Genomic DNA, 288,358 nt, shown 5'->3' with positions numbered 1-288,358 from the left:
TATTCTGCTGGTGCAGTCACTGTGTACATACATTACATTACTGATCCTGAGTTACATCCTGTATTATACCCCAGAACTGCACTCACTATTCTGCTGGTGCAGTCACTATACATACATTACATTACTGATCCTGAGTTACATCCTGTATTATACTCCAGAGCTGCACTCACTATTCTGCTGGTGCAGTCACTGTACATGCATTACATTACTGATCCTGAGTTACATCCTGTATTATACCCCAGAGCTGCACTCACTATTCTGCTGGTGCAGTCACTGTGTACATACATTACATTACTGATCCTGAGTTACATCCTGTATTATACTCCAGAGCTGCACTCACTATTCTGCTGGTGCAGTCACTGTGTACATACATTACATTACTGATCCTGAGTTACATCCTGTATTATACTCCAGAGCTGCGCTCACTATTCTGCTGGTGCAGTCACTGTGTACATACATTACATTACTGATCCTGAGTTACCTCCTGTATTATACCCCAGAGCTGCACTCACTATTCTGCTGGTGCAGTCACTGTGTACATACATTACATTACTGATCCTGAGTTACATACTGTATTATACCCCAGAGCTGCACTCACTATTCTGCTGCTGCAGTCCCTGTACATGCATTACTTGTCCTGCGTGCGTCGGTCTCAGGATACGATGGTTGCACGCATGCAGTCGCTGTTCTGTACATATTCTGTGTTTCCCCTCCTGTACTTTCTCTTTTTGTTCCTCTCGCCGTTTCCTTCCTTTCCCTGAATCGTGGTTAATTAACCTATTTCGCTGTGATTGTGCGCCGCTGTACAGACCTGTTGAGACGTCTCCGCGCTGAGGATATAAATAGTGGAGACATTCTGCGCACAATTAATCAGCTCGCGGTTCTGGAGGATCTGATTGGTTGGCGCCAGCCTTGTTAGAGGCAATGAAGTGCGAGTCACTGACTCCCCGGTTGTCACATCTGCCGACCTCGGAGGACAGACCTGGATCTGGTGTGAGCTTCTCTGAGGTATCTAAGTGCAGAAATCTCATCTAACCTCATGTGTTCAGCTCCGCTGGTGTATCTAATCCTATCGTGTGTTACTGACTGCACTGTATCTAATCCTATATGTGATATTCTGTTGTGAAGCTGGTGCAACTAAATCTATCATGTTTGTTATTGCCTGCAGAGCCATGTATCTAATCCTGTGTGATACTTTCTGAAATGCTGCTGCATCTTATCTCCTATGTGATACTGACTGCTGAGCTGTGTATCTAATCCTATCCTGTGTGATACTGCCTGCTGAGCCGTGTATCTAATCCTCTCCTGTGTGATACTGTCTGCTGAGCTGTGTATCTAATCCTATCCTGTGTGATACTGTCTGCTGAGCTGTATCTAATCCTCTCCTGTGTGATACTGCCTGCTGAGCCGTGTATCTAATCCTCTCCTGTGTGATACTGTCTGCTGAGCTGTGTATCTAATCCTATCCTGTGTGATACTGTCTGCTGAGCTGTGTATCTAATCCTATCCTGTGTGATACTGCCTGCTGAGCCGTGTATCTAATCCTCTCCTGTGTGATACTGTCTGCTGAGCTGTGTATCTAATCCTATCCTGTGTGATACTGTCTGCTGAGCTGTGTATCTAATCTTATCCTGTGTGATACTGTCTGCTGAGCCGTGTATCTAATCTCATCCTGTGTGATACTGTCTGCTGAGCTGTGTATCTAATCCTATCCTGTGTGATACTGTCTGCTGAGCTGTGTATCTAATCCTATTCTGTGTGATACTGACTGCTGAGCCATGTATCTAATCTTATCCTGTGTGATACTGACTGCTGAGCCGTGTATCTAATCTTATCCTGTGTGATACTGACTGCTGAGCCGTGTATCTAATCCTCTCCTGTGTGATACTGACTGCTGAGCCGTGTATCTAATCCTATCCTGTGTGATACTGTCTGCTGAGCCGTGTATCTAATCCTCTCCTGTGTGATACTGACTGCTGAGCTGTGTATCTAATCCTCTCCTGTGTGATACTGACTGCTGAGCTGTGTATCTAATCCTCTCCTGTGTGATACTGACTGCTGAGCTGTGTATCTAATCCTCTCCTGTGTGATACTGACTGCTGAGCCGTGTATCTAATCCTATCCTGTGTGATACTGTCTGCTGAGCCGTGTATCTAATCCTATTCTGTGTGATACTGACTGCTGAGCTGAGTATCTAATCCTATCCTGTGTGATACTGTCTGCTGAGCCGTGTATCTAATCTTATCCTGTGTGATACTGACTGCTGAGCCGTGTATCTAATCCTATCCTGTGTGATACTGACTGCTGAGCCGTGTATCTAATCTTATCCTGAGTGATACTGACTGCTGAGCTGTGTATCTAATCCTCTGATGTATTGTCAGTGCCATACTGCCGTACATTGCATTGTGTGTTGCTTTGTTCTTCCCTTTCCTTGTAACGTGCAGCTGACAGATGATGGGAGCATGCTGGTGCTTGTAGTCCTATCACTGGAGCATCGCAGCCACTTTCATGCTCCTGTTGGTTCCCTGATCTTTCCTGTAGATCCGGTCATTGTGATCGTCGATCGCTCCTTCACTTTTAATAGATGAATACTGAACTAAGAAGTGCAAGTTATAATTTAAAGAGACAGTACACCTAAAGTATGTGCTAAGCTCCTCTGTGTACTTAACTGTAATCTATTATTCTCTGTTATCAGCCATTTTAGAATAGGGAGAGACTGATTGTAGTGTAAATCTCCCCATTCACCTTGCAATCGCTACTTTGTATCACATATCTCCAATGCTAAGACATTCCAGAGTCACTGAAACGTTGCATCACTTCATACTTACTGTTCCTTTAAGAACGTGCCATCATCAGCAGTGAATGGATCTGTAGAGGCCACTTCCCAGCTCTGCGTCCGTCCATCAGTGCGATGTTCCCCTGCCAGTGTCTATGTGCTCCTGAGCGCTGCCTGACGCTAATGTGGCATCTCTGGGTACACGAGAGGGATCAGCTGAAGAACCTCGGCCCGACCACCAGACTGCAGCCAGCGGCCATGCAACGGCTGTGGCGGGATGTGCAAAAAGAAACCTGAATATCTCTCACCCCTCAGCTACACTTTCATAATACCGCAGACATACCGCTCCATGACACGGCAGCCCCATGTACGACTCTGCCCAAATCTCTGAGGCACTTAAATGTGAGCAGCTATAGATGTCTCCTCTAATGGGCACCAAATCCCGGGCCATAAGGTGGCATCTCCAGGAGCGAGAAACTGGACATAATATACAGAGCAGGGGCAAAAATACAAGAAATATCTACCCATATGTACATAGGGGGCAGTATTATAGTAGTTATATTCCTGTACATAGGAGCAGTATTATAGTAGTTATATTCTTGTACATAGGGGGCAGTATTATAGTAATATTCTTGTACATAGGGGGCAGTATTATAGTAGTTATATTCTTGTACATAGGGGGCAGTATTATAGTAGTTATATTCTTGTACATAGGGGCAGTATTATAGTAGTTATATTCTTGTACATAGGAGCAGTATTATAGTAGTTATATTCTTGGACATAGGGGGCAGTATTATAGTAGTTGCATTCTTGTACATAGGGGCAATATTATAGTAGTTATATTCTTGTACATAGGGGCAGTATTATAGTAGTTATATTCTTGTACATAGAGGCAGTATTATAGTAGTTATATTCTTGTACATAGGAGCAGTATTATAGTAGTTATATTCTTATACATAGGAGCAGTATTATAGTTATATTCTTGTACATAGGAGCAGTATTATAGTAGTCATATTCTTGTACATAGGGGGCAGTATTATAGTAGTTATATTCTTGTACATAGGAGCAGTATTATAGTAGTTATATTCTTGTACATAGGGAGCAGTATTATAGTAGTTATATTCTTGTACATACAGGCAGTATTATAGTAGTTATATTCTTGTACATAGGAGCGGTATTATAGTAATATTCTTGTACATAGGGGCAGTATTATAGTAGTTGCATTCTTGTACATAGGGGCAATATTATAGTAGTTATATTCTTGTACATAGGGGCAGTATTATAGTAGTTATATTCTTGTACATAGGGGCAGTATTAAAGTAGTTATATTCTTGTACATAGGGGACAGTATTATAGTAGTTATATTCTTATACATAGGGGGCAGTATTATAGTGGTTATATTCTTGTACATAGGGGCAGTATTATAATAGTTATATTCTTGTATATAGGAGCAGTATTATAGTAGTTATATTCTTATACATAGGGGCAGTATTATAGTAGTTATATTCTCGTATATAGGAGCAGTATTATAGAAGTTATATTCTTGTACATAGGGGCAGTATTATAGTAGTTATATTCTTATACATAGGGGCAGTATTATAGTAGTTATATTCTTGTATATAGGAGCAGTATTATAGTAGTTATATTCTTATACATAGGGGCAGTATTATAGTAGTTATATTCTTGTACATAGGGGCAGTATTATAGTAGTTATATTTTTGTACATAGAGGCAGTATTATAGTAGTTATATTCTTGTACATGGGGGCAGTATTATAGTAGTTATATTCTTGTACATGGGGGCAGTATTATAGTAGTTATATTCTTGTACATGGGGGCAGTATTATAGTAGTTATATTCTTGTACATGGGGCAGTATTATAGTAGTTATATTCTTGTATATAGGGGCAGTATTTTAGTAGTTATATTCTTGTACATGGGGGCAGTATTATAGTAGTTATATTCTTGTACATGGGGGGCAGTATTATAGTAGTTATATTCTTGTACATAGGAGCAGTATTATAGTAGTTATATTCTTGTACATGGGGGCAGTATTATAGTAGTTATATTCTTGTACATGGGACAGTATTATAGTAGTTATATTCTTGTATATAGGGGCAGTATTTTAGTAGTTATATTCTTGTACATGGGGGCAGTATTATAGTAGTTATATTCTTGTACATGGGGCAGTATTATAGTAGTTATATTCTTGTACATAGGGGCAGTATTATAGTAGTTATATTCTTGTAAATGGGGGCAGTATTATTGTAGTTATATTCTTGTACATGGGGGCAGTATTATAGTAGTTATATTCTTGTACATGGGGCAGTATTATAGTAGTTATATTCTTGTATATAGGGAGCAGTATTATAAGTTATATTCTTATACATAGGGGCAGTATTATAGTAGTTATATTTTTGTATATAGGAGCAGTATTATAGTAGTTATATTCTTGTACATAGGAGCAGTATTATAGTAGTTATATTCTTGTACATAGGGGCAGTATTATAGTAGTTATATTTTTGTACACAGGGGCAGTATTATAGTAGTTATATTCTTGTACATCGGGGCAGTATTATAGTAGTTATATTCTTACATATGGGGGCAGTATTATAGTAGTTATATACTTGTACATAGGGGCAGTATTATAGTAGTTATATTCTTGTACATAGGGGCAGTATTATAGTAGTTATATTCTTGTACATAGGGACAGTATTATAGTAGTTATATTCTTGTACATAGGAGCAGTATTATAGTAGTTATATTCTTGTACATAGGGAGCAGTATTATAGTAGTTATATTCTTGTACATAGGGGCAGTATTATAGTAGTTATATTCTTGTACATAGGGGCAGTATTATAGTAGTTATATTCTTGTACATAGGGGCAGTATTATAGCAGTTATATTCTTGTACATAGGAGCAGTATTATAGTAGTTATATTCTTGTACATAGGGGCAGTATTATAGTAGTTATATTCTTGTACATAGGAGCAGTATTATAGTAGTTATATTCTTGTATATAGGGGCAGTATTATAGTAGTTATATTCTTGTACATAGGGGCAGTATTATAGTAGTTATATTCTTGTACATAGGGGCAGTATAGTAGTTATATTCTTGTACATAGGAGCAGTATTATAGTAGTTATATTCTTGTACATAGGAGCAGTATTATAGTAGTTATATTCTTGTACATAGGGAGCAGTATTATAGTAGTTATATTCTTGTACATAGGGGCAGTATTATAGTAGTTATATTCTTGTACATAGGGGCAGTATTATAGTAGTTATATTCTTGTACATAGGAGCAGTATAGTAGTTATATTCTTGTACATAGGGGTAGTATTATAGTAGTTATATTCTTGTACATAGGAGCAGTATTATCATAGTTATATTTTTTCATACAGGCCAAGTGTTATGGTCATTTGTTTGAGTCTGAAATGGGCCATACCCTCTATTTCTGGTGTTCATCTCCCTAATGTTTTGTCTTTAGCCCTTTATCACTATACTATATACTGTACACATTTGCTGGTTACTGCCGCGTTGTTTCTCATCCGTCTCTTTTGTGTGATTTTTCCCTTCTGGTGATAACTTTTACTGACATCTAAATAGTTTAAGTTTTTTTTACTGATTGACATTAAATGCTCTGACATTTGATAACTCTCTCTGGATCTGGAGCTTTATGTATCAATAAGCTGCAACTGGTAACGTTCCATTGTTTTATGTCACAATTCCCCCAAACCTCATAAACCATGGAAGGAGCTCTGAGACTGAAGCAAACAAGACATATTAGGTCTTGGAAAGCCCTCTACTGTTTCACAGATTAAGAAGAACTGATTCCTGGAACTAATTGATACATTTGTAAATGGTTTCTCATTGTATGTTTTGTCCTATGTATTTGGATACATTTGATCTATTTTACACAAGAAAAAATACACACTGAACAAAGCAATAGTATATGCTGGAAAGTAATGTATGGACTATCAAAACGAGGTTAGTATTAGGTACCCATATATTTGCTTATTTAATAAATGGCAGACCATTTGGATACAAGACAATTAAATAAGGAGGAATAACCGAACCTGTTATTATCTATGGACTATTGACCTCATCTTTAAAGTGACATACATGTATTCTATGTTGGAGCATATACCACTCCTATTTGATCTAATTTATATATCTTTGACCCCCTCCTGACACATACTGCATATCTACAAGCTTTTTGCATTTTATATGCACAACTGATTTTTTTGTACTTTATTTATATTATTGTACTCTCTGTATGCTGTTAGTGCCACCTTTTACCGTTCCTTTTTTGCTTAAATAAATACAAGGTTTTACCCTTCACAACTATTGCCCCTTCATCTCTTTTGACCTTGTTCGGTTATTCCTCCTTTTTTAATTATATTTTACACAGTAGATAAACATGGGGATGCGGGGTGCTAACATTGGCCCTATCCATCTTCCAAAACTTGGGCTGAGCTCAACCTGCACCCCTGCAAATACAATGCAGAATTATGAAGGAGTTAAATATGGAGTATGATAGAATGAAGCACTATACAGTATATAGTCTTCAGTACTCCCTGACATATTCACACTGTTTTTAGAGATTAATCATTGTGTTTTGAAAAGTTTTGCAACTTTATATTTCCATGTCTTCTGCTTTTTGTCAGTAATTGATCACTGTGGAGACATCGGGGTCAGTGGGTGCTGTAGTCTGCTGGCCCGAGACTGACCAGTCAGTGCTCATCCCACTGAACGCCCGTTCTCCTTTTCCTGTGGGTACAATACTACCCGGCCAACATGGGGTGAGGGTAAAACAGTGTGGCAGTACTTTATTGAACCACAAAGCAGATAACATATGGAACAGCCCCAGCAAATACCCAAGATGGTGCAAATTATAGAGTCTCACCCTTCCGCTGGCTCACCTGGATTAGAGCAATTTCAACTTGCAGGCTTGCAGGGCCGATTACCCCCACCAGTGGCACCCTGCTTTTGGCGTGCTCTCACAGAGAGGAGGTAAAGACAAGCGTAGGAAGTTGACAGTCCATTGAGGCACGTGGCCAGGTTACCTGATTTTTCAACCTGGCTTCTCTGAACATCTCCACGGAACCAGGTGACCAGATGGTCTCAACCTCGCTTCTCCAAACATCCATGGGGGTCAGGTGACCGGAGGTTCCCAAACTGATTTTCCCAAAAGTCTACATGGAGCCAGGTGACCAGATGGTCCAAACCTGGCTTCTCGTTCCAGGTGACCATTGGGTCACAATCCTGGATTCTCCGATCGTCTTCATGGAGCCAGGTGACCGGAGGGTCCCAACCTGGCTTCTCCAAACTTGTCCAGGGGTTCAGTGATAGGTAATGGAACAGATGTGTATTCTTTGAGCTGGGGATGTGATTCCTTAATTTGACATCCTGAAAAATGTCAAATTTGAGTCCCTCTTGAAGGATCCATGTTGTCCTGGTAGAGTGTTCATTTATGGTGTCCTGGCTGTTGTTGTGTTAAGTCATACTTGATCCAGAGGCATATCTACCTTATATAATTCACAAATTCCTTCAAGCCATCATCCACAGGTCAAGAGGGAAGGTGTGGTGAGATTAACTCGCGTTGTTTGAGTATTTAATTAATCTGCACAGTTCGCACTTCTCTGTTTTGCAGGTCAACAAACTAGCGGGTGTAATCAACATATTAACAAACATCTATTGTTCAATTGCCCTATGTCCCTGTCCCTCAAATATAGCACACAATGAGTTGCAGCAAACAGCAACTCAAACGTCATCATCCAGGCTCCTACGAACAATAGTCTGTGTTTCTTGACCAACCAAAGAAAAACACATTAATTCAAAAGTCAACATAAAGATATTAGCCTATGTCTCCTGGCCTATTGAAAATAGACGTCTGGTAATTAAAATTAAATGCTGTGTCGTCACGATCATATTCTTATTTACAACCAGAGACTGAATACTTGCTCCCTGGCATAGCAGATCTAAAACTTCTCACATCTGTTTTTTTTTTTACAATTTTATCCAGCATAGACAGTCTTCTCTGAACCTAAAGGAAAGGGTTATAGAGTTCAGCATTTAAAGGGGTGGTCCAGGACGTTAAGGTCCATGACCTATCCTTAGGATACGTCATTAATTTTTGATCAGTGGGGGTGCAACACCTGGCACCTCCGAACAGCTGTTCACGGCGTCAACTGCAGCCAGAATTGCCCTGTTCCGGAGCTGTACATCACACATCCTTCAATGGAATAATGGTTGCAGCCACAAACTTTACATCCACCCCCTATTGATTTGATTAGGGGGCATAGGTGCAGTATCCGGTTGCGGCCACTATTCCTCCGACGGAGCTGTGCAGTTCTGTAACTGGGCAGTTCCGCTTCTGCTGACACCGGGAACAGCTGATTGGCGGGGGTGCCAGGTGTCGCAGCCCCACTGAGTACACATTGATGGCTATGTGCACATGATGCGGATTTACTGCGGATCAGCAGCATTTTTTTCCGCGCAGAAACGCTGCAGATCTGCAAAGTGATTTACAGTACAATGTAAATCAATAGGAAAAAAAAATGATGTGCTAATGGTGCGGAAAATTCTGCATGGGGGACACAGCGGATTGAAAGAAGAAGCATGTCACCTCTTGTGCAGATCTGCAGCGTTTCTGCAACCTTCCATTATAGAAATCTGCAGGGGTGAAAAACGCATGAAATCCGCAACAAAAACGCACAAAATTTGCAAGAAAAACGCATCAAATCTGCACCTGCGTTTTCTGCCAGGAGATGCAGATTGTGTGCAGAAAATTCTGCACCCAAATCTGCAACGTGTGGACATAGCCTTAAGAAAAAAAAAAACCTTCTCACCTCGTCTGTTTTCTGGCCATTCCGTCCCGATTCTTCGGTGGTCCTTCCAGTCTTCATTTACCAGCAGCCAGTGTATGACCGCTGCTGTCCATCAGTGGCCATAGCAGTCATGTGCTGTAATTTCAGAGTTTTAAGGTTGAAAGAAGACACAATTTCGAGTTCAACCTATAAATGTTACTTTTTGGTGTCGCCGCTCATCCAGTAGTATGACACCTGATAACTGCGGACAATAGCTCGCAAAAGGGCTAAAATAACAGCTCTCTTCCTATCTATAGAGATTTGCGTCACTTCTCTCATTTTCTACTTTACTGAAAGGTTGCCTTATAGAAATGGATCCCAATGGTGCCAAGCACTTTCTACACCACTACCAACTGACGGTTACAAATGTCTGTAAATCCTGGCGCAAATGGTTAATAAGTCTTTTGCACAGCAGATGATACATTATGTTGGCTTAGAATAGAAGTTTCTCATACAATGATTAATCTGCATGTATAGAAAACTGGACGCATGGACCATAGAGGCTATTAACCCTTCTCGCTGCCTGATAAATATGGATGGGAAGATATGATCAATATTGTGACCAGAGAGCCTTCTCTAACTGATGTAAATGTATTCCATATCTAGGAACATGTAAAATAGGAACATGTAAAGTCCATCCCTGAAAAAGGTCATCAGTGGCGTAAACTGAGAAGCCCCCAACCACAGCAGATCTAGACCCCTGAGACCAATGTGCCCCCTGTAAACAGCAAAGATGTGTTCCACTGCCCCCAAGAGAGGGACTCAGGAGCCAAATCTAGACCCCCTGTGTGGAGGGCACTGCCCAGCCAATGGCATGCTCTGGGCATTATGTACCAGCCCATGATTCAGTGCTGACATTGGGATCATGTGTAATCATGTGTAATTGTCATCTTCTGCCTGCTTGCTGTACAGAGTGCCCGCTATAGATTGGCAGGTAGCCCTGATCTCCCCACTGCCAGCCCCTCCTCATTATTCTCCCTGCACCCCATTGTCTGTGCACCTCCCTGATTCCTCCCCCTGCACTGTGAATGGCAGACCCTTGTATTGGTGCTGATTAGCCCCTGTCTGCAGTGTGATGTGTACCTGTCACCTGCAGCTGGCATGTTATATCCTGGGCTCAGCCCCAATCCTTCTCCCTGTGATTTGTGCCTCCTCCTCCTCTGTGCCCCCCTTTACCTTGCCCCTTTCTTCTCCTCCTCCTCCTCCTCTGTTCAGCCCTTCTCTCCCTCCCTGCCTTCCTCTCTCCATCTCTCTCCTCCTCAGTCACAGCTGTAGATCTCTGCTCCTCTTCTCCTGGGTTTCTGTGCTAATGATGTGAGTCCTGGGGGGCTGCTGGGTGGAGAGAAGCTCACAAGGCTCCGAGCATCTCAGGGACCAGATCTGCAGCTCCCTGTGACCAGGGCGGATGGGATGTGACCGGCAGGATTGTGGAGCCTCTCAGTGTATGTACATGCCGTGGACATGGGCTGTGGATGTGGTGGGATCTGGCCAGGGGCGACGGCTGCTGCTGCTGCTGCTGGGATTATCGCTCAGGACTTCTGTGTCTGCAGGATGGAGACTTTCTATTGTTAGTGCTGTAGGAAGGCAGTAGGATCCATTGTACCCAGGTGTCACTTATACATTGTATCCAGGCAGGACTTGTGCATTGTGTCAAGGTAGGATTTATACATTGTATCCACCGAGGACCTCTAAATTCTGTTCTGTACTCATCCAGGTGGAATGTATACATTGTATACAATGCTGTGGTCTATATATAATACTGCTATAGGATGTATACAGGGCTGTGGTGTATATATAATACTCCTATAGGATGTATACAGGGCTGTGGTCTATATATAATACTCCTATAGGATGTATACAGGTCTGTGGTCTATATATAATACTCCTATAGGATGTATACAGGGCTGTGGTCTATATATAATACTCCTATAGGATGTATACAGGGGTGTGGTCTATATATAATACTGCTATAGGATGTATACAGGGCTGTGGTCTATATATAATACTCCTATAGGATGTATACAGGGCTGTGGTCTATATATAATAATATAATACTCCTATAGGATGTATACAGGGCTGTGGTCTACATGTAATACTCCTATAGGCTGTATACAGGGCTGTGGTCTATATATAATACTCCTATAGGCTGTATACAGGGCTGTGGTCTATATATAATACTCCTATAGGATGTATACAGGGCTGTGGTCTATATATAATACTCCTATAGGATGTATACAGGGCTGTGGTCTATATATAATACTCCTATAGGATGTATATAGGGGTGTGGTCTATACATAATACTCCTATAGGATGTATACAGGGCTGTGGTGTATATATATAATAGTTTTATAGGATGCATACAGGGTTGTGGTCTATATATAATACCCCTATAGGATGTATACAGGGCTGTGGTCTATATGTAATACTCCTATAGGATGTATACAGGGCTGTGGTCTATATATAATACCCCTATAGGATGTATACAGGGCTGTGGTCTATATGTAATACCCCTATAAGATGTATACAGGGCTGTGGTCTATATATAATACCCCTATAGGATGTATACAGGGCTGTGGTCTATATGTAATACTCCTATAGGATGTATACAGGGCTGTGGTCTATATGTAATACCCCTATAGGGTGCACACAGGGCTGTGGTCTATATATAATACTCCTATAGGGTGTATACAGGGCTGTGGTCTATATGTAATACTCCTATAGGGTGTATACAGGGCTGTGGTCTATATATAATACTCCTATAGGGTGTATACAGGGCTGTGGTGTATATATAATACTCCTATAGGGTGCACACAGGGTTGTGGTCTATATGTAATACCCCTATAGGGTGTATACAGGGCTGTGGTCTATATATAATACCCCTATAGGATGTATACAGGGCTGTGGTCTATATATAATACTCCTATTGGATGTATATATTGTATACAGGGCTGTGGTCTACATATAATGCCCCTATAGGATGTATACAGGGCTGTGGTCTATATATAATACTCCTATAGGGTGCATACAGGGCTGTGATCTAGATATAATACTCCTATAGGGTGTATACAGGGCTGTGGTCTATATATAATACTCCTATAGGATGTATACAGGGCTGTGGTCTATATGTAATACCCCTATAGGATGTATACAGGGCTGTGGTCTATATATAATACCCCTATAGGATGTATACAGGGCTGTGATCTAGATATAATACTCCTATAGGATGTATACAGGGCTGTGGTCTATATATAATACTCCTATAGGATGTATACAGGGCTGTGGTCTATATGTAATACCCCTATAGGATGTATACAGGGCTGTGGTCTATATATAATACTTCTATAGGGTGTATATATGGGGTATGGCTTTATATTACTCCTTTAATATGTATACATTGTAGTCAGAGGTACATTATACGTATGATATACCTATAGGATCTCTTCCTTGTATCCAAGTGTTATTTACACATTACATCCAGCAACTATACACTGTATCAAAGTGGGACAGTGAAATGATCCTCGGTACCTACGTATCCTATAGATGGATATTATATTCCTAGCTGTGAATGCAATTCTCATATATTGTATCCAGGAGTATATTATGCATTTCTTCTATGTAAAATGAGTTCATTGTATTCAGGGGTGATGTATAGACAATGACGGAATGTAGGATAATTACCAGCACTTACCACACTTCTCATTGTGGCATATATACATTATATCCAGTAGTGATATGCTGTATACAGGTGACAGGGTAACATATATAAGCGGATACCAGACTGCGTCCATCACATATGGATTGTGTCTAGAGATCAGCTTTACATGGCATCGTATATACTTTGTCTCCAGCAGATTCTTAATGTCCTGCACGGTAAACACATTGTCTCAAGGCGTCATTTATACGTTGTATCCACTGTGGGCTTCCACCTTATCGCCAGCACTTCTGCATTGTAGGGAGGTTTGTGCATTTGCAGCTTGTGTGCTGTGCGCTTACTGAGACTCTGCGAGTGCAAATAGGATTCTAATTGCAAAGGGACAAAACTGGGACAGTCTAGTAAATGTATTGTCTCTGTCCATGGCGGTGACACAAGAGCTCTGTACAGGAGAGTGTGTGCAGAATTGCATCTCCAATAAGTAGATGCTGTGCAGGTAGCCGCTGATCCTCCTTACCTGTGCAGCCCATAGTCTATTATCTATCTATCTGTCTGTCTGTCTGTCTGTCATCTATCCATGTGCAGCTAGATATCAGGTTGTTTATGGAAATATTGCAATGGATTACATAGTATCTCTGTGGGGGCTCCAGCTATGATCCCCACCCACACTTTCTTTGTATATTCATTTATGTGTATGTAACACTTTGTATATTGTCTGTATCTTATCACCCCCACTGGGACAGGTCTGTGGATTATTGCCCTAAGCTCCCAGGGATGTTATATAATGTTATTTTATTAAAGGACAAGTGGGTGTTTAGCCTGACAGTGACCGTTGTGTTCTGTATTTCGTAGTATTTTGTTGTTCGCAGGGAGCGTTGGATGTTCTGTATGTTGGGATGAGACTATGTGACAAGTCTGATGAGCATTTGTACATATGTGGGGTGATAACCCTCTGTGACGGTGGATGTGTGGGTTTATCTTGTGATTTCTTGCATTATTGGGGTTCAGCTTACTATACTGGTTATCCGTTTCCACTATGAATGAACATTACCATAACCACAGGTATAGCGGAGGGGGGGGGAATATTGCAGTGTGGGGGTGTACGGCCCCTGTAGGGTGTGTATTATGGGGGTGGGGTCTAATTATGGGGTGGTGTCCGCTGTATGGGTTACAATAAAACGAAGGCCCTTTGATGTCTGCTGTGTATTTATGTCGTGTATGCCTATATAAATTATGAGCTGATGATACATGCGATGAGGCTTGTAATGCGTTTTACTACAGTGGAAACCAGCAGACAGTCTTAGTAGAGATCCACGAGATCCTTCATGGGGCCGCCACATATAGAATAATCTACATCTATAATAAGGCATTGTGTTATTCTGTGCCCCATGAGGAAGCCTGATACTGATACAGTGTATCCTGCAGAGCTGACCCTCTATGATTTGTGTCTGATGTGTATCCACTGCTGGTTAATGTCACATACATGATACATTGTAGCCAGGCTGATAACCTGGGCCTGCGATCAGGGTAGTGACATGGTGGAATGTGATCGGATATTACCTAGAACTATCTGGAATAGACTTGGATACAATCTGATCTAACAGACATTGATTGATTGAGCCGAGCCCACGCTGCTTGTTATCTGAAGAGTTTTGCATCGACTTATTACAACTGATTGTCACTTAGTGGCTCCTGCTGTGACCAACTGGCCCTGTCTGAGCGTGATTAAAGCTGCGCCTTGTGCCCCTCGCAGACCCAATATCCACCAGTAATTAGCCAGTGTTATACGGTGCGCTGCCCAAACTGGCGGCTTCATGTATACCAGTATACAACATGTCACGCATTACTGGGAGCAGTGTGTAACTGGAAGCCGTTTTACCCTAATGGAAATAGCAATCAGCGTACCCCCAATATAACAGAATACAGTGTACCCACTATTATCACTGTACCCCAAATATAACTATTGCACCCCCACTACAATTATTAGTGTACCCCACTATAATCATAAACACTGCACCCTTACTATAACTGTAATCAATGTACCCCACAATATCTAGGATCACCGAACCCCTCTGTGAATGTAATTGGTGTAAGTGACAATAATTGGAATCGATGTACCCCCATTAGGCTACGTTCACATTTGCGTTGTTGGGCACAGCGTCGTCGACGCATGCGTCATGCGCCCCTATCTTTAACATCTTGGGCGCATGGACATGCGCCGGTATGCGTTGTACTGCGTTTTACGACGCATGCGTCATATAGACGCACAAGACAGGGCACAGGGGACACTACTTGTAGCGTTTTCCCTGCGCCGAAAGTCCCGATCTGTAGGATCTTATGACAACGCATGCGTCGCAAAACGCTGCGTTGTGTACATGCGTTGTTGGTTGCGTCGCCAAAGCTGCGCCCAACAAAGCAAATGTGAACGTAGCCTTAGACGTGTTAGCGTACCCCACTATAACTGGAATCCATTCATCCCCTATAGCAACAGAATTGCTTCAGCCCATCTGTAATCACTAAGGTTACCCCACTATTACTGGACCCAGTGTCCCTCCAGAACCAGTATAGTCGGTGAACCCCAATATCAACTTGAATCAATGTAACCTCTAAAACTGTGACCGGTGTACCCCAACTATTACTGTCCCCCCATTATATCTGCACCACTGCATGTTTTATTATAGTAAGTGACCTGACTTAAAGGAGAAAATATTTACACAAATCCTGCAAATATTTATATTCCACTGTTACATTTCACATGGTTGTATTTATCATCACATATAAGAAATTATCCCCAGGAGCTTACACTCTAATGTAATAAGTGTATCACTCCCATCATCACTGACCCCAGGAGCTTACAATCTAATGTAATAAGTGTATCACTCCCATCATCACTGACCCCAGGAGCTTACAATCTAATGTAATAAGTGTATCACTCCCATCATCACTGACCCCAGGAGCTTACAATCTAATGTAATAAGTGTATCACTCCCATCATCCCTGACCCCAGGAGCTTAATATCTAATGTAATAAGTGTATCACTCCCATCATCACTGACCCCAGGAGCTTACAATCTAATGTATGACAGTGTATCACTCCCATCATCACTGACCCCAGGAGCTTACAATCTAATGTATGACAGTGTATCACTCCCATCATCACTGGCCCCAGGAGCTTACACTCTAATGTGAGACAGTGTATCACTCCCATCATCACTGATCCCAGGAGCTTACAATCTAATGTATGACAGTGTATCACTCCCATCATCACTGGCCCCAGGAGCTTACAATCTAATGTGAGACAATGTATCACTCCCATCATCCCTGACCCCAGGAGCTTACAATCTAATGTGAGACAATGTATCACTCCCATCATCCCTGACCCCAGGAGCTTACAATCTAATGTAATAAGTGTATCACTCCCATCATCCCTGACCCCAGGAGCTTACAATCTAATGTATGACAGTGTATCACTCCCATCATCACTGGCCCCAGGAGCTTACAATCTAATGTGAGACAATGTATCACTCCCATCATCCCTGACCCCAGGAGCTTACAATCTAATGTGAGACAATGTATCACTCCCATCATCCCTGACCCCAGGAGCTTACAATCTAATGTAATAAGTGTATCACTCCCATCATCCCTGACCCCAGGAGCTTACAATCTAATGTAATAAGTGTATCACTCCCATCATCCCTGACCCCAGGAGCTTAATATCTAATGTAATAAGTGTATCACTCCCATCATCACTGACCCCAGGAGCTTACACTCTAATGTAATAAGTGTATCACTCCCATCATCCCTGACCCCAGGAGCTTACAATCTAATTTAAGACAATGTATCACTCCCATCATCCCTGACCCCAGGAGCTTACACTCTAATGTAAGACAGTGTATCACTCCCATCATCACTGACCCCAGGAGCTTACAATCTAATGTATGACAGTGTATCACTCCCATCATCACTGACCCCAGGAGCTTACAATCTAATGTATGACAGTGTATCACTCCCATCATCACTGGCCCCAGGAGCTTACATTCTAATGTATGACAGTGTATCACTCCCATCATCACTGACCCCAGGAGCTTACAATCTAATGTATGACAGTGTATCACTCCCATCATCACTGACCCCAGGAGCTTACAATCTAATGTAAGACAGTGTATCACTCCCATCATCACTGACCCCAGGAGCTTACAATCTAATGTAATAAGTGTATCACTCCCATCATCACTGACCCCAGGAGCTTACAATCTAATGTATGACAGTGTATCACTCCCATCATCCCTGACCCCAGGAGCTTACAATCTAATGTATGACAGTGTATCACTCCCATCATCACTGACCCCAGGAGCTTACAATCTAATGTAAGACAGTGTATCACTCCCATCATCACTGACCCCAGGAGCTTACACTCTAATCTCCCATATCCACAGTATGTGTATGGGAAGAACACATACACTCCCTACAGATGTGACCCTGGTGGGATTTTAACCCCTAATTTTCCTATCCTAATATTGCCCTGATCTTTTTCACCCTCAGCGTCTCCTACACAATCGTTACAATGTGTCACCTTCATGCATCACATTAAACGCAGCCCACTCATTCCTTCCACGCCCCCCTGTGCCCCCCACAGCCCCCTCGTGCCAGCTATTAATTTTCCTCCTGACATTTTATTCCTCCCTCTCTGCTATAATGAGGCTATGGCGCTTTATAAAGTGCAGGATCATGGCAGGTATGGAGATAAAATGGAGGGGGACAGAGATCGGGGGCTTCAGGCTGAATATGTAATTCCCGTAGAATCTCTCCACGATTTGGGGGGATGCGTTTAGTGATGACTGGGTCGGATGGTGACATGTTGTGGATAAGGAGGAGAGCGAGGGCCGCGGGGCAGGATTCGGAGGGAGGATTAGATAGGCCTTTACACAGGATCATTTATTATGTCGTCTTCGCCGCTGTTCGCCGGAGCTGGGGATTTGCAGGTGAAATGGAGCCCGCTCCTGCACGGCATGTCCGCTCCCCCCGGGTAATGTCATTATACAACCTAGGCCGCGATGTAGAAAGTGCCGGATACAATCCTCGCCGCTCCATTACAAGCTAACAGGGGACTGATCCGATACAAGGTAACAAGGTAATGAAAGCAGTCACAAATCCCTAACAAGAGCGCGAGAGTTCGGATCCTCCGCTCCATTACAAGCCAATAACGCAATAAACCGTGGGAGGTAACACTACCCTAACAGGATAATGGCACCGAACCGTCCCCGAGGACGCTCCCCCAGAACTAATCTGGATTCCTACTGGAATGTATCAAGCGAGACAGCAGGAAACCTTCAAAATGGACTCGGACCCCCCTCCCCTCATCCCACTTTCGCCAATGGCAGAAAGCGCCAATCGCCGCGCTCCCACCGTCCTTCCCGATATAAAGTGTCAAACGCTCATGTGGATCATGTTCTCTCCAAGCCCAACGTTTAACAACTCTCATTTTCCCAGGGGCTAAGGGCTTGTTAGCAAGTTTAACAGTGTTGTGTCCCCGGAGATGGTGACCGGAGGTTTCGGGGAATTGCGATGTCATTCTGTAGAGGAAGGAGAAGATGGCACACAAGGATGTGGTGCAGGATCGGCACTGGTGTCGCCCCCGGGTGATTAATCAAGCGTTTGTGTCGTCCTTTTCACTAGAATAAAGATCGCTGATTGCCAAACACCAGCGTGGAGCTCACGCGGGGCCACGGGAGCAGCTGCTGGTGAGAGGCGCATGTGCTGCCCCGGACTGCACCGCACAATGCAGCTGCTGGTGAGAGGCGTCTGCGCTGCCCCGGACTGTACAGCACAATGCAGCTGCTGGTGAGAGGCGTCTGCGCTGCCCCGGACTGTACAGCACAATGCAGCTGCTGGTGAGAGGCGTCTGCGCTGCCCCGGACTGTACAGCACAATGCAGCTGCTGATGAGAGGCGTCTGCGCTACCCCGGACTGCACCGCACAATGCAGCTGCTGGTGAGAGGCGTCTGCGCTGCCCCGGACTGTACAGCACAATGCAGCTGCTGGTGAGAGGCGTCTGCGCTACCCCGGACTGCACCGCACAATGCAGCTGCTGGTGAGAGGCGTCTGCGCTGCCCCGGACTGTACAGCACAATGCACCTGCTGGTGAGAGGCGTATGTGCTGCCCCGGACTGCACCGCACAATGCAGCTGCTGGTGAGAGGCGTCTGCGCTGCCCCGGACTGTACAGCACAATGCAGCTGCTGGTGAGAGGCGTCTGCGCTACCCCGGACTGCACCGCACAATGCAGCTGCTGGTGAGAGGCGTCTGCGCTGCCCCGGACTGTACAGCACAATGCACCTGCTGGTGAGAGGCGTATGTGCTGCCCCGGACTGCACCACACAATGCACCTGCTGGTGAGAGGCGCATGTGCTGCCCCGGACTGCACCACACAATGCAGCTGCTGGTGAGAAGCGTCTGCGCTGCCCCGGACTGCACCGTTCAATGCAGCTGCTGGTGAGAGGCACATGTGCTGCCCCGGACTGCACCGCACAATGCACCTGCTGGTGAGAGGCGTCTGCGCTGCCCCGGACTGCACCGCACAATTCACCTGCTGGTGAGAGGATCGGCACTGGTGTCGCCCCCGAGTGATTAATCAAGCGTTTGTGTCGTCCTTTTCACTAGAATAAAGATCGCTGATTGCCAAACACTAGCATGGAGCTCACGCGGGGCCACGGGAGCAGCTGCTGGTGAGAGGCGCATGTGCTGCCCCGGACTGCACCGCACAATGCAGCTGCTGGTGAGAGGCGTCTGCGCTGCCTCGGACTGCACCGCACAATGCAGCTGCTGGTGAGAGGCGTCTGTGCTGCCCCGGACTGCACCGCACAATGCAGCTGCTGGTGAGAGGCGTCTGTGCTGCCCCGGACTGCACCGCACAATGCACCTGCTGGTGAGGGGCGTCTGCGCTGCCCCGGACTGTACAGCACAATGCAGCTGCTGGTGAGAGGCGTCTGCGCTGCCCCGGACTGTACAGCACAATGCAGCTGCTGGTGGGAGGCGTCTGGGCTGCCCCGGACTGCACCACACAATGCACCTGCTGGTGAGAGGCGTCTGCGCTGCCCCGGACTGTACAGCACAATGCACCTGCTGGTGAGAGGCGCATGTGCTGCCCCGGACTGCACCGCACAATGCAGCTGCTGGTGAGAGGCTTCTGCGCTGCCCCGGACTGCACCACACAATGCAGCTGCTGGTGAGAAGCGTCTGCGCTGCCCCGCACTGCACCGCACAATGCACCTGCTGGTGAGAGGCGTCTGCGCTGCCCCGGACTGCACCGCACAATGCACCTGCTGGTGAGAGGCGTCTGCGCTGCCCCGGACTGCACCGCACAATGCACCTGCTGGTGAGAGGCGTCTGCGCTGCCCCGGACTGCACCGCACAATGCACCTACTGGTGAGAGGATCGGCACTGGTGTCGCCCCCGGGTGATTAATCAAGCGTTTGTGTCGTCCTTTTCACTAGAATAAAGATCGCTGATTGCCAAACACCAGCGTGGAGCTCACGCGGGGCCACGGGAGCAGCTGCTGGTGAGAGGCGCATGTGCTGCCCCGGACTGCACCGCACAATGCAGCTGCTGGTGAGAGGCGTCTGCGCTGCCCCGAACTGCACCGCACAATGCAGCTGCTGGTGAGAGGCGTCTGTGCTGCCCCGGACTGTACAGCACAATGCAGCTGCTGGTGAGAGGCGTCTGCGCTGCCCCAGACTGTACAGCACAATATAGCTGCTGGTGAGAGGCGTCTGCGCTGCCCCGGACTGCACCACACAATGCACCTGCTGGTGAGAGGCGCATGTGCTGCCCCGGACTGCACCGCACAATGCAGATGCTGGTGAGAGGCGTCTGCGCTGCCCCGGACTGCACCGCACAATGCACCTGCTGGTGAGAGGCGTCTGCGCTGCCCCGGACTGCACCGCACAATGCAGCTGCTGGTGAGTGGCGTCTGCACTGCTCCGGACTGCACCGCACAATGCAGCTGTTGGTGAGAGGCTTCTGCGCTGCCTCAGACTGTACCACACAATGCAGCTGCTGGTGAGAGGCCTCTGCGCTGCTCCGGACTGCACCACACAATACAGCTACTGGTGAGAGGCATCTGCGCTGCCCCGGACTGTACAGCACAATGCAGCTGCTGGTGAGAGGCGTCGTCTGCGCTGCCCCGGACTGCACCGCACAATGCAGCTGCTGGTGAGAGGCATCTGTGCTGCCCCGGACTGTACAGCACAATGCAGCTGCTGGTGAGAGGTGTCTGCGCTGCCCTGGACTGTACAGCACAATGCAGCTGCTGGTGAGAGGTGTCTGCGCTGCCTTGGACTGCACCGCACAATGCAGCTGCTGGTGAGAGGCGTCTGCGCTGCCCCAGACTGCACCTCACAATGCAGCTGCTGGTGAGAGGCATCTGCGCTGCCACGGACTGTACCCCACAATGCAGCTGCTGGTGAGAGGCGTCTGCGCTGCCCTGACTGTTTAGCACAATGCAGATGCTGGTGAGAGGCGCATGTGCTGTCCCGGACTGCACCGCACAATGCAGCTTCTGATGAGTGGCATCTGCGCTGCTCTGGACTGCACCTCAATGCAGCTGCTGGTGAGAGGCATCTGCGCTGCCCCGGACTGTACCGCACAATGCAGCTGCTGGTGAGAGGCGTCTGCGCTGCCCTGGACTGCACCTCACAATGCAGCTGCTGGTGAGAGGCATCTGAGCTGCCCCGGACTGCACCGCACAATGCAGCTGCTGGTGAGAGGCGCATGTGCTGCCCCGGACTGCACCGCACAATGCAGCTGCTGGTGAGAGGCATCTGCGCTGCCCCGGACTGTACCGCACAATGCTGCTGCTGGTGAGAGGCGTCTGCCTCCCCGAACTGCACCGCACAATGCAGCGGTTGGTGAGAGGCGTCTGCGCTGCCCCGAACTGCACCGCACAATGCAGATGCTGGTGAGAGGCGTCTGCGCTGCCCCGGACTGTCACCACACAATGCAGCTGCTGGTGAGAGGCGTCTGCGCTGCCCCAGACTGTACAGCACAATGCAGCTGCTGGTGAGTGGTGTGTGCGCTGCCCCGGTCTGCACCGCATAATGCAGCTGCTGGTGAGAGGTGTCTGCGCTGCCCTGAACTGCACCGCACAATGCAGCTGCTGGTGAGAGGTGTCTGCGCTTCCCCAGACTGTACAGCACAATGCAGCTGCTGGTGAGAGGCGTCTGCGTTGCCCCGAACTGCACCGCACAATGCAGATGCTGGTGAGAGGCGTCTGCGCTGCCCCGGACTGTCACCACACAATGCAGCTGCTGGTGAGAGGCGTCTGCGCTGCCCCAGACTGTACAGCACAATGCAGCTGCTGGTGAGAGGCGTCTGCGCTGCCCCGAACTGCACCGCACAATGCAGCTGCTGGTGAGAGGCGTCTGCGCTTCCCCAGACTGTACAGCACAATGCAGCTGCTGGTGAGAGGCGTCTGCGCTGCCCCGAACTGCACCGCACAATGCAGCTGCTGGTGAGAGGTGTCTGCGCTGCCCCAGACTGTACAGCACAATGCAGCTGCTGGTAAGTGGTGTGTGCGCTGCCCCAGACTGTACAGCACAATGCAGCTGCTGGTGGGAGGCGTCTGCGCTGCCCCGAACTGCACCGCACAATGCAGCTGCTGGTGAGAGGTGTCTGCGCTTCCCCAGACTGTACAGCACAATGCAGCTGCTGGTGAGAGGCGTCTGCGTTGCCCCGAACTGCACCGCACAATGCAGATGCTGGTGAGAGGCGTCTGCGCTTCCCCAGACTGTACAGCACAATGCAGCTGCTGGTGAGAGGCATCTGCGCTGCCCCAGACTGTACAGCACAATGCAGCTGCTGGTGAGAGGCGTCTGCGCTGCCCCGAACTGCACCGCACAATGCAGCTGCTGGTGAGAGGCATCTGCGCTGCCACGGACTGTACAGAACAATGCAGCCGCTGGTGAGAGGCGTCTGCGCTGCCCCGGACTGCACCGCACAATGCAGCTGCTGGTGAGAGGTGTTTGCGCTGCACCGCACAATGCAGCTGCTGGAGCTGAACTTGTAACAAGCAGGAAAGGAAGATCTGTAAACATGGTGACTATTTTATGTTCAGATTTGCAGGTAGATTTTTAAATCCACAACATCTCAACAAGATTTTCGTTTTTTGCAATGTAAAGTACGAAATCCACAGCAAATCTGCAATAACTCTGTGTATTACACGGTTCCTCAACGGAGAATTTGCAAATGTGAACTAAATGGCGACTCCCTGTAAGGCCTCGTTCACACGGCAGTATTTTTGCATTTGTGTTTCTTTGCCAAAGTGTGCAGCTTACAGAGAAATGATATAATTGATGAGTGACACCTACTCGGTGTCTTGGAGACTCTCCCAGTTTTGGCATCCTAATACTGATAAAATACTGATGAAAACTGCTGACGTGTGAATGAGGCGTCATTTATTGAGTGCAACAAGTCAAGCGGCCGCCTCCGCTCCTGCATTAAGTCTGCATTAGACCTTCCATAGGTACCGCAGCTTTAAGGCACTGACCTCAAAGACATATTGTGTAAAGGCTTTGGAGCAGTAGTTCTTGGGGTCTGTAGCCCCTTTTGGGGTCCTAGTGGTACAGATTTTGTATTGGGGCCTAGGAGCTTCATATGACACCCCTACTGTCAGCAAATGGAAGGTTGGGGGCAATAAGCCCCTATTATGGAAAACAAGGGATCGGGCTGGTGACCCGACTTCCTATAGGACCCCACATGGAAAGTGGCCAATAGGAGACAATGGGCGCATTCATCAGGTGTCAGGAGGACGAGAGTTCTACAAAACTTGGCAAAAGTTCTCCGAAATCGACCAAATGAAAGTTACATGTCGACGTCCTGTAAAGCGTGATCATTATTTCTCTGGGTCCTCAATGCCAACACGTTTGTGTTCCCCCCTCGTAGTAAAGCCTTCACCTACCTCTTGAGTCCCAATATTGGCGCCTCTGTTTCCTGATATCCTCTGTGCTGCGGGGCTTTATGTATCCCAGGGAAGCAGCGGGACAAGGCATCCGCCTTAATGTTTTTGCTCCCCAGACTAAAAGTAACAAAAAAGTTAAACCTGGTAAAAAATGATGCCCATCTTGCCTGTCGTCATGTAAGATGTTTCGCCAATTCCAAGTATACCAGATTTTTATGATCTGTGATAAACATCACTGAGTGAACTGCACCTTCAAAGAAATGACCCAACTCCTCAAATGCCCATCTGATAGCTAAGAGTTCCCTAAGAGCGACCGTTTCTTGGAAAAAATAAGCACACGGTCGCCATTTACCAGGAGACGCACCTTGCGATAGTAAAGCCGCCACTCCCACCTCAGACTCATCGACCTCCACAATGAAAAGCTGAGACGTCAGGCTGGACAAGAATCGGCGCAGAAGCAAAGCACCTTTTCAATATGTCAAACGCCTCCCTGGCAGGACTGGACCACTTGGAGAAGGCCATCCCCTTCTTGGTCATATCTGTAAGAGGTTTGGTTACTACCGAAAAGTTCTATATGAATTTGCAGTAGTAGTTGGCAAAACCCAAAAATCTTTGCAACGCCTTCACATCCTCTGGACGATCCCAATCCAATACCGCCCAGACTTTAGCTGGATCCACGCGAAAACTGGTGGCAGACAATACATATCCTAGGAAAGGGATCTCGTCAACCTAGAACATGCACTTCTCATGTTTGACATTCAATTTATTGTCTCAGAGTATCTGTAAGACCTGCCTGACATGTACCTGGTGAGACTCAAGGTCAGGTGAATAAATAAGAATATCGTCCAGATAGTAAACAACGAACCTGCCTACCAGGTGACTAAAGATGTCATTTATAAAGTGCTGAAAGATGGCGGGCGCATTCGTCAACCCAAAAGGCATCACCAGATTCTCATAGTGTTCCTCAGGCGTATTGAATGCAGTAATGCGTGACATAGAGCTCCTGCACAATGGCCCTGGAGCTTTACATTTAGCTGGTGATAGTGGAAGAGAAATGCCCACCTGCTGATGTCATTACATGATGATGTCATCATTCGTGGACACTGGTTATGTAATCATGCGATGATGTCATCACTCGTGGACACTGGTTATAATGGCTATATAATCACTTGATGATGTCATCACTTGTGGACACTGGTTATAATGGTTATATAATCACGTGATGATGTCAGCACTCATGGACACTGGTTACAATGGTTATATCATCACGTGATTATGTCATCACTCCTGGACACTGGTTATATAATCACGTGATGATGTCATCACTCCTGGACACTGGTTATAATTAGTGATGAACGAATGTACTCGTTACTCGAGATTTCTCGAGCATGCTCGGGGGTCCTCCGAGTATTTTTTAGTGCCCGAAGATTTAGTTTTTCTTGCCGCAGCTGAATGATTTACATCTGTCCGCCAGCATAAGTACATGTGGGGGTTGTCTGGTTGCTAGGGAATCCCCACATGTACTTATGCTGGCTAACAGATGTAAATCATTCAGCTGCGGCGCTAAAAACTAAATCTCCGAGCACTAAAAAATACTTGGAGGACCCCGAGCATGCTCGAGAAATCTCGAGTAATGAGTATATTCGATCATCACTAGTTATAATGGTTATATCATCACGTGATGATGTCATCACTCCTGGACACTGGTTATAATGGTTATATAATCACGTGATGATGTCATCACTCAAGGACACTTTTCTACTGATGCTGGATGGTTTAGCGCCACGTTCTTTTATGACAGGTGAAAATGTCATCAGTCATAATTATTGGTTACAATGATGCAATAATTCTACTCTTGATGGTTGATTGTTGGGATTTGCAAAGCAATAATGGCTTCCGCCACGGTTTACAGTTCGATCACATCTGCGTATAAAAATCCCTCCGATGTTCATCCCGAAAAATGGGAAAAGAGGGGAATCCTTATGGTTTATGGTTATCATGTGAGTGTGTGACTATTTTCTCAGCTCACATCCGTATGACATCCGTATTCAATGGGTTTTTAATCCTCTGTTAGATACTGTAATTCTCTATGTAAATGAAATCCAGTCATCATAAATAATAAAGCAATCTGATATAAACGTATAGGAGATAGAAAGATATTAGATATATAATAGATACTAGTTGGCCCGTGCAAAACATTCGCACATTGGTTGTCGGGGGCGCAGACAATGTCAGGAAAATCAAGCTGGTCAAATGTTAATGTGTTTAGTGAGATGATGAACATAGAGAGGTATTTATATATGTAGATTGGTAATAAAATAAATTGTTTTGATAAGTAGAGAGTAAAAAAAAGTCTTGAGGTTGTGGTGCCACCTGCAGGTTATTGTTTTTTTTTGCAGGTTTCTGAAAATGAATGTTTAAACTGTATTTATTGAACAAATCTTGAATGTGGCTTGTTTGTGTCTTTTCTTGCTGAAGGGGGCAAGTTTACCTTTCAAATGGTGTATTACTTGTGTGTGTGGGGCGAAGTAATCACCGAAAAAGCAGTGCATGTTTACAAATGTGTTTGCATATGTGACTCACCATTTGTGTGTGTGGGGCGAAGTAATCACTGAAAAAGCAGTGCATGTTTACAAATGTTTGCATATGTGACTCACCTGCAGTGAAGTGTGCAGTCATCGAATTTGCCTGAAATAGGCTGAGCAAGCACTTCGGCAAGCTGGAAAGCCCCCAAGGCAAATGCCACCTGCAGGTAATTTGACCTTTGAAATGGTGGATCATTTGTGTGTGTCGGTGGAGTATAAACGGAGCAAGTGTGCAATTGAATAGGCAGTGCATGTTTACAAATGTGTTTGCATATGTAACTCCCCTTCAGTGAAGTGTGCAATCCTCCAATGTGCCTGAAATCGTCTGGGCAAGGAGTTCGGCAAGCTGGAAAGCCCCCAAGGCAAATGTTAGCATTTGTTTGTGATGTCTGCAAGCATCTTTGTGGTAGTGTTCTTTGGGGTAGTGTGGTGACACCTGCAGGTAATTTTTCCTTACTGCAGGTTTATGAAAATTAATGTTTAAACTGTATTTTGTGAGCACATCGTGGATGTGTGGCTTGTTTGGCTATTTTCTTGCTGAAGGGGGCAAGTTTACCTTTCAAATGGTGTATCATTTGTGTGTGTGGGTGCAGAATGAACGGAGATACAAAGTAATCACCGAAAAAGAGTGTTTTGAAATAATATAGAAGGATTATATAGATACAGTCATGGGCGAAAGTGTTGGCACCCTTGAAATTGTTCCAGAAAATGGAAGAATTTTTCCCAGAACATTATTGCAATTACACGTTTTGTTATACACATGTGTATTTCCTTTGTGTATATTGAAGCAAAGCAAAAAAGGTGAGAAAAAAGGCAAATTGGACATAATTTCACACAAAACCCCCCAAAAAGGGCCTGACAAAATTGTTGGCACCCTCAACCTAATATTTGGTTGCACCCCCTTTGCAGTTATTTATTCCAATCAATCAGTTCCTATAACCATCAACAAGCTTTTTATACCACTCAACTGGGATTTTGGACGACTCTTCTTTTGCAAACTTCTCCAGTCCTCAGACAGTGCTCTTCTCCTCTTTCTGTTCTCCATGCTGAGCGTGGCACACACAGACACACAATGCAAAGATTGAGGCAACCTCTCCCTTTTTATCAGGTTTCAGGCGTGATTTTCATATTGCCCATACCTGTTACTTGCCACAGGTCAGTGTGAACGAGCGCCACATGCTGAAAACAAAGTTGTTACCCACAATTTTAGAAAGTCGACAATAATTTTGTCCAGGTCATTTTTAGGGTTTTGTATGAAATTATGTCCAACTTGCCTTTTTTTATGATTTTTTTTTTGTGTTGTTCCAATAAATGCAAAGGAAATAAACCTGTGTATAACAAAGCAGGGGGGAACTACAATAATTTTCTGGGAGAAATAGTTCATTTTCTGGAACAATTTCAAGAGTGACAACACTTTGGGCCATGACTGTATATAGATAGACCGATATTACCCTACATATTATAAACTTGCACCCTTTTAGTGCCTTTCATGTGCAGTTTATTCTACAGTTTTTTAGGCTTGTTTAACCTAATAAATAACATGGGGCACCCCCAACCTATTTTATGAAACCAGCAAAGGTAAAGCAGACAGCTGGGGGCTTATATTATCAGGCTGGGAAGATCCCTGGTTATTGGGCCCTTCACATTCAAAAAAAAAATACCGGGCCCGCAGCCGCCCCAGAAGTGGCACATCACATGAGATTCTCCAGGTCTGGCTCTACGCCTTCACTCTTCCCACTTGCCCTGGTGAGGTGGCAATCGGGGTAATGGTAGTTGGGGTTGATGTCAACTGTGACTCATCCAAGAATCCAGCTGGCATCAAGCCCTGGTGTTAGTAATGTAGAGGGGTCTGTCAGACACCCCCATTACTAACTCAGTAAGTAAAAAGGAAACCTGCATCTATTCTATCTTTTATATATCTATCTATTATCTATCTATCTATTTTATATCCAATATATTTCTGTTACCTATTTATTATATATCTATTATCTCTCTCTATTATCTATTTATCTATTATCTCTATTATCTATCTATTATATATTTATTATCTATCTATTCTATCTTTTATATATCTAATATCTATTATCTGTCTATCTATTTTATATCCAATATATTTCTGTTACCTATTTATCTATTATATATCTATTATCTATCATCTAGATCATCTATCTATTATCTATCATCTATCTATCTATCTATCTATCTATCTATCTATCTATCTATCTATCTATCTATCTATCATCTTTATATAAGATTTTTTTGTTTTTTTCTTGGTTGCCAGTAGGTTTCTGTGAATTTACTGCACTTTGCTGATACAATTTCCCCATACATGTTGTCCGTGTGCCATCCGTTCTTTTCTCGCACCCATAGACTTGCATTGGGGAATCTGCGGCCACTCGCGGCGTGCTGCGTACAGGTACAGTCTGCACCGCCTCACTGAATAACATTGGTGATTTGTTATCACATTGCCCTCTGCGTATTTATACACGGATATGAGTGAACCCAAATAGTTAACATCGCCCGTTCAGAGGGAACCGTCGGCCGCGCAGTTTGTCATTTACCAACTTTCCTCCAGATCCCTGAATCAGCGACAAACAGGACACAAACCAAGCGGAACGGTTTAGCTCCTCGGTAGTCGCAGTGTGACGGGCATGTGCTGGCCCTCTCCGTTGGTTGTAGCTTTGGGGTCCACCAGGGGCCTGATGCATAGAGCAAATACAGATTTTGCTGCTGCCGCCTCCATATGCTGCGGGGTCTCGGGGGGGCTTCACTTCCATCCAGGGTCCTGGGGGCCGCGCGCTCTGCAGTCATCTGTCACAGGTATGCCGTACAAGTAAGTTTGGGGTCCGCTCTCTGCCGCAGGATGATCCGGCCAATCTGCCTCCAGCACAAATTGCACAAATTTCGTGGCTCAACCCAGAAGAAAAAAAAAACCTGAAACGTCTGCAGAAGCAAAATCACGGCCCCCTAATCTTCAGAGAGGAGCGAGGGAGGAGGGAGCGCGGTAATGGATAGAGGCATGATGAAAGGATAAAGAAGAGAGACAAGGAGATGAGAATGCAATACAGGACGGAGAAGAAAAGGCCGGTGCTGGAGCCGCGGTAGCAGCCGGGCGTCTTGGCGCAGCCTCCGAGCGCCGCTGTCCAGGTGGAAGGATCTTAATAGGATAATGTGGGATTTGTGCAGCTTCCCTGGGATGAGGCGACCATGATGTTCTCCAGATGTTCCGCCGGTAATCATCTCTCGTGGAGAGACTATGGGGCCGGTGAGATGATGGTGCAGCGCGATGGGCCGGCCATTGTGATCATGAAGACGTGCTGAGATCAAACGCTTGCAATGATTTTGCAATCATGCTCCTGTGTGCGCTGCGCTGCCGTGCAGACGTCTTCCCGGGCTCAGCTTTCCTATATATCGGGATTTGTAAGGAAATTAAAGGGGAGTTACAGCGGCCCCTGGACTGTGCCTGCGGTGCAGCTTCACTAAAGGGCTGAGCTGCAGTACCACACACAACCAGGAGTGGAGCCGTGGTGCAAGTAAGCAGCAGAGGTTAATTGCTCCTGGACCGCCCCTTAAAGGAAAACTCCGACTCCTAAATAGTTACTCATTCTGTTTCAGCAACAACTCTCAACATGCTGTGGCTGTCAGGAAATGCTGGGAGTTGTAGTTTTCACAGAATGTTGCTTGCACCACCCTGTAGAAGGCCTGTCCGGATCATGCGGATTTGTAGATTTATTAACTATGTTTGGAGTGAGTTGATACATTGTTTCCACCTGCAATGGGTGGAGCATAGTTGTCACATGACTGCCGGTTTTCCTGAGAATTTTTTCTCAGAGCGGCAAAATATGTTGGGATGTGATAGAGACGATGACCACCAACCTGGAGAGCAGAGCGCCGGTGTGACGGGACAGGGCAGTGTGACGGGACAGGGCAGTGTGACGGGACAGGGCAGTGTGACGGGACAAGGCCGAGCGCCAGTGTGACGGGACAGGCCAGTGTGACGGGACAGGGCAGAGCGCCAGTGTGACGGGACAAGGCAGTGTGACGGGACAGGGCCGAGCGCCAGTGTGACGGGACAGGGCAGAGCGCCAGTGTGACGGGACAGGGCAGTGTGACGGGACAGGGCCGAGCGCCAGTGTGACGGGACAGGGCCGAGCGCCAGTGTGACGGGACAGGGCCGAGTGCCAGTGTTACTGGACAGGGCCGAGCGCCAGTGTGACGGTGCAGGGATCAGTGTAATCAGTAGAACGGTGCCGACCTAACACTGTGTGTAGTGACAGTGCACAATCCAGACGGAGATTTTCTTCCATGATCTAGAAATCCATAAATTTCTCTCCATCATGCTATGTGCTGAAGGGGTTAACCAGCCATGATAAGGGACTGTTTTTTTTTTTTTGTGTGAGTAGGTCAAAGATGGGCAGGACCCCTACTCGCCATATCTCCACCTCAAGGCAGTGGTTGGGATGTTAAATGCTCAGTCACTGTTTTTATTCTCTGTTGTGTGTTTGGAGAGGAGAGACTCCAGACGTGACTCCAGGAGGAGCTGAGGACTTTGGGTGTTACCTGCGGCTGAATCCTGCAGGAACACAGGAACTTTATCTTTGTTTTGCCTTTAGGCCAGAAAGGCCACGTTTACTTTTTTCGACCCTGCTATGGTTTATGCTGTTCCATAATGAACCAGCAGATGATTTACCACAAGAGGCGATCCTGAGGTTACCTCTGCAAGCAGCTGAGTGAGAACAAGCCCTCACAAAGGCTACAGTTACATTTCTGCCAGCTGTTACTGGGAATAGTCAGCAAGTATGAGGACAGGATCCATAAGCTGCAAAGATGAGCAGCTAAGTGGCCAAATGTAGAAATAATATCTAAACTGCAAATAATAACGCACACTTTGTGCAGACACTAAGCAATCAAGGAATGCTAAAGCCGAGCGCAGCTCTGGATTATAATGCAGGGAGTAACTGTCACCCTGTGATGGTGGTGTTAGGTAAGGAAGGAGGATCAAACTGTCCCTGGCATTGGGACCCTAAAGGTACCTTCACACGAAGCGACGCTGCAGCGATAGCGACAACGATGCCGATCGCTGCAGCGTCGCTGTTTGATCGCTGGGGAGCTGTCACACAGACCGCTCTCCAGCGACCAACGATGCCGAGGTCCCCAGGTAACCAGGGTAAACATCGGGTTGCTAAGCGCAGGGCCGCGCTTAGTAACCCGATGTTTACCCTGGTTACCAGCGTAAAAGTAAAAAAAAAAAACATTACATGCTCACCTGCGCGTCCCCCAGCCTCTGCTTCCTGACACTGACTGAGCTCCGGCCCTAACAGCAGAGCGGTGACGTCACCGCTGTGCTTTCACTTTCACTTTAGGGCCGGCGCTCAGTCAGTGTCAGGAAGTAGAGGCTGGGGGACGCGCAGGTGAGTATGTACTGTTTGTTTTTTTTACTTTTACGCTGGTAACCAGGGTAAACATCGGGTTACTAAGCGCGGCCCTGCGCTTAGCAACCCGATGTTTACCCTGGTTACCAGTGTAAAATATCGCTGGTATCGTTGCGTTTGCTTTCAAACACAACGATACACGGCGATCGGACGACCAAATAAAGTTCTGGACTTTATTCAGCGACCAGCGACATCACAGCAGGATCCTGATCGCTGCTGCGTGTCAAACGAAACGATATCGCTAGCGAGGACGCTGCAACGTCACGGATCATTAGCGATATCGTTTCGTGTGAAGGTACCTTAACTATCCCTGTCCTGGGGGTACTCTTAAAGGTAGAGAGGCCTGAGTCTCCGACCTTACTATGCTCCTGTTAAGCCCTGATCTGTCCCCTCCCCCACCCCATGAGGCAAAGGACAGAAATATAACGATAACAGGGATAAACAAAAACAACAAACATGCAAAAGCACTAATCAACAAAAAGGAGGATAGGGACTGTGAGGAATAAATTAAATAGGAACAGGGAGCAGGAGATAGACACACACGTACTACAGCAAACCACAGAACACTACAACTCTACTCCAACCACTAAGCTTTAGCACACAGCGCAGGAAGACAAATCTTTCATTGGCAGGAACAAGAAGGTCTGACCAATTTTTCTAGGAATAAATAATGAACAGATCAGAAGCAGCTGAAATGGAGCTGCATGATTCTGACCAGCATTGAAAATGGTCGTTAATGTATTCAGCACCAGAGGAAACTAAATCCATTTACTATGGGACACAAATCACACCAGCTCTAAAGAAGACCAGACCTGCGATTCATTACCCAAGTGACCTTCTAACTCCAGGTCTTCCGGGGGGACGTGACACCCGTGTGACAGTAACTCAGGATCACTAATGTAATGTATGTATGTACACAGTGATTGCACCAGCAGAATAGTGAGTGCAGCTCTGAGGTATAATACAGGATGTAACTCAGGATCAGTAATGTAATGTATGTACACAGTGACTGCACCAGCAGAATAGTGAGTGCAGCTCTGGAGTATAATACAGGATGTAACTCAGGATCAGTAATGTAATGTATGTACAAATTGACTGCACCAGCAGAATAGTGAGTGCAGCTCTGGAGTATAATACAGGATGTAACTCAGGATCAGTAATGTAATGTATGTACACAGTGACTGCACCAGCAGAATAGTGAGTGCAGCTCTGGGGTATAATACTGGATGTAACTCAGAATATAATTGTAGGATTCTGTATGTAATCTGGTCAATACTTTCCAGTGCTTTTCTATCATCTTGCTATGATGTAATGTTTGCTGCTGTCTCTGTGTTCTCTGCACTCGGTGATGTAACCTCTTCACCGTCTTACTGATCGTCCACATGAATAAGTGGAATTCTGGAGATTTTACAGTAAGGGGAGTAAGAGATTGTGATGTAACATATATGTAGATCCATGTGCCTTTTACATCCAGTGTCCAGATCCTATATACAAGTATTAAAATGCCTTGCAAAAGTATTCAGCCCCCTCGAACATTTCAACCTTTTCCCACATATCCTGCTTAAAACATAAAGATACCAAATGTAAATTTTTGGAAAAGAATCAACAAGTGGAACACAATTGTGAAGTTGAACGAAATTTATTGGTTATTTTACATTTTTGTGGAAATTCAAAAACTGAAAAGTGGGGCGTGCAATATTATTCGGCCCCTGTAACTTAATACTTTGTTGCGCCACCTTTTGCTGCGATTACAAGTCTCTTGGGGTTTGTCTCTATCAGTTTTGTACATGGAGAGACTGAAATTCTCGCCCATTCTTCCTTGGCAAACAGCTCGAGCTCAGTGAGGTTTGATGGAGATCGTTTGTGAACAGCAGTTTTCATCTCTTTCCACAGATTCTCGATTGGATTGAGGTCTGGACTTTGACTTGGCCATTCTAACACCTGGATACGTTAATTTGTGAACCATTCCATTATAGATTTTGCTTTATGTTTGGGATCATTGTCTTGTTGGAAGACAAATCTCCGTCCCAGTCTCAGGTCTTTTGCAGACTCCAACAGGTTTTCTTCAAGAATGGTCCTGTATTTGGCTCCATCCATCTTCCCATCAATTGTAACCATCTTCCCTGTCCCTGCTGAAGAAAAGCAGGCCCAAACCATGATGCTGCCACCACCATGTTTGACAGTGGGGATGGTGTGTTCAGGGTGATGAGGTGTGTTGCCTTTACGCCAAACATCGTATGGCATTGTTGCCAAAAAGTTTGATTTTGATTTCATCTGACCAGAGCACCTTCTTCCACATGTTTGGTGTCTCCCAGGTGGCTTGTTGCAAACTTTAAACAACACTTTTTATGGATATCTTTGAGAAATGGCTTTCTTCTTGCCACTCTTCCATAAAGGCCAGATTTGTGCAGTGTAGGACTGATTGTTGTCCTATGGACGGACTGTCCCACCTCAGCTGTAGATCTCTGCAGTTCATCCAGAGTGATCATGGGCCTCTTGGCTGCATCTCTGATCAGTCTTCTCCTTGTTTGAGATGAAAGTTTAGAGGGACGGCCGGGTCTTGGTAGATTTGCAGTGGTATGATACTCCTTCCATTTCAATATGATCGCTTGCACAGTGCTCCTTGGGATGTTTAAAGTTTTGGAAATCATTTTGTATCCAAATCCGGCTTTAAACTTCTCCACAACAGTATCACGGACCTGCCTGTTGTGTTCCTTGGTCTTCATGATGCTCTCTGTGCTTCACACAGAACCCTGAGACTATCACAGAGTAGGTGCATTTATACGGAGACTTGATTACACACAGGTGGATTATATTTATCATCATTAGGCATTTAGGACAACATTGGATCATTCAGAGATCCACAATGAACTTCTGCACTGAAAGTAAAGGGGCCGAATAATATTGCACGCCCCACTTTTCAGTTTTTGAGTTTCCACAAAAATTTAAAATAACCAATACATTTCATTCAACTTCACAATTGTGTTCCACTTGTTGATTCTTCATCAAAAATTTACATTTGGTATCTTTATGTTTGAAGCCTGATATGTGGGAAAAGGTTGAAAAGTTCCAATAGGCCGAATACTTTTGCAAGGCATTGTACATGCAGACACTTTTTTTAAGTCCAGATTCCTTATTTGTAAACTTCTTGAAGTCAGTTTTCTTTTGTGGCTTGTTGTTTTCGTTCCTGGGTTTTTTTTTTGCAACAAATCCTTTAAAATGATTTTTGTGTTTTCAAAAATTTTGCAAAAAATGAAAACTGAATTTTTTTGGTTTTGACCCATTTTTCTATTGTGCACAAACTTAACTTGCAATCATAAATTCACTCCAGGGGGAACTGAAGAACATTTGCACAAAATGTTAAGACTTTTTATGCTAAAAAACTTGCATTTGGCAAATCAGCTGAAAACAGTTGGAGAAGCCACAATGATGTGAAAATCAGAAGCGCAAATCAAAAAGTTATTAATTGAAGGGTTTTCACACAAAAAAACTGATGAAAATGGAATAATGAACTGGGCAGCCGGGCCCAATATACTGGTGCTGGAGGCTGCTCCCCCGTCAGAATGGACAGAATTTGGAGCTTGTCACTAGATGAACTGTTGTGGTTTTTTCATGGCTGTATGATGGAAGCATCACGAAGGCATAGTCTGCCGGGCTGCACCCTCCATAGAAATAAATCCATAGAAATAAATGGAAGCTGCATTGCTCCCTGGGGGCATGTGGGCTGTTATGTGGACGCTCCTCCGCCAGCAGCTGAGTGCTTTACCCTGTAGGGGCGGACATGGTGGCAGCCGTATAATGTACATATTTACACATCAGAAGTCATGTCATAAATATAGAACAGTAATGTAACCAGAACTACAGGACAGAGCAAGAAAAGCGGCGGGAAAATGCATTTCCTCCATCAAACGTAAAAGGTTTCAGAAAATCTGACATTTTAAGCTTCAAGAGTAAAAGTTTAATACTGTAAACTGAATAGAAATAAATTACAAATCCGGGACAACGATGGAGGGAAAAAGTGAGATTTATACTGGAAATGAGAAAGGGGGTTTATAGATCAGATCTAATAGATAATAGTGATATGGTAAATCCTCTGCTGTATGTCTATCCACTAATACCAGACTTATACTGGAGCGCAGCTCTGGGGTATAATACAAGAGGTAACTCAGGATCAGTAATGTAATGTATGTACACAGTGACTGCACCAGCAGAATAGTGAGTGCAGCTCTGGGGTATAATACAGGATGTAACTCAGGATCAGTAATGTAATGTATGTACACAGTGACTGCACCAGCAGAATAGTGAGTGCAGCTCTGGGGTATAATACAAGAGGTAACTCAGGATCAGTAATGTAATGTATGTACACAGTGACTGCACCAGCAGAATAGTGAGTGCAGCTCTGGGGTATAATACAGGATGTAACTCAGGATCAGTAATGTAATGTATGTGCACAGTGACTGCACCAGCAGAATAGTGAGTGCAGCTCTGCGGTATAATACAGGAGGTAACTCAGGATCAGTAATGTAATGTATGTACACAGTGACTGCACCAGCAGAATAGTGAGTGCAGCTCTGGGGTATAATGTAGGATGTAACTCCGGATCAGTAATGTAATGTATGTACACAGTGACTGCACCAGCAGAATAGTGAGTGCAGCTCTGGAGTATAACACAGGATGTAACTCAGGATCAGTAATGTAATGTATGTACACAGTGACTGCACCAGCAGACTAGTGAGTGCAGCTCTGCGGTATAATACAGGAGGTAACTCAGGATCACTAATGTAATGTATGTATGTACACAGTGATTGCACCAGCAGAATAGTGAGTGCAGCTCTGGACTATAATACAGGATGTAACTCAGGATCAGTAATGTAATGTATGTACACAGTGACTGCACCAGCAGAACAGTGAGTGCAGCTCTGGAGTATAATACAGGATGTAACTCAGGATCAGTAATGTAATGTATGTACACAGTGACTGCACCAGCAGAATAGTGAGTGCAGCTCTGGAGTATAATACAGGATGTAACTCAGGATCAGTAATGTAATGTATGTACACAGTGACTGCACCAGCAGAATAGTGAGTGCAGCTCTGGAGTATAACACAGGATGTAACTCAGGATCAGTAATGTAATGTATGTACACAGTGACTGCACCAGCAGACTAGTGAGTGCAGCTCTGCGGTATAATACAGGAGGTAACTCAGGATCAGTAATGTAATGTATGTACACAGTGACTGCACCAGCAGACTAGTGAGTGCAGCTCTGCGGTATAATACAGGAGGTAACTCAGGATCAGTAATGTAATGTATGTACACAGTGACTGCACCAGCAGAACAGTGAGTGCAGCTCTGGAGTATAATACAGGATGTAACTCAGGATCAGTAATGTAATGTATGTACACAGTGACTGCACCAGCAGAATAGTGAGTGCAGCTCTGGAGTATAATACAGGATGTAACTCAGGATCAGTAATGTAATGTATGTACACAGTGACTGCACCAGCAGAATAGTGAGTGCAGCTCTGGAGTATAACACAGGAGGTAACTCAGGATCAGTAATGTAATGTATGTGCACAGTAACTGCACCAGCAGAATAGTGAGTGCAGCTCCGGAGTATAACACAGGAGGTAACTCAGGATCAGTAATGTAATGTATGTGCACAGTGACTGCACCAGCAGAATAGTGAGTGCAGCTCTGGAGTATAATACAGGAGGTAACTCAGGACCAGTAATGTAATGTATGTACACAGTGACTGCACCAGCAGAATAGTGAGCGCAGCTCTGGGGTATAATACAGGAGGTAACTCAGGATCAGTAATGTAATGTATGTGCACAGTGACTGCACCAGCAGAATAGTGAGCGCAGCTCTGGGGTATAATACAGGATGTAACACAGGATCAGTAATGTAATGTATGTACACAGTGACTGCACCAGCAGAATAGTGAGTGCAGCTCTGGGGTATAATACAGGATGTAACTCAGGATCAGTAATGTATGTACACAGTGACTGCACCAGCAGAATAGTGAGTGCAGCTCTGGGGTATAATACAGGAGGTAACTCAGGATCAGTAATGTATGTACACAGTGACTGCACCAGCAGAATAGTGAGTGCAGCTCTGGGGTATAATACAGGATGTAACTCAGGATCAGTAATGTAATGTATGTACACAGTGACTGCACCAGCAGAATAGTGAGTGCAGCTCTGGAGTATAATACAGGATGTAACTCAGGATCAGTAATGTAATGTATGTACACAGTGACTGCACCAGCAGAATAGTGAGTGCAGCTCTGGAGTATAATACAGGATGTAACTCAGGATCAGTAATGTAATGTATGTACACAGTGACTGCACCAGCAGAATAGTGAGTGCAGCTCTGGAGGTTACATTTGTACATTGTGATGTAGTGTTTAGAGGTGGATTTGCGCTTCATAGACTTGTGCAGTTTGTCGGTCTCGTCTGTGGTTTTCTTTCCTCCATGCTGTGAGGGCAGCGATCCTCTCGGCTCTTCTTAGGCTCGCCTCGTCTCTCGTCTCAGGACAGAGCATCTGCCTTGTTCAATTCTGATTCCTTACATTGAGGTAAATGTCATATATTATGGATCAAGAAACAGAAAATGAATGTAATTGCCACAAATGGTTGTTCTGGGCGCAAAGCGGAGATGTTAAGTGTATGAAGGCCGAGTGCGCGACGCCGCTCCGGCGAGGATTGTGCAATCTGCAGTGGATGTCTAAGGTCTTGGGATTATTAAGTGCGGAGTTTGGGAGAAGAATGATCCTTAATGCGCAGATGATTCCCGAGACTTTAACCCTTTGTAGGTGGATGGTTCTCCTATTGTGTGCTGATATAACGCTAGGGGAAAAGTGGAACATACAGGACGGCAAAGGGCAGATGGTATATAATACTACACGGTGCAACAATCCTGGGAAAAAATTATCAACTGTCCACTGTATAATACACCCCCCGCCGTCCATTATATAATACACCCCCCCCCCGCCATCCATTATATAATACACCCCCCGCCGTCCATTATATAATACACCCCCCGCCATCCACTATAGAATACACCCCACCGCCATCCATTATATAATACACCCCTGCCATCCACTATATAATACACCCCCACCATCCACTATATAATACACCCCCCACCATCTATTATATAATACACCCCCCGCCATCCATTATATAATACATCCCCCACCATCTATTATATAATACACCCCCCGCCATCTATTATATAATACACCCCCCACCATCTATTATATAATACACCCCCACCATCCATCATATAATACACCCCCCGCCATCCATTATATAATACATCCCCCACCATCCATTATATAATACATCCCCGGCCATCCATCATATAATACACCCCCCGCCATCCATTATATAATACACCCCCCGCCATCCACTATATAATACATCCCCGGCCATCCATTATATAATACACCCCCCGCCATCCATTATATAATACACCCCCACCATCCACTATATAATACACCCCCACCATCCACTATATAATACATCCCCCGCCATCTATTATATAATACACCCCCACCATCTATTATATAATACACCCCCACCATCCATCATATAATACACCCCCCCGCCATCCATTATATAATACACCCCCCGCCATCCATTATATAATACACCCCCCGCCATCCATTATATAATACACCCCCCGCCATCCATTATATAACACACACACACCCGCCGTCTATTTGAGACGTCTGTGAACTCAATTTTCACATATTCTCTGGGATTTGGGTCTGGACGGTGACTGCGCCGTTCACACACAGAATATGCTCTGATCTACACCCCCCCCATTATTGCTCTGGCAGGATGTTGTGGGTCCTTGTCCTGCAGGAAGGTGAACCTACGCCTCACTCTAATGTCTGTCTGCAGCCTCTAACAGGTTTTCCTGCAGGATTGTCCTGTATTTAGCTCCATCCATCTCATCACCTCTGACCTGCTTCCCTGCCCCTGCTGAAGAAAAGCTTCCCCACAGCAGGATGCTGCCACCACCATGTGTGACTGTGGGATGGTGTTTTCAGGGTGATGTGCAATGTTAGTTTTCTGCAACACTGCATTTAGCCCCCAAAATTCTGCTTTTGGCCTGATCTGAGCAGAGCCCCTTCTTCCACATGCTCACCGTTTTCCTTACAGGGCTTTTTGCAAACTGCAAACGGGGCTCCTTATTATTTGCTTTAAAAATGTTTTTCTTCTTGCTGCTGTTCCATAAAGATCATATTGGAGTATATGACTAATAGTTTTCCTGTGGACAAGTTCTACCACCTGAGCTGTGGATCCTCGTCAGCTCCTCAGTGACTGTGGGCCTCTTGGCTGCTTTTCTGATTAGTGCTCTCCTTGCTTGGGAGGTCAGGATAGATGGACGGCCATGTCTTGGTATGTTTGCAGTTGTGCCATACACCTCTGCGATACGCACAATATAGACACACCGCTCTGCTACACACATAGTATATACACACAGCTCTGTTATACACACACAGTATATTCACACAGCTCTGCTACATGTACAGTATATTCACACAGCTCTGCTACACACAGTATATGCACACAGCTCTGCTACACACAGTACAATCACACAGCTCTGCTACACACACAGTATATATACACACAGCTCTGCTACATGTACAGTATATTCACACAGCTCTGCTACACACAGTACATACACACAGCTCTGCTACACACAGTATATACACAGCTCTGTTATACACACACAGTATATTCACACAGCTCTGCTACATGTACAGTATATTCACACAGCTCTGCTACACACAGTACATGCACACAGCTCTGCTACACACAGTACATGCACACAGCTCTGCTACATGTACAGTATATTCACACAGCTCTGCTACATGTACAGTATATTCACACAGCTCTGCTACATGTACAGTATATTCACACAGCTCTGCTACACACAGTACATACACACAGCTCTGCTACACACAGTATATACACACAGCTCTGTTATACACAGTACATGCACACAGCTCTGCTACACACACAGTATATATACACACAGCTCTGCTACATGTACAGTATATTCACACAGCTCTGCTATACACAGTATATATACACACAGCTCTGCTACATGTACAGTATATTCACACAGCTCTGCTACATGTACATTATATACATACACAGCTCTGCTACACACACAGTATAGACATATACAGCTCTGCTACACACACAGTATATATATATATATATATATATATATATATATATATATATATATATATATATATACACACAGCTCTGCTACAGTGTATTCACACAACTCTACTACACACACAGTATATTCACACAGCTCTGCTACATGTACATTATATACATACACAGCTCTACTACACACAGTATATTCACACAGCTCTGCTACATGTACATTATATACATACACAGCTCTGCTACACACACAGTATAGACATATACAGTTCTGCTACACACACAGTATATATACACAGCTCTGCTACACACACAGTATAGACATATACAGCTCTGCTACACACACAGTATATATACACAGCTCTGCTACACACACAGTATATATATATATATATATATATATATATATACACACAGCTCTGCTACAGTGTATTCACACAACTCTACTACACACACAGTATATTCACACAGCTCTGCTACATGTACATTATATACATACACAGCTCTACTACACACAGTATATTCACACAGCTCTGCTACATGTACATTATATACATACACAGCTCTGCTACACACACAGTATAGACATATACAGTTCTGCTACACACACAGTATATATACACAGCTCTGCTACACACACAGTATAGACATATACAGCTCTGCTACACACACAGTATATATACACAGCTCTGCTACACACACAGTATACAGTGGGGCAAAAAAGTATTTAGTCAGTCAGCAATAGTGCAAGTTCCACCACTTAAAAAGATGAGAGGCGTCTGTAATTTACATCATAGGTAGACCTCAACTATGGGAGACAAACTGAGAAAAAAAAATCTAGAAAATCACATTGTCTGTTTTTTTATCATTTTATTTGCATATTATTGTGGAAAATAAGAATTTGGTCAGAAACAAAATTTCATCTCAATACTTTGTAATATATCCTTTGTTGGCAATGAGAGAGGTCAAACGTTTTCTGTAAGTCTTCACAAGGTTGCCACACACTGTTGTTGGTATGTTGGCCCATTCCTCCATGCAGATCTCCTCTAGAGCAGTGATGTTTTTGGCTTTTCGCTTGGCAACACGGACTTTCAACTCCCTCCAAAGGTTTTCTATAGGGTTGAGATCTGGAGACTGGCTAGGCCACTCCAGGACCTTGAAATGCTTCTTACGAAGCCACTCCTTCGTTGCCCTGGCGGTGTGCTTTGGATCATTGTCATGTTGAAAGACCCAGCCACGTTTCATCTTCAATGCCCTTGCTGATGGAAGGAGGTTTGCACTCAAAATCTCACGATACATGGCCCCATTCATTCTTTCATGTACCCGGATCAGTCGTCCTGGCCCCTTTGCAGAGAAACAGCCCCAAAGCATGATGTTTCCACCACCATGCTTTACAGTAGGTATGGTGTTTGATGGATGCAACTCAGTATTCTTTTTCCTCCAAACACGACAAGTTGTGTTTCTACCAAACAGTTCCAGTTTGGTTTCATCAGACCATAGGACATTCTCCCAAAACTCCTCTGGATCATCCAAATGCTCTCTAGCAAACTTCAGATGGACCCGGACATGTACTGGCTTAAGCAGTGGGACACGTCTGGCACTGCAGGATCTGAGTCCATGGTGGCGTAGTGTGTTACTTATGGTAGGCCTTGTTACATTGGTCCCAGCTCTCTGCAGTTCATTCACTAGGTCCCCCCGCGTGGTTCTAGGATTTTTGCTCACCGTTCTTGTGATCATTCTGACCCCACGGGGTGGGATTTTGCGTGGAGCCCCAGATCGAGGGAGATTATCAGTGGTCTTGAATGTCTTCCATTTTCTAATTATTGCTCCCACTGTTGATTTCTTCACTCCAAGCTGGTTGGCTATTGCAGATTCTGTCTTCCCAGCCTGGTGCAGGGCTACAATTTTGTTTCTGGTGTCCTTTGACAGCTCTTTGGTCTTCACCATAGTGGAGTTTGGAGTCAGACTGTTTGAGGGTGTGCACAGGTGTCTTTTTATACTGATAACAAGTTTAAACAGGTGCCATTACTACAGGTAATGAGGGGAGGAAAGAGGAGACTCTGAAAGAAGAAGTTACAGGTCTGTGAGAGCCAGAAATCTGGATTGTTTGTTTCTGACCAAATACTTATTTTCCACCATAAAATGCAAATAAAATGATAAAAAAACAGACAATGTGATTTTCTGGATTTTTTTTTCTCAGTTTGTCTCCCATAGTTGAGGTCTACCTATGATGTAAATTACAGACGCCTCTCATCTTTTTAAGTGGTGGAACTTGCACTATTGCTGACTGACTAAATACTTTTTTGCCCCACTGTATATACACAGCTCTGCTACACACACAGTATATATATATATATATATATATATATATATATATATATATATATATATATATATATATACACACACCGCTCTGCTACAGTGTATTCACACAACTCTACTACACACACAGTATATTCACACAGCCCTGCTACATGTACATTATATACATACACAGCTCTGCTACACACACAGTATATATACACAGCTTTGCTACACACACAGTATATATTAATCCCATGATCCGAAAAGGAGGGGTTTAGAATAGGCAGCGCTTTAGCACTTCAATTATTACTGCTGACAAAAATTACCTAACAAGGTATGAAGTGACACATTAGTGAATAAAAGTAAAAATATCTTTATTGACATATTATTTTAAAAATTACAAATCTTTAAAAGACAGGATGATGGAAGAAATTGGACCTCCAAGACAGAAACAGGGGGTGACCCACAAACCCAGATGGCAATATGTTTTTTATATATAAATATACATGTATCTAATGTTGCTGAACTTAAGTTAGTATCCCTATAGGAAGCAGGAAAGAAAGGACTAACAATGTGGATGGACGGCAAACGTCTCTTTAGAAGAACCGCATGACAGTCTTATATCTGATAGAAGGGTATAACTAAAGATAAGCAATCAAAGGTATAAATATATACATATATGCATGGCAATGCCCTCACATCAAATATATATATATATATATATATATATATATATATATATATATATATATATATATATATATATATATATATATACATACACAACTCTGCTACACACAGTGTGTGTGTATATATGTGTATATATATATATATATATATATATATATATATATATATATATATACTGTATTTTCTGGCGTATAAGACTGCTTTTTAACCCCTGAAAATCTTAAAAGTCGGGGGTCGTCTTATACGCCGGGTGCAGACACCAATGTGTATATGGTGGGTGGGGGGGGAGTGGTCCCGATGACGAAGAGGGGGCGTCTCACAGGAAAGTGTGAGTGGAGTATCCCCCATTACCTCATTGTAGCTGCAGCATGGGGTCTCTGTGCTGGGGAGAGGCGGCAGCTGCTGCTCCTCTTTGTGCCGCATGGGTGCTGTGCTGTTGGGCGGTGGCCGCCGCCGCTCCCCAGCACCCCACACTGCAGCTACAATGAGGTAATGGGGGATACTCCACTCACACTTTCCTGTGAGACGCCCCCTCTTCGTCATCAGGACCACTCCCCCCCCCAAAAGGCACATTAGTCACCGGCCCTATAAGACGACATACGGCGTATAAGAAGACCCCCGACTTTTAAGAAGATTTTATATTTTAACTGGAAAAGTTGGGGGGTCGTCTTATATGCCCAGTCGTCTTATATGCCGGAAAATACGGTATATATATATATATATATATATATATATATATACAGCTCTGCTACGCACACAGTGTATGTGTATATATATATATATATATATATATATATATATATATATATATACACACACACAGCTCTCCTACAGTGTATTCACACATCTCTACTACACACACAGTATATTCACACAGCTCTGCTACATGTACATTGTATACATACACAGCTCTGCTACATGCACAATATATACATACACAGCTCTGCTACATGCACAATATATACATACACAGCTCTGCTACATGCACAATATATACATACACAGCTCTGCTACATGCACAATATATACATACACAGCTCTGCTACATGCACAATATATACATACACAGCTCTGCTACATGCACAATATATACATACACAGCTCTGCTACATGCACAATATATACATACACAGCTCTGCTACATGCACAATATATACATACACAGCTCTGCTACATGCACAATATATACATACACAGCTCTGCTACATGCACAATATATACATACACAGCTCTGCTACATGCACAATATATACATACACAGCTCTGCTACATGCACAATATATACATACACAGCTCTGCTACATGCACAATATATACATACACAGCTCTGCTACATGCACAATATATACATACACAGCTCTGCTACATGCACAATATATACATGCACAGCTCTGCTACATGCACAATATATACATACACAGCTCTGCTGCACGCCTAGTATGTAGACACATATGTATCTATATAGAGAGTAATAGAATTGGTCCTGGCCGTCTGCCGGGTGATGTTGGGGGTTGTAGTCTTTTGATGTGAACCATGATGGTGTTTCTTTCCTTTCATTCCACTTATTGTTTTTCTTCTTCATGAATCTGAGCTCAGATTTTGGAGACTTCCCTCCCCTCCCCCCTGTGTCGCTGCCGTTTGCCCCTTCTCGGGCTGATTGACATTCTCAGCTCGGTTGCAGTTAGTGATTAATCAATCGGCGCTGCCAATCACTGCCCTGACACCACGGGTGCGGAGCGGCGGCGCTCAGGCTGCCAGACAGCGGCTGTGGTTTTTCCTGGCAACCATCGACAACATGGGAACAAGAGGAAAGCGTTAGAGGACGTGTAAATAACGGCAGATACATCGGGTGATGAGCGGCTGAGGTCACAGGCTGCGCCGCTTCTTACGTTCCTCCCATTGGGGGGCTGCACAGGATGGACTCGCCCTCCCCGGGGTCACCAATCACCTCCTAATGTTTGGGCTCTCGAAGTGTCATGATTGGCCGCGATGTACAATGAAAAGTTCTGCAACTGTGATTTATTCTTCATATTAAAGGGGAGCAAGAAACTGCTTAGAATGCGGCTACCACAGCAGGGGCCATGTTAGTGGATGGCAAAATGGGATCATGTGCCCAGACCCTCAGCTGCTTAGAAGTGTGCTGGTGTCAGGCAGCTGCTGTAAGGGGCAGCATTTTTATCTTTGCTCCTTGTCCTCCATACGTGTGACTCCCTGCAGCCCAGCAGTTCCTGAAATACTGCAGTTTATCATTGTCACCATTTCCCGTCCTGCGTGGAGTCCCTGTCCCTATAAAGGGAATATATCATGAAATGACCTATTATGTAATCAGGCGTTTGAGGTATATATATATATATATATATATATATATATATATATATATATATATATATATATATATAATTTATTTTTATTTATTTTTTTTACAAATTTGGAAAATGTATTTATTTTTTCTTACCACAATGTGCAATAAAAATGAGAAACCTTGCGATTCTCACGGCAGCCACTAGGGATTTTAGACTCCAACTTCCTGTGCATTCAGGAAATGCACATGTACATTAGCTGCAATGAACAGAGCCTGCCCCTATCTATTGTGCTGAAGCATCTAATGAGCGTGTGCTAAGTTCATGGTACAGGAGGGGGAGGAGGTGAGCTGTGAAATCACCTACTATGGACTGTTCCAATATTTATGGACACAACTGTTTATCACTCACATAATGGTAGTTCTGCTTCTCGTCACCTGTCTTATCTATGACATTATTTCTGGGCTGTGTTGTGCATAAATATGTGATTCTTCAGATGTTGTATTAGTCTGTGCCTGATGAAGAGACCGGAGTAGTCTGGAAAGCTGCAATTTGTCACCATCTTTTCAGTTAGCCATTAAAAGGTATCAACCACTGAGGACTCTCAATTCTAAATATTTTTCTATCTACTGGTTAACACGGTACAAAGATATAGAGCTTTCCTGTATCATAAATAATTGATAACTCAAATGTTGTGGACTAAAGTTAAGCCTTCATCCGTTCTATTTAATTTGGTCTTATTGATGATCTGTGATAGGGAGACCCCTGTATAGAGATACTGACCATCCCATGCTCTACTGACCATGCATGATATACCATGGGTTGTGTCCCCCCCCCGGCGCACACAGCGGCTGCTGCACCCGCTCACACTGGCATGTTCGGAGGTGATGATCAGTTTCCCTCTAATTTCTGTGTTCTGCTCTATGCTGCTTTCAGATAGACGCTGAAATTCACAGACCAGTCATGTTCACATGTTGGGGTGGGTCCATGTGCATCTACGCATGCCTGTCCTCATGGCCGACTGGTGGAAGAACTGCCTGCTATAGAAACACGGTCTTGTCAAACATGAGACCCGCGCTCGCTCCAGAGGACGGCTCTCGCACACGCGCTCGCTCTAGAGGACGGCTCTCGCGCACGCGCTCGCTCCAGAGGACGGCTCTCGCACACGCGCTCGCTCTAGAGGACGGCTCTCGCACACGCGCTCGCTCTAGAGGACGGCTCTCGCACACGCGCTCGCTCTAGAGGACGGCTCTCGCACACGCGCTCGCTCTAGAGGACGGCTCTCGCACACGCGCTCGCTCTAGAGGACGGCTCTCGCACACGCGCTCGCTCTAGAGGACGGCTCTCGCACACGCGCTCGCTCTAGAGGACGGCTCTCGCACACGCGCTCGCTCTAGAGGACGGCTCTCGCACACGCGCTCGCTCTAGAGGACGGCTCTCGCACACGCGCTCGCTCTAGAGGACGGCTCTCGCACACGCGCTCGCTCTAGAGGACGGCTCTCGCACACGCGCTCGCTCTAGAGGACGGCTCTCGCACACGCGCTCGCTCTAGAGGACGGCTCTCGCACACGCGCTCGCTCTAGAGGACGGCTCTCGCACACGCGCTCGCTCTAGAGGACGGCTCTCGCACACGCGCTCGCTCTAGAGGACGGCTCTCGCACACGCGCTCGCTCTAGAGGACGGCTCTCGCACACGCGCTCGCTCTAGAGGACGGCTCTCGCACACGCGCTCGCTCTAGAGGACGGCTCTCGCATACATGCACAGTGACTAACATTGGTCAGTGTTCACAAAGGTCAAAAATGTGTCCAACTGAACGCAGCCTTCCTATCAGAACGGCAGGTGAATGTTACTGTGCTGGATCTTGCTAGAAATTTGCAATTAATCTGCATGTGCTACATCCGGATGTGCTGCGGATTGTGCTGCGGATTCACTGCTCTCGGGGTACGTCCACATTCCTGTAGATTTCAGCTACAGATTTAAGGTGGAAAAATCCACAGTGGATTACAATACCGGAGAAGAGTCCAAGATTTTACAAATCACGTTCGCTCTCTGCAGACATATTTGAACGGATAGTGACTTGTGCGGATTAATGCAGCCGGAGCGAATCAGGGTCACGATCCACAGATTTATTGTCAGATTTGCAGCAGGTCCGTGGTGATGGCTCTTGTCGGACTCTCCCCATGCCGCTGCCTCCTGTTTGCATGTGTCTTGGTGTCGCCAGTCCTCCCTGTGATCTCTGCCAGCACTGTGGGTACTGGATATCCTCCTCCTGACGGCCGGTGCTTGCTGCGATCCTTGTCAGGCCGGTGTGTCGTGTATAGATACAGATCGCGCCGCGTGTTCCAAGCAGAGATCTCTACAGATGATGCAGTGTTACATTTCCATTGATCTGAGGATCTCCTAACCTGACATCAATATGTCGGACGGGGGGGCTGTAATATCTCCAGCATGGGCTGAGCTCATCTCCTGTATGCCCTGCACGTCTCGTGTATGCTCTGGTCATCTCGTGTGCGCTCTAGTTGTCTCGCGTGCGCTCTAGTTGTCTCGCGTGCGCTCTAGTTGTCTCGCGTGCGCTCTAGTCGTCTCGCGTTCGCTCTAGTCGTCTCGCGTTCACTCTAGTCATCTCAAGTGCGCTCTGCTCGTCTCGAGTGCGCTCTGGTCGTCTTGAGTGGTCTTTGCTCGTCTCGAGTGCGCTCTGCTCGTCTCGAGTGCGCTCTGCTCGTCTCGAGTGCGCTCTGCTCGTCTCGAGTGCGCTCTGCTCGTCTCGAGTGGTCTCTGCTCGTCTCGAGTGGTCTCTGCTCGTCTCGAGTGCGCTCTGCTCGTCTTGAGTGCGCTCTGCTCGTCTCGAGTGCGCTCTGGTCGTCTCTCGTGCGCTCTCCTCGTCTCGCTTGCGTTCTGCTCATCTCGCGTGCGCTCTGCTCGTCTCGCGTGCACTCTGCTCGTCTCACTTGTGTTCTGCTCGTCTCACTTGTGTTCTGCTCGTCTCGCGTGCTCTCTAGTCATCTCATGTACCCGCTGCAGCGGTGGCTCCGGGTCACAGCGCCATAGTGCGGTGGATGATTGCGATATTGAGGCTCGGCGCCTCCGAGGAGGCCGGACGGGGGTGGGATGTGGCCGCCGTGTCCTCTGCTGTATTGAATTCTAAACTTGCCGCTTCTCTCCCACAGATAAAAGTGTAAAGTTGCCGCAGATCCGAGAGACGTCCGACCCCACGAAGCGAGGATGAGGTTGCTATGGAAACTGCTGGCGCTTCGCTGGTTCGTGTGTCTTGCAGGTAACATCTCCATTCACTTCCCTGATGTTATAACCCCGAGTCCTTCACAGAGAATTCAGGTCCCACTGCAGGGGCCAATTACCGCTCCGCTGGTCCCGCGCTGCGCCCGCTCAGTATTGGGGGTGCTGACTGCGGATTCCGGGGGGCCGGCTCCTATGTCACTGTCCTGCTTTTTGCACTTCTCATATCATTGGTGAATCCAGCGTGACGGGACGTCGCTCATCGTCTCCGCGCCTCGCCTGTAGGTGTATAGACAAGCCTTCCTGGAAACATTACTTGTGTTTTCTATTGTGTGAAATCATCTCTGCTGCAAACAGACATGCAGTGTAAAGTAAGGGGGACGACCGAGCCGCAGCCTGATGAGACATAAAGGAGGATATTGGAATATGTGACGCTCCGGTGGACTAGGCTGAAGTCACTACAGTAGATCTAATGGATCACAACTGCAGTGTAAAGTATGGGCGAGGCGCTGAGTCCCAGCAGTCTGTACATTAAGGATAGACCTAGCAGAAAACTTAGGAGATACAAGTTGGATTGTAAGCTACATAAAACGCCAGTGGCCTAAACTGCGGTCAATGAAACTGATTGATGCTAATGGATCACAGCTGCAGTGTAAAGTATGGCAGACAGAGGGGGATTAAGCAGCAGTCTGAGACTGACGACATAGAAGCTAGACGCAGACATGCCTCTAAACTACAGGAGCTTCTCACAAAACTAGAACATCATCAAAAGGTGAATTTATTTCAGTTCTTCAATATAAAAAGTAAATCTATATTCTATAGAGTCATTACACACAGTGATCTATTTCACGTGTTTATTTCTGTTAATGCTGATGATTATGGCTTACAGCCAATGAAAGCCCAAAAGTCATTATCTCAGTAGATTAGAATAATTAACAAAAAACACCTGTAAAGGCTCCTAAGTGTTTATAAAGGTCCTTAGTCTGTTTCAGTAGCTCCACAATCATGGGGAAGACTGCTGACCTGACAGATGTCCAGAAGGCGTCACTGACACACTCCACAAGGAGGGGAAGACACAAAAGATCATTGCTAAAGAAGCCGACTGTTCACACAGTGCTGGATCCAAGCAGATTACTGGAAAGTGGAAGGAAAAAGTGTGGTAGGAGAAGGTGCACAAGCAACTGGGATAACCGCAGCCTGGAAAGGATTGTTCAGGAAAGGACATTCAACAATTGCTGCCTCCTGTTAATGGTGCCAGGACTGGAATAATGGGCTCCCTGCCAAAGTTAGGAGAAACAGAAACTTTTTGAGAGATGTTTGCATTGTTGTATCATCAGATAATATCCGGTACTGCTGGACACAGGCTTTGCCTCCTTTGCAATTGTTAGGAATAAAAAAGAACCCAAAGTATCTGTATTTTCCTTCTGCTCCGGAGTTGATGCCCATAGACAGAAGCATTTCTGCTACTTCGCTGATACAGGACAGTAATGCATCACTTACCAGCACCAAGAACAGATCCTCACCCCGATAAAAGGAATTCCAGCTGACCTTAAAGTAATTTGTCTGAGCTCTTTCAGCTTCATCTCCCCGACTGCATCTGATTTATTTATTACATAGACTGGCACTGCCCAGACTGAGATACAGCGGGTACCCGAGCCGCAGAGGAGAAAGACGCTCCATCACACCTGGAAATAAAGCCGTATAATAGTCAGATATATAAAACCTTTATCACAGCAGAATAGGGCAGTATTATAGTAGTTATATTCTTGTATATAGGGGGCAGTATTATGGTAGTTATATTCTTGTACATAGGGGCAGTATTATAGTAGTTATATTCTTGTACATAGGGGCAGTATTATAGTAGTTATATTCTTGTACATAGGGGGCAGTATTATAGTAGCTATATTCTTGTACATAGGAGCAGTATTATAGTAGTTATATTCTTGTACATAGGGGCAGTATTATGGTAGTTATATTCTTGTACATAGGGGCAGTATTATAATAGTTATATTCTTGTACACAGGGGGCAGTATTATAGTAGTTATATTCTTGTACATAGGGGCAGTATTATAGTAGTTATATTCTTGTACATAGGAGCAGTATTATAGTAGTTATATTCTTGTACATAGGGGCAGTATTATAATAGTTATATTCTTGTACATAGGGGCAGTATTATAGTAGTTATATTCTTGTACATAGGAGCGGTATTATAATAGTTATATTCTTGTACATAGGGGCAGTATTATAGTAGTTATATTCTTGTACATAGGAGCAGTATTATAGTAGTTATATTCTTGTACATAGGAGCAGTATTATAGTAGTTATATTCTTGTACATAGGAGCAGTATTATAGTAGTTATATTCTTGTACATAGGGGCAGTATTATAGTAGTTATATTCTTGTACATAGGGGCAGTATTATAGTAGTTATATTCTTATACATAGGGGCAGTATTATAGTAGTTATATTCTTGTACATAGGAGCAGTATTATAGTAGTTATATTCTTGTACATAGGAGCAGTATTATAGTAGTTATATTCTTGTACACAGGGGGCAGTATTATAGTAGTTATATTCCTGTACATAGGAGCAGTATTATAGTAGTTATATTCCTGTACATAGGAGCAGTATTATAGTAGTTATATTCTTGTACATAGGAGCAGTATTATAGTAGTTGTATTCTTGTACATAGGAGTAGTATTATAGTAGTTATATTCTTGTACATAGGAGCAGTATTATAGTAGTTATATTCTTGTACACAGGGGGCAGTATTATAGTAGTTATATTCCTGTACATAGGAGCAGTATTATAGTAGTTATATTCTTGTACATAGGAGCAGTATTATAGTAGTTATATTCTTGTACATAGGAGCAGTATTATAGTAGTTATATTCTTGTATATAGGGGGCAGTATTATAGTAGTTATATTCTTGTATATAGGAGCAGTATTATAGTAGTTATATTCTTGTATATAGGAGCAGTATTATAGTAGTTATATTCTTGTACATAGGAGCAGTATTATAGTAATTATATTCTTGTACACAGGAGCAGTATTATAGTAGTTATATTCTTGTACATAGGGGCAGTATTATAGTAGTTATATTCTCGTACATAGGGAGCTGTATTATAGTACTTATATTCTTGTACATAGGGGCAGTATTATAGTAGTTATATTCTTGTACATAGGGGCAGTATTATAGTAAAGAAAAAGCAACGAAGATCAGCACACCTCCTCTCAGTCCCAGCGCACGGATCATGCAGTGCTGCAAGTAGTACGAAGAAAAAGCAGAAGTCCAGCGTGGGTGATGTCCATAAAAAATACCTTTTATTCCATTTTTGTTAAAAGCACATAAATCCAAAGTCCATCTTCATATCCATAGACACAAAAACGGGTGATTCCTACCAGTGACAGTCACAGGCTTAAAGTGCATTAGGCCATGTTCACACGCTGCGGGTTCCTCTGCGGGTTAATCCCGCAGCGGAATTGAAAATCTGCACGGCAAAACCGCTGTGGTTATCCCTGCAGATTTATCGCGGTTTGTTCTGCGGTTTCCGCTGCGGGATTACTGCTGTACTATTGATGCTGCATATGCAGCAATATGCAGCATCAATAGTAATGTAAAAAATAATAAAAATTGGCTATACTCACCCTCTGACGTCGCGATCTCCCCGGCGCTGCAAGCGGCTGTGCCGACAAGGACCTTCGTGACGTCACGGTCATGTGACCGCGGTGTCATCACGGTCATGTGACCGCGACGTCACCACAGGTCCTGTTCGGCACAGCAACTGATACCGGACGGCCGCGGGCAGCGCTGAGAGGTGAGTATAGCTTCATTTTTTATTTTAATTCTTTTTTTTACACTATTTTATGGTTCCCAGGGCCTGGAGGAGAGTCTCCTCTCCTCCACCCCGGGTACCACCCGCACATTATCCGCTTACTTCCCGCAACGTGGGCACAGCCCCATGCGGGAAGTAAGCGGTTCAATGCATTCCTATGGGTGCAGAATCGCAGCGATTCTGCACAAAGAAGTGACATGCTGCGGGTTGTAAACCGCTGCGTTTCTGCGCGGTTTTTCCCGCAGCATGTGCACTGCGGTTTGCGGTTTCCATAGGGTTTACATGTTAATGTAAACGCTATGGAAACTGCTGCGGACCCGCAGCATCAAAATCGCGGCGGTTCCGCGGTAAAAACCGCAGCGTGTGAACATGGCCTTAAAATCAAACGCGTTTCAACGGTCGTGCCGCCTTACTCATTGTGATAAAAATGAAATGAAAGAGGGCTGCCATATAGGACTAGGCCCATTAGGTTACCCCCCCTGATCTTGCAGACAACAGAAACAGGGCAACACCTACAGGTAATTAGTGAGTTTAGCCTGAAATTTGCATGTACAAATACTATGGTTAGGGCAGGAGAAAGAGAAAAAAAAAACAAAACAAAAAAAAAAACAAAAACAAAAAAAAACACATATGTGCAAGAATTATAACTTATCATTCATAATAATTCATAAGATCCTGCCGGATATTCATGCCTAGGGGGGCTCTGGACTTAAGTTGATACATCCACCATATCTCTCTGTTGGTTATTTTTCTTTTTATATCTCCCCCTCGAAATGGAGCTTTAACCCTTTCAATCCCGCGGACCTCCAGTGAGCTGACGTCCCCATTGTGTTTATGGATGAAGTGTTTGGATGCAGCAGAGCTCTTATGGGTGATTTTATTCACTGCATCAGAGAGGTGCCTCCGTATTCTCACCTTCAGGGGACCCCCTGTGCACCCCACATATTGCTGGTCACAGGTGGTGCAATTAATCAGATACACCACATTGGAGGTGTTGCAGTTAATGTAGTGGTGAATGTTGGACGTCTTTTTAGTGACAGATGAGTGGAATTCCTTACTGGTCACCATATATTTACAGCAGGTGCAGATATTGTGCCCGCACTTGTAGGTGCCTTTAGTACTGAGCCAGTTTTCTTTCTCTTTTAACCGTTTGTCCTCACTAACAAAGAGGCTGGGGGATAAGATGTTGTTCAGACTGGGGGCTTTTTTAGCGATATAGCGCACTGGTTTGGACAGGATTTGGTTCAGCTTTTTATCCTGGCTCAGCATAGGGATTCTTTTTCTGATGATGTCAGTAATCTCTTTGAACTGAGGGCTGTATGTAGTGGTGAAGGTGATGTGCTCCTCACTGGACACACGGGTATATAGTATCCGATCTATATCCTCCACAATAGTCTCCAGCTGGGGTAACCCCTGTGAGCCAGCCGGGCCTTCACCTCCCTCTTACTCCCCTCATAGACTTCCTTGGTGGTACTGTTCCTCTGAAACCTGTAGAGTTCCCCCACAGGTATGTTTTTTATTACATGTCTCGGATGACATGATTTGGCATGTAATATGGAATTAGTCATGAATATCCGGCAGGATCTTATGAATTATTATGAATGATAAGTTATAATTCTTGCACATATGTGGTTTTTTTTTTTTTTTGTTTTTGTTTTTTTTTTTCTCTTTCTCCTGCCCTAACCATAGTATTTGTACATGCAAATTTCAGGCTAAACTCACTAATTACCTGTAGGTGTTGCCCTGTTTCTGTTGTCTGCAAGATCAGGGGGTGTAACCTAATGGGCCTAGTCCTATATGGCAGCCCTCTTTTTATTTTTATCACAATGAGTAAGGCGGCACGACCGTTGAAACGCGTTTGATTTTAATGCACTTTAAGCCTGTGACTGTCACTGGTATGAATCACCCGTTTTTGTGTCTATGGATATGAAGATGGACTTTGGATTTATGTGCTTTTTAACAAAAATGGAATAAAAGGTATTTTTTATGGACATCACCCACGCTGGACTTCTGCTTTTCCTCAGTATTATAGTAGTTATATTCTTGTACATAGGAGCAGTATTATAGTAGTTATATTCTTGTACATAGGGGCAGTATTATAGTAGATATATTCTTGTACATAGGAGCAGTATTATAGTAGATATATTCTTGTACATAGGGGGCAGTATTATAGTAGTTATATTCTTGTACATAGGGGCAGTATTATAGTAGTTATATTCTTGTACATAGGAGCAGTATTATAGTAGTTATATTCCTGTACATAGGGGGCAGTATTATAGTAGTTATATTCTTGTACATAGGAGCAGTATTATAGTAGTTATATTCTTGTATATAGGAGCAGTATTATAGTAGTTATATTCTTGTACATAGGGACAGTATTATAGTAGTTATATTCTTGTACATAGGGGCAGTATTATAGTAGTTATATTCTTGTACATAGGGGGCAGTATTATAGTAGTTATATTCTTGTACATAGGGGCAGTATTATAGTAGTTATATTCCTGTACATAGGGGCAGTATTATAGTAGTTATATTCTTGTACATAGGAGCAGTATTATAGTAGATATATTCTTGTACATAGGGGCAGTATTATAGTAGTTATATTCCTGTACATAGGGGCAGTATTATAGTAGTTATATTCTTGTACATAGGAGCAGTATTATAGTAGTTATATTCCTGTACATAGGAGCAGTATTATAGTAGTTATATTCTTGTACATAGGAGCAGTATTATAGTAGATATATTCTTGTACATAGGGGCAGTATTATAGTATGTTATTGCACATCTGATCACATGTAAGTGTTGTTGGATTGCAGATTGATTGTACATGCAGCTTTGGATGTGAATTGAGATTATGACCGATATATAAACTCCTATACGGTAATTTGATGTATTGTCATATGGTACATTAGGTACAGATATTACAGGGGCTCAATGTTATATTTTGGGGTCTGCCTAAATATCAATTTCTGATGGATTTCAGGTGCGTATTTGGACATCATTGTGGTTGAACATTTTTGTGATATGGAAGATTGTTACAATTGACAAAAACCATGTTCTAAGTTTATGCTGAGAGTTGGTTTTGAAGCTTGCACTTGCTGATAATTGTAGTTCTGCATCTAATAATTTCAATATTCTTTTCCCTTTTTTCACCTTATTGTCACTTTCCTGTCTGAAATGCCTTGTAGGGAACAGAGAAAAAATATCTTTCTGAGACACGTGCAATATTTAACATATGTCCCAGCAGATCCTTCCAGGCTTAATTACTCCACGTCTGCATATCGCACCGCGCGGAGCGAGCCCTTTGTTTATCTCGCTGGAGTTAATGGGGTTTGATGAATAATTCCCTTTCATGTGATTATTACATGGGTGAGGTAGGAGACCTGCGTGCTGCCCGCATACAAGTTCCCCCATCCGCTACTACAAAGCAAATTGTCGGATCGCTCGTCAGTAATTTGCTGGCAGACGGCGCCGGTGCCCTCTATTTCAGAAAATGTTGTTATCCTGTCTGTCACATATTATCTGCTGGCGACAGACGGCTACAATTACACGACTCGTCCACTCGCTTCATTCTGTTTTATCCTTTAGTGAATTCGATTTTATAAATCAGGTTTATTTGTGACTTTTTTTTTCTTGACTGCTGAAAAGTTACATTGTAACTTCTCGGTTTCAAGGCCACTTAAAGAGACAGTGCCTTCTTTTAGTATTTGTAAATGCTGCCATTTCCTCCCAAAGTTACTGATGGATTGATTGCTGGAAATATTGGGGGAACCATTGGCATCAGCCCCTGCATAGGAGAAGGGGGATTTAGTCTGCAGGGCCTATAATAATAATGCAGGACACAGCTCATCCCCAGCTACTGAGTCCCAGAGCGCAGGACTACAACCCTCAGCAGGTGCATTATTGGTGTTATGCACACTGACACTTTGATATATCTGATAATTACTCCATCAGTGTCAAGTATTGCATGTTTTATTGTGGGTTTTTCACACTTTTTTACAAATGACTTTAATAATGGAACATTTTGGTGTGATATCCCTTTAAGATAATTTGTGGGAGTGATTGGATGATTAATATCATTGTGGGTGTGGTCAGAACTTTGTAAATCGTTACATGAACCATTAGATTAAAGCTATTCTTACAATTAAGCTCCCCCTGTTAAATGTCTGTAGCTAAGCTCCGCCCACTTGACTTCTTAGCAGCATAACAAAAACTAGCCTCTCTATCAGACCATTCATTTCCGTTCAATTGTCTGCTTGGGTAATTGGTCTAACGATCCGCAGACATGAAATAGATGAGTTTATAAGCGGAGAAAATCAACACAGAAAAATATTATTACGACCATCAATCAACAAACAAGATTAAATCAGATGAAATATTTATCCGCGTCTAGCCCTTTAAACAGTATGCAAATTGATCAGGCAGGTGTCTGAATAATTGATAACCATTATAAATATTCTAAACGGCCGATTAAAGTCACAGGACGGCTCGGAGGATGCGGTGCACGGCGCGTGGGGGGGATGATAACAGCTGTTACATTGTATCTATGGGCCCTGCTCTGAGGGGCCCGACTCACCGCCTTCGTGGGTGGAGTGACTGCCACCTAGAGGAATGGGGCGACCTGGCCGTAGGGTCACAGTAACCTTTTACCTTCTTATGCCTATTACAGACGGTCCTTTATGTCTTAGGATCAGGGTGTAAAGAAGTGGACTGGCACCAGGAATGGGCTGTGGTTTTTGGGGGGATTCTTCCTTTGACTGCAGCTGGTTCCAGGTTTGGACCTAAATATTTAAAGGCGTATTCCTATCTTATAAAGTGGTAGCCGGACCCATTAATGGTCTCAGTCCCTGACACATTGCGCAATTTCCTATTCATTTGTATGGGAATTCCCACCATCTCTCTGCTGACCACAGCGTTCATCAGGAGCCCTCTCCCAGCATTGAAGGAAGTCTTGGTGGGACCTGCATCTACATAGTAAATTCTTAGGAGATGGGTGTACCCCTTTAAGAAAGGTCTCTACTTCTGCAGTGGATCTAGAAGGCTTCTCTGAGGTCTTATGGGGACTATTTCTGTAATATTCGGTCTGAGTCCTGTAAGCTGAGCTGCAGTACCAGACACAACCTGTGGATAGTGGCGGTGCTGTTTTTGGAAGAAGGTAGCCATGTTTTTGTTATCCTGGACAACCCCTTTAATATACGCTCCTTCACCCTTTAGTATTAGGCCAGGACAGGTTTTCCATTTTTTTTATATAATGAGAGTTTCTATTCACTGACAGTTGCAGATGTGACCTCCTGTGGACATCATGTATCACTGTTGCGTCACCCTCCGCCCACCGCGTCCTCTCGTTTCCGCCGCTTCCTCTCGTGTCCGCCGCGTCACCCTTCGCCTGCCGCGTCCTCGTGTCCGCCGCGTCACTCTCCGCCCGCCTCGTCCTCTCGTGTCCGCCGCGTCACTCTTCGCCCACCGCGTCCTCTCGTGTCCGCCACATCACCCTCCGCCCGCCGTGTCCGCCTCGTCCTCTCGTGTCCGCCGCGTCGCTCTTCGCCCGCCGCATCCTCTCGTGTCTGCCGCATCACCCTTCGCCCGCCGCGTCCTCTCGTGTCCGCCGCGTCCTCTCGTGTCCGCCACATCACCCTCCGCCCGCCGTGTCCGCCTCGTCCTCTCGTGTCCGCCGCGTCACTCTTCGCCCGCCGCATCCTCTCGTGTCTGCCGCATCACCCTTCGCCCGCCGCGTCCTCTCGTGTCCGCCGCATCACCCTTCACCAGCCATGTCCGCCGCGTCACCCTTTGCCCGCCGCGTCCTCTCGTGTCCGCTGTGACCTCTCGTGTCCGCCGCGACCTCTCGTGTCCGCCGCGACCTCTCGTGTCCGCCGCGACCTCTCGTGTCCGCCGCGTCCTCTCGTGTCCGCCACATCACCCTCCGCCCGCCACGTCCTCGCGTGTCCGCTGCGTCACCCTCCGCCCGCAGCGTCCTCTCGTGTCCGCCGCGTCACTCTTCGCCCACCGCGTCCTCTCGTGTCCGCCACATCACCCTCCGCCCGCCGTGTCCGCCTCGTCCTCTCGTGTCCGCCGCGTCGCTCTTCGCCCGCCGCATCCTCTCGTGTCCGCCGCGTCACCCTCTGCCCGCCGCGTCCTCTCGTGTCCGCCTCTCCCTGCGTCCTGAAATCCACTCGCTAATAATCATCTTGACATAAATTTTAATCAAGAAATTGCCTGTTCAGCCGGCTGGAAGGACGACTCCGTTTTAGGGATTTTTTTATACTTTGTGGCCTAGAAATATCTGAAGATGTGAATTAATAAGATACTTGACCATTCGCCGGCTGAGAAGTCGGAGACTGATGGATTCTGGGAAATGTTTACAAGGGTCACAAAGGTTTGGAGCAGAACATGTGAATTAGTGTCTTAATGGCCGCGCTCGCGGTGATTGCCAGACTACATCGCATTAATGCCGCGCGCGTAGAACTGAGCGTTACTGCTCGTAAATGGCAGCACGATGTAATGTGCGCTCGCGGGTAATGAGCGACGCACGATTCCAAGGAACGTTACCAGAAAGGAAGGAAATGGCTCGTCCCGTTTGGTGCCAGATTTCAGGACATCCTCGTTTCTCCCAGACTGAGAACTCTATGGTGACTGTGGGCTGTGATGTGCGTGTTTCTACCGCACTCGTGTGCTGTTTGTGTAGTAACATCTGCTTTATCCCTGTGCTGTGACATCACTGTGTGCATTATCCCTGTACTATGACATCACTGTGTGCATAACCCTGTACTGTGACATCACTGTGTGCATAACCCTGTACTGTGACATCACTGTGTGCATTATCCCTGTACTGTGACATCACTGTGTGCATTATCCCTGTACTGTGACATCACTGTGTGCATAACCCTGTACTGTGACATCACTGTGTGCATTATCCCTGAACTGTGACATCACTTTGTGCATTATCCCTGTGCTGTGACATCACTTTGTGCATTATCCCTGTAGTGACATCACTGTGTGCATTATCCCTGTATTGTGACATCACTTTGTGCATTATCCCTGTGCTGTGACATCACTTTGTGCAGTATCCCTGTACTGTGACATCACTGTGTACATTATCTCTGTACTGTGTGCATTATCCCTGTACTGTGACATCACTGTGTGCATTATCCCTGTAGTGACATCACTGTGTGCATTATCCCTGTATTGTGACATCACTTTGTGCATTATCCCTGTACTGTGACATCACTGTGTGCATTATCCCTGTACGGTGACATCACTGTGTGCATTATACCTGTACTATGACATCACTGTGTGCATAACCGTGTACTGTGACATCACTGTGTGCATTATCCCTGTACTGTGATATCACTGTGTGCATTATCCCTGTACGGTGACATCACTGTGTGCATTATACCTGTACTATGACATCACTGTGTGCATAACCGTGTACTGTGACATCACTGTGTACATTATCTCTGTACTGTGTGTATTATCCCTGTACTGTGACATCACTGTGTGCATAACCCTGTACTGTGACATCACTGTGTGCATAACCCTTTGCACTTTATGCACTATCCTTGTGCATTGGGAAAGCTGAGTTAATCACGTAGTTTAATGTCCTGAGCTTTTGGTTAGATTTGGTAATGGTGGGGTGAGGACCCATTCCAGGTTTTGCTGTAGCGCCTTGTGATTACTTGTTATGAACCAGAATGGAGCAACAGAGATTAAATTTACTAGTAAGTAGGAAAGGTGGCGAGAAAGTGCCTGGATGACTATCTGGACACCCTCCAAGTTGTTTGCTTATGGCTGCAAATTCCTTCTCTGTAGAAAAAAAAAATGCTCTGAAGCACAAACTTCTGCTGTAATGAGTCACAACATTTCAAGTATTTTCCTCCAAATACAAATACCTCCCCTCCCCCCCATGCCGTCATATAATCTAATTATCATAGTGCAACACATGTATCATATTATTGTTTCAACGCCTCCCACCCCCCAAAAAAAGTCTAAACTTTGGGGTTCCCTAATCCCCATTTCTGTTAGTTATAAGCAGAGTGGGAGGTCTGGAGTGGTAGATAATCTCTTGCACTTGTAGTTCCTGTGACTCTTGACACTGGTGACCGCACCCAAATACAGAACGAGATCATTTTCACGGTTGCTGCTGATCCAGGAATTAAACGATACAAAAATTCTCCATATCCCCCAATAATTGGCTTAAACTATGGCATGTTCTGTGTGGCGGTCCGAGCCGTCCCGCCATTGCTGCTGCTGCGCCTCTTTTGTCCATCGTTGTTGACGCCAGACGTGGTACAGGTGCCGCTTTATAGGGAACGCGTTGTTCCTTTTCATGCTGTTAGAGCAAATTAGTTTGTAATTAGATTTATATAGCAGATAATCTCATTTACATATCCAATTAATTCTTTCTGTTCTAATTTGCTGGGGTTGAATTTATATTAGCGCTTAAAATAAAACTGAAATTATGAAGAGACCGGAATTTCTGGAATCTGATTTATTTTGAGAATCCTCATTAATTGCCATTGACGGCTTATCGGATTAGATCAGGTCACTAATTTAGATATTTCCGTCGAATTTTAAATGACGAGTTCAGCTCTGCTACATCCGCGCGTCTCCCCCACTGCACGCTTTGTAGTTACAGTTCCATTTTCCTGGTCCTCTTAATGCTGTTTCCACATCAAAACAACATGTCCCGGCGGTGACAGGTAGAGGCAGAGGTATCGCAACCCCAGGAGTGCAATTACATCATGTGCAGACCCCAGAGACATGGGCGAGTGGCGTCCTACCCAGGTGACACTTCTCATAAGTGTTGCATCAGCCTCCGGGCTACATTCTCTCATCAGAAAAGAACCTTGCACTCAACTTAATGCTCTTTTGTGATTTTTTTATTGTAGTACCCAAAACGTTTCGGTCCAACACCAGGACCTTCATCAGTTACTACAGTGGTGAAATATAATAAACAAAATATGTACACAAACCAAAATTATAGAACATAAACAAAAGTATATACAGAATTGTATACAAGATGGCGATAATGCAAAGCATCCAGGGGTTAGTAATAATCCGGTCATAGTAGAAATATAAGGCTAGGGACAAGTATAATGTCACGCACAGCAGAGGTAGACAAAAAGTATCAGGCCCCAAGTGACAGTCAATAGGAAAAGAAGGGAAAATGTAACAGAACGTACCGTACTGATACTGAGTTAAGGAATAAGAGACAGTTGTCTCTGGGCACACAATTATCTGCGTCTAAAGTGAAGACAAAGCTACATATTACCCGAAGTGTAGCAGAAGCAATAGGTGAGCGCTAACAAAAAGCATACCTGATAACCACGCTGGAAAGGACTGAAAAAGCTCTAAGGAGAGATAGAGGCATCTATTAGAGTGCCTCCGTGGAGTGGGGAGAGCATATACGGGTTAAAGTATGTGTTTGTCAGGAAACTTAGCCGAACGTACCTGAAATAGTATGGAGAGGAGGTGTGTGCCAGGCGTCCGACGCGGTATCCACCGCTGGTCTGAAGTGTCAGTGAATGGTGCGCGTATTTAATGGAAAGGCAAGAGGGGCGGAAGGTGGCGTGTCCGGAGAGGAAACTCCATGTGTTAATAGAGCGCTCAACAGGGGCAGGAAGTGACGTCGTCCGGTGTGTGAAGGCCGTGCGTGTCACTGAGTGGCTGTGCCTGAATCCACACAGCGTTCGTATTGGCCGGAAGTGACGTCGCCGGTGCGCTGGGTCCGTGTGGAACTTTCAGCGGCGTGCAGTGTCCCGGCATGAAGACCGTTCCTATGGTGGGTGGTGCCTGAGAGACATCCTGAATTCAATGGTGACCAGTCTGCTGTTTGCACTAAGGTGTCCAGTCGTGTAAAACAAAAACTAGAAGAGGTGGTGAATTCAGGTGGAGCACGTCATAGTGAGAAGAACTGTAGCCAGAGGAATGAGACTGCATCAATAAAGACGGCTCTATAGAAAGAGAAAAGAATGTTAGCACACCACAGCCTATGCATATAACCTGGTAACATAATCTGAGTACTAAGGTGGCCTGGATGTGAAATTATATAACACTATATGACAATTCTGGCCAGCATACATAAGACAATATAGGCCCCCAATAGGAGACATCCCTAGAATTTATGTTAGGAGGGGGACACACAATATAATAATATTCCATAAAGGGCAGTGTGATACACTGGAGTGGCCAGCGTCTTAGACCCACGGTAGTATAGTCAATCTAGAGAAAGGATGCCAGGTCATAATCCCTATTGAGGCCCTTAGGGTAGAGGGAGGCTATGGATCCAGAAGGCCTCCATGGCATGTGAGCCGTGTGGGGGTCTGAAATAGCTTTTAGTATGTAACCCCAGACTATGGGATGTAAGGACATTAGGTGAGGTATCAGCATTAGATATGGCTGGAGTAGTGTCCGGAATCTTAGAGAAATAAGCTTTTAATCTAAGAGACCGAAAAAAACGTTGAAGGTCCATTTCGAGATCAACGGTATGACAACGATACGTGGGGCAAAATTACAGCCCCTTTTGTAGCGCCTGGTATTCAGCTACCCCAAGAGTTCTGTCTGAGATATTAATTACCAGCGCATTGGTACCTGTGATCTCGTAGTCCTCATTAGGTCTGGATTTCGACCTGCGTCCATGGCCGCGCCTCGTCGTCTTCTTTTGAGCTACATGGTGTGGGAGCCTACCTTTGCACCTTCTTCAGTAGTGCACACGCTCTCATCTTTATACATTCTCTCATCAGAACATCACACACAGGATATAATGTAACAGATAAAGAGATCCTGAAATGTAACAGATAAGAGATCATCACCAGATCCTGTAATGTGGGGATCATATAATGTAACACATAAGGAGGTCACCACCAGATCCTGTAATGTAGGGGATCATAAAATGTAACAGATAAGAGATCATCACCAGATGCTGTAATGTAGGGGATCATAAAATGTAACAGATAAGAAATCATCACCAGATGCTGTAATGTGGGGATCATATAATGTAACAAATAAGAAATCACCACCAGATCCTGTAATGTAGGGGATCATAAAATGTAACAGATAAGAGATCATTACCAGATGCTGTAATGTGGGGATCATATAATGTAACAGATAAGAGATCACCGCCAGATCCTGTAATGTAGGGGATCATAAAATGTAACAGATAAGAGATCATCACCAGATGCTGTAATGTGGGGATCATATAATGTAACAGATAAGGAGGTAGTCACCAGATCCTGTAATGTAGGGGATCATATAATGTAACCGATAAGGAGGTCACCACCAGATCCTGTAATGTGAGGATCATATAATGTAACATATAAGAGATCATCACCAGATCCTGTAATATAGGGGATCATATAATGTAACTGATAAGGTCACCACCAGATCCTGTAATGTAGCCTATTTAATAAATTGTACCAGTTTATCAGCAGATCATACAATGTAGCTGAGCTTCACTAGATCAATAATGAAAGAGATCCTATGAAATAGACTGTAGAAGACTATCAGCTGATCACATAATGTAGCAGATAAACAAGTTCACTGAATGATGTAATGGATGATATAATGTAGAACAGCTTCCTCAGGTCATGGAATATAGCAGATTGTCCCAACAATATAAATTGTAGTAGATTATATAATTTAGCAGTGTTTCATTGGATTATATATTGTAGCAGAACTTCACCAAATTATATAATGTAGTGGAGCTTTATTAGGTTTTACAAAAAGTAGCTCAGTAAGTCATAAATCATAGCAGATGACACAATGTAGCGGAACTTAACCAGGTTATATAATGTAGCAAAGGATTCCCAGATCTTGTAATGTAGCAGAACATAAAGTATAGGAGATCATATAATGTAGCAGAGCATAATTGGAACATACAATATAGCAGAGCATCACCGGGGCATAGAATCATAGAATGTTAGTGTTGGAAAGGACCTCCAGGGTCATTGTGTCCAACCCCCCCGCTCAATGCAGGATTCACTAAATCATACAATATACAATGTAGCAGAGCATCACCAGAACATATAATGTAGCAGATCATCACCGGAACATACCATATAGCAGAGCATCCCTGGAACATACAATGTAGCAGAGCATCACCGGGACATACAATGTAGCAGATCATCACCGGGACATACAATGTAGCAGAGCATCACCGGAACATACAATGTAGCAGAGCATCACCGGAACATACCATATAGCAGAGCATCACCGGGACATACAATGTAGCAGAGCATCGCCTGAATATACAATGTAGCAGAGCATCACAGAACATACAATGTAGCAGAGCATCACAGAATATACAATGTAGCACCGGAGCATACAATGTAGCAGAGCATCACAGAACATGCTGCTCGGTTCCAGTTAAGGAACATTTGTTTACAAAGACAACTCTGATTACTTTGCTCGTATCACTGAGGGGAATTGGCCTTTTTGCAGAAAATCTAAGTTTTAACTTTTGATCATGAGTCGTTCCCAAATATTTTCATGCTCTTCGTTCATTAATTCAGGTTCAATCATGTTCCTTAAATTCATATGTATCAGTAAGACTTTTACTAATACTATCTGATTTTGTGGTTAAATTACCTCGGAACCTTGGATATTTGTGTCCATCCCATAATAGGCAGGGCTGCAAAGGGTTTACTTTGCTCCTCATTCAAGTCTAGGGGACGTAGATCCCAACATTTCCACTTTTAAAGAGATCTTTCTCAACACCAGGAGTGACAAAATAAAGCACCGTTTTTCCTCCGATAATGTGCATAGATTCAGCCATACGATAAATTACGCACTTGAGCTATGTGATCATGGTATTTAACAATCTTATTCCTCCGTTGCTTAGACATTTCATTGTCCAGGTATCTCAATACATTTTTCACATTGAAATAGCAAGCTGAGAAAAACAATTATCCAAGGATAATACTTCCCTAATATCATTCTCTCCGGCTTTGTGGAATCTTTTGCAATGGGAAGAGTTCATCCAGGTGGATTTCCCCTCATCCTCCACCGAGGTGGGAGTAGTCCATTGGACTTGATAAGGCCCCTCGGATTGTGGATTCCAGCTTTTTCTTATATATTCCTGTATGGTCACCCAATCTCCAGGCTTAAGGTCACGCGCGCCTTGTAATGGAGATGGATCAGAAATAGAACGAAGACCCCGATTGTGAATCCTACATATGCTGTCCTATCTGAATCGAGTGATTGCTGAGGACAATCCATTCACGTTTTTGGAGGACCACCTAACAGAATCTCATAGGGGCTGAGACTAGGTTTCTTATTTGGGGTAACCCTTACAGTTTGCAGCACTATTGGATGCCTTCAGTCCATGGTTTACTTATTTCTTCCATTGCCTTTTGAATTTTCAGCTTTAACGAACCATTCAGTCCTTCCACCGTCCCGTTACTCTGTGGGTGGTTACAAGTGTGAAAGTCTTGTTCTATCCCTAAAGCCGGCGTTATTTCTTATCAGATTGCCCCTGTCACAATCAATTACCTCTGGACCCCGTATCTGTACGCTACGTCTGACAACTTTTTAGCAGCAGTATGTGCATTAGCTTTGCCTGTCAGCCAAGCCTCTGGCCATCCAAAAATCAGACCTATACCTCCCCGGACATATTCATAGGGGCCACCTTTGTAAGCTGTATAAAGCCTATACCCGTGTACGATGGCCTGGCTGTGCACTTGGGCGGCATTCTTGCTGTCTTGCCAACATTATGGCATGCGCAGATCACACAGCCCTGTACAAAGAGCAGCAGCGTAATGGACCCTGGGACCACCCTACTGCTCTTTACCTGCCCCACAATGGCATGTTTAGATTGGTGAATGCGTCCATGACCAAGGACATCGTACAGTACAATGATCTAGGCAGGAACATTTGCTGCTACCTTCCATAGTCCAGCTTCTCCTTTGATTGCCGAGTTCTTCTTCCATTCTTCTTTCTGCTATACAGAAAGCTGGGATATACAATGTAGCAGAGCATCACCGGGACATACAATGTAGCAGAGCATCACCGGGACATACAATGTAGCAGAGCATCACCGGGACATACAATGTAGCAGAGCATCACCGGGACATACAATGTAGCAGAGCATCACCGGGACATACAATGTAGCAGAGCATCACCGGAACATACAATGTAGCAGAGCATCACCGGGACATACAATGTAGCAGAGCATTATCAGAATATACAGTCTAGCAGAGCATCACCTGAATATACAATGTAGCAGAACATCACCTGAATATACAATGTAGCAGAGCATCACCGGGACATACAATGTAGCAGAGCATTATCAGAATATACAGTCTAGCAGAGCATCACCTGAATATACAATGTAGCAGAGCATCACCGGGACATACAATGTAGCAGAGCATCACCTGAATATACAATGTAGCAGAGCATCACCGGGACATACAATGTAGCAGAGCATTATCAGAATATACAGTCTAGCAGAGCATCACCGGGACATACAATGTAGCAGAGCATCACCTGAATATACAATGTAGCAGAGCATCACCGGGACATACAATGTAGCAGAGCATCACCGGGACATACAATGTAGCAGAGCATCACCGGGACATACAATGTAGCAGAGCATCTCCGGGACATACAATGTAGCAGAGCATCACCTGAATATACAATGTAGCAGAGCATCACCGGGACATACAATGTAGCAGAGCATCATCGGAATATACAATCTAGCAGAGCATCACCGGGACATAGAATGTAGCAGAGCATCACCTGAATATACAATGTAGCAGAGCATCACCGGAACATACAATGTAGCAGCATATCACCGGAATATACAATGTAGCAGAGCATCACCGGGACATACAGTATAGCAGAGCATCACCGGGACATACAGTATAGCAGATCATCACCGGGACATAGAATGTAGCAGAGCATCACCTGAATATACAATGTAGCAGAGCATCACCGGAACATACAATGTAGCAGAGCATCACCGGAATATACAATGTAGCAGATACTATTTCCATGCCATTTTTGCTGCCATAATACTGCAGCTTTCTTCGTTCTGTGAGTAATGAAAGTATCACAGAACCATCTGGGTAGATGAGTTAATGGAGGATGACGGGGCAGGACGTGCCGGTCTCGTGTTAATTTAGGGGTCCGTTAACACAGTTCTGCTTTTCAGCCCTTTCGTTGTCATCTCTCCTCTCACAGATTTATACACAATCCTCCTGGATATAATTGTGTCTGAAGCTGGACCCCCGTCACCCTGTGCGGTAATATCGGGGGTCAGATCCTTCTATATTCATGGATACAGCGGATGGATACTTCAGCCGCCTTGTTAGATTCTTTTGCATATTTATGGAGTTCGGCCATTTCCAGCAATCCTGAGCAGCTGCCTTGGCCTCCTCCAGATAAAGGTCAGGCCGGAGGAAACGCTTCGCCTTGTGCAGTGCTGATAACAGCACCAAATACGGAAACCACTTACTGAAAATCCACCACTGCCCGCCACTATATTCTGTAACTATTTACCTGAAACGCTTTCATCTATTACTTATTCATGGAGACTGGAGTGTTTATGGCCCCCAGGAGTGCGGCCGCCTGACCCCTCATACCCAGCAGTAATCAAATCGGTGAAATTCATTCTCTGCAGAAGGAAACAACCTCATCAGTGGTACTGTCACTTTAAAGGGGCATGCGCCTGTAGGAGGATCTGGGCACAAGGTATCACTCCCATCATCCAGGAGGAGAATCATCTGTAAAAAGCGGGAGCATAGAATCCTGTGTGATAGAGGAGGCGATAATGGGGTGCTCTGTAACACCTCAGCGGGGTGCATGCGTTGATTTTGTTGGGGGGGTTGTTTTCAGGAACTAATTACATTTTGCCTTCTCCACAGATGAGATGGCTCTGCAGGGTCCAGTCTTCACTCAGGAGCCGGCGAATCTCGTCTTTCCCTTGGATTCTGAGGATCGGACTCTGAAGCTCGTCTGTGAGGCGCAGGGTCACCCTAAGCCCATCACACGGTAGGTGCACAGACATGGAATGTATGGTAAGGATCTTAAAGCTGGCGCCAAAAACAACGAATATTACAAGTCCAGACTCGTGTCTGGGGGTTCCATTCACTTCACCAGCCTTCCAAAAAGTAAAGTGCACAGCCCATAGTCCTCCAGAAAGTATAATGTACAGCCCATAGTCGTCCATGTAGTATAATGCACAGCCCATAGTCCTCCAGAAAGTATAATGCAGAGCCCATAGTCGTCCATGTAGTATAATGCACAGCCCATAGTCCTCCGGAAAGTATAATGCAGAGCCCATAGTCGTCCATGTAGTATAATGCACAGCCCATAGTCATACATGTAGTATAATGCACAGCCCATAGTCATACATGTAGTATAATGCACAGCCCATAGTCATACATGTAGTATAATGCACAGCCCATAGTCCTCCATGTAGTATATATAATGCACAGCTCATAGTCCTCCACGTAGTGTAATGCACAGCCCATAGCCCCTACATGTAGTATAATGCACAGCCCATAGTCCTCCATATAGTATAATGCACAGCCCATAGTCATCCATGTAGTATAATGTAGAGCACATAGTCCTCCATGTAGTATAATGCACAGCCCATAGTACTCCATGTAGTATAATGCACAACCCATAGTCATCCATATAGTATAATGCACAGCCCATAGTCATCCATGTAGTATGATGCACAGCACATAGTCCTCCATGTAGTATAATGCACAGCACATAGTCCTCCATGTAGTATAATGCACAGCCCATAGTCCTCCATGTAGTATAATGCAAAGCCCATAGTCCTCCATGTAGTATAATGCACAGCACATAGTCCTCCATGTAGTATAATGCACAGCCCATAGTCCTCCATGTAGTATAATGCACAGCTCATAGTCCTCCATGTAGTATATATAATGCACAGCCCATAGTCCTCCATGTAGTATAATGCACAGCACATAGTCCTCCATGTAGTATAATGCAAAGCCCATAGTCCTCCATGTAGTATAATGCACAGCCATAGTCATCCATGTAGTATAATTCACAGCACATAGTCCTGCATGTAGTATAATGCACAGCCCATAGTCATCCATGTAGTATAATGCACAGCTCATAGTCCTCCGTGTAGTATAATGCACAGCCCATAGTCCTCCATGTAGTATAATGCACAGCCCATAGTCCTCCATGTAGTATAATGCACAGCACATAGTCCTCCATGTAGTATAATGCAAAGCCCATAGTCCTCCATGTAGTATAATGCACAGCCCATAGTCATCCATGTAGTATAATGCACGGCACATAGTCATCCATGTAGTATAATGCACAGCCATAGTCATCCATGTAGTATAATGCACAGCACATAGTCCTGCATGTAGTATAATGCACAGCCCATAGTCATCCATGTAGTATAATGCACAGCTCATAGTCCTCCGTGTAGTATAATGCACAACCCATAGTCCTCCATGTAGTATAATGCACAGCCCATAGTCATACATGTAGTATAATGCACAGCACATAGTCCTGCATGTAGTATAATGCACAGCCCATAGTCATCCATGTAGTATAATGCACAGCTCATAGTCCTCCGTGTAGTATAATGCACAACCCATAGTCCTCCATGTAGTATAATGCACAGCCCATAGTCCTCCATGTAGTATAATGCACAGCCCATAGTCCTCCATGTAGTATAATGCACAGCACATAGTCCTCCATGTAGTATAATGCAAAGCCCATAGTCCTCCATGTAGTATAATGCACAGCCCATAGTCCTCCATGTAGTATAATGCACAGCTCATAGTCCTCCGTGTAGTATAATGCACAGCCCATAGTCCTCCATGTAGTATAATGCACAGCCCATAGTCCTCCATGTAGTATAATGCACAGCCCATAGTCATACATTAAAACCTACAAGAGAAAAAAGTAAGCAAAAACCCTGATGTAACTAAGTAAAAAAAGCAAAAGTGCATTTAAATAACAGAGTTTTCAGTAATACTGTTTTTTGATTTAAAAAAAATAGCACAAAAGCCATCCCACCTCCTCAAGGTAACTCTGATCGGGACAGTCCTACACTGTCTAATATTAAAACCTTACCATGTGTCAATGTTGACCTCAGTGTGAATAATGGCAGACAAAAGGACTGGGCCCAACCAGTGAACACCAGACTGTGGAAGCTTTATATATAATCTCTAGCTCAGAAACAGGGAGGCCACACCCTGGCTTGCACAGAATACAACAATACAGAGAAAAAAAAAACACAAAAATTGAGCTTAACTTGAGTTGGTACACATGCAGAGGTTAAACGCATGTTCACATTGGCCACAAAACATTAAAACCTACAAGAGAAAAAAGTAAGCAAAAACCCTGATGTAACTAAGTAAAAAAGCAAAAGTGCATTTAAATAACCGGTTTAATGTAAATGCACTTTTGCTTTTTTACTTAGTTACTTTTTTCTCTTGTAGGTTTTAAGAGACAGCACTATACACAACAGCAGAGGAAGCTATATAAGGGACAGCACTATATGTAACTAGAGAGAATGGTACGTAATAAGGGATGGTGATATACATAATAAAAGAGAAAACTACGTTACCTAAGTACGGTACTATACATAATTAGTAAGTACACTATATACTAAGGGACTGCTATACATAATAAGTAAGTACACTATATACTAAGGGACTGCTATACATAATAAGTGAGTACACTATATACTAAGGGACTGTGCTATACATAACTAGTGAGTACATTACAGTGTATACTAAGGGACTCTCCTATACATAATAAGTGAGTACACTATATACTAAGAGACTGCAATACACAATAAGAGAGTACACTATATACTAAGGGACTGCAATACACAATAAGTGAGTACACTATATACTAAGGGACTGCAATACACAATAAGAGAGTACACTATATACTAAGGGACTGTGCTATACATAATAAGGCTACATTCCTGTATCCGTGTGCAGTGTTGGTGTGCTACCCCCTTTTACAGACGCATTAATCATGTCCTATTCTGATCCTCAAAATCGGATCAGAGCAGATCATTCTCTGACCCTCACGGATCTCATTCTCAGATCCGTGATTTTCCATGTGCCAGCCGATAAAAAAAAAAAAAAAAACCTGGAAGCACACGGACATTTCACACAGAAGTGAGACTGTATAATAAGGGATGTTACAGATAACATTATCGCTCCACATCACACAGAGCAGACACAGAATAATATCTGCATCCAGGCACCGCTGACATCTCGTCTGATTAGAGCCGCTTTCTCCTGTTTCTTCTCCATCTGGTCAGACCTTCACGTCGACATCCCCCAGCCACGACTCGACTGAACGTGTGCACCTAGCCTTTGTCCCTGTCCTGTGTCCCCATCATTCACTTAAGTCCTTGATAGCATCATAATGAATTTGGGGGTGGGAGAAGAAGCAATCAGGTACTGAGCCTCCTCCGCCACCTCCCAATTCACTACAAGTCCCTGACAGCGTCTTCTCCCTAATTAAGTTCATTATAAAGTGTCCTATTCACCTTACCCCCCTCCTCTCCCCAATAAATCTTAAGTCCCCAATATCATCACAATTAATGGTGAGATGGGGAGGACGGTATCAGGGGCTTAGCACCCTCCTCCACCACCCAATTTATTTTACATCCATTTCTAACTTCTTCCTCCACCTCCCCTGTTCATAAGTCCATTATAAGTCCCCCTTCCTCCCATCCCAAATCCACCACATCCCTAATTGTCCTCCTCCCCCAGCATCCCATCATTGCCCTCTCCATCACCTCCATCTTTGCCTTCTCCCCCACCATTCTCATCATTACCATTTCCATCTCCTCCATCATTGCCTTCTCCCCCACCACCCCCATCATTGCCCTCTCCATCACCTCTATCATTGCCTTCACCCCCATCGTTGCCCTCTCCATCACCTCTATCATTGCCTTCACCCCCTCATTGCCCTCTCTATCACCTCTATCATTGCCTTTACCCCCACCACCCCATCATTGCCCTCTTAATCGCCTCCATCTTTGCTTTATCCTCCACAACCCCCATCATTGCCCTGTCCACCACCTACACACCCACACGCACAGGCAGACACACATGCACACAGACACACCTCTCTGTACGTTCCCCGCAGCATCTTTGTCATCGTCGGCTTTCTATCTGACACAGATGCGCGCTGAATGGTGACATCATCTAGCCGCGCTGCTGTGCCCGCCGAACAAGAGGGCAATCTGGCCAGGGGCCCCCCCCCCGGAACCTCGGGGATGGATAAACAGACCAGATTGCCCTCAGTGTTAGCCATCCTGCAGGGGTCCCGGTGCAACCGCATCGGCTGCACATGCAATATGTTCGCCCCTGGGACAGGTATTCAGTCACTAGATGTAAATGTTTCCATTCAATATGAGCAAGCAAAGATCTTCTGTTAGAAGGTTGGAGCTTTTTTTATGGTGGTCTCCATGATCTGCGGGACCCTCTGCTCTGGGCGCTGCTGTCTGACATGTCACTGTTTGTAGGTGGCGGGTGAACGGGACTCTCCTGGACGAAGCTCAGGATTACCGCTACCGAGTGCAGGACAGAAGTTTAACTGTCAGTGACCCGGATCGAGTGCGGGATGTCGGCACCTTCCAGTGTGAAGCTACCAACTCCATCGGGACCATCCTGAGCCGAGAGGCTTTCCTGCAGTTCGCATGTGAGTGCGTGTCCTGCGTGATACAGTGGGGGCCTATCAGCTTCACATCCAGAGCTGCATCCACAATTCTGCTATTGGTCAGCTGGGTTCAGACTGCAGATCCTGCCTCCTGCCGGCTGTGTCTGCGCAGGACATGCACTAATCTGGTGCATCGTGTTTCCCATAATGCAGTGCAGCAGTGATTGCAGCTCCGGAGGTACTGATTGCATCAGTATCAAGGAGTCCATGCGTCGCCCCCCGGCTGCTGGAGCAGGAGTTGCTAGGAGACCTGTGTGCGGAGTGTGACATTACTTTGTGCCCCCCACTCCTGCGCACAGTCACCGCCACCTCCGGATTGGGGCTAATGAAATAATCCACATTTTCGTGTTCAGGTCAATTAATCAGGAAACGTTTGTTCCAGTGGCAATCGCACGACAATACCGTAATCCACAGCAACAAATCAAGTGAGGACGATGAGGTGGCCTCTGTCCTCTCCTCTGTCCTCTCCTCTGTCCTCTCCTCTGTCCTCTCCTCTGTCCTCTCCTCTGTCCTCTCCTCTGTCCTCTCCTCTGTCCTCTCCTCTGTCCTCGCCTCTGTCCTCACCTCTGTCCTCACCTCTGTCCTCACCTCTGTCCTCTCCTCTGTCCTCTCCTCTGTCCTCTCCTAGGTCCTCTCCTCTGTCCTCTCTGTCCTTATCTCTGTCCTCTCCTCTGTCATCATCTCTGTCCTCTCCTCTGTCCTCTCCTCTGTCCTCTCCTCTGTCCTCTCCTCTGTCCTCACCTCTGTCCTCACCTCTGTCCTCTCCTCTGTCCTCTCCTCTGTCCTCTCCTAGGTCCTCTCCTCTGTCCTCTCCTCTGTCCTTATCTCTGTCCTCTCCTCTGTCCTTATCTCTGTCCTCTCCTCTGTCCTCATCTCTGTCCTCTCCTCTGTCCTCTCCTCTGTCCTCTCCTCTGTCCTCTCCTCTGTCCTCTCCTCTGTCCTCACCTCTGTCCTCTCCTCTGTCCTCTCCTCTGTCCTCTCCTCTGTCCTCATCTCTGTCCTCATCTCTGTCCTCTCCTCTGTCCTCTCCTCTGTCCTCTCCTCTGTCCTCATCTCTGTCCTCGCTTGTGTCCTCTCCTCTGTCCTCATCTCTGTCCTCCCCTCTGGCCCCAGAGAGCGAGACCACTGGGACTTGCAACCGTCTGTGGGAAGCAAGACTGCACGGCAGGAGACATGTGGAAGACTGCAATGTGACAGCACGTGGAGTGTGGGTGCAGAGACAGCCGGGGATAGTGCCAGAGACAGCAGCACAGAGAGCGCAGAGTACAGCGACAGCCGGTGATAGTGCCAGAGATAGCAGTACAGACAAAGCTGGTGATGGTGCCAGAGACTGCAGGACAGAGAGCACAGGATACAGAGACTGCAGGACAGAGAGCACAGGATACAGAGACTGCAGGACAGAGAGCACAGGGTACAGAGACTGCAGGACAGAGAACACAGGGTACAGAGACTGCAGGAGAGAGCACAGGGTACAGAGACTGCAGGACAGAGAGCACAGGGTACAGAGACTGCAGGACAGAGAGCACAGGGTACAGAGACTGCAGGAGAGAGCACAGGGTACAGAGACTGCAGGACAGAGAGCACAGGGTATAGAGACTGCAGGAGAGAGCACAGGGTACAGAGACTGCAGGACAGAGAGCACAGGATACAGAGACTGCAGGACAAGAGAGCACAGGGTACAGAGACTGCAGGACAGAGAGCACAGGGTACAGAGACTGCAGGAGAGAGCACAGGGTACAGAGACTGCAGGAGAGAGCACAGGGTATAGAGACTGCAGGAGAGAGAACACAGGGTACAGAGACTGCAGGACAGAGAGCACAGGGTACAGAGACTGCAGGACAGAGAGCACAGGGTACAGAGACTGCAGGACAGAGAGCACAGGGTACAGAGAATGCAGGAGAGAGCACAGGGTACAGAGACTGCAGGAGAGAGCACAGGGTACAGAGACTGCAGGACAGAGCACAGGGTACAGAGACTGCAGGACAGAGAGCACAGGGTACAGAGACTGCAGGACAGAGAGCACAAGGTACAGAGACAGATGGGGCAACATCAGAGACAACAGCGCAGAGTTAAGAGACAGATTACTGTCAGACTGCAGCAAAGATGCAGCAGAATATAGACCGCTCGGTTTAAAAAGTTTCGAGAAGGGAGAGACAGCAGAGGAGAGACAGCCAGGTGGATAGACTGCAGGCGAGTGGAAAAGAGATCTGGTTATAGCAAGCTGAAATGTATATGAAGCCTGGTGAGCGACTGCAATTTATAGGAGACATGACTGCAGGAATGACGAGAGAGCGCCGTATATGAGCTGTACAGAGACCGCAGACATGGCTGTATTCGAGATCAGTGTGGGGATTATATTTGGGCCCCAAGAATACAGAATATGTAGAGGCAGCCGACAGCAGGTGTACAAGACCCGCAGGTATTGTATTTTCAGAGCGATCCCGCTGACATTGCAATGTTCCTCATTAAATATACATTCTATAAATGTAAAGGTCGAGGGGAGATCAGCGCCGTACAGTCATCTGCTGCTCGTCATGTAATAACGGGAATAAGTCATTACAATTATGTGTTATTAGCACCGTCTGCCGCTCTGAGGATATTCTGCATAATGCCGACTCCAGACTGTCATATGTCATCATAATGCACCCTATAGATCCTTCGCTATACTGCTGCCGAGCGCATCCTATATACACGTCCTATAAAATCTCCATATAGCACAAAACACCGAGCACTGAAATCTGTCGGATCGGTCCAGACAGGATGAAGGAATGGACAAAATCCACAAGAGACATATGAGGAGGCATTGTTCAACAATCTATATATACTATACCACTATAATACTGCCCCATGTACAAGAATATAACTACTATAATACTGCCCCATGTACAGAATATAACTACTATAATACTGCCCCTATGTACAAGAATATAACTACTATAATACTGCTCCTATGTATAAGAATATAACTACTATAATACTACTCCTATGTACAAGAATATAACTACTATAATACTGCCCCTATGTACAAGAATATAACTACTATAAATACTGCTCCTATGTACAAGAATATAACTACTATAATACTGCTCCTATGTACAAGAATATAACTACTATAATACTACTCCTATGTACAAGAATATAACTACTATAATACTGCCCCTATGTACAAGAATATAACTACTATAAATACTGCTCCTATGTACAAGAATATAACTACTATAATACTACTCCTATGTACAAGAATATAACTACTATAATACTGCCCCTATGTACAAGAATATAACTACTATAATACTGCTCCTATGTACAAGAATATAACTACTATAATACTGCCCCTATGTACAAGAATATAACTACTATAATACTGCCCCTATGTACAAGAATATAACTACTATAATACTGCTCCTGTGTACAAGAATATAACTACTATAATACTGTCCCTATGTACAAGAATATAACTACTATAATACTGTCCCTATGTACAAGAATATAACTACTATAATACTGCCCCTATGTACAAGAATATAACTACTATAATACTGTCCCTATGTACAAGAATATAACTACTATAATACTGTCCCTATGTACAAGAATATAACTACTATAATACTGCCCCTATGTACAAGAATATAACTATAAATACTGCTCCTATGTACAGGAATATAACTACTATAATACTGCCCCTATTTACAAGAATATAACTACTATAATACTGCTCCTATGTATAAGAATATAACTACTATAATACTGCTCCTATGTACAAGAATATAACTACTATAATACTGCCCCTATGTACAAGAATATAACTACTATAATACTGCCCCTATGTACAAGAATATAACTACTGTAATACTGCCCCTATGTACAAGAATATAACTACTATAATACTGCCCCCTATGTACAAGAATATAACTACTATAATACTGCCCCTATGTACAAGAATATAACTACTATAATACTGCCCCCTATGTACAAGAATATAACTACTATAATACTGCCCCTATGTACAAGAATATAACTACTATAATACTGCCCCTATGTACAAGAATATAACTACTATAATACTGCTCCTATGTACAAGAATATAACTACTATAATACTGCCCCCTATGTACAAGAATATAACTACTATAATACTGCTCCTATGTACAAGAATATAACTACTATAATACTGCCCCCTATGTACAAGAATATAACTACTATGATACTGCTCCCTATGTACAAGAATATAACAACTATAATACTGCCCCCTATGTACAAGAATATAACTACTATAATACTGCCCCTATGTACAAGAATATAACTACTATAATACTGCTCCTATGTACAAGAATATAACTATTATAATACTGCCCCCTATGTACAAGAATATAACTACTATAATGCTGCTGCCTATGTACAAGAATATAACTACTATAATACTGCCCCTATGTACAAGAATATAACTATTATAATACTGCCCCTATGTACAAGAATATAACTACTATAATACTGCCCCTATGTACAAGAATATAACTACTATAATACTGCTCCTATGTACAAGAATATAACCGCTATAATACTGCTCCTATGTACAAGAATATAACTACTATAATACTGCCCCTATGTACGAGAATATAACTACAATAATACTGCTCCTATGTACAAGAATACAACTACTATAATACTGCCCCTATGTACAAGAATATAACTACTATAATACTGCCCCCTATGTACAAGAATATAACCACTATAATACTGCTCCTATCTACAAGAATATAACTACTATAATACTGCTCCTATGTACAAGAATATAACTACTATAATACTGCCCCCTATGTACAAGAATATAACCACTATAATACTGCTCCTATGTACAAGAATATAACTACTATAATACTGCTCCTATGTACAAGAATATAACTACTATAATACTGCCTCTATGTACAAGAATATAACTACTATAATACTGCTCCTCTGTACAAGAATATAACTACTATAATACTGCCACCTATGTACAAGAATATAACTACTATAATACTGCCCCTATGTACAAGAATATAACTACTATAATACTGCCCCCTATGTACAAGAATATAACCACTATAATACTGCTCCTATGTACAAGAATATAACTACTATAATACTGCTCCTATGTACAAGAATATAACTACTATAATACTGCCCCCTATGTACAAGAATATAACTACTATAATACTGCCCCTATATACAAGAATATAACTACTATAATACTGCCCCTATGTACAAGAATATAACTACTGTAATACTGCCCCTATGTACAAGAATATAACTACTGTAATACTGCCCCTATGTACAAGAATATAACTACTATAATACTGCCCCTATGTACAAGAATATAACTACTATAATACTGCCCCTATGTACAAGAATATATCTACTATAATACTGCCCCTATGTACAAGAATATAACTACTATAATACTGCTCCTATGTACAAGAATATAACTACTATAATACTGCCCCTATGTACAAGAATATAACTACTATAATACTGCTCCTATGTACAAGAATATAACTACTATAATACTGCTCCTATGTACAAGAATATAACTACTATAATACTGCCCCTATGTACAAGAATATAACTACTATAATACTGCTCCTATGTACGAGAATATAACTACTATAATACTGCTCATATGTACAAGAATATAACTACTATAATACTGCCCCCTATGTACAAGAATATAACTACTATAATACTGCTCCTATGTACAAGAATATAACTACTATAATACTGTTTCTATGTACAAGAATATAACTACTATAATACTGCTCCTATGTACAAGAATATAACTACTATAATACTGCCCCCTATGTACAAGAATATAACTACTATAATACTGTTTCTATGTACAAGAATATAACTACTATAATACTGCCCCTATGTACAAGAATATAACTACTATAATACTGCTCCTATGTACAAGAATATAACTACTATAATACTGTTTCTATGTACAAGAATATAACTACTATAATACTGCTCCTATGTACAAGAATATAACTACTATAATACTGCCCCCTATGTACAAGAATATAACTACTATAATACTGTTTCTATGTACAAGAATATAACTACTATAATACTGCCCCTATGTACAAGAATATAACTACTATAATACTGCTCCTATGTACAAGAATATAACTACTATAATACTGTTTCTATGTACAAGAATATAACTACTATAATACTGCTCCTATGTACAAGAATATAACTACTATAATACTGCTCCCTTTGGAAAAGAGAACATCTCTGAATTGACAGTATTATGTTTGTGTGCGGGTTCTTCCCTCTTTTGCATTAGGTTATTATGACCTGTATCAGTGTCTGGTGTTTTATTTTGTTTGCAAATTTGACTTTTATTTCCCCATTGTTATTTTTCAGGCTTTTCTCTGCCTTTCTGTGATTGCAGTCGGGTATAATTATGTGAATGTTTCTTCCCTGCAGATCTCGATTCATTCCAGACCCGGCCCCGCAGTACGGTGTATGTACGGGAGGGACAGGGGATGGTGCTGCTGTGCGGTCCTCCTGCTCATTCTGGAGGTGAATCTACATTGATTACTTATAATGGAGCGCCCTCTGCTGTTTATTCTCTGCACTGTTTGCTGTCACATGGGTAGCGGCAGCCGTAGACTATGGCGCCTCCTAATGTCTGGTCACGTGATCACTTTAAGGTGACAGCTGAGGTGGTCGCTGCAATCTTCCATGGAAATCTTATTAATTGCTCGCCTCATATTCTAATGAGCGTGCAGCTCCCCATCTGTGATGGCAGCGAGCTGTTCCCAAGATTCTCTCTTGCATGCAAGAAATCTCCATCCATGTTCTGCTCTCTAAGATTGATTCCCTTTCTCTTCATTAAAATCTTTGTGTTTGCTGTGGGAGATACATTGTATCATCCTGGAATCAGGGCTGATTAGTTCACACATTGTGGAGACTCGTCGATACAATTGTTGCAAGCAAAGAACACGAGGCGGTGGGGACAGGTTCTCTACATCTGAATGGAAATGGTAATCTTACACACAGCAAGCAGAGATCTGGGATCTAGTGAAGATCTGAAAACATTATTTATGAAACAGGTGCAGGATTCTGCTTCACCGACACTGAGCCCTTACTGCGGTTATGTATGGCAGCAATATTCTGTATATAATGTAGGCCCCTCATAGAGTATAATGCAGCCCTCCTCACAGAATATAATGTAGCCCCCTCATAAGGTATAATGCAGCCCCCATCACATTGTATATGGAAAGTCCTATATCGTGAAATTATAGTTATATATGGAGGGTGGTGTGATATTATATAAGGGGAAGCATTGTGTCCAGCGTCGGACCAGAGCACCTTGGGCTCACCATAGAAAATCATTCTTGGGGCCCACTATGTATCTACATAGAAATAAATACAAGACCACCATTTGTGTGGTAAAACACACTAATATCAGGGTATAACATAAGGTAGTACACGTCTTAATTATGTAGCAGGGGTTGTTTTAGCCCCCCTAATAGAATATAATGTAACCCTCTCATATAATATAATGCAGCCCCCCTTATAGAGTATAATGTAACCCACTCATATAATATAATCTAGCCCCCTCATAGAATATAATGTAACCCTCTCATATAATATAATCTAGCCCCCCTCATAGAATATAATGTAACCCCCTCATACTCTATGAGGGGGGCTGCATTATATTATATGAGGGGGTTACATTATATTCTATGAGGGGGGCTGCATTATATTATATGAAGGGGTTACATTATACTCTATGAGGGGGGCTGCATTATATTATATAATGTAACCCCTTCATATAATATAATGCAGCCCCCTCATAGAGTATAATGTAACCCCCTCATATAATATAATGTAGCCCCCCCATAGAATATAATGTAACCCCCTCATATAATATAACGAAGCCCCCCTCATAGAGTATAATGTAACCCCTTCATATAATATAATGTAACCCCTCATAGAATTTAATGCAGCCCCTCATAAGTTATAATGTAGCCCTCCCCATAGAATATAATGCAGCCCCCCAAAATATAGTATAAAGAAGCCACCCATAGAATAAAATGCAGCCCCTTCATAGGGTATAATGCAGCACTCCCCATAGAATATAATGCAGCCCCTCTAATATAGTATAAAGCAGCCCCCCCATAGAATGTAGTGTAGCCATCCTAATAAAGTATAATACAGCCCCCCTCATAGAATGTAACGTAGCCCCCTTAATAGAATATAATATAACCCCCTCATAAAATATAATGCAGCCCCTCATAGAATATAATGTAGCCCCCTTCATAGAATATAATGTAGCCTCATAGAGTATAATGCAGCCCCCTCATAGAATATAATGCAGCCCCCTCATAGAATATAATGTAGCCACCCTCATAGAATATAATGTAGCCCCCGTCATAGAATATAATGCAGCCCCCTCATAGAATATAATGCAGCCCCCTCATAGAATATAATGCAGCCCCCCTCATCGAATATAATGTAGCCCCCTGCACAGTATTATGGCCATCAGTATTCACTCACTGATCTATATATATAATTGTCTAAGGGTTTTTCTGTCTGTCCTGGAAATCCCGCGTCTCTGATTGGTCGAGGCCGCCAGGCCTTGACCAATCAGCGACGGGCACAGTATCGACGTAGATGTCATAATGGTTGCCATGGCGACGATGATGTCATAAAGGTTGCCTTGACCAATCAGCGACGGGCACAGTCTGCCGCGAATTCTGGAATCATCATTGTCCATATACTACGAGGACATGCATATTCTAGAATACCCGATGCGTTAGAATCGGGCCACAATCTAGTGTATAAATAAAACACAATACTCACTTCTCCTCCTCGTTCCTCCGCTGATCCCAGCTCTACTCTGCTCTCAGCAGCTGCACTGTCATCTGCCCGACACACACAGCATGGTGCGCGATAAAGTGATGTCATCGCTCACTGGCTGTGTAAGAGGCAGAGGGAAATGATGGGGAAGGGAGGATCATCTGACACTCTTTCCTCCATTATCGCTTTCAACTGTATCGGCATCTATGATGCCGATACAGTTGAATGCGGCGCTCGCTGGGGAGCAGCAACGGTGAAGCCGCGCGTGACAAGAGGCAGGAGCCGGCAACTGCTGCTAAAGCCTTTGCCCGCTGCTAAAGCGAAATGAATATTCACTGCTCCCCACGACCATGGGTGTGGGGAGCAGTGAATATTCATTTCTCCTAAGCAGCGGGCACAGGCTTTAGCCACAGCAGCCAGCTCCTGCCTCTTGTCACGCGCTGCTCCATCACTGGTGCTCTGCTAGCACCGGACCCCATAACCGTTGCGTAGTGTGCTATTAGCGACATGACACTGGCTGGGGGCCCCTGTGGCAGCGGGGGCCCTTGGCAGCTGCCGGCCCTGAATGCCAGAAGATGTCAGTGCCTGGGCCCACTGGAGAATCCTCCTGTTCTCCGGTGGGCCAGTCCGACCTTGATCGTGCCCCTGGTGTGTGATGTTATATATTGCGGTTATATTGTGCCCCCAGTGTGCGATATTATATATGGGGGGAGCATTGTGCCCCCGGTGTGTGATATTATATATGGCGGTTGTATTGTTCCCCCGGTGTATGATATTATATATGGCGGTTGTATTGTGCCCCTGGTGTGTGATATTTTATATGGCGGTTGTATTGTTCCCCCGGTGTATGATATTATATATGGCGGTTGTATTGTGCCCCTGGTGTGTGATATTATATATGGCGGTTGTATTGTTCCCCCGGTGTATGATATTATATATGGCGGTTGTATTGTGCCCCTGGTGTGTGATATTATATATGGCGGTTGTATTGTGCCCCTGGTGTGTGATATTATATATGGCGGTTGTATTGTTCCCCCGGTGTATGATATTATATATGGCGGTTGTATTGTGCCCCTGGTGTGTGATATTATATATGGCGGTTGTATTGTTCCCCCGGTGTGTGATATTATATATGGCGGTTGTATTGTGCCCCTGGTGTGTGATATTATATATGGTAGTGATCTTGTGCCCCCGATGTGTGATGTTATATATGGCGGTGCAGGGCCGGACTGGACATCGGGCAGTTCTGGCAAATGCTAAAAGGGCTGGTGGCAGTAGTGGGCAGCTCGAGTGTGCCGCTGTCGGCGCACTCTTCCCCCGCTGTCGGCGCACTCCCCCCCCCCCCCCGATGTCGGCACACACACCACACCCCCTGCCCCCGCTGTCGGCGCACTGCCCCCGCTGTCTGCACACTCCCCCCGCTGTCGGCGCACTCCCCCTCCCCCCGCTGTCGGCGCATTCCCCCCCCCCCCGCTGGCGGTGCACTACACCCCCCCGCTGTCGGCGCACTCCCCCCCCCCCCCGCTGTCGGCGCACTCCCCCCGCTGTCGGCGCACTCCCCCCGCTGTCGGCGCACTCCCCCCGCTGTCGGCGCACTCCCCCCGCTGTCGGCGCACTCGCGGCCCCGCATTGCAGTTGAATGCAATGATGGAGGAGAGCGTTTCTGCTGACGCTCCCTCTCCCATCATTCCCCGCTCTGCCTGCCGCTGACACTGCGGGTGCGCGATGACGTCATATCATCGCGCACCTGCTGTGTGTCGGGCGGGCAGACTGCAGCTGCTGAGACCGGAGCCAGGAGCAGCGCGGGGCCAGAGGAAAGGTGAGTAGAGTGTTTTTTTATTATTATTATTATTATTATATATCAATGAGTGATAACTGGATTGTGAGGCTATAGGGGGGGTGCTGCATTACATTCTATGGGGGCTGTGCTGTATTACATTCTATGGGGGCTGTGCTGTATTACATTCTATGGGGGCTGTGCTGCATTACATTCTAGGGGGGCTGTGCTGCATTACATTCTATGGGGCTGTGCTGCATTACATTGTATGGGGCTGTGCTGCATTACATTCTATGGGGGCTGTGCTGTATTACATTCTATGGGGGCTGTGCTGTATTACATTCTATGGGGGCTGTGCTGTATTACATTCTATGGGTGCTGCCTGCATTACATTCTATGGGGGCTGTGCTGTATTACATTCTATGGGGGCTGTGCTGTATTACATTCTATGGGTGCTGGCTGTATTACATTCTATGGGGGCTGTGCTGTATTACATTCTATGGGGCTGTTCTGTATTACATTCTATGGGTGCTGGCTGTATTACATTCTATGGGGGCTGTGCTGTATTACATTCTATGGGGCTGTTCTGTATTACATTCTATGGGTGCTGGCTGTATTACATTCTATGGGGGCTGTGCTGTATTACATTCTATAGGGGCTGGCTGCATTACATTCTATGGGGGCTGTGCTGCATTGCATTCTATGGGGCTGTGCTGCATTACATTCTATGGGAGCTGTGCTGTATTACATTCTATGGGGGCTGTGCTGTATTATATTCTATGGGGGCTGTGCTGCATTACATTCTATGGGAGCTGTGCTGTATTACATTCTATGGGGGCTGTGCTGTATTACATTCTATGGGGGCTGTGCTGTATTACATTCTATGGGGGCTGTGCTGTATTACATTCTATGGGTGCTGGCTGTATTACATTCTATGGGGGCTGTGCTGTATTACATTCTATAGGGGCTGGCTGCATTACTTTCTATGGGGGCTGTGCCGTATTACATTCTATGGGGACTGAGCTGTAATGCTGGATACAGCGGTGATTATATGTTATATAGTCGTGTTACACTCCCCTCACTTCTTGTAACCTACAAGTGTACAAAGATATTATACAGTCACCATGTGAGAAGTGGGCCTGTGTACCTTCAAATGCCAGGGCTGAATTTTAGTCCCAGTCCTGCCCTGTGGCGGTGCTATTGTTCCCCCGGTGTGTGATGTTATATATGGCGGTTATATTGTGCCCCCGGTGTATAATATTATATATTGCGGTTATATTGTGCCCCCGGTGTGTGATGTTATATATGGCGGTGATATTGTGCCCCCGGTGTATAATATTATATATTGCGGTTGTATTGTGCCCCCGGTGTGTGATGTTATATATGGCGGTGATATTGTGCCTGTTATGTGATTTTATATTTTGCGGCTGAATTTTGGACGTTGTTCATCTCCCGTTCACCGCACAGAGCTGGTCTATGCCTGGATCTTTAATGAGTATCCGCCATTCGTGCAGCAAGACAACCGCAGATTCGTGTCACAAGTCACCGGGAATCTTTACATCGCCAAAGTGGAGCCGCCTGACTCCGGAAACTACACGTGTGTGGTGACAAACACGGTGACGAACACACGAGAGCTGGGGCCCAGCACACCGCTCACCCTCCGAACGGACGGTACGTGCCAGCGAGCGCCGTCAGCACAAAAACATTACATTAGCTTCTTCTATTCCTTTTCTTAAAAAATGCCACATTTCACCTGCGTCTTCTACATCGTGTCTCTCTGTGCGTCCTGCACACGGCGTCTTCTCACCGTCCTTGTCTGTCTACAGGAGTGATGGGAGAATATGAGCCAAAAATCGAGGTGCATTTCCCAGAAACTGTGGCCGCAGCGAAGGGCTCCACGGTCAAACTGGAGTGTTTTGCACTGGGAAAGTAAGTCACAATTTATAAAGCTCCGACTAAATGATTATTTTATATACATGAACCAGGAGGCACAGTCTGAGTACTGGCTGCACATAAGGGGAGATCTTTACAGAATATTTCCCATGAGCACATGTCCTATTAGAATATATGGGTGGTACATAGTTTAATCCATTGTGATACATTGTATAATCCTGTAGGATACGTTGTTTATTTACAAACGATACCTTGTTTAATCTAAAATGATACATTGTTTCATCCAGGGTGATACATTGTTTAACCCTCATGACCTTCCACCTTACACAAACAATACTCCACTAAGGGCAGGAAACAATCGATTTCTGCAATTGACAATTTCAGCCGCTTGCTATAAACCAAGTGAAACATGAAAATCGCTCTGAGTGCAAAAACGAAGAATGTCACCGGACGTTAATTTCCTTCCCCAGTACAGGAGTTAATTTCCCCAATCTCGGACATTTTCTCAGGGTTTGTCCTCAATCCTGAATTACGCCCATTCCCAGTTCCCCTCCGCACTCTGGGAGACAACTTTCCTGAATGATGTAATGGCTGCCGTATTGGTTGTTACCCTCATCTCCACCTGCCACTTCTGCTTTCTATCTACCCATAGTCCGGTCCCGACAATCACTTGGAGGAGGGCGGACGGTAAAGCCATATCTCGCAAAGTGCGACGCCACCGATCCAGCGGAGTTTTGGAGATTCCCAACTTCCAGCAGGAAGACGCCGGCCCCTATGAATGTGTGGCGGAGAATACGCGGGGGAAGAACATGGTGCGAGGGCAGCTCACGTACTTTGGTATGACTAGGGCGTAATAAGCACAATCACCAAAAATATACAGACCCATTATATACTGATCGAAGATATATCAGTCCTAGACAGGGCTGCCTCCAGGAGGCGGGGAGGGACAGTGGCGGACGTATTGGTCACCCAGCTTTCCCCAGAGCAGACGCCATGTCTGAATAGTTCAGGACCACTCCAGGAGGTTTCCTGTGAGGTCCCGAATACAGAAATAATGGCAATATCAGAGTGTCTCCCTGCAGTGGGGAATACTTTTAAATGCAGAGGAAATGGACACATATTGTAATGTCATCTGCAGCTCCTCCCGCCTGGATCCAAAAAATTAACGATGCGCATATCGCCATCGAGGAGAACATATTATTAGAATGTAAAGCCAGTGGGCAACCAAAGCCAACATACTCCTGGCTGAAAAATGGCCAACGCCTGCAGAGCAAGGTAAGCAGTATCTCACCGGACTGGATTAGATACACAGACTTAGCAGACAGCATCACCTGATAGGATTAGATACACTGTGTCCCTCATTCTTTTCCTCAGGGCCGTCTCCAGATAGAGCACGGGAGTCTCACCATCACCTCCGTGAACAGCTCAGACTCAGGAATGTATCAGTGTTTAGCTGAAAACAAACATGGGACCATATACTCCAGCGCCGAGCTGCGTGTCATCGGTGAGTACACACGCATATGTGACATCAAATTAATGCAATAACTGGAATCATGATTCTGCAAGTATGAGTCTTTCTGATGAATATCCCATAATAATTCTGTATGTCCTTCACTAAGAGACTCCAGGTTTGAGAGGGACCGTAATGGGGTCATTTGTCAGGCCTCCATATCTTTTCTGTGTCCTGCATACATTTCAGAGATGTCAGCAGTCTGTCATGAATAGTCAGCCAGGGAACCGCTGAAGCTTAGACTTGAAAAGCAGGAGTGCTCGGTTTTTAAAGTCCTTAATAATTCCACTGGGGGGATGCTCGTAATCTTTGTGCCCGCAACACATTCCCCGCAACTTTTGTAACCTATTTTATTGTTTCAGCGGTGGGTCCAGACTTTTCTTCAGCCTTTGTTAGACGAGTGACTTTAGGAAAAGTCGGGGGCTTCGTTCTGATTGAGTGCAAGCCTAGAGCTTCCCCTAAGCCTACCATCAACTGGAAGAAAGGAAGGGACTTGGTGCGGCCTAACGCAAGGTGAGTTAATGGAGCAAATGTTAGTTGATACAATTGTAGTAAAAATAAGCTTATCTTTCCGAATGCCGGAATCAAACCTTGAGGTTGCCATGAGTAGATGGTGCCGAGTCAGTATGAAGACCCTCAGGAAGTCACTGGCACAGTGGGAGTCCTGGACATCTCAGTTTAGTTGGAGATGTTACATGAGAACTGACTTGGCCCTGTAGTATCTATGGTGGGCTGCCATAATTTTCTGCTGTCCATGGCCCTCTTGAGGAACAGCCTCGGCATCGTGCACTCATCCGCTCATGCCCTTTCTGTTCTCACACAAAATTATTGACTTTGGTTTCAGCTCGGGGGTCATTTCTCAACTTTCCCTCAATTTTTTCCAAAAACTCGATGTTCACTTTTAACTTGTTTTGTGCCATCTGCTGCTGTAATGTGACCATCTGCTGCAACAAGTCTACAAATGTCTTCACTGGAGCCACAGCTCTGAAGCTTCATTACTTAATAATATTCCTCTCCTCGGCGGCCCTGGATCAAGCTCAAAAATGGGTCCCGTCCAACTTATGTCATCTCCTCCAGCCAAGGTCACTGGAGTTCAGGACATTATCTGACCGATGCATGTTGTCTCTGGTGATGAGAAAGACGTTCACTCCAAAAACAAATATTATCCAGCTTCTCCTTAGCTACAACGCTCATCAAAAGTATTCACCCCCTCGCGTTATATTCTGTGATGACATTGAATCGAAGTGGAATGGACTTTTTTTTTTCTCAGACAATGATGAACAGAAAACAAATATTCATGACCAATCTGAAACGCAAAGTAACTGATTGCAAAAGTGCTCACCCTCCTTGGACTTGTCACATTTTCTTCTATAATGACTTTGAATCACGGTGGATTATATTTGACTTTTTCTGAAACTGAAGTTACATTGGAAGTAACTGATTGCAAAAGTTTTCATCCCCTTTAATATAATGTTCTGCAATACAGGATTTCTTCTGTGACAATAGACGTCTGTTCACTTTTCACTGATAATTGTTCCTCATTCATGTTAAACGGGTCGTCTGGCTTAGAAAAAATAACATTTTTTTATATACTTTTGGGGCAATATGTTGCTGGAGGACCCAAGATGTCCGTGTATTATACAGATGGCCTATTGATTACAGTTGGAATTGTGCAATTCTTCATTTCTCCTGTGGGGGCGCTGCAGGGAAATGAAACCCTTGCTCCCATGCTCTGCTGTGGGTTGGATTTGATCACCGGGCGATCGAGCAGCCGGACGTCGTGTCATCAGATTATGATTGGGGTCCCTTATTTTCGGTGGATTTCTGTATAAGCCCCTTTGTCTTTCTGAGACTGGTGAAGGCGGCGAGGCAAGAAATGGGAAAAGGCAGAAATAAAATCGATTGTCCATAGAAGAAAAAGCTGTGATTTCCCATCTGATAAGAGGCGTCTGGAGTCATCGGAGTCTGACGAGGACGTATTATCCGCGGCTGATACAGGATTTAATGCTCAGGAAGAGATTGCGCGCTTCACCCAGAGACTTAATGGCGTTTCTGTGCAGGCGATCCGCAGCTGTGCCACAGAATAGAGTCGGCGCAGTCGCTGCTGGGATTTGGCCGGGGATGAATGTCGGCTAATGTCTCATTGCAGCGCAGCTATTTCAGTCTCATTAGAAGCTCTCAGAGAATTTTAGCTTCAGACTCCTTTCCTGAAGCTCCGAACGAATCCAGCGCCGTCTGTAATTCCTATTAACCAGCTGAATGACTGGATATTCATAGACTGCGCAGATAATGAAAACATATGGACTATGGCCTGTACTTAACACGCGGCTCTCAACCGGCTCTGCTGCATGAGGGTAAACCTAACGGGCTACTCTGGCAAAATTCAAAGCTGAATACTTTCATTATATTACTTTATAGGGGTCACAGCAAACGTCTACTGATGCACAGCTACAAATCTTCTCCTTAACCATTGAGAAACATAAAATTCATTTGTGATTGTGTCTGTAACCACCACCAGGGGGAGCTCCCTGTATAAACAGATATATGATAAGATCCTGTCTGCAGCCACCACTAGGGGGAGCTCCCTGTATACAGAGATACATGATAAGATAATGTCTGCAACCACCACTAGGGGGAGCTCCCTGTATACATGATAAGATCCTTTCTGCAGCCACCACTAGGGGGAGCTCCCTGTATACATAAGATCCTGTCTGCAGTCACCACCAGGGGGAGCTCCCTGTATAAACAGATATATGATAAGATCCTGTCTGCAGTCACCACTAGGGGGAGCTCCCTGTATACAGAGATACATGATAAGATCCTGTCTGCAGCCACCACTAGGGGGAGCTCCCTGTATACAGAGATACATGATAAGATCCTGTCTGTGGCCACCACTAGGGGGAGCTCCCTGTATACAGATACATGATAAGATCCTGTCTGCAGCCACCACTAGGGGGAGCTCCCTGTATACAGATACATGATAAGATCCTGTCTGCAGTCACCACTAGGGGGAGCTCCCTGTATACAGAGATACATGATAAGATCCTGTCTGCAGTCACCACTAGGGGGAGTTCCCTGTATACAGAGATACATGATAAGATCCTGTCTGCGGTCACCACTAGGGGGAGCTCCCTGTATACAGAGATACATGATAAGATCCTGTCTGCGGCCACCACTAGGGGGAGCTCCCTGTATACAGAGATACATGATAAGATCCTGTCTGCGGCCACCACTAGGGGGAGCTCCCTGTATACAGAGATACATGATAAGATCCTGTCTGCGGCCACCACTAGGGGGAGCTCCCTATATACAGAGATACATGATAAGATCCTGTCTGCGGCCACCACTAGGGGGAGCTCCCTGTATACAGAGATACATGATAAGATCCTGTCTGCGGCCACCACTAGGGGGAGCTCCCTGTATACAGAGATACATGATAAGATCCTGTCTGCGGCCACCACTAGGGGGAGCTCCCTGTATACAGAGATACATGATAAGATCCTGTCTGCGGCCTGTTGTGGATTCTGTTTGTGGGCTCCCTCTGGTGGTTACTGCTGGTACTGGGTGACTTTGGTGGGTTGCGGCCTTTGGTTTCCACCTGTCCATCAGAGGCTGGGTGGTTCCTATTTTACCTGGCCTTTCTGTCATTCCCTTGCCGGCTATCAATGTATTCAGATGTGCTCTGTTTGGTTCCTGCCTACCTGCTCCCAGATCTTTCAGGATAAGCTAAGTGCTGATTTTCAGTTGTTTGGTTTTTTTGTCCAGCTTGCTTATTATGTCTCTATGCTAGCTGGTAGCTCTAGTGGACTGAGGTTCTCCCCATGTGCCATGAGTTGGCACATGGGTTCTTGTAATCTCAGGATGGTTTTTTTGATGAGGGTTTTTTGCTGACCGCTCAGACCCCTTTTGTATCGTTCTGCTTTCTAGTTTACAGCGGGCCTCAATTTGCTGAACCTATATATATCATCTCTATGTGTGTGCCTTCCTCTCATTTCACCGTCAATACATGTGGGGGGCAACTATACCTTTTGGGGTTCATTCCTCTGGAGGCAAGTGAGGTCTTATTTTCTCTGCAGTACTAGTTAGCTCTTAGGCTGGTGCGTGGCGTCTAGAACCAACGTAGGCACGCTCCCTGGCTATCTCTAGTTGCGTTTGTCAGGCGTAGGGCAGCGGTCAGCCCAGGTTCCATCACCCTAGAGCTCGTCCGATATTTTGTATTACTTTGCTTGTCCCTTGCTATCCCTAGCCATTGGGATTCATGACAGTATAGCCGGCCCACAAAGTGTTAATTGTTTGGGCTGAAGCAGGAGAAAAAGGAGTGTTTAAGGGAAATTTTTTTTTTTTTTTTTTTTCCTTCAGAGTTTTGCTGCCTAGCCCTTAATTGCTGTCTAGCTGCTTCTTACCTCCTCTTAACCCTTGAATGGCTCTGACATTAGCTGTTTAACATGGATGTCCAGAGTTTGGCTTCCAGCCTGAGTAATCTCGCGGCAAAAGTTCAAAACATACAGGATTTTGTTGTTCACACTCCCATGTCTGAACCTAGAATTCCTATTCCAGAGTTCTTTTCTGGAGATAGATCTACCTTCCTGAATTTCAGGAACAATTGTAAATTGTTTCTTTCTTTAAAATCTCGCTCCTCTGGAGACCCTGCTCAACAGGTCAAGATTGTTATATCGTTCCTACGGGGCGACCCTCAGAATTGGGCATTTGCATTGGCACCAGGGGATCCTGCATTGCTCAGTGTGGATGCGTTTTTTCTGGCATTGGGATTGCTCTATGAGGAACCTAACCTGGAGATTCAGGCTGAAAAGGCTTTATTAGCCCTCTCTCAGGGGCATGATGAAGCGGAAATATATTGTCAAAAATTTCAGAAATGGTCGGTGCTTACTCAGTGGAATGAGTGCGCCCTGGCTGCTAACTTCAGAAATGGTCTTTCCGAGGCCATTAAGGATATTATGGTGGGGTTCCCTACGCCTACAGGTCTGAATGAGTCGATGGCTATGGCCATTCAGATTGATCGGTGTTTACGGGAGCGCAAACCCGTGCACCAGTTGGCGGTGTCTTCTGAACAGGCACCTGAGACTATGCAATGTGATAGAATTCAGTCCAGAAGTGAACGGCAAAATTATAGGCGGAAAAATGGATTGTGTTTTTATTGTGGTGATTCAGCTCATGTTATATCAGCATGCTCTAAACGCACAAAAAGGGTTGATAAATCTTTTGCCATTGGTACTCTGCAGCCTAAGTTCATTTTGTCTGTGACTCTGATTTTTTCACTGTCTTCCATTTCCGTCGATGCCTATGTGGATTCAGGCGCTGCCCTGAGTCTTATGGATTGGTCATTTGCTAAACGCTGCGGTTTTAGTCTGGAGCCTCTGGAAGTTCCTATTCCTCTGAAAGGAATTGACTCTACACCATTGGCTATGAATAAACCGCAGTATTGGACACAAGTGACCATGCGCATGACTCCCGTTCATCAGGAGGTGATTCGCTTCCTTGTACTGTATAATTTACATGATGTACTAGTGCTTGGTCTGCCATGGTTACAAACTCATAATCCTGTCCTGGACTGGAAAACAATGTCTGTGTTAAGCTGGGGATGTCAGGGGGTTCATGATTATGCACCTCCGATTTCAATCGCTTCATCTACTCCTTCTGAGATCCCTGCGTTTTTGTCTGACTATAGGGATGTTTTTGAGGAGCCTAAGCTCAATTCGCTCCCTCCTCATAGAGAGTGTGACTGTGCTATAGAATTGATTCCTGGCAGTAAGTTCCCTAAGGGTCGTTTATTTAATCTGTCACTGCCAGAGCATACTGCTATGCGGAATTATATTAAGGAGTCCTTGGAAAAGGGACATATTCGTCCATCTTCGTCCCCTCTGGGAGCAGGTTTTTTTTTCGTGGCAAAAAAAGATGGTTCCCTGAGGCCTTGTATAGATTATCGCCTTCTGAATAAGATTACAGTCAAGTATCAGTATCCACTGCCATTATTGACTGATTTGTTTGCTCGCATTAAGGGGGCTAGGTGGTTCACTAAGATAGATCTTCGCGGTGCGTATAATCTGGTGCGGATAAAACAGGGTGACGAGTGGAAAACCGCATTTAATACGCCTGAGGGCCATTTTGAGTATTTGGTAATGCCTTTTGGACTCTCCAATGCTCCGTCAGTCTTTCAGTCCTTTATGCACAATATTTTCCGTGAATATCTGGATAAGTTTATGATTGTGTATTTGGATGATATTTTGGTGTTTTCTGATGACTGGGAGTCTCATGTTTTACAGGTCAGGAAGGTGTTTCAGGTTCTGCGGGCCAATTCTCTGTTTGTGAAGGGCTCAAAGTGTCTCTTCGGAGTCCAGAAGATTTCTTTTTTGGGGTACATTTTTTCTCCTTCTACTATTGAGATGGATCCCGTCAAGGTTCAGGCGATTTGTGACTGGACACAACCTACATCTGTTAAGAGCCTTCAGAAGTTCTTGGGGTTTGCTAATTTTTATCGTCGGTTCATTGCTAATTTTTCCAGTATTGTTAAACCTTTGACTGATTTGATTAAAAAGGGTGCTGATGTTGCTGATTGGTCTCCTGCGGCCGTGGAGGCCTTTCAGGAACTTAAGCGCCGGTTTTCTTCTGCTCCTGTGTTGTGTCAACCAGATGTTTCACTTCCTTTTCAGGTTGAGGTTGATGCTTCCGAGATTGGAGCGGGGGCGGTTTTGTCACAGAGAAGTTCTAATGGCTCGGTGATGAAGCCATGTGCATTCTTCTCTAGAAAATTCTCGCCCGCCGAGCGCAATTATGATGTGGGTAATCGGGAGCTTTTGGCCATGAAGTGGGCATTTGAGGAGTGGCGTCATTGGCTTGAGGGTGCTAAACATCGTGTGGTGGTCTTGACTGATCACAAGAATCTCATTTACCTTGAGTCTGCCAGGCGTTTGAATCCTAGACAGGCTCGTTGGTCGTTGTTTTTTTCTCGTTTCAATTTCGTGGTTTCATACCTGCCAGGTTCAAAGAATGTGAAGGCAGATGCTCTTTCCAGGAGTTTTGTGCCTGACTCTCCTGGAGACTCTGGGCCTACTGGTATCCTTAGGGATGGGGTAATATTGTCCGCCGTATCCCCAGACTTGCGACGTGCATTGCAGGAGTTTCAGGTGGATAAACCGGATCGTTGTCCACCAGAAAGACTGTTTGTTCCGGATGATTGGACCAGTAGAGTCATCTCCGAGGTCCATTCTTCTGTGTTGGCTGGTCATCCTGGAATATTTGGTACTAGAGACTTGGTGGCCAGGTCTTTTTGGTGGCCTTCCTTGTCTAGGGATGTGCGTACCTTTGTGCAGTCTTGTGAAGTGTGTGCTCGAGCTAAGCCTTGCTGTTCTCGGGCCAGTGGGTTGTTGTTATCCTTGCCCATCCCGAAGAGGCCTTGGACGCACATTTCCATGGATTTTATTTCTGATCTCCCGGTTTCACAGAAAATGTCCGTTATCTGGGTGGTGTGTGACCGCTTTTCTAAGATGGTTCATTTGGTGCCCTTGCCTAAGTTGCCTTCCTCCTCTGAGTTGGTCCCTTTATTTTTTCAGAACGTGGTTCGTTTGCATGGGATTCCGGAGAATATCGTTTCTGACAGGGGATCCCAGTTTGTGTCTAGATTTTGGCGGACGTTTTGTGCCAAGATGGGCATTGATTTGTCTTTCTCGTCTGCATTCCATCCTCAGACGAATGGCCAGACGGAGCGAACTAATCAGACCTTGGAAACTTATTTGAGGTGTTTTGTTTCTGCTGATCAAGATGACTGGGTTGCTTTTTTGCCGCTGGCCGAATTTGCTCTTAATAATCGGGCTAGTTCTGCCACGTTGGTCTCTCCTTTTTTTTGTAATTCGGGGTTTCATCCTCGTTTTTCCTCTGGTCAGGTGGAGTCTTCGGATTGTCCTGGAGTGGACGTGGTGGTGGACAGGCTACATCAGATTTGGAATCAGGTGGTGGACAATTTGAAGTTATCTCAGGAGAAGACTCAGCAGTTTGCTAATCGCCGTCGCCGCGTGGGTCCCCGACTTCTTGTTGGGGATTTGGTGTGGTTGTCTTCTCGTTTTGTCCCTATGAAGGTCTCTTCTCCTAAGTTCAAGCCTCGGTTCATCGGTCCTTATAGGATCTCGGAGATTCTTAACCCTGTATCTTTTCGTTTGGATCTCCCAGCATTGTTTGCTATTCATAATGTGTTCCATCGGTCGTTGTTGCGGAGGTATGAGGTGCCCGTTGTTCCTTCGGTTGAGCCTCCTGCTCCGGTGCTGGTGGAGGGAGAATTGGAGTATGTTGTTGAGAAGATCTTGGATTCTCGTGTTTCCAGACGCAAACTCCAGTATTTGGTTAAGTGGAAGGGTTATGGTCAGGAGGATAATTCCTGGGTGGTCGCCTCCGATGTTCATGCGACTGATTTGGTCCGCGCCTTCCATAGAGCTCACCCTGATCGCCCTGGGGGTTCTCGTGAGGGTTCGGTGACCCCTCCTCAAGGGGGGGGTACTGTTGTGGATTCTGTTTGTGGGCTCCCTCTGGTGGTTACTGCTGGTACTGGGTGACTTTGGTGGGTTGCGGCCTTTGGTTTCCACCTGTCCATCAGAGGCTGGGTGTTTCCTATTTTACCTGGCCTTTCTGTCATTCCCTTGCCGGCTATCAATGTATTCAGATGTGCTCTGTTTGGTTCCTGCCTACCTGCTCCCAGATCTTTCAGGATAAGCTAAGTGCTGATTTTCAGTTGTTTGGTTTTTTTGTCCAGCTTGCTTATTATGTCTCTATGCTAGCTGGTAGCTCTAGTGGACTGAGGTTCTCCCCATGTGCCATGAGTTGGCACATGGGTTCTTGTAATCTCAGGATGGTTTTTTTGATGAGGGTTTTTTGCTGACCGCTCAGACCCCTTTTGTATCGTTCTGCTTTCTAGTTTACAGCGGGCCTCAATTTGCTGAACCTATATATATCATCTCTATGTGTGTGCCTTCCTCTCATTTCACCGTCAATACATGTGGGGGGCAACTATACCTTTTGGGGTTCATTCCTCTGGAGGCAAGTGAGGTCTTATTTTCTCTGCAGTACTAGTTAGCTCTTAGGCTGGTGCGTGGCGTCTAGAACCAACGTAGGCACGCTCCCTGGCTATCTCTAGTTGCGTTTGTCAGGCGTAGGGCAGCGGTCAGCCCAGGTTCCATCACCCTAGAGCTCGTCCGATATTTTGTATTACTTTGCTTGTCCCTTGCTATCCCTAGCCATTGGGATTCATGACAGCGGCCACCACTAGGGGGAGCTCCCTGTATACAGAGATACATGATAAGATCCTGTCTGCAGTCACCACTAGGGGGAGCTCCCTGTATACAGAGATACATGATAAGATCCTGTCTGTAGCCACCACCAGGGGGAGCTCCCTGTATACAGAGATACATGATAAGATCCTGTCTGCAGCCACCACTAGGGGGAGCTCCCTGTATACAGAGATACATGATAAGATCCTGTCTGCAGCCACCACTAGGGGGAGCTCCCTGTATACAGAGATACATGATAAGATCCTGTCTGCAGTCACCACTAGGGGGAGCTCCCTGTATACAGAGATACATGATAAGATCCTGTCTGTAGCCACCACCAGGGGGAGCTCCCTGTATACAGAGATACATGATAAGATCCTGTCTGCAGCCACCACTAGGGGGAGCTCCCTGTATACAGAGATACATGATAAGATCCTGTCTGCAGTCACCACTAGGGGGAGCTCCCTGTATACACAGATACATGATAAGATCCTGTCTGCAGCCACCACTAGGGGGAGCTCCCTGTATACAGAGATACATGATAAGATGTTGTCTGCAGCCACCTCTAGGGGGAGCTCCCTGTATACAGAGATACATGATAAGATCCTGTCTGCAGCCACCACTAGGGGGAGCTCCCTGTATACAGAGATACATGATAAGATCCTGTCTGCAGCCACCACTAGGGGGAGCTCACTACAAACATCTATCGTTATACAGCTATATTCAGGGAATAATCCGATTTTACGGTTTGTTTGTCTGTTTGTTTCTTTGTAGAATTGCAATTTTAGATGATGGAAGTTTGAAGATTTCTAACCTCACCAAGGCAGATGCTGGTAGTTATACATGTACGGCCACCAATCACTTCGGCACTGCCAGCAGCACAGGAACTTTGGTGGTGAAGGGTGAGCAATATATTTACTAGCAAGTTTCTCTGTAAGAAGGGTCCTCCAATGATAAACTGATCATGAGGTGTCCTACTGCTGAGACTCTCAGTGATCATGGACATTTTCCCCGAAACAAGATATGCTGTTTGTTACCATTTTCACTACCAAGGCCGATGAGATCCCAATATGACCGCCTTGCCTCTGTTGCATCTTAGATCCTACACAGGTTCTGGTGCCTCCTTCCAGTATGGATGTCACAGTAGGAGAGAGCATCGTACTGCCCTGTCAGGTCTCTCACGACCACTCTCTGGACATCTCCTTCTCCTGGGTCTTCAATGGACAATTAATTGACTTCCAGAAAGATGGAGAACACTTTGAGCGAGTTGGAGGAGTGAGTATGCTACTTATAGGAGCCTGTGCTCCGTCTGTTCAGGGCACAGCTGAGATCTTCTACTTCTTGTATCTGTATGTGGAGGTGGTGATCTCAGAGATTTTTCTGATTGTATTTTCATGTTTCCAAGTTGCTCTCATCATTTTTTTTCTTCCACAGCAAGACTCTGCTGGTGACCTAATGATAAGGAGTATCCAGCTGAAGCATGCTGGGAAATACATCTGTCTAGTGCACACTAGTGTAGATAAACTGTCTGCAGGAGCTGATCTCATCGTCAGAGGTAAATATGGAGTTAGCTTACTAATAAAAAATCAATGTAACTATTGTTTTCTAATGAAACTGCACCCAGAAACAGAAAATATGATTTTAAGTTTTCAATAATCTCCTGCCCTCTCGCTGCTCCTTGTTACCATGTCAATGGTCTCCTACAGAGCTGAAATCTGTAAGCATTCATTGCCCCTAATAGGGTTAATCTTTCAACCATCATGAGGGACCGCAATGGGGTCTTATGTCACCCCTCAATCCAGCTCTTTGTCTCTGATCATGTCTGAATGCCTGAGGAGGACTCTACAGACAATTCTACACCTTTAAGAGATATCGTTTGATAACAAGCCAGGATAGGAACAGAGGATAAAATTGGAGATCCTCCTAAACCGAATTCATATCCCTTTAAGTGGAGCAAGAGGGAGGTCAACATGATTGCTGCATAAGTCCAGATTTAGGGCTTTAAAATTCTTAAAATATCCACCTAAAGACATATGTTTTGTTTGTAGTCCTTTAAGACAGCCACTATAATACAACTTATCCCTCAGTGACACTTTCATATGTTGTGTCTTTATATCCAACTTGTAAATTACCCTTCAGGAGGAGAGGCTAGACTTTATGGTGGGATTAATCATTTGTGTTTTCTGAAGGACCCCCAGGACCACCAGATGCTCTCACAGTGGAGGAAATCACAGATACCACTGCCCAGTTATCCTGGATGCCAGGAGTGGACAATCACAGCCCCATCACCATGTATGTGGTACAGGCTCGGACGCCGTTCTCAGTGGGCTGGCAAGCAGTCAGTACAGGTGAGAGCAATTCCTTAAAGGGGATATCTGGGACTTTAAAAAAAAAATGTGCATAATCACTAATAGGCATGTCGATGCTCAAAGAGGCAACTACCTGACTGTTGTACCCGGCGTCGGTCTTTGACTGCTCGTGTCGGAGATTAATTTGCTTCCTATCAACTGAGCAGTGGTTTCTCTTCCTGTTGACAGGACTACAAGTGTCATGCTGATTGACAGCCTGCTTCGCCCAATTAGGCCGTGGAAAGCCAGCAGTCAATCAGCATGACACCTGTAGTGCCGCACTGTCAATAGGAAAAGAAACAGCCGCTCTGGTGACATGACATAGGCAGAAATCTGTAACCGCTCTGTGCCGGCAGAGAAAGACGCCAGGCAACAGCAGGCAGGTAGGTAGCCGCTATCTGTCTGTTAGTGCTTAGGTACAATTTTTGTTTTTTAAAGTCCCAGATTTACGCTTTAAATTGTGCCATGCATTCCATTGAACATTATTCGTCCTCCTCTCCCCCACCTGAAATGGCTGATAACAGAGAGTACCAGATTGTATTCACCTTTCCTACAGTCAGCCGCTCCCCAGCATGGTGGCTGATAACAGAGAGCTAGAAATATAATGAACCTCATCTGGGATACATTTATTTGTGTTGTTCTAGTGCCTGAGATTGTGGATGGCCGATCCTTCACATCCACTGTGGTCGGTCTGAGTCCGTGGGTTGAGTATGAATTCCGGGTTATCGCCATCAACCAGATTGGAATCGGAGAACCCAGCCCCCCCTCCGACAAGAGGAGAACAGAAGAAGCCCGTGAGTAGCCCCCGTTAATATGGCATAATAATGTACTGGTCAATAATTGATTGCCACTTGACGAGGCTGCCGGTGCTTGCCGGGAGATGGCAGCCACTTATGGAAGTCTGGTCTCTAGTTCACCTTCGATGTCTGTATGAAAGCAGCTTCACAATGAGGAGATAACCCCGAACAAGTGGCAACATCTGCAAATCTGCGAGAAATCAAAAGATGAAAAGTGAACACAATCGCAAGAGAATAACAATGCAGAAGTCTGGACACCGGGGAGGAGAATTTATAAAGTAACACCCTAAGAACAGAGTTTTGCTTCTACACTTTGTATAGCATCCGTTTTTCCCAACTCCACATTGTTATGAAGGGGGTTTTACAAAGGGTTTTACAGGCAAGGACATTGACCCTAAATCAATCATTTATCAGATGTTATAGAACTTCAAAGAGAGAGGTTAAATTACTGTGCAGAATAAAACTTCAGGGAACCCAAGAAAGTCCAGCAAGTGCCAGGACCGTCTCCTAAAGAGGATTCTGCTATTGGTTCATCTCCAGTGCAGAGCTTGCGCAGGAATGGCAGCAGGCAGGAGTCAAGGGAACCTGTACGTACAGGGAGACAAAGGCTTTTGGAGCCTGCCTGGTGTCAGGAAGACAGTAAATAAGCCACTTATCACCAAGAAAAACATCAAGGACAGACTGACATTCTGCAGGAAATGCAGGGATTGGACTGCAGAGGCCAGAGAGGGGGAGGTATAGATATTTTATCAGATGAAGACCCCTTCAAACTGTTTGAAATGTTTGGAAGAATGATTGTCCGGAGAAGAAAAGGTGACGCTGCCATGAGTCCCGTGCCTGACCAGAAGCCAATGTCCAGCTGCCGGGTATAGGGCAGAAATGTGGAGAATAAGGGGCAGAAGACTGGAGAATAAGGGGCGGGAGTGTGGAGAATAAGGGGCGGGAGTGGAGAATGAGGGGCGGGAGTGTGGAGAATGAGGGGCAGGAGTGTGGAGAATGAGGGGCGGGAGTGTGGAGAATGAGGGGCGGGAGTGCGGAGAATGAGGGGCGGGAGTGCGGAGAATGAGGGGCGGGAGTGCGGAGAATGAGGGGCGGGAGTGCGGAGAATGAGGGGCGGGAGTGCGGAGAATGAGGGGCGGGAGTGCGGAGAATGAGGGGCGGGAGTGCGGAGAATGAGGGGCGGGAGTGCGGAGAATGAGGGGCGGGAGTGCGGAGAATGAGGGGCGGGAGTGCGGAGAATGAGGGGCGGGAGTGCGGAGAATGAGGGGCGGGAGTGCGGAGAATGAGGGGCGGGAGTGCGGAGAATGAGGGGCGGGAGTGCGGAGAATGAGGGGCGGGAGTGCGGAGAATGAGGGGCGGGAGTGCGGAGAATGAGGGGCGGGAGTGCGGAGAATGAGGGGCGGGAGTGCGGAGAATGAAGGGCGGGAGTGCGGAGAATGAAGGGCGGGAGTGCGGAGAATGAAGGGCGGGAGTGCGGAGAATGAAGGGCGGGAGTGCGGAGAATGAGGGGCGGGAGTGCGGAGAATGAGGGGCGGGAGTGCGGAGAATGAGGGGCGGGAGTGCGGAGAATGAGGGGCGGGAGTGCGGAGAATGAGGGGCGGGAGTGCGGAGAATGAGGGGCGGGAGTGCGGAGAATGAGGGGCGGGAGTGCGGAGAATGAGGGGCGGGAGTGTGGAGAGTAAGGGGCATGTTTGGAAGAATGATTGTCCGGAGAAGAAAAGGTGACGCTGCCATGAGTCCCGTGCCTGACCAGAAGCCAATGTCCAGCTGCCGGGTATAGGGCAGAAATGTGGAGAATAAGGGGCAGAAGACTTGGAGAATAAGGGGCTGGAGTGTGGAGAATAAAGGGCTGGAGTGTGGAGAATGAGGGGCAGGAGTGCGGAGAATGAGGGGCAGGAGTGTGGAGAATGAGGGGCGGGAGTGTGGAGAATGAGGGGCGGGAGTGTGGAGAATGAGGGGCGGGAGTGTGGAGAATGAGGGGCGGGAGTGTGGAGAATGAGGGGCGGGAGTGTGGAGAATGAGGGGCGGGAGTGTGGAGAATGAGGGGCGGGAGTGTGGAGAATGAGGGGCGGGAGTGTGGAGAATGAGGGGCGGGAGTGTGGAGAATGAGGGGCGGGAGTGTGGAGAATGAGGGGCGGGAGTGTGGAGAATGAGGGGCGGGAGTGTGGAGAATGAGGGGCGGGAGTGTGGAGAATGAGGGGCGGGAGTGTGGAGAATGAGGGGCGGGAGTGTGGAGAATGAGGGGCGGGAGTGTGGAGAATGAGGGGCGGGAGTGTGGAGAATGAGGGGCGGGAGTGTGGAGAATGAGGGGCGGGAGTGTGGAGAATGAGGGGCGGGAGTGTGGAGAATGAGGGGCGGGAGTGTGGAGAATGAGGGGCGGGAGTGTGGAGAATGAGGGGCGGGAGTGTGGAGAATGAGGGGCGGGAGTGTGGAGAATGAGGGGCGGGAGTGTGGAGAATGAGGGGCGGGAGTGTGGAGAATGAGGGGCGGGAGTGTGGAGAATGAGGGGCGGGAGTGTGGAGAATGAGGGGCGGGAGTGTGGAGAATGAGGGGCGGGAGTGTGGAGAGTAAAGGGCAGCGCTGGGAATATTGAGGCATCACAGAAACTTTTTGAATTTGTCAATAAAATGTAACAATGTGCGGAATGTTTATAATTGGGCGTCAGTAACCATAGAAACAGCGACTAAAAGCGCAAAAACACTGAAGAGGCAGAATGTGAAAACCAAAATCTGCTTCATTCTCAGTGGTCTTGGTCACAGTTTGTTTGGAGATTTTTCGTTCCCTCATCCTGTGTGTGAGAAGCTGACCGCGTGCAGACCGGTGTTATCGCATCTTGCACAGGTCTCTGTATTTCGGATGGGACTCAGCTAATCTGCACACAAAATCAGATTATGGATTAACCGTATGATATCCAATTTTTAGAAATACATTGCAATCCTGTAACATGGGAAGTTGTATTTGGTGTTGTTAATTTCTAGTTGTATGAAAGCAGATGCTACGTGGGTGACAATCCAGTTTTTTTTTCTGGAGGAAAATCAGATTATTTTTTTTTTTTATTAATATGGTTGTGTAAACGTTTTCTTATCCTGGAGGGAAAGCAGCAAGAACAGAAGAAAAGAAATGGTGCACAGTGGTCAGTGGTTAGCACTTCAGAATTACAGCACTGGGGTCTTGTGTTCAAATCCCACCCATGACAATACCTGCAAGGAGTTTGTATGTTCTCCCCGTGTTTATATGGGTTTCCTCCTGGATCTCCGGTTTCCTACCACACGCCATAGACTGATAGGGAATGTAGATTGTGAGGCCCTATGGGGACAGTGCAGATAAGGTCTGTAAAGCGCTGCGGAATTAATGGTGCTATATAAGACTTAAATACCGGTAAATAAAGAAAAAGCTGCAATATAATGTTCTACCACTAGATGGAGACAGTATTTAATAATGAGTTTTCATCTATGACACTATGGGGCTCAGGTCCAAGGAACAAGGTGAGTCTTAATGAAGACCCCCGAGAGCTGCGACCATCGGACCCACAATGTAAATTCACTATTTAGTCGCCTGTGGTTGTGGCATAAAAAGCAGTGTCCTGAACTTGGGACCCTTCCGTAATACTGGACTATGAATAAAGTATTTGCTAGTTTTATCCACGGAATTATTATTATTATTAATTACTATAGCGCCATTTATTCCATGGCGCTTTACATGTGAGGAGGGGTATACATAATAAAAATAAAATGAGTAGGATTGAGTATGAGGAATGAGTAAGCTTAATCAAAATGCAACATTACAAATTAAACAAAAGGGGAAGGGAATAGAAACCTATTTGTAAAAGTAAGTACACCCTTATCCCAGTGCACACGACATATTATAGTGTGAAAGCTGGAGCCGCAGTACTACAACTCTCACTCTCTGGTATCTCGCTCCTTTCATTTTTCCTGCTCTTTCCTCTCTGGCAGTTCCCGAGGTGACGCCAGCGAATGTCAGCGGTGGTGGCGGGAGTAAGAGCGAGCTGGTCATCACATGGGAGGTGAGCGCCACCTGCGAGCAGTCGGGGGTTAGGATGCAGGACATTTATCGGTGTGTCCCATGGCTTTATCCAAAACCCCTCCTATGTGATCAATGGGAGCTACATAGGCTGTCACATAAACCGCACACCCCAAAACCTACACATAACATGTCCCTATAGGACCCACAGTCCTCTTGTATATAACCCAAGGCTTGTGGTCCCCTATATATTCATCTAAGGTGTATATTCCCCCATATAATCCCATAGGAGCCATATTCCTCCTATATAACCTATATGTATATCTGCGCTGCGGGTATGATACCAATCCCCCCTAAAATTCACCAAATTGCAGTAATAAAGGGTGCCATATATTACTCCTCACACACACCTTTACCTTTCTGGTGTAATTACAGCAGTGTTCATAAAGCGCTTGTCAAAAGGTCCTGTTGGTTTTCAGATGACTGTATAAAGATGTCCAAACTGTAGCTCCTAGATCGATCCACAATATTTCCAAGACACGGTGAATGGGGTGTTAACCTGTCCCGGCCGGTGACAGTCACCCCTATTCCGTTATGGATAATCCGCTTGCTTAGTTTGCAGTAACACACGCTGGCTATAGTAGCTTGCCGGCGAGGTGCAGTGAAGCTGCAGGACCTCGCGTGACGTCACAAACACGTGATACCTCATGTGATCGGCTTTCAGAGTTTGTACAGGACGCACCATAGACCAAGATTCATCCGACGCGTTTCGGAGTCGGCAGACTCCTTCCTCAGGGATGGTATGGTGCGTAACCTAAGGAGTTTATATAGTGTTACAAAATGAAAGCGTTGTGTTCACTGATTAAATGCAAAAAGTTCGATTTCACTATTGAGACCATTCGGAATGAGCGTGTTCATCTCAAACATCCATCTGCTTTCTTCTTCAAGAGAAGAAAGCAGATGGATATTTGAGATGAACACGCTATATAAACTCCTTAGGTTACGCACCATACCATCCCTGAGGAAGGAGTCTGCCGACTCCGAAACGCGTCGGATGAATCTTGGTCTATGGTGCGTCCTGTACAAACTCTGAAAGCCGATCACATGAGGTATCACGTGTTTGTGACGTCACACGAGGTCCTGCAGCTTCACTGCACCTCGCCGGCAAGCTACTATAGCCAGCGTGTGTTACTGCAAACTAAGCAAGCGGATTATCCATAACGGAATAGGGGTGACTGTCACCGGCCGGGACAGGTTAACACCCCATTCACCGTGTCTTGGAAATATTGTGGATCGATCTAGGAGCTACAGTTTGGACATCTTTATACAGTCATCTGAAAACCAACAGGACCTGTTGACAAGCGCTTTATGAACACTGCTGTAATTACACCAGAAAGGTAAAGGTGTGTGTGAGGAGTAATATATGGTACCCTTTATTACTGCAATTTGGTGAATTTTAGGGGGGATTGGTATCATACCCGCAGCGCAGATATACATATAGGTTACACATTTGGCGTTTTTGCTTATTACTAGGACCAATTGGTAGTTGGGTCCTTATATTTGCTGCAGCAGGCCAGTCCGGATACTTGTTATGCAGCGCCCTTAATTTTAAATTTTGTTTCCTCCTATATAACCCTAGGCTTGTGATCCCTTATATATCCACTTGAGGTGTTTATTCCCCCCATATAATCCTTTAGGTCTCATATTCCTCTTATATATAACCCTAGGCTTGTGGTCCCTTATATATCAACATAAAGTGTCTATTCCCCCATATAATCCCTTAGGACCCACATTCCTACCATATATATCCTTGGAACTCTTGTACGTCTTCATGCTCAACTAGGACCCATATATTGTCCCACATAACCAATAGGCCCCAATATTCACATCATATAATAGATATCTCCATGGACCTATATGTTCCTATATATTTCCCCTATATTTTTTGCCTGAGACTCAGTATTTCCTCTATTCCCCAAAGACCGATATCCTCCATGTCCTTCCCAGGGCACATATTTACCCTGTATATTCCCCTAGGACCAACTTGTGGGCCTTGTGATTTCCGGGGTCTCTGTTCTTCATACTTGATATACTGTCTCTCCAGCCTGTACCAGAGGAGTTCCAGAATGGTGGAGGGTTCGGCTACGTGGTGGCGTTCCGGCCTTTCGGGACTATTAGTTGGATGCAGACGGTGGTGGCGTCGGCGGATTCCTCGCGCTACATTTACCGGAATGAGAGTCTTCCATCGTTCTCCCCGTATGAGGTGAAGGTCGGGGTCTTCAACAACAGAGGAGAGGGTCCCTTCAGCCCCCTTACCGTTGTGTACACAGCGGAGGAAGGTAAGAGCCGGGTCACAGAAAAGGAGCGGATGACTGCAGCGGAATGTATCATCATTACATTGTATCTTCATATTCTGTGATTTGTTACATGCTCAGATCCCACAATATATTATTGTATTGTCAAACTTATATTATTACACGCTGCTGTTATATAACATTATGTTATTATACTGTGCTGTTAAATAACATATTATTACGGTGTTTATATCATCATATTTATACTATTATTCTCCTGTTATATGGCATTATACCATTATATTATTGTTACAGTGTTGCATTATTATGTGGTTTGTTATTTTGTATCATCTTATACTAATGTATATTAACCATTTTCACACTGCAGAGCCAGGTCGGGCCCCGGCAGGCGTCTTTGCTCGCAGTCTCACTGCTTGGGACATTGAGGTGTCCTGGATCGGGGTCCCTGGGACCCTCAGTAAGGGAAGGATCCAGGGATATGAGGTAAGACCCGGGCCGTCCATTATAGGGGGGTCACGCTTCATTTACTGACGGCTGTTAGATATAATCTTATTATTTGTGTCTCAGGTTCGTTACTGGAAACAAAACGAGAAAGAACAAAGTGCTCGGAAGCTGCGGACCCTGGGCAACCAGACCTCCACCAAACTGAGCCACCTCCAAGGGCACACATTGTACTGCTTGAATGTACGGGCGTACAACAGCGCGGGCACCGGCCCCGCCAGTCCGACGGTGAACGTGACAACCAGGAAGCCACGTGAGTGTCGTCCTTGTGATATTGCACCCTGCTCATGTAACAACATGGAGGAATGGCCATGAAAGCGCCATTGTAGCGGTATAATATGGCGCCATTGTAGCAGGATAATACAGCACTATTTTAGCTGTATAATAGGGCATCATTGTAGTGGTATATTCCGGCACCATTGTAGCAGTATAATAGGGCGCCATTGTAGCAGTATAATACGGTGGCATTGTAGCGGTATATTCTAGTGCCATTGTAGCGGTATAATACGGTGGCATTGTAGCGGTATATTCTAGTGCCATTGTAGCGGTATAATACAGTGCCATTGTAGTGGTATATTCTAGTGCCATTGTAGTGGTATAATACGGCGCCATTGTAGCAGGATAATACAGCGCCATTTTAGCTGTATAATAGAGCTGCATTGTAGTGGTATATTCCGGCACCATTGTAGCAGTATAATACGGTGCCATTGTAGCGGTATATTCTAGTGCCATTGTAGCGCTATAATACGGCGCCATTGTAGCTGTATAATACGGCGCCATTGTAGCGGTATATTCCAGTGCCATTGTAGCAGGATAATACAGCGCCATTTTAGCTGTATAATAGGGCTTCATTGTAGTGGTATATTCCGGCACCATTGTAGCAGTATAATAGGGCGCCATTGTAGCGGTAAAATACGGCGCTATAATACGGTGCCATTGTAGCGGTATATTCCAGTGCCATTGTAGCGGTGTAATACGGCGCCATCGTAGCGGTATATTCCAGTGCCATTGTATCGGTATAATACGACGCCATTGTAGCGGTATATTCCAGTGCCATTGTAGCGGTATAATACGGCGCCATTGTTGCGGTATATTCCAGTGCCATTGTAGCGGTATAATACAGCGCCATTGTAGCAGTATATTCCAGTGCCATTGTAGCGGTATAATACGGCGACATTGTAACTGTATATTCCGGCACCATTGTAGCGGTATAATACGGCGCCATTGTAGCTGTATATTTCGGCACCATTGTAGCGGTATAATACAGCGCCATTGTAGCGGTATATTCCGGTGCCATTGTAGCGATATAATACGGTGCCATTGTAGCGGCATAATACGGCACCATTGTAGCGGTATATTCCAGTGCCATTGTAGCAGTATATTCTGGTGCCATTGTAGCGGTATAATATGGCGCCATTGTTACAGCCTTAGTTTGCTGATTTCTGTTTTCTCACTTTAGCCCCAAGTCAGCCGCCGGGAAACATCACCTGGAACTCGTCCAACTCCAAGATCATCCTGAACTGGGACCAGGTGACGGCGCAGGAGGACGAGTCTGAGGTGAAGGGGTACAGGGTGAGTGTCGTGTCGAGCGCCATCTTCGTGGTGCCGCAGCGAATGTTCGGCGCATCACATGACCCTCTTGTCGCAGGTTTTCTATCGGTGGAACAGACAGGGAGGAGCCGCCCTGATCGAGACCAATCAGACGTCTGTGGAGCTGTCACTGCCGTACGATGAGGATTATATCATCGAGATCCGGCCAATCAGCGATGGAGGAGAAGGCAGCAGCAGCGAGCCCATCCGGATCCCCCGGATATCCAGTGAGTGGGCGGTGAGAACAGCAGCACAATAACACCTAGGACAAGTAACATACACCATTGGCGCCATCACCTGGTCCGATCGCTCCATTCCGGGTAGATTCCCTCAATATAATGTTTCCTAATCCACTAAAAACCCATTATTATATTCTCAGGTCTCTCCAGACCCCAAAGTATACTAAATGGAGGGAATGGGTTAAAAGAACACATTATATCACGGTCCTCTCTCTGCCAGCACCCGCCGCTGGTGATCCGTGCCGGTCTGCAGTGATTCCAGCGCTGACATCAATGACGTGTGGCGCCCCCTATGGGAGCCTCCGCGCCAACACCACCCCGGACAGGGGGACAGGCGATGTCATTATTATTGTAATCCCTTCTCGGCATCAAAAGGAAACGGCAAAATGTTTTGGGTTTTCACAAGATTCATTCCAATCAATTCTCCAAAATGTCAAATTAAACAGAATTCAAACTTTTTGGGAAATTCGTAACTTATTTGTTCAGATATGAAGGAGTCATCTCAGCTCACAAATGTCCATCTGTGTAATGGAAAGTTGGGACTTCTTTATTTCAGGATCTCTGCTTGCCGACAGTGAATGGGAGGATTCTTTTCTTCAATCAAAAACTGAAAACTCATCCTGACCTAATTGTTCTCACAGCTGAGGGTTTGTGACAGTGTATCTGGTCTAGACAATCCTCTGTAAGCTAAACACATTCGCCTCAGCACAGATGCACCCCATGATTGTTTGTTACAATGTATCGGTGTGGACTGTCCTCTCTGAGATTAACAAATCCGTACCAATCCCTCTCCGGTCCTGATAGTTTGTTAGAGTGTATCAGTCTGTTTTTTTCTGCTTATATCACAGAGGATTGTCCAGGCTGGATCCTACTGTAACAAACCCTTCGCTGTGAGAAGTAGGAGGTCTGTACATTTTTTCAGCCTCTGGATATAACACAAATTTATCCTCCATGTACTGCAAGTAGAGTATTAGAAATGAAACATAAGTTTTTAGAAACTTACAATAATTCATCTCAGTCTACTTAAAGGGGTCTTCATATACCAATGTTTGTTTAGAAGTGTTTCTAATATAATATTATCATATATTATGATTACACGGCCGGCTGACTGATGGCTCAGTAGCTAAGCCTCCTTCTCTGTAAATGAATCAGCCATTGAAATGAGCCAGCCCCCGACATAGGAAATGCTCTCCTATATATCGCACAAACCGGAGGTGAAGCTACTGATATCAGGAGATGGCGGCACCTGTAATTACACAAGTATTTGAGAAAATTATATCAATTTATATTATTACCACATCTAAAACATTTTTTTTGCCAAAAGTGGAATACCCCTTTAAATCTATCCATTTTCTTCTTCCTATGTGTTGAAAATTCCCTTCATGTATTTAAACATATAATTTCAGTGACCAGTTATCAACGTCCTGAGCAGATTTTCTCTGACCGTGTCCCCATGACAACACTTCCTGCCCAATAGGGATACTTTTATTTTATCATAATATCAAATAGACTAATATCAGTCAGATCTTCCATAGAGCTATAGAAATAAAAGCTGAATCCTGAATAGTTTCTATGAAGCTTAATGAACTTGTAAAATTAAAAAAACCTTATTAACCGTTAATAAATTATAGTGAACTTCATCTAAAGGTAAAACACAAAGTTCTGAGCTTTATGATAAGATTATAGTAACTTACTAAACTTATACTGACCTTATAGTGAATGTATAACCTAATAACATTTTAATAAGACTTTAGGGAAGTTATAACAAACTTAGAATAAAGTTATAAAACTTTTAGTGAACTACATGTAAACTTTTTAATGAACAGCAGTGATCCGACAAGAAGTGTTGTCATGAGGATTCAGACAAGATCTATGACGTCACCTGTTGATGAGAATTCTATATGTCACCCATTTGCCCCTTTGCTTCTTTCCAGATGCCTACGCGCAAGGATCGGGAGCTTCCACGTCAAACGCCTGCACCTTATCCGCCATCAGCACCTTAATGATCTCCCTCACGGCGCGCTCCAGCTTATGACCTTGAGCTTGTAAGACTCCCGGAGACTCCCATCTTGCTCTCGGACGTGCACCAGGAATATCCTCCACACACGATGGCTCCTTACGGAATATCCTGAGATTGCCCTCAGCTTCTGAGCTTCCTCCTCTCCCTGTGGGGAGGATTTTATGCACTGACGACATCTGAAATACGATGTTACCAAAGCAGTTTACATGCCGTATATGCATATTTTTTATTCTTAATATCTAGTGTTTTATAGAGTTTTTTAAGGTTAACATGATGTAGATATCTACGTTTTTTGCTGTAAAATGCTGCAGGTGTCCCATACAACTCTCTTCTCTCCTTCCTTAACGACCCAGGACTAGAATATTTTATACGCCGTCTCTTTATATTTCACATCTCCTGAACCTGCCCCATAGCGGAGGCGTCATGGCCGATGCTCGGTCCCAGATCAGACTCGGAGTGCTGCAGAAATATCATGGGGGTCCAAACTGGTCTGTAAAACGGTTTCTTCCCGGGAAAAAGTTACAAATGGGTAATTATAGCTGGATGTATAATAAACCTGGACCAGGAGTGGAGATGCCAAGGTGTCCGCCATGACGCAAGTTATGAGTTATATGAATTTTTTTTATTTTTCATCTAGATGGGATAGTGTGGAGAGACAGGGAGTGAAGATCTGGATGAACAGTGGTCATCATCTCTATAGACCATAGAGGGGGGGAGAAGATGCCCTTATCATGGTGGACAGGGATTGAGTGGTCCTCTAGACAATCTGGTTATGGATGGTGGGAAGTGTCCATGGTCTCCTACAAAAGGTGGGATCGATTATATTATGCATGGTCGGCATGGGTCCTGAACTTCTGAAGAAGGTGGATCTGATTTTTGGGTTATCCCAAACCAACCTGTAGAAGGTGGATCATTTTTGACTGTAGCTAGAGAGTAATCATTTAGATTATGGATGGTTGAAAGAGTTCCTGATCTTCTGCAGAAGGTGGATCATCCTTGGTAATGAGTAGATATTTGGATTATTGATGGTGGAGAGAGTTCCTGATCTTCTACAGGACGTGGATCATCCTTGGTAATGAGGAGATATTGATTATTGATGGTGGAGAGAGTTCCTGAACTTCTACAGAAGGTGGATCGTCCTTGGTAATGAGGAGATATTGATTATTGATGGTGGAGAGAGTTCCTGATCTTCTACAGAAGGTGGTTCATCCTTGGTAATGAGTAGATATTTGGGTTATTGATGGTGGAGAGAGTTCCTGATCTTCTACAGAAGGTGGTTCATCCTTGGTAATGAGTAGATATTTGGATTATTGATGGTGGAGAGAGTTCCCGATCTTCTACAGAAGGTGGATCATCCTTGGTAATGAGTAGACTTTGATTATTGATGGTGGAGAGCGTTCCTGATCTTCTACAGAAGGTGGATCATCCTTGGTAATGAGTAGATATTGATTATTGATGGTGGAGAGAGTTCCTGATCTTCTACAGAAGGTGGATCATCCTTGGTAATGAGTAGATATTTGGATTATTGATGGTGGAGAGAGTTCCTGATGGATCATCCTTGAATATCGATAATGAGTAGACATTTGGATTATGGATAGTGGGAAGAGTTTCCAGTTTCCTATAGAAAGTTGACAATGAGAAGATATTTGGATTACATGTAGTGTACCTCATCTCTTGCAGAAGGTGGATACTTTTTGGTTATGAATGATGAGTAAATATTTGAATTATAGGTAACAGCAAAGGTTCCCAGCCTCCTATCAGAGGTACGTGCTTCATAGTTATGGATAATGAATAGATATTTGGATTATGGATGGTGGGAAGAGTTTATGTTCTGCTATAGAAGATGGATGCTCTTTGATTGTAGTTATGAGTAGATCATCAGATTATGGATGGTTAGGAGACTGTGCGCTATTATATAGGGTCGGTCCTATTTAGTTAGGGATAATGACTCGGGGAAACCCGAGTAACGAGTATACTCGCTCATCACTAATAATGAGTAGATGTTTGGTTTAGGGATGGTGGAAAGAGTTGTTTCTGTAGAAGATGGATCTCCTCTGGTAGTGGATAATATGTAGATATTTGGACTTCTGATGACAGGAAAGTGTTTCTGGACTTCTATGAAAGGTTGATCACCCCCCTGCAGTTTTTTAGTCTCCTATGGAAGGTGGATCCTTTTTGGTTATGGATAGTTTTTAAATCTCACTATATAAATGCTTGAAAGAGTTCCTAATCTATAGAATTCGGGTCCTTTTTGATTATGGATAACGAGTAAATAATCTCATTATGGATGGTGTGGAGAGCTCCAGTCTCCTATAGAAGGTGGATCTTCTTCAGTTACATTTAATGGGTAGACAATTGGGTTATGGATGGTGGGAAGAGCACTTGATCTCCAATAGAAGTTGGATCTATTTTGGTTATGGAAAACAACTAATCAGATTATGGATGGTGTGAACAGCTCCCGGTCTCCTGTAGATGGTGAATCTCCTTTGTTATGGGTAATGAATAGATATTCAGATGGATGGAAGCTCTCACTTTTCTGCTTTGATCGTGAGTAATGAGAAGATGTTTGGATTATGGTGGTAAGAAGAGCTCCAGGTCCCTTTTGGAAAGTGGAGCTTCTTTGGTTATGAGTATTCATTGGACATTCTGCTTGGATATGAACAATGATTAGATGTTAAGATTATGGATGGTAAGAGCAGCTCACAAACTCATATAAAAGGAGAATTCTCTTTATTCTTGGATAATTAATAGATTTTAAGATTATGGGTGGTGGTAAGAGTTCTCAATTGCTTGGAAAGAGGAAATGGGTCACCGTATTTCATGCACAGAAAGGAGACATCTTGATATTGACTGGTGGGAACAGCTGCTGATCCTATATAGAAAGAGAAGCTGGGTCCCCGGCTATAGTCCATGAGTAGATGTCCCAATGACGGATCATCGTCCATGGAGGATATATTGTCTTTGGATATGGGCTGTAAGAACATTAATGATGGCTTGTAGCAGGCATTATGGATCCCATGTAGGTGATGGCCACTGTTCGTATCTAGTAAGTCATCAGATCTTTAAGTTATGGATGGTGGGGAGAGTTACTGATCCCACAGAGAAGGTAGACTATATTCTATGATAGGCAATAAGTAGTAATCATCATGGGAAGAGTGCCTGATCTCTTGTAGAAGGTCAGTCCTCATATCAGTGGGGGGAAGAGATCCTAACACTCTACAGAATGGGGAACCCCAATCTCTGAGCAGATCTTCTCCATCGTGGATGCTGGTTGGGTTCCTGATCGCTGCTGCTCAGTGTATATGGAGGAGGTGCACAGAAGCTGTAATCCTCCACGGATGCTAAGCAGATATTCGAGGTCCTGACGACGCTTGGGCCACTTGTGGACATTCCGATATTTTATGACCTTATATTAGAGCTTGTAGCTTTCTTGGGCAAAGGATAAAGAAGCAAAGATCCTGAGCTTCAGAAAGTCTGGGAACCAGGATTTATCTCACCGTAGCGTTCGAGAAGTTTGACAAGGTCTTCTTCATAAGCATCGGTTATCTGCAGTCCGGACCGGCCACCCGAACCATATACAATTCCATAACTGTCAGCTACTTCCAGCACCGCACTGTATGTTGGGTTTGGACTAACCAATATGACACCACTTATGTGACCTGCCTACAAAGAGACACTGGAGAGCGAAGCCTCCAATATGTTTATATACCTTAAGTTATGAATGTTCTTAATTATCCAAGTGGAAAAAATAATCTATAAATATATATATATATATTGCAGAGAGTGTATAAAGCTTCTTCCAGGGGCTCCGCTGTATGATATACCTAGAACGTTCTCATAGGATACCTAGACCTAATACAAAAATGACTGTACCTAGATCTTTTTTTTAGGAACCATGTGCAGAGGGTGAACGTGTAGTGAGGAGCGTGCCTGGCCAGCCCATCCACCATTTCATATCATCAACGTAACGAACACTGAAAACTCAGGGGCTTTTGTTATGAGCATAAGAAGTGCCGGGAACGCACGGAGCCGCGGAGATTCCCGCTGACACGATTATCATTGTATCGCCCGTTATAATCTAGATCTAGGTGCACGGTGATAAGGGACAGAGATTAGGAGTAAATTTGCTTTTTTTTTGCCTTTTTAACGATGGGTTAGGTCGCAGACAAGTGTCTTAGTTGTGGTTTTCTAAGCTCGATCCTTTGACTTCAAGAAGAAGATCCAGGATGTTTAGCGAGAACTGAACATATCTTGGGGATCGGTTCCTCATAAGAATCGTCCTACAAGACCACCAGGACCAGGACGGTACGTTGAGGAGCAGCTGGATTAACGGAAGGTTAAAGTCAATGCGTGACAAACATCAATGGGAGACGCTTGTGCAAAGTGGTATAGATGGAAAAAAAAAAGTTTGTTTTTTTCTGTATTTCATTTTTTGAATTGCACTTAAAGAAATGTCTGACCAATCAGATTGCTACGTCCGCACGGTCTACGGATTGTCAAACGTAAACTTAGAAGAATGACTCGGAAGCGGCAAATATCGTCCAAGATCCATGAACAGTAATGCACTTTTTTCTCTTTTTAGTCATTTATTACATCCTTTTATGTTCCATAGTTAGAAATTAATAAATTAGTTGGTTGCCTTCACAGAACAGTAGCTGGGGTGTCCACAAGCAAAGACCCCAGTAATTACAGTGTGCCCCTTACCTACAGCAGTGGAGGTGGGCACATATTTAATAGGTGTGGACAGGTTCATACAGGAGGTGAATGTGAAGGGGAATTTGTGGCACCTGGCTCCATCATGGATACAGTTGCATTGACCCCACTTGTAAGCAGACACTACGTCTCGCCCCCTTCCTAATATTCTTGTTACTTTTCTTCTTTTCTGGTTGGGTGCTCTACCCACTTTTCTTCCACCCCATCCCCCATCTCTCCGGGGTCCTGTAGCACCTGAACGCACCCCGCTCTCTTGGAGCATATATCACCACAGGCTGTTGTATATTCCCTCCTTGCAATAGGACTTTGTTTCACGTAGTTTGTAACTTTGATTCAGCGGCTTAAGAGAGGAATCTTCAGAGCAGAGATTTCCTCTGACTGTCTCCTGTCCGCTCGGAGGGACACAGCGAGAGGCGAATACTGAATGTGCGTTAGCGCTGACATTACATTACTGTTTTATAAGGAATGGAGGGATTTTGTTGCACATTCTGGACGCTGAACTGTAGCACAGAGGAGATACAGGGTTACAAAAAACCCTATGGGAAAGGTGAGGGGTCATGAAAAAAGAACTATTAAGATATAAAGCACATACTAATTAAAGGCACTTTATTTTTTTACCTCTGATCTCAAGCTCTGGAGATTCATCTTCTGACACAATTTTGCTTTCTTTTCTGTGATTCTGTTTACAAATATCCAGTATGCAACTTTTTTCTTAAGGTATCTGTACAGGACCATGTCTGCCATGCGGTAAATTAAAATTCTGTTCCTAAGATCTGTGTCACACAAAGTGATTGGTGATTTATTTCTCGCCTGACGGCACAGACCAAAAGATCACTGAGTGGTGGTTACATCTCCACATAATGGGACCACAATTCCTGAACACCGTGGTAAAATTTAAAAGGTTAGAGAAGGTAATATTTGTCTAAATATGTCCACAAATCTATGTAATATATCTATAAAGCCTCAGCTCTAATTTTACTTTAGAAAGCTCCAAATCCCCCCATAATAAAAGCAAGTCTTTCTGCACCTGCATAGGGAGATACATGGCAAGATCCTGTCTGCAGCCACCACTAGGGGGAGCTCCCTGTATACAGAGATACATGGCAAGATCCTGTCTGCAGCCACCACTAGGGGGAGCTCCCTGTATACAGAGATACATGGCAAGATCCTGTCTGCAGCCACCACTAGGGGGAGCTCCCTGTATACAGATACATGATAAGATCCTGTCTGCAGCCACCACTAGGGGGAGCTCCCTGTATACAGAGATACATGATAAGATCCTGTCTGCAGCCACCACTAGGGGGAGCTCCCTGTATACAGAGATACATGATAAGATCCTGTCTGCAGTCACCACTAGGGGGAGCTCCCTGTATACAGAGATACATGATAAGATCCTGTCTGCAGCCACCACTAGGGGGAGCTCCCTGTATACAGAGATACATGATAAGATCCTGTCTGTAGTCACCACTAGGGGGAGCTCCCTGTATGCAGTGATACATGATAAGATCCTGTCTGCAGCCACCACTAGGGGGAGCTCCCTGTATACAGAGATACATGATAAGATCCTGTCTGTAGTCACCACTAGGGGGAGCTCCCTGTATGCAGTGATACATGATAAGATCCTGTCTGTAGTCACCACTAGGGGGAGCTCCCTGTATACAGAGATACATGATAAGATCCTGTCTGCAGCCACCACTAGGGGGAGCTCCCTATACACAGAGATACATGATAAGATCCTGTCTGCAGTCACCACTAGGGGGAGCTCCCTGTATACAGAGATACATGATAAGATCCTGTCTGCAGTCACCACTAGGGGGAGCTCCCTGTATACAGAGATACATAAGATCCTGTCTGCAGTCACCACTAGGGGGAGTTCCCTGTATACAGAGATACATGATAAGATCCTGTCTGCAGTCACCACTAGGGGGTGCTCCCTGTATGCAGTGATACATGATAAGATCTTGTCTGCAGTCACCACTAGGGGGAGCTCTCTGTATACAGAGATACATGATAAGATCCTGTCTGCAGCCACCACTAGGGGGGAGATCCCTGTATACAGAGATGCATGATAAGATCCTGTCTGCAGCCACCACTAGGGGGAGCTCCCTGTATACAGAGATACATGATAAGATCCTGTCTGCAGCCACCACTAGGGGGAGCTCCCCGTATACAGAGATACATGATAAGATCCTGTCTGCAGTCACCACTAGGGGGAGCTCCCTGTATACAGAGATGCATGATAAGATCCTGTCTGCAGCCACCACTAGGGGGGAGATCCCTGTATACAGAGATGCATGATAAGATCCTGTCTGCAGCCACCACTAGGGGGAGCTCCCTGTATACAGAGATACATGATAAGATCCTGTCTGCAGCCACCACTAGGGGGAGCTCCCCGTATACAGAGATACATGATAAGATCCTGTCTGCAGTCACCACTAGGGGGAGCTCCCTGTATACAGAGATACATGATAAGATCCTGTCTGCAGCCACCACTAGGGGGAGCTCCCTGTATACAGAGATACATGATAAGATCCTGTCTGTAGTCACCACTAGGGGGAGCTCCCTGTATGCAGTGATACATGATAAGATCCTGTCTGTAGTCACCACTAGGGGGAGCTCCCTGTATACAGAGATACATGATAAGATCCTGTCTGCAGCCACCACTAGGGGGAGCTCCCTATACACAGAGATACATGATAAGATCCTGTCTGCAGTCACCACTAGGGGGAGCTCCCTGTATACAGAGATACATGATAAGATCCTGTCTGCAGTCACCACTAGGGGGAGCTCCCTGTATACAGAGATACATAAGATCCTGTCTGCAGTCACCACTAGGGGGAGTTCCCTGTATACAGAGATACATGATAAGATCCTGTCTGCAGTCACCACTAGGGGGTGCTCCCTGTATGCAGTGATACATGATAAGATCTTGTCTGCAGTCACCACTAGGGGGAGCTCTCTGTATACAGAGATACATGATAAGATCCTGTCTGCAGCCACCACTAGGGGGGAGATCCCTGTATACAGAGATACATGATAAGATCCTGTCTGCAGCCACCACTAGGGGGAGCTCCCCGTATACAGAGATACATGATAAGATCCTGTCTGCAGTCACCACTAGGGGGAGCTCCCTGTATACAGAGATACATGATAAGATCCTGTCTGCAGTCACCACTAGGGGGAGCTCCCTGTATACAGAGATACATGATAAGATCCTGTCTGCAGCCACCACTAGGGGGGAGATCCCTGTATACAGAGATGCATGATAAGATCCTGTCTGCAGCCACCACTAGGGGGAGCTCCCTGTATACAGAGATACATGATAAGATCCTGTCTGTAGTCACCACTAGGGGGAGCTCCCCGTATACAGAGATACATGATAAGATCCTGTCTGCAGTCACCACTAGGGGGAGCTCCCTGTATACAGAGATACATGATAAGATCCTGTCTGTAGTCACCACTAGGGGGAGCTCCCTGTATACAGAGATACATGATAAGATCCTGTCTGCAGTCACCACTAGGGGGAGCTCCCTGTATACAGAGATACATGATAAGATCCTGTCTGCAGCTACCACTAGGGGGAGCTCCCTGTATACAGAGATACATGATAAGATCCTGTCTGCAGCCACCACTAGGGGGAGCTCCCTGTATACAGAGATACATGATAAGATCCTGTCTGCAGTCACCACTAGGGGGAGCTCCCTGTATACAGAGATACATGATAAGATCCTGTCTGTAGTCACCACTAGAGGGAGCTCCCTGTATACAGAGATACATGATAAGATCCTGTCTGCAGCCACCACTAGGGGGAGCTCCCTGTATACAGAGATACATGATAAGATCCTGTCTGCAGCCACCACTAGGGGGAGCTCCCTGTATACAGAGATACATGATAAGATCCTGTCGGCAGCCACCACTAGGGGGAGCTCCCTGTATACAGAGATACATGATAAGATCCTGTCGGATGCTGTCACGAATTATAAATTGCCCATCAGACTGAGTTCACTGAAGGATTCTCATTAATTTATATTCAAATCCTTAATCTGCTGAAAAAAAGCTCAGCCAATTGCTGCATTCCCCCATCCATGTGAAACGTCTCAGTGCTTTCCCTTATTATTCTTAGACGATACACTGAGCCATAGAGTTTCATTACAGTTTTAAAACATAGCCGTTTACATCAGAGATACTCTAGTTTCATCCCTTTTTAACTGGTATGTTGCTAAGAGTCAATGGATAAAGTTCAGACCATCTGCTCACTAAGGCCTCTTTCACACTAGCGTCGTGCACTGCACGTCGCTTTGCGTCGTATTGTAGAAAAAATGCATCCTGCAAAAGTGCTTGCAGGATGCGTTTTTTCTCCATAGACTTGCATTAGCGATGCATTGCCACACGTCGCAACCGTCGTGCGACTGTTGCGTCGGTCCGTCGCCATCGTGCATCGAGACCGTCTTTTCCGACCGCACATGCGCGGCCGGAACTCCGCCACCGCCTCCACGGCCGGAACTCCGCCACCGCCTCCCCGCACATCACAATGGGGCAGCGGATGCGTTGAAAAACAGCATCCGATGCCCCCGTTGTGCAGCGCTTTCACTGCTTGCGTCGGTACATCGCAACGACGCAATTCGTCGTACGACGCTAGTGTGAAAGTAGCCTTAAGTAGAAAGAAATTGTTGAAAAAAAAATTTGATACAACTCTGATGCAATGTGGAGGAGAAACAGATAAAGCACAAGAGAAAAACACTCCATTTTATGAGGATGAAGAAAAAGATATGGACGTGTGTCTATAGCCGTAAGCAGATAAGAGTTACTTACAAACTTCCATCAGAAGAAGCTCACTGGCAGATTCTCAGGTAACTTGCTCTGCAGGCAGCAATAGACAAAGCTACATAAAGGCTGTGGGAAGCAGAGAAAAAACAACCGTGAACAACAACTGTAAAAAGATTATTTTTACTTTAAAAAAAGCATTAGAGCAAAGAGAAATCCCCACATTTGTCCAATGGTAATTGGTGAGCCATACTGGTGTCCAGTGATACATTGTTATAATGTGCCAATTGTGGCATGGCAGAGTAGCTGAGTGAGTTATCCCATAATCTCTGTATGCCAATGCTTGCTGAATATTAGGGATAAGTCTCCTGTGATACATTGCATCCAAGATGTGGATTGTTGCTATTATTTGTCTCCTGTGATACATTGTATCTAAGATGTTGATTGTTGCTAAGTATTATCGATAAGCGTCCCATGATACATTGTATCGAAGATGTGGATTGTTGCTGTATATTAAGGATAAGTCTCCTGTGATACATTGTATCTAAGATGTGGATTATTGCTAAGTATTAGGCTGCCGTCACACTAGCAGTACTTGGTCAGTATTTTACATCAGTATTTGTAGCCAAAACCAGGAGTGGAACAATTAGGGTATGTTTCCACGTTCAGGAAACGCTGCTTGTTTGACGCTGCGCAGCGCTGCAGCGTCAAACAAGCAGCGTCCAGATGTTCCAGCATAGTGGAGGGGATTTGATGAAATCCCGTCTCCACTATGCGTGGAAACCCGCACGCGGCGGCCCTGCGACTACGGACATGCTGCGCGTCTTTTCAGATCGCAGCATGCCCGTACACCTTGCGGGGACGCAGCGTCCCCGCAAGGCATATCACAGGGCCCTATGGGACAGAGCGATCATCCCGGATGTGAAGAGTTAACACATCCGGCATGATCGCGTCCCAGAAAGGGGGCGGGGCTTAGCGCCGAGCGGCTTAGCGCCGAGCGGCTTCGCCGCTGCGGCGATACCGCCGCCCATCCGTACCGTGGAGTCATACCCTTAGAGGAAAAGTATAATAGAAACATATGCCCCACTTCTGTATTTATCACCCACTCCTGGTTTTGGCTTCCAAATACTGATGTAAAATACTGACCACATACTGCTAGTGTGACGGCAGCCTTATGGATAAGCTTCCCGTGATACATTGTATCTAAGATGTAGATTCTTGCTATTATTTGTCTCCTGTGATACATTGTATCCTAAGCTCTTCTTTTTACTTGGTGTATGTAGATTCAGTTGGTCCATGGTGCTGGGGTGTGGTACGCATCTGCTTGGCTATCAGACATCTACAGCCAAACACTGCTGCATTGTATCACTGCAGACTTGATGGATTCCTGTAGCAGCCGCTGCAGAGTGTGGATGTGCCAGCATTCTGCTGTTTATTACAATACATAGGGGGGGTTTCCTGCGCACCATAAGCTATCAGTGACCTCGCCCCCTATGTGGTCAGGAACATTTACCCCACAGATGAGCTAATCTTACATCAGACACCTCCTTATAACCCATCAGATAAAGGTCAGCGTCTTACAATGACATTAAAATCATCATTCAGAATAAGAATACAGCCAGGATGACACAGAGCTCCAAACCCCCAGCTGCCTCACCAGACATTACATGGTAAATGCTAGAAGATCGCTCTACGTCTGAAGTGGATTTGGTGCACTGTGACAGGAAAAACGAAGCTCCGACCGCAATATGGAATTAATTATTTTATAAAAGAAATACTGTGTGTCTGTGAGAATGTGCGCAATAGGGAGACCGAAGAAAGACGAGTAACTACAGATCTACAGCCTGACTACTACATGGAATATAAAGTATCTACAGCAACAAAACTGACAGAAAAGAAACAGCAGTCAGAGCAAGCCACAATGAGAGAGCAGGAAAATGTACACAGTGACTGCACCAGCAGAATAGTGAGTGCAGCTCTGGGGTATAATACAGGAGGTAACTCAGGATCAGTAATGTATGTACACAGTGACTGCACCAGCAGAATAGTGAGTGCAGCTCTGGGGTATAATACAGGATGTAACTCAGGATCAGTAATGTAATGTATGTACACAGTGACTGCACCAGCAGAATAGTGAGTGCAGCTCTGGGGTATAATACAGGATGTAACTCAGGATCAGTAATGTAATGTATGTACACAGTGACTGCACCAGCAGAATAGTGAGTGCAGCTCTGTGGTATAATACAGGAGGTAACTCCGGATCAGTAATGTAATGTATGTACACAGTGACTGCACCAGCAGAATAGAGAGTGCAGCTCTGGGGTATAATACAGGAGGTAACTCAGGATCAGTAATGTAATGTATGTACACAGTGACTGCACCAGCAGAATAGAGAGTGCAGCTCTGGGGTATAATACAGGAGGTAACTCAGGATCAGTAATGTAATGTATGTACACAGTGATTGCACCAGCAGAATAGTGAGTGCAGCTCTGGGGTATAATACAGGAGGTAACTCAGGATCAGTAATGTAATGTAAGTACACAGTGACTGCACCAGCAGAATAGTGAGTGCAGCTCTGGAGTATAATACAGGAGGTAACTCAGGATCAGTAATGTAATGTATGTACACAGTGACTGCACCAGCAGAATAGTGAGTGCAGCTCTGGAGTATAATACAGGATGTAACTCAGGATCAGTAATGTAATGTATGCACACAGTGACTGCACCAGCAGAATAGTGAGTGCAGCTCTGGAGTATAATACAGGATGTAACTCAGGATCAGTAATGTAATGTATGTACACAGTGACTGCACCAGCAGAATAGTGAGTGCAGCTCTGGAGTATAATACAGGAGGTAACTCAGGATCAGTAATGTATGTACACAGTGACTGCACCAGCAGAATAGTGAGTGCAGCTCTGGAGTATAATACAGGATGTAACTCAGGATCAGTAATGTAATGTATGTACACAGTGACTGCACCAGCAGAATAGTGAGTGCAGCTCTGGAGTATAATACAGGAGGTAACTCAGGATCAGTAATGTAATGTATGTACACAGTGACTGCACCAGCAGAATAGTGAGTGCAGCTCTGGAGTATAATACAGGAGGTAACTCAGGATCAGTAATGTAATGTATGTACACAGTGACTGCACCAGCAAAATAGTGAGTGCAGCTATGTAGTATAATACAGGAGGTAACTCAGGATCAGTAATGTAATGTATGTACACAGTGACTGCACCAGCAGAATAGTGAGTGCAGCTCTGGAGTATAATACAGGAGGTAACTCAGGATCAGTAATGTAATGTATGTACACAGTGACTGCACCAGCAGAATAGTGAGTGCAGCTCTGGAGTATAATACAGGATGTAACTCAGGATCAGTAATGTAATGTATGTACACAGTGACTGCACCAGCAGAATAGTGAGTGCAGCTCTGGAGTATAATACAGGAGGTAACTCAGGATCAGTAATATAATGTATGTACACAGTGACTGCACCAGCAGAATAGTGAGTGCGGCTCTGGGGTATAATACAGGAGGTAACTCAGGATCAGTAATGTAATGTATGTACACAGTGACTGCACCAGCAGAATAGAGAGTGCAGCTCTGGAATATAATACAAGAGGTAACTCGGGATCAGTAATGTAATGTATGTTCACAGTGACTGCACCAGCAGAATAGTGAGTGCAGCTCTGGGGTATAATACAGGAAGTAACTCAGGATCAGTAATGTATGTACACAATGACTGCACCAGCAGAATAGTGAGTGCAGCTCTGGAGTATAATACAGGAGGTAACTCAGGATCAGTAATGTAATGTATGTACACAGTGACTGCACCAGCAGAATAGTGAGTGCAGCTCTGGGGTATAATACAGGAAGTAACTCAGGATCAGTAATGTATGTACACAATGACTGCACCAGCAGAATAGTGAGTGCAGCTCTGGAGTATAATACAGGAGGTAACTCAGGATCAGTAATGTAATGTATGTACACAGTGACTGCACCAGCAGAATAGTGAGTGCAGCTCTGGAGTATAATACAGGAGGTAACTCAGGATCAGTAATGTAATGTATGTACACAGTGACTGCACCAGCAGAATAGTGAGTGCAGCTCTGGAGTATAATACAGGAGGTAACTCAGGATCAGTAATGTATGTACCCAGTGACTGCACCAGCAGAATAGCGAGTGCAGCTCTGGAGTATAATAAAGGATAACAATGTAATGTACATACACAGTGACCTATAAATTAGTGAGTGCAGCTGTGAAAGATAATCAGGTGATCAGAGATCAACGTAATAAACTGATTCTTTATACAAATATAAATGGAAAAACTGAACATTTAATTACAGTTGCGTACAATGATACTACAGCAGACACATAGTAGAAGCTCAGAAGGTAAAACATCCCAGATTTCACTCTTTGTAGCTGTTTGCAGGATGTGGTCGTACTGCTAATTTCTGTTTTGATGCTATTCATGCTCTGGGGTATGTGATTGTTCTGATAAATGAGCGTCCTCCCGTCACGTTACCACCAGGGGCGCTACTGAACAATAATTCCCGCGTCTCCTCCGCTGCAGTCTGTGGTAGCGCCTCCATGTGCTGCCACCGGAACTCCACATTTTTGACAATTCCGGATTTCTATTCCAGTTAATTCAGTATTTTTGGGTGGCTCAGTGCAGCAGGATCCGGGATCACAGAGGTTTGCAGAATCTGCTGGAGGAATAGTCTGCAATGTGGCTGTAATCTGTGGACGCTCTGTACTTGTCTGACGGCCCCATCTCCTCAATGTAACTGATCACTTCTTCATTGTCCCAGGAGTTGTAGCGCATCAGGGCCTGAGAGGCCAAACAGAAGGAAAGATCAAATCAACATTTTGTCTGTTCTCTGCTCTTCTGTTGGGGGCCACCATTGGCCCTTATGAGCTATGAACACAACAGAGACATCTCGTGACCACATCGCACACCCTGATTGCAGGCGCATACCTGGTTTTGTATATTCTTGAAAGCCTCCTTAAGATCATTCTTGGGTTTTGGAATCTCTGGAAATAAAAGTCTCCAACAACTGGAAATATAAAGAAAACAGAACAATAAATTCTGATGTATAATAATAAAACTGTAGCTGGTATAACCTGGGCATTTCCTGTATATAATGATATATGTACAGCCGGTATAACCTGGGCATCTCCTGTATATAATTATATATGTACAGCTGGTATAACCTGAGCATCTCCTGTATATAATTATATATGTACAGCCGGTATAACCTGAGCATCTCCTGTATATAATTATATATGTACAGCCGGTATAACCTGGGCATCTCCTGTATATAATTCTATACGTACAGCCGGTATAACCTGGGCATCTCCTGTATATAATTATATATGTACAGCTGGTATAACCTGAGCATCTCCTGTATATAATTATATATGCACAGCCGGTGTAACCTGGGTATCTCCTGTATATAATTATATATGTACAGCCGGTATAACCTGGGCATCTCCTGTATATAATTATATACGTACAGCCGGTATAACCTGGGCATCTCCTGTATATAATTATATATGTACAGCTGGTATAACCTGAGCATCTCCTGTATATAATTCTATACGTACAGCCGGTATAACCTGGGCATCTCCTGTATATAATTCTATACGTACAGCCGGTATAACCTGGGCATCTCCTGTATATAATTATATACGTACAGCCGGTATAACCTGGGCATCTCCTGTATATAATTATATATGTACAGCTGGTATAACCTGAGCATCTCCTGTATATAATTCTATACGTACAGCCGGTATAACCTGGGCATCTCCTGTATATTATTATATATGTACAGCCGGTATAACCTGGGCATCTCCTGTATATAATTCTATACGTACAGCTGGTATAACCTGGGCATCTCCTGTATATAATTCTATACGTACAGCCGGTATAACCTGGGCATCTCCTGTATATAATTCTATACGTACAGCCGGTATAACCTGGGCATCTCCTGTATATAATTCTATACGTACAGCCGGTATAACCCGGGCATCTCCTGTATATAATTCTATACGTACAGCCGGTATAACCTGGGCATCTCCTGTATATAATTCTATACGTACAGCCGGTATAACCCGGGCATCTCCTGTATATAATTCTATATGTACAGCCGGTATAACCTGGGCATCTTCAGTGTATCTTTATATATAAACACTTACCTAATGCATAGGAGTAATGCAATGATGAACGCTGTAGTTACGCAGACAGACACGATGATCCCAGTCGTATCACTTCTGTGTATAGCTATGAAGAGGAGAGCCTGATGTTACTACACACAGACAGGGTTGGATCGCTCGATCCTTACAGGGATCGTCCACTTACTAACACCCATTTACATGCACTTGTTGGCATGAATATTTTCACATTTAATTTTAAAGGGAAATGACCTGAACAACATTAGCCGGGTTTTCCTCTTATGTTATTCCCGCTGCTCCCCTGAATATTCCATGTTTGTTTTTTCTCACAATCCGCCATACTGTGTGAGAGACATGGGACTTATTATTTGGGCCTAATTTTTATGGTCTCTATACTAAGGGGACGTGGTAATTATGCAGAAAAGCTAAAGACATCCCACCACCCAGGGAATCCTGTGAGCCCCTCCCCCTTGGCAAAGACTATAAGATTTTGCTTGTATCTTTAGAATTATACAGCAAATTAAAAAGAAACAAAACAACAACCTCAGGGCAGCAGCAAAAATACGACTATTAACAGGTCCTCATCCAGGAGACACTTGTACCCTAAACTTCCCATCATCTTACCTTCCCCGATTATCGTCATTTCCGTCCATGGACTGTATAAGGAATTGCTCCAACATGGAGGCTGTCCTACCGCTCTCACCCGAATGAGCTGCCTACCAGCTGAATGCTGCCTAAAGTCTTTGAAGATCAACTGCGACACCGTAATCTGTGACATAAATCAGAAAAAAACTGTTACTTTATGTTATGTAATTAGAGGAATAAATGTACAATTAATACAGTTGTGCTCAAAAGTTTAAATACCCCGGCAGAATTTTTGCTTTCTTGGCCTTTTTTCAGAGAATATGAATGATAACACCAAAACTTTTCCTCCAGTCATGGTCAGTGGTTGGGTGAAGCCATTTATTGCCAGACTACTGTGTTTTCTCTTTATAAATCATAATGACGACCCAATAAATGGCTTCACCCAGCCACTAACCATGAGTGGAGAAACAGTTTTGGTGTTTTCATTCATATTCTCTGAAAACAACGCCAAGAAAGCAAAAATTCTGCCGGGGTGTGTAAACTTGTGAGCACAACAGTACGAGAAGGTCCAGTTTTAGACAAAGTGGGACCCTGGACAGAAGTTTAAAATGAGGCCCTAAATGCTAACATATTCCAAATCACACAGAAACACTTTGGTTGTATTTACATGCACTGAGTTCAGGCCGCTAAACGAGCGCAATTCAACAATATTGAAGTTGTTTTACACTTTTTCCCGGCCTCTTTATAATACACTCCATAGTCCTCCATATAGTATAATACACGCCATAGTCCTACATATAGTATACTACACTGCCCATAGTCCTCCATATAGTATAATACACTCCATAGTCTTCCATATAGTATACTACACTGCCCATAGTCCTCCATAAAGTATAAAACACTCCCCATAGTCCTCCATATACTAAAATACACTCCTCAGTCCTCCATATAGTATAATACACTTCTCAGTTATCCATATAGTATAATACACTCCTCATAATCCTCCATATAATATAATACACTCCCCATAGCCCTCCTTGGGGAGTGTATAATGCAGCCCTCACAGTCCTCCATGTAGTACAATGCACTTCTCATATTATAATGCCCCCCATAGTTCTTCATATAGTATAATGCATTCCTCATAGTCCTCGATATAGTATAATGTAGGTCCCATATAGTACATATAGAATAATGCACTGCCCATAGTCCAATAGAGTATAATGCAGCACCCATATAGTATAATCCAGTCCCCCTCAAAGTATAATGCAGCCCCCCAATAGAGTATAATCCAACCACCCCATAGAGTATAATGCAGCCCGCATAGAATATAATGCAGCCACCCCATAAAATATATTGCACCTACTCAACGGAGTATAATGCAGCCACCCCACAGGATATAATGTAGCCCCCTCAGCGTATAATGCAGCCCCCAATAGAATATAATGTAACCCGCCTCATATAGTCTAATGCAACCACCCACAGAATATAATGCAGCCGCCCTCATATAGTATAATGCAACCCCTCATAGAATATAATGTAGCCCCCTCATAGAGTATAATGCATCCCACCATGGATGAAAAAAGCGAAGAAAAAAAACAACCGAAAGTGTCCAATGATTTGCTAAATAGTAATATTTATTAAAGGGTATGCAACAACGTGAGGTAGAGGGGGAACAAAATACCAAATAAAGGGCACTGAACCAGGAAACGACACAAAATTAATTACAAAATAGTGTGGTGGCACATGAGAGTTATATGACATACTCGATCAATGGCAAATTCATATAGCCAAAATAATTATTCACATATATGAATACCACAACTGAAAGAAAAATATATATTCACATGTAGAGGTACCTAAATAAGGTGCTAGTGCAGACATGCAGATGGCCAGGCAGATACTTCAAAATCAAATCAGAGGCAGACAAATAGACTATAATACTGCTCCTATGTACAAGAATATAACTACTATAATACTGCTCCCTATATACAAGAATATAACTACTATAATACTGCCCCTATGTACAAGAATATAACTACTATAATACTGCCCCTATGTACAAGAATATAACTACTATAATACTGCTCCTATGTACAATAATATAACTACTATAATACTGCTCCTGTGTACAAGAATATAACTACTATAATACTGCTCCTATGTACAAGAATATAACTACTATAATACTGCTCCCTATATACAAGAATATAACTACTATAATACTGCCCCTATGTACAAGAATATAACTACTATAATACTGCCCCTATGTACAAGAATATAACTACTATAATACTGCCCCTATGTACAAGAATATAACTACTATAATACTGCCCCTATGTACAAGAATATAACTACTATAATACTGCCCCTATGTACAAGAATATAACTACTATAATACTGCCCCTATGTACAAGAATATAACTACTATAATACTGCTCCTATGTACAAGAATATAACTACTATAATACTGCTCCTATGTACAAGAATATAACTACTATAATACTGCTCCTATGTACAAGAATATAACTACTATAATACTGCTCCTATGTACAAGAATATAACTACTATAATACTGCTCCTATGTACAAGAATATAACTACTATAATACTGCCCCTATGTACAAGAATATAACTACTATAATACTGCCCCTATGTACAAGAATATAACTACTATAATACTGCTCCTATGTACAAGAATATAACTACTATAATGCTGCTCCTATGTACAAGAATATAACTACTATAATACTGCTCCTATATACAAGAATATAATTACTATAATACTGCTCCCTATGTACAAGAATATAACTACTATAATACAGCTCCTATATACAAGAATATAACTACTATAATACTGCTCCTATGTACAAGAATATAACTACTATAATACTGCCCCCTATGTACAAGAATATAACTACTATAATACTGCCCCTATGTACAAGAATATAACTACTATAATACTGCTCCCTATATACAAGAATATAACTACTATAATACTGCTCCTATGTACAAGAATATAACTACTATAATACTGTCCCTATGTACAAGAATATAACTACTATAATACTGCCCCCTATGTACAAGAATATAACTACTATAATACTGCCCCTATGTACAAGAATATAACTACTATAATACTGCCCCTATGTACAAGAATATAACTACTATAATACTGCTCCCTATATACAAGAATATAACTACTATAATACTGCCCCTATGTACAAGAATATAACTATTATAGTACTGTCCCTATGTGGAAGAATATAACTACTATAATACTGCTCCTATGTACAAGAGTATAACTACTATAATACTGGTCCTATGTACAAGAATATAACTACTATAATACTGCTCTTTTATACCAGAATATAATTACTATAATACTGCCCCTATGTACAAGAATATAACTACTATTATACTGCCCCCTATGTACAAGAATATAACTACTATAATACTGCTCCCTATATACAAGAATATAACTACTATAATACTGCCCCTATGTACAAGAATATAACTACTATAATACTGCCCCTATGTACAAGAATATAACTACTATAATACTGCTCCTATGTACAAGAATATAACTACTATAATACTGCCCCTATGTACAAGAATATAACTACTATAATACTGCTCCTATGTACAAGAATATAACTACTATAATACTGCTCCCTATATACAAGAATATAACTACTATAATACTGCCCCTATGTACAAGAATATAACTATTATAGTACTGTCCCTATGTGCAAGAATATAACTACTATAATACTGCTCCTATGTACAAGAGTATAACTACTATAATACTGGTCCTATGTACAAGAATATAACTACTATAATACTGCCCCTATGTACTAGAATATAATTACTATAATACTGCCCCTATGTACAAGAATATAACTACTATTATACTGCCCCCTATGTACAAGAATATAACTACTATTATACTGCCCCTATGTACAAGAATATAACTACTATAATACTGCTCCTAGGTACAAGAATATAACTACTATAGTACTGCTCTTATATACCAGAATATAACTACTATAATACTGCCCCTATGTACAAGAATATAACTACTATAATACTGCTCCTATGTACAAGAATATAACTACTATAATACTGCCCCTATGTACAAGAATATAACTACTATAATACTGCCCCTATGTACAAGAATATAGCTACTATAATACTGTCCCTATGTACAAGAATATAACTACTATAATACTGCTCCTATGTACAAGAGTAGAACTACTATAATACTGCCCCTATGTATAAGAATATAACTACTATAATACTTCCCCTGTGTACAAGAATATAACTACTATAATACTGCTCTTATGTACAAGAATATAACTACTATAATACTGCCCCCTATGTACATGAATATAACTACTATAATACTGCTCCTATGTACAATAATATAACTAATATAATACTGCTCCCTATATACAAGAATATAACTACTATAATACTGCCCCCTATGTACAAGAATATAACTACTATAATACTGCCCCCTATGTACAAGAATATAACTACTATAATACTGCCCCCTATGTACAAGAATATAACTACTATAATACTGCTTCCTATGTACAAGAATATAACTAATATAATACAGCCCCTATGTACAAGAATATTACTATAATACTGCCCGTACATACAATAATATAACTAATATAATACTGCCCCCTATGTACAAGAATATAACTCCTATAATACTGCTCCTATGTACAAGAATATAACTACTATAATACTGCCCCTATGTACAAGAATATAACTCCTATAATACTGCCCCTATGTACAAGAATATAACTCCTATAATACTGCCTTTTACGTATAAGTAGAATATTATAAATTATTATGAGTAATTGTTTTTCTTGATGCTTACAATGTGTTAGTTACAATTTACCTGTTTGTTTCTGCCCATTGATGAGATATTAACTTCATATTTAAAGCACATCTCTGATAAGGTTTGGACGGGTTTAGTCCAGTGTAGTCCGCTCACATCCACTGTCAGGTTCTGGACAGGTGGGATCTTTTCTGGAACAAGGACAGACACTTGTTACATTTTAATCTCTATACACTGGCTTGGGGAAGTATTCACCCCCTTGGTACTTTTCATGTTTTGCTACCAAACAACCTGAACTTTCACTGTTTTTTTAGGGTTTGCATCAGTACATGTAAAGAACGTGCCTGCAATTGTGAACATTTTGTTTTCTTTTTATTGTGAAGTAAACAAATAAGACAAATTAACTGAAAACGTCAGTGTGCATAACTAGTCACCCCTCCCTAAAGTCAGTACTGTGTGGAGCCTCCTTTTGTGGCAATTACAGCTGCAATCACTTTGGATAAGTCTCTCTGAGCTTTCCACATCTTGCCACTGGGATATTTGTCTATTCCTCAAGGCAAAACTTCTCCAGCTCCTTCACGTTAGATGTTTCCTCTGGTGAACAGCGATCTTCACGTCTGACCAGATTCTCCAGTGGATTAAGGTCGAGACGTTGATTAGGCCACTCCAAAACATTCACACGTTTCCCCTTAAACCAGTGTGCACAACCACAAAGAGATGCCGAGGTAGGTTCCCAAACCGTGACAATATAAAGAAAAAGAACCTCGCACTCAACTTATGTTCTTATGAACTTAGAATAAGTGTTTTTATTCAATGCCAGACAGTGGTACGTCAAAACGTTTCGGTCTCAAACATAGACCTTCGTGAAAATTGTTGCCCTTGAGGATGTTGTTGCATTGTGCACAATGTAGTCAAGGGAAACGTCCCGGTTTTAGGTCTGGAAAGGAAGAGTTGTTTCTGTGGCTTTGTAGAGCCTATGCCACGTCTGCACCGCTATACTCCAGGTAACGTACTTGTAATTACACTCACTTCATCTACTGCCATTTTTACCTTTTCTGCCACCAGAACCTGCCTAAGGCATTCTCTCTATTATTATTTGTAGGCTGCCACTGCCGAAAGCGCAGTATCTTGGGCTGAATCACTTTCAGTCTACCTCCACTTGGGTATGTTTTAACCCATTACTGTATTTTCATTATCTTGAGCAAATACCTTTTTACAGAAACTTCTCTTCATAATATCACAGGTAGTTCTCCCCATTTATCTGGTGATTCCCTTATTGGTCAAACAGACATTTTTTTCGTCCCATAAATTCTGGAGTACGGTATGACATTCCTCTTTACACTCTCTTATGAATACAGATTGTGCCTTGATTTATTTCTTCTAATACGGTCTTTTTGAATATTTATATTGTTTGCTAATGATAGTTTGTATATACTTTTGTGGTTATTTTCTTGCCTTGTTCTTTTTCCCCCCAGTCCTCCACACTGCCCCCATAATGTGCTCACAGGTTTATTATTACTATGTGCTTCACAACAACTGGCGAAGGTCTGTTTGAGACCAAAAGTTTTGACGTACCACTGTCTGGGATTGAATAAAAACACTTATTCTATATGAACATAAGTTGAGTGCGAGGTTCTTTTTCTTTATCAAATCACTGACAGACTGAAACAGGTTTTGCTCAAAAATATCCCTGTTTTCTCGCACATCCATCTTCTCCTAGACTGGAACCATTTGCTTTGTTCCCTGCTGCCGAAAAACATCCCCACAGCATGAAGATGCCACCACCATGTTTCACTGTGGGGATGGTGTTCCTAAGGTGATGAGCTGTGTTGGTTTGGTGCCAGACATAGCATATACCTTGGTGGCCAAATAGCTCAATTTTGGTCCCATCTGTCCACAGCACCTTCCTCCATACATTTGGGGAGTATCCTACATGTCTTTTGGTAAACTGACAATAAGCCTAATTCTTGTGTGTACGAAAGGCTTTTTTTCTGGCCACTCTTCTATAAATGCCACCTCTATGGAGTGTATGGCTTATTGTGGTCGTATACAGAGGCGGACATACCGCATGGGCAGCTGCACCGCGGGCCGGAGGTGGAGGGGAAACCCTGCAGGGCGGCTAACACTGAAGGCAATATGACCTGTTTTTTCCGGCCCTGAGGAGCCCCTGACCTGATTACCCTCATGTGCGGGGGCAGGGAGCAATCCTGGAGCTCCGCTGTCTACAGTCGAAAATGGGGAGCGGAGCTGAAGGGATCCATCCTCTGCTTCCTGCCTGTGCTTCCTGTTTGACACAGCCACGCAGCTGGATGACGTCAGCATTCAGCGTGCGCCTGAGTCAGAGAGAGGAAGCTGCTGGAGATGATGATGCTGCAGGGGACCATGCGAGGTGCATGGTGAGCAGTGGTGGGGGAGGACAATGATGGAGGTGGCGGGGGAGAACAATTATGGAGGTGATGGAGAGGGCAATGATGGAGTTGGTGGAGAGGGCAATGATGGAGGTGATGTTTGAGAGGCCAATGATGGTGGTGGGGGAGAACAATGATTGGGGTGGAGGAGAGAGCAATGATGAGGTTGGTGGAGATGGCAATGATGGTGGTGGGGGAGAACAATGATTGGGGTGGAGGAGAGAGCAATGATGAGGATGGTGGAGATGGCAATGATGGAGGTGGGGGAGAGGACAATGATGGCATGCAGGGGGACAATGAGGGATGTGGGGAATTGGGATGGGAGGAAGGGGGACTTATAATGGACTTATGAACTTGGGAAGAAAGATGTTAGATGTGGATGGAAAATTAATTGGGTGCTAGAGGAGGGTACTAAGCCCCTGATAGCATCACAATGAATTGTGAGATGGGGAGGATGCTATCAGGGACTTAACATTTATTGGGGAGTGGGAGAGGAAGGGGTAAGGTGCATAAGATACTTTATAATTAACCGAAAGGTGGGAGAAGACGCTGTCAGGGACTTGTAGTGAATTGGAAGGTGGCGGAGGAGGCTCAGTACCTGATTACTTCTTCTCCCACCCCCAAATTGATTATGATGCTATCAAGGACTTAATTCAGAAGAATCACAGAGACTGAATAATTTATATTATTGGGAGTCAGAGATTATAGGTAATGGGGGCACAGTGCTGCTCATCACTGTATATTTATATTGGTGGGTGGCTAATAGTATATTAATTGTGGGGTACATATCTGTATTCAGGGGAGACACACATATGTGACCTTGTTACTTTCAGGGCTGTGAAGATCATTGTGACAAGTCGTGGCTGGGAGATGTCAACATGAAGGTCTGACCAGATGGAGAAGAAACAGGAGAAAGCGGCTCTAATCAGACAAGACGTCAGTGGTAAGTGCTGGATGTAGATATTATTCTGTGTCTGTTCTGTGTGACGTGGAGCGATAATGTTATCTGTAAAATCCCTTATTATATTCTCACATTTGTGTGAAATGTCCGTGTGCTTCCAGGTTTTTTTTATCGGATGGCACATGGACTCATAGAGTTTTATAGGTAAATTCAACACATACATGAAAATCACGGATCTGAGAATGAGATCCGTGAGGGTCAGAGAATGCTCTGTTCTGATCAGATTTTGAGGATCAGCATAGGACATGCTCAATGCGTCTGTAAAAACAGGCAGCACAGCAACACTGAACACGGATACAGGGATGTAGCCTTATTATGTATAGCACAGTCCCTTAGTATATAGTGTACTCACTTATTATGTATAACACCATCTCTTATTGCGTACCACCGTCTCTAGTTATATATGGTGCCATCCTGTATTCCTGTTATTTTTGTTATTCACAGTGCCCTCTCTTATTACATAGTCCCCTCTTTTGTTAGATATAAAATTACTGCTGATGGGGCAGCCGGTGACCAGAAGACCAGTCCATCAACTGCTCAATTAGAAAAGAAAGAGGCTTTCCCATACTTATACAGGTCCTTCTCAAAAAATTAGCATATAGTGTTAAATTTCATTATTTACCATAATGTAATGATTACAATTAAACTTTCATATATTATAGATTCATTATCCACCAACTGAAATTTGTCAGGTCTTTTATTGTTTTAATACTGATGATTTTGGCCTACAACTCCTGATAACTCAAAAAACCTGTCTCAATAAATTAGCATATTTCACCCGACCAATCAAATAAAAGTGTTTTTTAATAACAAACAAAAAAAACATCAAATAATAATGTTCAGTTATGCACTCAATACTTGGTCGGGAATCCTTTGGCAGAAATGACTGCTTCAATGCGGCGTGGCATGGAGGCAATCAGCCTGTGACACTGCTGAGATGTTATGGAGGCCCAGGATGCTTCAATAGCGGCCTTAAGCTCATCCAGAGTGTTGGGTCTTGCGTCTCTCAACTTTCTCTTCACAATATCCCACAGATTCTCTATGGGGTTCAGGTCAGGAGAGTTGGCAGGCCAATTGAGCACAGTAATACCATGGTCAGTAAACCATTTACCAGTGGTTTTGGCACTGTGAGCAGGTGCCAGGTCGTGCTGGAAAATGAAATCTTCATCTCCATAAAGCATTTCAGCCGATGGAAGCATGAAGTGCTCCAAAATCTCCTGATAGCTAGCTGCATTGACCCTGCCCTTGATGAAACACAGTGGACCAACACCAGCAGCTGACATGGCACCCCACACCATCACTGACTGTGGGTACTTGACACTGGACTTCAGGCATTTTGGCATTTCCTTCTCCCCAGTCTTCCTCCAGACTCTGGCACCTTGATTTCCGAATGACATGCAAAATTTGCTTTCATCAGAAAAAAGTACTTGGGACCACTTAGCAACAGTCCAGTGCTGCTTCTCTGTAGAAAAAAAGTGGCTTTACCTGGGGAATGCGGCACCTGTAGCCCATTTCCTGCACACGCCTGTGCACGGTGGCTCTGGATGTTTCCACACCAGACTCAGTCCACTGCTTCCTCAGGTTCCCCAAGGTCTGGAATCGGTCCTTCTCCACAATCTTCCTCAGGGTCCGGTCACCTCTTCTCGTTGTACAGCGTTTTCTGCCACATTGTTTCCTTCCAACAGACTTACCATTGAGGTGCCTTGATACAGCACTCTGGGAACAGCCTATTTGTTGAGAAATTTCTTTCTGGGTCTTACCCTCTTGCTTGAGGGTGTCAATGATGGCCTTCTTGACATCTGTCAGGTCGCTAGTCTTACCCATGATGGGGGTTTTGAGTAATGAACCAGGCAGGGAGTTTTTAAAAGCCTCAGGTATCTTTTGCATGTGTTTAGAGTTAATTAGTTGATTCAGAAGATTAGGGTAATAGGTCGTTTAGAGAACCTTTTCTTGATATGCTAATTTATTGAGACAGGTTTTTTGGGTTATCAGGAGTTGTATGCCAAAATCATCAGTATTAAAACAATAAAAGACCTGACAAATTTCAGTTGGTGGATAATGAATCTATAATATATGAAAGTTTAATTGTAATCATTACATTATGGTAAATAATGAAATTTAACACTATATGCTAATTTTTTGAGAAGGACCTGTATATACACGTGTTCTCTATGTGTGTGTGGTTGTATAATATATTATATATATATATATATATATATATATATATATATATATATATATACACATATACACAGTACAGACCAAAAGTTTGGACACATCTTCTCATTTAAAGATTTTTCTGTATTTTCATGACTATGAAAATTGTAAATTCACACTGAAGGCATCAAAACTATGAATTAACCCATGTGGAATTATATACTTAACACAAAAGTGTGAAACAACTGAAATTATGTCTTATATTCTAGGTTCTTCAAAGTAGCCACCTTTTGCTTTGATGACTGTTTTGCACACTCTTGGCATTCTCTTGATGAGCTTCAAGAGGTAGTCACCGGGAATAGTCTTCCAACAATCTTGAAGGAGTTCCCAGAGATGCTTAGCACTTGTTGGCCCTTTTGCCTTCACTCTGCGGTCCAGCTCACCCCAAACCATCTCGATTGGGTTCAGGTCTGGTGACTGTGGAGGCCAGGTCATCTGGCGTAGCACCCCATCACTCTCCTTCTTGGTCAAATAGCCCTTACACAGCCTGGAGGTGTGTTTGGGGTCATTGTCCTGTTGAAAAATAAATGATGGTCCAAGTAAACGCAAACCGGATGGAATAGCATGCCGCTGCAAGATGCTGTGGTAGCCATGCTGGTGCTATGCCTTCAATTTTGAATAAATCCCTAACAGTGTCACCAGCAAAGCCCCCCCACACCATCACACCTCCTCCACCATGCTTCACGGTGGGAACCAGGCATGTAGAGTCCATCCGTTCACCTTTTCTGCGTCGCACAAAGACACGGTGGTTGGAACCAAAGACCTCAAATTTGGACTCATCAGACCAAAGCACAGATTTCCACTGGTCTAATGTCCATTCCTTGTGTTCTTTAGCCCAAACAAGTCTCTTCTGCTTGTTGCCTGTCCTTAGCAGTGGTTTCCCAGCAGTTATTTTGCCATGAAGGCCTGCTGCACAAAGTCTCCTCTTAACAGTTGTTGTAGAGATGTGTCTGCTGCTAGAACGGTGTGTGGCATTGACCTGGTCTCTAATCTGAGCTGCCGTTAACCTGCGATTTCTGAGGCTGGTGACTCGGATAAACTTCTCCTCAGAAGCAGAGGTGACTCTTGGTCATCCTTTCCTGGGGCGGTCCTCATGTGAGCCAGTTTCTTTGTAGCGCTTGATGGTTTTTGCCACTGCACTTGGGGACACTTTCAAAGTTTTCCCAATTTTTCGGACTAACTGACCTTCATTTCTAAAAGTAATGATGGCCACTCGTTTTTCTTTACTTAGCTGCTTTTTTCTTGCCATAATACAAATTCTAACAGTCTATTCAGTAGGACTATCAGCTGTGTATCCACCAGACTTCTGCACAACACAACTGATGGTCCCAACCCCATTTATAAGGCAAGAAATCCCACTTATTAAACCTGACAGGGCACACCTGTGAAGTGAAAACCATTCCCAGTGACTACCTCTTGAAGCTCATCAAGAGAATGCCAAGACTGTGCAAAGCAGTCATCAAAGCAAAAGGTGGCTACTTTGAAGAACCTAGAATATAAGACATATTTTCAGTTGTTTCACACTTTTTTGTTAAGTATATAATTCCACATGTGTTAATTCATAGTTTTGATGCCTTCAGTGTGAATGTACAGTTTTCATAGTCATGAAAATACAGAAAAATCCTTAAATGAGAAGGTGTGTCCAAACTTTTGGTCTGTACTGTATATAATATATATAATCCTGTCATGGCCAGCCCAATCTCCAGACCTGAACCCTACTGAAAACCTCTGGAATGTAATCAAGAGGAAGATGGATAGTCACAAGCCATCAAACAAAGAACTGCTGACATTATTGTACCAGGAGTCGCATAAGGTCACCCAGGAGCAGTGTGAAAGACTGGTGGAAAGCTGCCAAGATGCATGAAAGCTGGGATGAAAAATCATGGTTATTCCACAAAATATTGATTTCTGAACTCTTTCCGAGTTAAAACATTAGTATTGTTTTTTTCTAAATGATTATGAACTTGTTTTCTTTGCATTATTTGAGGTCTGAAAGCACTGTTGTTTTTTTTAATTTTGACCATTTCTCCTTTTCAGAAAAAAAAATACAAAATGTATTGCTTGGACATTCGGAGACATGTTGTCAGAAGTTTGTAGAATAAAAGAACAATTTACTTTCTACTCAAAAATATACATATAAAGAGAGAAATCAGACAAACTGAACATTGTGCAGTGATCTCTTAATTTTTGCCAGAGCTGAGTATATACAGTATACAATACTGTATATATATTCATAGCTTTGTCGCCACAAATTGAGGGGGCCCAGGCACATTTCTTGCACAGTGGCCCCAAGCTGTCAGTGTCTGCCCCTGGTCATATGAACAGATATTGTAGTCTCTGCTGGTGAACTTCAGGGTCACCTTTGGTCTCTGATCTACCTCTCTGATTAATGTCCCCCTTGCCCAGACTGAGAGTTTTGGTGAGCACCATTTCTTGGCAGGTTTGTTGTGGTACCATGTTCTTTCCATGTGATGATGATGGATTTGATGGAGCTCCGGGGGATCATTAGAGATTGGGATATTTTTTATAACCCAACCCTGACTTGCGCTTCTCAACAACTTTTCTCCTGACTTGTTTGGAGATCTCCTTGGTCTTCGTGGTGTTTCTTGGAGACCTCCTTATTCTTCATGGTGTTGTTTGGAGATCTCCTTGGTCTTCATGGTATTGTTTGGAGATCTCTTTGGTCTTCATGGTGGCGTTTGGAGATCTCCTTGGTCTTCATGGTGTTGTTTGGAGATCTCTTTGGTCTTCATGGTGGCGTTTGGAGATCTCCTTGGTCTTCATTATGTTTGGAGATCTCCTTGGTCTTCATGGTGTTGTCTGGAGATCTACTTGGTCTTCATTGTGTTTGGAGAACTCCTTGGTCTTAATGGTGGTGTTTGGAGATCTCCTTGGTCTTTATGGTGTTGTTTGGAGATCTCCTTGGTCTTCATGGTGTTGTTTGGGTAGTGGAGTCTCTTGTTAATGGTGCTGCAGCCTCTGTGGCCTTACAGAGAGGGTAAAGTGTAGATACTGACAGACGTGTGACACTTAGATTGCACACAGGTTGCCTTCCTTTCATTAAGCATGGGATTTATGAAGGGAATTGCTTGTACCAGAAATTTTTAGGGGCTTCATAGTAAGAGGGGTGAATACATATGCACATGCCAATTTTTAGTTGTTTGATCCCAGAAATTTAATTTTTGCCTATATTTTTCTCACTTCACCCACTTAGACTATTTCTTGCCTATGCATCACACACAAGTCGGATTACAAAAATATTTACACAAAGGTTATAATGTAACAAAATAGGTAAAAAGCCAGAATACTTTTGCAAACCACTGTAGATCTGATGATTCCCAGCCGTGAGCACGGTATAGTCGGATCTCATCACATTGGAGTGCTGTTTTTTTAGGCTGATGCTTGTGGTCTCTGCTACTAGTCTCTTACCTATCGTACTAGACATGAATATCTTCTCCATCGCTTTGATGTTTAGGCTTTTACTTGTTCCATTAACGCGAATCACGATCCGTGTTAGAGTGTTTGCGAAGATGCCAATATGTGGAAAGTGACCCCCGGTCCGTCTCTGTCCCCCCGGCTCCATTATGTAGCTCGTACATTGGTCAATGTTGTCATTGTACCTGCAAGAGATCATGTACCGAGCAGTGTAACAGCTGTGACATGTACAAGGAAAGCAACATCTCTCTGCCCATGCCTGCCTACTCCCCCAGAATGTCAGAGGGACCACCAGAGAAAAGCCCAGACCTCCTGGACGGACAGTGCAGTTGGCTCTTCATAGGTCCACTGATGGTATTGAGGAACAGTGTTTGCTCCTGTTCTTTGCACACTACGGTGACCGTACGTGCAGAGCGTATGTGCGTATGTTCATGTGCAGGAAAGTATGCACACAGCGTATGTGCAGGAAGGTATGTGCAGGAAAGTATGTGCAGGAAAGTATGTACAGGAAAGTATGTGCAGGAAGGTACGTGCAGAGCGTATGTGCAGGAAAGTATGTGCAGAGCGTATGTGCAGGAAAGTATGTGCAGGAAAGTATGTGCAGGAAAGTATGTACAGGAAAGTATGTGCAGGAAAGTATGTGCAGGAAGGTACGTGCAGAGCGTATGTGCAGGAAAGTATGTGCAGAGCGTATGTGCAGGAAAGTATGTACAGGAAAGTATGTGCAGGAAGGTATGTGCAGAGCGTATGTGCAGGAAAGTATGTGCAGGAAAGTATGTGCAGAGCGTATGTGCAGGAAAGTATGTGCAGGAAGGTACGTGCAGAGCGTATGTGCAGGAAAGTATGTGCAGAGCGTATGTGCAGGAAAGTATGTGCAGAGCGTATGTGCAGGAAAGTATGTGCAGAGCGTATGTGCAGGAAAGTATGTACAGGAAAGTATATGCAGGAAAGTATGTGCAGGAAAGTATGTACAGGAAAGTATGTGCAGGAAAGTATGTGCAGGAAAGTATGTACAGGAAAGTATGTGCAGAGCGTATGTGCAGGAAAGTATGTACAGGAAAGTATGTGCAGGAAGGTACGTGCAGGAAAGTATGTACAGGAAAGTATGTGCAGGAAAGTATGTACAGGAAAGTATGTACAGGAAAGTATGTACAGGAAAGTATGTGCAGGAAAGTATGTACAGGAAGGTACGTGCAGGAAAGTATGTGCAGGAAAGTATGTGCAGGAAGGTACGTGCAGAGCGTATGTGCAGGAAAGTATGTACAGGAAAGTATGTGCAGGAAAGTATGTACAGGAAAGTATGTACAGGAATGTATGTGCAGGAAAGTATGTACAGGAAAGTATGTGCAGGAAAGTATGTGCAGGAAAGTATGTGCAGGAAAGTATGTGCAAGAAGGTACGTGCAGGAAAGCACGTGCAGGAAAGCACGTGCAGGAAAGCACGTGCAGGAAAGCACGTGCAGGAAAGCACGTGCAGGAAAGTATGTGCAGGAAAGTATGTGCAGGAAAGTATGTGCAGGAAAGTATGTACAGGAAAGTATGTGCAGAGCAGGGCCGGCCTGGGACTAAAATTCAGCCCTGGCATTTGAAGTTACACAGGCCCACTTGTCAAATGGTGACTGTATATCTTTGTAGACTTGTAGGTAGGGCCGGTTTTAGGCAAAGTGGGGCTCTAGGCAAAGATTAAAATGTGACCCCAAATGCTAACATATTGCACATCACACAGAAGCATTTCGGTTTACAAGCGCTGAGTGTTGTGAATTCTATTTTTAGGCTCCCTCTAGTGGTCACAAGCGGTACTGTGTAGTGTTGTCTTTCTGCAGGTTGGCTGCATCAGCTGGTTCGTTATCCTTGGTTGGTTTTCTATTTAGCCCACCTGGATACTCAGTTCCTTGCCTGCTATCAATGTATTCAGTGCTCTTCAGATTCCTTGTGACTACCTTGCTCCCAGCCTCTCCAAGACAAGCTAAGTTTTTGTCCGTTCATTTTTTGATTATCAGCATTCATCATGTTTCTTGTCCAGCTTGCTAAGATGTGATCTCCTCGCTTGCTGGTTGCTCTAGGGGACTGAGTTTCTCCCCCCACACCGTTAGTTGGTGCGGGGGTTCTTGAAATCTCAGTGTGGATATTTTGTAAGGGTTTTCACTGACCGCACAGACCCCTTTACTATTTTCTGCTATCTAGTATTAGTGGGCCTCATTTGCTGAATCTGTTTTCACCCCTGTGTATGTGCCTTCCTCTTACCTCACCATTAATATTTGTTGGGGGCTTCTATATCTTTGGGGATTATTTCTCTGGAGGCAAGAGAGGTCTTTCTTTCTCTCTAGGGGTAGTTAGTTCCTCAGGCTGGCTCGAGACGTCTAGGATTTTTAGGCACGTTCACCGGCTACTTCTAGTGTGTTTGGATAGGTTCAGATTTGCGGTCAGTCCAGTTTGCCACCTCCCTAGAGCTTGTCCTATGTTTGTTACTTAGCTGGAGTAATTCGTGATCCTCATCCACTAAGGATCATAACAGCTGAGTTCAGGCCGCTAAATGAGTTTGATCAACAATACTGAAGTTGTTCAACGCTTGTCTCCCGGCCTCTTTCCACCAGCTGAGGAATAATGATGAGGATCATGTTATCAGCAGCACATCTACAGTCTACACCGGCGATGTGCTGCTGAGAACAAGGATTTTTGTTCCAGCAAAAACAATCTGAATATGCAGCATTTTACTTGTTTAGTAAAATACACCCCATAGTCCTCTGTTATGATCCGGTGGTAGGATCTCAAAACTGACCTGACACATATGACCAGAATATAGGACAAGTTCTGGGGATGTGGAAGCTATACTGACCGCAATCCTGATCCTATCCACAAACACTAAAGGCAGCTGTGGAGCGTTCCTAAAATCCTAGACGCCTTGTTCACAGCCTGAGAAACTGACTACCCCTAGAGAGAAAGCAAAGACCTCACTTGCCTCAGAGAAATAACCCCAAAGTTATAGTCAGCCCCCCACAAATAATAACGGTGAGTTAAGGGGAAAAGACAAATGTAGAAATGAAACAGGTTCAGCAAATGAGGCCCGCTAACACTAGATAGACTGAAAATAGATAGGAGTCTGTGCGGTCAGTACAAAAACTATCAAAAATAAACCACGCAGAGAATACAAGAACCCCCACACCGACTCACGATGTGAGGGGCGCACTCTGCACCCCAGAACTAACCAGCAAGCGAAAAATCACATATAAGCAAGCTGGACTGAACTCATCATATACAGAGAAACGTTTTCAAGGAAATAATGAGCAAAATGAACAAACAAACTTAACTTCTCCAGCAGGAGACTGGTCACAAGGAATATTCAGGAGCTCTCAGAAACAGGACTGAATACACCGACAGCAGGCAACAAATGAAGGTCCAGGTGAGTTAAATAGGCCCAGCATAGAAGGGAATGAAGCAGCTGAGCCCAGCCATATCGCTAAAGGCCACCAGAGGGAGCCCAAGAACAAACTCACACAGTACCACTCATGACCACAGGAGGGAGCCCGAGAACGGAATTCACAACAGTACCCCCCCCTTGAGGAGGGGTCACCGAACCCTCACCAGAGCTCCCAGGCCGATCAGGACGAGCCGAATGAAAGGCACGAACCAAATCGGCCGCATGGACATCGGAGGCGACAACCCAGGAATTATCCTCCTGACCATAGCCCTTCCATTTAACTAAGTACTGAAGCTTCCGTCTCGAAATACGAGAATCCAAGATCTTCTCCACCACCTACTCTAACTCCCCCTCGACCAAGACAGGAGCAGGAGGATCAACAGAAGGGACCACAGGCACCACATATCTCCGCAACAATGACCTATGGAACATATTATGAATGGCAAACGATGTTGGGAGGTCCAAACGAAATGACACAGGGTTGAGGATTTCCAAAATCTTATAAGGACCGATGAAACGAGGCTTGAACTTAGGAGAGGAAACCTTCATCGGGACATAACGAGAAGACAACCACACCAAATCCCCCACACGAAGTCGGGGACCCACACAGCGACGGCGATTAGCAAAGCGCTGAGCCTTCTCTTGGAACAACGTCAAATTGTCCACCACATGGTTCCAAATCTGCTGCAACCTATCCACCACAGAATCCACCCCAGGACAGTCAGAGGGTTCAACCTGACCCGAGGAAAAACGAGGATGAAAACCAGAATTGCAAAAGAAAGGTGAAACCAAAGTAGCAGAACTAGCCCGATTATTGAGGGCGAACTCAGCCAATGGCAAAAAAGTCACCCAATCATCCTGATCAGCAGAAACAAAACATCTCAAATAAGTTTCCAAGGTCTGATTAGTTCATTCGGTTTGGCCATTCGTCTGAGGATGGAAGGCCGACGAAAAAGACAATTCAATGCCCATCTTAGCACAAAAGGACCGCCAAAATCTGGACACAAACTGGGATCCTCTGTCAGACACAATGTTCTCCGGAATACCATGTGAACGAACCACATTCTGAAAAAACAGTGGCACCAAATTGGAGGAGGAAGGCAGCTTAGGCAAAGGTACCAAATGGACCATTTTAGAAAAACGATCACAAACCACCCAGATGACAGACATCCTCTGAGAGACAGGAAGATCCGAAATAAAATCCATGGAAATGTGCGTCCAAGGCCTCTTCGGGACAGGCAAAGGCAAAAGCAATCCACTGGCACGAGAACAGCAAGGCTTGGCCCGAGCACAAATCCCACAGGACTGCACAAAGGAACGCACATCCCGCGACAAGGAAGGCCACCAAAAGGACCTCGCCACCAAATCCCTGGTACCAAAAATCCCAGGATGACCTGCCAACACCGAAGAATGAACCTCGGAAATAACTCTACTGGTCCATCTGTCCGGGACAAACAGTCTCTCCGGTGGACAACGGTCAGGTCTATTGGCCTGAAACTCCTGCAACACCCGTCGCAGATCAGGAGAGATGGCAGACAAAATCACCCCCTCTTTGAGGACACCAGTCGGTTCAGAAACTTCCGGGGAGTCAGGTACAAAACTCCTAGAAAGGGCATCAGCCTTCACGTTTTTCGAACCTGGAAGATATGAAACCACGAAATTGAAACGAGAGAAAAACAGCGACCATCGAGCCTGTCTCGGATTCAACCGTTTGGCAGACTCGAGATAAGTCAAATTCTTGTGATCCGTCAAGACCACCACACGATGCTTGGCTCCCTCAAGCCAATGTCGCCACTCCTCAAATGCCCACTTCATTGCCAACAACTCCCGATTACCAACATCATAATTACGCTCGGCAGGTGAAAACTTTCTTGAAAAGAAAACACATGGTCTCATCACAGAGCCATCAGAGCTTCTCTGCGACAAGACAGCCCCTGCTCCAATCTCAGAAGCATCAACCTCGACCTGAAAGGGAAGAGAGACATCGGGCTGGCGCAAGACAGGAGCCGAAGAAAATCGACGTTTCAGCTCCTGAAAGGCCTCCACGGCCACAGGAGACCAATTCGTCACATCAGAACCCTTCTTGGTCAAATCCGTCAAAGGCTTAACCACACTAGAAAAATTAGTGATGAAGTGACGGTAAAAATTAGCAAAACCCAAGAACTTCTGAAGACTCTTCACAGATGTAGGTTGAGTCCAGTCATAAATAGCCTGGACCTTGACTGGATCCATCTCAATAGTAGAAGGAGAAAAAATAAAGCCCAAAAAGGAAACCTTCTGGACTCCGAAGAGACATTTAGAGCCCTTCACAAACAAGGCATTGGCACGCAGGACCTGAAATACCATCCTGACCTGCTTCACATGAGACTCCCAATCATCAGAAAAGACCAAAATATCATCCAGGTACACAATCATAAATCTATCCAGATACTCTCGGAAGAGGTCATGCATGAAGGACTGAAACACAGAGGGGGCATTAGAAAGCCCAAAAGGCATCACCAAGTACTCAAAATGGCCTTCGGGCGTATTAAATGCTGTTTTCCATTCATCGCCCTGCTTTATGCGCACAAGATTATACGCTCCTCGAAGATCTATCTTGGTGAACCAACTGGCCCCCCTAATCCGGGCAAACAGATCGGACAACAGTGGCAAGGGGTACTGAAATTTGACCGTGATGTTATTTAGAAGGCGATAATCTATACAGGGTCTCAGAGAACCATCCTTCTTGGCCACAAAAAAGAACCCCGCACCTAAAGGGGACGAGGACGGGCGAATATGCCCCTTCTCCAAGGACTCCTTTATATAACTCCGCATAGCGGCATGTTCTGGTACAGATAAATTAAAAAGTCGTCCCTTAGGGAACTTACTACCAGGAATCAGATTTATAGCACAATCACAATCCCTATGAGGAGGTAGAGCACTAGATTTGGGCTCATCAAATACATCCTGGTAGTCCGACAAAAATTCAGGGACTTCAGAAGGAGTAGAAGAAGCAATTGACACCAAAGGAGCATCGCCATGAATTCCCTGGCAACCCCAACTTGACACAGACATTGCTTTCCAATCCAGGACTGGATTATGAGCCTGCAACCATGGCAGGCCCAACACGACAACATCATGCAAATTATGTAGTACAAGAAAGCAAATCACCTCCTGATGTGCAGGAGCCATGCACATGGTCACTTGAGTCCAGTACTGAGGTTTATTCTTGGCCAATGGCGTAGCATCAATTCCCTTTAGTGAAATAGGAAATTGTAAAGGCTCCAAGATAAAACCACAGCGCCTGGCAAATGACAAATCCATCAAATTCAGGGCGGCACCTGAATCCACAAAAGCCATAACTGAGTAGGATGACAGAGAGCAAATCAAAGTAATAGACAAAATGAATTTAGGTTGTACAGTACCAATGGTGACAGACTTGGCGAACCTTTTTGTGCGCTTAGAACACTCTGAGATAGCATGAGCAGAATCACCACAGTAAAAGCACAACCCATTCTGACGTCTGTGGTTTTGCCGTTCAACTCTGGTCAGAATCCTGTCGCATTGCATAGGCTCAGGTTTCTGCTCAGAAAATACCGCCAGATGGTGCACTGGTTTGCGCTCCCGCAGACGCCGATCTATCTGAATGGCCAAAGACATAGACTCATTCAGACCCACAGGCGTGGGGAACCCCACCATAACATCTTTAAGGGCTTCAGAAAGACCCTTTCTGAAAATCGCCCCAGGGCGCACTCATTCCATTAAGTGAGCACAGACCACCTCCTAAACTTCTGACAGTAAACCTCTGCTTCATCTTGACCCTGAGAGAGAGCCAGCAAAACCTTCTCTGCTTGGTCTACCAGATTAGGTTCCTCATAAAGCACTCCAAGCGCCAGAAAAAACGCATCCACATTTAGCAATGCAGGATCTCCTGGCGCCAGAGAGAATGCCCAATCTTGAGGGTCACCACGTAACAAAGAAATAACAATTTTAACTTGCTGAACAGAATCACCAGAGGAGCGAGGTCTCAGAGAAAGGAATAACTTACAATTATTCTTAAAGTTCAAAAACCTAGATCTATCTCCGGAAAACAGCTCAGGAGTTGGTATTTTAGGCTCTGACATAGGACTGCGGACTACATAATCCTGAATGCCCTGTACCCTTGCAGTGAGATGGTCCACACTAGAAGACAGACTCTGAATGTCCATATCTGCAGCTGAGTTCAGAACCACCCAGAGATTAAGGGGAGGAGAGAAACTAAACACAGTGCAGAGGAAAAAAAAAAAAATGACTTCAGGATTTCTCTTCTCCCTCTTCTGCTGCATTAACACTTTAGGGCCTGCTGTACTGTTATGATCCGGTGGTAGGATCTCAAAACTGACCTGACACATATGACCAGAATATAGGACAAGTTCTGGGGAGGTGGAAGCTATACTGACCGCAATCCTGATCCTATCCACAAACACTAAAGGCAGCTGTGGAGCGTTCCTAAAATCCTAGACGCCTCGTTCACAACCTGAGAAACTGACTACCCCTAGAGAGAAAGCAAAGACCTCACTTGCCTCAGAGAAATAACCCCAAAGTTATAGACAGCCCCCCACAAATAATAACGGTGAGTTAAGGGGAAAAGACAAACGTAGAAATGAAACAGGTTCAGCAAATGAGGCCCGCTAATACTAGATAGGTAGATAATAGATAGGTGTCTGTGCGGTCAGTACAAAAACTATCAAAAATAAACCACGCAGAGAATACAAGAACCCCCACACCGACTCACGATGTGAGGGGCGCACTCTGCACCCCAGAACTAACCAGCAAGCGAAAAATCACATAATAGCAAGCTGGACTGAACTCATTATATACTGAGAAACGTTTTCAAGGAAATAATGAGCAAAATGAACAAACAAACTTAACTTCTCCAGCAGGAGACTGGTCACAAGGAATATTCAGGAGCTCTCAGAAACAGGACTGAATACACCGACAGCAGGCAACAAATGAAGGTCCAGGTGAGTTAAATAGGCCCAGCATAGAAGGAAATGAAGCAGCTGAGCCCAGCCATATCGCTAAAGGCCACCAGAGGGAGCCCAAGAACAAACTCACACAGTACCACTCATGACCACAGGAGGGAGCCCGAGAACGGAATTCACAACAGTCCTCCATATATTATAATGTGCACCACAGTCCTCCATATAGTATAATACACCCCTTATAGTACTCCATATATTAAAATACACTGCTCAGACCTCCATATAGGATAAAACACTCCTCATAGTCCTCCATATAGCATAGTACACTCCTCATAGTGCTCCATATAGTATAATGCACCGCCATAGTCATCCATGTAGTACAATTCACTTCCCATAGTATAATGCACCCCATAGTTCTTCATATAGTATAACGTATTCCCCATAGTCCTCAATACAGTATAATGCAGCCCACATATAGTATAATGCAGCCACCACCCTACAGAATATAATGCAGCCAACCCAGAGTATAATGCAGCCACCCCATAGAATATAATGCAGCCCCCCCATAGAGTATGATGCAATCACCCCTCATAGAATATAAATATAATACTGCCCCCCATAGAATATAACGTAGCCCCAAATAGAATACAGCCCACCTCCACATAGAATATAATGCTGCCCCATCAAAAAGTATGAAGCAATCATCCCTCATAAAATCTAATACAGCCCCCATAGAATATAATACAACCCACCTCTCCATAATATATAATGTAGCCCCCCATAGAATATAATGCAGCCCCCCATAGTATATAAGACAGCCTCCCCCATAGAATATAATATACCCCCGCAATAGTATATAACAAAGCCACATAGTATATAACATGGCCTCCCCCATAGAATATAATATACCCCCCATAGTATATATCAAAGCCCGCATAGTATATAGCACAACTTGCATAGTATATAGCACAGCCTGCATAATATAGCACAGCCCGCGTAGTAGTATACAGCACAGCCCACACAGTAGTATATACAGAACAGCCCCCACAGTGGTATATACAGCACAGCCCACAGTGGTATATACAGCACAGCCCGCACAGTGGTATATACAGCACAGCCCGCACAGTGGTATATAGAGCACAGCCCGCACAGTGGTATATAGAGCACAGCCCGCACAGTGGTATATAGAGCACAGCCCTCACAGTGGTATATAGAGCACAGCCCACACAGTGGTATATAGAGCACAGCCCGCACAGTGGTATATAGAGCACAGCCCGCACAGTGGTATATAGAGCACAGCCCGCACAGTGGTATATAGAGCACAGCCCGCACAGTGGTATATACAGCACAGCCCGCACAGTGGAATATAGAGCACAGCCAACACAGTGGTATATAGAGCACAGCCCGCACAGTGGTATATAGAGCACAGCCCGCACAGTGGTATATAGAGCACAGCCCGCACAGTGGTATATAGAGCACAGCCCGCACAGTGGTATATACAGCACAGCCCGCACAGTGGAATATAGAGCACAGCCAACACAGTGGTATATAGAGCACAGCCCGCACAGTGGTATATCCAGCACAGCCCGCACAGTGGTATATACAGCACAGCCCGCACAGTGGTATATAGAGCACAGCCCGCACAGTGGAATATAGAGCACAGCCCGCACAGTGGTATATAGAGCACAGCCCGCACAGTGGTATATAGAGCACAGCCCTCACAGTGGTATATAGAGCACAGCCCACACAGTGGTATATAGAGCACAGCCCGCACAGTGGTATATAGAGCACAGCCCGCACAGTGGTATATAGAGCACAGCCCGCACAGTGGTATATAGAGCACAGCCCGCACAGTGGTATATACAGCACAGCCCGCACAGTGGAATATAGAGCACAGCCAACACAGTGGTATATAGAGCACAGCCCGCACAGTGGTATATAGAGCACAGCCCGCACAGTGGTATATAGAGCACAGCCCGCACAGTGGTATATAGAGCACAGCCCGCACAGTGGTATATACAGCACAGCCCGCACAGTGGAATATAGAGCACAGCCAACACAGTGGTATATAGAGCACAGCCCGCACAGTGGTATATCCAGCACAGCCCGCACAGTGGTATATACAGCACAGCCCGCACAGTGGTATATAGAGCACAGCCCGCACAGTGGAATATAGAGCAGAGCCCGCACAGTGGTATATACAGCACAGCCCGCACAGTGGTATATAGAGCACAGCCCGCACAGTGGTATATAGAGCACAGCCCGCACAGTGGTATATAGAGCACAGCCCGCACAGTGGTATATACAGCACAGCCCACACAGTGGTATATAGAGCACAGCCCTCACAGTGGTATATAGAGCACAGCCCGCACAGTGGTATATAGAGCACAGCCAACACAGTGGTATATAGAGCACAGCCAACACAGTGGTATATAGAGCACAGCCCTCACAGTGGTATATACAGCACAGCCCTCACAGTGGTATATACAGCACAGCCCGCACAGTGGTATATAGAGCACAGCCCTCACAGTGGTATATACAGCACAGCCCTCACAGTGGTATATACAGCACAGCCCTCACAGTGGTATATACAGCACAGCCCTCACAGTGGTATATACAGCACAGCCCGCACAGTGGTATATACAGCACAGCCCGCACAGTGGTATATAGAGCACAGCCCTCACAGTGGTATATACAGCACAGCCCGCACAGTGGTATATAGAGCACAGCCCACACAGTGGTATATAGAGCACAGCTCACACAGTGGTATATAAAGCACAGCCAACACAGTGGTATATAGAGCACAGCCCTCACAGTGGTATATACAGCACAGCCCGCACAGTGGTATATAGAGCACAGCCAACACAGTGGTATATAGAGCACAGCCCGCACAGTGGTATATAGAGCACAGCCCTCACAGTGGTATATACAGCACAGCCCTCACAGTGGTATATACAGCACAGCCCGCACAGTGGTATATAGAGCACAGCCCGCACAGTGGTATATCCAGCACAGCCCTCACAGTGGTATATACAGCACAGCCCTCACAGTGGTATATACAGCACAGCCCTCACAGTGGTATATACAGCACAGCCCGCACAGTGGTATATACAGCACAGCCCGCACAGTGGTATATAGAGCACAGCCAACACAGTGGTATATAGAGCACAGCCCTCACAGTGGTATATACAGCACAGCCCGCACAGTGGTATATAGAGCACAGCCCACACAGTGGTATATAGAGCACAGCTCACACAGTGGTATATAAAGCACAGCCAACACAGTGGTATATAGAGCACAGCCCTCACAGTGGTATATACAGCACAGCCCGCACAGTGGTATATAGAGCACAGCCAACACAGTGGTATATAGAGCACAGCCCGCACAGTGGTATATAGAGCACAGCCAACACAGTGGTATATACAGCACAGCCCTCACAGTGGTATATACAGCACAGCCCTCACAGTGGTATATACAGCACAGCCCGCACAGTGGTATATAGAGCACAGCCAACACAGTGGTATATAGAGCACAGCCCGCACAGTGGTATATAGAGCACAGCCCGCACAGTGGTATATAGAGCACAGCCCGCACAGTGGTATATAGAGCACAGCCCACACAGTGGTATATAGAGCACAGCCCGCACAGTGGTATATAGAGCACAGCCCGCACAGTGGTATATAGAGCACAGCCCGCACAGTGGTATATAGAGCACAGCCAACACAGTGGTATATAGAGCACAGCCAACACAGTGGTATATAGAGCACAGCCCGCACAGTGGTATATAGAGCACAGCCCACACAGTGGTATATAGAGCACAGCCCGCACAGTGGTATATAGAGCACAGCCCACACAGTGGTATATAGAGCACAGCCCGCACAGTGGTATATAGAGCACAGCCCGCACAGTGGTATATAGAGCACAGCCCGCACAGTGGTATATAGAGCACAGCCCGCACAGTGGTATATACAGCACAGCCCGCACAGTGGAATATAGAGCACAGCCAACACAGTGGTATATAGAGCACAGCCCGCACAGTGGTATATAGAGCACAGCCCGCACAGTGGTATATAGAGCACAGCCCGCACAGTGGTATATAGAGCACAGCCCGCACAGTGGTATATACAGCACAGCCCGCACAGTGGAATATAGAGCACAGCCAACACAGTGGTATATAGAGCACAGCCCGCACAGTGGTATATCCAGCACAGCCCGCACAGTGGTATATACAGCACAGCCCGCACAGTGGAATATAGAGCACAGCCCGCACAGTGGAATATAGAGCACAGCCCGCACAGTGGTATATAGAGCACAGCCCGCACAGTGGTATATAGAGCACAGCCCTCACAGTGGTATATAGAGCACAGCCCACACAGTGGTATATAGAGCACAGCCCGCACAGTGGTATATAGAGCACAGCCCGCACAGTGGTATATAGAGCACAGCCCGCACAGTGGTATATAGAGCACAGCTCACACAGTGGTATATAAAGCACAGCCAACACAGTGGTATATAGAGCACAGCCCTCACAGTGGTATATACAGCACAGCCCGCACAGTGGTATATAGAGCACAGCCAACACAGTGGTATATAGAGCACAGCCCGCACAGTGGTATATAGAGCACAGCCCTCACAGTGGTATATACAGCACAGCCCTCACAGTGGTATATACAGCACAGCCCGCACAGTGGTATATAGAGCACAGCCCGCACAGTGGTATATCCAGCACAGCCCTCACAGTGGTATATACAGCACAGCCCTCACAGTGGTATATACAGCACAGCCCTCACAGTGGTATATACAGCACAGCCCGCACAGTGGTATATACAGCACAGCCCGCACAGTGGTATATAGAGCACAGCCAACACAGTGGTATATAGAGCACAGCCCTCACAGTGGTATATACAGCACAGCCCGCACAGTGGTATATAGAGCACAGCCCACACAGTGGTATATAGAGCACAGCCCTCACAGTGGTATATACAGCACAGCCCACACAGTGGTATATAGAGCACAGCTCACACAGTGGTATATAAAGCACAGCCAACACAGTGGTATATAGAGCACAGCCCTCACAGTGGTATATACAGCACAGCCCGCACAGTGGTATATAGAGCACAGCCAACACAGTGGTATATAGAGCACAGCCCGCACAGTGGTATATAGAGCACAGCCAACACAGTGGTATATACAGCACAGCCCTCACAGTGGTATATACAGCACAGCCCTCACAGTGGTATATACAGCACAGCCCGCACAGTGGTATATAGAGCACAGCCAACACAGTGGTATATAGAGCACAGCCCGCACAGTGGTATATAGAGCACAGCCCGCACAGTGGTATATAGAGCACAGCCCGCACAGTGGTATATAGAGCACAGCCCACACAGTGGTATATAGAGCACAGCCCGCACAGTGGTATATAGAGCACAGCCCGCACAGTGGTATATAGAGCACAGCCCGCACAGTGGTATATAGAGCACAGCCAACACAGTGGTATATAGAGCACAGCCAACACAGTGGTATATAGAGCACAGCCCGCACAGTGGTATATAGAGCACAGCCCACACAGTGGTATATAGAGCACAGCCCGCACAGTGGTATATAGAGCACAGCCCACACAGTGGTATATAGAGCACAGCCCGCACAGTGGTATATAGAGCACAGCCCGCACAGTGGTATATAGAGCACAGCCCGCACAGTGGTATATAGAGCACAGCCCGCACAGTGGTATATACAGCACAGCCCGCACAGTGGAATATAGAGCACAGCCAACACAGTGGTATATAGAGCACAGCCCGCACAGTGGTATATAGAGCACAGCCCGCACAGTGGTATATAGAGCACAGCCCGCACAGTGGTATATAGAGCACAGCCCGCACAGTGGTATATACAGCACAGCCCGCACAGTGGAATATAGAGCACAGCCAACACAGTGGTATATAGAGCACAGCCCGCACAGTGGTATATCCAGCACAGCCCGCACAGTGGTATATACAGCACAGCCCGCACAGTGGTATATAGAGCACAGCCCGCACAGTGGAATATAGAGCACAGCCCGCACAGTGGTATATAGAGCACAGCCCGCACAGTGGTATATAGAGCACAGCCCTCACAGTGGTATATAGAGCACAGCCCACACAGTGGTATATAGAGCACAGCCCGCACAGTGGTATATAGAGCACAGCCCGCACAGTGGTATATAGAGCACAGCCCGCACAGTGGTATATAGAGCACAGCCCGCACAGTGGTATATACAGCACAGCCCGCACAGTGGAATATAGAGCACAGCCAACACAGTGGTATATAGAGCACAGCCCGCACAGTGGTATATCCAGCACAGCCCGCACAGTGGTATATACAGCACAGCCCGCACAGTGGTATATAGAGCACAGCCCGCACAGTGGTATATAGAGCACAGCCCGCACAGTGGTATATAGAGCACAGCCCGCACAGTGGTATATACAGCACAGCCCACACAGTGGTATATAGAGCACAGCCCTCACAGTGGTATATAGAGCACAGCCCGCACAGTGGTATATAGAGCACAGCCAACACAGTGGTATATAGAGCACAGCCAACACAGTGGTATATAGAGCACAGCCCTCACAGTGGTATATACAGCACAGCCCTCACAGTGGTATATACAGCACAGCCCGCACAGTGGTATATAGAGCACAGCCCTCACAGTGGTATATACAGCACAGCCCTCACAGTGGTATATACAGCACAGCCCTCACAGTGGTATATACAGCACAGCCCTCACAGTGGTATATACAGCACAGCCCGCACAGTGGTATATACAGCACAGCCCGCACAGTGGTATATAGAGCACAGCCCTCACAGTGGTATATACAGCACAGCCCGCACAGTGGTATATAGAGCACAGCCCACACAGTGGTATATAGAGCACAGCTCACACAGTGGCATATAAAGCACAGCCAACACAGTGGTATATAGAGCACAGCCCTCACAGTGGTATATACAGCACAGCCCGCACAGTGGTATATAGAGCACAGCCAACACAGTGGTATATAGAGCACAGCCCGCACAGTGGTATATAGAGCACAGCCCTCACAGTGGTATATACAGCACAGCCCTCACAGTGGTATATACAGCACAGCCCGCACAGTGGTATATAGAGCACAGCCCGCACAGTGGTATATCCAGCACAGCCCTCACAGTGGTATATACAGCACAGCCATCACAGTGGTATATACAGCACAGCCCTCACAGTGGTATATACAGCACAGCCCGCACAGTGGTATATACAGCACAGCCCGCACAGTGGTATATACAGCACAGCCCGCACAGTGTTATATACAGCAGAGCCCGCACAGTGGTATATCCAGCACAGCCCGCACAGTGGTATATACAGCACAGCCCGCACAGTGGTATATACAGCACAGCCCGCACAGTGGTATATAGAGCACAGCCAACACAGTGGTATATAGAGCACAGCCCTCACAGTGGTATATACAGCACAGCCCGCACAGTGGTATATAGAGCACAGCCCACACAGTGGTATATAGAGCACAGCTCACACAGTGGTATATAAAGCACAGCCCTCACAGTGGTATATACAGCACAGCCCGCACAGTGGTATATAGAGCACAGCCAACACAGTGGTATATAGAGCACAGCCCGCACAGTGGTATATAGAGCACAGCCAACACAGTGGTATATACAGCACAGCCCTCACAGTGGTATATACAGCACAGCCCTCACAGTGGTATATACAGCACAGCCCGCACAGTGGTATATAGAGCACAGCCAACACAGTGGTATATAGAGCACAGCCCGCACAGTGGTATATAGAGCACAGCCCGCACAGTGGTATATAGAGCACAGCCCGCACAGTGGTATATAGAGCACAGCCCACACAGTGGTATATAGAGCACAGCCCGCACAGTGGTATATAGAGCACAGCCCGCACAGTGGTATATAGAGCACAGCCCGCACAGTGGTATATAGAGCACAGCCAACACAGTGGTATATAGAGCACAGCCAACACAGTGGTATATAGAGCACAGCCCACATCTCATCTCTCCCCCCACCCCCCCACCCCCGATAATGGCCCCACAGCCCAGTAAAAAAAACAAAATCTCTCCTCACCTTTCCTTTTGCCCGCGCTGCTCCTGGCTCCTGTCTCGGTGGCTGCAGTCTGCCCGGGACACAGCAGGTGCGCGATGCTATGACGTCATCGCGCACCCGCAGTGTCAGAGGCAGAGCGGGGAATGATGGGAGAGGGAGCGTCTGTAGACGCTCTCTCCTCCATCATTGCATTGAACTATACTGGCGTCATAGACGCCGGTATAGTTGAATGCGGCGGCGGCGGCACTTGCGCGGGGAGAGGGGGGTTTAAGAGTGCAGCGGCCCACTACTGGCACCGGCCCTTCTGGCATTTGCCAGAAGTGCCCGATGGCCAGTCCGGCCCTGGTGCAGAGCTATGTGCAGGAAGGTATGTGCAGAGCGTATGTGCAGAGGGTGTGAGGAGAGCGTATGTGCAGAGCGTATGTGCAGGAAAGTATGTGCAGGAAAGTATGTGCAGGAAAGTATGTGCAGAGCGTATGTGCAGGAAAGCATGTGCAGGAAGGTATGTGCAGAGCGTATGTGCAGAGGGTATGTGCAGAGCGTATGTGCAGAGGGTATGTGCAGAGGGTATATGCAGAGCGTATGTGCAGGAAAGTATGTGCAGAGCGTATGTGCAGGAAAGTATGTGCAGAGCGTATGTGCAGAGCGTATGTGCAGGAAAGTATGTGCAGGAAAGTATGTGCAGAGCTATGTGCAGGAAAGTATGTGCAGGAAAGTATGTGCAGAGCGTATGTGCAGGAAAGTATGTGCAGAGCGTATGTGCAGAGCGTATCTGCAGGAAAGTATGTGCAGAGCGTATGTGCAGAGCGTATCTGCAGGAAAGTATGTGCAGAGCTATGTGCAGGAAAGTATGTGCAGGAAAGTATGTGCAGAGCGTATGTGCAGGAAAGTATACCCACAGAGCGTATGTGCAGAGCGTATGTGCAGGAAGGTACATGCAGGAAAGTATGCAGGAAAGTATGCAGGAAGGTATGTGCAGGAAGGTATGTGCAGGAAGGTATGTGGCGCTGCTGGCCACGGAGAAGTTGTGAAGGTCACTGTGAAGGTGCACTAGGGACAACCATGATTACGACTTTCTGCTGGAATCGTGTTGGTTTTTCTGTCTATATTTATGTTCCTGTGATAGATTTGAAGATTTGAGTCCAGTCACGTAGGGCCGGATATGTTTTCACTGCTTCTAACACTGCTGTGGGGGGCACCTTGGCTGTCACTGAGAGGTGGGCACTGTTTCTGACTCTGCTATGCTTGTCCACTGGCTGGCGCTATAATGAGGCGCTGTCTTATGCACTGTTGTGGGGGCCATATTTGTAGCACTGGAATGGGACACTGTTAGAGGGGCACTTTCATTGGCGGTGTTATGGGGGCACTACTTCGTGCATTATTATGTGGGCACTGTTATATTGGCAGTCGCTGTTGTGGGGCACAGATTCTGGCACTGTTATGGGTCATTTTGCCTGGCACTGTTTGGTGGGTGTAATCTCTATGTTCGGCCCCCGTCAGCCCCTCTACCTCGCTATGCGGCTGTCGGGTTTGCCATTCTGGAGTGTGGGGAGTTCTGCAGACAGAGCCACGTGTTACCGCTGTGGAGCTGAACTTAGGGTGGTCGCTGTACCCCATTGCCAGGACTCCGGTACTAGTGAGCTCTGTGAGTAGACTATATTGGGGCGATGCCGGGTTCACTAATATACGGGGAGAATCGTTTATCTTCAATGCTTTAGACTTGTGTCCAGTGACCACAATCCTCATTATCCCCACTACAATGATGGGATTGCTCTGTACCCGCAATACAGGTTATACTCGGTGTCTGCCGGAGCCTTCGCCCCAGGGGCCCAGTTACAGCTGAGGGAACAATTTCCTGACGCCTCTATGTCGATCTGACAGGATAAATCCGTGGCCGATGTTCCATCAACTCCTGAAAAATAAATGACCATAAAATACATAGAGAAAGGTCAGCAATGTTGTGCTACAAACACTCTGTGCTGCGGGGGCGCTCTGCTCCGCTCTGTAGGGCTATGTGCCCACGTTGCTGATTGGACGCTGCAGATTCACAGCAGTTTTCCATGCGTTGTACAGTACCATGTAAACCTATGGAAAACCAAAGCCGCTGTGCACATGCTGCCGAAAATACTGCACGGAAACGCTGCGTTGTTTATTCCGCAGCATGTCAATTCTTTGTGCGGATTCCACAGCGTTTTACATCTGCTCCATAATAAGAAAACCGCAGGTGAAATCCGCACAAAAAAAAAAAAACAGGAAATCCGCGGTAAATCCGCAGGTAAAACGCAGTGTGTTTTACCTGCAGAATTTTCAAAAACCTGCACACGAATCTGCAACGTCGGCACATAGCCTTAATCTCCTAAATTATGCGTCATGCTCATTACAGGGCCAGATACTGACTTGTGCGGTAGTTTTCCCCCAATAAGCAGCAATAATGAGAGTTTTCTTTCCTTCTGGGAGAGAGCTCCTTCACAACCTTAGACACATACTAGGCGAGAAGACAATCAGCACTCACCCGGAGACGCGGGCAGATCTTTAGTCGCCCACTTACTGAGCCCCCCGCTTATTGGGGTACGTAAATTCTTGAGATCATAAATCTCTGCAGCGACCTGAGCAGTGAGACCTTGGTGCAGCTCCAGATTCTGAGCTGAGAAGTTATTACTTGTCTACAAAACAAGAGGAAATGGTAAAGTAGAAGACATGATCGTGTAAAACGTAATCAACTGTTTATATATCAACTGCTATAACCTGGGCATCTCCTGTATATAATTATATATGTACAGCCGGTATAACCTGGGCATCTCCTGTATATACTTATATATGTACAGCCGGTATAACCTGGGCATCTCCTGTATATAATTATATATGTACAGTTGGTATAACCTGGGCATCTCCTGTATATAATTATATATGTACGGCTGGTATAACCTGGGCATCTCCTGTATATAATTATATATGTACAGTTGGTATAACCTGGGCATCTCCTGTATATAATTATATATGTACAGCCGGTATAACCTGGGCATCTCCTGTATATAATTATATATATACAGCTGGTATAACCTGGGCATCTCCTGTATATAATTATATATGTACAGCCGGTATAACCTGGGCATCTCCTGTATATACTTATATATGTACAGCCGGTATAACCTGGGCATCTCCTGTATATAATTATATATGTACAGCCGGTATAACCTGGGCATCTCCTGTATATAATTATATATGTACAGTTGGTATAACCTGGGCATCTCCTGTATATAATTATATATGTACAGCCGGTATAACCTGGGCATCTCCTGTATATATTATATATGTACAGCCGGTATAACCTGGGCATCTCCTGTATATAATTATATATGTACAGCCGGTATAACCTGGGCATCTCCTGTATATAATTATATATGTACAGCCGGTATAACCTGGGCATCTCCTGTATATATTATATATGTACAGCCGGTATAACCTGGGCATCTCCTGTATATAATTATATATGTACAGCCGGTATAACCTGGGCATCTCCTGTATATAATTATATATGTACAGTTGGTATAACCTGGGCATCTCCTGTATATAATTATATATGTACAGCCGGTATAACCTGGGCATCTCCTGTATATAATTATATATGTACAGCCGGTATAACCTGGGCATCTCCTGTATATAATTATATATGTACAGCTGGTATAACCTGTGCATCTCCTGTATATAATTATATATGTACAGCCGGTATAACCTGGGCATCTCCTGTATATAATTATATATGTACAGCTGGTATAACCTGTGCATCTCCTGTATATAATTATATATGTACAGCCGGTATAACCCGGGCATCTCCTGTATATAATTATATATGTACAGCTGGTATAACCTGGGCATCTCCTGTAAATAATTATATATGTACAGCTGGTATAACCTGGGCATCTCCTGTATATAATTATATATGTACAGCCGGTATAACCTGGGCATCTCCTGTATATAATTATATATGTACAGCCGGTATAACCTGGGCATCTCCTGTATATAATTATATATGTACAGCTGGTATAACCTGGGCATCTCCTGTATATAATTATATATGTACAGCTGGTATAACCTGGGCATCTCCTGTATATAATTATATGTACAGTTGGTATAATTCTCACCTTGATATTGATGGTCTTTTCCGGGGTGTGGATCTTTACCACGTATTTTACGGTTGTGTTCGGAGGGGTGACGCTGTGTTTCCAGCTCAGAACAACTCTCCCGAGTTTGGGGACGGCGATGTTCAGATCTTGTGGCGGCTCGACATCACCTGACAATGATTCATACAGAGGATTATTCCAGACAGAAGACTTATACGTTTCTCTTATAGATTCTCCTTATAGTCCAAGACTGAAGGAGCACATAAAACACAGAAGCCCATTCATTATAAAGGGGAGACCTCCTGGCCGACCCTCCTTACTTCTATCACAGCTACTCTTCTACCTCTTGTGAAAAAGTGAAAACGCATGTAGAGAGCACTGTAAAGCTGGTGATATGCCTGGCATGGAGTAAGAGAAGCTGGGAGTGGTATTGTTATGTGGGTCTTATGGATGACAGTGTAGCAGTGATTTAGTGCCTGTTACTGCGATGTAGTCCCATTAGTGGCACTGTTATGGGAGTACTGCGGCTGGCACTGTTATGGGAGTACTGCGGCTGGCACTGTTATGGGAGTACTGCGGCTGGCACTGTTATGGGAGTACAGCGGCTGGCACTGTTATGGGAGTACAGCGGCTGGCACTGTTACGGGAGTACTGCGGCTGGCACTGTTATGGGGACATTATGTCTTGGATACAGCGCTTGTCGCTGTGATGTGGGCACACTGGCTGGTATTCTCATGTGGGCATTGTTATGGGACTATGGTGAGGGACTCGGTTATGTTTTCGCTATTATTGCCTGTGGAAACTGGAAAGTGAGGGGTCTAATCTCTGATATGGGGGTCAGTAGTATCAGTGTCACGTGAACCAACCATGGAAACGTCACAGCTAGGGATGAGAGCGCCTGTGTAAATTTGGCTTCTGGTACCCGACTCAAACTTTATTCCAAAGTTGAAAACAATGTGAACCCTAAGTTTTGAGCTGGAAAATATTCTCTCTCCTTCCAGGTTTCCCCAGAACTCCGAACATTGCAATAGATCAGGGAGAAGTCCAGACGTGAACTGTGGGGAACGAAACCCCAAACTTTTAAGATCGGGGTCGCTCATCTCTAGTCACAACCCCTCGCCCCTCACCTCTCAGTCATAGGGAACTTGATGATAAAATCTCAGTCCAAAGAGATCAGAATTAATAAGAAGCAGAAACTCCATATCCCTCAGTGCAACAAAGGATCCGATTGCCAAAAAGAGCGAGTGCCAGATCCCACAGAGAACCAAATCCACAATCCCGCTGCCACAGCCCAGAGCGAGCACGTCCTGAGCGCCAGATCTCCCATCATACTGAAAGTGCCTGCATCTACAGTTAGGTCCATATATATTTGAACAGAGACAACATTTTTCTAATTTTGGTTATAGACAATACCACAATGAATTTTAAACAAAACAATTCAGATGCAGTTGAAGTTCAGACTTTCAGCTTTCATTTGAGGGTATCCACATTAAAATTGGATGAAGGGTTTAGGAGTTTCAGCTCCTTAACATCTGCCACCCTGTTTTTAAAGGGACCAAAAGTAATTGGACAGATTCAATAATTTTAAATATAATGTTCATTTTCAGTACTTGGTTGAAAAACCTTTGTTGGCAATGACTGCCTGAAGTCTTGAACTCATGGACATCACCAGACGCTGTGTTTCCTCCTTTTTGATGCTCTCCAGGCCTTCACTGCGGTGGTTTTCAGTTGCTGTTTGTTTGTCGCCTTTCTGTATGAAGTTTAGTCTTTAACAAGTGAAATGCTGCTCAATTGGGTTGAGATCAGGTGACTGACTTGGCCATTCGAGAATATCCCACTTCATTGCTTTAATAAACTCCTTGGTTGCTTTGGCTTTATGTTTTGGGTCATTGTCCATCTTAGTATGAAACGACGACCAATCAGTTTGGCTGCATTTGGCTGGATCTGAGCACACAGTATGGCGGCTCTGAAGACCTCAGAATTCATTCCTGTGTCACATCATCCATAAACACTAGTGACCCAGTGCCACTGGCAGCCATGCATGCCCAAGCCATCACACTGCCTCCGCCGGGTTTTACAGATGATGTGGTATGCTTTGGATCATGAGCTGTACCACGCCTTCCCCATACTTTTCTCTTTCCATCGTTCTGGTAGAGGTTGATCTTGGTTTCATCTGTCCAAAGAATGTTCTTCCAGAACTGTGCTGGCTTTTTTAGATGTTTTTTAGCAAAGTCCAGTCTAGCCTTTTTATTCTTGATGCTTATGAGTGGCTTGCACTGTGAAGTGAACCCTCTGCATTTACTTTCATGCAGTCTTCTCTTTCTGGTAGATTTGGATATTGATACGCCGACCTCCTGGAGAGTGTTGGTCACTTGGTTGGCTGTTGTGAAGGGGTTTCTCTTCACCATGGAGATTATTCTGCGATCATCCACCACTGTTGTCTTCCGTGGGCTCTCAGGTCTTTTTGCATTGATGAGTTCACCAGCGCTTTCTTTCTTTCTCAGGATGTACCAAACTGTAGATTTTGCCACTCCTAATATTGTAGCAATTTCTCGGATGGTTTTTTTCTGTTTTCGCAGCTTAAGGATGGCTTGTTTCACCTGCACGGAGAGCTCCTTTGACCGCATGTTTACTTCACAGCAAAACCTTCCAAATGCAAGCACCACACCTCAAATCAACTCCAGACCTTTTATCTGCTTAATTGAGAATGACATAACGAAGGGATTGCCCACACCTGTCCATGAAATAGCCTTGGAGTCAATTGTCCAATTACTTTTGGTCCCTTTAAAAACAGGGTGGCACATGTTAAGGAGCTGAAACTCCTAAACCCTTCATCCAATTTTAATGTGGATACCCTCACATGAAAGCTGAAAGTCTGAACTTCAACTGCATCTGAATTGTTTTGTTCAAAATTCATTGTGGTAAACTCTATAACCAAAATTATAAAAATGTTGTCTCTGTCCAAATATATATGGACCTAACTGTATCTCATGTGACAAATGACAAATTACAGGGCTGCTCCAAGACACCTCGCAGATGTCAGCCACAAATACAGCAGCACTTACTGACAATCGAGTGAATTATTAAAAAACACATTGGAGCCTGTAATGTTCATGCATGGAATCCTGACCTATGCCGAAATGTTCAGAGTCTGACAGGTCCCAGGACGTTCACAGGGCTCCTGCCAGACGGCCACGGACTATTGACCAAGATCCTACTATTATTATCTCTACCATTGGACCAATCGGATAGCAGCAGATCCCTGCCCCTCTCTTGGGCCACTATGGCGTCTATGTCTGTCGCAGATCTAGTCAACGTCTAAACTCTACTTGCTGCTCTCAGTCTCTTCTCTGATTTATCCTGCAGCTCTGCTCCATTACTGCACAGCTATAACCAATGACTGATTGTAACACACGCTGATACGTGAGGCCGCTCCCTTGCAGTGATCTAGCTGTCTTCGGCTATAAAATAAATAAATCACAAACATCTGAGCTCTTAGATGTGATACTTTGTATCATGACCTGTGGACGTGTCCATACTACACAGCGTCACGTGGCTCCACTACAACAACCTGCTGCTCTGAAGAGTCTTGTTGGTTTTAGGCTCCACTCCCATCAGCAGCTTAGAATGAGTTTTGGACACTCGAAAAAATGCAAAAAAACTGTTTTACTTAGCGGGAGCAGAAATGGTGCAAAAAATCAGCAACATCAAAAACTCCGCAAAATCTCATCGTGGGAATGTAGCAACAGGTCTCAAAGGGTTAAAAATCATAATCGAGTATTGCTGCTCAGTCCTGCGATTCACCTCTGTGCTGCATTTCCTATTTGTTTAACAAACCGCTGACCTGTAACTCGGAGAATTCTGCAACCAGCTCTGGAGTATAAGAGGAGAAACAATGTACATGTAGCCCATGTCCTGGAGACGTCTGTGTGTGGTGGCTCTGGAAGCAATGACCCCAGCAGTAGCAGTCCGCTCCTTGTGAATCTCCCCCACATTATTGAATGGCCTTTTCTTAACAATCCTTTCCAGGCTGCGGTTCTCCCGGTTGCTTGTGCACCTTCTCCTACCACACTTTTTCCTTCCACTTTCCAGTAATATTCTTGGATCCAGCACTGTGTGAACAGTCGGCTTCTTTAGCAATGACCTTTTGTGGCTTCCCCTCCTTGTGGAGTGTGTCAGTGACGCCTTCTGGACATCTGTCAGGTCAGAGTCTTCCCCATGATTGTGGAGCTACTGAAACAGACTAACGGACCTTTATAAACACTTAGGAGCCTTTACAGGTGTTTTTTGTTAATTACTCTAATTTACTGAGATAATGACTTTAGGGTTTTCATTGGCTGTAAGCCATAATCATCAACATTAACAGAAATAAACACATGAAATAAATCACTCTGTGTGTAATGACTCTATAGAATATAGGAGAGTCACTTTTTGTATTGAAGAAATGAAATAAATTAACTTTTTGATGATATTCTAATTTTGTGAGAAGCACTTGTACACAGTGACTGCACCAGCAGAATAGTGAGCGCAGCTCTGGAGTATAATACAGGAGGTAACTCAGGATCAGTAATGTAATATATGTACACAGTGACTGCACCAGCAGAATAGAGAGTGCAGCTCTGGAGTATAATACAGGATGTAACTCAGGATCAGTAATGTAATATATGTACACAGTGACTGCACCAGCAGAATAGTGAGTGCAGCTCTGGGGTATAATACAGGAGGTAACTCAGGATCAGTAATGTAATGTATGTACACAGTGACTGCACCAGCAGAATAGAGAGTGCAGCTCTGGAGTATAATACAGGATGTAACTCAGGATCAGTAATGTAATATATGTACACAGTGACTGCACCAGCAGAATAGTGAGCGCAGCTCTGGAGTATAATACAGGTGGTAACTCAGGATCAGTAATGTAATATATGCACACAGTGACTGCACCAGCAGAATAGTGAGTGCAGCTCTGGTGTATAATACAGGATGTAACTCAGGATCAGTAATGTAATGCATGTACACAGTGACTGCACCAGCAGAATAGTGAGTGCAGCTCTGGAGTATAATACAGGATGTAACTCAGGATCAGTAATGTAATATATGTACACAGTGGCTGCACCAGCAGAATAGTGAGTGAAGCTCTGGGGTATAATACAGGATGTAACTCAGGATCAGTAATGTATGTACACAGTGACTGCACCAACAGAATAGTGAGTGCAGCTCTGGGGTATAATACAGGATGTAACTCAGGATCAGTAATGTAATGTATGTACACAGTGACCGCACCAGCAGAATAGTGAGTGCAGCTCTGGAGAATAATACAGGAGGTAACTCAGGATCAGTAATGTATGTACACAGTGACTGCACCAGCAGAATAGTGAGTGCAGCTCTGGGATATAATACAGGATGTAACTCAGGATCAGTAATGTAATGTATGTACACAGTGACTGCACCAGCAGAATAGTGAGTGCAGCTCTGGGGTATAATACAGGATGTAACTCAGGAGCAGTAATGTAATGTATGTACACAGTGACTGCACCAGCAGAATAGTGAGTGCAGCTCTGGAGTATAATACAGGATGTAACTCAGGATCAGTAATGTAATGTATGTACACAGTGACTGCACCAGCAGAATAGTGAGTGCAGCTCTGGGGTATAATACAGGATGTAACTCAGGATCAGTAATGTAATGTATGTACACAGTGACTGCACCAGCAGAATAGTGAGTGCAGCTCTGGGGTATAATACAGGCTGTAACTCAGGATCAGTAATGTACAGTATGTACACAGTGACTGCACCAGCTAAATGTACAGTTATGTCCAGAATTATTTGGACAGTGACTGAATTGTCATTATTTCAGTTCTGCATGCCACTATTTTTTATTTAAAATGAAGCCACTGAGATGCTATACAGCAGTACTCCTGTGCAGTATTTCCAGTCTCCCTTTGTAATTTTTCCGTCCCTAAGTTTAGATACAGACGAGATCTTGTACAATCCATAGTCTCTATCTCACCTTCTGCAAACTCCATTAACCTCCTCAAAATAGATGATTCTCTTCAATCTAACAACAAACATCTGGAGCTGCTCTGCCATATATCCATTAAAATTACTACATTATACTTAATAATTAATACCTTTCAATTTTGGCACGTAAAACAAAAAAATTATAATATAAAGTACATTGTATATTAGTTATTTCCCATCTATTTAATTGAATTCTTACACTTTATTGTACTTTTATAATACATTTCTATATTATTACATGAATGCTGGGTTATTACTTTATTATATTACTGTTTTGTCATTACTTACTATACTATTATACGATTATTGCATCGTTATACTATTATAATACTGTTCTATCATTGCCCTTTTGTACCATTATTAACATTTTTCTATCATTACATTATGATTATAATAATATAGTACTATCAGTAGTTCATTGTACTATTCTAATACTTTTCTCTTATTTAATTATTATGCTACTAGAATACTGTCGGATTATTGCTTTATTATACTATTGTAATACTTTTCTATCCTTCATTTATGATTCTGTTTTAAACCTATTCCATTATAATTTCATTCGTAATTTTAGGATAATATTATAACACTGTACTCTCACTTTATAATAATTACTACTTATTATTAACTTTATTAAGAGATTGTTTGAAAGAAAAAATATATATATATAGTTTGTCTTTTTCTCTTTTCCATTAGCATTTTCTTTTTCTTTTTTTTGTTTTTGTTTTATTGTTTCTGCCCTTTTTGTTTTGTCGTCATGTAGAGACATCTCTTCATAAGAAATAACAAAATATTACAGACCCTCCAACAGGGGCAAAATAAGAAAATTTCTATTGAATCTTGTTCTACCTCAATCATTGATCAGATATGTATAATATTTTGCGCACACATACAATATGAGCAATAATCTATCACCCCCTTCCCCTTTGTAGAGCTGCATAGAGAACTCACCAAATGCAAACCCCTGACAACATGACAGCACTAACAGGAGGGTCGCGGCTCCCGACATGACCTGCAGAGGGGAAAACACAGTAATGTCATCATGAAATCATGAAGTAAAGAGGATTTTATGTACTCTGAAAACGCCCTGATTATATTGCGTCCTCTAGATTTAGGGAAGTGAAACTATCTCTAAACAATGATACAGAAATAGATACATATTCATGTACACATAGATACCTTGTTCTGGTCACTTTAGATTTCTCAGTGGCTGACGCTTCGTTACTATCATAGCCATATAGTGCACATACAGCCATACCATACACTGCCCAATAATACAGTCATTATTTATAATAATCATACAATGCAGATATAATTAAACTGTGCCCAAATAATGCAACTATGTAGCACAGAAATAACTACATCATTCAGTGCCCAAAATACCATCAGACAGTGCATGCTTAACCATACAATGCGGGGAGATATGTCTGTAGAAGAGTCATCATCACTAAGACCCTGATCACACTGCATCCGAGGATTCCATGTAAATCCCCCCCAAAAAAAGACGTCATTCAAACAAACCGAAGATGTGACTATAGAATACAGTGACAAGAACGGAATTCTAATGCACTTCATTTGAGTCTCCCAGTTTGTTAAGAATGTAGCAGACCATGTTTCTGGGGTTCAGACCCATGGCAGAAACTCATGGCAGAAACTCATGGCAGAAACTCACGGCAGAAACTCAGTGTGAACAGGGCCTAAGGAAACTCGAGGGCGTTTGAAAAGCATTGATTTTTTTTTTCAGCTGTTACTATCCCGTATTATAAGAAATGAAATAGAACAAGATTTTTTCGCACAGTCTGAGGACTGGAGCATCTACTTGAAACTCCTCTGACCTATGTAACAGGCCCAATCTATAACCTAAGCAATGTAGTCAGTTTCCGTCAGTTCAGGATTGATCTCGCTGATTACCCAGGAGATTTCTAGTTTTAGATTTCCAGGATTTTCACAATCTGAATACTTTCTGAGCCTTTCCCAGATGCTGCGGGGACACTTATTCTGAGCGCTGTCGCTGGCAGTTTCCCATAACCAGCTCTGTTGTTTCAGTCCGACATACAGGAAACTGGTTCATACATCTGGAATGTGAGATTTCTTTTTAGTCAACATTTTTGCCTTTCTTTCTTTCTTTTCAGTATTTGAGCCAAAACAGCAGATCACAACTCCTGGACTGCGATTCCGTCTGTGGTTCACTATCATTTTAGTTTATTATGACACCTGTCCTTAATATACAACTAATAGTTACTAAACGCCATTATGCCCCCTCCGCACTCCACCATAAGATTGTAAGGGTATGTGTCCACGTTCAGGATGGCCGGCGGTATCGTCGGAGCGGCAAACCCGCTCGGCGCTAAGCCCCGCCCCCTTCTGGGACACGATGGTGCCGGATGTGTTCATTGTACTTATCCGGGATCATCGCACCCCTCGCATAGGGCCCTGTATTATTCCTTGCGGCAACGCAGCATCGCCGCAAGGAACACGGACATGCTGCGATCTGAAAAGACGCTCAGCATGTCCGGAGTCGCAGGGCCGCCGCGTGCGTGTTTCCACGCATAGTGGACACGGGATTTCAAAAAAATCCCCTCCACTATGCTGGAACATCTGGATGCTGCGTGTTTGACGCTGCGGCCCCACGCAGCGTCAAACACGCAGCGTTTCCTGAACGTGGACACATGGCCTTATACTGTACAACACAGTGCCCACATGATCAGTGCACAATAGTAATGCCATATGATGGTGCAATAATGCATAAAGTGCACATATTATATCACTATACCTTACAGTTCTCCAATAATAGTCATATAATGCACACATAACTATACCATACAGTGCTCCAATAATACAGTCATATAATGCACACATAACTATACCATACAGTGCTCCAATAATACAGTCCTATAGTGCACATATAACTATACCGTACAGTGCTCCAATAATACAGTCCTATAGTGCACATATAACTATACCATACAGTGCCCCAATAATAGTCATATAGTGAACATATAACTATACCGTACAGTGCTCCAATAATACAGTCATATAGTGAACATATACAGGTCCTTCTCAAAAAATTAGCATATAGTGTTAAATTTCATTATTTACCATAATGTAATGATTACAATTAAACTTTCATATATTATAGATTCATTATCCACCAACTGAAATTTGTCAGGTCTTTTATTGTTTTAATACTGATGATTTTGGCATACAACTCCTGATAACCCAAAAAACCTGTCTCAATAAATTAGCATATCAAGAAAAGGTTCTCTAAACGACCTATTACCCTAATCTTCTGAATCAACTAATTAACTCTAAACACATGCAAAAGATACCTGAGGCTTTTAAAAACTCCCTGCCTGGTTCATTACTCAAAACCCCCATCATGGGTAAGACTAGCGACCTGACAGATGTCAAGAAGGCCATCATTGACACCCTCAAGCAAGAGGGTAAGACCCAGAAAGAAATTTCTCAACAAATAGGCTGTTCCCAGAGTGCTGTATCAAGGCACCTCAATGGTAAGTCTGTTGGAAGGAAACAATGTGGCAGAAAATGCTGTACAACGAGAAGAGGTGACCGGACCCTGAGGAAGATTGTGGAGAAGGACCGATTTCAGACCTTGGGGAACCTGAGGAAGCAGTGGACTGAGTCTGGTGTGGAAACATCCAGAGCCACCGTGCACAGGCGTGTGCAGGAAATGGGCTACAGGTGCCGCATTCCCCAGGTAAAGCCACTTTTGAACCATAAACAGCGGCAGAAGCGCCTGACCTGGGCTACAGAGAAGCAGCACTGGACTGTTGCTAAGTGGTCCCAAGTACTTTTTTCTGATGAAAGCAAATTTTGCATGTCATTCGGAAATCAAGGTGCCAGAGTCTGGAGGAAGACTGGGGAGAAGGAAATGCCAAAATGCCTGAAGTCCAGTGTCAAGTACCCACAGTCAGTGATGGTGTGGGGTGCCATGTCAGCTGCTGGTGTTGGTCCACTGTGTTTCATCAAGGGCAGGGTCAATGCAGCTAGCTATCAGGAGATTTTGGAGCACTTCATGCTTCCATCGGCTGAAATGCTTTATGGAGATGAAGATTTCATTTTTCAGCACGACCTGGCACCTGCTCACAGTGCCAAAACCACTGGTAAATGGTTTACTGACCATGGTATTACTGTGCTCAATTGGCCTGCCAACTCTCCTGACCTGAACCCCATAGAGAATCTGTGGGATATTGTGAAGAGAAAGTTGAGAGACACAAGACCCAACACTCTGGATGAGCTTAAGGCCGCTATTGAAGCATCCTGGGCCTCCATAACATCTCAGCAGTGTCACAGGCTGATTGCCTCCATGCCACGCCGCATTGAAGCAGTCATTTCTGCCAAAGGATTCCCGACCAAGTATTGAGTGCATAACTGAACATTATTATTTGATGGTTTTTTTGTTTGGTATTAAAAAACACTTTTATTTGATTGGTCGGGTGAAATATGCTAATTTATTGAGACAGGTTTTTTGGGTTATCAGGAGTTGTATGCCAAAATCATCAGTATTAAAACAATAAAAGACCTGACAAATTTCAGTTGGTGGATAATGAATCTATAATATATGAAAGTTTAATTGTAATCATTACAGTATGGTAAATAATGAAATTTAACACTATATGCTAATTTTTTGAGAAGGACCTGTAACTATACCATACAGTGCTCCAATAATACAGTCCTATAGTGCACATATAACTATACCATACAGTGCTCCAATAATAATGTCTTATAGTGAACATATAACTATACCATACAGTGCCCCAATAATAGTCATATAGTGCACATATAACTATACCATACAGTGCTCCAATAATACAGTCATATAGTGAACATATAACTATACAGTACTCCAATAATACAGTCATATATTATTATTATTTATTTATATAGCACCATTAATTCCATGGTGCTGTACATGAGAGAGGGGTTACAAACAGAGTTACAGATATCATTTACAGTAAACACGTTTACAGTGACAGACTGGTACAGAGGGGAGAGGACCCTGTCCTTGTGGACTTACATTCTATGGGATAGTGGGGAAGAGACAGAAGGTCAGAGGTGCAGCAGCTCTGGCGGTGGTGGTGAGGCGGCTGCTCTGGCGATGGCGAGGCGGCTGCTCTGGAGGTGGCGAGGCGGCAGAATGGTTATTGCAGGCTGTAGGCTTTCTTGAAGAGATGGGTTTTCAGGTTCCGTCTGAAGGATCCGAGGGTGGTGGATAATCGGACGTGTTGAGGCGTGGAATTCCAGAGGATGGGGGATATTCGGGAGAAATCTTGGAGGCGGTTGTGTGAGGAACGAATAAGTGTGGAGGAGAGCAGGAGGTCTTGGGAGGATCGAAGATTACGTGAGGGAAGATATTGGGAGATTAGTTCAGAGATATAGGGAGGGGACAGGTTGTGGATGGCTTTGTAGATCAGTCTTAGTAGTTTGAACTGGATTCGTTGGGCAATTGGGAGCCAGTGGAGGGATTTGCAGAGGGGAGAAGCAGGGGAGTAGTGAGGAGAGAGGTGGATTAGCCGGGCAGCAGAGTTGAGGACAGACTGGAGTGGTGCAAGAGAGTTGGCGGGGAGGCCACAAAGGAGGGTGTTGCAGTAGTCGAGGCGGGAGATGATGAGGGCATGCACAAGAGTCTTAGTAGATTGTGGGCTGAGGAAGGGACGGTGTCATGATCTCAATGGCAAGAGAACATAGCATCAGCATATATAGGAACTAGCTCTTGGAAGATGGAAACTGAGCTGACCATGAACTAAACCTAACGCACAACTAGCAGTGGCCGGGTAGCATGCCTACGTTGATTCTAGATGCCCAGCACCAGCCGGAGGACTAAATAAAGCTAGCAGAGGAAAATATTAGTCCTAGCTCACCTCTAGAGAAATACCCCGAAAGGAGACAGAGGCCCCCCACATGTATTGGCGGTGAGTTAAGATGAAATAACAAACGTAGTATGAAAATAGGTTTAGCAAATTTGAGGTCCACTTACTACATAGCAGAAGACAGAAAGGACACTTTCATGGTCAGCTGAAAACCCTATCAAAACACCATCCAGAAATTACTTTAAACTCTGGCATTAACTCATAACACCAGAGTGGCAATTCCTGTTCACAAGAGCTTTCCAGACACAGTAACGAAACTACAGCTGTGAACTGGAACAAAAATGCAAAAACAAACATGGACAAGAGTCCAACTTATCTAGTAGTTGTCTAGGAGCAGGAACAAGCACAGAGAGGCTTCTGATAACATTGTTGACCGGCAAGCAACTAACAGAACAGCAAGGTTATATAGCGACTCCCACATCTTGATGGGAACAGGTGAACAGAGAAGATGAAGACACCAGTTCAATTCCACCAGTAGCCACCGGGGGAGCCCAGAATCCAAATTCACAACAGTACCCCCCCCTCAAGGAGGGGGCACCGAACCCTCAACAGAACCACCAGGGCGATCAGGATGGGCCCTATGAAAGGCACGAACCAGATCAGAGGCATGAACATCAGATGCATTAACCCAAGAATTATCCTCCTGGCCGTATCCCTTCCACTTGACCAGATACTGGAGTCTCCGTCTGGAAACACGAGAGTCTAAGATTTTCTCCACAACGTACTCCAACTCACCCTCAACCAACACCGGAGCAGGAGGCTCAACGGAAGGCACAACCGGTACCTCATACCTGCGCAATAATGACCGATGAAAAACGTTATGAATAGAAAAGGATGCAGGGAGGTCCAAACGGAAGGAAACAGGGTTAAGAATCTCCAATATCTTATACGGGCCGATAAACCGAGGCTTAAACTTAGGAGAAGAGACCCTCATAGGGACAAAACGAGAAGACAACCACACCAAATCCCCAACACAAAGCCGAGGACCAACACGACGGTGGCGGTTGGCAAAAAGCTGAGTCTTCTCCTGGGACAACCTCAAATTGTCCACCACCTGCCCCCAGATCTGATGCAATCTCTCCACCACAGCATCCACTCCAGGACAATCCGAAGATTCCACCTGACCAGAGGAAAATCGAGGATGAAACCCCGAATTACAGAAAAACGGGGACACCAAAGTGGCAGAGCTGGCCCGATTATTGAGAGCGAACTCCGCCAATGGCAAAAAAGCAACCCAATCATCCTGGTCAGCAGACACAAAACACCTCAGATATGTCTCCAGGGTCTGATTAATCCGCTCGGTCTGGCCATTCGTCTGAGGATGGAAAGCGGACGAAAAAGATAAATCTATGCCCATCCTAGCACAGAATGCCCGCCAAAATCTAGACACGAATTGGGTCCCTCTGTCAGAAACGATATTCTCAGGAATACCATGCAAACGAACAACATTTTGAAAAAACAGAGGAACCAACTCGGAAGAAGAAGGCAACTTGGGCAGAGGAACCAAATGGACCATCTTAGAAAAACGGTCACACACCACCCAGATGACAGACATCTTCTGAGAAACCGGCAGATCTGAAATAAAATCCATCGAGATGTGCGTCCAAGGCCTCTTAGGAATAGGCAAGGGCAACAATAATCCACTAGCCCGAGAACAACAAGGCTTGGCCCGAGCACAAACGTCACAAGACTGCACAAAGCCTCGCACATCTCGTGACAGGGAAGGCCACCAGAAGGACCTTGCCACCAAATCCCTGGTACCAAAAATGCCAGGATGACCTGCCAACGCAGAAGAATGAACCTCAGAGATGACTCTACTGGTCCAATCATCAGGAACAAACAGTTTATCAGGTGGGCAACGATCAGGTCTATCCGCCTGAAACTCCTGCAAGGCCCGCCGCAGGTCTGGAGAAACGGCTGACAATACCACTCCATCCTTAAGGATACCTGTGGGCTCAGAGTTACCAGGCGAGTCAGGCTCAAAACTCCTAGAAAGGGCATCCGCCTTAACATTCTTAGAACCCGGTAGGTATGACACCACAAAATTAAACCGAGAGAAAAATAATGACCAGCGCGCCTGTCTAGGATTCAGGCGCCTGGCGGTCTCAAGATAAATCAAATTTTTGTGGTCAGTCAATACCACCACCTGATGTCTGGCCCCCTCAAGCCAATGGCGCCACTCCTCAAAAGCCCACTTCATGGCCAAAAGCTCCCGATTCCCAACATCATAATTCCGCTCAGCGGGCGAAAATTTACGGGAAAAGAAGGCACAAGGCCTCATCACGGAGCAGTCAGAACTTTTCTGCGACAACACTGCCCCAGCTCCGATCTCAGAAGCGTCGACCTCAACCTGAAAAGGTAGAGCAACATCAGGCTGACGCAACACAGGGGCAGAGGAAAAACGGCGCTTAAGCTCCCGAAAGGCCTCCACAGCATCAGGGGACCAATCAGCAACATCAGCACCCTTCTTAGTCAAATCGGTCAATGGCTTAGCAATATCCGAAAAACCAGCAATAAATCGACGATAAAAGTTAGCAAAGCCCAAAAATTTCTGAAGACTCTTAAGAGAAGAGGGCTGCGTCCAATCACAAATGGCTTGAACCTTGACAGGATCCATTTCAATGGAAGAGGGGGAAAAAATATATCCCAAAAAGGAAATCCTCTGTACCCCAAAAACACACTTAGAACCCTTCACACACAAAGAATTAGACCGCAAAACCTGAAAAACCCTCCTGACTTGCTGGACATGAGAGTCCCAGTCATCCGAAAAAATCAGAATATCATCCAGATACACAATCATAAATTTATCCAAATAATCGCGAAAAATATCATGCATAAAGGACTGGAAAACTGACGGAGCATTTGAAAGACCAAAAGGCATCACTAAATACTCAAAGTGGCCCTCGGGCATATTAAATGCGGTTTTCCACTCATCCCCCTGCCTGATTCGCACCAAATTATACGCCCCACGGAGATCTATCTTAGAGAACCACTTGGCCCCCTTTATGCGAGCAAACAAATCAGTCAGCAACGGCAATGGGTATTGATATTTAACAGTGATTTTATTCAAAAGCCGATAATCAATACATGGTCTCAAAGAGCCGTCTTTTTTTGACACAAAGAAAAAACCGGCTCCTAAGGGAGATGACGATGGACGAATATGTCCCTTTTCCAAGGACTCCTTTATATATTCTCGCATAGCAGCATGTTCAGGCACAGACAGATTAAATAAACGACCCTTTGGGTATTTACTACCCGGGATTAAATCTATGGCACAATCGCACTCTCGGTGCGGAGGTAACGAACCAAGCTTGGATTCTTCAAAGACGTCACGATAGTCAGACAGGAACTCAGGAATTTCAGAGGGAATAGATGATGAAATGGAAACCACAGGTACATCCCCATGAGCCCCCTTACATCCCCAGCTCAACACAGACATAGCTCTCCAGTCGAGGACTGGGTTGTGAGATTGCAGCCAAGGCAATCCTAACACCAAATCATCATGTAGATTATACAGCACCAGAAAGCGAATAATCTCCTGGTGATCCGGATTAATACGCATAGTTACTTGTGTCCAGTATTGTGGTTTATTATTAGCCAATGGGGTGGAGTCAATCCCCTTCAGAGGAATAGGAGTCTCCAAAGGCTCTAAATCATACCCACAGCGTTTGGCAAAGGACCAATCCATAAGACTCAAAGCGGCGCCAGAGTCGACATAGGCGTCCGTGGTAATAGATGACAAAGAGCAAATCAGGGTCACAGATAGAATAAACTTAGACGGTAAGGTGCAAATGGAAACAGATTTACCAAGCTTTTTAGTGCGCTTAGAGCATGCTGATATAACATGAGTAGAATCACCACAATAGAAACACAACCCATTTTTCCGTCTAAAATTCTGCCGCTCGCTTCGGGACAGAATTCTATCACACTGCATACTCTCCGGCGACCTCTCAGTGGAAACCGCCAGATGGTGCACTGGTTTGCGCTCCCGCAGACGCCTATCGATCTGAATAGCCATTGTCATGGACTCATTCAGACCCGCAGGCACAGGGAACCCCACCATAACATCCTTAATGGCATCAGAGAGACCCTCTCTGAAAGTCGCCGCCAGGGCGCACTCATTCCACTGAGTAAGCACAGACCATTTACGGAATCTTTGGCAGTAAATTTCCGCTTCATCTTGCCCCTGAGATAGGGACATCAAAGTTTTTTCTGCCTGAAGCTCCAAATGAGGTTCGTCATAAAGCAACCCCAAGGCCAGAAAAAACGCATCCACATTGAGCAACGCAGGATCCCCTGGTGTCAATGAAAAAGCCCAGTCCTGAGGGTCGCCCCGGAGCAAGGAAATCACAATCCTGACCTGCTGTGCAGGGTCTCCGGCAGAGCGAGATTTCAGGGACAAAAATAATTTGCAATTATTTCGAAAATTCTGAAACCCGGATCTATTCCCCGAGAAAAATTCCGGCAAAGGAATTCTCGGCTCAGATACAGGTGCATGACAAACAAAATCTTGCAATCTTTGTACCTTCGTGGCGAGATTATTCAAACCTGCAGTTACACTCTGAAGATCCATTACAAACAGGTGGACACAGAGCCATTCAAGGGTTAAGAGGAGGTAAGAAGCAGCTAGACAGCAATTAAGGGCTAGGCAGCAAAACTCTGAAGGGGAAAAAAAAAAAAAAAAAAATTTCCCTTAAACACTTCTCTATCTCCTGCTTCAGCCCAAACAATTAACACTTTGTGGGCCGGTCAAACTGTCATGATCTCAATGGCAAGAGAACATAGCATCAGCACATATAGGAACTAGCTCTTGGAAGATGGAAACTGAGCTGACCATGAACTAAACCTAACGCACAACTAGCCGTGGCCGGGTAGCATGCCTACGTTGATTCTAGATGCCCAGCACCAGCCGGAGGACTAAATAAAGCTAGCAGAGGAAAATATTAGTCCTAGCTCACCTCTAGAGAAATACCCCGAAAGGAGACAGAGGCCCCCCACATGTATTGGCGGTGAGTTAAGATGAAATAACAAACGTAGTATGAAAATAGGTTTAGCAAATTTGAGGTCCACTTACTACATAGCAGAAGACAGAAAGGACACTTTCATGGTCAGCTGAAAACCCTATCAAAACACCATCCAGAAATTACTTTAAACTCTGGCATTAACTCATAACACCAGAGTGGCAATTCCTGTTCACAAGAGCTTTCCAGACACAGTAACGAAACTACAGCTGTGAACTGGAACAAAAATGCAAAAACAAACATGGACAAGAGTCCAACTTATCTAGTAGTTGTCTAGGAGCAGGAACAAGCACAGAGAGGCTTCTGATAACATTGTTGACCGGCAAGCAACTAACAGAACAGCAAGGTTATATAGCGACTCCCACATCTTGATGGGAACAGGTGAACAGAGAAGATGAAGACACCAGTTCAATTCCACCAGTAGCCACCGGGGGAGCCCAGAATCCAAATTCACAACAGGACGGATTCTGGCAATATTTTTGAGTTGGAGCGACAGGAGGTGGCAAGAGTTTGGACGTGCGGTTTGAAGGACAGGGCAGAGTCGACAGTTACCCCGAGGCAGTGGATTTCAGGTGCGGGAGAGAGCGTGATGCCGTTTACCATAATAGATAGGTCAGGTAGGGGGGATACGTGAGATGGGGGAAAGATGATGAGTTCGGTTTTGTCAACATTTTTTAGGAAGCGAGAGGTGAAGAAGGAGGATATGGCCGATAGACACTCCGGGATTCTGGACAGCAGAGAGGTGACATCTGGGCCAGAGAGGTAGGTCTGAGTGTCGTCCGCATACAGGTGGTACTGGAAGCCATGGGACTTTATGAGTTGTCCTAGGCCAAGGGTATAGATGGAAAAAAGTAGGGGCCCTAGGACATAGCCTTGAGGGACTCCAACAGAGAGAGGGTGGGATGAGGAGGTGGTGTGGGAGTGGGAAACACTAAATGTGCGGTCGGAAAGGTATGAGGCAATCCAGGACAGGGCAAGGTCCTTGATGCCAAGGGAAGAAAGAATCTGTAGCAGTAGGCAGTGATCGACTGTGTTGAAAGCAGAGGACAGGTCAAGAAGGAGGATGGAGAACTGTCTGTTAGCTTTGGCTGTGACTAAGTCATTAGTAATTTTGGTCAGAGCAGTTTCGGTGGAGTGGTGGGGGCGGAAGCATGATTGGAGGTTGTCAAGGAGAGAGTTAGATGAGAGGTGGGAGGAAAGTTGACCATGGACATGCTGCTCAAGGAGTTTTGAAGCAAACGGGAGCAGTGATATGGGGCGATAGCTGGGCATAGCAGTTGGGTCAAGGTTAGTTTTTTTGAGGATGGGTGTGATGGTGACATGTTTGAAGGCAGAGGGGAAGGTACCAGAAGATAGCGATAGGTTGAAGAGATGGGTTAGGGCTGGAATGAGCATGTTAGTGAGGTTGGGGAGCAAGTGGGAGGGGATGGGGTCAAGTGCACAGGTTGTGAGGTGTGATTTGGAAAAGAGGCGAGTAAGCTCTCCAGTGATGTTGGAGAGGGAGGTTATTAGGGAAGGGCAGAGGTCTGGTATATGGAGTGGTTGGGGTGGTGGAACAGTTAGGGTTTGCCTTGTTTGGTCGATCTTGTTTTTGAAGTAGATGGCAAAGTCCTCGGAAGAGATGAGGGGAGTTGGAGGTGGCAGTGGTGGGCGGAGGAGGGAGGTAAATGTGCTGAATAGTTGTTTTGGGTTGTAGGATAGTGAAGATACAAGGTTACTGAAATAGGTCTGTTTAGTGGAGGTGAGGGCTGATTTGAAGTCAAATGTAGCTTGTTTGAAAGCGGTGAAGTCGTCTGGCAGGCGTGTTTTCTTCCAACGCCGCTCCGCAACCCTGGATGCTTGTCAAAGTTTTTTTGTGAGATTGTTATGCCAAGGTTGCCTATTGGTTCGTCGCACTGTGCCATGCATGAGAGGGGTGACTGAGTCTATGGCTGATGTGAGGGTGGAGTTATAGAAAGCGGTGGCGCTGTCCGTGTTGTGGAGTGAAGATATGGAGGACAGAGGTAGAAGAGAGTCTGAGAGTCTGTGAATGTCTAGATGTGCGAGGTTTCTGCGAAGATGTGGTACTGGCTGGACATGGGGGGCGGGTGAGGAGGACAAGGATGAGAAGGTGAGTAGATGGTGATCAGATAGGGGGAAGGGAGAGGTTGTGAGGTTAGATAAGGAACAGAGGTGAGTGAAGATGAGGTCTAGTGTATGTCCGTCTGTGTGGGTGGCTGTGGAGGACCACTGGGTGAGTCCAAAGGATGAAGTAAGGGCCAGTAGCTTGGAGGCTGCTGGCTGGCGGGTGTCAGTAGGGATATTAAAGTCACCCATGATGATGGTGGGGATGTCAGCAGAGAGAAAGTGAAGGAGCCAGGTGGAGAATTGGTCGATGAAGGCAGTGGCTGAGCCTGGTGGTCGGTATATGACAGCCATTTGGAGATTGGAGGGAGCGTAGATACGGACAGAGTGAACCTCGAAATAAGGGAGGATAAGGGAGGGTGGGGGTTGGATAGGGTTGAAGGAACAGTTTTTAGAAAGAAGGATACCCACTCCTCCACCATGTCTGTTGCCAGAGCAAGGAGTGTGGGTAAATTGGAGGCCACCGTAACAGTGCAGTAGGGGAGGCCGTGTCAGGGGGCGTCAGCCAGGTCTCAGTGAGGGCCAGAAAGGAAAGGTTGCGGGAAGTGAAGAGATCATGGACCATGTGGAGCTTGTTGCAGACAGAGCGGGCATTCCAAAGTGCCCCAGAGAGAGGAAGCAGGGGGGTGGGGGTCAGTGGCACAGATTTTAAGTGTAAGGGGTTGCGATAGTTTCTCATAGTGTGAGGAGGATAGGGGTGAGGATTAGTGATGAATGAGGCGGGGGGGCAGGATTGGGGGATGTGTCGCCAGCAGTGAGAATAAGCAGAGAAAGAAGCAAGTGGGTGAAGGAGAGTGATTGGCTTATATTATATTTTGGTGGTAGAGGTCTGAGATTAGAAAGCAGGACAGCAGATGGAGCGAGGTGGGGGGTAAGAGAGAGGGGGAGATAGTTATGTGGTTTGAGGGTGCAGGGGTATGGGGTTAGTGGAGGAGAGTGAGGATTAGTGGAGCAAAAACGGTGGGGGGAATGTGAGCATGGTTAAAGAGCAGGGAAGAAAAGAAAGGTAAGTAAAGTTGGAACACAGTGATTAGTCTTACCGTCTGGCCGATTTCTGTACTATTTCTGGTATATTTCAGATGATACACTTAAAATATGTCACTTGAAATTATGCCACATCTGACTAAAGTCAGATCTGACCCGCTCCATGCAACTTATACCATTCTCATATAGTGCACATATAACTATACCATACAGTGCTCCAATAATACTATCATATAATGCACATATAACTATACCATACAGTGCCCCAATAATAATGTCATATAGTGAACATATAACTACACCATACAGTGCTCCAATAATACCGTCATATAGTGAACATATAACTATACCATACAGTGCTCCAATAATACTATCATATAGTGCACATATAACTATACCATACAGTGCTCCAATAATACTATCATATAATGCACATATAACTATACCATACAGTGCCCCAATAATAATGTCATATAGTGAACATATAACTATACCATACAGTGTTCCAATAATACTACTATACCATACAGTGCCCCAATAATAATGTCATATAGTGAACATATAACTATACCATACAGTGCCCCAATACTAGTCATATAGTGCACATATAACTATACCATACAGTGCTCCAATAATACCGTCATATAGTGCACATATAACTATACCATACAGTGCTCCAATAATACTACCATATAGTGCATATATAACTATACCATACAGTGCCCCAATAATAATGTCATATAGTGAACATATAACTATACCATACAGTGCCCCAATCATAGTCATATAGTTAACATATAACTATACCATACAGTGCCCCAATAATAATGTCTTATAGTGAACATATAACTATACCATACAGTGCCCCAATCATGGTCATATAGTGCACATATAACTATACCATACAGTGTTCCAATAATACTGTCATATAGTGCACATATAACTATACCATACAGTGCCCCAATAATAATGTCTTATAGTGAACATATAACTATACCATACAGTGCCCCAATACTAGTCATATAGTGCACATATAACTGTACCATACAGTGTTCCAATAATACTATCATATAGTGCACATATAACTATACCATACAGTGCTCCAATAATACTATCATATAGTGCACATATAACTACACCATACAGTGTTCCAATAATACTGTCATATAGTACACATATAACTATACCATACAGTGCCCCAATAATAATGTCTTATAGTGAACATATAACTATACCATACAGTGCCCCAATAATAATGTCATATAGTGCACATATAACTATACCATACAGTGCCCCAATAATAATGTCTTATAGTGAATATATAACTATACCATACAGTGCCCCAATAATAATGTCATATAGTGTACATATAACTATACCATACAGTGCTCCAATAATACCGTCATATAGTGCACATATAACTATACCATACAGTGCTCCAATAATAATGTCATATAGTGAACATATAACTATACCATACAGTGCCCCAATAATAATGTCTTATAGTGAACATATAACTATACCATACAGTGCCCCAATAATAATGTCATATAGTGAACATATAACTATACCATACAGTGCCCCAATAATAATGTCATATAGTGCACATATAACTATACCATACAGTGCCCCAATAATAATGTCTTATAGTGCACATATAACTATACCATACAGTGCTCCAATAATAATGTCTTATAGTGACACATATAACTATACCATACAGTGCCCCAATACTAGTCATATAGTGCACATATAACTGTACCATACAGTGTTCCAATAATACTGTCATAGTGCACATATAACTATACCATACAGTGCACCAATAATAATGTCATATAGTGCACATATAACTATACCATACAGTGCCCCAATAATAATGTCTTATAGTGAACATATAACTATACCATACAGTGCCCCAATAATAATGTCTTATAGTGAACATATAACTATACCATACAGTGCCCCAATCATGGTCATATAGTGCACATATAACTATACCATACAGTGCCCCAATCATGGTCATATAGTGCACACAAAACTACCACACATCAGTTTGCAGATCTTCCATCTACCATTATCCTTAGGAAACTCCTGGGAGGGATTTCCATTGCCTTCTCTGAGTTCCCCCATAAGTTTGCATCTTGAAGCTTCTGGCTCTTCAGGCTGAATTCAGATGACCGTAGTTTGGGTGCCTTTTGTGACCAGTCTGCACTGTACCCCCGGGCCACCGGACCCATGGTTGTCACTAGCACAATTCACATTTTGCTGCATTCACCATTCGTCTCCACGGACCAGAGTCCCATGGCCTGAATGGTGCCAAACGACCCCCATAGGAGTACTGGGGACCGGCAGCAGAACACGTCCGCATCCTCTGTGCATGACAAGTCCTCCTCACAGTCGTGTGAATGTGGCCAAGATCTGCTGATACAACGCATCCCAAGGCAGCAAACACATGACCGCTAAGGTCAAACAGTGGTCTCCGCAGTCACACATCGGACTTTACAGTCACCGCCACTCTGAATAGGGTCATAATGACAGTAGCACGGCTTGTGAAGGCACTGATCGACTGTAGCGGTCACATGCCAGATACTTGTACAAAAAAAGACCAGGAGGACGTCTAGGGATTCCACGCTGGATCGGCAGGAGAAAGTGGAAGTGAATACTGCTATTATTTTGTTTTATAAGGTTTGGTGCTATCATTTTTTTCATTAAGACCTGTCACTTTCCATATCCCGGTGTAAATGACGCACGGTGAAACGCTCCCCTCCCCCAAGGATTCTGGAACTTGACGTGCCATCAGCAGATGTCAGCGGTGGCCTCAGCCGGGGTCACGTGATGCCGAGTGGTCAGCGATAGCCCCTCTCACAGGCACAGATGGCAACAAGAGGTATTTAGAAAATACACTTCTTTACAAGGTTTAAATCGGTGCCGGCATTATACAATGTAGTGGATAAACTCTTTAAAAAATTCTGCAAAAACATAAATTACAAATATAGGTGCTTGTCACAAAATTAGAATATACCGGTAATCAAAAAGTTACCGTATATACTCAAGTATAAGCCGACCCGAGTATAAGCCGACCGCCCTAATTTTGCCACAAAAAACTGGGAAAACTTATTGACTCGAGTATAAGCCTAGGGTGGAAAATGCAGCAGCTACCGGTGAATTTCAAAAATAAAAATAGATGCTCCATACCGTTCATTATTGCCCCATAGATGCTCCATATAAAACTGTGCCATATATAATGCTCCATACCGTTGATTATTGCCCCATAGATGCTCCATATAAAGCTGTGCCATATAGAATGCTCTGCACCGTTCATTATGGCCCCATAGATGCTCCATATAAAGCTGTGCCATATATAATGCTCCATACCGTTGATTATTGCCCCATAGATGCTCCATATAAAGCTGTGCCATATAGAATGCTCTGCACCGTTCATTATGGCCCCATAGATGATCCATATATAGCTGTGCCATAGAATGCTCTGCACCGGTCATTATGGCCCCATAGATGCTCCATATAAAGCTGTGCCATATATAATGCTCTGCACCGTTCATTATGGTCCCATAGATGCTCCTTATAAAGCTGTGCCATATAGAATGCTCTGCACCGTTCATTATGGCCCCATAGATGCTCCATATAAAGCTGTGCCATATATAATGCTCTGCACCGTTCATTATGGCCCCATAGATGATCCATATATAGCTGTGCCATATAGAATGTTCTGCACCATTCATTATGGCCCCATAGATGCTCTATATAAAACTGTGCCATATATAATGCTCTGCACCGTTCATTATGGCCCCATAGATGCTCCTTATAAAGCTGTGCCATATAGAATGCTCTGCACCGTTCATTATGGCCCCATAGATGCTCCATATAAAGCTGTGCCATATATAATGCTCCATACCATTGATTATTGCCCCACTGATGATCCATATATAGCTGTGCCATATAAAATGCTCTGCACCATTCATTATGGCCCCATAGATGCTCCATATAAAGCTGTGCCATATATAATGCTCCATACCGTTGATTATTGCCCCATAGATGATCCATATATAGCTGTGCCATATAGAATGCTCTGCACCGTTCATTATGGCCCCATAGATGCTCCATATAAAGCTGTGCAATATATAATGCTGCTGCTGCAGCAATAAAAAAAAAATGACATACTCACCTCTCTTGCTGCCCGCAGATCCTCAGCGTCCCGTCTCGGCGTCTCTCCGCACTGACTGTTCAGGCAGAGGGCGGCACGCAGATTAGTACGTCATCGCGCCCTCTGACCTGAACAGTCAGAGCAAGAAGACGGAGCGGTGCCCGGCGTGTGGAAAGTGGGCAGGTAAATATGTAATACTCACCTGCTCCCGGCGTCCCTGGCTCCTTATCCCGGACAGATGGTCTCCGGGTGCTGTAGCCTCGTCCTCTGTCAGCGGTCACTGTTACCGCTCATTAGAGGAATGAATATGCGGCTCCACCCCTATGGGAGTGGAGTCCATATTCATAACTTTATTGAGCGGCCCCACGTGACCGCTGAACAGGGGAAGAGCTGCGGCACCCGAAGACCATGGGACGGGCAGGGGGAGCGCCAGGAGCCCCGGAAGCAGGTGAGTATATGACAGACCTCTCTCCCCCTCACCCGCCGACCCTGCCGCCGACAGTGACTCAAGTATAAGCCGAGAGGGGCACTTTCAGCGCCAAAATTTGGGCTGAAAATCTCGGCTTATACTCGAGTATATACGGTAATTTATTTCAGTTCTTAAATACAAAAAGTGAATCTCATATATTCTATACAGTCATTACACACAGAGTGATCTATTTCACGTGTTTATTTCTGTGAATGTTGATGATTATGGCTTACAGCCAATGAAAACCCAAAAGTCATTATCTCAGTAAATTAGAATTAACAAAAAACACCGGTAAAGGCTCCTAAGCGTTTATAAAGGTCCTTAGTCTGTTTCAGTAGCTCCACAATCATGGGGAAGACTGCTGACACACTCCACAAGGAGGGGAAGCCACAAAAGGTCATTGCTAAAGAAGCCGGCTGTTCACACATTGCTGTATCCAAGTATATTAATGGAAAGTGGAAGGAAAAAGTGTGGTAGGAGAAGGTGCACAAGCAACCGGGATAACCGCAGGCTGGAAAGGATTGTTAAGAGAAGGCCATTCAATAATGTGGGGGAGATTCACAAGGAGTGGACTGCTGCTGGAATCATTGCTCCAAGAGCCGCCACACACAGACGTCTCCAGGACATGGGCTACAAGTGTCACATTCCTTGTATCAGCCACTCATGACCAATAGACAAGGCCAGAAGCGTCTCACCTGGGCCAAGGAGAAAAAAAAACTGGACTGTTGTCAGTGCTCCAAGGTCTTGTTTTCAGGTGAAAGTAAATTTTGCATTTAATTTGGAAATCAAGGTCCCAGAGTCTGGAGGAAGAGTGGAGAGGCCACAATCCAAGCTGCTGGAGGTCCAGTGTGAAGTCTCCACAATCAGTGATGGTTTGGGGAGCCATGTCATCTGCTGGTGTAGGTCCACTGTGTTTTATCAAGACCAAAGTCAGCGCAGCCGTCTACCAGGAGATTTTAGAGCACTTCATGCTTCTCTCCGCCGACAAACTTTTTAGAGATGGAAATGTCATTCTCCAGCAGGACTTGGCACCTGTCCACACTGCCAAAAGTGCCAATACGTGGTGTAAAAACAACAGTATCATTGGGTTTGATTGGCAGCAAACTCTCCTGACCTTAACTCCATAGAGAATCTATGGAGTATTGTCAAGAGGAAGATGAGAGACACCAGACCCAACAATGCAGACGAGCTGAAGGCTGCTATCAAAGCAACCTGGGCTTCCATAACCCCTCAGCAGTGCCACAGGCTGATCGCCTCCATGCCACGCCGCATTGATGCAGTAATTGATGCACAAGGATCCCGACCAAGTACTGAGTGCATTTACTGAACATACATTTCAGTAGGACGACATTTTGGATTTTACAATCATTTTTCAAGCTGGCTTTATAAACTATTCTAATTTACTGAGATAATGACTTTTGGGTTTTCATTAGCTGTAAGCCATAATCATCAACATTAACAAAAATAAACACGTGAAATAGATCACTCTGTGTGTAATGACTCTATAGAATATATGAGATTCACTTTGTGTATTGAAGAACTGAAATAAATTAACTTTTTGATGATATTCTAATTTTGTGAGAATTAGGAAAAAAAGAATCTTTATTATTGGGGTTATTTTTTTGAACTTTCATATTTGCAGGTTTTCCACAACCTGACTAACTGAACAAATAATGTAGCTATAAAGCACTATCATACTAACTATCATACAATGCCCATACTATTGTCATAGAGTGCACATTTAACCATACAATACAGCGCCAAGTAGATACATCTGTATTACAGTCAACATGACTAAGGACATCTGTGTGGGTGTGAAACGCATGTCTGTTTTATCTCTGCTGTTGCTGTCCTGTAATTTAATAATGTGAAATAAAGCAAGATTCTCTCTCACAGTCAGGGCTGCATCGTCTACGTGATGCACTGACCGTATAACACTGCCCAATCAAAAACCCAGGAGTCCTGAGGTCATGGACAACTCAGCACATGGAGGATTTTGATTTAGAGCCATGTTTCTTCATAATATCAGTCTAATAGATGGAAATGTGGAAAAATATATATAAAAAATACTGTCTAGGATATAGCACTGCTGCGACCTCGCGCCGATTACTCAGCAGATTCCCACAACTCCTACAAATAACTCATGTAGCAATCTGTCGGAAACAGGGCGAGGATTTACACACATACACGTATCCAGGTGGACATTCACTAATCTGTTCAGCACTACATGGTTTTCCTTGGGATACTTTACAGTCCATCATTTTCTGCAGATGTTCCTCATCCTCCTCTGAGGATTCCAAAATTATTGTGTTTTCCATAACTTATTTCTTCATCAAGTAAAACATCTGCCATTATTACAATTTACTCTCTTTATTTTGTGGTGAATTTCAGAGTTTTCAGCAATTAAATACTTTATTTCTTTTTAGGCTCTTTTGCTACATAATAAAACACTTGAGTGACATCTTCACACGGTGACGAGGTCTCAATTTCTACCGTACATTGTTCTGTTCAGTATTATTTTCTGTTCTTTTGGTCCAAGAATTGTACTCTGCTGACAAATAGTGAAAAATGGTTTTCTACCCTCTTTTTATTTCCCTGATGCTGTGACAAGCAATATGGTTGCCATTCCATCTTTCATAGGTATATGGGAACCTGACAATATATCTCCACATGCTTTATATGCAATTTCGGATCTAACAAAGAGGCCACCACCCCATTACTGTCTAGGTCTGAGCCCAATTATACAACCATACAATGCCAGGGAGCAGCACTATATAATGCCAGCATGACACCGCCACAATCTGCCTACATTATACTCCCATACATCATACTGTCAGAGGGACCAAACCTGTAAATGCAGCTAACGATGTGATGAGTATAAGGAATACACACAGTTACATGAATGACATTCCCAGCCCCTTCTTCCTTCTTACCTTACCCAGCCGCCACCTTCTGGGGACTATGAGCTCATGTGGCGGCTCTGATTGTCTCCTCCATGAGTGAGAATCATTATCAGAACTTGTTTCGCTTTCATTGTTTTTTCATTTGTCCAAGAGGAGCCACGAAATCCAAAGTAGCTCCGAGATCTCCACCCACATGAAAATACGACAAAGATCTGGCCGCTATCCCAATATCCACACACTTCTGAGAGAGTTTACAACTAATGAAACTTTTAAAAAAACTTTTCCAGTTATTTAAGATGTCACTCAAGTGTATTACTATGTTAAAGAGGGTGTCCACTACTTTATCATTGATGACCTGCTGCCACTGAGAACAGCTGATTGCTGGGGGTGCTAGGAGTGGGACACTGACCGATCAGACAATGATGTCCTAATCCCAAGGATAGGTCATCAATGCTAAAGTAGTGGACAACCTCTTTAAGATTCTCTCCAGCCAAATAGCAATGTCACCCCAATACATTGTAAGGCTAAGTGCGCACGTTGCGGATTCCAATGCGGATTTTTCCGCAGCGGATTTACAAAATCCGCAGTGAAAAACCGCTGCGGTTTTTACTGCGGATTTATCGCGGTTTCTTTTGCGGTTTCCTAAACCCGCAGCGGAATCCGCACAAAGAATTGACATGCTGCGGAAAATAAACCGCTGCGTTTCCGAGCGTTTTTTTCCGCAGCATGTGCACTGCGGATTTTGTTTCCCATAGGTTTACATTGTACTGTAAACTCATGGGAAACTGCCGTGGATCTGCAGAAACGCTGTGGATCCGCAGCAAAATCCGCAGCGTGTGCACATACCCTAACTATTCTAAGCAGAGCTCACTATTCACTCACTCCAGAGCTGCACTCACTATTCTGCTGGTGCAGTCACTATGTACATACATTACATTACTGATCCTGAGTTACCTCCTGTATTATACCCCAGAGCTGAACTCACTATTCTGCTGGTGCAGTCACTGTGTACATACATTACATTACTGATCCTGAGTTACATCCTGTATTATACCCCAGAGCTGCACTCACTATTCTGCTGGCGCAGTCACTATGTACATACATTACATTACTGATCCTGAGTTACCTCCTGTATTATACCCCAGAGCTGAACTCACTATTCTGCTGGTGCAGTCACTGTGTACATACATTACATTACTGATCCTGAGTTACATCCTGTATTATACTCCAGAGCTGCACTCACTATTCTGCTGGTGCAGTCACTGTGTACATACATTACATTATTGATCCTGAGTTATATCCTGTATTACACCCCAGAGCTGCACTCACTATTCTGCTGGTGCATTCACTGTGTACATACATTACATTACTGATCCTGAGTTACATCCTGTATTATACTCCAGAGCTGCACTCACTATTCTGCTGGTGCAGTCACTGTGTACATACATTACATTACTGATCCTGAGTTACATCCTGTATTATACTCCAGAGCTGCACTCACTATTCTGCTGGCGCAGTCACTATGTACATACATTACATTACTGATCCTGAGTTACCTCCTGTATTATACCCCAGAGCTGAACTCACTATTCTGCTGGTGCAGTCACTGTGTACATACATTACATTACTGATCCTGAGTTACATCCTGTATTATACCCCAGAGCTGCACTCACTATTCTGCTGGTGCAGTCACTGTGTACATACATTACTGATCCTGAGTTACATCCTGTAGATCTTTTATTATAAAAATGAAAAACATAACAATAATAATAACAGAAACAAAACAGAAATATCATCCAGAAAAAAATAATCAGTATACTGAACACTGGTCCAGCCGCTCATTCTCTCCTCTCACACACATTATACAGTATATACAGAATAACTACTTTGACCTTCTGGTCCGGTCACCAAACAAAATAATAATAACAAATAAAATAAACAATGGCAAACAAAAACTATATACATAAACTTTTTTCTCTTTTTTTTTTTTTTTTTTTTTTTTATTTATTTATTTTTATTTTTAAATAAAATAGCCACAAATTTAAACAAATATATACAATACTAAGCTATCCTCCATTCCCAACCCCCCGCACTGACCTGAGAGCTGGTCCTGCGTCTCATGCCTCAGTCCATGTCCAACGTCCATAGGCCAGATCAGGCAGTGCCAGTTTTCCCCCAAACAACCCAGTGTCCCATAGTCCCACAAGATAAGCCCACCTCCCCCCCTTTCCCACCACCCAACCTAACACCTACACCCAAATCTATATCCCCATATACAATATATACACTATATACAGCAGCACACACCACAATAATCACAAATCACGAAGCCCAAGCTCGGCGCCTGCAGCCCTACATCACTGTATAATGATCAAACAAAACAAAAATCTACAGTGTCAGCAGCAGCCCACCACCAGGAAAGGAGATGACCAGACTAGGGCACACTAAAAGAAAAGCCCCTCCAGAGGAGCGCGGCCCTCCGTGCACCCAGTCTCCCATACTCCAGAGAGCGCACCTTCACCAGGTCACCGAGTATGGTCCTAAACACATCATCCACGGGGAGGATTTTTCGTTGCGTCGATACTAAGCACCGTGCGTTCCACGTGTGATACCTAACCACTGCGCTAACTAGAAATAAGGTGCAACGGTCCCGACCACCAAGGTCTCCGAATGCTCCATAGGCCCATTCCGCATAGGAGAGAACGGCCAGCCGAGACCAGCCAATGAAGGCGCCCACCCTGTTGTACACCTCTGTGTTGAAGGGACAATGAAGCAGGAAGTGGTCCATGCTTTCCAGCAAGGTACCACAATGCTCCCGAGGACAATTTCTGTCCTCAGAGCTCCTACACTTCAGATTGTCCCTCACACACAGTTTCCCATGGAAGCAGCGCCAAGCCAAGTCCCAAAACTTTGAGGGGATCCGGATAGAATTCAAAAGATGTAAACCCACCCCAAGATCCCGACTTGGGCAGTCCCTGAGCGCCAGAGGCCTCTGGAAATGGGTCAACAGAACCCTATTGTCAAGGAGTTTCCTTGGCAGAGTCCTGATCTCCCACATTCCCAGACCCCACCGACGAATTACCTTCAGAACCAAGGTAGCGTAAGCCGGAAGATGTCCATGCGGTGTGCGAAGATCCTTCACTTGCCCTCCTGTCTCCCATTCCTGGAAGAAAGGCTGAAACCATCCCCTACAGGAGAATACCCACGGAGGAGCCCTCTCTTTCCAGAGGTTTGCAATATTGATCTTAATGAAAGTATCCACAAGGAATACCACAGGGTTGACCATACCCAACCCTCCTAGTCTCCTCGTACGGTAAGTAACCTCCCTCTTGACCAGGTTCAGTCTATTCCCCCATAACAGTTGGAAGAACAAACTGTAGACCCGAGTCCAGAGAGATTCCGGCAAGATGCACACACTGCCCAGATAAATCAGTAAAGGGAGCAGGTAAGTTTTGATCAGGTTTACCCTTTCCCTTAGGGTCAAAGACCAACCCTTCCATTGGTTCACCTTCTGAGTGGCGATCTCTAGCCTGCTGTCCCAATTTTGTTTGGGGTAATCCCCCTGGCCAAATTCGATGCCAAGGATTTTTGCAGAGATTTTGGGTCCTGGAAGGGTGTCCGGGAGATCAAAACCAGGATCTCCTCCTCCCAGCCAGAGACTCTCACACTTATCCCGGTTGATCTTGGACCCGGATGCCTCCGAGTAGCGATCTACCTCTGACATCAGCCACCCTGCCTCCTCGTAAGAGGAAACAAACACGGTGACATCATCGGCATACGCCACCACCCTCAGAGTGGCCTCCGGTGCTGCCTGGTCCATCCCGATCCCGGCCAACGGTCCACGCTCCACCCTCCTAACAAGAGGGTCAATCGCAAACACGTACAGCAGCGGGCTCAAGGGACAACCCTGGCGAACACCGGACCCAACCTCAAAAGAGCTGCCAATCCAACCATTCACAAGCGGGAAACTCTCTGCCCCACTGTACAAGGTCTTAAGCCAATCAACAAACCCCCCCGGCAGGCCATATCTCAGAAGGACGGACCAGAGGTACTCGTGATTAACCTGATCAAACGCTTTTGCCTGGTCCAGTGACAGCATGTACCCCTTCCAGTGACCAGCCTTACCCTGCTCCACTGCCTCTCGGACACAGAGCACAGCACTAAATGTGCTACGGCCTGGAACAGAGCAATGCTGGGCCTCCGAAAGGAGTCGGGGTGCAAATTTCACCAGCCGATTAAACAGCACCTTTGCCAGAACCTTCCTGTCTGCATTGAGAAGCGCTATGGGACGCCAATTCTCAATGCAAGATGGGTCCTTACCCTTTGACAAGATGATCAGAGCAGACCTCCTCATTGACTTCGGCAGAGTGCCTGAGGAAAGACACTCATTGAATACCTCTGTCAAGAGGGGAACCAAAACGTCCTTAAAGGTCTTATAGAATTCAGATGTTAAGCCATCTGGACCAGGCGATTTTTTTTGGGCAAGCCCTTCAATCGCCAACTGAACTTCCTCTTCCCTGATCATTTCTGTCAAACTGTCAAGAGAGGGGTCTACCCCTGGTTCGGGGACGGCTTCAGCCAGGAAAGCCGACATCTCATCCCAATCAAGATCCCTCTTCCCCAAGAGGTGCGAGTAGAAGGATCTGACAACCTCCAGGATCCCTGATCTGGATCGCCTCAGGGACCCCGTAGTGTCGACCAGTCCTGTAACCACTTTACTATTCACTGACATCTTGCAGTTTCTGTAAGGGTCGGGCGAGCGGTACTTCCCGTAATCCCTCTCAAAAACCAAAGATGCGTGTCTATCGTACTGACACCTCATAAGCAAAGATTTCACTCTGGAGATCTCCTCGCGGCTACCTCCAGTTGAGACAAGATGCTCGAGTTTCCTCCTCAGACCCTGATACAGGCGGTACCTGCTCAGATTCCTGAGGCTCGAGAGCTGGCGGAAGAATCTCGCCACCCTTTCCTTGAACATCTCCCACCACTCTGACTTACTACTACAAAGATCCAGTAAGGGTACCTGGCTCTGAAGAAAATCCTCAAAGGACTGTCTTATCTCCGCTTCTTCCAAGAGAGAGGAATTGAGCCTCCAAAAGCCTCTTCCCATCCGGAGGGTCTCTGTAACATTCAGAGAAAACAAAATTAAACAGTGGTCGGAGAACTCCACCTCAACAACAGAAACTGCTGAAGAGACAGTTTCCTCCTTTAAATAAAACCTATCTATTCTGGACCTAGTTACCTCTATGATAGGTGAACCCCTCGTGGCCTGGGGTGTGCCGAATGTGGACATCCACCAGGCGAGCCTCACTAGCTATACTATTAAGGGCGATGCTATCATAAGTCAGCTTGTCTCTGGAACCTCCTCTATCTCGGGGCCTCGTGACAGCATTGAAGTCCCCTCCAAAGACAACCTGCCGACTTGTAAAAAGGTAGGGCTTGATCCTCATAAAGAGACACTTCCAGTCCCACTTAGATTGGGGACCATAGATGTTGATGAGCCGGAGCTCTTGTCCCTTCATGAGGACATCTAAGATCAGGCACCTCCCCATTTCTAACTCAATAACCCGTCGGCATTCCACCGGTGCGGTAAAAAGGACCGCCACTCCGCTATACGGCTCGGCCGCAAGAGACCAATAGGAGGGCCCGAGTCTCCACTCCCTCTTAGCTTTAAACACATCTGCCGTGTTTGGCAGCCTGGTCTCTTGCAAAAAGAAAATGTCAGCTTCAACCCGGCTGAGAAAATCAAAGGCCGCAAATCTAGCTGTATTTGACTTTATGCTGGCGACATTAATGGACGCCAGCGTCAACGGAGTGGGTTCCGCCATCATTGGTGATTGAGTTAGATGGCTTTCTTTTTCCCACTACCCTTATCCTCTGCCTCAGAGGAGGAATCCTTCCCCCTCTTTAATGACAATGAGGTATCCATTCCCATGTGTTTTTTATTTTTATCGTCCTCGTCTCCGGACTCTGGGCCAGTCCCTCCCTCCAAGGATCTTACATTCCCCGAAGAAGGAGACTCGGCGTCCCCTGTGAGCCCCGCCGAAGCCAGAACCTCACCCTCAGCTTCCTCCTCAGAGGAAGAGATGTTTTCAAGGGCTTGGAACCGGTTAGAAAGACCAACCAGAGGGGAGTCGGTTATTCCTTCCTTAGGTACCTTGGTCAGAGCGGGAGAATATTTTTTATCTCCCTTCTTTCTCTTCTTTTTGGTGCCGAGCTTACGCTTGTTCTCTAGCCACTGCCTATTATCCTCATCCATACTTTCATAATGGGAGGACTCTGAGGCAGTGGCACTTTCCTCCCTGTGGATCCTCCTGACCTCTTCATCCAACTCATCATCCCTCGGGGCCTCAGCAGCAAGACTGGCGTCCAGGACAGGAGCCGCCCCAGTAGCCCGAGGCTCGCCCAGCTCCCTATCCTGTCTGCGCTTGTCTAGACGCCTTAGCTGGGCAGGCGTCTTTTTATTGCTTTTCTTCCTTGGCCCCTCAGCTCCCTCACCCCTGCTAGTCCCTTCCCCAGCAGAATCAGCCTCACGGCTTTCTCCCACCGGGGTCACGACTGCGTTAGCGAAGGAGCGAGGACAACGGCTGAATGGGTGACCTAACTCACCACACAGGTGGCACCTAATCTCCACACAAGATGCAGCAAGATGGCCAATATCCCCACACAATGCACACTTCTGCACAGTGCAGTTTGCGCTGAAGTGTGTGGGGTCGCCGCACCTGTGACAGAGCTTTGGTTGCCCCTGGTAGAAGACCAGGATACGATCCCTACCCAGGAAGGCAGATGATGGTATGTGGGCAACCGTACCCCCTGAACGCTTAAGTTTTACCATAAACGTCCAGGCCCCTGACCAGATACCAAACTCGTCACGGTTTTTCTTTGGCATTTCTACCACCTCTCCATACCGGCCAAGCCACGTCATGATGTCGTAACAAGAAAGCGACTCGTTACAAGTCATCACGGTCACTTTCTTGACTTGGTTTTGGCGAGACACCACCTGAACGGTAAAGTCTCGCCAGCCAGGCTCATTTTTTGCCAACTCATAGTTCGACCAGAAGAGCTCAAGCCCCTCTGGCCGAACAAAGCTGACATCAAACTCAGGTGTGGAATAGGGATGTATCAAGGCGTAGATGTCAATCGCCTTGAAGCCCATCCTCAGCAGGAGCTCCACAACTTTAGACCTTGGAGGACACGCATCACTGCCCCTCCACCGAAGACGGACCACATTCCTACGCACACTACCCGGCCCAGCTGTTGGGAGGGACCACACTGTATCCCCCCCTCTTTGCTCTCGGAAGGCCCCGAGGCCATGCCTCTCTATCCAGAAGGATAGATCAACCTCTCGACCCTCTACCATTAGTGATCTCTCTCCCTTCTTTAGAGCCTCCAGGAGACGCCGTTGCAACATGCCGTCCCCAGAGCCCAGAGACGAGGAGGACGCCCTATTTCCCCCGGAGGTGACAGCGGCAAAACTCCTGACAGGTGCTGCCACCACCGGGGGGGCAACCGGACCAGTGACCACATCCACACCAACAGCATCACCATTACCCACCTCCATAACCCCCTCACCCTCTACCAAACCAGCAACCACACCACTAGACAAAGACTTTTCCTCATCCATACCCACCACCACATTCACTCCTGCTGGACCAGTGACAACAGGGGGTGACATTTTGACCTCCGCATCATCAGGCACAAGGGGCTGAGTCTCCTCCACAGAACTGGAGGCGACCTCACCCCTGGTCTTACGTGTGCCCTCCGCATCATCAGATGATATTTTCTGCTGCTTTACTGCTGACACCAGGCGCCGCTGATCTTTCGCCGCTGTGGCGCGCCACTGATCCTTCATATCAGCATCTTGTTGACCAGCGACGCCAACACAGAACAGGACTTTAGTGGGAGGACCAGAACGCCCAGTCCCGGTAACCCCCTCACACTGCAGCCGCTTCTCAACTAAGTGATCAGCGGCAACAGCATTCAGGGGCACCGAGGCTACCGGAGCTGCCCCTGACACCGGGCTGCTCCCCCCTCCCACTGGGGAGCGCACCACAGTGTCGTGGCCTGATTTTTCGCCCGCCGCCGGGCCGCCCTCACTGTCCAGCCTCTCGGCTGATGTACCTGCTGCTACGTCCCCGCTACTACAAGCAGAGACGGAGCTCTGCGCCTCACTACATTGCTTTGTAATCTCCCCGTGCCTTTGCACCGGATCCACAGCAGAACCCGGGCTGGGCTGGGCAATGGGGCTTATACAGCGAGCTGACCCTGCAGCCGACTCAGGGGGTACAGGGAGGGGGGCATACACATAGCTTACCGCTTCCAGCAGCTTTGGCTTGGTGGTTTTCTTTGCCTTTTTTTTTTTCTGGCCCCCAGGTGCCTCCTCTGGTAAATCATCACCAAGATGGAAGTTCTGAAGGCACACTGGGGACTCCAGGAGCTTGATCTCTGCCATTAGTGCCCCTCCCTGGTCGATGTCACTGTCCTCCCCAGAGCCAGCAGAACTGCGACGAGATGTCATTGTCGCCTGTCCAGCAGGGAGCTCGCTGCACGTGGCCTGTGAGTGACTAAGCAGGCTGCAAGGTGGGGTTTTCTGCTGGTCATCCTCATCATCATCATCATCATCATCATCATCCACCTGGCTCTCAGGCTGCAGCCCCATCTGCCTTTGCTCTCTGTTATCAGCCATTTCTCTGAATCGGTCTTCATTTATAAGTTTTTCTTTAAATGGTCCACTTTTTTCACGAATAAATGCTTTTCTTACCTCCAGGTCATTAATTTCAAGCTTCAGGATCTTTACCTCCGCCTGGAATTGCGTCTTCCTGGGTCTGGAGGCGCCTGCAGCTTTTGCGCTTGTGCAGCGCAGCTCCTCCCGGAGCCTTCTCAGGGTCTTACTCGCATCTTCGTACTCACGAAGGTGGCTCATGACCCGGGAGGCATAGGTGGACACAGACTCCCGGGGTCTCTGCAGCGCCCAACCCTCCTCAGTGAGGTCGGCCTCACCTCCGTGAGCACTCAGGTTTCCTCCGGAAGGACCGCTATCTTGCACGCTAGCAGGCTTCTCCTCCATGGAAGCCTTGCGGCTTCTCTGGGTCTCTGCAGACCTGGGGGGAGTAGGAGCCACATTGCTGCGACTCCTGGTGGAGCGTCTCACCCCCGAATCTTCTGATGTGCAGGCTGGTTGCTGGTTCCTTCTGCCCCCCGCCAGCCTGGTCCGGGAAGCAGAAGCCTGGGACTTGGCCCCCTCATTCATCCCAGGAAACCCACCCACTCCCTGGGTAAGAGAGAGAGCAGGTCCCCGGGTGGAGAGGTGGTGGTTCCCAGGAGCTCAGGAGCACACAGCAGGTTCAGCAGCGACCGCACCCACAATTAGGACAATGAGCAGCAGCTGAGCAGAGCTGCACCCACTATCCTGCTGGAGCAGTCACTGTGCACATACATTACTGATCCTGAGTTACATCTTGTATTATACCCCAGAGCTGCACTCACTATTCTGCTGGTGCAGTCACTGTGTACATACATTACATTACTGATCCTGAGTTACATCCTCTATTATACTCCAGAGCTGCACTCACTATTCTGCTGGTGCAGTCACTGTGTACATACATTACTGATCCTGAGTTACATCCTGTATTATACCCCAGAGCTGCACTCACTATTCTGCTGGTGCAGTCACTGTGTATATACATTACATTACTGATCCTGAGTTACATCCTGTATTATACCCCAGAGCTGAACTCACTATTCTGCTGGTGCAGTCACTGTGTACATACATTACATTACTGATCCTGAGTTACATCCTGTATTATACCCCAGAGCTGAACTCACTATTCTGCTGGTGCAGTCACTGTGTACATACATTACATTACTGATCCTGAGTTACATCCTGTATTATACCCCAGAGCTGAACTCACTATTCTGCTGGTGCAGTCACTGTGTACATACATTACTGATCCTGAGTTACCTCCTGTATTATACCCCAGAGCTGCACTCACTATTCTGCTGGTGCAGTCACTGTACATACATTACATTACTGATCCTGAGTTACCTCCTGTATTATACCCCAGAGCTGCACTCACTATTCTGCTGGTGCAGTCACTGTGTATATACATTACATTACTGATCCTGAGTTACATCCTGTATTATACCCCAGAGCTGAACTCACTATTCTGCTGGTGCAGTCACTGTGTACATACATTACATTACTGATCCTGAGTTACATCCTGTATTATACCCCAGAGCTGAACTCACTATTCTGCTGGTGCAGTCACTGTGTACATACATTACATTACTGATCCTGAGTTACATCCTGTATTATACCCCAGAGCTGAACTCACTATTCTGCTGGTGCAGTCACTGTGTACATACATTACTGATCCTGAGTTACATCCTGTATTATACCCCAGAGCTGCACTCACTATTCTGCTGGTGCAGTCACTGTGTATATACATTACATTACTGATCCTGAGTTACATCCTGTATTATACCCCAGAGCTGAACTCACTATTCTGCTGGTGCAGTCACTGTGTACATACATTACATTACTGATCCGGAGTTACATCCTGTAGTATACCCCAGAGCTGCACTCACTATTCTGCTGGTGCAGTCACTGTGTACATACATTACATTACTGATCCTGAGTTACATCCTGTATTATACTCCAGAGCTGCACTCACTATTCTGCTGGCGCAGTCACTATGTACACACATTATTTATGCTGCTCTGAACATAAGTTACATCCTGTAGAAATTCACTATTTTAGTTTTAGTTCCTCCTCACACTTATTGTATTGCAGAGATTAAAATCAATTTCCACAGAGCTTCTCTGGAGAATAATAGAATTTCACTTCTATTATTACTTTAATTACTTCCATTTAGTATGGAAACCTGGGTGACAGGGAATAGGTGCCATCAATGCTCCTTTGGGGCTTATTTCCCTGCACTCCTTAAATACATAGTTCAATTACAGTGAGTATAGATTATTATTATCCTTGTCATTTAAAATTATGTAAATGAATATTTCAATATCATTCCTGTATTATTTATAAATAGATATCAGGATCTCTGCTTGCTGTCAGGCTCTTTGAAACTTTAGTGTATACTTCCGTTTTCATGTAGTTAACACACTTTCTGTGTTTTTTTTGGAGTCTGCTCCTTCACAGGGCGCTGATTCTTTTGGAGATTATGTCTTTGTTACATTGTATCAGCGGCCTCTGCTCTTCTCTATACAGAGGATTGAAGCTCCTGGGTGTTTCTGCCCCCTTGGCCTTTGCTATTGTCTGTTCATATTGTAGAGAGGCCTCTGAGCTCAAGGAGGCTTCATGTAACATCAACCACTTCATTCCTATTGCTGCTCACTTGGGGGCCCCACAGCTACACACAGCATAGGGCCCCACAGCAGCATCTGAGCTTAGAACATGTTTCTGCTCAATGTTTACAGCTATTGTTTATATATTATTACAAATAAGCAAGGAAAGTCCAGTATTTGGAAACCATCATGAGTAAGAGGAGAAACGCGTCAGCATTTGGATTTTTTAGCAGGTTTAGAATCTTCCCATAAACAGTTCAGAATACGGGGGCTCTGGCGGGAGTTCTTTGTAAGGAGCCTCCCGCGCTCTGAAATCTTGCAAATATGTATCACTCCTAGAATTTTTTTTTTTTCATTTTTGGGCCTAAAAGTATTTACATTGCTAGTTCACACATCACCTTACCTGGTTGTACTTTACGCATAGTCCTGGGTGAGCGGCCAAGCCGTATCCAGAGCCCAGATCAGCCCAGCTGGCAGCTGTATGGATGGATCCCCTGGCACTATATCCCTCACTCTGCCAGGGTGAGCACTTCCCTCTCATCTATAATCTGGGTTTCATGACATATGAGCGGCTGCTGGAGAAGAAACCTCCTGACTGTAATCATTTCTGGAGGATGTAGGAAATACATAGAACATAGCCTCTTAAAGGGACAGTAACATTATTACACACAATCTCTCTCCATAAGCTCCGCAGTTTAATACAAACTATTGTTCCAAGTCATCAGATGCAGTGGAGCTTCTGAGGTTTTCAGTGCTGCAAACTGTAAAACGGGGGTGCATGCGTCCTTCCTACCTATCTTTAACATTGGGTACGCAGAACATGTGGATGTACGCGGATGTGTTGCATTGACGTGCCCGCCGACCACACGGGAACGAAACAAGTTGCGTTTTGTGCGGACGGCGGGCGCTTCAAAACGACGCATCCGCATACATCCGCATGTCCTGCGTACCCAATGTTAAAGATAGGTACGCAGCACGCATGCAGAAGTATGCGGAAGTAGGTAGAGCTTAATGGAGTAAGTACACAGCCCTCCGCAAAGCCCCCGAACGCTAATGTGAACTTAGCTTTAGACAGGAGACCTCCGTCTGTGTCTCCACTGTAGTTCATGGGAATTCTGAATGGTTAGACTTTAAGCAAACAACCACCATCCATTGCAGAGTCGTGTGGATGATCACCTTTTCCTCTTTAAGGGTTACTCACATAGGTTTTTATGAGGATTTAGAAGATAATTTTACTACAAATTCACATAAAAATGCTGCAAATACTCTTCGAATAACCTTTATATTAGTTTTACCATGAAATGTTCAAAATAACGGGAAAAAAACAACACTAAAAGCTCACTAAAGCTTTTTCAATTCAATTCAGTTGGAAACTTATCCAGAGCGTTTGACACAATTTTAGATGTGGAATTAATAGAAGAATCTATTTCTAAATCCTCAGCAAAAAACCTGTGTGAACACACCACGAGGCTACATTCCCACAATGAATATTTCATGTTGCAGATTTTCTACATTTCTGCACCTATTAAATAAATTAAGATACTTGCTTTTTCGAATGCGTTTTTTTTACACTTTTTATTGTGTTTTTGATGCTGTGGCCTTTGTCTCTTATTGGTAAAAAGCTGCTTTTGTTGTTGATACTTTCTTTTATTTGGCTTTGAGAAAGCTTCATTGATACAGTCCTGTGCAGATTACCGTATGTGTTTTTTTTTTTACCAGTGGATTTTCTGCATCTAATTCAAGTATATGGGAAAATACAGAAAACTCAGTGAGCTCGGAAGAGAAATTGACATGTCACGGATTTGAAACGCGTGTCACGGGTCAGTTTACGCAGAATAAAAAACAGTAAAGCGTGCATGAGATCGCTATAAATCCCATCCACATTTCTGTAAGGCCGGCCTCACACTAGCAAGTTTTTCAGACGTATGAGCGCATAAACTACGTCCGTAAAATACGCATAACACACGGCCCAATGATTCTCTATGGCCCAGCTCCTATCAGCCGTATTTTACTGATCCGTATTATACGGTCCTCTACGGCCGTACAAAATCGCAGCATGCTGCGTTTGTCACCGTATTGCGCAAAAAAATCGCCAATGAAAGTCTATGGGGTGAGAAAAATACGGATTCCACACGGACCACCAGTGTGACCTGCGAGAAATACGCAGCGGTGTTAGTGAAAAGTCGGTAATTCAATTGCTGGCTTTTCATTTCTCCTTCCCAAACCCGACAGGATATGAGACATGATTACATACAGTAAACTAGAATCAGCTGTGGTATAATCCCCGAAAAAATTCAAGTAAATTATATAAAGGATTAAAATATAACTTTTACTGGATATAGTTAAAATGCTTCACAAAGATAAGGTGCAACACTTGAACAGACAAACAAACAAAGCGTTGGTGGCGCTCTAGATAAAGTGCTTGGTTAACACCTCTAGGTAATAGCCTACTAATCACCAAAGTACAACGACTATTGCTGGGACTACTCAGGTTCACAAAAAGAACAACAACCCAGCCAATAAAAAGTACTTATCAGCACTAGTATGCATTCCCAAAACTACTAAACCTCTGTAGGGTTATTAACCCCAGAGACACTCAAAAGAGACCCTATTATTTATGGGAACTTTAGATTTGGGATAATGCAATGGATACTATATTATACAGTCTAGTGGCAACCAGCCCACAGACTGATTATACTGCGTAGCGTAAATCTGTATCCAATAACATGGCTGGAAAAATAACATAGAACGGTCTCACCCGGAGCTGTCTCAATCAGACCCTTTCAGCTCTGCTCATGGCCGTGGACCTCTTCCCCTCCTTTCCCGACGCGTTTCGATAGTTTCTCATCAGGGGATAGCGTTGGGGGTCATCACACACCTAGCATACAACCGATGCTGCCATCTGTCGGTTGGACGCTAGGTGTGTGATGACCCCCAACGCTGAAAGGGTCTGACTGAGACAGCTCCGGGTGAGACCGTTCTATGTTATTTTTCCAGCCATGTAATTGGATACAGATTTACGCTACGCAGTATAATCAGTCTGTGGGCTGGTTGCCACTAGACTGTATAATATAGTATCCATTGCATTATCCCAAATCTAAAGTTCCCATAATAGGGTCTCTTTTGAGTGTCTCTGGGGTTAATTACCCTACAGAGGTTTAGTAGTTTTGGGAGTGCATACTCGTTCTGATAAGTACATTATATTGGCTGGGTTGTTGTTCTTTTTGTGAACCTGAGTAGTCCCAGCAATAGTCGTTGTACTTTGGTGATTAGTAGGCTATTACCTAGAGGTGTTAACCAAGCACTTTATCTAGAGAACCACCAACGCTTTGTTTGTTTGTCTGTTCAAGTGTTGCATCTTATCTTTGTGAAGCATTTTAACTATATCCAGTAAAAGTTATATTTTAATCCTTTATATAATTTACTTACATACAGTAAACCATCTCATATCCCTTATTTTTTTGCATATTCCACACTACTAATGTTAGTAGTGTGTATGTGCAAAATTTGGGCGCTGTAGCTTGTAAAATAAAGGGATAAATGGCGGAAAAAATTGGCGTGGGCTCCCGCGCAATTTTCTCCGCCAGAGTGGTAAAGCCAGTGACTGAGGGCAGATATTAATAGCCTACAGAGGGTCCATGGTTATTGGCCCCCCCTGGCTACAAACATGTGCCCCCAGCCACCCCAGAAAAGACACATCTGGAAGATGCGCCTATTCTGGCACTTGGCCACTCTCTTCCCACTCCCGTGTAGCGGTGGGATATGGGGTAATGAAGGGTTAATGTCACCTTGCTATTGTAAGGTGACATTAAGCCAGATTAATAATGGAGAGGCGTCAATTATGACACCTATCCATTATTAATCCAATAGTACGAAATGGTTAATAAAAAAACACACACATTATTACAAAGTCCTTTAATGAAACAAAGACACAGGTTGTTGTAATATTTTATTATTCTCTTAATCCAGCTGAAGACCATCGTTCTGTAACAAAGTAAAAATAACAAATCAACAATATCTCATACCTTCCGATGAGCAGTCACGTCCCACGAAGTAAATCCATCTGAAGGGGTTAAATCATTTTACAGCCAGGAGCTGTGCTAAAGCACTCGCTCCTGCCTGTAAAGCCCTGGGTACTGAATGGAAAGCAGAGTGATCTGTAGTTACCTTGAGTTGCGGTGATGCGCCCTCTGCTGGATGTCCTCATGAACTGGAGCCTTGGAAAAGTTCCCACGCTCGAGTTCATATGAGGACATCCAGCAGAGGGCGCATCACCGCTACTCAAGGATCAAACTGCTTTCCATTCAGTACCCGGGGTTTTACAGGCAGGAGCGAGTGATTTAGCACAGCTCCTGGCTGTAAAATGATTTAACCCCTTCAGATGGATTTACTTCGTGGGACATGACTGCTCATCGGAAGGTATGAGATATTGTTGATTTGTTATTTTTACTTTGTTACAGAACGAGGGTCTTCAGCTGGATTAAGAGAATAATAAAATATTACAACAACCTGTGTCTTTATTTCATTAAAGGACTTTGTAATAATGTGTGTGTTTTTTATTAACCATTTCGTACTATTGGATTAATAATGGATAGGTGTCATAATTGACGCCTCTCCATTATTAATCTGGCTTAATGTCACCTTACAATAGCAAGGTGACATTAACCCTTCATTACCCCATATCCCACCGCTACACGGGAGTGGGAAGAGAGTGGCCAAGTGCCAGAATAGGCGCATCTTCCAGATGTGCCTTTTCTGGGGTGGCTGGGGGCTGATGTTTGTAGCCAGGGGGGGGCAATAACCGTGGACCCTCTCTAGGCTATTAATATCTGCCCTCAGTCACTGGCTTTACCACTCTGGTGGAGAAAATTGCGCGGGAGCCCACGCCAATTTTTTTCCGCCATTTAACCCTTTATTTTAGCAGCTACAGCGGCCAAATTTTGCACACACACACTACTAACATTAGTAGTGTGGAATATGCAAAAAAATAAGGGATATGAGATGGTTTACTGTATGTAAACCATGTCTCATATCATGTCAGGTTTGGGCAGGAGAAATGAAAAAAGCCGGCAATTGAATTACCGGCTTTTCACATATCTCGCGCTGAATTAAATATAAGTACAGAATATATATATATATATATATATATGTGTGTCTCAATGACATATATATATATACTGTGTATATGTTTTAACGAACATTTGAGCACATGAATCCATTAGATGTCGGTTTTGCAAGCCTGCGAGAAAATATCGCAGTACGGATGCCATACGGATTACATACGGAGGATGCCATGCGCAAAATACGCTGACACACCCTGCCTACGGATGACATACGGATCACTATTTTGGGGACTTTTCTGCGTATTACAGCCGTAAAAAACGGACCGTATTTACATACACTGAGTGTGAGGCCGGCCTAAGATGCAAAAAAATGCAGTGTCAAAAGCTCAACAAAACTTCATCGTGGACACACAGCCTAAGGGCAGATTCAGACGGACATATAACTCGGACGGGGATTGCAAAGCAACGCTCAGAATGGCTGCGATCTCTGCCGACCCGGGCATGACAGCGGCATAGAAACTCTAGAAGCTGTCACACGTGGGTCGGGAGACCACCTGCCAGTCAGTGCACTGCATTGTGATAGCCATCTGAGATGTACGGCAGTCTGACGCTTCCCTTAGATTGCCAATTTGTGGCGGTAAGAGTCCTGTAAGTAGAATTTGTACCTTTCAGACATTTATGGTATATACTTTCAATATGCCATGAATGTCACAGAAGGTAATACACCTTTAATTTTTAGTGCGGCGTCGGCTTGGTTTAGTTCAACAATGTGGCCTTTGAACCACAAAAGTTTGTGCACCCTTGCTCTAAAGTGACTGGCCCTTTAAACGACTGATTGGCTAACACCCAAGTGTTGGTACACCTCTAATTGCTGGGTTGCTTATTTCTCTGCTCTCCTGCATTTCCCTGCTCTGAAGCTTTCTATTTGGTCAGGGGCTATAGCCAAGTTTACCCTGAGCGTCTGAATTCATACATGGCAGGCAGATGTACAGACAGAGCAAAGAAACAAACGTACCTGCAGTTCAGTGGAGACTGGCAGTCTGTTCACCTTCTGAACCGAGTGACTCTTACGAGGGAAAAAACGGTGGAGTTTGTCACAATTTCCAGACATTTTTTTTTTTTTTACTATTGTTGGTGAGAAATAAATTAGTTTTCAGCGGCTGGGGCTGTCCCGGAAGGCAGAGGTACAGGTGACAGCGGCAGCCCCTAAACCAGCAATGTGCAAGATAGAGCCACTTCATAGCCACAGGATGCAAATATCTCAGCCCCCGGCAACCACAGAAACTGATATTCGCATCCAGCTGTATCATACAGTCATGATAGAACTATTGCAAAGGAAAAGAAGGATAAGGGACAAGACACCAGAAACCCCAATGAAGATCACAGCTAAGGATCATGTCCCCTAAAACCAAGAGATCCAGAAAATAGCAATCACAGCACAACAGGTGGCAATAATCTGACAGCATTACCATCAGACTCCAGTACCAAGGACCCTGGCGCTGCCGCCATCTTAAATTCTACTTACTCTATAACAAAAACTTCAACAACTTTCTAATACACTTTGTGTTTCAATTACTCATAATTTGCAAATTCTCGGCTTACTGTCAGTTTTAGATCCAAAGGCTAAAAAAAAAAAACACCTCCTGAGTCCTGACCCCAAACTTCTCCTAGTTGAGGGGTTTGTCGCAATAAACAAAATTGTTACAATGTTTTGGTGCAGGCAAGATGTGTCTTAAGGTGCCCAAGATCAGGAATAGCAGAGTTTTGGACACAGCATATTTTCGCTGCGTTCTACATTTGTAAGCACAGTGAATGGGATTTATAGAAATCTCCTGCCCACTGTGCTTCTCTTTAACGTTGCATAAACTGGCCTGTGGTGTGGGTTTCTGAGCCGCAGCATGTTAATTTCTGAGGCAGAGACGCTTGTCTCCTCTACGTGCTGTCCCTCAATAGACTGTCATTAGATGCCTTAAATCCGCATAGTTCTAAAAGACAAGTGCGTAATGTAGAACGCGGCGTTCTGGACACAGCAAATATACGCTGAGTCAAAAAGGCTACTACTCCTCATCGTGAACACAGACCATTCTGCGTTCACACGATCAGTATTTTACATCAGTATTTGTCATTCAAAACCAGGAGTGGGTCAAAATTGCAGAAGTGATGACGTGTTTCTATTATACTTTATCTCTTGATTGCTCCACGCCTGAATTTGGCTTACAAATACTGATGTAAAATACTAAGTATAGAACGTGGCTTTACAGGATTGTCTAGACTGGATACAATTCTAGTAAGTCCTCATTCATGACATATTTGCCATCTGTGACTAAAAATTGTAGACTCCAGCACATCCCTAAAAGAAAGTTCCTGATAATGGTGAAGAATAGAATCATTCTACCGTGCTTGTGTCATGCTATACATGTGTATCTTGAGATGCCAGCCATTCCCCGATATCGAGGAGATACACAGAAACACAATTTTTACTAAAAATCATTGAATGTTAGTTTTGCTTTCTCACTCGTGGTAGCATGAGACGGACTCTACAACCCACACAAGTGGCTCAGGTAGTGCAGCTCATCCAGGATGGCACATCAATGCGAGCTGTGGCAAGAAGGTTTGCTTTGTTAGTCAGCATAGTGTCCAGAGGCTGGAGGAGCTACCAGGAGACAGGCCAGTACACCAGGAGACGTGGAGGGGGACGTAGGAGGGCAACCCAGCAGCAGGACCACTACCTCCGCCTTTGTGCAAGGAGGAACAGGAAGAGCACTGCCAGAGCCCTGCAAAATGACCTCCAGCAGGCCACAAATGTGCATGTGTCTGCACAAATGGTTAGAAACCGACTCCATGAAGATGGTCTGAGTGCCCGACTTCCACAGATGGGGGTTGTGCTCACAGCCCAACACCGTGCAGGATGCTTGGCATTTGCCACAGAACACCAAGATTGGCAAATTCGCCACTGGCGCCCTGTGCTCTTCACAGATGAAAGCAGGTTCACAGTGAGCACATGTGACAGAGTCTGGAGACACCATGGAGAGCGATCTGCTGCCTGCAACATCCTTCAGCATGACCGGTCTGGCAGTGGGTCAGTAATGGTGTGGGGTGGCATTTCTTTGGGGGGCCGCACAGCCCTCCATGTGTTCTCCAGAGGTAGCCTGACTGTCATTAGGTACCGAGATGAGATCCTCAGACTCCTTGTGAGACCATATGCTGGTGCGGTTGGCCCTGGGTTCCTCCTAATGCAGGACAATACCAGACCTCATGTGGCTGGAGCGTGTCAGCAGTGCCTGTAAGATGAAGTCATTGAAGCTATGGACTGGCCCGCCCGTTCCCCAGACCTGAATCCGATTGAACACATCTGGGACATCATGTCTCGCACCATCCACCAATGTCACGTTGCACCACAGACTGTTCAGGAGTTGGTGGATGCGTTATTCCAGGTCTGGGACGAGATCCCTCAGGAGACCGTCCGCCACCTCATCAGGAGAATGCCCAGGTGTTGTAGGGAGGTCATACAGGCACGTGGAGGCTACACACACTACTGAGCATCATTTCCTTGTTTTGAGTCATTTCGGTTGTGAATTCTGCTCTTGGGCTCCCTCCGGAAGTTGTAAGTTGTAGCGCTGCTGTCTCTGAATCGCAGCATTTGTCAGGTGTTTTCACTTTTTGCAATTCTGACTGGGCTATTTACTCTTGCTTGACCCTTTAGTCAGTGCCAGTTGTCCATTGTTCCTGGAGGATTCCCATCCCTGTCTGGTCTCTTCTGCTCTGCAGTTCATTTCAACAAAGATAAGTTCTGGTCTTGATTTTTTGCTGTCCACATGCTTTGGCCTTATTGTTCAGTTCTTTTCCATGTTTTTGTCTTGTCCAGCTTGGTCTGTATAAGGATTTGTTTAGCCAAGCTGGTATCTCTGGAGATGCAGATATACCCTCCATAACTTTAGTTAGCTGTGGAGATTTTGTATTTTCTGTGGTGGATATTTTCTAGTGTTTTAATACTGACCGCATAGTACTCTGTCCTATCCTTTCTATTTAGCTAGAAGTGGCCTCCTTTGCTAAATTCTGATTTCAGTCTGTGTATGTTTTTTCCCTCTCCTCTCACAGTCAATATTTGTGGGGGGCTGTCTATCCTTTGGGGATTTTCTGAGGCAAGATAGTTTTCCCTTTTCTATCTCTAGGGGTAATTAGTCCTCCGGCTGTGTCGAGATGTCTAGGGAGCGCTAGGTACATTCCACGGCTACTTCTAGTTGCGGTGTTAAGTTCAGGGTCTGCGGTCAGTACAGGTACCACCTTCTCCAGAGTACGTCTCATGCTGCTCTTAGGCCACCAGATCATAACAGTACAACTGGCCAACAATGAGTTAATCGCATCTCAGAAGAAGGGAAGGAAAGTGCTGAGCCAATTTTTTTTCTGTAGTCTGTTGTGTTTTTTTTTTTTCTTCCCTCTTTACCTCTGGGTGGCTCAGGAGTTCGGCGTTGGTATGGATGTTCAGGGATTGGCTTCTCGTGTGGATCAACTTGCTGCTAGAGTACAGGGTATTTCCGATTATATCGCTCAGACTCCGGTTTTAGAGCCTAGAATTCCAACTCCTGATTTGTTTTTTGGGGATAGGTCCAAATTTCTGAGCTTTAAAAATAACTGTAAACTGTTTTTTGCTCTGAAACCCCGTTCCTCTGGTGATCCCATCCAGCAGGTTAAAATTGTCATATCTCTGTTGCGTGGCGACCCTCAGGATTGGGCATTTTCCCTGGAATCTGGGAATCCGGCGTTGCTTAATGTAGACACCTTTTTTCAGGCGCTTGGGTTATTGTATGACGAACCTAATTCAGTGGATCATGCTGAGAAGACCTTGTTGGCCCTGTCTCGGGGTCAAGAAGCGGCAGAATCATATTGCCAGAAGTTTAGAAAATGGTCTGTACTGACTAAATGGAATGAGGATGCCTTGGCGGCAATCTTCAGAAAGGGTCTTTCTGAATCCGTTAAGGATGTTATGGTGGGGTTCCCCACGCCTGCTGGTCTGAGTGATTCTATGTCTCTGGCCATTCAGATTGATCGGCGCTTGCACGAGCGCAGAGTTGTGCACACTATGGCATTGTCTTCCGAGCGGAGCCCTGAGCCTATGCAGTGTGATAGGATTGTGTCTAGAGCTGAACGACAAGGATTCAGACGTCAGAATAGGTTGTGTTTTTACTGCGGCGATTCTGCTCATGTTATTTCTGATTGCCCTAAGCGTACCAAGAGAATCGCTAATTCCGTTACCATCAGTACTGTACAACCTAAATTTCTGTTATCTGTGACCCTGATCTGCTCATTATCGTCATTTTCTGTCATGGCATTTGCGGATTCAGGCGCCGCTCTAAACTTAATGGACTTAGAATTTGCCAGACGTTGTGGTTTCCCCTTGCAGCCTTTGCAGAGTCCTATTCCTTTGAGGGGCATTGATGCTACACCGTTGGCTAAAAATAAACCTCAGTTTTGGACACAGCTGACCATGTGCATGGCGCCAGCCCATCAGGAAGATTGTCGGTTTCTGGTGTTGCATAATTTGCATGATGCTATTGTGCTGGGTTTCCCATGGTTACAGGTGCATAATCCGGTATTAGATTGGAAATCTATGTCTGTGACTAGTTGGGGTTGTCAGGGGGTTCATGGTGACGTTCCTTTGATGTCAATTGCCTCTTCCCCCTCTTCTGAAATTCCTGAGTTTTTGTCAGATTTCCAGGATGTATTCAATGAGCCCAAGTCCAGTTCCCTTCCACCGCATAGGGACTGTGATTGTGCTATTGACTGGATTCCAGGCTGTAAGTTCCCTAAGGGCCGACTTTTCAACCTGTCTGTGCCAGAACATACCGCCATGTGGAGCTATGTTAAGGAGTCTTTGGAGAAAGGACATATTCGGCCATCTTCTTCACCATTGGGAGCAGGTTTTTTTTTTGTTGCCAAAAAAGATGGCTCCTTGAGACCCTGTATTGATTATCGCCTCTTGAATAAGATCACGGTCAAATTCCAATACCCTTTGCCTTTGCTTTCTGATCTGTTTGCTAGGATTAAGGGGGCTAGTTGGTTTACTAAGATTGACCTTCGAGGGGCATATAATCTTGTTCGTATTAAGCAGGGTGATGAATGGAAAACTGCGTTTAATACGCCCGAGGGCCATTTTGAATACCTTGTGATGCCATTCGGACTCTCTAATGCACCATCTGTGTTTCAGTCCTTCATGCATGATATTTTTCGGAATTATCTTGATAAATTCATGATTGTATATTTGGATGATATTTTGATTTTTTCAGATGATTGGGAGTCTCATGTGAAACAAGTCAGGATGGTATTTCAGATCCTTCGTGATAATGCCTTGTTTGTGAAGGGGTCTAAGTGCCTCTTTGGAGTACAGAAGATTTCTTTTTTGGGCTTCATTTTTTCTCCCTCGTCTATAGAAATGGATCCGGTTAAGGTTCAGGCCATTCATGATTGGATCCAGCCCACATCCGTGAAGAGCCTTCAGAAATTTTTGGGCTTTGCTAATTTTTATCGCCGTTTCATTGCCAACTTCTCCAGTGTGGTTAAACCCCTGACCGATTTGACGAAGGCGCTGATGTGACGAATTGGTCCTCTGCGGCTGTTTCTGCCTTTCAGGAGCTTAAACGCCGATTTACTTCTGCCCCTGTGTTGTGTCAGCCGGATGTTTCTCTTCCTTTTCAGGTTGAGGTTGACGCTTCTGAGATTGGGGCAGGGGCCGTTTTGTCTCAGAGGAATCCTGATGGTTCCTTGATGAAACCGTGTGCCTTCTTTTCTCGAAAGTTTTCGCCTGCGGAACGCAATTATGATGTCGGCAATCGTGAGTTGTTGGCTATGAAGTGGGCATTTGAGGAGTGGCGACATTGGCTTGAGGGGGCCAAGCACCGTATTGTGGTCTTGACCGATCATAAGAATCTGATTTATCTCGAGTCTGCCAAACGGCTGAATCCTAGACAGGCCCGATGGTCCCTGTTTTTCTCCCGTTTTGATTTTGTGGTCTCGTATCTTCCGGGTTCTAAGAATGTTAAGGCTGATGCCCTCTCTAGGAGCTTTTTGCCTGATTCTCCTGGGGTCCTTGAGCCGGTCGGTATTCTGAAGGAAGGGGTGATTCTTTCTGCCATCTCCCCTGATTTACGACGGGTTCTTCAGGAATTTCAGGCTGATAAACCTGACCGCTGTCCAGTGGGGAAATTGTTTGTTCCTGACAGATGGACTAGTAAAGTGATTTCGGAGGTTCATTGTTCTGTGTTAGCTGGTCATCCTGGGATTTTTGGTACCAGAGATTTGGTTGGTAGGTCCTTTTGGTGGCCTTCTTTGTCACGGGATGTGCGTTCTTTTGTGCAGTCCTGTGGGACTTGTGCGCGGGCCAAGCCTTCCTGTTCCCGCGCTAGTGGGTTGCTTTTGCTTTTGCCGGTCCCTGAGAGGCCTTGGACGCATATTTCTATGGATTTTATTTCGGATCTTCCGGTTTCCCAGAGGATGTCAGTTATCTGGGTGGTTTGTGACCGGTTTTCTAAGATGGTTCATTTGGTACCGTTGCCTAAGTTGCCTTCCTCTTCTGATTTGGTTCCGTTGTTTTTTCAGCATGTGGTTCGTTTGCATGGCATTCCGGAGAATATTGTGTCCGATAGAGGTTCCCAGTTTGTTTCTAGGTTTTGGCGGGCCTTTTGTGCTAGGCTGGGCATTGATTTGTCTTTTTCTTCCGCATTTCATCCTCAGACAAATGGCCAAACCGAGCGAACTAATCAGACTTTGGAAACTTATTTGAGATGCTTTGTGTCTGCTGATCAGGATGATTGGGTGGCTTTCTTGCCATTGGCCGAGTTTGCCCTTAATAATCGGGCTAGTTCTGCTACCTTGGTTTCACCCTTCTTTTGTAACTCTGGTTTTCATCCTCGTTTTTCTTCGGGGCAGGTTGAGCCTTCTGATTGTCCTGGGGTGGACTCTGTGGTTGACAGGTTGCAGCAAATTTGGGCTCATGTTGTTGACAATTTGGTGTTGTCTCAGGAGGGGGCTCAGCGTTTTGCTAACCGTCGTCGGTGTGTTGGTTCCCGGCTTCGGGTTGGGGATTTGGTCTGGTTGTCTTCCCGTCATGTCCCTATGAAGGTTTCTTCCCCTAAGTTTAAGCCTCGGTTTATTGGCCCTTATAGGATTTCTGAGATTATCAATCCAGTGTCTTTTCGTTTGGTCCTTCCAGCCTCTTTTTCCATCCATAATATTTTTCATAGATCTTTGTTGCGGAAATATGTGGTGCCCGTTGTTCCCTCTGTTGATCCTCCTGCCCCGGTGTTGATTGATGGGGAGTTGGAGTATGTGGTTGAGAAGATTTTGGATTCTCGTTTTTCGAGGCGGAAGCTTCAGTATCTTGTCAAATGGAAGGGTTATGGCCAGGAGGATAATTCTTGGGTTGTTGCCTCCGATGTTCATGCTGATGATTTGGTTCGTGCCTTTCATTTGGCTCGTCCGGATCGGCCTGGGGGCTCTGGTGAGGGTTCGGTGACCCCTCCTCAAGGGGGGGGTACTGTTGTGAATTCTGCTCTTGGGCTCCCTCCGGTGGTTGTAAGTGGTAGCGCTGCTGTCTCTGAATCGCAGCATTTGTCAGGTGTGTTCACTTTTTGCAATTCTGACTGGGCTATTTAGTCTGGCTTCACCCTTTAGTCAGTGCCAGTTGTCCATTGTTCCTGGAGGATTCACATCTCTGCCTGGTCTCTCCTGCTTTGCAGTTAATTTCAACAAAGATAAGTTCTGGTCTTGATTTTTTGCTGTCCACATGCTTTGGCCTTGTTCAGTTCTTTTCCATGTTTTTGTCTTGTCCAGCTTGGTCTGTATAAGGATTTGTTTAGCCAAGCTGGTATCTCTGGAGATGCAGATATACCCTCCATATCTTTATTTAGCTGTGGAGATTTTGTATTTTCTGTGGTGGATATTTTCTAGTGTTTTAATACTGACCGCATAGTACTCTGTCCTATCCTTTCTATTTAGCTAGAAGTGGCCTCCTTTGCTAAATTCTGATTTCAGTCTGTGTATGTTTTTTCCCTCTCCTCTCACAGTCAATATTTGTGGGGGGCTGTCTATCCTTTGGGGATTTTCTGAGGCAAGATAGTTTTCCCTTTTCTATCTCTAGGGGTAATTAGTCCTCCGGCTGTGTCGAGATGTCTAGGGAGCGCTAGGTACATTCCACGGCTACTTCTAGTTGCGGTGTTAAGTTCAGGGTCTGCAGTCAGTACAGGTACCACCTTCTCCAGAGTACGTCTCATGCTGCTCTTAGGCCACCAGATCATAACACATTTCCACTGAAGTTGGATCAGCCTGCGATTTGATTTTCCACTTTGATTTTGAGCATCGTTCCAATTCCAGACTTCCGTGGGATATTAGTTGTGATTTACGTTGATCATTTTTATGTTTTATTGTTCTCAACACATTCCACTATATAATGAATAAAGATGTACAACTGGAATATTTAATTCAGTGATATCTAGGATGCGGGATTTTAGTGTTTCCTTTATTTTTTTTGAGCAGGGTGTATATATATATATATATATATATATATATATATATATATATACACACACACACACACACGCACTCACACACACACACACACACACACACACACACACACACACACACACCCTGCATATACATGTAAAATGTGTACTCTTGTAAGGTGTAATTTAAAAAAAAAAATCAAGAACTATCCATTATTGCAAATAAATGTTTCAGTCGTGCTGAGTAGGGGAACTTTCCGTTTTCAGAGAAGTTTGGTCCTCAGGACCTGAGCCTGAGTCTTCATAGCTGCCCTGGTGTCTCTTGTTTGTCTGCAGCATTTACATCTTGTCGACAGTGATTCTGCCCATGGAGGTGGCCCTAGCCACTGACCTCAGTGAATGGCAGCATTGCTGTCGACGAGATGTAGAGCTCAGCTCAGTGGTGCCGGGAAACAGCTAACATGTGCCGGTAAAGATGTGGGCTCACATCAAAGGGAGGGTGTCCGACATTGGCGTACTATTATGCCCGATGTCGGAAAGGGGTTAATATAATATTTAAAAAAAAAAAAAAATTTATGACTTAATATTGAGCAGAATTAACCCCTTAATCCCATATGACGTACTATCCCGTCGAGGTGACCTGGGACTTAATTCCCAGTGACGGGACAGTACGTCATAGCGATCGGCCGCGCTCACGGGGGGAGCGCGGCCGATCGTTGCCGGGTGTCAGCTGACTATCGCAGCAAACATCCGGCACTATGTGCCAGGAGTGGTCACGGACCGCTACCGGCACATTAACCCCCGAAACACTGCGATCAAATGCTCAGAGCAGGTGCTGGTAAGCCTGCAGCCCTGTTTGTCAGATCACTGATCTGACACAGTGCTGTGCATAGTGTCAGATCAGCGATCTGACCCTATAGTGTGATGTCCCCCCTGGGACAATGTTACAAAAGTAAAAAAAAAAAAATATTTAGATGTGTAAAAAAAAATTCCTAAATTAAAAAAAAAGATATATTGTTCCCATAAATACATTTCTTTATCTAAATAATTAACCCCTTTACCCCCAAGGGTGGATTGCACGTTAATGACCAGGCCAATTTTTACAATTCTGACCACTGTCCCTTTATGAGTTTATAACTCTGGAACGCTTCAACGGATCTTGGCGATTCTGACAGTTTTCTCGTGACATCTTGTACTTCATGATAGTGGTAAAATTTATTTGATATAACTTGCGTTTATTTGTGAAAAAAACGAAAATTTAGAAAATTTTGCAATTTTCCAAATTTGAATTTTTTATGCCCTTAAATCACAGAGATATGTCACACAAAATACTTAATAGGTAACATTTCCCACATGTCTACTTTACATCAGCACAATTTAGGAACCAAAATTTTTTTGGGGGTAGGGAGTTATAAGGGTTAAAAGTTGACCAGCAATTTCTCATTTTTACAACACCATTTTTTTTTTAGGGACCACATCTCATTTGAAGTCATTTTGAGGGGTCTATATGATAGAAAATACCCAAGTGTGACACCATTCTAAAAACTGCACCCCTCAAGGTGCTCAAAACCACATTCAAGAAATTTATTAACCCTTCAGGTTTTTCACAGGAATTTTTGGAATGTTTAAATAAAAATTAACATTTAATTTTTTTTTACACAAAATTTATTTCAGCTCCAATTTGTTTTATTTTACCAAGGGTAACAGGAGAAAATGGACCCCAAAAGTTGTTGTACAATTTGTCCCGTAAAAATAAAAAATCATATTTTTTCACAAAAATTATCTTTTCGCCCCCAATTGTTTATTTTCACAAGGGTAAGAGAAGAAATTAGACCACAAAAGTTGTTGTGCAATTTGTCCTGAGTACGCCGATACCCCATATGTGGGGGTAAACGACTGTTTTGGCGCATGGCAGAGCTCGGAAGGGAAGGAGCGCCATTTGACTTTTCAATGCAAAATTGACTGGAATTAAGATGGGACTCCATGTCGCGTTTGGAGAGCCCCTGATGTGCCTAAACATTAAACCCCCCCACAAGTGACACCATTTTGGAAAGTAGACCCCCTAAGGAACTTATCTAGATGTGTTTTGAGCGTTTTGATCCCTCAAGTGTTTCACTACAAGTTATAACGCAGAGCCGTGAAAATAAAAATTCCTTTTTTTTTTTTCACAAAAATGATTTTTTAGCCCCCAGTTTTGTATTTTCACAAGGGTAACAAGATAAATTGGACCCCAAAACTCGTTGTCCAATTTGTCCTGAGTACGCTGATACCCCATATGTTTGGGCGCATGGCAGGGCTTGGGAGGGAAGGAGTACCATTTGGAATGCAGATTTAGATGGATTGGTTTGCAGGCGTCACGTTGCATTTGCAGAGCCCCTGATGTACCCAAACAGTAGAAACCCCCCACAAGTGACCCCATATTGGAAACTAGACCTCCCAAGGAACTTATCTAGATGTGTTGTGAGAACTTTTAACCCCCAGGTGTTTCACTACAGTTTACAATGCAGAGCCGTGAAAATAAACAATCTTTTTTTTCCCACAAAAATGATTTTTAGCCCCCCAAATGTATATTTTCCCAAGGGTAACAAGAGATCTTGGACCCCAAAAGTTGTTGTCCAATTTGTCCCTAGTACGCTGATGCCCCATATGTTGGGGTAAACCCCTGTTTGGGCGCACGGTAAAGCTCGAAAGGAAAGGAGCACTGTTTTACTTTTTCAATGCAGAATTGGCTGGAATTGAGATCGGACGCCATGTCGCGTTTGGAGAGCCCCTGATGTGCCTAAATAGTGGAAACACCCCAATTCTAACTGAAAACCTAATCCAAACACACCCCTAACCCTAATCCCAACGGTAACCCTAACCACACCCCTAACCCTGACACACCCCTAACTCTAATCCCAACCCTAATCCCAACCGTAAATGTAATCCAAACCCTAACCCTAACTTTAGTCCCAGCCCTAACCCTAAATTTAGCCCCAACCCTAACCCTAACTTTAGCTCCAACCCTAGCCCCAACCCTAACCCCAGCCCTAACATAAAAAAAGATATAAATGAGGCATCGCTGTAATCGTACTGACCCGAAGAATAAAACTGCTTTATCAATTTTACCAAACGTGGAACAGTATAAACGCCTCCCCCAAAAGAAATTCATGAGTAGCTGGTTTTTGGTCATTCTGGCTCACAAAAATCGGAATAAAAAGCGATCAAAAATGTCACAAGCCCGAAAATGATACCAATAAAAACGTTAACTCGTCCTGCAAAAAACAAGACCTCACATGACTCTGTGGACCAAAATATAGAAAAATTATAGCTCTCAAAATGTGGAGACGCAAAAACTATTTTTTGCAATAAACAGCATCTTTTAGTGTGTGACAGCTGCCAATCATAAAAATCCGCTAAAATACCCACTATAAATAGTAAATCAAATCCCCCTTCATCACCCCCTTAGTTAGGGAACAATAATAAAATAAAATTTTTTATTTATCTCCATTTTCCCGTTAGGGTTAGGGCTAGGATTAGGGCTAGGGTTAGGGTTGGGGCTAGGGTTAGGGCTACAGTTAGGGTTGGGGCTAAAGTTAGGGTTGGGGCTAAAGTTAGGGTTAGGGCTACAATTAGGGTTGGGGCTAAAGTTAGGGTTAGGGCTACAGTTAGGGTTGGGGCTAAAGTTAGGGTTTGGATTACATTTACAGTTGGGATTAGGGTTAGGGGTGTGTCAGGGTTAGGGGTGTGGTTAGGGTTATGGTTGGGATTAGGGTTAGGAGTGTGTTGGAGTTAGGGGTGTGGTTAGGGTTGGGATTAGGGGTGTGCTGGGGTTAGGGGTGTAGTTGGGGTTAGGGGTGTGGTTGAGATTAGGGGTTAGGGTTTCAGTTAGAATTGGGGGTGCCCACTGTTTAGGCACATCAGGGCTCTCCAAATGCGACATGGCATCTGATCTCAATTCCAGCCAATTCTGCGTTGAAAAAGTAAAATAGTGCTCCTTCCCTTCCAAGCTCTCCCGTGTGCCCACACAGGGGGTTTACCCCAACATATGGGGTATCAGCGTACTCAGGACCAATTGGACAACAACTTTTGGGGTCCAGTTTCTCTTGTTACCCTTGGGAAAAAAAAATTGGGGGGGCTAAAAAACATTTTTGTGGGAAAAAAATTATTTTTTATTTTCACGGCTCTGCATTATAAAATGTAGTGAAACACTTGGGGGTTCAAAGTTCTCACAACATATCTAGATAAGTTCCTTGGGGGGTCTAGTTTCCAATATGGGGTCACTTGTGGGGGGTTTCTACTGTTTAGGTACATTAGGGGCTCTGCAAACGCAATGTGACGCTTGCAGACCATTTCATCTAAGTCTGCATTCCAAACGGCGCTCCTTCCTTTGTGAGCTCTGCCATGCGCCCAAACGGTGGTTCCCCCAAACATATGGGGTATCAGCGTACTCAGGACAAATTGGACAACTTTTGGGGTCCAATTTATCCTGTTACCCTTGGGAAAATACAAAACTGGGGGCTAAAAAATAATTTTTGTGGAAAAAAAAAGAATTTTTATTTTCACGGCTGCGTTATAAACTGTAGAGAAACAATTTGGGGTTCAAAGCTCTCACAACACATCTAGATAAGTTCCTTAGGGAGTCTACTTTCCAAAATGGTGTCACTTGTGGGGGGTTTCAATGTTTAGGCACATCAGGGGCTCTCCAAACGCAACATGGCGTCCCATCTCAATTCCAGTCAATTTTGCATTGAAAAGTCAAATCACGCTCCTTCCCTTCCAAGCTCTGCCATGCGCCCAAACAGTGGTTTACCCCCACATATGGGGTATCGGCGTACTCAGGACAAATTGCACAACAACTTTTGGTGTCCAGTTTCTTCTATTATCCTTGGGAAAATAAAAAATTGGGGGCGAAAAGATCATTTTTGTATAAAAATATGATTTTTTATTTTTACGGCTCTGCATTATAAACTTCTGTGAAGCACTTGGTGGGTCAAAGTGCTCACCACACATCTAGATAAGTTCCTTAGGGGGTCTACTTTCCAAAATGGTGTCACTTGTGGGGGGTTTCAATGTTTAGGCACATCAGTGGCTCTCCAAACGCAACATGGCGTCCCATCTCAATTCCAGTCAATTTTGCATTGAAAAGTCAAATGGCGCTCCTTCCCTTCCGAGCTCTGCCATGCGCCCAAACAGTGGTTTACCCCCACATATGGGGTATCAGCGTACTCAGGATAAATTGCACAACAATTTTTGGGGTCCATTTTCTCCTGTTACCCTTGGTAAAATAAAACAATTTGGAGCTGAAGTAAATTTTTTGTGAAAAAAAGTTAAATTATTATTTTTTTTTAAACATTCCAAAAATTACTGTGAAACACCTGACGGGTTAATAAACTTATTGAATGTGGTTTTGATCACCTTGAGGGGTACAGTTTTTAGAATGGTGTCACACTTGTGTATTTTCGATCATATAGACCCCTCAAAATGACTTCAAATGTGATGTGGTCCCTAAAAAAAATGGTGTGGTAAAAATGAGAAATTGCTGGTCAACTTTTAATCCTTATAAACTCCCTAAGGCTACGTTCACATTTGCGTTGTTGGGCGCAGCGTCGTCGACGCATGCGTCCCTATCTTTAACATGGGGGGCGCATGGACATGCGCCGGTATGCGTTGTACTGCGTTTTACGACGCATGTGTCATATAGACGCACAAGGCAGGGTGCAGGGGACGCTACTTGTAGCGTTTTCCCTGCGCCGAAAGTCACAATCTGTAGGATCGCAAAACGCTGCGTTGTGTACATGCGTTGTTGGTTGCGTCGCGTAGCGTCGCTGATGCTGCACCCAACAACGCAAATGTGAACGTAGCCAAAAGAAAAAAAAAATTTTGTTCCAAAATTGTGCTGATGTGAAGTAGACATGTGGGAAATGTTACTTATTAAGTATTTTGTGTGACATATCTCTGTGATTTAAGGGCATAAAAGTTCAAAGTTGGAAAATTGCGAAATTTTCAAAATTTTCGCCAAATTTCCGTTTTTTCACAAATAAACGCAGGTAATATCAAATAAATTTTACCACTATCATAAAGTACAATACGTCACGAGAAAACCGTGTCAGAATCACCGGGATCCGTTGAAGCGTTCCAGAGTTATAACCTCATAAAGTGACAGTGGTCAGAATTGTAAAAATTGGCCTGGTCATTAACATGCAAACCACCCTTGGGGGTAAAGGGGTTAAATTTGCTGACATCCCTCTATATACAATATTACCCACCTAAAAGCCCCCTTAATCAACAATCAAATCAATCAACCTAAGGGGCCCTTAGGGTATGTTTCCACGGTCAGGAAACGCTGCTTGTTTGACGCTGCGCAGAGCTGCAGCGTCAAACAAGCAGCGTCCAGATGTTCCAGCATAGTGGAGGGGATTTTATTAAATCCCGTCTCCACTATGCGTGGAAACCCGCACGCGGCGGCCCTGCGACTACGGACATGCTGCGCGTCTTTTCAGATCGCAGCGTCCCCGCAAGGCATATCACAGGGCGCTATGGGAGAGAGCGATCATCCCGGATGTGAAGAGTTAACACATCCGGCATGATCGCGTCCCAGAAAGGGGGCGGGGCTTAGCGCCGAGCGGCTTCGCCGCTGCGGCGATACCGCCGGCCATCCTGAACGTGGAAACATACCCTTAGGGTATGTGTCCACGTTCAGGTTTGCTTCAGGCTTTGGTCAGGATTTTATGCAAGTAAAAACCTGACCAAAACTGCACCTGAGGTCACTGGCAGGTCACCTGCGGTGTGCCTGCGTGTTTTGCTCATTGTAGCAACATGCTGCGTTTTGAAAAAACGCACCGCGCATGCGTTTTCGCGGCAAAAACGCATGCGTTTTTTAATGCATAGTGGAGTCGGGATTTCATGAAACCCCCTCCACTATGCTGTAACATCTGGACGCTGCGTTTTTGACGCTGCGGAAAAACGCAACGTCAAAAACGCAGCGTTTCCTGAACGTGGACACATACCCTTATACATGTAAACCATAACAAAAAAACCTCAAGAAATTCTCTTTTAGTTACTTTAAAAACCCTAATACATAGAGACATACATGCACGCACATCTGTACAGAAAACCAGTGATACAAAAAAGAGCAGAAATGAGGGGAGATAGGAACTAGTTTTGCCCTTCACAATTCCCTTCCTGACATTGGAGGTTGGCACCCTAAGTTGTAATGGAATGGGGCCCCCGCTCCTCGTCCACTGCCCCTCTACTACTCTACTAGCTACTCTGACTAAGGTCTGCTGCGATCTGAATCCAGGACAGTTTGCTGGGTCTTGTTGTCCCACAAACCTGTATATTAGTAAAAGGCTGGATATAAGGGTTAACCAGAAAGTAATGGGTGGGACTGGTTAACCACATACCTTCCAGGTGGTGTGATCCTGTGATGTCAGAAAGGTGCAATATGCAGTCCTATGTAACACCACAGATAACACAGTGATAACTCTGAGTACAGATAATGTAGAATGCATAGGCAGATTATAATGAGTATAGGACTGAAGGTGACATCTACTACATTTTCTGTGCTCAGAGAGTTATCACTGTGCTATCTGTGGAGTTACATAGGACTGCAGGTGACCTCTACTACATTATCTGTGCTCAGAGAGTGATCACTGTGTTTTCTGTGGAGTTACATAGGACTGAAGGTGACCTCTCCTACATTATCTGTGCTCACTCACTGTGTTTTCTGTGGAGTTACTGATCTGTTGCGGACCTGATCTCCCATGCTTCTCATGTTGGATCCGTTATATCCCCTTCATATTTCTCACCTCGCTTCTCACACTAGTTCTCCAGGTTCGCTCTCCTCCTCTGTTTCAGCGACCGCTTCACTCAGAGGTCAGTTCCCAAAACCAGGTTGTGAAACTTTCCCAGCAGCGCAGCTATCGCATACGAGGACCCGGCCCCTAACACAGACCAAAACCACAACAATTATTGACATCAGGAGGAGTAATGATACAATGTAACGCCTGCAGTATGTTCTGGCAATAAATACTGTGTACATGTCCCATTATCTGGCACCACTGCCGGGGCACCAGGTACAGCTATTATGGGGTCCTACAACTCAGGAGACCCTTAACCTGTAAAACAACTGGTTTAGCCTGTGATTACTGGAAAGGGGCGTGAATCGAGTGTGTGCCCAATATTTGCTTTGGAGCTCCAAGGTTACCCAGACAATTGGCATCTTCTCAATTCATTATGTTCTGCATTATACCTGTGGTGTGACATCACGTGTATTATAGCTGTACTATGACATCGCTGTGTGCATTAACCTGTAATGAGACATTAATATATTCATGTGAACTTTGTCTTTACTGCTTGCATTCCTCCTCTACTGTGAATAAAATAACATTAAACTTTGCATATTTTCAACTCGCTGCTGAAAGTGACGTGATGGTGATATGGTGAAGTCCCTGATCTATTACTAAGAATGAAACCTCACTTAGGCCTGCAATACAGAAAAACATCATAAAAAGATAGTGTCTTCAATATAAATGACAGTATTATAGTAGTTATATTCCTGTACATAGGGGGCAGTATTATAGTAGTTATATTCTTGTACATACGAGCAGTATTATAGTAGTTATATTCTTGTACATACGAGCAGTATTATAGTAGTTATATTCTTGTACATAGGAGCAGTATTATAGTAGTTATATTCTTGTACATAGGGGCAGTATTATAGTAGTTATATTCTTGTATATAGTGGCAGTATTATAGTAGTTATATTCTTGTACATAGGGAGCAGTATTATAGTAGTTATATTCTTGTACATAGGGGCAGTATTATAGTAGTTATATTCTTGTACATAGGGAGCAGTATTATAGTAGTTATATTCTTGTACATAGGGGCAGTATTATAGTAGTTATATTCTTGTACATAGGGGCAGTATTATAGTAGTTATATTCTTGTACATACGAGCAGTATTATAGTAGTTATATTCTTGTACATAGGAGCAGTATTATAGTAGTTATATTCTTGTACATAGGGGCAGTATTATAGTAGTTATATTCTTGTATATAGTGGCAGTATTATAGTAGTTATATTCTTGTACATAGGGAGCAGTATTATAGTAGTTATATTCTTGTACATAGGGGCAGTATTATAGTAGTTATATTCTTGTACATAGGGAGCAGTATTATAGTAGTTATATTCTTGTACATAGGGGCAGTATTATAGTAGTTATATTCTTGTACATAGGGGCAGTATTATAGTAGTTATATTCTTGTACATAGGGGCAGTATTATAGTAGTTATATTCTTGTACATAGGGGCAGTATTATAGTAGTTATATTCTTGTACATAGGGGCAGTATTATAGTAGTTATATTCTTGTACATAGGGGCAGTATTATAGTAGTTATATTCTTGTACATAGGGAGCAGTATTATAGTAGTTATATTCTTGTACAAAGGGGCAGTATTATAGTAGTTATATTCTTGTACATAGGGGCAGTATTATAGTAGTTATATTCTTGTACATAGGGGCAGTATTATAGTAGTTATATTCTTGTATATAGTGGCAGTATTATAGTAGTTATATTCTTGTACATAGGGAGCAGTATTATAGTAGTTATATTCTTGTACATAGGGGCAGTATTATAGTAGTTATATTCTTGTACATAGGGAGCAGTATTATAGTAGTTATATTCTTGTACATAGGGGCAGTATTATAGTAGTTATATTCTTGTACATAGGAGCAGTATTATAGTAGTTATATTCTTGTACATAGGAGCAGTATTATAGTAGTTATATTCTTGTACATAGGGGCAGTATTATAGTAGTTATATTTTTGTACATAGGGGCAGTATTATAGTAGTTATATTCTTGTACATAGGGGCAGTATTATAGTAGTTATATTCTTGTACATAGGGAGCAGTATTATAGTAGTTATATTCTTGTACATAGGGGCAGTATTATAGTAGTTATATTCTTGTACATAGGGGCAGTATTATAGTAGTTATATTCTTGTACATAGGAGCAGTATTATAGTAGTTATATTCTTGTACACAGGGGCAGTATTATAGTAGTTATATTCTTGTACATAGGAGCAGTATTATAGTAGTTATATTCTTGTACATAGGAGCAGTATTATAGTAGTTATATTCTTGTACATAGGGGCAGTATTATAGTAGTTATATTCTTGTACATAGGGGCAGTATTATAGTAGTGATATTCTTGTACATAGGGGCAGTATTATAGTAGTGATATTCTTGTACATAGGGGCAGTATTATAGTAGTTATATTCTTGTACATAGGGGCAGTATTATAGTAGTTATATTCTTGTACATAGGAGCAGTATTATAGTAGTTATATTCTTGTACATAGAGGCAGTATTATAGTAGATATATTCCTGTACATAGGGGCAGTATTATAGTAGTTATATTCTTGTACATAGGGGCAGTATTATAGTAGTTATATTCTTGTACATAGGGGCAGTATTATAGCAGTTATATTCTTGTACATAGGGGCAGTATTATAGTAGTTATATTCTTGTACATAGGGGCAGTATTATAGTAGTTAGACAACAGTGGTGGATGATCGCAGAATAATCTCCATGGTGAAGAGAAACCCCTTCACAACACTCAACCAAGTGACCAACACTCTCCAGGTCGGCGTATCAATATCCAAATCTACCATAAAGAGAAGACTGCATGAAAGTAAATACAGAGGGTTCACTGCACGGTGCAAGCCTCTCATAAGCATCAAGAAGAAAAAGGCTAGACTGGACTTTGCTAAAAAACATCTAAAAAAGCCAGCACAGTTCTGGAAGAACATTCTGTGGACAGATGAAACCAAGATCAACCTCTACCAGAATGATGGAAAGAGAAAAGTATGGCGAAGGCGTGGTACAGCTCATGATCCAAAGCATACCACATCATCTGTAAAACACGGCGGAGGCAGTGTGATGGCTTGGGCATGCATGGCTGCCAGTGGCACTGGGTCACTAGTGTTTATGGATGATGTGACACAGGACAGAAGAATGAATTCTGAGGTCTTCAGAGCAGCCATACTGTGTGCTCAGATCCAGCCAAAGCAGCCAAACTGATTGGTCGTCGTTTCATACTACAGATGGACAATGGCCCAAAACATAAAGCCAAAGCAACCCAGGAGTTTATTAAAGCAATGAAGTGGGATATTCCTGAATGGCCAAGTCAGTCACCTGATCTCAACCCAATTGAGCAGCATTTCACTTGTTAAAGACTAAACTTCAGTCAGAAAGGCCACAAACAAACAGCAACTGAAAACCACCGCAGTGAAGGCAGAGCATCAAAAAGGAGGAAACACAGTGTCTGGTGATGGCCATGAGTTCAAGACTTCAGGCAGTCATTGCCAACAAAGGGTTTTCAACCAAGTACTAAAAATGAACATTTTATTTACAATTATCGAATCTGTCCAATTACTTTTGGTCCCTTTAAAAACAGGGTGGCACAGGTTAAGGAGCTGAAACTCCTAAACCCTTCATCCAATTTTAATGTGGATACCCTCAAATGAAAGCTGAAAGTCTGAACTTCAACTGCATCTGAATTGTTTTGTTTAAAATTCATTGTGGCAATGTCTATAACCAAAATTAGAAAAATGTTGTCTCTGTCCAAATATGTATGGACATAACTGTATATTCTTGTACATAGGAGCAGTATTATAGTAGTTATATTCTTGCACATAGGAGCAGTATTATAGTAGTTATATTCTTGTACATAGGAGCAGTATTATAGTAGTTATATTCTTGTACATAGGGGGCAGTATTATAGTAGTTATATTCTTGTACATAGGAGCAGTATTATAGTAGTTATATTCTTGTATATAGGAGCAGTATTATAGTAGTTATATTCTTGTACATAGGGACAGTATTATAGTAGTTATATTCTTGTACATAGTGGCAGTATTATAGTAGTTATATTCCTGTACATAGGGGCAGTATTATAGTAGTTATATTCTTGTACATAGTGGGCAGTATTATAGTAGTTATATTCTTGTATATAGGGGGCAGTATTATACTAGTTATATTCTTGCACATAGGAGCAGTATTATAGTAGTTATATTCTTGTACATAGTGGCAGTATTATAGTAGTTGTATTCCTGTACATAGGGGCAGTATTATAGTAGTTATATTCTTGTACATAGTGGGCAGTATTATAGTAGTTATATTCTTGTACATAGGGGCAGTATTATAGTAGTTATATTCTTGTATATAGGAGCAGTATTATAGTAGTTATATTCTTGTACATAGGGGCAGTATTATAGCAGTTATATTCTTGTACATAGGGGCAGTATTATAGTAGTTATATTCTTGTACATAGAGGCAGTATTATAGTAGTTACATTCTTGTACATAGGGGGCAGTATTATAGTAGTTATATTCTTGTATATAGGAGCAGTATTATAGTAGATATATTCTTGTACATAGGGGCAGTATTACAGTAGTTATATTCTTGTATATAGGAGCAGTATTATAGTAGTTATATTCTTGTACATAGGAGCAGTATTATAGTAGTTATATTCTTGTACATAGGAGCAGTATTATAGTAGTTATATTCTTGTACATAGAGGCAGTATTATAGTAGTTATATTCTTGTACATAGGGGCAGTATTATAGTAGTTATATTCTTGTACATGGAGCAGTATTATAGTAGCTATATTCTTGTACATAGGAGCAGTATTATAGTAGTTATATTCTTGTACATAGGGGCAGTATTATAGTAGTTATATTCTTGTACATAGGGGCAGTATTATAGTAGTTATATTCTTGTACATAGGAGCAGTATTACAGTAGTTATATTCTTGTACATAGGGAGCAGTATTACAGTAGTTATATTCGTGTACATAGGGGGCAGTATTATAGTAGTTATATTCTTGTACATAGCAGTATTATAGTAGTTATATTTTTGTACATAGGAGGCAGTGTTATAGTAGTTATATTCTTGCATGTGGAGACAGTATTGTAGCAGTGTATCCTTTCGTCCATACAGGACAGTGTCATAGCTACACTCCTGTATAAAGTTTAGTCTCCTCAGGACATTTTTTTATAAGTCTGGTCAGTTTCATGTATTTAGCTCCTCATTTTTGGATACAATTGCACTCTCACTTCTACATTGTCTTCATTACTTGAAGTTCTGTTTTTTTTGCAGACATCTGCAACATGTGGAAGTGAGCGTTTATCTGCAATTAGATAGATTAAGCAATAATTCACTGACCGCAGGTTCCTTTTTATGATGCTATTAGCCAGTGGAAGGCATTTTTGTTGTTTGGTAATTTGGGGGATTTTATTGAACTCTTGTTCTTGATGTATAAGGCTATGTTCCCATTGTCAGTGTTTATTGAGTTTTTGACGCAGCAGAATTTCTGCACTTTAGTTTACTTGTGATTTTGCATTGTATTTTTGTGTGTGGTTTTTTTACGCTGTATTTTTTTCTCCGTGTTTTGTGTCTCATGCTTTAAATAAAGCTGCTTTGTTTTTTAAACTTCCTGGTATTGACATTCTTAGGCGCTGATTACATGCGTTTTTTATGCATTTGCTCTGCATAAACGCGCTTAAAATGCATGTGTGTATGTTTTTACCTGCAGATTTTCTGTATCTAATGCAAGTCTATGGGGATATTCTGCACAGAAAACTCAGCACATCCGCAAGAGAAACTGACATGTTGCGGATTGGAAACAGGCAACGCAGTGTAAAAAAGAACAGTTGGCATGGGATTTCTATAAATCTCATCCACTTTGTTGGTTCTGTAAAATGCTGCGTTTTTGCCACAGCGAAAATACACAACGTCAAAAACACGATAAAAGATCATCGTGGGAAAATAGGTCTATATTGTTTCATCATCAGTATTATTAATATTGTCATGGTCTCGTGTTCTTGTATTATTATTCGTCTTTTTTGTGCTGAAGGACTTTTTTCAGCTCAATAATTTATATAAATAATAAATATTTTTTTTTTAGGTGCTTTCCACAAGGATAAGCTGTACCCTTTAAATCCTCTGACAGAGGCCTCTCACCCAGCCAAACCAGCTCTTTTCCTTTGCACTGATGAAGTGCAAACAACCCTAAGGCTTCTTTCACACTTGCATCGTGTGACGTACATCGCAATCCGTCGTTTTGGGGAAAAAACAGATCCTGCAAATGTGCCCGCAGGATGCGTTTTTTTCCCATATGCTTGTATTGCCGATGGATCGCGACGTATGTCCATACGTCGTGTCCGTCGTGCACTGGATCCGTCGTGTTTTGGCGGACCGTTGGCACGAAAAAACGTTCAATGTAACGTTTTTTCGTACGTCGCGTCCGCCATTTTCTACCGCGCATGCGTGGCCGGAACTCTGCCCCCTCCTCCCCGGACTTTAGAATGAGCAGCGAATGCGTCGAAAAACTGCATCCACTGCCCACGTTGTGCATAATTTTCACAACGTGCGTCGGTACGTCGCGCCGACGCTTAGCGACGGACCCGTACCGACGCAAGTGTGAAAGTAGCCTTAGCGACTGTCTGCAAATGGAGTTTCTGGTTTTGCTTCTTAACCTATGTGGCAAAGACACTCAAAGGGTCCGTAATAACTTTAGGGATTGCTGCTTCCAATAGGCAGCAGTCGGGTTTCCATCATCATCCTCTCTGAGGAGGATAATTGGTGTTTGTTACTTTGGTAGTCCATTTATGGCAAATCCAAAAACACTTATTTCCTGGCGCTTTCACCTTTGTATCCACACAAACCATGTTCTATGTTGTGTGACTTGTGTGCTGTATATAGCCTATTTGTTTCATGTGTGTTATCCATCTATATGTGTTACTTAGTATTAGCTGTTCTCAGTTTTCTATTAGGCCTCATTCACACGTCTGTGTTTAAACACGTAAGTGAAAAAATGTTACTGTGTCATCAGTGTGTCCATTCTTGTGTCCGTGTATTGTCCTTACATCTGTTTTTACCATCAGTGTTTTGTCCGTTTTTACCATCAGTGTTTGGTCCTTGCGTCTGTTTTTACCATTAGTGTTTGGTGCTCGTGTCCACTCTTACCATCAGTGTTTGGTCCTTGCGTCTGTTTTTACCATCAGTGTATTGTTCTTGCATCTGTTTTTACCATCAGTGTTTGGTCCTTGTGTCTGTTTTTACCATCGGTGTTTGGTTCTTGCATCTGTTTTTACCATCAGTGTTTGGTCCTTGCGTCCGTTTTTACCATCAGTGTTTGGTCCTTGCGTCCGTTTTTACCATCAGTGTTTTGTCCTTGCGTCTGTTATTACCATCAGTGTTTGGTCCTCGTGTCTGTTCTTACCATCAGTGTTTTGTCCTTCGTGTTTTTACCATCAGTGTTTTGTCCTTGGGTCTGTTTTTACCATCAGTGTTTGGTCCTCGTGTCTGTTATTACCATCAGTGTTTTGTCCTTGCGTCTGTTTTTACCATCAGTGTTTGGTCCTCGTGTCTGTTCTTACCATCAGTGTTTTGTCCTTGCGTCTGTTTTTACCATCAGTGTTTGGTCCTCGTGTCTAGTCTTACCATCAGTGTTTTGTCCTTCGTGTTTTTACCATCAGTGTTTTGTCCTTCGGCCGTTTTTACCATCAGTGTTTGGTCCTTGCATCCGTTTTTACCATCAGTGTTTGCTCCTTGAGGGCTGTCCCACACGTCCAGATAATTCCGGTACCGGAATAAATCGGTACCGGAGTTATCCGTGTCCGTGTGCCTGGGAACTCACGTAGGCCATACGTGCGGCACACGTGTGCCGCCCGTATGGCGAGTGGGTACCACACGGAGCGTGTGGTACCCACGCGTGTGGTACCCTGAATCGTGCTGAAGCCGCGATTCATATGTTCCCTGCAGCAGCGTTTGCTGCAGAGAAAATATGAATAACAGTGTTTAAAATAAAGATCTATGTGTCCACCGCCCTCCCACCCCCTGTGCGCCCCCCCGCTGTTCTGAAAAAACTTACCCGCCTCCCTCGCTGCTTCCTGGTCTGGCCGCGGCTTCTAGTGTATGCGGTCACGTGGGGCCGATCATTTACAGTCATGAATATGTGGCTCCACCTCCCATAGGGGCGGAGCCGACTATTCATGATTGTAAATGAGCGGCCCCACGTGACCGCATACAGTAGGAGGCGCGGGGCAGAGAGGAAGGAGTGACAGCCAACGTGGGAGCGGGTGAGTATTTTCAGAACAGCGGGGGGGCGCACAGGGGGTGGAGGGGCGGCAGACACATAGATCTTTATTTGAAACACTATTATTCATATTTTCTCTGCAGCAAACGCTGCTGCAGGGAACATATGAATCGCGGCTTCAGCACCATGTGGGGGGGACAGCGCTTACTGTAGCGCTGTCTCCTGCACGCACACGGACCCCAGACGGAGAACGTCCATGTGAGGTCCGTGTTTTACACGGACCCATTGACTCTATTGGGTCCGTGTAATACGTGCGCTCCCACGAACACTGACATGTCTCCGTGTTTGGCACACAGAGACACGGTCCGCAAAAAATCAATGACATCTGAACAGATGCATTGATTTTTATGGGTCTACGTGTGTCAGTGTCTCCAGTACGTGAGGAAACTGTCACCTCACGTACCGGAGCCACTGACGTGTGAAACCGGCCTGAGTCTGTTTTTACCATCAGTATTTGGTCCTCGTGTCTGTTTTTACCATCAGAGTTTTGTCCTTGCATCCGTTCTTACCATCAAAATTCTAAAAATGCCTGTGAAGCACCTGAAGGGTTAATAAACTTCTTGAATGTTGTTTTGAGCACTCTGAGAGTGCAGTGTTTAGAATGGTGTCACTTTTGGGTATTTTCTGTCATATAGGCTTCTGAAAATCACTTTAAATGTGATGTGGTCCCTAAAAAAATGGTTTTGTAAATTTTGTTTGAAAAAATGAGAAATCCCAGGTCAACTTTTAACCCTTATAACCTCCTAACAAAAAAAAGATGTTTCACTGGGATCCGTTGAAGCGTTCCAGAGATATTACCACATAAAGTGACACTGGTCAGAAGTGTAAAACTTGGCCAGGTCATAAAGGTGAAAACAGGCTCAGGGTGAAGGGGCTAAGTGATCCAAACTTTAGGGTGGTGAGACTGGACCGTGTGGAAGACTGGGTGGTGCTGCCACGCCTTTTGGAAGCTTTATCTGCTATCCAACTGACCACCTGTTCACACTGCTCTGGCTTCAGAAGTGGTGTATCGTTCCTCCCTGCAAAGCAGGACAGGAACCTATGTGTCGAGGATGGGCGTGTTTCTTGTGCTCCAGCATCAGGTGTAGTCGCACCTGCCCCACTGTCCTCGGCATCTGCGTACACCATCATCCGCACTTCCACTTCCCTGTCCATTAACGCACGCCTTACGCATTTTGTAGTTGCTAGGTCTCTTGAAACCTAGTTTATTTTTAAAGAAAGAAAAAAATTTGTTACCTGCAGCAATCAAAGTGGTTTTTGTGGGTTTACTCAACCGTAATGCAACAGAAAGAATGCAAAACTATATGGATGACAATCAACTTCAATTCAGAAACACTTTTCAGTGTATTTTGCCGTTTTGGAGATCACAGAAATGTTCCCAGACCACGTAACACTGTATGTCTGAGAAATTGTCATGTCGGACGCTGTTCAGACCAGGTCGTTCGACAGACAGCGGTAATTCCGCTTTTGACCACTATGGGCTCATTGGCGTCGGCTAGATTTTATCTAGCTGTTTCGGGGTTAATTTACCTGATCCTCGGATTGGAAGCTGGGCCATGCCCATTGCCTTTAAATAGTTCTCCTGATCATTGGGCGTCGCCGATTATAGCTTCTGTCTTGTGCGTTGTTATCTCGGTCTGGAGTGGAGAGCTGGTTGTTGGAGATTTGTTGCTGGTGGTGTATTTTCCTTTGTCTTATTTACTCCTTCCTATATTTGTATTTATTTTGCCCTGCACATTTATACTGTATTCCTGAGTGACTGCGGCGTGGTGTATATTTTCTTTTATCCTTGTCTGTGCCAACTGTGGGTATTGGTGTATTACCTCTTCACTGGGTAGTGGGCGGAGGTTTCAGCCTAGGGTTGAAACAGGAGACAGGGTGAGGTTCGAGGCCTGGACATGCACACCATCAGTGTAAACTCCAGGTAGAGGGTCAGTCAGGATTTCCCTAGTCTGAGGGAAATTGCAGGGGTCCGGGTTATTAGCTCTCGCTCACATAGTCTCCCCGTGACATTATAATCGGCCCAACAAAAAAAAAAAAAGGGGGTTTCCTTTTTTTCTTTTGCTTTGTCATGGATCCCACGACTTCCATAACCCGCCAGTTGGAGGCGCTGTCCCTACAGGTCACTGAGTTGAGGGGGGGCAGTGCAGCAACAGGGGCTAGCAGTATCTAATGTGCAAGCTGGAGCGACAGGAAGAGTTGCTGAGCCTAAATTCCCTTTGCCTGAAAAATTTGCTGGGGAACGCAGTGAATTTGTTTCTTTTCGTGAAGCTAGCAAACTATATTTCCGTATGTGCCCGATCTCCTCAGGTAATGAGGCTCAGCGTGTGGGCCTGGTGTTGTCATTGTTAAGCGGGGATCCCCAAGCATGGGCGTTTTCTTTGCCATCTGATTCTGCTGCATTTAACTCTGTGGAGAGTTTTTTTTCCTCTCTTGGAAAAATCTACGATGAACCTGATAGAATGGCTCTAGCAGAATCTAAGATACGCACTATTCGCCAGGGGGAGCGAGTTGCAGAGGATTACTGTTCTGAATTTCGTCGCTGGGCGATCGATACACAATGGAATGATCCAGCATTGCGGAGTCAGTTTATTCATGGGGTTTCTGGAAGGGTTAAAAAGGCCCTTCTGATGTACGAGACTCCTGCTTCTCTAGATTCCGCTATGAGTCTGGTTGTCCGCATTGATCGCCGTTTGCATCAGGGGGAGCATGAGACACCGCCTATGGGAGAGGGTTTAGGTTCACGTGAGGTTGCTGCAGGTGAGCCCACGGAGCCTATGCAAATCGCAGGGGTGTCACATGTGAAGCATCGAGCCCCTGAGCTTAGGAAGCAGGGAGCCTGTTTTTACTGTGGTAAAACTGGTCATTTTATTAACATCTGTCCTCTGCTGTGTAAGAAAAACGCAACGGCGGAAAACTTCTAAGCTCAGAGGGTGTGGAGGAGACCAATCTGAGCTTATGTATATCCTCCATGGTGGTTTCTCAATGCATGCTCCCTGCTCAGGTTTTTATCGCTGGCAGTGAGCTGCCAATTAGTTTTTGTGGATAGTGGTTCAGCCACAAATCTCATTGATGAGGAGTTTGCGCGCACAGCAGGTTTTAGGATTGAAAAACTGTCTCATCCTATCCGCGTGGTCACCATCAATGCTGCTCCTCTCTCTCAGGGGGAGATTACTGAATTTGTGGCTGAGGTGAAATTCTACATTGGGGTTCTACATTCCGTGCGGGTTACATGTAAGGTGCTCAGGAATCTTCCTGCTCAGGTGGTTTTGGGTTTTCCTTGGTTGTCTATGCACAACCCGGTAATTGACTGGAAAACTCAGGTCCGGAGAGACAAGCGTTAAAAGATTATATTGCTGAAAGCTTGAGCAAAGGGCACATCAGGCCGTCATCCTCGCCGGTGGCAGCTGGGTTCTTCTTCGTGAAGAAGATGGCAGATTACGCCCGTGTTTGGATTTCAGGGAGTTGAACCAGATTACGGTTCGTGATCCATACCCTATGCCACTGATACCAGATTTGTTCAACCAGGTGGCGGGTGCTAAGTGGTTTACCAAGCTTGACCTCAGGGGGGCGTACAACCTTATAAGAGTCCGTCAAGGTGATGAGTGGAAGACGGCTTTTAATACCCCTGAGGGTCATTTTGAAAATTTGTTGATGCCATTTGGGTTGACTAACGCACCTGCAGTGTTCCAACATTTCATCAATGATGTGTTCTCGCATGTTTTGGGGAAATTCGTTATCGTGTACCTAGATGACATTCTCATATATTCTTGCGACCGTGATACTCATTTAGATCATGTCAGGCAGGTGTTACAGCTTCTCAGAGAGAATAAGCTGTATGCTAAACTTGAGAAATGTGTATTTTCTGTTCAGGAGTTGCCTTTCTTGGGTTATATTGTGTCTGCTTCTGGTTTTAAAATGGACGCCGCTAAGGTGCAGGCGGTGCTGCATTGGGAACGTCCTGATAACCTGAAAGCACTCCAGCGGTTCCTTGGGTTTTCTAACTACTATAGGAAATTTATCAAGGATTTTTCCATCATTGCTAAACCGCTAACTGACATGACTAAAAAGGGTACCAATTTCTCCGTTTGGCCTGATGCTGCTGTGTGCGCATTTGAATTTCTTAAGAACAGGTTTGTTTCAGCCCCCATTCTTGTGCAGCCAGACGTATCTAAACCCTTTGTTGTGGAAGTCGATGCGTCTGAGGTTGGTGTGGGGGCGGTACTATCTCAAGGCTCATCCTTGAGTGATTTGCGTCCATGCGCCTATTTCTCCAAGAAACTGTCGTCCGCCGAACGTAACTACGATATCGGCAACAGGGAGTTGTTGGCAATCAAGTTGGCCTTTGAGGAATGGCGACACTTCTTGGAGGGGTCGGTACATCAGGTCACTGTTATTACCGACCATAAGAATCTGCTGTATTTGGAGTCTGCCAAGCGTCTGTCTCCCAGGCAGGCTCGCTGGGCATTGTTTTTCACGCGGTTCAATTTTGTGGTCACTTACAGACCGGGGTCTAAAAACACTAAGGCGGATGCTCTGTCCAGGTGTTTTACGGGGGGTGAACCTCGGGAAGATCCAGTACCCATCCTCCAAAAGGGTGTTGTGGTTTCGGCTCTCACTACCGAGGTTGAGGCTGAGATTGCCGAGGCTCAGGAGGAGGTACCATCTGAGCTTCCCGTCAACAAATTTTTTGTACCGCTTCATCTCCGCTTAAAGGTTTTGGCGGAGCATCATGATGCTGTCCTGGCTGGCCACCAAGGGGTTAGAGGTACCTTGAAGTTGGTGTCACGTCGGTTTTGGTGGCCCAAGATCCGACAGGACGTGGTCTCATACGTGTCAGCTTGTACCACGTGCGCTAGGGCTAAGACGCCCCGCTCCCGTCCTATTGGCACACTACTTCCTCTTGAGGTACCTAGTAAGCCATGGACGGAAATCTCCATGGATTTCATCATTGATTTGCCCTCCTCAGCTGGGAACACGGTCATCTTGGTGATTGTTGATCGTTTTTCTAAAATGTCGCACTTTGTGGCTTTACCTTCGTTGCCTAACGCTAAGACTCTGGCTCAGGTATTTGTACAGGAGGTGGTCAGACTTCATGGGGTTCCGTCTGACATCGTGTCTGATAGGGGGTCTGTTTGTGGCAAAATTTTGGAAAGCATTTTGCTCACGGCTGGGGATCAAGTTGTCTCATTCTTCGGCGTTTCATCCTCAGTCAAATGGTCAGACTGAGCGTATGAGCCAAAATTTGGAACAGTACCTACGCTGCTTTGTCTCTGATAACCAGGAGGAGTGGTCTACCTTTCTTCCTTTGGCTGAGTTTGCCATCAATAATCACCGCCAGGAGTCGTCTGGGGAGTCTCCGTTTTTTTGTGTTTACGGGCTACATCCTCAATTTTGTACCTTGAGTCAGAGGGGCTCTTCCGGCGTTCCGGAGGAAGACCAGTTAGGAACACAGTTGTCATCAGTCTGGAGGAGAGTTAAACAGCGCCTGTTGAGTGTGGGTGCCAGGTACAAACGTGTGGCTGACAGTAGGCGTGTGCCAGGTCCGGACCTGAGTGTGGATGACTGGGTGTGGTTATCCACAAAAAACATAAGACTCAAAATACCGTCCGTTAAATTGGGTCCACGGTTTATTGGTCCATTTAGGGTCACCGCCGTCATTAACCCAGTTGCGTACCGATTGGAGCTCCCTATGGTGTATAAGATACACAACGTGTTCCACAGGTCTCTTCTAAAGAAGGTGGTGGGTTCTGTGGACGCGGCGCCTATGCCACCTCCAGTCTTGGTGGATGGTAATTTGGAGTTTGAAGTCTCCAAGGTGGTTGACTCTCGTGTAGTGCGTCGCACTTTACAGTACTTGGTACACTGGCGTGGTTATGGGCCTGAGGAGAGGTCCTGGGTACCAGCCTCGGATATTCATGCGGATCAGCTGGTCAGTTTTTTTCATCGTCGCCATCCAGACAAGCCGGGTCCTATAAGTCGTGAGGGCCCTGGGGTCCCTCGTAGAAGGCGGGGTACTGTCATGTCGGACGCTTTTCAGACCAGGTCGTTCGACAGACAGCGGTAATTCCGCTTTTGACCACTATTTGCTCATTGGCGTCGGCTAGATTTTATCTAGCTGTTCTGGGGTTAATTTACCTGATCCTCGGATTGGAAGCTGGGCCATGCCCATTGCCTTTAAATAGTTCACTGAAAAAAACCAAGAGCATATATAGATGGAATCCTAGACTACAAAACCAAACCACAACACAAGGATTCCTAAAATATAACTTTTAATATATAAAGTTAAAACAACAAAGTTCTAAAATTGAGGACTACACAATGTAGATAGACAATAGGGGAAACAAATAATCCCTATCAAATACCCTACTCTCATCCACTACCTACTTACGGGGGTAGGCACCCTAAATTACTGCGGTTGGCGCCCCCGTTCCACGAAGGCTGGCCCTGTTAGCCCTACAAATGCCCTACAGTCCCTATAAGGTAGTGTCACAGATACAATTTGACCCAAAACCAAAATTAACACAAAAAATTAACAAAATAGTTTGCAAAAAGAAATAAGAAAAAATTAGAAAAAACAAACCAAGCAAAAAAACACAAATTAGTAGTATAGCCAAAGGCTGAGGACCCTTAATAGGGTATTGATGTACAGTCCGTGGTTTCAAAAAGAAGAAATACCATTATCCTGTTCATATAAACCAATTGATACTTTCAAAAAGTAGAATATCCTATCCATACAGATCAATAAGGGCAAATCCCAATAGCACCATAATCAACATATTATAAAAAATTAGCAAAATAGTATAAACAAATATGAAAAAAATAGAAAAATAAACAAAACAAAAAAACAAAAAATAATTATATAGCCAACAGGCTATAGGCCCTTAGTAGGATGTTCATAAATAGATGTTAAACATTTTATAAAATATAGAAAGGAAGGTATTCTTCTCTCATTCGCAAAAAGCAGATCCATCAAATGGAGCCACTCAAAACACACTGCGTATCACTTCTATTAGTCTTGATGGCTTACTAATTTTTTAAATAGTTCTTCTGATCATTGGGCGTCGCCGATTATAGCTTCTGTCTTGTGCGTTGTTATCTCAGTCTGGAGTGGAGAGCTGGTTGTTGGAGATTCGTTGCTGGTGGTGTATTTCCCTTTGTCTTATTTACTCCTTCCTATATTTGTATTTATTTTGCCCTGCACATTTATAGTGTATTCCTGGGTGACTGCGGCGTGGTGTATATTTTCCTTTATCCTTGTCTGTGCTAACTGTGGGTATTGGTGTATTACCTCTTCACTGGGTGGTGGGCGGAGGTTTCAGCCTAGGGTTGAAACAGGAGACAGGGTGAGGTTCGAGGCCTGGACATGCACACCATCAGTGTAAACTCCAGGTAGAGGGTCAGTCAGGATTTCCCTAGTCTGAGGGAAATTGCAGGGGCCCGGGTTATTAGCTCTCGCTCACCTAGTCTCCCCGTGACTGAAATGGAAGCCTACAAAAGTTTTAAAAGAAATGTAGCCCAGGCAACTGTTTCAACGATTTTTTGGTGTGTTACATAACACAAAAAAGGACTTCAAAGCATGTCATACTTGATGGATCAAAATATATTCAATTTTTTCAGCCCCCACAAAAAAGCTGCGGTTGTATATTTGCTAACGAACTGCACAGGCCTAATCCCTGTCTACAGACTGGATTCTGTCACTCTCCTTTCTCCTGCAACTCTCTCTCCCTCAGGTAAATGCAGATTGTATGTGATACAGTTAGCCCTTAGGGTACCTTCTCACAGTGGCACTTTGGTCGCTACGACGGCACGATCCGTGACGTTCCAGCGATATCCATACGATATCGCTGTGTCTGACACGCAGCAGCGATCAGGGACCCTGCTGAGAATCGTACGTCGTAGCAGATCGTTTGGAACTTTATTTCGTCGCTGGATCTCCCGCTGTCATCGCTGGATCGGTGTGTGTGACACCGATCCAGCGATGCGTTCGCTTGTAACCAGGGTAAACATCGGGTTACTAAGCGCAGGGCCGCGCTTAGTAACCCGATGTTTACCCTGGTTACCATCGTAAATGTAAAAAAAAACAAACAGTACATACTCACATTCCGGTGTCCGTCAGGTCCCTAGCTGTCTGCTTCCCGCACTGACTGACTACCGGCTGGAAAGTAAAAGCAGAGCACAGCGGTGACGTCACCGCTGTGCTCTGCTTTCACTTTACGGCCGGCACTCAGTCAGTGCGGGAAGCAGACGGCTAGGGACCTGACGGACACCGGAATGTGAGTATGTACGGGTTTTTTTTACATTTACGATGGTAACCAGGGTAAACATCGGGTTACTAAGCGCGGCCCTGCGCTTAGTAACCCGATGTTTACCCTGGATACCCGGGGACTTCGGCATCGTTGGTCGCTGGAGAGAGCGGTCTGTGTGACAGCTCTCCAGCGACCACACAACGACTTACCAACGATCACGGCCAGGTCGTATCGCTGGTCGTGATCGTTGGTAAATCGTTTTGTGTAACGGTACCCTTAGAAGGGCTGTTAGTCTGATGGCTCAGCTTTATCACCAGTATATACACTACAGGCCTCTGATTTGTTATACTGTGTACACACGGCCTGGATATGCACTCTCTCCCTCCAATACGAAGTGTCACAGCGCTGTGCAATGATGTCAGTGTGCCGAGCAGTGCGGCGCCTGTCTTTTTATAACCCTGATGATGTCACACGGCCAGCCAATCACAGTAATGCCACAACCAAGATGGCTACGGGTTTACAGTGACTGGCAGGCAATCCCCGCATGCCTATTAGCTGTATAACAGGCGCCAAGAGGTGGGGCGGGGATTTGAGTATTACATCGAGCAGTGGGGGTCCAGTAGGTCCACTCATTTTTTTTATTTGAAAGCCAACCATTGGCCATTTTTAAAATGATAAAAAGTACAGTAGTAGACATCCCATTTACTGAGTGGTTTCTATTTACTGCTTCTCTCTGCTCCATCCTTTATTTCTGAGATTCTTGAAGTTATTTTGCTACAGAGATCCTTGACTCTAGACTATCAGATGCAGTATTAAAGGGATTTTGCTTGACTTAATCCTAATAACGTTTTCCTCAGATTCGGGTAATATATCAGTGATATCGTGTTAGATACAGTAACAATATAAAGGTCAGGTATAGCTGTAATAATATGTTATGCTCAGTTACAATGTATCTCTGGGTCGCATACATTATATCTGTCGGTTCTGCCTTCAAGAAGGCATTGTGCAAGTCAAACGTCTGCTCTTATCTGCAGCCGTTATCTCTGACCGCTGAGAAACATCTTGTCTTAAAATCAGTAAAGAGAACAACTTGCACAAGTGTTGGATTTACACACAGCAGAAGCTGCGCTCTCACTGTGCACGGTCACAGAGGCGCTAGAGAGCATGTGGCAGGGTGGGGAGCACTCAGTGATCTGCAGGAGAAGACAACCTCACCTGCCCGGCCTCCACAATGGCCATATATAATGTACAGCGGGTGTGCAGGCAGCCAGGAAAGCTGGGTGACAGCTCCCATGGGATCCATTATGGTGTCAGTCGTCGCCACCCACCCCGGGGTTTTTCGGCGAAACATTCTTGAAGAGCAGGTATAATAAATAAGAGGGTGATGCTTTTACTGAACACCAGGAATTCCCTCCATGACATTTGTGGTTTGTGTTTTCATTTCTAACATTCGCCTTTGTGACTCATTAGTGATTGAGAAGTGAAAGGGGAAGAAGAGTTGACATTGAGGTGTCATAAAAAACATGATTTATAAGAAGCAGCTCTGAAATGTAAGACTTAGTCAGATGGTGACGGGTGTGAGCCCATTACGGTGGCAGTGGTGCGTATACAGACAGTGTGGGTCGTTAAAAACAGAACCCTGAAACACACCACCCCCGCCAGTTACCTGGGTATAGAATTGCTGGAGGGGGTCTGTGTACGCGGCGACCTGTGCACACAGCGGTGACCACATCACCATCATTGCATATTACACCACCATCCGTGCACCCATAGCCGTGCCCCAAACATGACCTTTGGTTCATGCTGAGGCTATTGGTGGCATTTGTGTGAATTTTCTGTGTATAGAATGTATTGTTGTATTTGAAAGGAAGAGATCCTCTATTGACAATCAGGTGAGTATAGATAAAACTTCATTTTATTCCATGGAAGTTAAAACACTAAATAGTGAGAATAAAAAACAGAGACCTGAAGGACCTACTAAGGCTATACGCTGAAACATGTAGGTCCATCAGGTCTCTGGCTTTGCTGTTCTTATTCTCACTATTTAGTTTTATCTATACTCACCTGATCGTGGACCTGGAGAATCTCTTCCTTTCCAGTATGCTTCCCTGCAGCCCTGACTCGGGCAGCTCCGTGCAATGATTCCTTGACTCAGACTCATGTGCAGCAGTACTGCGCTGAGCTGACTCTCCCTGACCACTGTTGTTGTATTGTGTCATCTGGTGAGGTGGATTCTCAAAAAAGTTGGCCTGAATAATCGGTGGTAGTGCGACACGGACAGATGACGTTGCTGCAATGAAGTGGACAAGTGGGAGCAATGGAGGTCATTATGGCTGCTCGGCAACTGAAGAAGAGTAGTAGACCACAGCAAAGCCAGGGCCTAGTTCAGCAGATTCATTGCAGAAGAGACCAACAATATAGTAACAGTAGAATCACTTAAGTAATGTAGCAGAGCTCAGCAATATAGCAGAGTTGAGGTAAGGTGACTAGCTATAGAAATGGGCAAAAGCACGGTGATGCAGCAGAGCTGAGTGTGTCAGAAACTAACTGTAGCAAAGTCCAATGATGTAGCAGAACTGATAAACAGGGGACTCACTGTATCAAAATAACAAAGCCCAGCAATGTAGCAAACTGTAACATCACACCCCACCACCACACTCCGCGCAGTCCCATCACACCCCACCGCCACACTCCGCGCGGTCCAGTCACACCCCACCGCCACACTCCGCGCGGTCCCGTCACACCCCGCCGCCAAACTCCGCGCGGTCCCGTCACACCCCACCACCACACTCCGCGCGGTCCCATCACACCCCGCCGCCACACTCCGCGCAGTCCCATCACACTGTGCCGCCACACCCCGCCGCCACACTCCGCGCGGTCCCATCACACGGTGCCGCCACACTCCACGCAGTCCCATCACACCGTGCCGCCACACTCCACGCAGTCCCATCACACCGTGCCGCCAAACTCCACGCAGTCCCATCACACCCCGCCGCCACACTCCACGCAGTCCCATCACACCGTGCCGCCACACTCCGCGCGGTCCCATCACACCCCGCCACCACACTCTGCGCGGTCCTATCACACCCCGCCACCACACTCCACGCGGTCCCATTACACCGTGCCACCAGACTCCGCGCGGTCCCATTACACCCCGCTGCCACACTCCGCCTGGCCCCATCACACCCTTCCACTACACTCCGCGCGGTCCCATCACACCCCGCCGCCACATTCCGCGCGGTCCCATCACACCCCGCCGCCACACTCCGCGCGGTCCCATCACACCCTGGCGTCACACTCCGCGCGGTCCCATCACACCCTGGCATCACACTCCGTGCAGTCCCATCACACCCCGCCGCCACACTCCGCGCGGTCCCATCACACCCTGGCGTCACACTCCGCGCGGTCCCATCACACCCTGGCATCACACTCCGCGCGGTCCCATCACACCCTGCCGCCACACTCAGTGCGGTCCCATCACACCCCGCTACCAAACTCTGCTCGGTCCCATCACACCCCGCCACCAAACTCTGCTCGGTCCCATCACACCCTTCCACTACACACCGCGCGGTCCCATCACACCCCGCCGCCACACGCCGCGCGGTCCCATCACACCCCGCCGCCACACTCCACGCGGTCCCATCACACCCCGCCGCCACACTCCGCGCAGTCCCATCACACTGTGCCGCCACACCCCGCCGCCACACTCCGCGCGGTCCCATCACACGGTGCCGCCACACTCCACGCAGTCCCATCACACCGTGCCGCCACACTCCACGCAGTCCCATCACACCGTGCCGCCAAACTCCACGCAGTCCCATCACACCCCGCCGCCACACTCCACGCAGTCCCATCACACCGTGCCGCCACACTCCGCGCGGTCCCATCACACCCCGCCACCACACTCTGCGCGGTCCTATCACACCCCGCCACCACACTCCACGCGGTCCCATTACACCGTGCCACCAGACTCCGCGCGGTCCCATTACACCCCGCTGCCACACTCCGCCTGGCCCCATCACACCCTTCCACTACACTCCGCGCGGTCCCATCACACCCCGCCGCCACATTCCGCGCGGTCCCATCACACCCCGCCGCCACACTCCGCGCGGTCCCATCACACCCTGGCGTCACACTCCGCGCGGTCCCATCACACCCTGGCATCACACTCCGTGCGGTCCCATCACACCCCGCCGCCACACTCCGCGCGGTCCCATCACACCCTGGCGTCACACTCCGCGCGGTCCCATCACACCCTGGCATCACACTCCGCGCGGTCCCATCACACCCTGCCGCCACACTCAGTGCGGTCCCATCACACCCCGCTACCAAACTCTGCTCGGTCCCATCACACCCCGCCACCAAACTCTGCGCGGTCCCATCACACCCTTCCACTACACACCGCGCGGTCCCATCACACCCCGCCGCCACACGCCGCGCGGTCCCATCACACCCCGCCGCCACACTCCACGCGGTCCCATCACACCCTGCCGCCACACTCAGTGCGGTCCCATCACACCCCGCTACCAAACTCTGCTCTGTCCCATCACACCCTTCCACTACACTCCGCGCGGTCCCATCACACCCCGCCGCCACACTCCGCGCGGTCCCATCACACCCCACCACCACACTCCGCGCGGTCCCATCACACCCTGGCGTCACACTCCGCGCGGTCCCATCACACCCTGGCGTCACACTCCGCGCGGTCCCGTCACACCTCGCCACCACACTGCGCGCGGTCCCATCACACCCTGGCGTCACACTCCGCGCGGTCCCATCACACCCTGCCGCCACACTCCACGCGGTCCCATCACACCCCGCCGCCACACGCCGCGCGGTCCCATCACACCCTGCCGCCACACTCAGTGCGGTCCCATCACACCCCGCTACCAAACTCTGCTCTGTCCCATCACACCCTTCCACTACACTCCGCGCGGTCCCATCACACCCCGCCGCCACACTCCGCGCGGTCCCATCACACCCCACCACCACACTCCGCGCGGTCCCATCACACCCTGCCGCCACACTCCGCGCGGTCCCATCACACCCTGGCATCACACTCCGCGCGGTCCCATCACACCCTGGCGTCACACTCCGCGCGGTCCCGTCACACCTCGCCACCACACTGCGCGGTCTCATCACACCCTGGCGTCACACTCCGCGCGGTCCCATCACACCCTTCCGCCACACTCCGCGCGGTCCCATCACACCCTTCCGCCACACTCCGCGCGGTCCCATCACACCCTGGCGTCACACTCCGCGCGGTCCCATCACACCCGGCCGCCACACTCCGCGCGGTCCCATCACACCCTGGCGTCACACTCCGCGCGGTCCCATCACACCCTGGCGTCACACTCCGCGCGGTCCCATCACACCCTGGCGTCACACCCTGGCGTCACACTCCGCGCGGTCCCATCACACCCTGCCGCCACACTCCGCGCGGTCCCATCACACCCTGGCGTCACACTCCGCGCGGTCCCATCACACCCTGGCGTCACACTCCGCGCGGTCCCATCACACCCTGGCGTCACACCCTGGCGTCACACTCCGCGCGGTCCCATCACACCCTGCCGCCACACTCCGCGCGGTCCCATCACACCCTGGCGTCACACTCCGCGCGGTCCCATCACACCCTGGCGTCACACTCCGCGCGGTCCCATCACACCCTGGCGTCACACCCTGGCGTCACACTCCGCGCGGTCCCATCACACCCTGCCGCCACACTCCGCGCGGTCCCATCACACCCTTCTGCACACCTTATGTTTAGCCCCTTCTTTAACCCCCGCACTGCAGAGACTCGGTGACTTCGGGGCGATGCTCATTACGGCTTCTCCTGGACGCCTGTGTACGGTATACTAACAGTGAATATGGATCCTGTGTAACAAACCGCAAATACTTACTACCATAGCGGGAAGGAGCAGACATTGCCCAGGACGGCCGCCTGTGTCTTGTACATGGCCTCCACTATCACACTCGCCATGTTGTACTCACACGTCACCAGCGCCCTCCTCAGAGGAACCCGACCGCAGGAAGGAGACGCGGCCGCAGCCATCAGTTGCCCTGCTGAGGTAAAGTGAAAGCTGAGCTCTGCTCTGGCTGCTCTGGAAATATGAAAGCTCAGCTGCGCTCTGATTGGGTAAAATGAAAGTGCTGCTTTGATTGGTTGCCCTTGAGACAAATAAGCTGCACCTTGATTGGTCGCTCTGGGACAGGCTCTCCATTGGTCAGCACAGACAGCGGCCTGGTTGTATCCATAGGCGGCCATAATCTCTCACACAGCCGGGGGCAGAGGATGGCAGTGACACACAGTGCCCGGGTCACCCTGTGCTCTCAGGACGGGGCCTTCACCCTCACTGCGGAGTAAGAGGAGACCCCACTATAGAAGAGCAGCCGGGATCTACTGAGCATGTGCGACCTGATGAAATCTACAGGCCATGTAATACCACCATACAGTGCCAGGATGACACCGCAATCTACAGGCCATGTAATACCGCCATACAGTGCCAGGATGATACCGCAATCTACAGGCCATGTAATACCGCCATACAGTGCCAGGATGATACCGCAATCTACAGGCCATGTAATACGGCCATACAGTGCCAGGATGATACCGCAATCTACAGGCCATGTAATACGGCCATACAGTGCCAGGATGATACCGCAATCTACAGGCCATGTAATACCGCCATACAGTGCCAGGATGATACCGCAATCTACAGGCCATGTAATACCGCCATACAGTGCCAGGATGATGCCGCAATCTACAGGCCATGTAATACCGCCATACAGTGCTAGGATGATACCGCAATCTACAGGCCATGTAATACCACCATACAGTGCTAGGATGATACCGCAATCTACAGGCCATGTAATACCACCATACAGTGCCAGGATGATACCGCAATCTACAGGCCATGTAATACCGCCATACAGTGCCAGGATGATACGGCCATGTAATACCGCCATACAGTGCTAGGATGATGCCGCAATCTACAGGCCATGTAATACCGCCATACAGTGCTAGGATGATACCGCAATCTACAGGCCATGTAATACCACCATACAGTGCCAGGATGATACCGCAAACTACAGGCCATGTAATACCGCCATACAGTGCCAGGATGATACCGCAATCTACAGGCCATGTAATACCGCCATACAGTGCCAGGATGATACCGCAATCTACAGGCCATGTAATACCGCCATACAGTGCTAGGATGATACCGCAATCTACAGGCCATGTAATACCGCCATACAGTGCCAGGATGATACCGCAATCTACAGGCCATGTAATACCGCCATACAGTGCTAGGATGATGCCGCAATCTACAGGCCATGTAATACCACCATACAGTGCTAGGATGATGCCGCAATCTACAGGCCATGTAACACCGCCATACAGTGCCAGGATGATACCGCAATCTACAGGCCATGTAATACCGCCATACAGTGCTAGGATGATGCTGCAATCTACAGGCCATGTAACACCGCCATACAGTGCTAGGATGATGCTGCAATCTACAGGCCATGTAATACCGCCATACAGTGCCAGGATGATACCGCAATCTACAGGCCATGTAATACCGCCATACAGTGCCAGGATGATACCGCAATCTACAGGCCATGTAATACCGCCATACAGTGCTAGGATGATGTCGCAATCTACAGGCCATGTAATACCACCATACAGTGCTAGGATGATGTCGCAATCTACAGGCCATGTAATACCGCCATACAGTGCTAGGATGATGTCGCAATCTACAGGCCATGTAATACCGCCATACAGTGCTAGGATGATGCCGCAATCTACAGGCCATGTAATACCACCATACAGTGCTAGGATGATGTCGCAATCTACAGGCCATGTAATACCACCATACAGTGCTAGGATGATGTCGCAATCTACAGGCCATGTAATACCGCCATACAGTGCTAGGATGATGCCGCAATCTACAGGCCATGTAACACCACCATACAGTGCTAGGATGATGCCGCAATCTACAGGCCATGTAACACCACCATACAGTGCTAGGATGATGCCGCAATCTACAGGCCATGTAACACCACCATACAGTGCTAGGATGATGCCGCAATCTACAGGCCATGTAACACCACCATACAGTGCTAGGATGATGCCACAATCTACAGGCCATGTAATAACAATACCGCCATACAGTGCTAGGATGATGCTGCAATCTACAGGCCATGTAATACCGCCATACAGTGCTAGGATGATGCCACAATCTACAGGCCATGTAATACCGCCATACAGTGCTAGGATGATGCCACAATCTACAGGCCATGTAATACCGCCATACAGTGCTAGGATGATGCCACAATCTACAGGCCATGTAATACCGCCAGGCACCGTTATGTGAGCAGGTGGCGGGAAGCAGTAACGGATAGGAGGCAGAGCAAGGGTTAAAATTAACTTTACTATAACAGCGGTATACTCCACGCAGGGAGGAGAGAAGGTATAGTCAAGTGGTATTAACACTTTCGTTACACCGACGGAGGGAGTGAGGGCAAAGGGTATAAACAATGTTCAACAGTAGTAAACTTATTGGTCCGGCGGCTTCAGAGTGATGAGTCTCCGATGCGTACCCTGGTGCCGACACGGTCAGCACGTGATGGAAATGATGCAGGCCTGTAGGCGTCGATGTAATGGTTCCTGGCGATGACGGCGAGTCCTCAATGTCTGTCCCAGGGTCCTGAGTAGCAGGGAGAAGAACAGTCCTGTACACAGCCGGGGCTGGACAGAGTCCGGCAGAAGTAAGCAGATGAGTAAGGGTAAAGTTCTCGATAAGTCACCAGGTTTCTTTTAGGCGACATGTGCACATTATACGGTGGCCCGTGACAGTTACTTGAACAGTGGGGGCCAACGGGCGGAAAACCGTTCTCCGGTCAGTCTTTGTAGGGAGCAGCTGGAACAATGTAGCGCAGTCCTGCGCTGTCACGGTGCTCAGAGGAAGGAGCACCTAAATTCCCCTGCTGCATCTTCCCACCAAGTCTACCGTTTTGTGCGCTCTGTCCTTTTTATCCTCACTCTGCCCCCTGCTGTCAAGTAAAAAAAACACCATAAGAGGAAAGACCTCCACTATTCTAGACAAAAAAACCACCAGTATACAGGCAGAGATGCTTACCTGTTCAAGGCCTCCAACAATTGCACTAACCAAGGTGCGGTGGACCCAAGTTAATTACAGACTATTTGTTTGCACAGGTGCACCAAGCGGCCAATTCCTGATTGTTATCGGTATTATTGCACCTGTGTATCTGCCATTTTAACTTGGGTCCACTGCACCTTGGTTAGTGCAATTGTTGGAGGCCTTGAACAGGTAAGCATCTCTGCCTGTATACTGGTGTTTTTTTTGTCTAGAATAGTGGAGGTCTTTCCTCTTAGGGTACGTGTCCACGGCCAGGATGGCCGGCGGTATCGTCGGAGCGGCGGAGCGGCTCGGCGCTAAGCCCCGCCCCCTTTCTGGGACGCGATGATGCCGGATGTGTTAACTGTACACATCCGGGATCATCGCCCCCCCTCGCATAGCGCCCTGTGATATTACAGGTGCACCAAGCGGCCAATTCCTGATTGTAAGGTGGCTGCCTTATCGGTATTATTGCACCTGTGTATTTGCCATCTTAACTTGGGTCCGCCGCACCTTGGTTAGTGCAATTGTTGGAGGCCTTGGACAGGTAAGCATCTCTGCCTGTATACTGGTGTTTTTTTTTCCCTGCTGTCAAGTGCAAAGGTCAGTCTAGGTCTCTAAGCTTTCCCCCAGACAACAAAGGTGACAGTCCCGACAGTTTCGGCCCAGGCGTGAAAAAGGTACCCCCAATCCGGGCTCTCTTCTTACACTCCCCCTCTCCCTTTTCTTGCCATTCCACAGGCGAGAGTTCTGGTAGTTTGCGTTGACAGTCTGCTGGACCTTGGACGACTTAGGCTACGTTCACATTTGCGGTCAGCGCCGCAGCGTCGGGCGCCGCATGCGTCATGCGCCCCTATATTTAACATGGGGGCGCATGGACATGCGTTGTGCTGCGTTTTGCGCCGCATGGCCGCAAGCGTTGGACGCAAGAAACGCTTCAAGTTGCATTTTTTTTGCGTCCAACTTGCGGGCAAAAACGACGCATGCGGCGCAAAACGCAGCGTTTTAGCGTGCGTTTTGCCGCGTTTTTGTTTGCGTTGTGCGCTGCGGCGCCGACGTTGCGGCGCACAACGCAAATGTGAACGTAGCCTTATTGCCAAATAAATTGGCTCACAGGCTCCATTTCCCTGAGGGCGATACAGCGTCATCCGAGATTTTTCGATCTGGTACAGGCGGTGCAGTTCTTCCATTACTCACCCTAGGAAACAGGCACCTTGATCAGAGTGGATCCTCTTTGGGCAGCTGTACACTTGTATGAAATTTTTACAGATGGCATGTGCTCGGCAGTTTGCTCACGTGTTGGGGTCACAACGGCAAACTTAGTGAAATGGTCTGTCATTTCTAGACAATGTTTTATCCCTGGTGGGCTGGACCTATAGTAAGATAATCTATCATCAAAACTTGCAGAGGTGCAGAAGTCACAATGGTTTGTGTAGGGTCTCTGTGCTCCAGAGGCTTTGCTAATTCAGTTTCCACATTGCCGACAGGCTTCTTCCACGGCGGCTTTTAAACGATGGTAAACCAGCTTTTGTAACCACTGAAAGGTCTTCTCTTGACTGAAGTGGGCTCCTCTTTCGTGTATTTCCTTAGCTATCTTGGGCGACTGCGTTTCGGGGCTGACCACCTGCCAGGTGACTCCCAGTTCCTGTTGTAACTGGATCTTCCGGTATAATTGCCCATTCTTCAATTCAAGTCTTTCCCAGTCGTATGATTTGCAGAGCCCCTGGGGACGGACGTACCTCTTTGGCTGGGTAGTTGTTGTTAGAGTCACCCACTGTCTCATTTGAGCAAGCCCCTCATCTTCTTGTTGTTGTATCCGGACTCACTCATCCCCGAACCGCCCGAGAATGCTTTCCCGAGTAGCTGCCTGTACCTGATCCTGCGTAGCTGCCAACATCCTGGAACTCAGGAACCACTTGTGCCTCCTCTTCGTCACGGCTGGGCCCAGGTCTTTCATGGGACACTCTGAATAGGGCGTCAATGTCTCAGCTCCCCTCTTCTAGGTGATATCGGAATTTCGCCATCCGAGCCACCCAGCGCTGCTCCATAGAAGCTGGTTCTATCTGGGTCTCTACCAGTGGCGTAACTTAAAAATTCATGGGCCCCGATGCAAAAACTCCAACGGGGCCCCCAAATATTTTAAATCTTTAATAGCAAGTGTTTTTCTATAGGCCAAAAGGACTTTTAGGGCCCCCTAGGCTCCAGGGCCCGGGTGCGATTGCAACCCCTGCACCTGTTGTAGTTACACCCCTGGTGTCTACTCCGTCCAGAGGGGTACAGGCTCCAACGGGCAGGGTAAGCACGGTCTAGCCTGGAGGTAAACCAGTTTGGCTGCGGCTGGGACATTCTACCCAGCATCTTCCCGTCACCAGAGGCTTATTGAGCTTGAGCCGTCCGGATGAGCTGTTGGAACACCCTCCTTTCAGGAGTGCGAGGGCTCCATCGTTTTAGGAACAGTTCTGGAGACTCATTGATGAGAACACTTCCGAATTCCTTCCTTCAACGGGTGGAAAACTGTTCTCCGGGCACAGTCGTCTTTGCAGGGAGCAGCAGGAACAATGTAGCGCGGTGAAAAAAATAGAAAAAAATGAAGCCGCACAACCACTTATATGTGAGCGAAGGACAGTCCACTTCTGGTGTCTGTGTTGAGATATTCCTCTTAAGTGCTGGAGGTGCTCGCAAGAAAGAAAGTCTATGCCAAAATGTGAGCTGAAGAAAACAATGAGGCAGCACTCACCAGTATGGTGCGGTAACGGTCCTTTATTGACAGACGAAACTGTGAAAACGACATCTTCACGGCATCGGGGGATGTGCAAAGGAAGAGGTGAGCAGGGAACGACGACGGCAACCGTTTCGCGCTAATCCAGCGCTTCTACAGGTCTAACGAGCTGGGAAGTGACGCCAGTAGAAATAGGTTGGTCAAATGACCCATCCCACTCCCACTACACGCCCACCTCCCGCACTCATAGTGTGTAACATGAACAACACATAAAAACACAATAAACAGCAAATATTAAAATCGAAGTCAAGAGAAAAAAACTCTGGAAATACAAGTAAAGTGCATGATGGTGACACTACATATAAAAATTAACATCACCATTTCATAGTCTCGTAATCACATCACAAACGGGAAAAAGAAGAAAGACACTATAAATATCTTCTAATAGAAAAGTAACGGGCTAAACGATTAATCCTAAGAAAACAAGCCGACCATTAATACATAGAAATACTCGGGGTAGGCTACAGGATTGTTATAAAAAGACAGACATATCTGTCCTCTCATTGAAGCCGGAAGGTCCTGCGGCTCCGGTCTGCATAATCCACCGCGCTTCTTGTCTGAGACGAAACCTGTGTAGGTCACCTCCTCGTGCGGATGGTGTTACCTTCTCTATGCCTGCAAACATGAGGACTTCTGGTTTACCATCATGCGTGTCCCGTATGTGTTTGATCAATCTTGGTACCCCTTTTCCGGTATGAACAGATCTAAGATGTTCTCTAAAACGTATAAATAACTGGCGTTTTGTTTTACCCACATAGAATCTCTTGCAAGGACAGAACATGACGTAAACGACATAGTCTGTCCTACAAGAGATAAATTGTTGAACCGTGTGTTTAATTGGACCAATATTCAGAGTTTGACCGGTAATGTGACTACTGCAAAAATTACAGTGACCACAACAAAAATTTCCTTTGAGAGGCAATTGTTGTAGCCAATTACCCTGTGGGCCTAATGTCTGGTTGTGAACCAAAATGTCCCTAATACGAGTACTTCGATTGTGAGATATTAGTGGACCACCGAAAGTTCTATTCACAAGATCTTTATCTTGTTCCAAGACATGCCAGTGTCTTCTAATAGACGCTCTTATTGCCTGATCTAAGGGGCCATAACGGAAGCAGAAATTAAAACGCGGTTCCTTTGGGACATTACTAACTGCACCCTGCCTCTGAGAGTCATCTTTTACACGATTCAATGCAGACCTTAGGAGTGCGTCGGGATAACCCCCTTTCGCGTAGCCTCTGACACAGCTCTCCTGACTGCTGTTCGAATCCCCTTTGAGTATTATTAATTCTCCGTGTTCGCAACAACTGACTATAGGGCAAAGCGCGTTTGGTGTGTTCAGGATGAAAACTATCATAATGCAGTATTGCATTGGTGGCAGTGGGTTTGCGGTAGATGGATGTATGAATATCACCCTCCTGTGTAGTGACCAGAACGTCCAAAAATTCTAACCTATCCCGTCCAAAGACGGAAGTAAAACGCATACCCATGTTATTTGTAGCGTTCAAATGGTCAATGAACAAATCAAAGTCCTCCGCAGTTCCGTCCCACACCAAGAAGACATCATCCACATACCTAAGGTATAATCTAATATGTTTAAGGAAGGGGTTCCGTTCAGAGTACACAAAATCTTCCTCCAAAACTGCTAAATATAGATTTGCAAAGGTACATGCGACCGGGGTCCCCATGGCAGTCCCCGTGGTCTGAAGATACCAGCTACCCGCAAAAGTAAAAGCGTTGTGGGTGAGTATAAAACTCAATCCACCGCACACAAAATCGTTGAAGGCCTGACTCCTATCAGTCGTGTGTAAAACACGTCTGATGGTGTCGACCCCCAACGATTGTGGGATGCTGGTATAGAGATTGACCACGTCAATGGATGCCAGGGAGAACCCCGGCCGCCACTGGAACCCCTGTATGCTTTTGACGAATTAATTTGTGTCCTTGGTGTAGGACGGAACAGCGCGGAGAAGTGGACGCAGTAACCATTCTAGATATTGGGACAGGGGTTCAGTCAAAGACCCTATCCCCGACACAATTGGTCTCCCAGGGGGTTGAGTGATTGACTTGTGTACCTTCGGGAGATAGTACCAATAAGGTTTAGTAGGGAACTGCAGAAAAAGCTTTTCAGCTTTCTTCTGGGTAATAATCTGTTGCTCCACTGCTCCCCGCAAAAGAGACTGTAGTTCCCCCTTAAATTTTAGTGTGGGGTCCCCAGATAGTTTCAAATACACACTAGAGTCTGAAAGTTGACGTTCTGCTTCAAAAAAAATATGCCTCCTTGGGTAACAAGACAGTTCTTCCCCCTTTGTCGGCTGGACGTATCAACACATCAGACCAACCTGCCATCTCTTTTAGAGCTATCTTCTCAGAAGCTCTCAAATTGTCTGGTGCCTGTCTGTAAATTAATAGTGAAGTCCTTTTTGTTTAATGAGATCATGTTACTAATATATTTATCTTCTTCTGCAGAGTCGCTTGTATTGACTACTTCACTCAAGTCACCTCCTCATCCCTCCCTACCCTCGGATTTTCCCTTCCTCCTTCCTCCACCCGACTGCTGCTATTTTGTCTCCTTAGGTATACAGTATATCTCATCCTTATGTACCCTATGTGTAGGCCACCATACAGGCACTTCCAGTATACCATGCGATCATGTGACCGTCTTGTTTATACATGTGACCGTCTATATCTATCTAGGACCTGTCTTATTTCTTATTATATCTACACATCTATCAGTGGGATACACTTTCGCCAAGTAGCGCATACCCCTTCTATATAACTAGGCGCAATATGCTCACTCCTTTCAGACACCGCTCTTGTTGTCAGTATCCATGACAACTGAGCACAGCTCAAACCGGAAGTTAGCGTCACACCCGTGACGCACTTCCGGTTACCGGCCAAACGCCTAATCCCGCCTCCTGTCTATTTACACTCCCTCACCTTACAACATGCCAGCAACTAGCGGCGGACACCGCGTTGTGTGGCGTTTCAGCACCAGGCACATAGAGGTAAGCTTTCAGCTATAGCACTACTTTATCCCACAGATACTGGTCCATACCAGGTTATCCTATATACTACTTTCGCTTACAGGTACGCCTCTTATTTCAGGTCCCACGTATACTCTACCACACTCTGGAGACCCTTACATTACGGGTGAGCAATGACACTTCCTTTTAATTAGCTCTATTCAGCTCACAGTCCTAGTTATCTTACGGCTATTGTTTCTTTATAGCTACATACCGTATCACATGGCTACATTTACATGTCCTGTATGGTCCAGTTGTCATGCATAAGGATTCCTACTGCTAATAGGTGAGATTACACCCTTTTTACAGGTCACTTCACTAGCAGCTAATACTTCACCCCTTCCTATACCAGACAATAATAACAGATAGTACACTGTCTTACAGCTACGCCATTCCTGGTTGGAATTCCATTATCCACTTACAACACGATCCTTCAGACCATAACGGGTCAGTATATACACATGGAATCACAACATGCTGTACTCTTCATACTGCACACCTTATAACTGGATATATTTCTTCCACATCACAGAGCGACCACCTCTAATTCTCCTCACTGGTCCAATATATGGACTCACGTTATATCCTGAGATATATTTTCCATCTATCCCCTGAGCAGTCGGGTATGTGTCAACATTTTCCTTCCTTATTATCCTATTCCCTTATCCATCACTACTCACCATTGTTAGATTTACCTTGTTAGTTTGTTTGCTTTTTTACATTTTTGTTATTTTCTGTTGATTCTGATACAATTACTGTACAATGTTTGTCATATATATATATATATATTTTCCAATGCAGTCTACTGAAGAAGGTCTAGGTAGACCGAAACGTTTAATTTTGGGACTGCTATTTGAAATAAAAAAGCATATTCAAAACCATCTACATATCCAAGTTGAGTGCCAAGTTACTTTATTTTGTCTGTAAATTAAGGCTTCAATGTCTTTTGAGACTAATGTTTCAAATAGGGAGGCTGCATTGCCTGGAATGATTTGTGGCATATATGTTGATGAAACGCCACCGACAAAGGGGGCGGAATCGTCAGGTGGACCAACATTCTGCGAGACATCTGAATCATTTATGCTAAGCAACAATGCAGCATCATCATGGAAATTCGTTAACGCTTCTTCATTGGTTCCTGCAAAAAAACCTAATGGTCCTATAGTGCACGGGCGTTCTCCTTCCCGTGTAACAATGTGGGTCGGGCCAGATGAAAAGGCTTTATGAAGATGAAATTTTCTAATGGCCTTAAATAAATCGATTTGGAATTCTACGAAATCAAACCTGTCCGGGATACAATAGTTCAAACCTTTAGCCAATAAAGAGTATTGTGCTGGCTCTAATACCCGATTTGTAAGATTTACAACACAATCTTCAGATGGTACGGGGGTCAATGTTCCTGCCGCCAGGAGACGTTCTTCCTCTTGCGCCTCCATCCGGGAACATAACCGCTGCTTCCCCTTCCCTCGACGGGTTCTTCTTCTAAAGGGAGCACCGTAGTGGTAGCAGTCCCGGAGGTCGAGCCTTCCGTATGCTCCAGGCTCGTGGCTCCTCCTTCACTTAAGCTAGAGTCTGATTCAGTTGTCAGATAATCTTTGCGGCGTGGTTGATTGCGTTTTTTCCATTTACGCTTTTTGGCACCAGGTTGACTCATGTTAAAAGAGGACAATCGCTGTTCATTTTGTGATTTTTGCCAAGAAAAAATATGTCCCGAGTCATAATCATTTTTGTCCCGAAGGAACTTGTCTCTCTTTTTTTGTTTGATCTTGGCTTGAATCGGGATCAATCTACCATCCAATTTCTTGGAAAAGGTTATCCATTTACTTTCAGTAAGTCTACTTTTCAACTCGGACTGAGTTTTGGTGATCTCTGTATTAAGTATTTCATAGTTCTGAGTGATTTATTTAAGGCCATTAGAAAAATTCATCTTCATAAAGCCTTTTCATCTGGCCCGACCCACATTGTTACACGGGAAGGAGAACGCCCGTGCACTATAGGACCATTAGGTTTTTTTGCAGGAACCAATGAAGAAGCGTTAACGAATTTCCATGATGATGCTGCATTGTTGCTTAGCATAAATGATTCAGATGTCTCGCAGAATGTTGGTCCACCTGACGATTCCGCCCCCTTTGTCGGTGGTGTTTCATCAACATATATGCCACAAATCATTCCAGGCAATGCAGCCTCCCTATTTGAAACATTAGTCTCAAAAGACATTGAAGCCTTAATTTACAGACAGGCACCAGACAATTTGAGAGCTTCTGAGAAGATAGCTCTAAAAGAGATGGCAGGTTGGTCTGATGTGTTGATACGTCCAGCCGACAAAGGGGGAAGAACTGTCTTGTTACCCAAGGAGGCATATTTTTTTGAAGCAGAACGTCAACTTTCAGACTCTAGTGTGTATTTGAAACTATCTGGGGACCCCACACTAAAATTTAAGGGGGAACTACAGTCTCTTTTGCGGGGAGCAGTGGAGCAACAGATTATTACCCAGAAGAAAGCTGAAAAGCTTTTTCTGCAGTTCCCTACTAAACCTTATTGGTACTATCTCCCGAAGGTACACAAGTCAATCACTCAACCCCCTGGGAGACCAATTGTGTCGGGGATAGGGTCTTTGACTGAACCCCTGTCCCAATATCTAGAATGGTTACTGCGTCCACTTCTCCGCGCTGTTCCGTCCTACACCAAGGACACAAATTAATTCGTCAAAAGCATACAGGGGTTCCAGTGGCGGCCGGGGTTCTCCCTGGCATCCATTGACGTGGTCAATCTCTATACCAGCATCCCACAATCGTTGGGGGTCGACACCATCAGACGTGTTTTACACACGACTGATAGGAGTCAGGCCTTCAACGATTTTGTGTGCGGTGGATTGAGTTTTATACTCACCCACAACGCTTTTACTTTTGCGGGTAGCTGGTATCTTCAGACCACGGGGACTGCCATGGGGACCCCGGTCGCATGTACCTTTGCAAATCTATATTTAGCAGTTTTGGAGGAAGATTTTGTGTACTCTGAACGGAACCCCTTCCTTAAACATATTAGATTATACCTTAGGTATGTGGATGATGTCTTCTTGGTGTGGGACGGAACTGCGGAGGACTTTGATTTGTTCATTGACCATTTGAACGCTACAAATAACATGGGTATGCGTTTTACTTCCGTCTTTGGACGGGATAGGTTAGAATTTTTGGACGTTCTGGTCACTACACAGGAGGGTGATATTCATACATCCATCTACCGCAAACCCACTGCCACCAATGCAATACTGCATTATGATAGTTTTCTGTTATGACCCCAATGGCGAGGGTCTCAGAGGAACAAGTAAGTCTGCGAAGTACAAAAATCCAGCTCATAGGGCAGTGGTAACTGGGTTGACCATATATCTACTCCTAACGCCAACACTAGAAGTAGCCGGGGAACATGCCTACGTTGGTCGCTAGATGTCTCGCGCCAGCCGGAGGACTAACTACCCCTAGAAGAGGAAAACAAAGACCTCTCTTGCCTCCAGAGAATAGACCCCAAAAGTTGGATACAAGCCCCCCACAAATAATAACGGTGAGGTAAGAGGAAATGACAAACACAGAGATGAACTAGGTTTAGCACAGAGAGGCCCACTTACTAATAGCAGAATGTAGTAAGATAACTTATATGGTCAACAAAAACCCTATCAAAAATCCACACTGGAAATTCAAGAACCCCCGAACCGTCTAACGGCCCGGGGGGAGAACTCCAGCCTCCCTAGAGCTTCCAGCAAGGTTAGGATACAGATAATGTACAAGCTGGACAAAAATGCAAACAAAAACAAATAGCAAAAAGCAAGAAAGCAGACTTAGCTTAATCTAGCAGGAACCAGGATCAGTAGACAAGAGCACAACAGATTAGCTCTGATTACAACGTTGCCAGGCATTGAACTGAAGGTCCAGGGAGCTTATATAGCAACACCCCTGAACTAACGGCCCAGGTGAGCATACAAGGGATGACTGACATACCCAGAGTCAAATCACTAGTAACCACTAGAGGGAGCCAAAAAGCAAATTCACAACAGTTTTCATCCTGAACACACCAAACGCGCTTTGCCCTATAGTCAGTTGTTGCGAACACGGAGAATTAATAATACTCAAAGCGGATTCGAACAGCAGTCAGGAGAGCTGTGTCAGAGGCTACGCGAAAGGGGTTATCCCGACGCACTCCTAAGGTCTGCATTGAATCGTGTAAAAGATGACTCTCAGAGGCAGGGTGCAGTTAGTAATGTCCCAAAGGAACCGCGTTTTAATTTCTGCTTTCGTTATGGCCCCTTAGATCAGGCAATAAGAGCGTCTATTAGATGACACTGGCATGTCTTGGAACAAGATAAAGATCTTGTGAATAGAACTTTCGGTGGTCCACTAATATCTCACAAACGAAGTACTCGTATTAGGGACATTTTGGTTCACAACCAGACATTAGGCCCACAGGGTAATTGGCTACAACAATTGCCTCTCAAAGGAAATTTTCGTTGTGGTCACTGTAATTTTTGCGGTAGTCACATTACCGGTCAAACTCTGAATATTGGTCCAATTAAACACACGGTTCAACAATTTATCTCTTGTAGGACAGACTATGTCGTTTACGTCATGTTCTGTCCTTGCAAGAGATTCTATGTAAAACAAAACGCCAGTTATTTATAGGTTTTAGAGAACATCTTAGATCTGTTCATACCGGAAAAGGGGTACCAAGATTGATCAAACACATACGGGACACGCATGATGGTAAACCAGAAGTCCTCATGTTTGCAGGCATAGAGAAGGTAACACCATCCGCACGAGGAGGTGACCTACACAGGTTTCTTCTCAGACAAGAAGCGCGGTGGATTATGCAGACCGGAGCCGCGGGACCTTCCGGCTTCAATGAGAGGACAGATATGTCTGTGTTTTTATAACAATCCTGTAGCCTACCCCGAGTATTTCTATGTATTAATGGTCGGCTTGTTTTCTTAGGATTAATCGTTTAGCCCGTTACTTTTCTATTAGAATATATTTATAGTGTCTTTCTTCTTTTTCCCGTTTGTGATGTGATTACGAGACTATGAAATGGTGATGTTAATTTTTATATGTAGTGTCACCATCATGCACTTTACTTGTATTTCCAGAGTTTTTTTCTCTTGACTTCGATTTTAATATTTGCTGTTTATTGTGTTTTTATGTGTTGTTCATGTTACACACTATGAGTGCGGGAGGTGGGCGTGTAGTGGGAGTGGGATGGGTCATTTGACCAACCTATTTCTACTGGTGTCACTTCCCAGCTCGTTAGACCCGTAGAAGCGCTGGATTAGCGTGAAACGGTTGCCGTCGTCGTTCCCTGCTCACCTCTTCCTTTGCACATCCCCCGATGCCGTGAAGATGTCGTTTTCACAGTTTCGTCTGTCAATAAAGGACCGTTACCGCACCATACTGGTGAGTGCTGCCTCATTGTTTTCTTCAGCTCACACAATGTAGCGCGGTCTTGCGCTGTCATGGTGCTCAGAGGACGAGCACCTAAATTCCTCTGCTGCGCGCGCATGTTCCTGTCAAGTCTGCCTGCCGTTTTGCGCGCTCTGCCCTTTTCATCCTCTCTCTGTCCCCTGCTGTCAAATGCAAAGGTCAGTCCGAGTCTCTAAGCTTCCCCCAGACAACAAAGGTGACAGTCCAGACAGTTCTGGCCCTGGCGTGAAAAAGGTTCCCCCGATCCGAGCCCTCTTCTTAGTTACATGCTGCGCTCAGAGACCGACAGCAACACGTAAACGGTTAAAATAGAAATGGTGACATTTTCATACAATGAGACAGTGCCGGAGGGGAGAGAAGATGCCGGAGGGGAGAGAGTGCTGAGATGCCGGAGGGGAGAGAGTGCTGAGATGCTGGGGGGGGGGGGGGGGGAGAAGATGCCGGAGGGGAGAGAGTGCTGAGATGCTGGGGGGGGGGGGGAGAGAAGATGCCGGAGGGGAGAGAGTGCTGGACGGGGGAGATACTGGAGGGGAGAGAGTGCCCAGATGCCAGGGGTGGAAGATGTCGGAGAGGGGAAAAATCGTAAATGGGAGAAGATGCCGGAGGGGGGGAGATACCAGAGGGGAGAGCGTGCCGAGATGCCGCAGGTGGGAGAAGATGCCAGGGGGGAATATAGCGGAGGGGAGAGAGTGCCGAGATGCCGGAGGTGGGAGAAGGTGCTGGAGAGGGGGTGATACTGGAAGGGAGAGAGTGCCGAGATGCCAGAGGGGAGAGAGTGCCGAGATGCCAGAGGGGAGAGAGTGCCGAGATGCCAGAGGTGGGAGAAGATGCCGGAGAGGGGAGATACCAGAGGTGGGAGAAGATGCTGCAGGGGGGAGATGCCGGAGGGGGGAGAAGATGCCGGAGTGGGGAGATACCGGAGGGGGGAGAAGATGCTGGAGGGGAGATACCGGAGGGGAGTGCCGAGATGCCGGAGGAGAGAGTGCCGAGATGCCAGAGGTGGAAGAAGATGTCGGAGAGAGGAGATACCGGAAATGGGAGAAGATGCCGGAGGGGGGAGATACCAGAGGTGGGAGAAGATGCTGCAGGGGGGAGATGCCGGAGGTGGGAGAAGATGCTGCAGGGGGGAGATGCCTGAGGTGGGAGAAGATGTCGGAGAGGGGAGATACCAGAGGTGGGAGAAGATGCTGCAGGGGGGAGATGCCGGAGGTGGGAGAAGATGCTGCAGGGGGGAGATGCCTGAGGTGGGAGAAGATGCTGCAGGGGGGAGATGCTTGAGGGGGGAGAAGATGCTGCAGGGGGGAAATGCTGGAGGAGGGAGATGATGCTGGAGGGGAGTGCCGAGATGCCGGAGGGGAAGAAGATGTCGGAGAGAGGAGATACCAGAGGTGGGAGAAGATGCTGCAGGGGGAGATGCCGGAGGGGGGAGAAGATGCTGCAGCGGGGAGATGCCGGAGGGGGGAGAAGATGCTGCAGGGGGAGATGCCAGAGGGGGGAGAAGATGCTGCAGCGGGGAGATGCCGGAGGGGGGAGAAGATGCTTCAGGGGGGAGATGCTTGAAGGGGGAGAAGATGCTGCAGGGGGGAAATGCTGGAGGAGGGAGAAGATGCCGGAGGGGGGAGATGATGCTGGAGGGGAGTGCCAAGATGCCGGAGGGGAAGAAGATGCTGAGAGGGGAGATACCGGAGGGGGGGAGAAGATGCTGCAGGGGGAGCTGCAGGGGGAGATGCCGGAGGGGGGAGAAGATGCTGCAGGGGGGAGATGCCGGTGGGGGGGGAGTGCAGAGATGCCGGAGGGGAAGAAGATGCTGTAGGGGAGAGATGCCGGAGGGGAAGAAGATGTCGGAGAGAGGAGATACCAGAGGTGGGAGAAGATGCTGCAGGGGGAGATGCCGGAGGGGGGAGAAGATGCTGCAGCGGGGAGATGCCGGAGGGGGGAGAAGATGCTGCAGCGGGGACATGCCGGAGGGGGGAGAAGATGCTTCAGGGGGGAGATGCTTGAGGGGGGAGAAGATGCTGCAGGGGGGAAATGCTGGAGGAGGGAGAAGATGCCGGAGGGGGGAGATGATGCTGGAGGGGAAGAAGATGCTGAGAGGGGAGATACCGGAGGGGGGAGAAGATGCTGCAGGGGGAGATGCCGGAGGGGGGAGAAGATGCTGCAGGGGGGAGATGCCGGTGGGGGGGAGTGCAGAGATGCCGGAGGGGAAGAAGATGCTGTAGGGGAGAGATGCCGGAGAAGATGCTGCAGGGGGGAGATGCCGGAGGGGGGAGAAGATGCTGCAGGGGGGAGATGCCAGAGGGGGGAGACGATGCTGGAGGGGGGAGATGATGCTGGAGGGGAGTGCCGAGATGCCGGAGGGGAAGAAGATGCCGAGAGGGGAAAGAGGATGCCGGAGGGGGAGAAATTGCCGGAGGAGGGAGATACCAGAGGTGGGAGAAGATGCTGCAGGGGGGAGATGCCGGAGGGGGGAGAAGATGCCGGAGTGGGGAGATACCGGAGGGGGGAGAAGATGCTGGAGGGGAGATACCGGAGGGGAGTGCCGAGATGCCGGAGGAGAGAGTGCCGAGATGCCAGAGGTGGAAGAAGATGTCGGAGAGAGGAGATACCGGAAATGGGAGAAGATGCCGGAGGGGGGAGATACCAGAGGTGGGAGAAGATGCTGCAGGGGGGAGATGCCGGAGGTGGGAGAAGATGCTGCAGGGGGGAGATGCCTGAGGTGGGAGAAGATGCCGGAGAGGGGAGATACCAGAGGTGGGAGAAGATGCTGCAGGGGGGAGATGCCGGAGGTGGGAGAAGATGCTGCAGGGGGGAGATGCCTGAGGTGGGAGAAGATGCTGCAGGGGGAGATGCTTGAGGGGGGAGAAGATGCTGCAGGGGGGAAATGCTGGAGGAGGGAGATGATGCTGGAGGGGAGTGCCGAGATGCCGGAGGGGAAGAAGATGTCGGAGAGAGGAGATACCAGAGGTGGGAGAAGATGCTGCAGGGGGAGATGCCAGAGGGGGGAGAAGATGCTGCAGCGGGGAGATGCCGGAGGGGGGAGAAGATGCTGCAGGGGGAGATGCCAGAGGGGGGAGAAGATGCTGCAGCGGGGAGATGCCGGAGGGGGGAGAAGATGCTTCAGGGGGGAGATGCTTGAGGGGGGAGAAGATGCTGCAGGGGGGAAATGCTGGAGGAGGGAGAAGATGCCGGAGGGGGGAGATGATGCTGGAGGGGAGTGCCGAGATGCCGGAGGGGAAGAAGATGCTGAGAGGGGAGATACCGGAGGGGGGGAGAAGATGCTGCAGGGGGAGCTGCAGGGGGAGATGCCGGAGGGGGGAGAAGATGCTGCAGGGGGGAGATGCCGGTGGGGGGGGAGTGCAGAGATGCCGGAGGGGAAGAAGATGCTGTAGGGGAGAGATGCCGGAGGGGAAGAAGATGTCGGAGAGAGGAGATACCAGAGGTGGGAGAAGATGCTGCAGGGGGAGATGCCGGAGGGGGGAGAAGATGCTGCAGCGGGGAGATGCCGGAGGGGGGAGAAGATGCTGCAGGGGGAGATGCCGGAGGGGGGAGAAGATGCTGCAGCGGGGAGATGCCGGAGGGGGGAGAAGATGCTTCAGGGGGGGAGATGCTTGAGGGGGGAGAAGATGCTGCAGGGGGGAAATGCTGGAGGAGGGAGAAGATGCCGGAGGGGGGAGATGATGCTGGAGGGGAGTGCCGAGATGCCGGAGGGGAAGAAGATGCTGAGAGGGGAGATACCGGAGGGGGGGAGAAGATGCTGCAGGGGGGAGATGCCGGTGGGGGGGGAGTGCAGAGATGCCGGAGGGGAAGAAGATGCTGTAGGGGAGAGATGCCGGAGGGGAAGATGTCGGAGAGAGGAGATACCAGAGGTGGGAGAAGATGCTGCAGGGGGAGATGCCGGAGGGGGGAGAAGATGCTGCAGCGGGGAGATGCCGGAGGGGGGAGAAGATGCTGCAGGGGGAGATGCCGGAGGGGGGAGAAGATGCTGCAGCGGGGAGATGCCGGAGGGGGGAGAAGATGCTTCAGGGGGGAGATGCTTGAGGGGGGAGAAGATGCTGCAGGGGGGAAATGCTGGAGGAGGGAGAAGATGCCGGAGGGGGGAGATGATGCTGGAGGGGAAGAAGATGCTGAGAGGGGAGATACCGGAGGGGGGAGAAGATGCTGCAGGGGGAGCTGCAGGGGGAGATGCCGGAGGGGGGAGAAGATGCTGTAGGGGAGAGATGCCGGTGGGGGGGAGTGCAGAGATGCCGGAGGGGAAGAAGATGCTGTAGGGGAGAGATGCCGGAGAAGATGCTGCAGGGGGGAGATGCCGGAGGGGGAGAAGATGCTGCAGGGGGGAGATGCCAGAGGGGGGAGATGATGCTGGAGGGGGGAGATGATGCTGGAGGGGAGTGCCGAGATGCCGGAGGGGAAGAAGATGCCGAGAGGGGAAAGAGGATGCCGGAGGGGGAGAAATTGCCGGAGGAGGGAGATACCAGAGGTGGGAGAAGATGCTGCAGGGGGGAGATGCCGGAGGGGGGAGAAGATGCCGGAGTGGGGAGATACCGGAGGGGGGAGAAGATGCTGGAGGGGAGATACCGGAGGGGAGTGCCGAGATGCCGGAGGAGAGAGGTGGAAGAAGATGTCGGAGAGAGGAGATACCGGAAATGGGAGAAGATGCCGGAGGGGGGAGATACCAGAGGTGGGAGAAGATGCTGCAGGGGGGAGATGCCGGAGGTGGGAGAAGATGCTGCAGGGGGGAGATGCCTGAGGTGGGAGAAGATGCCGGAGAGGGGAGATACCAGAGGTGGGAGAAGATGCTGCAGGGGGGAGATGCCGGAGGTGGGAGAAGATGCTGCAGGGGGGAGATGCCTGAGGTGGGAGAAGATGCCGGAGAGGGGAGATACCAGAGGTGGGAGAAGATGCTGCAGGGGGGAGATGCCGGAGGTGGGAGAAGATGCTGCAGGGGGGAGATGCCTGAGGTGGGAGAAGATGCTGCAGGGGGGAGATGCTTGAGGGGGGAGAAGATGCTGCAGGGGGGAAATGCTGGAGGAGGGAGATGATGCTGGAGGGGAGTGCCGAGATGCCGGAGGGGAAGAAGATGTCGGAGAGAGGAGATACCAGAGGTGGGAGAAGATGCTGCAGGGGGAGATGCCGGAGGGGGGAGAAGATGCTGCAGCGGGGAGATGCCGGAGGGGGGAGAAGATGCTGCAGGGGGAGATGCCAGAGGGGGGAGAAGATGCTGCAGCGGGGAGATGCCGGAGGGGGGAGAAGATGCTTCAGGGGGGAGATGCTTGAAGGGGGAGAAGATGCTGCAGGGGGGAAATGCTGGAGGAGGGAGAAGATGCCGGAGGGGGGAGATGATGCTGGAGGGGAGTGCCGAGATGCCGGAGGGGAAGAAGATGCTGAGAGGGGAGATACCGGAGGGGGGGAGAAGATGCTGCAGGGGGAGCTGCAGGGGGAGATGCCGGAGGGGGGAGAAGATGCTGCAGGGGGGAGATGCCGGTGGGGGGGGAGTGCAGAGATGCCGGAGGGGAAGAAGATGCTGTAGGGGAGAGATGCCGGAGGGGAAGAAGATGTCGGAGAGAGGAGATACCAGAGGTGGGAGAAGATGCTGCAGGGGGAGATGCCGGAGGGGGGAGAAGATGCTGCAGCGGGGAGATGCCGGAGGGGGGAGAAGATGCTGCAGCGGGGAGATGCCGGAGGGGGGAGAAGATGCTTCAGGGGGGAGATGCTTGAGGGGGGAGAAGATGCTGCAGGGGGGAAATGCTGGAGGAGGGAGAAGATGCCGGAGGGGGGAGATGATGCTGGAGGGGAAGAAGATGCTGAGAGGGGAGATACCGGAGGGGGGAGAAGATGCTGCAGGGGGAGATGCCGGAGGGGGGAGAAGATGCTGCAGGGGGGAGATGCCGGTGGGGGGGAGTGCAGAGATGCCGGAGGGGAAGAAGATGCTGTAGGGGAGAGATGCCGGAGAAGATGCTGCAGGGGGGAGATGCCGGAGGGGGGAGAAGATGCTGCAGGGGGGAGATGCCAGAGGGGGGAGACGATGCTGGAGGGGGGAGATGATGCTGGAGGGGAGTGCCGAGATGCCGGAGGGGAAGAAGATGCCGAGAGGGGAAAGAGGATGCCGGAGGGGGAGAAATTGCCGGAGGAGGGAGATACCAGAGGTGGGAGAAGATGCTGCAGGGGGGAGATGCCGGAGGGGGGAGAAGATGCCGGAGTGGGGAGATACCGGAGGGGGGAGAAGATGCTGGAGGGGAGATACCGGAGGGGAGTGCCGAGATGCCGGAGGAGAGAGTGCCGAGATGCCAGAGGTGGAAGAAGATGTCGGAGAGAGGAGATACCGGAAATGGGAGAAGATGCCGGAGGGGGGAGATACCAGAGGTGGGAGAAGATGCTGCAGGGGGGAGATGCCGGAGGTGGGAGAAGATGCTGCAGGGGGGAGATGCCTGAGGTGGGAGAAGATGCCGGAGAGGGGAGATACCAGAGGTGGGAGAAGATGCTGCAGGGGGGAGATGCCGGAGGTGGGAGAAGATGCTGCAGGGGGGAGATGCCTGAGGTGGGAGAAGATGCTGCAGGGGGAGATGCTTGAGGGGGGAGAAGATGCTGCAGGGGGGAAATGCTGGAGGAGGGAGATGATGCTGGAGGGGAGTGCCGAGATGCCGGAGGGGAAGAAGATGTCGGAGAGAGGAGATACCAGAGGTGGGAGAAGATGCTGCAGGGGGAGATGCCGGAGGGGGGAGAAGATGCTGCAGCGGGGAGATGCCGGAGGGGGGAGAAGATGCTGCAGGGGGAGATGCCAGAGGGGGGAGAAGATGCTGCAGCGGGGAGATGCCGGAGGGGGGAGAAGATGCTTCAGGGGGGAGATGCTTGAGGGGGGAGAAGATGCTGCAGGGGGGAAATGCTGGAGGAGGGAGAAGATGCCGGAGGGGGGAGATGATGCTGGAGGGGAGTGCCAAGATGCCGGAGGGGAAGAAGATGCTGAGAGGGGAGATACCGGAGGGGGGGAGAAGATGCTGCAGGGGGAGCTGCAGGGGGAGATGCCGGAGGGGGGAGAAGATGCTGCAGGGGGGAGATGCCGGTGGGGGGGGAGTGCAGAGATGCCGGAGGGGAAGAAGATGCTGTAGGGGAGAGATGCCGGAGGGGAAGAAGATGTCGGAGAGAGGAGATACCAGAGGTGGGAGAAGATGCTGCAGGGGGAGATGCCGGAGGGGGGAGAAGATGCTGCAGCGGGGAGATGCCGGAGGGGGGAGAAGATGCTGCAGGGGGAGATGCCGGAGGGGGGAGAAGATGCTGCAGCGGGGAGATGCCGGAGGGGGGAGAAGATGCTTCAGGGGGGAGATGCTTGAGGGGGGAGAAGATGCTGCAGGGGGGAAATGCTGGAGGAGGGAGAAGATGCCGGAGGGGGGAGATGATGCTGGAGGGGAGTGCCGAGATGCCGGAGGGGAAGAAGATGCTGAGAGGGGAGATACCGGAGGGGGGGAGAAGATGCTGCAGGGGGAGCTGCAGGGGGAGATGCCGGAGGGGGGAGAAGATGCTGCAGGGGGGAGATGCCGGTGGGGGGGAGTGCAGAGATGCCGGAGGGGAAGAAGATGCTGTAGGGGAGAGATGCCGGAGGGGAAGAAGATGTCGGAGAGAGGAGATACCAGAGGTGGGAGAAGATGCTGCAGGGGGAGATGCCGGAGGGGGGAGAAGATGCTGCAGCGGGGAGATGCCGGAGGGGGGAGAAGATGCTTCAGGGGGGAGATGCTTGAGGGGGGAGAAGATGCTGCAGGGGGGAAATGCTGGAGGAGGGAGAAGATGCCGGAGGGGGGAGATGATGCTGGAGGGGAAGAAGATGCTGAGAGGGGAGATACCGGAGGGGGGAGAAGATGCTGCAGGGGGAGCTGCAGGGGGAGATGCCGGAGGGGGGAGAAGATGCTGCAGGGGGGAGATGCCGGTGGGGGGGAGTGCAGAGATGCCGGAGGGGAAGAAGATGCTGTAGGGGAGAGATGCCGGAGGGGAAGAAGATGTCGGAGAGAGGAGATACCAGAGGTGGGAGAAGATGCTGCAGGGGGAGATGCCGGAGGGGGGAGAAGATGCTGCAGCGGGGAGATGCCGGAGGGGGGAGAAGATGCTTCAGGGGGGAGATGCTTGAGGGGGGAGAAGATGCTGCAGGGGGGAAATGCTGGAGGAGGGAGAAGATGCCGGAGGGGGGAGATGATGCTGGAGGGGAAGAAGATGCTGAGAGGGGAGATACCGGAGGGGGGAGAAGATGCTGCAGGGGGAGCTGCAGGGGGAGATGCCGGAGGGGGGAGAAGATGCTGTAGGGGAGAGATGCCGGTGGGGGAGAGTGCAGAGATGCCGGAGGGGAAGAAGATGCTGCAGGGGGGAGATGCCGGAGGGGGGAGAAGATGCTGCAGGGGGGAGATGCCAGAGGGGGGAGATGATGTGGAGGGGAGTGCCGAGATGCCGGAGGGGAAGAAGATGCCGAGAGGGGAAAGAGGATGCCGGAGGGGGAGAAATTGCCGGAGGTGGGAGATGCCGGAAGCTGCAGCTGAGGAGTCAGGACTCCGCTCACACACTGAGCACAGCGCACAGACACCGCCAGAGTGACACAACGTGCGGTCCTGCAGCTGCGCACTGAGCTGCTGTGTGCACTGTGCAAGTGGCTGCAGAGCCGACTCCTCCCACACACGTGGGTGATCACATTCTCCTGACGTCATCAAAGGTCCTACAGCACAAACTGAACGCCGGCGCTCAGTGTGACGTCATCAAAGGTCCTTGTGCTCTCTAGGATGCAGTGTCTAGAGTTCAAGAGACAGACGATCTCTTAATGCTCGGCCGATTCATCGCGCAGAGCCGCCGACTGTCCAGCATGGCGGTGCAGAGCCCCGAGTTTAAGGCTCTCTTCACGGAAGGTCTCAAAACCCTGACAGGTGAGAACTAGTAGGAAGGTGACTGTACAGGTAATGAGGAGGTGACTGTACAGATAATGAGGAGGCGACTGTACAGGTAATGAGGAGGTGACTGTACAGATAATGAGGAGGCGACTGTACAGGTAATGAGGCGACTGTACAGATAATGAGGAGGCGACTGTACAGGTAATGAGGAGGTGACTGTACAGATAATGAGGAGGCGACTGTACAGGTAATGAGGAGGTGACTGTACAGATAATGAGGAGGCGACTGTACAGGTAATGAGGAGGTGACTGTACAGATAATGAGGAGGCGACTGTACAGGTAATGAGGCGACTGTACAGATAATGAGGAGGCGACTGTACAGATAATGAGGAGGCGACTGTACAGGTAATGAGGAGGCGACTGTACAGGTAATGAGGAGGCGACTGTACAGGTAATGAGGAGGCGACTGTACAGGTAATGAGGAGGTGACTGTACAGATAATGAGGAGGCGACTGTACAGGTAATGAGGAGGTGACTGTACAGATAATGAGGAGGCGACTGTACAGGTAATGAGGCGACTGTACAGATAATGAGGAGGCGACTGTACAGATAATGAGGAGGCGACTGTACAGGTAATGAGGAGGCGACTGTACAGGTAATGAGGAGGCGACTGTACAGGTAATGAGGAGGCGACTGTACAGATAATGAGGAGGCGACTGTACAGATAATGAGGAGGTGGCTGTACAGATAATGAGGAGGCGACTGTACAGGTAATGAGGAGGTGACTGTACAGATAATGAGGAGGCGACTGTACAGATAATGAGGAGGCGACTGTACAGATAATGAGGAGGTGGCTGTACAGATGATGAGGAGGTGACTGTACAGGTAATGAGGAGGCGACTGTACAGATAATGAGGAGGCGACTGTACAGATAATGAGGAGGCGACTGTACAGATAATGAGGAGGCGACTGTACAGATAATGAGGAGGTGGCTGTACAGATGATGAGGAGGTGACTGTACAGGTAATGAGGAGGCGACTGTACAGATAATGAGGAGGCGACTGTACAGATAATGAGGAGGTGACTGTACAGGTAATGAGGAGGTGACTGTACAGATAATGAGGAGGCGACTGTACAGGTAATGAGGAGGCGACTGTACAGGTAATGAGGAGGCGACTGTACAGGTAATGAGGAGGCGACTGTACAGATAATGAGGAGGTGGCTGTACAGATGATGAGGAGGTGGCTGTACAGATGATGAGGAGGTGACTGTACAGGTAATGAGGAGGTGACTGTACAGATAATGAGGAGGCGACTGTACAGGTAATGAGGAGGCGACTGTACAGATAATGAGGAGGCGGCTGTACAGGTAATGAGGAGGCGGCTGTACAGATGATGAGGAGGTGGCTGTACAGGTAATGAGGAGGCGACTGTACAGATAATGAGGAGGTGACTGTACAGGTAATGAGGAGGCGACTGTACAGATAATGAGGAGGCGACTGTACAGATAATGAGGAGGCGACTGTACAGGTAATGAGGAGGCGACTGTACAGATAATGAGGAGGTGACTGTACAGATAATGAGGAGGCGGCTGTACAGGTAATGAGGAGGCGACTGTACAGATAATGAGGAGGTGACTATAGATAATGAGGCGGCTGTACAGGTAATGAGGAGGTGACTGTACAGATAATGAGGAGGTGACTATAGATAATGAGGCGGCTGTACAGGTAATGAGGAGGTGACTGTACAGGTAATGAGGAGGCGACTGTACAGATAATGAGGAGGCGACTGTACAGGTAATGAGGAGGCGGCTGTACAGGTAATGAGGAGGCGGCTGTACAGGTAATGAGGAGGCGACTGTACAGATAATGAGGAGGTGACTATAGATAATGAGGCGGCTGTACAGGTAATGAGGAGGTGACTGTACAGATAATGAGGAGGCGACTGTACAGATAATGAGGAGGTGGCTGTACAGATAATGAGGAGGTGACTGTACAGGTAATGAGGAGGCGGCTGTACAGGTAATGAGGAGGCGACTGTACAGATAATGAGGAGGTGACTGTACAGATAATGAGGAGGTGACTGTACAGATAATGAGGAGGTGACTACAGATAATGAGGAGGCGACTGTACAGATAATGAGGAGGTGACTACAGATAATGAGGAGGCGACTGTACAGATAATGAGGAGGTGGCTGTACAGATAATGAGGAGGTGACTGTACAGGTAATGAGGAGGCGGCTGTACAGGTAATGAGGAGGCGACTGTACAGATAATGAGGAGGCGACTGTACAGATAATGAGGAGGTGGCTGTACAGGTAATGAGGAGGCGGCTGTACAGGTAATGAGGAGGCGACTGTACAGATAATGAGGAGGTGACTGTACAGATAATGAGGAGGTGACTGTACAGATAATGAGGAGGTGACTGTACAGGTAATGAGGAGGCGACTGTACAGATAATGAGGAGGTGACTACAGATAATGAGGCGGCTGTACAGGTAATGAGGAGGCGACAATGAGGAGGCGGCTGTACAGGTAATGAGGAGGCGACTGTACAGATAATGAGGAGGTGACTATAGATAATGAGACGGCTGTACAGGTAATAAGGAGGTGACTGTACAGATAATGAGGAGGTGACTGTACAGATAATGAGGAGGTGACTACATATAATGAGGAGGTGACTACAGATAATGAGGAGGTGGCTGTACAGATAATGAGGAGGTGACTGTACAGGTAATGAGGAGGCGGCTGTACAGGTAATGAGGAGGCGACTGTACAGATAATGAGGAGGTGGCTGTACAGATAATGAGGAGGTGACTGTACAGGTAATGAGGAGGCGACTGTACAGATAATGAGGAGGTGACTGTACAGATAATGAGGTGACTGTACAGATAATGAGGAGGTGACTGTACAGGTAATGAGGAGGCGACTGTACAGATAATGAGGAGGTGACTACAGATAATGAGGCGGCTGTACAGGTAATGAGGAGGCGACAATGAGGCGGCTGTACAGGTAATGAGGAGGCGACTGTACAGATAATGAGGAGGTGACTATAGATAATGAGGCGGCTGTACAGGTAATGAGGAGGTGACTGTACAGATAATGAGGAGGCGACTGTACAGATAATGAGGAGGTGGCTGTACAGATAATGAGGAGGTAACTGTACAGGTAATGAGGAGGCGGCTGTACAGGTAATGAGGAGGCGACTGTACAGATAATGAGGAGGTGACTGTACAGATAATGAGGAGGTGACTGTACAGATAATGAGGAGGCGGCTGTACAGGTAATGAGGCGACTGTACAGATAATGAGGAGGTGACTACAGATAATGAGGCGGCTGTACAGGTAATGAGGAGGTGACTGTACAGATAATGAGGAGGCGACTGTACAGATAATGAGGAGGTGGCTGTACAGATAATGAGGAGGTGACTGTACAGGTAATGAGGAGGCGGCTGTACAGATAATGAGGAGGCGACTGTACAGGTAATGAGGAGGTGACTGTACAGATAATGAGGAGGCGGCTGTACAGGTAATGAGGAGGCGACTGTACAGATAATAAGGAGGTGACTACAGATAATGAGGCGGCTGTACAGGTAATGAGGAGGTGACTGTACAGATAATGAGGAGGCGACTGTACAGGTAATGAGGAGGCGACTGTACAGATAATGAGGAGGCGACTGTACAGGTAATGAGGAGGCGGCTGTACAGGTAATGAGGAGGCGGCTGTACAGGTAATGAGGAGGCGGCTGTACAGGTAATGAGGAGGCGGCTGTACAGATAATGAGGAGGCGGCTGTACAGGTAATGAGGAGGCGACTGTACAGGTAATGAGGAGGCGGCTGTACAGATAATGAGGAGGCGGGTGTACAGATAATGAGGAGGCGACTGTACAGATAATGAGGAGGCGACTGTACAGATAATGAGGAGGCGACTGTACAGATAATGAGGAGGCGACTACAGACAATGAGGAGGCGACTGTACAGATGATGAGGAGGCGACTGTACAGATGATGAGGAGGCGACTTCAGATAATGAGGAGGTGTTGTATGCGGGTAATGAGGAGGTGACTGTACAGATAAGGCGGAGCCAACTGTACAGAATGAGGAGGTACTGTGTGCGGGTAACGAGGAGGTGATTACAGATAAGGAGGAGGCGACTACAGATAATGAGGAGGTACTGTATGCGGGTAACGAGGAGGTGACTGTACAGATAATGAGGAGGTACTGTATGCGGGTAACGAGGAGGTGACTGTACAAATAAGGAGGAGGCGACTGTACAGATAACGAGGAGGTGACTGTACAGATAAGGATAGGCGACTGTATAGATAATGAGGAGGTACTATATGCTGGTAAGGAGAAGGTGACTGTACAGATAATTAGGAGGCAACTGTATGGGGGTAAGGAGGAGGTGACTGTATGGGGGTAAGGGGGAGGTGACTGTACGCTGGTAAGGAGGAGGTGATTATGCGGTTGATGAGGAGGAGGAGGCGGCGGTGACTATACACGGGTAATAACAAGGTGAGTGTGCAGATAACGAGGAGGTTATTGTATGGTACACGGTAACTACATTGGTGAGGAAGTGATTGCACTGATAACGAGGAGCTGACTATGAGGGTAATAAGCACTATACGCAGGTCAGAGGGGGCTGCACACACTCGCTGTACGCAGGTAACGAGGAGACTGCAGATAACGAGGTGGTGACCGTACCCTATTGATGAAGAGGAGGCGGAGACTATAAACTGGTAACCACAAGGTGACTCCTTGTTACCGTGTACCATACAAGAACCTCCTCATTATCGAATGACAAGGTAATTGTATGGTACGTGGTAACGAGGAGGTGACTGTATGTTGGTGAGAAGGAGGAGGTGACTCGGTGGGTAATAAGCACTATACGCAGGTCAGAGGGGACAGCACGCACTCCATGTACGCAGGTAATGTAACTTTTCAAGGATTATAAGGGAGGGTAGAGAGGCCCTTAGAAAAGCCGGTACTCCGGTGAAACGCGCGTCTGGACACATGTCCCTACGATATGAAAAGTGCAAAGTGTGCATAGCAATGATTCAGTAACAGCCTGCATGTGTGCCACATCAGCGCAAGTGACTAGGAGCACATAGGTGGCATGGCGGCGGAATAATGCTTAACTAATGGACTGTGCTCACATGCGCTGCAGCACGTGTGATCATGCACCGCGCTACTATAGATGCGGCTGTAGTGGGGAACTGCACAGCGAGGTGCTAGGTAATGGGGGCGCAGTGACACAAGACGTAGGTTGTGATGTTTCAGCAAATCACTATGAGCCTAAAGCGCCGGCCATACTCACACACCTAATAATAGCGATGCCGGTGAGCCGGACATACTGCAGGGACTGCCTGCGCCCGATATCCGTGCCTGTGATGACCCGTGCTGGCTGCAGATGCGGCTATAAATGGGATGAATGGTGATGTGCCTGTGTCACCTCCGCTGGTCTATGGAAGATTATTGAGATTATAGTCCGGAGCGGCCGCTCCCGTGATCTGAACTGCTGCACATCTACATGAATGTAACATCCGGCCCATGGCACAATATGTGACGTTGTTTTGTGCACCAGTAAGAGGCAAACAGCTGGATTTAGGAGCCGAGAAAGGAACTTATCTCTGTAATTGAGACACTGAGCCGCTAACTTAAGTCAATCAGTTAACACAAGGTAAATATAAGAAAACTGACCGAACAGCAATCTAATCTGAACTGGTGCATAACCAAAAAAGTCATATAGCAAATAGATAATGGCTGCACTCAAAATTTACTGTGCTAAGGCAAGGAAATGTGCAATATGTGAAATGTGAATAGCATAATGGCTAGGGAAATTTATGAAAAAACACATGAGATTCTTAGCACAAGATTTGGCCAAAAGTTGTGAGCCCATCCACCAAACGTCAAGGTAATCTCAGATCGGATGGGTAACTGAGCTGACTGCCTAGTGTGAACACTTACCTATGGCTAATAACATGGTAAAGCCTGCTTTTATAGGAAGCTCAGAACCAACTGTGTTAGGATGTAATTAAAATCACAGCATGGTGAAGGGCGGAGCGTTCAAGCCAGAAAAATAATACATAGTAAATATAAGAAAACTGACCGAACAGCAATCTAATCTGAACTGGTGCATAACCAAAAAAGTATTATTTTTCTGGCTTGAACGCTCCGCCCTTCACCATGCTGTGATTTTAATTACATCCTAACACAGTTGGTTCTGAGCTTCCTATAAAAGCAGGCTTTACCATGTTATTAGCCATAGGTAAGTGTTCACACTAGGCAGTCAGCTCAGTTACCCATCCGATCTGAGATTACCTTGACGTTTGGTGGATGGGCTCACAACTTTTGGCCAAATCTTGTGCTAAGAATCTCATGTGTTTTTTCATAAATTTCCCTAGCCATTATGCTATTCACATTTCACATATTGCACATTTCCTTGCCTTAGCACAGTAAATTTTGAGTGCAGCCATTGATCTATTTGCTAGTTAACACAAGTTATACTACCACTTGATATAATCAATCATTATTTTTCTGGGCTCCCTACAATTAACATTAGCAAAACAATTGCGTTATTTTCCGATACCCGTAGCGTCTCCATCTTTCAGGATCTCGGGTTGGGTGAGGGCTTATTTTTTGTTTGCCGAGCTGATGTTTTTAATTATACAATTTTGGTGTGGATACAATTTTTTGATCGCCCGTTACTGCATTTTAATGCAATGTGGCGGCAACCCAAAAACAACGTGATTCCGACATTTATGACTTTTTTTTTGTTACATCATTACTGATCGGGTTAATTTGTTTTATAGCTTTATAGATCGGGCAATTCTGAGCGCGGCGATACCAAATATGTGTAGACTTGATTTTTGTGTTGTTTTATTTTTAATGGGGCAAAAGAGGGGTTTTGAACTTTTATATTTTTTAATACTTTTAAAAACATAATTGTTGAAGCTGCCATAACCCGATCGCCTCTGCTTCATACAGGCGATGATCAGATCGCCTGTATGTAGCAGAATTCCTCACTTGCTATGAGCGCCGACCACCAGGCGGCGCTCATAGCAATCCGCAATGACAACCATAGAGGTCTGCTGGAGACCTCTGGTTGTCATGCTGACCCTTCGGTGACCCGCGATCATGTGACGGGGTCACCAGTTTGCGGGATTAGTGACGCGCATCTGGCAGCAGCATTTAATGGGTTAACAGCCACGGGTGGATCATGATTCCACCCGCAGCTGTTAGGGGCACATGTCAGCTCTTCAAAACAGCTGACATGTGCCAGGAAAAGATGTGGGCTCACCGCCGGAGGAACAAGACATGCACTGTACTAGTACGGCGCATCTTGTAAAGGGATTAAGGTAACTTTTCGCTTTGCCGCTGCAGATTTATTTGCGCGGGAGAAGTACGAGTTGCGGATTGCAGGAGGAGCCGTCCGCGATCTTCTCGCTGGGAAGCAGCCGCACGACGTGGACTTTGCCACCACGGCCACCCCCGATCAGATGAAGGATCTGTTCCTGAAGGAGGGAATCCGGCTGATTAACAACAAAGGAGAGAAGCACGGCACGGTGACCGCCAGGGTGAGCCGCTCACTGGGCGCCATGTTGTTCTCCTGCCTGGGGGCACATGCTCATTCCGGCTCCTCCACACGTGTCCTAGGATTTCTGGCATCAGGGGTTTGGGGGAGTGCGGGGGACTTGAAAATTTTGGGGATTATTATTTTGGGTGTTTTACGTTCTCTGTCTCCGTTTTTCTCAGATAAATCATCAGAACTTTGAAGTCACGACGCTGAGGGTCGACTTGCGGACGGACGGACGCCACGCGGAGGTGGAGTTCACTACAGACTGGGAGCAGGACGCGGAGCGGCGAGATCTCACCATCAACTCCATGTTTCTGGGTAACTGGGGGAAGGGGCCGGGGGTCCGCACACTTCTCACTGATGAAGGTGGGGCATTTGGGAGAACCGCGTCCTGCAGAAGCAGTGACCGTGGTCGTGTCAGTGTCGCTCTGCTCCTGGCCTCACGATCAGTGCCGGTTCAGGCACAGCGCTCACATCGTTAATGTTCTGCGTTTTCTCAGGATTTGACGGCACGCTCTACGATTATTTCAATGGTTACGAGGATTTGAAGAACAGACGCATCCGATTTGTGGGCGATCCCGCCAAGCGCATCCAGGAGGATTATCTGCGGATTCTGCGCTACCTCAGGTGAATGGAAACTCTTCAGATGAGGGGTTTATTGTGGAGGCTGCGAGGGCCAGAACTGCTGTAAGGGAGGGCGTTCGCTCTGGAGGACTCGTTCTGTTACATTCAGAGCTGCATTCACAATTCTGCTGGTGTCTTGTTCTGCTGCGCTGCATTGTCAGAGATGTAGAGTGGACAGCAGGCGTTGTGCGTTATTCTGGGGTAGAAGAAGCTTCATCTCAGGCCATGCTGTACAATGTAGGCTCTCTGCTGAGAGCGTGAATATCTGCACAGCTGAATTATAAGTACAGCTGTGGAGGTGACCAGAGCATAAAACATGATGTACATTTGATGTCCTACAGGTTTTATGGACGGATAGCCGAGAGATCTGGAGACCACAGTCCGTCCACCTTGGAAGCCATACAGGAGAGTGCGCCTGGGTTGGGCGGCATCTCAGGGGAAAGAATCTGGGTAGAACTAAAGAAGATTCTGGAAGGAAACCACGTCAATCACCTGATCCAACTGATCTACCAGCTGGGAGTCGCTCCTCATATTGGTGGGTGTCACGGGGATCAGACCTGTATAAATAAATGTCCGGCCCTTCTGAGGAACTCAGGCAGCGGTTTTGTGTCTGTGGATCGGTTTAGTTTTGATCCAATTCTGCTTTTATTTCAGGATTACCGGAGAATGGAAATCTGGAGGAGTTTTCCCGCGTCTGCTCCCAGGCCGAGCACTTGTCTCCTAAACCTATGACCCTTCTGACCGCATTGTTCTCACGCCCAGACGGGATCCAAAAACTGGACCTGAGGCTGAAGATCTCCCGGGAGGAGAAGGGGCTGGCGTTATTCTTATTGAAGGAACGGAAGGAGCTGACGGTGGATCGCGCAGAGAGCGAACCTCTGAAGCCGTACCAGGACTATGTGATCGATGTGAGCAGCGTAGGGTTAAACTCAGACCGGATCATAGACTTGAGCACGCGGTAGATCATAGCGGACCACAGCCCCAACCACATGGTAGAGTGTGCCGCACCGTAGATCATACCGACCACATGGTAGATCATATCGTGTTGGACCATAGACCCGACCACGCGGTACATCGTGCTAGACTGTAGACCCGACCACGCGGTACATTGTGCCGGACTGTAGACCCGACCACGCGGTACATTGTGCCGGACTGTAGACCCGACAGCGCAGTACATTGTGCCGGACTGTAGACCCGACCACGCGGTACATTGTGCCGGACTGTAGACCCGACCACGCGGTACATTGTGCCGGACTGTAGACCCGACCACGCGGTACATCATGCTGGACCGTAGACTCAACCACACAGTACATCGTTCTGGACTCTAGACCCGACAATGCAGTACATCGTAGCGGACTGTAGACCCGACCACGCAGTACATCATGGCGGACTGTAGACCTGACCACGCAGTACATCGTGCCGGACTGTAGACCCGACCACGCAGTACATCGTGGTGGACTGTAGACCCGACCACGCAGTACATCGTGCCGGACTGTAGACCCGACCACGCAGTACATCGTGGCGGACTGTAGACTCGACCACGCGGTAGTTCTTATCGGAGCACAGCCCCAACCACATGGTAGAATGTGCCGCACCTTAGATCATACCCGACCACATGGTAGATCATATCGTGCTGGACCGCAGACCCGACCAACGCAGTACATAGTGCTGGACCGCAGACTTGACCACGCGGTAGTTCATATCGGAGCACAGCCCCAACCGCATGGTAGAGTGCCGCACCGTAGATCATACGTGACCACATGGTAGATCATATCGTGCCGAACCGTAGATCATGCGTGACCACATGGTAGATCATATCGTGCCGAACCGTAGACTCGACCCAACCTTGGACCCCACTGTACCATGTAGTCTGTGAGAGCCACATGTTCAGGAACTTTGTATTTCACACCGCAGTCATCAATGTTCATGGTGTTGCTATTCAGCCTTGAACAAGCATTGTTATAAAATTCTCCATCCTCTGTATATATCGTCCCAGTCTGCACAGCAAAGCTGTAAAGTGAGCTACAGGAAATGTCAGTCCATTGTGAGCTCTAGTGGCCACATTGAGAACTGCAGCATCAATGTATTACTAGTGATGACAATTGTGTGATGCCTCCTGCACCGAGTGGTCAGGATTTTCTTATCCTCCTCACTTAATTATTTGACTTTTCCACTGGTTTCTGTTTCAGTCCCGTGAGCCGGACGCCCACAAGAAGGTCTGCGAATTGCTGAAGTATCAAGGTGAAGAACGACTCCTGACCCAGATGGAACAGTGGACCTTGCCCCGCTTCCCCATCAGCGGGCACGACCTGCGGCGTATGGGCATCTGCTCGGGGAAGGAGATGGGGAGGATTCTGCAGGAACTGAAGGAGCGATGGAAGGAAAGCGGCTACCGGGCTGACAAAGAGGAACTGTTAAACAGTGTGTCCAGGAGTGAAGGCACCGAGTGAGGCCGGGCCCATCCCCGGGGGTACAGTATTCATGGATCTGGTGGGCACAGATGGTGGGAGCAGAGGCGTCACTGTAGGGTCAGGCGCAGCTGCACGAGATTGCGCTCATCCCGGCCCTGTAACACGAGGGATGTCGGCGCCTCCAGTTTTATGTGATACAATGTTTCTGTAACGTTTCAGCTCCTCGTCACTTCCATTTGTGCTTGCTGTCAGTGAATGGAAACCTTGTGTACAGCCAGGCCATGATGGCGAGCTCTCGCTTGTTCAGTAAGATTGTGCTGTAACTCTTAGTTTGTTCCAAAGCAGTGCTTTCCCACCAGACCCCGGTAATTACTCGTACCCCAATCCTCTAAGGACAACAGCCTGGCCTGATACAATGTAACAAACGTTCAGCTGTCAGAAGCACAAGGCCATAAAGGTTCTTATTCACGGCCAGGGAGCAGCACTATTGTAAATGGAGAGGAGTAAAGAAAGGGGCAACTTTATTCACCCAAGAATCGGGGTAGAAAAGTTGTAACTTTCCGTGCTTTTGCGTCAGATCCATAAAACTAAAGAAAAAGTGTCTGAGGCTCAGAAGTTACTGAACTTTTCACTCTTCAGCGCTTGCATCACACATGATACCGCGCCTGATATCGGACTGGCGGAAATCACTCGGCGTTACCAACTCCTTTCTGGTTTATCCTTCGCGGCTGCTTCATGCTCTCAGTAAAGTTTTTTTTTTTTTTTTTTTCAAGAGTTGTTTTTTTCCTTAGTGCCGACAAAACTGGCATAAAAGAGAGAAACCTACCACGTCCTTATTCACAAAGGATGTGTTTCGTAAGAATTTTTTTCTATTCGCCACGACAGCACCCACTGAGAGAGGGGATCCGCCCCTAGGAACAGGAAACCTACAGAGAGATAAAAGGGGCGGCCCCCCTCGCTCCTCAGTTGGTTTCCTGTTCCTAGAGGAAGCCACAGAGAAGATCTCTGTAGACACTAACAGCGGTGTCGGAAAAAAAAAAAAAAAAAAAAGAAGCTTGCCTGGATGCCGCCTGTACGTCTCTGCTGAGCGGCAGGGGCTCCAGGGTGAGTAGAGGCAGAGTCGGGGATTCCTAATGGTTCCCTCCTCGTCTGCACCGGCCGAATGATGGGGCCTGAAGGATTCCAACGGTCTCCCTGCTGGGACATCGTTGTTGAAAGACAACCATAGTATACCTGGTTGATCCCGGTCTGGAGTTATGTGGACGCTGGACAGCGGTGGCTCCCCCCGGTCTCTCAGGTACGATGCGTGGGGTCGCAGTGCCGGGTGAATGCGGCAGACGCCGGCGCATGCGCAGTGCGTCCGGAATCCCGGATGTAGTATGGCCGACCCCCCTGAGGTCGGCATTGCATTTCCGGGGTAGCGGCCATATTGGATGCCTCCTGGACGGTGTTCGCAGGTTTTCCTAATACAGGTAATTAAAAAAAAAAAAGAGATGCAGCTGCGGGGAGCTGAGATTGATAGTCCACACTATAAAGGACCGATAGGAAGGGGAAAACAGTGCGCATTATGTCGTCCCACGAGGAAGTCAGTGAGCACCCTGTAGAAGAGCCACAAATGCAAAGTGGTAATGCTGCAAAAAAGAATAGTGGACACTCCAGGAAGAGTGATTCCACTGAAAAATCAGGAAGGAGATCATCCCGTTCCACATCCCAGACCGGACGATCCACCCAACAATCGGTAAAGTATGCTTCAGAATGTTTGGGTATTCAGCTCCTTCAGAGCTTATATTGGTCTCCTCTGCTCATGTCTCTTTAGGCAAAAAGCAAGGAGAAGACCAAGCACAAGCAGTGTGCTATATGTACTGAGCCCCTGCCTGACTCTTATTCAAAAACGTTATGTCAGGCATGCATAAATAATACCCTGCGGCAGGAGGAGTCCGTTAAAATGGACGAAATACGGCTCATGATTCGGGAGGAACTCCAATCTTTGAGTGGTGGTCCCTCAGGCAGTGTTGAGAAGAGAAGTAGGAGAAAATCCTCACCCAATGCTGACACGTCGGCGGAAAGTGGGGAAATTGATTCAGACGTCTCCCACTTGTCTGGTTCCTCAGATGAGGAGGAATATGTCTGTTTCCCGACTGAGGGAGTAAATAGTCTAGTCAAATCAGTGAGGAAAACGATGGGGGTGTCGGAGATTAAAGAACCCCAAACGGCCCAGGAGGTTATGTTCGCAGGTCTATCTCAGCGAAAGGGCCACGTATTCCCAGTAAACCAGACTATAAAAGATCTCATTAAAAAAGAGTGGAGCAAGGGGCAGAAAGGGTTTACACCAGTATCCTGTAAGAGACGTTACCCCTTTGAGGATGAAGATTTGAACACCTGGACTAAAGTTCCAAAGGTCGATGCGGCTGTCGCATCCACTTCCCGCCGTTCTTCCCTACCAGTGGAAGATTCAGGCTCCTTATCTGATCCCATGGATAGGAAATCGGAGGCACTTTTGAAAAAATCGTGGGAGGCCTGTGTCACTGCATTTAGGCCGGCAATCTCCACATGTACCAGTAGATCTATGCTGGTTTGGTTAGACCAGCTGGACCAGAATATCAAGAGTGGTATATCTAGAGAGAAATTGAGGGCATCCATCCCCTTAATTAGGAGCGCTGCGGCATTTATATCCGATGCCTCCGTGGATTCTCTCCGCCTGGCGGCCAGGACAGCCAGCCTCGCAAATACTGCCCGCCGAGCCTTATGGTTAAAGAACTGGAAGGGGGATGCCCAGTCCAGATCCAAGTTGTGTGCCATACCCTGTCAGGGTGAGTACCTCTTTGGAACTATTCTGGATGAGATACTCACTAAGGCGGGTGAGCGTAAAAAAGGTTTTCCTAATCCCTTTGTTCCTGCTTACAGAAGGGCATTTAGGAGGCCAGCATTTGGCAGAAAGGGAAGCTTTAAAGAGCAATGGAGGAACAAAGACTTCAGGCAGAAGGGCAATTTGTTTAACAAACGTCCCTTCAAACCAGCCGAAAAATCCCGAGAACCCTATTCCACCAGTGGGCGGTAGACTACTGGGATTTATCAATCAGTGGAGAGAAATAACTATCAACCCATGGGCCATAAAATTAATATCCTCAGGCCTCACTCTAGACTTCATCCGAAAACCTCCGGATTCCTTTCGGCTCACCTCCCTAAAGTCCAAACTACAACAAGAAGCATTGGAAGTAGAAGTCAAGTCCCTTCTTGCAAAACGGGTCTTAATAGAGGTTCCGTCATCTCAAACCGGGCAGGGGTTCTACTCCCCCTTGTTTCTGATTACAAAACCTGACGGATCCTATAGAACTATTTTTAATTTGAGAAATCTAAATATGTTCATAAAACCCACAACATTTAAGATGGAATCCATTCGATCAGCCATTAAAAATTTGTTCCCTAACTGTTACACGGTAGTACTTGATCTCAAAGATGCTTATTATCATCTTCCCATACACCAGTCGCACCAGCAGTTTCTTCGGGTAGCAGTAATTATAGACGGTCAAGTTCGTCTTTTTCAATATAGAGCAATGCCCTTTGGTCTGTCTATGGCTCCTAGAGCCTTTACTAAGTTGCTTTTGGAAGTAATGTCCTTCCTACGATTAAAAGACACATTGGTCATCCCATATCTGGACGACCTACTAATTGTGGGGAAAAATTTCTTACAGTGTGAGCAAAGGTTGGAGGAGGTGGTATCCTCTTTACAAAGGCTGGGTTGGATTATTAACTGGGAAAAATCCAGACTCCAACCCGTCACTTGTCAGAAATTTTTAGGTCTCCTCCTGGATTCAGTAGACCAAAAATGTTGGTTGCCTGATGATAAAAAGTATTCGATAATTAGTAAAGTAGATTTAGCTATCAAAAAGCGTAATATGTCACTGAGAAATGCCATGTCATTGTTAGGTTCACTATCATCATGTATCCCTGCGGTTAAATGGGCTCAATTCCATACCAGGCAGCTGCAAAAATTGGTATTGCAGGAGGACACAAAAGATAGGGTACATTTAGATCGAACAATTTTCTTAACGGCAGAGGTAGTACACTCCCTTACATGGTGGTTAGATTGGGGAAATCTATCAGAGGGGGTACCATGGGTCATCACCCCTTCTACCGTAGTAACCACGGATGCTAGTCCGGAGGGCTGGGGAGCACATTTTGGTGATGAGGTGGTTCAGGGCCTTTGGTCCAGGTCAGAATTAGCTAATTCTTCTAATGTAAAAGAATTAAGAGCCATATATTATTCCCTACTCCACTTTCTTCCCCAGCTACGAGGCTCTCACACAAGGGTCCTCTCAGACAACACCTCGGCAGTAGCCTATTTAAATCGTCAAGGAGGTACACGATCAGAAAATCTTATGAGAGTCTCTTCGGACATCATGACGTTAGCCGAAAGTCATCTGTTGTCCTTGTCAGCGGTGCACATCAGAGGTATAGACAACATCCGTGCCGATTTCCTCAGTCGCCATACCCTTCATCAAGGGGAATGGATGCTCAGCAGAGAGATTTTCCGGCAGATAACAGACCGATGGGGCATGCCACAAATAGACCTATTCGCAACAAGGTCCAACCGTCAGGTCAAAACATTTGCTTCCCTTTGCAGACTGGACAACCCCGACATATTCGATGCCCTTCAGGTGCCATGGACATTCGACCTGGCCTACGCATTCCCTCCATGGAATCTATTACCTATAGTAATAAGAAAAATAAGGGAGGAGGGGGCAAGAGTTCTGTTGGTGGCCCCATTCTGGCCCAAAAGGCCATGGTTCTCCTGGCTCAGGGCAATGTCGACTACAGACCCTTGGATCCTGCCTCAGACCAAGGACCTGTTGTCTCAGGGACCGTTTCTCCATCCTCGGGTAAAAGGCATGAATCTGACGGTATGGAATTTGAAAGGCACTTACTAACTCTAAGGGGTTTTTCCAGTGGGCTTATAGATACTCTTATGAAGAGTAGAAAGCCTTCCACGACCCAAATCTATGTCAGAGTTTGGAAAAAATTCCTTAAATTTCATACTGCACAACTTTCCGCTGAAATTCCTATATTTGCAATATTGGAGTTCTTGCAAAAAGGACTTGAATTAGGACTGTCGGTAAATACTCTAAGAGTCCAGGTCTCAGCTCTGGGAGCACTCTTTAGTTATGATGTGGCGGGAGATCGATGGGTTTCTCGTTTTATATCAGCATGTGAACGATCAAAACCTATTCATATGCCACAGGTGCCTCAGTGGGATCTATCTCTGGTCCTAGATGCCTTGACACAAAGCCCGTTTGAGCCGCTACATGAGGCCTCATTAAAGAACATCTCGCTAAAAACAATACTGTTAGTAGCGTTAGTATCCGCTAGAAGAGTGAGTGATCTCCATGCTTTGTCTATTGACCCTCCTTATCTATCCGTGACATCTGATAGAATAATTTTAAAGACGGACCCTTGTTATCTCCCTAAGGTAGCCACTAGTTTTCACAGATCCCAGGAGATCCTGTTACCTACCTTCTATGAAGACCACTCGACTCCAGAAGAAGCCAGGCTTCATACCCTAGATGTTAAGAGAACTATTCTAGCCTACTTAGAGAGGACTAGGGACTGGAGGAAGAGTAGGGCTCTCTTTGTCTCTTTCCAGGGGAAAACCAAGGGTTCCAGAGTTACAAAGAACACGCTATCACGCTGGATTAGAGATGCCATTATCCTGGCGTATAAAGCTGGAGGAAGAGATCCTCCAATGCATGTGGGAGCACACTCCACAAGAGCCGTGTCGACCTCCTGGGCAGAGAGGGCGAATGTGCCGATAGACCTTATATGTAAGGCTGCAACTTGGTCTTCACCAAACACCTTCTATAGACATTATAGATTAGATCTGTCTGCTGCTTCTGACCTAACCTTTGGGGTTTCGGTTCTTGATTCAGTTAACCCACCCAGTATATAGTCTCTGAAAATCTCTCAGTGGGTGCTGTCGTGGCGAATAGAAAATATCGGATTACGTACCGGTAATGCTCTTTTATAGAGCCCACGACAGCACCCATTCGATTCCCTCCCTTTTCTTTATTTAGTTGCACGTGGTGTCTTAATAGGGAGATGTATATAATAGAAGAATATGGTATGAGGTTGTAAATATGTATATATGCCTAAACCTGATAAGACTAAAAAACCTGGCGGCGGTTCCTCCTTTTTCTCTGTAAAACAACTGAGGAGCGAGGGGGGGCCGCCCCTTTTATCTCTCTGTAGGTTTCCTGTTCCTAGGGGCAGATCCCCTCTCTCAGTGGGTGCTGTCGTGGGCTCTATAAAAGAGCATTACCGGTACGTAATCCGATATTTCTTCATGCCTTCTACAGGAAAATGCTACTTTTTAAGACCTCTTCATGGCATTTGTGAGAGAGAGAACAAAAGCTTCTGGCATTTCACATTGACAGACGAATGTTATGCAGCCAGCGATACATAAGGTTCTGTCTGCAGCCACCACTAGGGGGAGCTCCCTGTATACAGAGATACATGATAAGATCCTGTCTGCAGCCACCACTAGGGGGAGCTCCCTGTATACAGAGATACATGATAAGATCCTGTCTGCAGTCACCACTAGGGGGAGCTCCCTGTATACAGAGATACATGATAAGATCCTGTCTGCGGCCACCACTAGGGGGAGCTCCCTGTATACAGAGATACATGATAAGATTCTGTCTGCGGCCACCACTAGGGGGAGCTCCGTGTATACAGAGATACATGATAAGATCCTGTCTGCAGCCACCACTAGGGGGAGCTCCCTGTATACAGAGATACATGATAAGATCCTGTCTGTGGCCACCACTAGGGGGAGCTCCCTGTATACAGAGATACATGATAAGATTCTGTCTGCGGCCACCACTAGGGGGAGCTCCGTGTATACAGAGATACATGATAAGATCCTGTCTGCAGCCACCACTAGGGGGAGCTCCCTGTATACAGAGATGCATGATAAGATCCTGTCTGCAGCCACCACTAGGGGGAGCTCCCTGTATACAGAGATACATGATAAGATCCTGTCTGCAGCCACCACTAGGGGGAGCTCCCTGTATACAGAGACGCATGATAAGATCCTGTCTGCAGCCACCACTAGGGGGAGCTCCCTGTATACAGAGATACATGATAAGATCCTGTCTGCAGCCACCACTAGGGGGAGCTCCTGTATACAGAGATGCATGATAAGATCCTGTCTGCAGCCACCACTAGGGGGAGCTCCCTGTATACAGAGATGCATGATAAGATCCTGTCTGCAGCCACCACTAGGGGGAGCTCCCTGTATACAGAGATACATGATAAGATCCTGTCTGCAGTCACCACTAGGGGGAGCTCCCTGTATACAGAGATACATGATAAGATCCTGTCTGCAGTCACCACTAGGGGGAGCTCCCCGTATACAGAGATACATGATAAGATCCTGTCTGCAGTTACCACTAGGGGGAGCTCCCTGTATACAGAGATACATGATAAGATTCTGTCTGCGGCCACCACTAGGGGGAGCTCCGTGTATACAGAGATACATGATAAGATCCTGTCTGCAGCCACCACTAGGGGGAGCTCCCTGTATACAGAGACGCATGATAAGATCCTGTCTGCAGTCACCACTAGAGGGAGCTCCCTGTATACAGAGATACATGATAAGATCATGTCTGCAGCCACCACTAGGGGGAGCTCCCTGTATACAGAGATACATGATAAGATCCTGTCTGCGGCCACCACTAGGGGGAGCTCCGTGTATACAGAGATACATGATAAGATCCTGTCTGCAGCCACCTCTAGGGGGAGCTCCCTGTATACAGAGATACATGATAAGATCATGTCTGCAGTCACCACTAGAGGGAGCTCCCTGTATACAGAGATACATGATAAGATCATGTCTGCAGCCACCACTAGGGGGAGCTCCCTGTATACAGAGATACATGATAAGATCCTGTCTGCAGCCACCACTAGGGGGAGCTCCCTGTATACAGAGATACATGATAAGATCCTGTCTGCAGCCACCACTAGGGGGAGCTCCCTGTATACAGAGACGCATGATAAGATCCTGTCTGCAGCCACCACTAGGGGGAGCTCCCTGTATACAGAGATACATGATAAGATCCTGTCTGCAGCCACCACTAGGGGGAGCTCCTGTATACAGAGATGCATGATAAGATCCTGTCTGCAGCCACCACTAGCGGGAGCCCCCTGTATACAGAGATACATGATGAGATCCTGTCTGCAGCCACCTCTAGGGGGAGTTCCCTGTATACAGAGATACATGATAAGATCCTGTCTGCAGTCACCACTAGGGGGAGCTCCCTGTATACAGAGATACATGATAAGATTCTGTCTGTAGTCACCACTAGGGGGAGCTCCCTGTATA

General features: G+C 45.9%; 3 protein-coding genes and 1 long non-coding RNA gene across 21 annotated transcripts in view; 2 read left to right on the top strand and 2 right to left on the bottom strand.

Moving 5' to 3' along the window:
* LOC143787808 (contactin-4-like) overlaps nt 1-111,940 on the top strand; it is a 179,832-nt gene extending 67,892 nt beyond the window's left edge. For 2 of the 9 annotated variants that reach the window (XM_077276876.1, XM_077276878.1), the window contains 22 exons: nt 49,923-50,029; nt 69,681-69,807; nt 74,312-74,487; nt 80,976-81,071; nt 86,602-86,805; nt 86,961-87,063; nt 87,680-87,864; nt 88,166-88,302; nt 88,402-88,531; nt 88,900-89,050; nt 98,584-98,711; nt 98,909-99,084; nt 99,244-99,364; nt 99,999-100,157; nt 100,802-100,951; nt 104,908-104,978; nt 107,040-107,274; nt 107,618-107,733; nt 107,818-108,004; nt 109,211-109,323; nt 109,400-109,568; nt 111,515-111,940. In XM_077276876.1, coding sequence (XP_077132991.1) covers nt 49,978-50,029; nt 69,681-69,807; nt 74,312-74,487; nt 80,976-81,071; nt 86,602-86,805; nt 86,961-87,063; nt 87,680-87,864; nt 88,166-88,302; nt 88,402-88,531; nt 88,900-89,050; nt 98,584-98,711; nt 98,909-99,084; nt 99,244-99,364; nt 99,999-100,157; nt 100,802-100,951; nt 104,908-104,978; nt 107,040-107,274; nt 107,618-107,733; nt 107,818-108,004; nt 109,211-109,323; nt 109,400-109,568; nt 111,515-111,615 — 3,087 coding nt within the window. In that variant the 5' untranslated portion in view covers nt 49,923-49,977 and the 3' untranslated portion in view covers nt 111,616-111,940. Of the gene's footprint in view, nt 1-851; nt 1,009-10,770; nt 11,087-11,127; nt 11,300-29,829; nt 30,066-49,922; nt 50,030-69,680; nt 69,808-74,311; nt 74,488-80,975; nt 81,072-86,601; nt 86,806-86,960; nt 87,064-87,679; nt 87,865-88,165; nt 88,303-88,401; nt 88,532-88,899; nt 89,051-98,583; nt 98,712-98,908; nt 99,085-99,243; nt 99,365-99,998; nt 100,158-100,801; nt 100,952-104,907; nt 104,979-107,039; nt 107,275-107,617; nt 107,734-107,817; nt 108,005-109,210; nt 109,324-109,399; nt 109,580-111,514 lie in introns of those variants that run through there. The other 7 variants (XM_077276882.1, XM_077276885.1, XM_077276877.1 and 4 more) reach the window with 7 other exon arrangements.
* On the bottom strand, nt 62,740-63,763 carry LOC143788769 (uncharacterized). Its single transcript, XR_013218733.1, has 3 exons — nt 63,271-63,763; nt 63,138-63,170; nt 62,740-63,063 (listed from the first exon to the last, which is right to left on the bottom strand). It is a non-coding gene; the product is annotated as an uncharacterized LOC143788769 (long non-coding RNA).
* A 13,452-nt stretch (nt 111,941-125,392) lies between the features above and the next one.
* Nucleotides 125,393-246,191, bottom strand: IL5RA (interleukin 5 receptor subunit alpha). Of its 10 annotated transcripts, XM_077276858.1 has the most exons (13): nt 246,008-246,104; nt 223,505-223,639; nt 169,248-169,308; nt 166,127-166,525; nt 162,304-162,452; nt 160,674-160,824; nt 159,941-160,073; nt 141,702-141,892; nt 132,747-132,877; nt 127,875-128,019; nt 127,275-127,359; nt 126,055-126,133; nt 125,393-125,907 (listed from the first exon to the last, which is right to left on the bottom strand). In XM_077276858.1, exons 4-13 carry the CDS (start codon nt 166,275-166,277, stop codon nt 125,764-125,766), a joined length of 1,359 nt encoding a protein of 452 aa, XP_077132973.1. In that variant the 5' UTR covers nt 166,278-166,525; nt 169,248-169,308; nt 223,505-223,639; nt 246,008-246,104; the 3' UTR covers nt 125,393-125,763. The 10 variants fall into 10 exon arrangements, with proteins under 10 accessions (XP_077132973.1, XP_077132979.1, XP_077132977.1 ...); XM_077276864.1 differs by lacking the exon at nt 166,127-166,525 and having other exon boundaries at nt 223,415-223,639; nt 246,008-246,026; XM_077276862.1 differs by lacking the exon at nt 166,127-166,525 and having other exon boundaries at nt 246,008-246,026.
* Nucleotides 246,192-269,229: 23,038 nt separating this feature from the next.
* TRNT1 (tRNA nucleotidyl transferase 1) lies at nt 269,230-280,579 on the top strand. The gene is made up of 7 exons (XM_077276854.1): nt 269,230-269,411; nt 276,754-276,947; nt 277,126-277,264; nt 277,447-277,573; nt 277,912-278,105; nt 278,225-278,478; nt 279,760-280,579. The coding sequence occupies exons 1-7, from the start codon at nt 269,309-269,311 to the stop codon at nt 280,018-280,020; spliced, it is 1,272 nt and encodes a 423-aa protein (XP_077132969.1). The 5' UTR covers nt 269,230-269,308; the 3' UTR covers nt 280,021-280,579.
* Nucleotides 280,580-288,358: the final 7,779 nt, after the last annotated feature.

Source organism: Ranitomeya variabilis, chromosome 8, assembly GCF_051348905.1.
Source record: "Ranitomeya variabilis isolate aRanVar5 chromosome 8, aRanVar5.hap1, whole genome shotgun sequence".
Taxonomy (NCBI): domain Eukaryota; kingdom Metazoa; phylum Chordata; class Amphibia; order Anura; family Dendrobatidae; genus Ranitomeya; species Ranitomeya variabilis.
The sequence above is the reverse complement of the archived record's forward strand: the minus strand, read 5'-3'. Positions and strand labels throughout refer to the sequence as shown.

What these genes read in the sequence shown, in the direction of transcription:
- TRNT1 (XM_077276854.1), top strand. Translation starts at nt 269,309, where the DNA reads ATGCTCGGCCGATTCATCGCGCAGAGCCGCCGACTGTCCAGCATGGCG. An exon ending in CATCAACTCCATGTTTCTGG is followed by an intron (nt 277,265 to 277,446) that starts GTAACTGGGGGA and finishes GCGTTTTCTCAG; the next exon opens with GATTTGACGGCACGCTCTAC. An exon ending in GGGAGTCGCTCCTCATATTG is followed by an intron (nt 278,106 to 278,224) that starts GTGGGTGTCACG and finishes CTTTTATTTCAG; the next exon opens with GATTACCGGAGAATGGAAAT.
- IL5RA (XM_077276856.1), bottom strand. Translation starts at nt 201,695, where the DNA reads ATGAGAGGGAAGTGCTCACCCTGGCAGAGTGAGGGATATAGTGCCAGG. An exon ending in AGATCTGCCCGCGTCTCCGG is followed by an intron (nt 160,074 to 160,673) that starts GTGAGTGCTGAT and finishes TTTATTTTTCAG; the next exon opens with GAGTTGATGGAACATCGGCC. An exon ending in TCAAGAATATACAAAACCAG is followed by an intron (nt 125,908 to 126,054) that starts GTATGCGCCTGC and finishes TTGGCCTCTCAG; the next exon opens with GCCCTGATGCGCTACAACTC.